This window comes from Kogia breviceps, chromosome 6 (genome assembly GCF_026419965.1).
Source record: "Kogia breviceps isolate mKogBre1 chromosome 6, mKogBre1 haplotype 1, whole genome shotgun sequence".
Lineage (NCBI taxonomy): Eukaryota > Metazoa > Chordata > Mammalia > Artiodactyla > Physeteridae > Kogia > Kogia breviceps.
The window spans coordinates 105647638-105935995 of NC_081315.1; the positions used below are offsets into that span (position 1 = coordinate 105647638).

The following is a 288358-nucleotide window of genomic DNA, read 5'->3' on the forward strand; positions in this document are numbered from 1 at the left end:
TTTTCTTTTTCTTCTCAAAGAACCAGCTTTTAGCTTTATTGTCTTTGCTATTGTTTCCTTCATTTCTTTTTCATTTTTTTTTCTGATCTGATCTTTATGATTTACTTCCTTCTGCTAACTGGGTTTTTTTTTGTTCTCATGTGCTTTTGACTAATGTGTTCTTTCTGCATTTTATCAATCTTTGTAAGTGGCTTTAAATCCTTCTGGATCTGAAAATAGGTTTTGTAATGAAAAACATTTAAGAGATAAGTAAGTAAACAACGTCCAAAAATGAATGCATGAAAGGTTCATGATCAGAAGAAAATTTAAATTACATAACACTCTTATGGGTTTTGACTGTCTGCAATGACTTCTCCATTTTCAGTTTCTCCAGCAAATCCCATAGTCTTCAAAGGGCCCATATTTTGTTGTTCCCCACATTAGCTTCTTCTGTTAGCTGTTTTTTAAAATACTTTATAGTTTGGAATTCCAGGTTCAGATGCTATTTAGAGGTAGGTGACTATCTCAAACTCCTCTTCTCTCTGTTCTTTGTCTAATCTTTATTGCCCTTGGTCTCTCAGATACATGTCCTGACTCAGAAGGAGAGAAACAAGTGGATAATGCATGGTAGGCAGAGGAAGATGATGAAAGCAAGATAGATCTGCAAGATGGGAGAAGGAAGTATTGCCCTTACGTACAGCTGCTTGATCATTGTAAATTTCACCCTTGATAATAGTAGCACCCAGCTCTGGAACACACAGGGGTTTCACACTTTCTCATGAATAAAGTCCCTAATCCTCAGGTAGACATTTGAGACTTTTGAAATATGGCCTATGGATACTTCTTTTTGGTCTCTGCTCTCACTTTCATGCTTTGTCCTCATTGTTCCCTCTGCTGGAAGTGCCCTTCCTCCATTTTGGCCACTCCACTTCTTATCTGTCACTTCAGGCCAAGGGGGCAGAGATTTCCCTAGTTGTTTTCTCTTACATCCCAGTTTTGGAGTTAACATATTCCCCTCAGCATTCCTTCTAAAATATTTTGTCTTTATCTCCAATTTAACACTTAGCATATTTCAGCATGTTTATTTCCAGAATTCTGTGTATTTTGTGTGTGTGTGCATGTCATTTCCTTCCTTATGTCCTTAGAAAGTTGATGGCAGGGGCTGCTCTATATTCATCTTGGTGTTGCTCTGCCTTCACAGAACCCAATGTGATGATTCACACATAGGAGGCATTAAATGATATTTATTAAATGAAAGAGCAAAGAGCGGAATACATGGAAGGAGGGTCAGATGATGCCAGAAAGGAGGGAGCAAGAGAACACCATTACTATCAGCCAAGGGAGTGTGGGTGAGAGTATTATGGTGAGATTAACTGAGGAATTGCAGTTCAGGGGCGAACAAGATGTTGACACTAAGAGAAAGTGGAACTAAGGTATGTGTGAAACTTTGAAGAGACAGCTATTTGGTCACACCCTCTTCTCCTCCTGTTCACTCCTCCTATCAACTTATTCATAAATCAATGGTCATATGCTTTGCTTTATTTGAATTTAATACTTGGGAAATCCATGAGAAATAATGTCTTACTATAATGTAAAGTAGTGCCCTTATCTGTGAGAAGGCTAAGAGGACAAATATATGTCCTGGGAAACCATCACAATAAAGAATTTAGGAGAATGATCTACTGACTGGTCTCTGTAACTTGTTTCTCTTCATTTCCATTACCCCTCCCAGGGTATCTCTAGATTTTTCACCCATTCCTGATTGCAAATACCAATGGTGTTTGTGGGTGAGATGGGGAGAATGCAGCTTCTGAATTCCTTGTTTTATTTGCATACCTACCACCTACTTAATAATATACACTTAGCACACATAATGTCCTTCCATGTGTAAAATCTTCTCTGCCCTCCACCCCCAGGAACAGATGCCTCAAGCATCCACTCAATTTATTTTCCATGGTGCTTATCACACTGAATGGTGAGAGTGTGCTCATCACACATTAGCCTGTATGAAGGTACAGATATTGTTTTAAATCATTAAATCTGACCCAGTATCAGAGTTGTTGAGTGAATATATACAGGCATGAAGGAATGAATAATACAGTAAAATAATCACTTCTCTTTAACTTGCTTGAAATTACTTGGCTTCTCTTACCTTTGGGTTTTTACTTTTTGAGAATTGTCAAGGACTTTGGGATGTTATGACTCTCTTAAGTAACAGGCAAAAATGGAATTTTATGAAGATTTAATGATATAATATCATTGCCGGCTGGTTTTAGCACTCAGGGAATTTAATAGAAAATTTGTAACATTGTCTTTAATTTGTTTAAATATTTATGAACATCGCTTTTGAGAAAACATCTGGGGTTATTCTTTTATAGAATTCATTTTGGTGTAGTTTCAATGGTTTGGTGGTTCAACCTGTTTTAATAAATTCTGCTAGAAGTATCTGTAAATTCTCTGGAATCTGAGTGGGTGTCTTTTTGGATCTCGTTTCTGCTTGTCCCACCTTCCAGGGCCCCAGATTAAATCAATGTGTCTGCCACAAGGATCTTGGGATATTTAGACCAGCAGTCCTCATCAGAGCTCATCATCTTCTGATATGGAATCTAGATAATCTGTGTCAACATATAGGAGAAATCCAGAGAACAAACTGTCTGCCCAACCTGGGTCTGAGAAGAGGCCATTCTGGTCAGTGAAGAAGATCTCCAGCCAGACTTCATCTTCTGGCTGCAGATAGATGACTGTGGACCCCGAAGCCACGTCATGGTTTCCTGTGTTGGCATCAAAGGTCTTTATCCGGTACTGCCCATTGTGTACCAGCCCAATTGCCAGATGCTTATTTGCCAATGTGATATCATAAGAAAAGTAATAGATCCCTGGGAAAGCACAGATGAACTTCCCTGTTGCAGGGTTGTAGTGTTCTCCCTCATTGAAGAGGACCTTGTTAAATATAATTGGTAACCTTTCTTCTGGGTAGCTGGTTGTGATGCCAACAGAAAAGGCAGATTTGAGCACGATGCTTCCACATCTACAAACACCAGGCAGCCCTGGGTCCCCTTTCTCTCCTCTGTCTCCCTTTGGTCCAGGAGGCCCAACAGGACCTACTTCTCCTTTCTCTCCCTCAGGTCCCATGGGTCCTTTCTTCCCAGTCTCTCCTTGGTCCCCTTTCTCTCCAGCAAGGCCCAGTGGTCCAGTCTTACCTCTCAAACCTTCAAAAAGAGTTTATAGTTTAATTAACAGTTTCTGTAAATATAGAGTCACAAACAACATGCCCACATACCTTAAATTTTTTTTCTCAGTCAACTTTCAACAGTATACTACTACATAATTAATATTTAAATAAATCACTGATGCACTAAAATGGAAATAGAAAAATTTCATCAAAATGTCAAGAAAATTTTCCTGAATATGTAAGAAATCATTTAAAACCTGATTAATTTAAAATAAGTGACCATCATTTTGATGACAGATTACCTGCTGCTAAATTAGACACGTATAGATACTTATCTCTATAGGAGGAATTCAAGGAGCATGATATTATTCCCCAGAGTGAGGTCATGGGGGCAGACAGAACATGATGAATCCTTAGAGGCTACTTAGTCTTATGCACCATTCTATTTCTATCAGGATTATTAATATTGGGTTGGCCAAAAAGTTTTGTTTAGGTTTGGAAAAAAACCGAAAGAATTTTTTGGCCAACCCAATAAAAAGTTAATCAAAGTGAGATTAGCTCATATTTATTGAACATTTACAATGTATCAGTGTCAGTGCTTTAGGTGCATGCATTATCTTCTTTAAATCCTGCACAACTTTATGAACTAAGAATTATTATTACTTCCACTGTAGATGAGAAAACTGAGCCATGGAGAAATTAGTTTGCTCAAGGAAACAGAGCTAGGGAGTGATGGAGCTGTGATCTGAACTCATACCTGCCTGACTCTGGCATCTGAACATCTGGGGCAGTGGCCAGAGTGTCATTTGTAAAGTGCACCACAGTAAGGGCTCTTCAATATGTCAGGATAACCAAACAACAGTGACTGCCACCACTGTGCAGGAGTTCTTTTTTGGAGGAGAAAACTGAATCCCAGAGCAGTGAAGAAACTTGCTTCAGTAGCAAGCCAAGGACTGGAATCCAAGTCTTAGCCTAGAGATGTTTCCCCTTCATCAAAATGCCTCTTACTTTTGGGGCTGAAATAAAAATCATTTAATTCTTTTTGGCTCTGCAGCTAAACGGTTGTATTATTTTAGGCAAGTCCTTTACTTTCTCTTGGTCTCCATATTTGTAGAAAATACATAAGGGCTGTGAAAGGATTTCAACAAATTCAAAATCATCATACTGGAATATTTTCTGTTTGTTCAGGTATTTATATCTACAGGTCAACCATAAGCTATATGTAGAGAAATTGTGATCATGGGTTGAAAGTGATAAGCAAAATCTATTTAATTTTTAAACCTTATATGTAATAACAGTGACTTAAAAGCATAAAAAATGTCATTCAATTTTATGGCCAAATCCATTCCATAAATATTTTCTTGAAAAGTATCCAAATGACTGGTAATTTGTAATGCACTTTTGTAGTCAGAGAAAGCCTATTGTTGTTATAGTGTGTACTTTTACTCTTAACTATGTATTTGTTCTCAGGAACTTTTATTAAGCTAAAACTTTTATCTTGATAGTGCTTTGATATCATTTATTTGAATGTTACACATACATCAATGTATGAGTTTGATCATTTTTCAGTTATTTGGCAAATTTAGCAATGAAGTGTTCTGGATAATACAAGTTTCAGGAGAATTAAAGCTTTACCCTTAAAACATCAAGTATTTTGTTTCAATAATTTTAGAAAGAGGTTGTGTAATAATTTATGGTGCATATAAAATGCTAATAATGAATGTAACCCTTTCTTGGTGACTAGGATTAGCGTTGTTACTGGTCATAGGACCATCCTCCAGCTCTAGATGACTTTTGTTATTAAGTCGAAATTCCACTAGCCCCAGCCAGAACAAACTGGTATTTATTTCTGGAAATAAGGCCATAATAGTCTAATCTTTCAATGTTTGTTTCTTTTTGGTAGAAATGAAATATGAATACTATTTTACTGTTAAATTAACATTCAAATCAAGGACCACATAGGACTACTATACATTGTTATTTTATTTTCAATAGGAGCTAACTTTTGCTGTCTTCATCAGTGACTGATGCATCAATAAAAAAAACATTTTGGCATCAGTAACAATTTCTGCCATTAAATTTCATTATGTAATGAAACTTCTTTGCCTCTATAACTTTGGGCAAGTCACTTATTGTCTTAGTTTCAAATGCCCCATTTGTACTTTGAAGAAATTGGATCTAAGTTCACTCTAAAGCCATTGGGAAAATAGTAAACAGTGACTCAGCAGACTTGACAAGCCCTAATTCAGCCATGGATTAGTTAGGTGACTGTGAAGAAGGGGCTTTACTTCTCTGACTTTAGTTTCCCAGTCCTTGAAATGAAGGTGTTGGACTAGATTGCTTGAGGTTTCATCCTCTTGAAAATTCTTTGAGACCAAACCGTAAATACTAAGATACAATTTTACAATGCTAGCCGTGAAAAGATCTTCATAATCTCAACACTTGGATCTCTATAGCTATTTAATATTTTGAACTGCTGAGAGTTAGATAATCAGGGACTAGTGGTAATAATTTACAGTAATTCTTTCTGTTTGCATGAAGGATTTACCCTTGTGATAAAAGCCAATTAATGAAGAATGGAATGAAGGGATAAATCATTCCCCCTCCCTATTCAGTCAAACATATGCTGGGTAGAGAGGAGAATTATGGAGTGTTAGTCTATGCTTAGATATTGAAGCTTAGAGAGAAAGAATTTCTTCTTAGTTCTCCACAAAACAAGATTACTAAGATTTTTTTCTTCAGTGCCATTTCTTTTTTCCATCCATCCATCCATCCATCCATCATATATGTATGTGTGCATGCATACATTTATTTAAACCATCTAATACTGATTGGTCATCCACTACATGCCAGGCACTGTTCCAAGGGCTGAATGCCATTGACATGAATGACACCTGTCCTACCCTCAAGTTAGCTGTTATGACATATCATGTTGTGATCTGCAAATATGGGCCAGAGTTAAGTTCATGAATATCCAAAGCCATATAATGAAGTAGAATAATCTGTTCATGAGGTGGTTCTAGTGTTATTTGAAGATATTTATATGGATGTGCATTCGTATTAAATTAAATTTTAAAAATATACTACCACAATAATTGCTATAGACCCGTAAGGGAGACAGATATTTTTACAGAAAATTGATAATTCAGTATAATATACTCTGTATTTGTAATTTAGAGTAGGGAAGTTGGAGAAGACATATATTTGACCTTGCCAGGGGGTTGAGATGGATGTGGTGGAGATGAATGAGAAGACATATATGGTATTAAAGGGGAAACAGGAAGCAGAAGCTTCCAGCCAAGTTGTGTCCAGTTCCAGCCACATTAAAAGCTAATTCTCAAGCCACAGGACTCTGTTCTTATTGTTTGTAAATGAGGTGTGCTTCTCTTCATTGACCACAAAGGCATTCTTACCTTTCTTAGCTGTCCTATATCCTTACTTATGTATATGTATCAATATATATTGGATTTAAATAACTAAGGTTGGGAAAGTCTTTTTTACTTTTGAATCTCAATTTCATCATTTGTAACATTATTATTATTGATTATAATTTTAGCTAATAAGCTTATGGCTGAAATTAAGTACTAAATGTAAAATTGTTGACACACAGTAAGTTCTTAATTAATGGTGATTATGTTGATGATGATGATGATAGTGACATATTGTAATCATGTGTTTCCATATTGGCCTCCCCCACCCCAATGTTTGCTTATCAAGGCAGGGACAATGTCTTGTTCATATTTGCATTCCCTAGAACAGTGTTCTCAACTGGAGGCACTTAAACACTGCCCACCAAGGGAAAGTTGGCAATGCCATGAGACATTTTGGTTGTCACAATTGGTGGGGGATGTCACTGACATCAAATGGGATGCTGCTAAATGTCATTCAATGCACCAGATAGCCATCCCACAGTTAATAATTATATGTACCCAAATATCATGAGTGTGGAGGTTGAGAAACACTGGTTTAGAACAATACTGGAGAGCAAGAGGTGCACACAAAAAAATTTGTTGAATGAAAAAATGCATGAATGGATGGATGAATGAATGGATTGATGAATATGGGGGATAGCTGATCTCATATATGGTTAAAATTGTAGCAATTACGAACATTCAATGTGCTCTGAATACATATCCATATACATATCTTTAAATAACACTAGAACTACCTCATGAAATAGATAGCTCATTTTTAGTTTATTATATGGCTTTCGATATTCACAAACTTAGCTAAGACTAATATTTGCAGATCACAGTGTAATAAATAATAACAGCAAACATTTACGGAATGCTTACTACATGGCACTTATTCTATTGAGTACTTTACATGTATTATCTTCCTTAATCTTCACAATGACACTTACTACCCCCAACTTATACATAAGGAAACTGAGGCTCAAAGAGGTTTTTTTCTCAAGGATGCTAAGTTAGTAATTGAAGATGTCATGTCTTTCTGACTCCAGTGAATATTTCTGTGACTCCTACATTATTTCTTCTAGACACAATAAACTAAAAGGGCCAGTAATATCTAACTATGATCCTGCTGTCATTATAGGATTTCAAATGTATTCATGATCATGATACTGCAGTAAGAGTGTTCATATGTGCTACCAAATAGAGCCTTTGAAAGATGAAATGTAAGCTCCAAATGAAAAGTTCTTTATCTGATGTTGAAAATTTACCTAGATACTTTATCTAGTGTTGATTAAGGGTCATAGATTCAGTAGCTTCTTATTTGCCAAATATTTTCTGCATGATAAATTCAGCAATGAATTGGTATCTAATCTTCTGAATATATATTATGATATTGTTTCATATAATACCAGTAAATCATGTGCAGTGACTAAATAGAGATGTATTTCTTAGATCTACTGATTTTTTCTTCCTGTCTTTTGTTCCATATTTTACACTCAGAAACTTGTTTTCAAAGATTGATTCCATCCAAATCTTCCTCTTTTAGGGTTAACACAGCCTTACTAGAATTTCAGTTCGGTTTACTTTGAAGGATTGCAGAAACTGGCAAGCTTTATGGGCCAACTTATTTGTGGGGAAAAAAGTGAAAATTACTGAAAGAGTAGGACACAATTGTGTGGCTGTAAAGAGCAATAAGACATCTATACTTCAGCTGCTACAGGACAGGTAGGAGAGTGTTGAACTAGGAAAGGTAGGCTATACAGTATTATTGTCATTTCCTTTGTGACAAGTAAGCCTTTTGTGTCTTTGTTAAGGATCTGAGTGCAGAGCAGGATGGCCCCTGTGCTTTTGGCTCCTAGTTCCTTCCTCGCATTCATCTCTCCATCTCCTCCCCATCCATCTGTATGTCTATCCATCCATGCTCTCTCGCATGCAGCCATTGCCCGCTGGCTGTACCAGCCCAGAGGTCACGGACATCAGATATTCCAGATGATTCAGGCTCTGCCAGTCACTAGACATGCACTTCCATCTTCAGTAATTCATTTAAATCATGCTACTGCTCTGTGTTCTCATGTATAAAACGTGATCACGTCCCCTTGAAAGAGTTGTCATACAATGCAATGAGAATGCAGGTAGAGGGTTTAAAGCAGTATCTGAAGCATAGTGAGGACTCAGTAAATTGTTACGATTAATGAAGGTGAAGTTGAGAAGGGATTTAAAGGGCAATTCTCATTAGAAAAAGCAACAAAACAAGGGAGTGATTTTCAGGTGGGGGTGAGAGAGGGGTATTTTTTATGGAAATTCATTCATTACCTGCAGCCCCCTTTTCACCTTTCTCTCCTTTCCTGCCGTCTCTACCATCTCGTCCTGGAAGGCCGATCCGACCATGGGGCCCAGGCGAACCATTTGCTCCAGGGGGGCCTGGAGGTCCAGGTAGGCCAGGAATGCTACAGATATATCTTGGGGAGTAGCTGTCTCCTTTGAACTGATTACCCCGAGGTTGTCCACTCGCACAAATGGCAAAACTTGTAACATAGAGCAAGACAAACATCTTTGGCTCTGGAAAAGAAACACATGGACATAAATGCACCCTCTTAGGTGGGGTTTTTGGCATAACTGAACATGCGAATGGTCATTTGCAAAAATTCACCCCAGGGCTCACCTCTCCATGTGTGTCTAAATACCCTGTTTGCCTTCAAAATTCCATTGAAAATTATTAGCACTTTATTGATAGAGAGTTCTCAGTGCCCCACACAAGGGTTGGTGGAGATGAAGTCGATGAAGATTTTTAAAATTCCAGAATAAATCACTTGGTTGCATTTTCTTTTCAGCAGGAATCAATGGTGGACTTTGAAAAACAATGTTTTGTTTTTGCAAAAGTACACATTTTTAAAAAGAAAATTAGAGATGCAAATGAATAAGATAAACATTAAAGTTATTCTCACCACTCACAGATAATTACTCTTTACATTTTGATGTATTTATCCTTCTGGTGTTTTCTTTCTAGACTATGAAGAAAAGTGATGTTATGACATTCCTGCGAGACTTTAACTTTTTTTCACTTAACAATATGTCGTGAGCATCTTCCCATGTCAAAAATTATTCATAACATTAAAAAAATTGTTGCATTTGCCTCTACTATCCTTCATGTACAGCATTCCCCATTATAGACATTTGCTTCCAGTTTTCTGCTAGTATAAACACCGTGCTAGATAGACATCTTTATATCTAATCTTTGCATGCTTCCACAGTCATTTTCTTAGAATTTATAGGCTTTTTTTTTTTTTTTTTTTTTTTTTTGTGGTACGCGGACCTCTCACTGCTGTGGCCTCTTCCGCTGCGGAGCACAGGCTCCGGACGCGCAGGCTCAGCGGCCATGGCTCACGGACCCAGCCGCTCCGCGGCACGCGGGATCCTCCCGGACCGGGGCACGAACCCGCGTCCCCTGCACCGGCAGGCGGACTCTCAACCACTGCGCCACCAGGGAAGCCCAATTTATAGGCTTTTTAAAGGAAGAGAAAGGAAGTGACATTTTCAGGAAAATCATGTTTTTCATTTGATAATCATGTGTAATGCCAATTAGTGTTAATTGGAGTACTGTGTATGTCCTGAGTGGAGGTGTCTCAAACTTTAACTTAAAATCTGCAGGATATAATGCCATACTGTCCCATTAAGCTGTTAGCACTGAGGCTCAATTAAAGAGCTGAGTGAAATTAAATCACACATGTTGCCACATGGTCCGAGTGAAGCAGGCAAAAGATCTCTTCAGCTCTGATCTATTGGGATTTGGTTTTTCCCTCCACAAAGCCTGGCCACTGAGGATGACGGATCATTTATTAGCATCACATTTGGCATATAGGCTGAGGGGTGTGTAGTATAGGCTTGGGACACTTGATTTTCTAGGCTAATGTCTTAGAGCTATTAGCATCTTGGGTGGGAGTATACGTGTGACTCTGGGGTGGTATAAATGAGCAGTTTTTGCACTGTTGGACCTATGCTTTAATAAGAAATCTGTGGAAACAACCTAAAAGTCTATTGACAGATGAATGGATAAAGAATATGTGGTATATATATATATATATATATATATATATATATGCATACACACACAAACATACACAGTGGAATATTAGCCATAAAAAAGAATGAAATAATGCCATTTTCAGCAACATGGGTGGACCTAGAGATTATCATACTATGCAAAGTAAGTCAGAAAGAGAAAAATATGATACCATATCAAATAGCATATGATATCACTTATATGTGGAATCTAAAATATGATACAAATCAACATATCTACAGAACGAAAACAGACTCACAGATATAGAGGACAGACTTGTGACTGCCAAGGGAGAGGGTATAGGGGAGGGAAGGATTGGGAGTTTGGGATTAACAGAGGTAAACTATTATGTATAGGATGGATAAATAACAAGGTCCTACTGTATAGCACAGGGAACTATACTCAGTATCCTTTGACAAACCATTATGGAAAAGAATGTGAAGAAGAATATATATATGTCACTTTGCTGTACAGAAGACATTAACACAACATTGTAAATCAACTATACGTCAATAAAATTAAAAAAAGAAATCTGTACAATGCTTGATGTATATGCCTGGTGTATACTTGCCAAAAGGAAATAATCATAACATGTGGGAAAAGCAATTGGATAGAGTTTCTTTTTTTTTTTGACAGCCACATCAGAAAATTAACCAGCACACTGTACCACTTTTAGAGCACCCATGAGGAAATTGCAACATCTTGGAATTAGATCAAGAAACTTGCCAGAGCATAGGAATGACAAACTGAGGAAAACGTAGTGTGCACATGTAGTTCAAAATTAGTCTGATTCCTAGAAATCTAATTAGAGAAATACTGAAGCAACTTATCCAAATATAGGCTCTGTACCCTTGACCAAACCTCCATGTTACCAGTGCCCTTAACCCCCACCAAAAAAAATCAAAGAGAACATTTTTCTATGCCCTGTCTGCTTATAGAACACAAACTCAAAATTATTTATCTTATTACTCATCTGGGATTAAGGCACATTCTGAAAAGCCCAGCAGATCTGATAAACATACCAGCCCTCCCAAAGGTGCCTCAGATGAAAGAAAATGGAAAGAATCTTTTATTCAAACCCTTGTCAGTTAAAACAAGACAGGATGATTAAATTGCTAGATGTTCCACCTTGCAAAAAACTGATTAGAGGAAGCTTTGAGAAGGGATTTAAAAGAGGAGAACAGATACTTATAAGGATGCTTTTAACCAGACATGGAATGTGATGGTGTAGCTGAAGCCAGGAGCTGGTCCTAAGAGGGACTTGAAACGATCTAGTGAGAAGGTGCTTTGGGCAGTGGCATCTCAGACACTGGTGGAGATGCTGAGAACACATATGCCAATAGTTGGGGATCAGTCTATGAAGGAGCGTGTGGTCAGAGTTGAGGTTATGATGGATAGAGGATGCAAAAATTTTAAAGATGTGCTTGGAAGAAGGATGTTAATATTTCCAAGAGCCAGGCAAAGGTACTCAAAGAAAGAATGAATTAAAACAACTGAAACAAAGATATTCATTGAACAAATGGTTTGCAATTCTTTGACAAATGCACTAGAATATTGTCTGCACAGTAGTTTAAATGCTGAAAGCATTCCCAGTTAGAATACTTTGAAAGGCACTCAGAATGGTTATCCATTAATAATCCTCATCAGAATTGAGGAACGAGGTGTTGTGGCACCTGACCCGTGATGATGACATGATGGTGAGTGGCTTGGGTCGAGGCTTGGGACTCAAATCGTCAGGATGACAAAGGGGTGTGGGTTATAATGGAAAACTACAGTGGCATTATCTTGTAATGGTTCTTCATTTCATTTAAAAGTCAAAAGCCTCATGGTACATGGTCTACAAGGCCCTACTTGATTGGTTGCCCACCTTTCTTACCTCCCTGACTTCATCTTCTTCTACTCTCTTCCCACTTCCTCATCATCTGTCACACTGGATTCCTTGATGTTTCTCGAAGATGCCAGATACGCTCTGCTAGGGCTTTCACACTGTCTCTTTCCTCTGTCTGGAACTCTCTTCTCTAAGATGGCTACATGTCTCCCTCCCTCATCTGCTTCTGCCTTTGTTCAAATGCTACCATTTCATTAAAGCCAACCTTCACCTCCTCATCTAACATTGCAAACGACCTTCTCCTACCCATGACATGCCCTCTTTCTGTTCTTTTTTCTATTCTTCATTGTACTTATCATCCTCTAATTTACTAGATTATTCTTAATTTTATTATGCTTTTAAATTTGTAAATGTCTCTATCTGATAGAATGCAAGTTTCATGAGGGCAGGGATCTTTGTCTTAGCCATTGATGTCTCCAACTACCTAGAATAGTGCTTAGGACAAAAAACTCAGGCTGAGGGCAAAGGAGATTTTGGGGGCGGGGAAGGTGTGATTTTTGTGGGAAAAAGACTAGAGAGAAATTATGGAATATGAGAATATTACAAAAGAAAGAGGAAAGAGAGAATTTAAAGAAATATTCCTGGGGTCTATGGCTCCCTTTTGCAGTATCTGTTTGAGAAATACAGCTAAAGGATTTAAGTTGTTTTACTTTTGTATAGTCTAAAGTATTTAAAATATTTATTTTTTGTATATATAAAACATGCACCTTCATAAACTTAAAAGAAGATGTGCAATGAAAAGGATATCTGTTCTCTTTCCTCTCAGTCTCCCAGACATGTAGGTTCCCTCTCTAGAGGCAATCACTGTTGCTAGTTTCTTGTGGGTCCTTCCACCTGTAGGCATACTGTATGCAAATTCCGGCACCTTGCTTTTCCACTTAGCTTGGAGATATCAGTATATAGATAGAGCTGCCTCATTCCTTTTTTAGTCTCTACGGAATATCCATTGTAAGAATCTATTATATTTAACGAGTCACCTATTGATGGATACTTGAGACATTTTTATTCTTGTGCTATTACAAACAATAGTGTGATACATATTTATATGTATATTCTTTACATGTGGTTTATGACATGAGCAGCAAACAGCTTTTCCCAGTTTGCTTTTTTCACTTCATTCATGTATTTAAAAAAATCTTTTTATCTTGAAGACATTTTGGGGGGTTCAATTTCTTGTGTTTAGAAAGCCTTCCCCACTTCAAGATAATAAAAAGAATTATCCCGCTTTTCTTTCAATTTTATTTTCATTTTTTCACCTTTAAAATTTGAGCCATTGGAGTTTTTCTGATTAAAAAGTGTGAGGTAGGGATCCAATTTTATATTGTCAACACCTTGTATTAAAAAAATCCATCCTTCAACCACCATCCCACTGGTTTGTGATGAATTTGGTTATTCTGGCTGGGAATGAACTATGTGAGTCATGGCTCTATACACATGACAATATTTTTAAACAGCTTTTTGAGATTTAATTTACGTACAATAAAACTGACCAACTTAAGGTATACAATTCAATGTACACCATAATCTAATTTTAGAACATTTTTAAAACTACAAAAAGAAACATACACATTAGCAGTCACTCCTCATACAAAATACTTTGAAAGGTTGCATTGAATTATATAAATTTATGCAGAATATGTGCTAAAATTTATTATTTTTTTCCACTAGTGTGCTCCTTTGGAGTTAGAAAATCAAAGCTCTGGAAATATTGTTAATTTGAACAGATCTGTCCTGGATGTTAGTTGTAAATGACTATCCTATTTTTCTGTAAGGATTACAAAGTAACAGATCTTTAATTTTTTTTAATACCTATTTTAAAAATTATAATACTTTGTGGTACTGTAGATTTCAAAGCCTTCATGTTAATGTATATTTTGAATCTGTAAGGCAGGAATGTAGTATATAGTGTTTTGTAAATATTTTAAGTCATAAAACCCTTTGTTTTTGCTAAACTAGCTATGTACAATACTTGGAGAAATACTGAATAAATCAGTGCAAAGATTCAACTTCTAGAAAATGTTTCCACAGTTTGAGAGCTTTCAGTAAATAACATGTTTTTTCTTTATTATAAAATAAAGTTAGCCCATGCATACATGGTCAACTAATACTTGACAAGGGAGCCAAGAATACTCACCAGGCAAAATATAGTCTCTTCAATAAATAAATGGTGTTGGGAAAAACTAGATATTCACATGCAAAAAAAAAAAAAAAAAAAAAAAAAGAAATTGGAACCGTATCTCACACCACTCAAAAATATAACTCAAAATTGGTTAAGGACTTAAATGTAAGGCTTAAAATCATAAAACCTCTGGAAGAACACATAGGGAAAAAGCACTTGACACTGGTCTTGGCAGCAGTTTTTTGAATATGACACCAAAAGCATAAGCAACAAAAGCAAAAATAAACAAGTGGGACTACATCAAACTAAAAAGCTGCACAGCAAAAGAAATGATCAATAAAATGAACAAGTAACCTATGGGGGAGAAAATTTGCCACTCATGTATCTGAGAAGAGGTTAATATCCAAAATACATAAAGAACTCATATAACTTAATACTAAAAACCAAATAATCCAATTAAAAATGGGTAAAGAATCGGAATAGACATTTTTCCAAAGAGGACATATGAATGGACAGCAGGTACATGAAAAGATGCTCAACATCACTTATTATCAGGAAATTCAGAATCAAAACCCCAATAAGCTATCACCTCAAACCTGTTAGAATGGCCATCATAAAAAGACCAGAGATAACAAGTGTTGGTGGGAACATGGAGAAAAGGAATACTGTACACTGTTGGTGAGAATATAAACTGGTACAGCCACTAGGGAAAACAATATGGAGATCCCTCAAGAAATTAAAAATAGAACTACCATATGATCCAGCAATATCACTTTTGGGTAGTATCTATCTGAAGGAAATGAAAATCATTGCCTTGAAGAGATGTCTGTATTCCCATGAAAACTCTAATTCGAAAAGGTACATGCACCCCAATGTTCATAGCAGCATTATTCACAATAGCCAAGATGTGGGAGAAACCTAAATTTCCATCAACAGATGAATGGATATAGAAAATGTGATATATATATATGTCTGTGTGTGTGTGTGTGTGTGTGTGTGTATAAAATACACAATGGAATATTGTTCAGCCACAAAAAAGAAGGAAATTCTGTCATTTGTGACAACATGAATGAACCTTGAAGGCATTATGCTAAGTGAAATAAATCAGACAGAGAAAGACAAATTATCTTGCTTATATGTGAAATCTAAAAAGGTTCACTCATAGAAACAAAGTAGAATTGTGATTACCGGGGGCTGAGGTATGGAGAAAACAAGGAGTTGTTGGCCAAAGGATCTTCCAGCTATGAGATGAATACGTTTTGAGGATCTAATGTATAATGTGGTGTCTATAATTAACAATACTATATCATACACTTGAAAGTTGCTGAGAGAGTTGATCTTAAATGTTCTCACTACACACAAAAAATAATAATTACCTGAGGTGATGGTTGTGTCAACTAATCTTATTGTGTTAATCATTTTGCAATACATATGTGTACCAAATCTTCATGTCATATACCCTAAACTTACACAATGTTATATGTTAATTATATCACAATAAAGCTGGAAAAAAATTTAAAATGTAGTTGATAGACATGTAAAATTGTCCAGCTGCTGTACAAAACAGTATGGTGATTACTCAAAAAAATTAATATAGAATTATCATATAATCCAGCAATTCCATTTCTGGGTGTACCCAAAAGAAGTGAAAGCAGGGGTTCAAACATGTTTGTATACCCATATTCACAGAAGCGTTATTCACAATAGCCAAAAGGTGGAAGCAACTCAAGTGTCCATCAACAGATGAATGGTTAAACAAAATGTGGCACATACACACAATGGAATATTATTCAGCTTTAAAGGAAGAAATTTTTGACACATATTACAACATGGGTGAATCTTGAAGACTTTAATGCCAAGTGAAATAAGCCAGTCACAAAAGGACAAATATTGTATGATTCTACTTATATGATGTGTCTAGAATAATCAAAATTGTAAAGACAGAAAATAGAATGGTGATTGCCAAGGGCTGGAGGGAGGTGGAAATGATGAGTGAGTGTTTAATGAAGACAGAGTTTCAGTTGGGGAAGATGAAAAGGTCTGGAGATGGATGGTGGTGATGGTTGTACAGCGTTGTGAGTGTACCTAATGCTGTAGAACTGTATACTCTGGCAAATTTTATGTTGTGTATATTTTACCACAAAAAAAACTAAGTAAAAAAAAAGATTAATTGGGATATATGGAACCTACTAGTATTCTTATTACTGTGCTTTAAAGACACCATTTACTCAATCCCCACACCATTTTTATGAAGTTGGTGCTATTATCTTCACTTTACAAATAATAAAATGGAGAGTCTGAGGGTTCAAGTCCACACAGCCCTAAAAATGGCCCAGGCAGGATTTGAACTGAGCTCTTTTGTCCCTAAACACTTGGGTTTTCCCCGACATCATGTGAGGGAAACTGTAACATTACTCCATGGCAAACGGCTCAATTACTAATTCAAGTTGAAAATGTGTTTTGCCTGGAAATCATTAGGAGGAAGATAGGTAACCATGGAGGCCAAAACGAGACATATCCTTGGCCTGCAGGGGAAGGGATTTCACAACAGCAGGGTTTGCCCTCCTCTGGTTGCTCTAGGAGTGCACTGTGAACAAGACGGGATCGGACCTGAGCTGCTCACACCCCAGTGCCTTCTGTTTGCTCTTCCTCTCCCTTTGGGGCCCTGGTTTTCCTCCTCAGAACGACTTCTTCTGTTGGCCACGAAATCCCTTCCTTCTCCTGTCTCTACTCCACCCAGCATAGTCACACAACCACATTGTGTTATGGCTAACTATAATTTTTTCTCCACCAAAATGCAAACTCTATCACGAACATTTAGGACAAAGACTGATCTACAGTAGAGGCTTAACAAAGGTTGAATGAAGGAAAATATCCATCAATATTTATTCTTATAAACAGTTCATAATTTATAAAGCTCCGTCTGCTGTATGTAAAAGGCTATGGTGGCACAACAGTAATCTGTTCTAACATCTGTCAAATATTTTGTCACCTACAGAGCAACATTAAGCCTGTATCATCTTCCCAAGGACCCTTTTGTGGTAAGTCGGACAGGGAACCAATGTCCAGAGAAGTCAGGTAACTTGTTTATGGTCACAAAGCTAGTGTCAGACCAGAGATTTGAACCCAGGTCTTCAGTTTCATGGATTCTTCTTCCAGAGCCATCTGTTTAATAAACTCAAAAGCTACCATAATGAAATAGGACATTGCAGCCGCATCTGCCAAAATTCTAAAGAAAGAGTAAATACTATACCTTGCTCTGGGATGGTGGGTTGCTCCAGAATTCTAAATCCACAAGAGACTGGGGATCTTTCATGAGAGCTCAGAGAAAATCTTGCTTTGGTATCAGACAGAAAAACAGATCCAAGTTCTCAGAGGTTTCCAAATAGTTGTGCTAAAAATAATTCTCTGTTAGTCTCAAAGAGCCAGAGGCACTGGAAGTCATTCATTGGGTGAGGCTCAATCAGGACCAGTTAAAAAGCTCGATTTTGTTTGAGTTAAACCTGAAAGTGCCTGCTTTTCTTGACCGTTAACTGTAGAGGTGCCTCCATCTCTGTGTGTTGTAGCCTCGTTTTCAGATTTGTCTACTTAATTTTTTCCCCTCTTCATTTGTTTTCCACTGAGTGGATGTTTCATGAAAAAAAAATTACTCACTGACTGGAAATTAGTTGTTAACTTAGAGAAAAAAGTTATGTCCTTTTTGAGCATTTTCAACATAGAATCTTCAGATTCTGGAAGTGGGATTGGGTCTCGTGAGATAACAAGGAAAGATGTCCCTATTCTGGGTAGATATGGCAGGAAAATGGTCCCGCATCCTATGTGCTACAAAATGAAAGAGGGTGATGAATACTGTATTGCTGATTTCTTTGTTCTCTGAATGGATAAATGATTGAATATTTTCAGAAGACTAATAGGTCTTTGTTCGTATAGAGAATGGATCACAACTCAAAAGGCAGAATGTTTCTCCAGACCCTATGACGAATCATCTTCAGTGCTATCAATTTTTTTGTCCTTTTGATACGAACTTCATGTATATCCTGACAACAGCAGTATGTAATTCATGATGGCGTTTATGGAAACTGAGTGAATGAAAAATTTTGTTTTTATCTTGCTTTCCCCACCATTCTTCTCAAGCTATTAAGAATGCAAATGGAAAGAAATACTTCCAGTTGGGGAAATGGGCACAAATCACAAATTTGACCAAGAAGGTTCGTGGGCTTTATTTTGCCTTAGCTATCCACCCTCCCATCTGGAGGCATAGTCTTTTGAATTTATTGGCTGTTCAAAATCTGAGTGTCAACATACAGTCATAAAAATAATGCCTTGAGCACAGAAGTGAGGCACAGCTTTTGCTAAAGTAGAGTAGGATCTTAATCAGAGAGAGTTTCGTCATCCTCAAAAGAAAATAGTTGTCCTTATATTACTCAGCTATAAAAAGGAATGAAATTGAGTTATTTGTAAAGAGGTGGATGGAGCTAGAGTCTGTCATAGAGAGTGAAGTAAGTCAGAAAGAGAAAAACAAATACTGTATGTTAACACACATATACGGAATCTAAAAAAACAGTACAAATGAACCTAGTGGAAGGGCAGGAATAAAGACACAGAGATAGAGAACAGACTTGAGGACACGGGGTGGGGGAAGGGGAAGTTAGGACAAAATGAGAGTAGCACTGACGTATATACACTACCGAATGTAAAATGGATGGCTAGCGGGAAGCTGCTGCGTAGCACAGGGAGATCAGCTCGATGCTTTGTGACCACCTAGAGGTGGGATAGGGAGGGTGGGAGGGAGGCTCAAGAGGGAGGGGATATGGGGATATATGTATACATATAGTTGATTCACTTCGTTGTACAGCAGAAACTAACACAACATTGTAAAGCAATTATACTCCAATAAAGATATAAAAAAAATAAAATGGTTGTCCTTGATTATTTCTAAGTTTTCTCACCGTTCTTAATATTCTCTCATCTTGTGCCTCATGAGGTGGAGCTTAAAAAATAATGTCAGCCACTCTATACCTTACATACAAGTAGAGATACAAGTCACCTGGAAGGGGATACTTATTATTGAGAGAGGTTACTCAGGTGACTCTCCGCATAAAGGGAAGCACTTGGTAGTGGTTTGATGAAGGTTTTCCTCTCAGGGACCCTTGGCTGGAGAGAGGTTGAGATTATTTGCTTAAAGCATCCAGGGCCTTCTGGAAAGGAAGGAACCAAGGACACAACCCCTTCTTTCCATGATGTCAATGTAAAGAAATTAGTCATGGATGACAGGGTTGGTTTGGTCCAAAGCCTGCTGTGAAGAAAGAATACTGTGGACCACAGAATGGAATTGAGCTGGAGGTACTTGGGAGTCTGGGCCAAAAGCATTAACGGATTTGGGGGTGGCTGGTTTTGGTGGAGTCTGTGGATGAAGCTGAAAGTTCATCTGTCTTCAGTGATTCTGTCATCGCAGCTCTCCTTTGGGGAACAGTGGTTGAATACACAGTGGTGAATTAAGAGGGTCATTATATTAAAGCTTAGTAAGGCAGTAGTACCGGGGTTAGTGAGAGCATCTCCTACAAATTGACAAGCATCTACTAGAAGAATCTAGTAGATTCAATTAGAGTGTGGCAATTTGGTGGCAGCTAAAGCAACAGGACTAGTGGACAAAACTTTTGTTTTTCACTTTCTGCCTGGGATAGAAGTAGACATGACCCCATTTGAACCAAGAATGCCCCTAGAATTCTTAGATCATTCATGGAGGGGAGGATTTAGATCTTGACTAGTCTACCTGATAATAAAAGAAAATGGGATCCTGAGAACTAATTGGAAGAAAGAAAAAAGGCATGACTATATTTGAACTTGAACTGGCTCATAGGTCATAGAGGCTGAATTCTTTCATTAGTTCACTCCTAGCCTAACACCACAGAACAACCCATTGTCTTGTGTAAGAAGGCCCTGTGTATCTGACTTGAAGGTAATCTCCCCACACTCCCCTCTGAGGTCTTCTAAAAGGCTGGACTAGAATAGCAGTCCTTATAATCTTAATTTCTGGGATGTCAGCCTGTGGATATGTTCATTTATTTGTATATAAGGGATGACTTTATTTTTACTGAAGTATACTTGATTTACAATGTTGTGTTCGTTTCTAGTGTACAGCAAATTGATTCAATTATATATATACATCTATTCTTTCTTCAGATTTTTTTCCATTATAGTTTATTACAAGATATTGAATATAGTTCCCTGTGTTATATAGTAGGACCTTATTGTTTATCTATTTTATGTATAGTAGTGTATATCTGCTAATCCCAAACTTCTAATTTATCCCTCCCCTCCCTTTCCCTTTTGGTAACCATAAGTTTATTTTTTATATCTGTGAGTCTGTTTGTTTTGTAAATAACTTCATTTGTATCTATTTTAGATTCCACATATAAGTGATATTGTATAATGTTTATCTTTCTCTGACTTCACTTAATATGATAATCTGTAGGGCCATCCATGTTGCTATAAATGGCATTATTTCATTCTTTTTATGGCTGAGTACTATTCCATTGTGTATATATACCACATCTTCTTTATCTATTCATAGGTCAATGGACACTTAGGTTGTTTCCATTTCTTGGCTATTGTAAATAATGCTGTTATGAATATTAGGGTGCATGTAAGTGATGACTTCTTAAAGGGCTTTTCTCATTCATTCTTCTTTGGATTGGTACAATCTCCATCAAAGAGCTTAGAAATGGGTAAATTTTTTGACCTCCAAAAGAGGTAGATGTGTTCTTATTTTTCTGTCTTAACTTGACCAAGTGTTGACACAATTTTTGGGTGTTCATATATGCTTTTTCTGTGTCATTCATAACTTCCTTAAATTCCCTTTAGTGTTTGATGGCAAGGTTTCTTATATTATTAAAATAACACCGTATTTTTTCTGTTCTGCAATATTTGCTTTTTTCTTCATTATTTTTCATCTTAGCTAACTTATTATAATCTATATCTTCCTAGATTTACTCTTCTTCACAGAGAGAATAAAACCTTTGAAATTGTGTCCTAGAGCATCAGACCTCAGATGTTACTAAAGTGTGTTATTGCCTATTTCACTCAGTCATTTTCACACTTATTTTAGAGACAGTAGCAAAAAAAAAAAAAAAGGGGGGGTAGAAAAATATGCTGAAGGAAGTATTGGCTTAAAGTAAAAAAGTCGGGTTCCATTTACACCTGCCACTCATGCCGAGGCCAAGGTCTTATTCTGTCTTTTCTAGGCAGACATTTTTTTCTCCTCTCAGCTTGTGCTTATTTTCCTGTAGCCTTAACTCACTTTTCAACTGAATTCAGTTCAATCTTGATCAATCCAATCAACATTCACGGAGCATCTCACAGTGTGCTGGGGAACCAGCTCTCAAGAAACAGGTACAGAATGATAGCTTTGTCAGTTTCCTTGGTGTAAATACTTCCATCACCGCTAATTTCAAGCTACCAACCTGATATTCACTAAATGCAAAGTTGTGTGGAGTTGCCCCTTCCTAGCTGTCTAAGATAAATCAGCACAGCACTGGGAATATATATAAGCCAATCCTCGGTACTAGAATTATTTTAAAAAGAAGGTTCTAGCTTATCTACTTAGACATTACATCATTTTCTCCTTTAATCCTCACCATAACCTCTTGAGGTGAGTAATTTTATCATCCTCACTTTGTAGATGAGGAATTTGGGCAGGCTGATCCACAGTTGGCCCACCTAACCACTGTAGCATGTATCCCCATAGGGTGTTTCTAACTTTACAAGACCAGGTTCCTGCATCCACACAGCTTGCAGGTGGGTGGATTGCACTCCTGACTCCTCCTCTTCCTCCCCATAGCACTGGGTTCAGGCAGGAATCTAACCTTGTCTTTCTAGCCTCAGTGCCTTGCTTATATCATCTCCTCTTGCTTACAAGTCCCTGTTGGCCATGTCCTTCATATGCGTTTTTTCATATGCTCATTTTTGTCCTCCTTATGCATTGCTTTCTCCAGAAAGTCTCCCGAATACTCTCAGCAGGTACAGGCTTCCCTTCCCTCGAACCCTCCTAGCACATTATTTGGATCTCTCTTATGCACCTTAACTCATGGATTCTTAACTAGATCTACTGTATCAGCACACCAGTGTATTAGTTCTGGGTACTGATATTTTTCAAAAGCTCTATGGGTAATTCTGATAGGCAGTCAGAAACTGGGAATCTTTACCTTATCTACTTTTGCTCAAATGATGCCTCCTCTGTTAGTCCTTCCAAGCCAGGGAGTGTCAGTGATATAAATCTGATCTGGTCTTCTCACTCTTATTCTATTCTTTTATTAATCACCTCATTACATACTTATTGAGCTCCTACTATATGCCAGATACTGAGTGCTTGATCTTGGTATTCAATGGGGAGCAAACATGGAGCCCTTACCCTTAGAGAGAAAAAGTCTAGTAGGGAAGACAGACATTCATCAAATACACATAAGACTATGTTTAACAGATGTTAATTGGGACTTTCCATCATCCTGGAGTTTCAGTTGAGCACTCAAGGCAGAGAATAATGGGCAATCAGTTCCCATACATCCATTTAAGACTTGCCAAAAACCAGCTGGTTATAGCTATAGTCCATTTTTACCCACATAAGAGAAAACTAGAAATTCAAAAAGGATGAATAGTTGAAGGGAGCCATCAAGGTAGAGTCATTAGCTGATAAGGGAGTGCCAAGGACCTCTCCTCTCCCTTCCTATGAGGGAGGAGATGGAGGAATAATATCCCCTCCCCAACTCCCAGACTAGTGGCAAGGACCCCAAGAGATTACTGATAGTATTAGAGGTGCCTGCAAGAAAGAAACCATCTTTTTCTCCAGTTGGATATTAACTGAACTGTGAAACTGAAAGCCTCGCAGTTCTCCTGGGATCACAGAAATGTGGGGGAGCTTGACCTACCCCTAAAGTTTGATGTCTTATGTGATCATAGAAATTAGAGAATTCTGAAGGCAGAAGGCTGCCTGGATAAGAGAGAGCAGTATAGAAGCAGCTATTGGAGAGGAAGGATGTATGAATTTCCCAAGAGGCAGATGACACTGAGGATGGCATCTGGAATTGGGCCATTTAGGTGGGACCTCTTGGGCCAGGAGGGAGTCCTTCTAGGATGAGGAAGCCAGTAAGAAGCCATCTAGCATACCACTGACTACAGAAGCTGAGGATGGTATTGGGGCAAAGCAGGGTATCACCCAAGGACTTTATCACCCATATTAGGAAACTGTAAAGCATGGAGGTCCCTCAGAAAGCCTCTAATGGCCACGGGAAATGTTTAACCAGAGAGAGCTAGCAGGTGCTCCTGCTTGGAGCACCAAGCAGGTATTGGCAGCCAGAAAAGAACCATACCAGTACCTATTAAGTAAACATACTTTGGTCACATTTTTCTAATTCTCCTCTCTTCTGATCTGACTCTGGACATGCCCAAAGTAGAAGGAGAGGTAGGAGATGGGGGAAGAGTGAAAAGCATAACATATTCTGAGCTGAAGACTTGGAAAGAACAAGCTTTCTATTGGATGTGATATTGAGGTGTTGATTTAGATTAGTCTTTTTTTCGGCCATGGCTCACGGGCTTAGTTGCTCCGCGGCATGTGGGATCTTCCCGGACCAGGGCACGAACCCGTGTCTCCTGCATCGGCAGGCGGATTCTCAACCACTGCGCCACCAGGGAAGCCCTAGATTTGTCTTTTTAATGTCTGAAAATGAGTCACAATTGACCAACGATATTGTTCATATCATTCAAAGTGACCAGAAAGCTAAGGAATTTGCCTGAGTTGTCATGAAAGGGCAGGGGAAAAGTTCCAATAGGATTTGACTAGAAAAAGTGATTGGAGAAAAATGAAGTTGTTTCTTATTTATATCATATTTAAGACATATATCATCATTTGATAAATTCAGGAAACTCTGGAAAGTGTTTTCTGAAGGGAAAGTAAAAGGTGTTATGGGAGTGTTTAAGCAGGGCAACCTAGTTGAGACCTAGGGCTTGTCTAAAGAAATGACATATGACCTGAAATGTAAAAGGGGAACAGACATTAACCAGGAAGGGAAATTAGAAAACACTTCCAGACTGAGGGAATGCCATGTGCAAAGGCCCTGAGGTGGAATAGGATGATTTTGAAAGAAGGTCACTGAAAAGAGCAAAGGAGAGCATATGCCCGGAGGATATGCCTGGAACTAGCAGGGCTCTGCTGGGTTTGGAAGGTTCTGGTCTTTATCCTGAAAGGCTGTGAGCAGGGTTTAATGGGGCAGGCTGCCAACTCTCCCTCAACCCCAGTCTGTTACAATAATGAAGTTGATACAACTAGAGGTGATGCTTGCTGCCATTTTCCTGCCTCTCGATGAGGTGACTTCAATAAGCTATACAGACTTCATTTGGCTTATGAACTGAATCTGCTTTCATTGTTGAGAAAGATGTAAGTTCTTGTGAGAAAAGTGGTTTGCATATTTTAAAAAAGGCAATTCATACACTCATTGAATGAACAAATGTCATGACCTCTACCTTGTGCCAGGTGCCACCGCAGGCCCTGGAGATGAGGAGTTGAAAGAGGAAGACAGGATTCTAATGCCTCCGAACTCACTCCAGTGAGAATTTCAAGTCATTAGGGAAGGAAGGGGCCTCCGAGGGCATCTGCCTGATTTTCCCATTTTATAGAGAAGAAAATACCTTCAGTGAAAAGTGATTCTTCCAAAGGCCCCATTTATGGATAAGACCAGAGTTAGAACTCAGGTTCCCTGTAAGAGTCTCTCCTCTGTACAGCATAACTGGTTACCAGGACCTGATTCCTTACTTCACACAGATAAGACACTGCAGTATTTTTCATACACATAAATACCTATTACTGTGGATAATTGAGAGTTAACATGGTAGCATTATCCCAGATCATAATACTTGATTATCATCTTTCTACCCCAAATATCACTTCTTATATTTTAAATCATAAGAACATTCTTAAAAATTACAGAAAATTTTGAGCATACACAAAAGTAGAGACAAAATGGAAAATGAGCTGCTATGTACCCACCCCTCAGCTCAATAGTTACTGAGAGGAATATAATTTCATTGATACCCCTACTCAACTAGTCCCTTACCCCTGCATTTAGTGTGTTTAGAAGCAAATTCCACACATCATATAATCTATTTCATAACTATTTCAGGAAAACCTAGTGATTTTTATCATCTTAGATAATAAATAACAGAGTGATTGACACCGTGCAGCTTCATCAGCCCTTGAGACTTTTAACCAAAAATGGGCTTACTTTAGAGTAGTTTAAAATGTCTTAAGAGCACTTTACTCACAAACTACTACACTGTGCACTAAAAGTTGCAAAATGTAATTTTATGTAGTCTCAAGCTTTCTCAGTGAAATTTTCAGAGTCCACAGAGGAGCTCTCTGATGACTTGTTACAGAAATTCCAAGAAATTTTGAGCTCAGTAAAGGCCTGTCTGTGGGTCCGTGGGTTCCAGGAAAGACTATGGTGCAGAGCTGGCCTTTAGGCCTGCCACATGTCATGGATGGGTGATACTGCTGCCACGTGCAATTTTTGGCCTTTACTAACATAACCTGTCATACCTTCCTAAGATTGTTTAGGAAACATGAGAGAACTATCATCATCTTTATTTTTTAATTTATGTATTTATTGGGGTATATTTGTTTTACAATGTTGTATTAGTTTCTACTGTACAGGGAAGTGTTCCCTGTACAGGAGTTCCCTGTGCTATACAGCAGGTTCCTACTGTACAGGAGTTCCCTGTGCTATACAGCAGGTTCTCATTAGGTATCTATCTTATACATATTAGTTAGTGTATATATGACAATCCCAATCTCCCAATTCATCCCACCCCTCCGTTTCCCCCTTGGTGTCCATACGTTTTTAAAATGTAGAGAGTCCTGGAATCTTGGGATGCAAAGGCTAACAGAGTGATCTGCATTGTCTTGGGCACTTAAGAATCAACAGGCACAGAATGAAGCCTGTCAGCCCTGGGGAAGGATCTCAGTGCAGTTTGGCATGGCCACTTCCATCCCCACCACGGTGCAGACGGAAAACCTAGGTCAGGGGAAAACCTAACCTGGAAGGCAAACCACAGGAACCAAAACTTTGCGTGTTTGCTTTACCACTTCTATGCTTCTTGTAGCAGTGACTTCAATTTGCACATTTCCCTGAGAAATATTTGGCATATGAGAGATTCCATATCTTTGTTTTTTAAAAATTTTTATTTTCTGGTGTTGTGTGTGTTCTTCTTAAAATTGACATATAACTGACACATAACATTTTTTTTAGCTCCAGATGTACAAAATAATGATAATAATATAGGCATATATTGCAAAATGATCGCCACAGTAAGTCTAGTTGACAACTAGCACCATCCGTAGTTATAAATTTTTTTCTTTTGTTGAGAACTTTCAAGATCTACTCTCTTAGCAACTTTCAAATATACAATACAGTATTATTAACTATAGTTGCCATGCTGTATATTACATCCCAGTTTTATTTATCTTATAGCTGAAAGTTTGTGCCTTTTGACCCCCTTCACACATTTCACCTACCTCCATCTCTGCCTCTGGCAACCATCAATCTGATCTCTGTACCTCTGAGTTCATTTTTTTTTTTAAAGATTCTATGTAGAAGTGCGATCATACGGTATTTGTTTTTCTCTGTCTGACCTATTTCATTTAGTATAATGCCTTCAAGGTCCATACATGTTGTTGCAAATGGTAGGATTTTCTTCATTTTTATATGGCTAAATAGTATTCCATTGTGTGTGTGTGTGTGTATGTGTGTGTGTATAATATATATATATATATATATATATATATATATATATATATATAACACATTTTCTTTATCCATTAATCCATTGATGGACACTTAAAGTTGTTTCTGAGATGTCATATCATTGAATAATAGAAAATAAAAAATAGTTACCATTTATCAAGAGTTTTATTATGGCAGGGTACTGTCCTAAGTGCTTTATATGCATTTCTTATTTATTCTTTACCAAGAGCACATGAGGTAGCTGGTATGATTTCCCCATGATAAGTGAGGGGGCTGAGGTTAGGGAAAGAAGGGCAAGGCTGGTAAGGGGCAGAGATGGACTCCAAAACCTTCACCTTCACCTTCACTAGTGATCACATTACCCATATGTGTAAAATCCAAGGTCTATTCAAATTTTGGCTTAGGGATCTGTGTCCATGACATTCAACACACTCAACAGCAATGAGAATGGGAAACTTCTATTAAAATGTGCTACTTCACTTTTCTGCTCTGTACCTACTCTATAGTTCCTCTCTATTTTTATTGTTAGTATAACATGGTATCTAAGAATTACACTGGGAACAGTTCAATTGACATCATGCAGAGGCAACCATCTACTCCTGGAGGGGAAAAAGGGAAATGGGCACTCTGATCTGAAGTGCTGAGTGTGAGGCCTCTGAATGAAGCACCCTGAGAACAAGTGAAACTAGATAAGGCACAAAGGAAAAGAGAAAGAAAAGCAAACTACAAACCCTCTGAAAAAAAAGTCTCTGCATCTCTAGCTATTGCAGATGTTGGCATCTTCAGTAGAATCTCCTATTGCATGGGGACCTTCAAGATGGCAGAGGAGTGAGACATAGAGATCAACTTCTTCCCCACAAATACATCAAAAATACATCTACATGTGGAACAACTCCGACTGAACACATACTGAATGCTGGCAAAGACCTCAGCTTCCCAAAAGGCAAGAAAATATCCATGTATCTGGCCATGTGGCTGACAGGGTCTTGGTGCTCCAGCCTGGTGTCAGGTCTGAGCCTCCAAGGTGGGAGAGCCAAGTTCAGGACATTGGACCACCAGAGACCTCCCAGCCCCATGTAATATTAATTGGCAAGGGCTCTCCCAGAGATCTTCATCTCAATGCTAAGACCCAGCTCCACTCAATGACCAGCAAGCTACAGTGCTGGATGCCCCATGCCAAACAGCTAGCAAGACAGGAACACAAACCAACCCATTAACAGAGAGGCGGCCTAAAATCATAATAAGTTCACAGACACCCCAAAACACACCACTGGACGTAGCCCTGCCCCCTAGAAAGACAAGATCCAGCCCCAGGCACCAGAATACAGGCACCAGTACCCTCCACCAGGAAGCCTACACAAGCCACTGAACCAACCTCACCCACTGATGGCAGACACCAAACATAATGGGAACTATGATCCTGAAGCTGCAAAAATGAGACCCCAAACAAAGTAAGTTACACAAAATGAGAAGACAAAGAAATAGGAAGCAGATGAAGAAGCAAGGTAAAAACCCACCAGACCAAACAAATGAAGAAATAATAGGCAGGCTACCTGAAAAAGAATTCAGAGTGATGATAGCAAAGATGATCCAAAATCTTGGAAATAGAATGGAGAAAATACAAGATATGTTAAACAAGGACCAAGAAGAACTAAAGACCAAACAAACAATGATGAACAACACAATAAATGAAATTTAAAATTCTCTAGAAGGAACCAATAGCAGAATAACTGAGGGAGAAGAACAGATAAGTGACCTGGAAGATAAAAGAGTGGAAATAACTACCACAGAGCAGAATAAAGAAAAAAGAATGAAAAGAATTGAGGACAGTCTCAGAGACTTCTGGGAATGCAGCAACATTCAAATTATAGGGGTCCCAGAAGAAGAAGAGAAAAAGAAAGAGACTGAGAAAATGTTTGAAGAGATTATAGTTGAAAAATTCCCTAATATGGGTAAGGAAAGAGTAACCTAAGTCCAGGAAATGCAGAAAGTCCCATACAGGATAAATCCAAGGAGAAACACACCAAGACACATATTAATGAAACTATCAAAAATTAAATACAAAGAAAACATATTAAAAGCAGCAAGGGAAAAGCAACAATTAATATACAAGGGAATCCCCATAAGGTTAACAGCTGATCTTTCAGCAGAAACGCTAGAAGCCAGAAGGGAGTGGCAGGACATATTTAAAGTGATGAAAGGGAAAAACCTACAGCTAAGATTACTCTACCCAGCAAGGATTTCATTCAGATTTGATGGAGAAAGTGAAACCTTTACAGACAAGCAAAACTTAAGAGACTTCAGCACCACCAAATCAGCTTTACAACAAATGCTAAAGGAACTTCACTAGGCAAGAAACACAAGAGAAGGAAAAGACCTACAATAACAAACCCAAAACAATTAAGAAAATGGTAATAGGAACATACATATCAATAATTACCATAAGTGTAAATGGATTAAATGCTCCAAACAAAAGACACAGGCTTGCTGAATGGATACAAAAACAAGACCCGTATATATGCTGTCTACAAGAGACCCACTTCAGACCTAGGGACACATACAGACTGAAAGTGAGGGGATTGAAATAGGTATTCCATGCAAATGGAAATCAGAAGAGAGCTGGAGCAGCAATTCTCATATCAGACAAAATAGACTTTAAATAAAGACTATTACAAGAGACAAAGAAGGACACTACATAATGAACAAGGTATCAACCAAGAAGAAGATATAACAATTGTAAATATTTATGCACCCAACAGAGGAGTACCTCAATACATAAGGCAAATGCTAACAGCCATAAAAGGGGAAATTGGCAGTAACACCATAATAGTAGGGGCGTTTAACACCCCACTTTCACCAAGGGAAAGATCATCCAAAATGAAAATAAATAAGGTAACACAAGTTTTAAGTGACACATTAGACCAGATAGACTCAATTGATAGTTATAGGATATTCCATCCCAAAACAGCAGATTACACTTTCTTCTCAAGTGCTCATGGAACATTCTCCAGGATAGATCATATCTTGGGTCACAAGTGAAGCCTTGGTAAATTTAAGAAAATTTAAATCATATCAAGTATCTTTTCCTATCAGAATGCTATGAGACTAGATGTGAATTCAAGGAAAAAAAGGTAAAAAATACAAATGCATGGAGGTTAAACAATACACTACTAAATAACCAAGAGATCACTGAAGAAATCAAAGAGGAAATAAAAAAATACCTAGAAACAAATGACAATTAAAACACGATGGCCCAAAAACTATGGGATGCAGCAAAAGCAGTTCTTAGAGGGAAGTTTATAGCAATACAATCCTATCTCAAGAAATAAGAAACATCTCAAATAAGCAACCTAACATTACACCTAAAGCAATCAGAGAATGAAGAACCAAAAAACCCCTAAAGTTAGCAGAAGGAAAGAAATCATAAAGATCAGATGAGAAATAAATGAAAAAGAAATGAAGGAAAAATAAATAAATATCAATAAAACTAAAAGCTGGTTCTTTGAGAAGATAAACAAAATTAATAAACCTGTAGCCAGACTTATCAAGAAAAAAAGGGAGAGGAATGAAATCAACAGAATTAGGAATGAAAAAGGAGAAGTAACAACTGACATTGCAGAAATACCAAGGATCATGAGAGATTACTACAAGCAACTATATGCCAATCAAATGGACAACCTGGAAGAAATGGAAAAATACTTAGAAAAGTACAACCTTGGAAGACTAAACCAGGAAGAAGTAGAAAATATAAACAGACCAATCACAAACACTGAAATTGAAACTGTGATTAAAAATCTTCCAACATGTGCTTCCCTGGTGGAGCAGTGGTTGAGAGTCCACCTGCTGATGCAGGGGACGTGCGTTCTTGCCCCTGTCTGAGAAGATCCCACATGCCGCAGAGCAGCTGGGCCTGTGAGTCATGGCTGCTGAGCCTGTGCGTCCGGAGCCGGTGCTCTGCAATGGGAGGCCACAACAGTGACAGGCCCGTGTACTGAAAAAAAAAAAAATCTTCCAACAAACAAAAGCCCAGGACCAGATGGCTTCGTAGGTGATTATAGCACACATATAGAGAAGAGCTAACAACCATCCTTCTCAAACTGTTCCAAAATATAGCAGAGGGAGGAACACTCTCAAACTCATTCTATGAGGCCACCATCACCCTGATACCAAAACCAGACAAAGATGTCACAAAGAAAGAAAACTACAGGCCAATATCACTGATGAACCTAGATGTAAAAATCCTCAACAAAATACTGTCAAACAGAATCCAACAGCACATTAAAGGGATCACACACCATGATCAAGTGAGGTTTATCCCAGGAATGCAAGGATTCTTCAAAATCCTTGAAGACACAGACATAGATGTAGAGAACAGATGTATGGACACCAAGGGGGGAATACCGCGGTGGGGTGGGGATGGTGGTGTGCTGAATGGGGTGATTGGGATTGACATGTATACACTGATGTGTATAAAATTGATGACTAATAAGAACCTGCAGTATAAACAAACAAACAAACAAAGAAAACAACTAATACTAAACTTTCTATGGGTTATGTGTATGGAAATATGTTAATATAAGTGTTTCAGACATTACAAAAAATAAATCAATCAATGTGATACACCATATTAACAAATTGAAGGAGAAAAACTATATGATCATCTCAATAGATGCAGAAAAAGCTTTCAACAAAATTCAACATTTATTTATAATAAAAACTCTCCAGAAAATAGGCATAGAGGGAACCTACCTCAACATAATAAAGGCCATATATGAAAAACCCACAGCCAACACTGTTCTCAATGGTGAAAAACTGAAAACATTTCCTCTAAGATCAGGAACAAGACAAGCTTGCCCACTCTCACAACTATTATTCAACAGAATTTTGGAAGTTTTAGCCACAGCAATCAGAGAAGAGAAAGAAATAAAAGGAATCCACATTGGAAAAGAAGAAGTAAAACTGTCACTGTTTGTAGATGACATGATACTATACATACAGAATCCTAAAGATGCTACCAGAAAACTACTAGAGCTAATCAATGAATTTGGTAAAGTAGCAGGATAAAAATTAATGCACTGAAATGTCTTGCATTCCTATACAATAATGATGAAAAATCTGAAAGAGAAATTAAGGAAATACTCCCATTTCCATTGCAACAAAAAGAATAAACTACCCAGGAATAAACCTACCTAAGGAGACAAAAGACCTGCATGCAGAAAACTGTAAGACACTGATGAAAGAAATTAAAGATGATACAAACAGATGGAGAGATATACCATGTTCTTGAATTGGAAGAATCAACAATGTGAAAATGACTCTACTACCCAAAGCAATCTACAGATTCAATGCAATCCCTATCAAACTACCAATGGCATTTTTTCACAGAACTAGAACAAAAAAAATTCACAATTAATATGGAAACACAAAAGACCCCAAATAGCCAAAGCAACCTTGAGAAAGAAAAATGGAGCTGCAGGAATCAGGCTCCTTCACTTCAGACCATGCTACAAAGCTACAGTAATCAAGACAATAATGTACTGGAATAAAAGCAGAAATAGAGATCAATGGAACAGGATAGAAAGCCGAGAGATAAACCCACGCACATATGGTCACCTTATCTTTGATAAAGGAGGCAAGAATATACAATGGAGAAATGACACCCTCTTCAGTAAGTGGTGCTGGGAAAACTGGACAGCTACATGTAAAAGAATCAATTAGACCACTGCATAACACCATGCACAAAAATAAATTCAAAATGGATTAAAGACCTAAATGTTAGACCAGACACTATAAAACTCCTAGAGGAAAACATAGGCAGAACACTCTTTGACATAAATCACAGCAAGATCCTTTTTGACCCACCTCCTAGAGAAATGGAAATAAAAACAAAAATAAACAAATGGGACCTAATGAAACTTAAAAGCTTTTGCACAGCAAAGGAAACCATAAGCAAGAGGAAAAGACAACCCTCAGAATTGGATAAAATGTTTGCAAGTGAAGCAACTGAGAAAGGATTAATCTCCAAAATATACAAAGAGCACATGCAGCTCAATATTAAAAAAACAAACAATCCAATTCTAAAGTGGGCAGAAGACCTAAATAGACATTTTTCCAGAGAAGATCTACAGATTGCCAACAAAGACATGAAAGGATGCTCATAACTAATTATTAGAGAAATGCAAATCAAAACTTCGATGAGGTATCACCTCGCACCAGTCAGAATGGCAATCATCAAATAATCTACAAACAATAAATCCTGAAGAGAGTGTGGAGAAAGAGGAACCCTCTTACACTGTTTGTGGGAATGTAAGTTGATACAGCCACTATGAAGAACAGTATGGAGGTTCCTTAAAAAACTAAAAATAGACTACCACTTGACCCAGCAATCCCACTACTGGGCATATAGCCTGAGAAAACCATAATTCAAAAAGACACATGCACCCAATGTTCATTGCAGCTCTATTTACAATAGCTAGGACATGGAAGCAACCTAAGTGTCCATCAACAGGACATGGAAGCAACCTAAGTGTCCATCAACAGATGAATGGATAAAGAAGATGTAGTACATGTATACAGTGGAATATTACTCAGCCATAAATAGATAGGAAATTGAACTAATTGTAATAAGGTGGATGGACCTAGAGTGTGTCATAGAGAGTGAAGTAAGTTAGAAAGGGTAAAACAAATATCATATGCTAACACATATATATATGGAATCTAAAAAAAAAAAAAAAAAAGGTTCTAATGAACCTAGGGTCAGAACAGGATTAAAGATGCAGACATAGGGCTTCCCTGGTGGCACAGTGGTTGAGAGTCTGCCTGACGATGCAGGGGATACGGGTTTGTGCCCCGGTCCGGGAAGATCCCGCATGCCACGGAGCGGCTAGGCCTGTGAGCCATGGCCGCTGAGCCTGTGCGTCTGAAACCTGTGCTCCACACTGGGAGAGGCCACAACAATGAGAGGCCTGCGTACCCCCCATCCCCCCAAAAAAACAACAAAAAAACCCCCCCAAAAGATGCAGACATAGAGAATGGACTTGAGGACATGGGGAAGGGGAAGGGGAAGCTGGGACAAAGTGAGAGGATAGTATTGATATATATACACTACCAAATGTAAAATAGCTAGTGGGAAGGAGCTGCATTGCACACGGAGATCAGGTCTGTGCTTTGTGACCACCTAGAGAGGTGGGATAGGGAGGGTGAGAGGGAGATGCAAGAGATAGGGGATATTGGGATATATGTATACATATACCTGATTCACTTTATTATACAGCAGAAACTAAGACAACATTGTAAAGCAATTATACTCCAATAAAGATATTTTAAAAAAAGAGGGACACATAATGCATTTGCAGGAAAAAAATTGTGCTACTTCAAAGTTTAACACTAAAGGAGCAGGGAATGGTGGTGGAGGAGACTTCATTTTCCCTGTTCCTTTCGTTTTCATGGAGGAGGAATTTACCGAAGCACTCTACCTCTTTATTTATTCCTCCCCAGAGAAGGTAGAATGGATGAATTTGAGATATATGGGAAGAACAAGGTGTGTTTAACTCTGTTGACTGGGGATGAAATTCTGCCCAGTTTCAGGGAATCTGGTTTAAGAAGCTTCTTTACCATCATACCAAAGCAATATTCTTTAAAAAGGTATAATTTATAAAGAGTAAAAGTCATTCTTTTTTCTGCGTACTGTTGAATGAGTTTTGACCAATGTAGTATAATCATCACACACTAGAGACAGAGCATTTCCATTCCCTCTTAAATGTTTCCTCATGCCCCTTTGTGGTAAAATCTCTCCCCCATTCTAGCTGCTGGCAGCCACTGATTTATTTCTGTCCCTATAATTTTGCCTTTTCCAGAATCTCATATAAGTGGAGTCACACAACATGTGGGCTCTTGAATATGTCTTCTTTCATGGAGCATAAGCTTTTGAGAGTAATCCATGTTCCTTTCTCTGCTAAGCACTATTCCACTGTATGGGCGTACCACAACTGGTTTGACCATGTACAAGCTAAGGGACATTAGACTTGTTTCCAGTGGTTGGCTCTTCTGAATTAAAGCTGCAATAAACATTCATGCACACGTCTTTGTGTAAACATGTTTCTATTTCTCTTGGCTGAATACCTAGGAGATAGATTGTTGGTGAATATGTTATATGTATATTTAACTTCATAGGAAATTGCCAAACTGTTTTCCAAAGAGGTTATGCCATTTTGTATTTTCAGCAGCAATGGATGAAAGTTTTAGGTGCTCCAAATCCTTGCCAGCACTTCGTATTACTGATTTTGCTTTCAAGTTTTTGCCATTCTAATTGGTGTGTGGTGGTATTGTGTTGTGGTTTTAACTGCATTTCCCTAATGATGTTGAATATCTCTTCATGTATTTATTTGCCATCCATATATCTTCCTTGTTGAAGAATCAGTTCAAATCTTTTGGTCACTTTGGGTTATCTGCTTATCATTTGTTGTAAGAATGTATATATTCTAGATACATATCAGATGTGTGTTTCACAAATAGTTTCTCCAATCTATGATTTGACTTTTTTTTTTATTAGCCATGTCTTTGAAGAGAAGCATTTCAGTTTAAGTGCAGTTTATTAAATTTTTTCTTTTATATTTAGTGTTTTTATATCTTATTTAAGAAATCTTTGCCCAACTCAAGGTTACAAATATTTCCTCCTAGAAATTGTATAGTTTTAGGTTTTATATTTAGGTTTATTAAATCTTTTAATTTTTTATATGGGGTGAAGTAAGAGTCAAGTTTTTTGGGGGGGGTTGGGAATTGAGAGACTGAATATACAGACAATGGCCAGACCATATTTACGATAAACTCTGACCTACAACCTTAGGCAACCTACCCAGGAAACCAACCTTCTTACTTATCATAACAGCCAAGGAGGCCAACTAGTTGTTATAAGCTAGATGTGCAGGAAGTCAGACTACTGTCTCTAGTAACAATCCTGGAAGCCAAACAATAACCCCTGCAATAATCAGCCCCACATAGCCAGGACTTGATTAATAACTGAAAGCTTCCCTAATTTTTGTCTCCACTTCCAATGTAAGTCTAACCAAAGTAAGTCTTATATACACCCCAATCAATCACATAGGATGACCCTAGTCTGGTTATCCCACCTACAGCTTTCCTATGAAAATTCCCTCCAGTCAGGGCATAGCTGAAACCTTCTCTGTCTTCCACTATAAATCTTTCCCACTCCTCTGCCTGGTTTTGAATCTCTGCCAAAATGCAAGTGTTGGTGGCTGACTCCTTTGCTATTGCCAGCTCTGAATAAATAGGCTTTTCTTGTTCTCATTTAGTTGGTCTTCACTTATTTCCACAATACGGATGCAAACTGCTTCGTTTTATTTCTCAATTTGCATAAAACCTGGCAGGGAAGCAGGGGTATTGTTTATTGAGGTCCCCAATAAGTGTGGGAAAGCCAACTCCTACTTTTAAGGGGTTTGCAGTCTATAGGGGAAAGCCAGTCTTTTGTACCTGAGTTACACTTGATATAAACTCAGGGATAAGAATGTGCACCTTACAGTGTGCTCTTTTGGGGCAAGAACTCTGTCTTATTCATATTTGTATCACCCACTTATAGCCAAGGCCTAAAATCTAGAATTGCTCAATATATGCCAGTTGATATAATGACTATTTCTAATTAGATGTCCAAATAAGAGCATGAAAAGCAGTTGACAATGAGGATTGGGTTCTGGAAGTAAACACAACGGGTGTGTATGAACAGCCAAGTAAATAACTCTCCTACTTTCCTACTTTCCTTGGTTTAGGCCTGGATGTCTCATACCTGACCTCTTGCAACAGCCTCTTAATGGCTCTCTCTGCCCTTGTGGTTTTTTGCCTTCAAGTCCAACCTCTAGTCTGCTGCTAAAGTGAACTCAAACAATGAGCATTTGATAAATAAATGCTGGTTAAATGAAAGGAGAATAGCATTCTCCTATTTAAAACCATTACAATAATTCAAACTACTCTGTGATTTTATGAATGACCTAAAGAAAAAAAAATCTACAAAGGCAGGAAATACACAGTAAACAAACACGTGTTGAACATCTACTATTTTCCAGGATGGATAAATAAACAAACCAATATTAATTGAACTCAGACCTCATTCATTGGTAGTTCCCATTTTAAAGTGTTGATGAGAGCTAGATGCCTGGTTTGAAAACGTTTTGAGTGTCTGAATCTTGAACTGGATTGTAAAAGAATGAAAGCATTCACAGCGATGCTGATAATCATAATAATGTGGATAACAAAGACGAGAACTAACTGGTATTTCATGCTTACTACATGCCCAGCACTGTCCCAGCACCTAACGTTTATTTTATCTTTCTAACAGTTGCATGAGGTTGGTATGCCACATTCTAAGCTCTCTGAGGACAATAATCAAGGACTTGTTCCTTCCCAGAAAAGTGCATGGATCAGAGAAGGCCCTCAACAAACGAACTCTGAATGGATATTATTATTCCCACTGCGTATCTACATAAGCTACAGCTTTCGGTGGGTAAGGGACTTGTCCGAAGTCACCCAGTTAGTAATTGTTGGAAGCAAGGTATGAAGTGTTTGGTTTCAAGCAGAGTGTTCTTAGGTCCCAAGTTTCCACAATAACTGCTTCTCCTAAGATATCCATCCAGCTAGATGACGGATGGAACTTGAAGGATCAAGAAATCCTTTGTGGAGTTTCACTCTGCTAGAGCCCAGCCGGCTGATTTGAGGCAAAGCAAAAAGGAAGGAGGGTGCCTCTGAGGTCAGCTGGTCAACTCTGGCTTTAGAGTGGCTCATTGGGGTTATATCCCTGGCCCTGCAAGCAATTCTCCTGGGACCCTCACAAGACAGGAAAGAGATGGGTTAAAAGGGAAGGGGGACCCGAGATCTCATCTCCTTGCCTGGAGAGGAAGTAGGCACCATTTGTGGCCAGCCAACAATATCCTCCAGTTTGTTAAGAGTAATAAAGAATGACTCAAAGGCATCCATTATGCAGAACTTGGCCATGTGACAAATACCAGGGAAAATCATAGAAGGTGCAAATGGAAAGTGGGATTATTTGCTAATACTTCAGTGCCATTTGTTGGAATGGTGAGATCCACCTTGCTCTTGGATTCGGGAGCAACTTGGAAGCCAAAAACACCTGCTGTCCTGTGCAGCTGGTTACACAGGGCTGCTCTTTTTCTATGGGCAGATGTGGTCACTGAGACATACATATCTGACCTCTCAGGACATTAGCCAGTGGCCAGGACAAGGGACCTATCTGAAGGGTTGCCCCTGGCATCCCAGAGGAAGTTCCTCAAGGGGCTAATAGTCAACACCATTTATTGGGATTCTTAACTTGAAGGCAGCAAATAATAGCATCCATTTATTAAGCACCTACTCTATGATAGCCACAGTAATCCTGACCACCTAGTGAAGTAGGTATTATTACCTACTTATTACAAATGTTTACTTTTTTATTCTTCTATATGTGTGTCTGTTCATAGATCTTTTGTTCAAAGATTTGTAATATTGCCCATACACAGTTGCTGTTTGCTTTTTTAAAATCCTCTCATTGTTCTATTTTACAGCAGATTTCTTGCATGTTTGTATTCTAACATTACTTTTTTGTTTTTAACATCTTTATTGGTGTATAATTGCTTTACACTGGTGTGTTAGTTTCTCATGTATAACAAAGTGAAACAGCTATACATATACATACGTCCCCATATCTCCTCCCTCTTGCATTTCCCTCCCACCCTCCTTATCCCACCCCTCTAGGTGGACAAAAGGCACTGAGCTAATCACCCTGTGCTATGCGGCTGTTTCCCACTAGCTATCTATTTCACATTTAGTAGTGTATATATGTCCATGTCACTCTCTCACTTCGTCCCAGCTTACCCTTCCCCTTCCCCGTGTCCTCAAGTCCATTCCCTATGTCTGCATCTTTATTCCTGTCCTGCCTTTAGGTTCTTCAGAACCATGTTTTTTTAAGATTCCATATATATGTGTTAGCATATGGTATTTGTTTTTCTCTTTCTGACTTACTTCACTCTGTATGACAGTCTCTAGCTCAATCCACCTCACTACAAATAGCTCAATTTCATTTCTTTTTATGGTTGAGTAATATTCCATTGTATATATGTGCCATATCTTCTTTATCCATTCATCTCTTGATGGACACTTAGGTTGCTTCCATGTCCTGGCTATTGTAAATAGAGCTGCAATGAACATTGTGGTACATGAATCATTTTGAATTATGGTTTTCTCAGAGTATATGCCCAGTAGTGGGATTGGTGGGTCATGTGGTAGTGATATTTTTAGTTTTTTGAGGAACTTCCATACTGTTCTCCATAGTGGCTGTATCAATTTACATTTCCACCAACAGTGCAAGAGGGTTCCCCTTTCTCCACACCCTCTCCAGCATTTATTGTTTGTACGTTTTTTGATGATGGCCATTCTGACTGGTGCGAGGTGATACCTCATTGTAGTTTTGATTTGCATTTCTCTAATGATTAGTGATGTTGAGCATCATTTCATGTGTTTGCTGGCAACCTGTAGATCTTCTTTGGAGAAATGTCTATTTAGGTCTTCTGTCCATTTTTAGATAGGGTCATTAGTTTTTTCAATATTGAGCTGCATGAGCTGATTGTACATTTTGGAGATTAATTCTTTGTCAGTTGCATTGTTTTCAAATATTTTCTCCCATTGTGAGGGCTGTCTTTTTGTCTTGTTTATGGTTTCCTTTGCCGTGCAAAAGCTTTTAAGTTTCATTAGGTCCCATTTGTTTATTTTTGTTTTTATTTATATTTTTCTAGGAGGTGGGTCAAAAAGGATCTTGCATGATTAATGTCATGGAGTGTTCTACCTGTGTTTTCCTCTAAGAGTTTTATAGAGTCTGGCCTTACCTTTAGGTCTTTAATCCATTTTGAATTTATTTTTTGTATATAGTGTTAATGAGCATTCTAATTTCATTCTTTTACATGTAGCTGTCCCATTTTCCCAGCACCATTTATTGAAGAGTCTGTCTTTTCCCCATTGTATATTCTTGCTTCCTTTATCAAAGATAAGGTGACCATATGTGAATGGATTTATCTCTGGGCTTTCTATCCTGTTCTGTGATCTCTATTGCTGTTTTTGTGCCAGTACCATACTGTCTTGATTACTGCAGCTTTGTAGTGTAGTGTGAAGTCAGGGAACCTGATTCCTCCAGCTCCGTTTTTCTTTCTCAAGATTACTTTGGCTATTTGGGGTCTTTTGTGTTTCCATACAAATTGTGAATATTTTTGTTCTAGTTCTGTGCAAAATGCCATTGGTAGTTTGATAGGTATTGCATTGATTCTGTAGATTGCTTTGGGTATTAGAGTCATTTTCACATGTTGATTCTTCCAATCCAAGAACATGGTATATCTCTCCATCTGTTTGTATCATCTTTGATTTCTTTCATCAGTGTCTTACAGTTTTCTGCATACATGACTTTTGTATCCTTAGGTGGTTCTATTCCTAGGTATATTATTCTTTTGGTTGCAGTGGTAAATTGGAGTGTTTACTTAATTTCTCTTTCAGATTTTTCATCATTATTGTATAGGAATGCAAGAGATTTCTGTGCATTAACTTTGTATCCTGCTACTTTACCAAATTCATTGATTGGCTCTAGTAGTTTTCTGGTAGCATCTTTAGGATTCTCTATGTATAGTATCATGTCATCTGCAAACAGTGACAGCTTTATAACTTCTTTTCAGATTTGGATTCTTTTATTTCTTTTTCTTCTCTGATTGCTGTGGCTAAAAATTCCAGAACTCTGTTGAATAATAGTGATGAGAGTGGGCAACCTTGTCTTGCTCCTGATCTTATGGGAAATGGTTTCAATTTTTCCCCATTGAGAATGATGTTGGCTGTGGGTTTGTCATATATGGCCTTTATTATGTTAAGGTAAGTACCCTCTCTGCCTAATTTCTGGAGGGTTTTTATTATAAATGGTGTTGAATTTTGTTAAAAGCTTTTTCTGCAACTAATGAGATCATCATATGGTCTTTCTCCTTCAGTTTTTTAATATGGTTTATCACATTGATTTATTTGCATATATTGAAGAATCCTTGCATTCCTGGGATAAGCCTCACTTGATTATGGTGTATGATCATTTTAATGTGCTATTGGGTTCTGTTTGCTAGTATTTTGTTGAGAATTTCTGCATCTATGTTCATTAGTGATATTGGCTTGTAGTCTTCTGTTTGTGGCATCTTTCTCTGGTTTTGGTATTGGGTGATGGTGGTCTGGTAGAATGAGTTTGGGAGTGTTCCTCCCTCTGTTATATTTTGGAAGAGTTTGAAAACGATAGGTGTTAGCTCTTCTCTAAATGTTTGATAGAATTCGCCTGTGAAGGCATCTGGTCCTTGGCTTCTGTTGGTTGGAAGATTTAAAATCACAGTTTCAATTTCAGTGCTTGTGATTGGTTTGTTGATATTTTCTATTTCTTCCTGGTTCAGTCTTGGAAGGTTGTGTTTTGCTGAGAATTTGTCCATTTCTTCCAGGTTGTCCATTTTATTGGCGTATAGTTGCTTGTAATAATCTCTCATGATCATCTGTATTTCTGCAATGTCGGTTGTTACTTCCCCTTTTTCATTCCTAATTCTGTTGATTTGAGTCTTCTCCTTTTTTCCTTGATGAGTCTGGCTAATGGTTTATCAATTTATTTACCTTCTTAAAGAATCAGATTTTAGTTTTTTTGATCTATGCTATAATTTCCTTCATTTATTTTTCATTTATTTCTGATCTGATTTTTATGATTTCTTTCCTTCTCCTAACTTTGGGGTTTATTTAATACTTCTTTCTCTAACTGCTTTAGGTGTAAGGTTAGGTTTTTTATTTGAGAATTTTCTTGTTTCTTGAGGTAGGATTGTATTGCTATAAACTTCCCTCTTAGAACTGCTTTTGCCACATCCCATGGGTTTTGGGTCATCGTGTTTTCTTTGTCATTTGTTTCTAGCTATTTTTTGGTTTCCTCTTTGATTTCTTCAGTGATCTCTTGGTTATTTAGTAGTGTACTGTTTAGCCTCCATGTGTTTGTATATTTTCCAGATTTTTTCCCTCTAATTGATACCTAGTCTCATAGCCTTGTGGTTGGAAAAGATACTTGATATGATTTAAATTTTCTTAAATTTACCAAGGCTTCACTTATGACCCAAGATATTATCCATCCTGGAGAGTATTCCATGAGCACTTGAGAAGAAATCATAATCTACTGTTTTTGGTTGGAATGTCCTAAAAATATCAATCAAGTCCGTCTTGTTTAACGTATCATTTAAAGCTTGTGTTTCCTCATTTATTTTCATTTTGGATGATCTGTCCATTGGTGAAAGTGTGGTATTAAAGTTCCCTACTATTGTGTTACTGCCAATTTCCCCTTTTATGGCTGTTAGCATTTGCCTTATGTATTGAGGTGCTACTATGTTGGGTGCATAAGTATTTACAACTGTTATATCTTCTTCTTGGATTGATCCCTTGATCATTATGTAGTGTCCTTCTTTGTCTTTTGTAGTAGTCTTTATTTTACAGTGTATTTTGTCTGATATGAGGATAGCTACTCCAGTCTTCCTTTGATTTCCATTTGCATGGAATACTTTTTCCATCCCCTCACTTTGTCTGTATGTGTCCCTAGGTCTGAAGTGGGTCTCTTGTAGACAGCATATATACAGGTCCTGTTTTTGTATCCAATCAGCCAGTCTATATCTTTTGGTTGGAGCATTTAATCCATTTACACTTAAGGTAATTATTGATATGTATGTTCCTATTACCATTTTCTTAATTGTTTGGAGGTTGTTATTGTAGGTCTTTTCCTTCTCTTGTGTTTCTTGCCTAGTGAAGTTCCTTTAGCATTTGTTGTAAAGCTGATTTGGTGGTGCTGAAGTCTCTTAAGTTTTGCTTGTCTGTAAAGGTTTCACTTTCTCCATCAAATCTGAATGAGATCCTTGCTGGGTAGAGTAATCTTAGTTGTAGGTTTTTCCCTTTCATCACTTTAAATATGTCCTGCCACTCCCTTCTGTCTTTCAGCATTTCTGCTGAAAGATCAGCTGTTAACCTTAAGTGGATTCCCTTATGTTGTTTTTCCCTTGCTGCTTTTAATATTTTTTCTTTGTATTTAATTTTTTTTTTTTTTTTTTTTTTTTTTTTTTTTGCGGTATGCGGGCCTCTCACTGTTGTGGCCTCTCCCGCTGCGGAGCACAGGCTCCGGACGCGCAGGCCCAGCGGCCATGGCTCACGGGCTTAGTTGCTCCGCGGCACGTGGGATCTTCCCGGACCAGGGCACGAACCCGTGCCTCCTGCATCGGCAGGCGGATTCTCAACCACTGCGCCACCAGGGAAGCCCTGTATTTAATTTTTGATAGTTTAATTAATGTGTCTTGGCTTGTTTCTCCTTGGATTTATCCTGTATGGGACTTTCTGCATTTCCTGGATTTAGGTTACTCTTTCCTTACCCATATTAGGGAATTTTTCAACTACAATTCTTCAAATATTTTCTCAGTCCCTTTCTTTTTCTCTTCTTCTTCTGGGGCCCCTATAATTCGAATATTGGTGTGTTTAATGTTGTCCCAGATGTCTCTGAGATTTTCCTCAATTCTTTTCATTCTTTATTCTGCTCTACAGTAGTTATTTCCACTATTTTATCTTCCAGGTCACTTATCTGTTCTTGTACCTCAGTTATTCTGCTATTGATTCCTTCTAGAGAATTTTAAATTTCATTTATTGTGTTGTTCATCATTGTTTGTTTGCTCTTCAGTTCTTCTAGGTCCTTGTTTAACATTTCTTGTATTTTCTCCATTCTATTTCCATGATTTTGGATCATATTTACCATCATTACTCTGAATTCTTTTTCAGGTAGTCTGCCTATTTCTTCTTCAATTTTTGGTCTGGTGGGTTTTTACCTTGTTCCTTCATCTGCTGTGTGTTTCTCTGTCATCTTATTTTGCTTTACTTACTGTGTTTGGGGTCTGTGTTTTGCAGGGTGCAGGTTTGTAGTTCCCATTGTTTTTGGTGTCTGCTCCCAGTGGGTACTTTTGGTTTGGTGCGTTTTGTAGGATTCCTGGTGGAGGGGACTGGTGCCCGTGTTCTGGTGTATGAGGCTGGATCTTGTCTTTCTGGTGGGCAGGACCATGTCCAGTTGTGTGTTTTCAGGTTTCTGTGAACTTATTATGATTTTAGACAGCCTCTCTGCTACTAGGTGGATTTGTGTTCCTCTCTTGCTAGTTGTTTTCACATGGGGTGTCCAGCACTGTAGCTTGCTGGTTGTTGAGTTCAGCTGGGTCTTAGCATTGAGATGGAGATCTCTGGGAGAGCTTTCTCCATTTGATGTTACTTGGGGCTGGGAGGACTCTGGTGGACCAATGTCTTAAACTTGGCTCTCCCACCTCAGGGGCTTAGGTCTGACACCTGACCAGAGCACCAAGACCCTTTCAGCCACACATCTCAAAGAAAAGGGAGAAAAAGAAAGAAAGAAGGAAGGAAAAATAAAATAACATCATTAAAATAGAAAAGAAATATTAAAATTTAAAAGTAATACAAAACAAGAAAGAGGGAAAGAAAGAAGAGAGCAACCAAACCAAAAAACAAATCCTCCAATGATAACAGGCACTAAATTCTATACTAAAACAACAACAACAACAAAATGGACAGTCAGAACCCTAGGACAAATGGCAAAAGCAATACTATACAGAAAAAAAATCACACAGAGAAGCATACATATACACACTCACAGAAAGAGGAAAAGGAATAAATAAATAAATAAGAAGAGAGCAACCCAATCAATGAACAAATCTACCAATGATAATAAGCTCTAAATACTAATCTTAGTTAAACATAAAACCAGAAACAAATTAGATGCAGAAAGAAAACCCCAAGTCTACAGTTGTTCCCAAAGTCCCCTGCCTCAATTTTGGGATGATTTGTTATCTATTCAGGTATTCCACTGATGCAGGGTACATCAAGTTGATTGTGGAGATTTAATCCACTGCTCCTGAGGCTTCTGGGAGAAATTTCCCTTTCTCTTCTTTGTTCACACATCTCCTGGGGTTCAGCTTTGATTTGGCCCCACCTCTGCTTGTAGGTCGCCTGAGGGCATCTTTTGGGAAGTCTGAGGTCTTCTGCTAGTTTTCATTAGGTGTTCCGTAGAGTTGTTCCACACGTAGATGTAGTTTTGATGTATTTGTGGGGAGGAAGTTGATCTCCATGTCCTACTCCTCTGCTATCTTGAAGGCACCTTCTGCTCTTTGCTTTCAATTTCAATCTTTAATTGAAATATGTTTGTCATATAACATTGGGTAAATTTAAGGTGTACAGCATGTTGATTTGATATATTTATATACTGTAATATGATTGCCATTGTAGTGATAATTAGTCCCTCTATTATGTAACATAATTTTCTTTTTTTTTATGGTGGGAATAATTAAGATCTAGTCTCTTAACAATTTTGATAATTATATTACAGTATTGTTGTCTGTATTCACTATACTGTGAACTAGATTTCAGGACTTACATTTGTCCACTGGTTGCAGGTTTATACACTTAAACAACATCTTTCCTCTTTTGCCAACCCTAGACCCTGAGAACCACCATTTTACTCTCTGTGTTTATGGTTTAGCTTTTTTGGATTCTACATATAAGTGATATCACACAGTATTTTTCTTTTTCTGACTTATTTAACTTAGCATAACACCCTCAAATTCCATCCTTGTTATCTCAAATTGCAGGATTTTCTTCTCTCTCATGGTTGAATAATATTTCATTACGTATACGATATCATCTTTATCCATTCAACTGTTGTTGGGCACTTAGGTTGTTTCCATATTTTGGCTGTTGTGAATAATGCTGCAATAAACATGGGAGTGCAGATTTCTCTTTGAGATTCTGTTTTCATTTCCTTTGGATGTATACCCAGAAGTGGGAATCCTGGATCATCTGTTTGCTGTTTCTTTAACCTAATATAATATCTTAAGCATTTCTCTTCTGTTATTCTTTGGAAGAAGTAATTGCCAAATAATATCTGTCAATAAATTATACCATAATTTATTCAATCTCTACCCCCCCCTTTATTGGACAATGAAGCTGTTTCCATTTTTTTCCTATTATAAATGATATTATATTGAAAACTTTTGTGCATAAGCCTTCATCCTTATTTAGGATTATTTCTTAGGATAGATTACCAGAAATGGAATTACTGGGTCAAAAGACTTGTATGTTTTATGTCTCTCTTGGTACTTGCTGCCAAACTACTTTCCAAAATGCTGTGTGAATTTATACTGCTCCATCCTTTTATGAAAATAAATGCAAGGGAATGTAAGCCCCTTAACAGTCAGGCACTCCTAGTCCCTGGAACACAGACAGAGCCAAGAAACTCCAATTTGGAGGTGATGTTAAAGGTCAGCAAAGCTAACCCCTACTGATGCTTGATCACAGAGATGTGTTTTGTGGAGAGTACATCAAATCTTGTTCCACAGTGGTGTTGATAATTTTACCCTCTCTGGGTTGGGTGGCCCCAGATTCTCTACACAACCTCATCCAGGGGTTAAGCCTTGTTCATTTGTAATTTCACAGAAATTTCGCAGCCCTATCCCATGCTGGACACATCGTGGGTGTTCAATCCAGCTTGGCAGATTGGATATAGGTGATGAGACACACTGCCTGGATTGAAGCCCTCTCATTGTTTCCCTGGGTAGACAGCTCTGGCAGGACACCAGAGGCAGCTTTGTGTTGGGACAGAACAGTTGGCCCCTGCCATGGCCAGAGCTCAAGGGCATCAGAGACCCTCAGTCCCCAAGACTCCTCTTCTATAGGGTCTTTGAAGTATGGGACACTCTTAAAAAGCTTCCTAGAGACCCTTGCTCAAAGAATCACATGACCAGGGAGGAATCATGTGACCAGGGAGGTATAATCTATTTCTATCTCTTCCGTACCCAAGGTGTCAAGCCCTCCTGGACCTCCCTTCAAGGTACTACCCTGACTCAGACCTACCTGTGACATTTGCCCTGGTCATGTCCGTCAACCTGGTCTTCCTTGCCCTACAGGCTATATGGAACTCACCACTTTTCAAGATCCAGCTGAAAGTTGGCTCTGCTAACTCCAGGCAGTTTATTCATTCCATGGAGATTTATCCAGCATCCCCTAGGTACCAGCCCCGGCCAGGTGCTCAGGGTGGCAGTTAGACAAGCCTGTTCTAGTCTTTGCACACCCTTGATTCTCTTAGAGCTTTACAACTTTCTATGTTGTTCCTCTCTTTCAACCTTCAAGATCTTTCTCTTTACTTCTTTACCTTGTTCACCCCCATACTCATTCAAAATATCTTCATTAATATTCAACTCTGTGCCCAGGCACTGGCCAACATTGAGTCACTTCCTCTTCTTACAGCCTTAGAAGGTAGTTACAGTGACCATTATTTTCATTTTATACATGGCAAAACTGAGGCACAAGAGGTAAATCTCCTGTCTGAGGCCGCACAGTCTTAGACTCTTAACCACTGTATATTTTACTGCCTCTTTTAGTATCTACATACACTAAAGACAGCAAGGGCTATGAAGAAAAAGAAGAGAGGCTGGTGATGGACATTAAAAAGGGGGACCCTACTTTAGTTCAAGGAGTCTAGGAAGACCACTGTAAGGAAGGGACATTTAACAGGATTCCTGAGGGAGACATAGCTGGGTAAAGATAGAAGAGCCTCCCAGGAATGGAGAACAGCATGTGTAAAGGTCCTGTGGCAGAAGAGGGCTTTGGAAACTCTAGGAAATGAAAGGACAGTGGGTTGGAGCTCACAGGACAAGGCAGCCTGTAAGAGAGGAGGTCAGAGAAATAGGTAAGGTCACATCATTTCAGAGCTTGAAAAATTTGGCTTTTATCCTAAGAGCAATGGGAGCCATCAGTCAGGGGAAACCATGATCTTTGCTATGCTGAAAGTGATGCTCTGGCTACTGTGTGGGGAATGGGTCAGAGAGGGCTGGGCAGGGGAGGTTGCTGACGAGTTGGGAGGCTGATGCAGCCAAGCGGGCAAGAGATGATCATGGTTGGTCACTATAGTGGCAGGAGATAAAAAGATGGAGAGATTTTGAACATATTTTTGTTCAAGTCCTGATGGTGTCCCATGGGAATCTCCTTCCACACTTGTCAACACCAGCTAGCTCCATCACCTTCTCTTTGCTCCCATGGGACCTCACCCTCTTCTCAGCCTCTTGTCACATGGGCGATGATCTCCACCTTATCTCCTCTGCTTCCTCTCTGGACTGTGAGCTATCTATTGTTCATTGTTTTGCTTGCTGCTGCACCCCTACTTCTAGAACAGTGCCTGTCAGTTGGTAGGTGCTTGATAAATGCTTTTAAAATTTGTTGAATGGATCATTTACTGTGTACCAGTCTCTGGGCAAAGTTTTATGTACATCATCTTGTGTGCTATGCTCAGCAATCCCATATGAGGTGATTACTATTTCATCCTCATTTTACAGATAAAACAAAGTCATAAAGGGTTAATTTCCTTTTTCACACTCATGTAACTATGAAGTATAGAGCCGAGGCTGGAATCCAGGTCTGCTGGTGACAAAGACCATGTGTGGGTCACCTAGCTATGCTTCCTGCCTGCACCTCCCTCCAGATGTGCCTCTTAGGAGAGCAGGATTCTTGCTTGGATCGTCACTGCATTAGACACCCTGGCCCAGTGCAGGAGGCAGCAAGTAGGTGTGAATGAAACTCAACCAAATTTAGTATAGACATACAATGTAATATTGTTCAGCCATAAAAAGGAATGGAGTACTGATACGTATTAAAACACGGATGAACCTTGAGAACAGTATTCTGACTGAAAGAAGCTAGACACAAAAGGCCACATATTGTATGAGCCTATTTGTATGATATATCCAGAATAAGTAAACCCTTAGAGACAGAAAGCAGATTGGGAATTGCCAAGGGTTGGAGTTGGGATTCAGGAATGGAGAGTGACTGCTTAATGGGTCCAGAGATTTCTCTGGGGGTGATGAAAATGTTTCGGTACCTAGATAGAGGTCAAGGCTGTACAACATTGTTATGATACTAGTTGCCACTGAACTGTTTAAGATGGTAAATTTTATGTTATATAAGTTTCACCTTGATAACAAAATAATACATGGGAATGAAATGTATTGATACTACCTTCAGGGTAGTAGTTAACTGAGGAGCAAGAAAAGGATCAAAAATGGGGCTTTAGCTAACCTATAATTTTTTATTTCTTTATAAATAAATTTTTCATTTCTTTATAAAAGATCTGAAGCAAAAAAAAATCTGTCATTACTTGAGTTGTCGCTGGAAATTCTTTCATATAGAGAAATGGAGCTAAGACAAAACAGAGTGCAATAAACGAGCAAGAGGCAGAGTTGGCCAAATTTCCACATAATTCTCTTTCCACCAAAGCCTCTGACTTTAACGAACAGGAGGGACTTCATACAGTGTGTTGTGGCCACAGTCCCTGTCGCAGAATGAATGCAATGTCAAAGAGAGACCTAACCACAGAGATCAGCTTCCCATAATTAGTCTCTCTTCCCTCCAATGGCAGAGGAGTTTTCTGAGACAGCAGGGCACATCAGCGTGGAGGGCTGGATCTCCCCAGTCGAAGCCAAATCCAATGTCATGAAAAGAGCTGGTAGTGCTCAGGCTTGTAGGGGAGTGGGGTTCAGGCACCAACAGTTACTGAGGGGTCTGTGGACACTGCCTGGGCCCCACCACTGTGCATGTGCCAACATGGCTTACTTTCAGAGTCACCTCTTGGGTGGGTTGCATTTGTCTCTGTTTTGCAGCTGAGAAAATGGAGGCTCAAATGAGGAATATGCTCAAGATCACAGGGGAATAAGACAGGGCTGGGATTCCAACCCTGTCTGCCTGGTGCGAGTAACCTGTGTTCACTGCAGTGCTTCCAGCCTGAGAGCAGACCTTGGCACATAGAAGGTGTTGGATCAGCACTTGTTCAATGAATAATTGAATGGTAGCAAAACAAGACAAATTTTTAATGGCCTAGTGGTTTGGTAAAGATGCAAAGAATTCAAACCGGCTAAGGGGCAGGTGTGTTCATAGGTTATTTGTGAAAATATTAAGCGGTACAGTCATTCAGTGGTACCACATTTGTATTGACAAATATATATGAAGAGTCTGAAAATTTTGCAACCCTTTGTCTCAACACTTATATTCTTAGGATTTAATTTGAAGAAAATTTTAAAAAATATAGGCAAAGCTATATGTACAATGATGATGATCACAGCATAATATGCCTTTTTATTTTGATATTATCTGTTCTACAGTTATAGATTGATTAAGTCAATGACACTTCAACAAAAGGACTACTTTGTAGCCATTAAAATCTATGTTCTGTAAGGACATTTAATGACAAAGACAAGTGTTTATAATATGTTACTTAAAGGAAGAAAGTAGGCTACCAAATACTGTCTCTAGAGTTGGAACATTCATTTTGGCTTATAAAATAATATGTTATCAGAAGATGAGACACCTCAATTCTAAAATACTAATGTGGCTATATTGCCTTGTGAGGAGGTTATTGGTGATTTGTACTTTCTACTTTAATTTCTAGTGCATTTTCTAAGTTTTCCATGAGGGACAATAAGCATATTCCTTTTGGTTTTAAAAAGTCAATAAACACTAACCCACTCTACCTATGCAATGGACAGTATCCTGTGTGGATGAAAAGAATGTCCTTTTTCTAAAAGAAATAAAACATTGATAATATAAAAGATTATTTGTGTATATTTATCTCAGTGTATTTTCTCTTCCTCCTCTCTTTTTTTTTTTGGTTCTTTAGTCTATAATTTTAGCTCCTTCTCTTCCTGGTACCAGATTTCCCAAGTTCTCTTCTTCTACACTTTCTCATTGATGAATTTGACAGCAAAGAGCCTTGAATTTTAGACATCTGGGAATGGCCATGATTTTGGATTTGTTTTGTGAAAAGATTTATTTGTTCAGTTGAGCAAGTGTGAAGCAAATGCTTTCAGCATATCTATTAATCTTAGTGACCTGAGTGATGTAAGGGTATGCTCACTCATGTTTTATGGTGCTTGGTTTCATAAAAATATGTTTGGTTTCAAGGCATTGGCCCCTGTTCTCTGTTTACTAGGAACAAGTTTGGAGTATGGAAGGCATCTTGAATTTTTTCCCAAACTTAGTTTGTTTTTTAATCATCGACTGGAACTTTGTGATGGTTATGACTAACACATTTTGTGAGTTCATGAAAACGTTTGTTTTTATAGAAAAAAAATGAGTAGAAAAGCACTTGAAATGAACCAGAAATGCCCGACACCATGTTTTACCAAAAAACTCCTGCTGGAGGGTTTAGGGATAGATCGGAATGGCTGTTTCTGCTTACCACACTGATAAGACATGGAGGTGTCTTCATTTTGGTCATGGATTCTAAAAGGTAAAGGAGGAAAAACAAAGGTATTTTCCGGCAGAACTGAGGAACTGAAGCCTGATTTATAATAGTTGGGACATAAGTGAAATTCTCTTTGGCACACATCAGAGCTGAGGTTAATAATGTGCCCAATGGCATAAAATTAATTTGTGTCCTCTAGAATCATGTTAGAACATTCTTTATCTTCATCAAGCTTTAGAAGTATGAGATGACATGCAGCATTGGCTATGTTAATATTTAGTAAGACGGTCCCAACACAGAAATGTGTGCATAGGATTTTGTAAGGAGAAAATAAAAAGAAAGAAAAAACACTCTACATTAAAAACAAAAGGTCAGAGAGAACTATAAGAAAATGTTTCTTGTTTTTCCTTTTTTTTTAATGATCATGGAACTATGTCTGTTGCTCTCAACCTTCCACTATTTCTGAAATTCTTAATGGTCAGGCATTATATTTATAATAAGGGACTCATTCATTTATCCAACAGAGAGGTGCCAATCACTAACGTTAGAGATTCAAAGATAACTAAACCACATATCTGCCATGAAGAAGCTTATAGCATCCCAGGGGAAAGAGACAAATAGATTAGAAGTGAACAGTTGTCACGAGAGAGGTATGTTTGAGGTCAAAGTGTGAATCAAAACAACAGTGGCCAATAAAACTCTTAGAGGAAAACATAGGAAGAACACTCTTTGACATAAATCACAGCAAGATCTTTTTTGATCCACCTCCTAGAGTAATGGAAATAAAACCAAAAATAAACAAATGGGACCTAATGAAACTTCAAAGCTTTTGCACAGCAAAGGAAACCATAAACAAGATGAAAAGACAACCCTCAGAATGGAGACAATATTTGCAAACGAATCAATGGACAAAGGATTAATCTCCAAAATATATAAACAGCTCATGCAGCTCAATATTAAAAAAACAAACAACCTAATCCAAAAATGGGCAGAAGATCTAAATAGATATTTCTCCAAAGAAGACATACAGATGGACAAGAAGCACATGAAAATGTGCTCAACATCACTAATTATTAGAGAAATGCAAATCAAAACTACAATGAGGTATCACCTTACACCAGTTAGTATGGGCATCATTCAGAAAATCTACAAACAACAAATGCTGGAGAGGGTGTGGAGAAAGGGGAACCCTCTTGCACTGTTGGTGGGAATGTAAATTGATACAGCTACTATGGAGAACAGTATGGAGGTTCCTTAAAAAACTAAAAATAGAATTACCATATGATCCAGCAATCCCACTACTGGGCATATACCCAGAGAAAACCATCATTCAAAAAGACGCATGCACCCCAATGTTCATTCCAGCACTACTTACAATAGCCAGGTTATGGAAGCAACCTAAATGCCCATCGACAGACAAATGGATAAAGAAGATGTGGTACGTATATACAATGGATTATTACTCAGCAATAAAAAGGAACGAAATTGAGTCATTTGTTGAGACATGGATGGAACTAGAGACTGTCATACAGAGTGAAGGAAGTCAGAAAGAGAAAAACAAATATCACATATTAATGCATGTATGTGGAACCTAGAAAAATGCTACAGATGAACCGGTTTGCAGGGCAGAATTTGAGACCCAGATGTAGAGAACAAAAGTATGGACACCAAGGGGGGAAAACTGCAATGGGGTGGGGATGGTGGTGTGCTGAACTGGGCGATTGGGATTGACATGTATACACTGATGTGTATAAAATGGATGACTAATAAGAACCTGCAGTATAAGCAAACAAACAAAAAAACAACTAATACTAAACTTTCTTTAGGTTATGTGTATGGAAATATGTTGATATAAATGTTTCAGACATTACATGAAATTTCTAAAAATCTTATATGTTCTGGTATAATGTTATAAGTCATAATTCTAATTATTACTTTAAAATGTATATCTCATAAATAAATAAATTTCCTTGTCAATTACATTATTAGGAACTTTCATCAAATCTTTAACCATGGTCATTTTTAAGTCTTTTGTCATTTACAGACATTTCTGGGTGTACTCTGATGCTTTTGCAAAAATGTTCCTATAAAAGGGTTTCATCTTCAAGGAATTCATGGAAAAGACTCTGACAAGTACAGGTTTCTGGTAACTGACTATACTGCTGAACTGAATGAATAAGCATTTTCAGAACTCTAATGGAAAACTTGTGAATTCATAAAAGTGCTAACAAAAGATCAAGATGAAAAAAAATAATTACATGGGACTGAGTGAACTGATGAGGATGATTATAATTTTTGTGACTTTCTGTTTGAATAAAAAAAAAATCCCACAAGGACTCAGAGGCAAAAAATATACAAATCAGTTTTCACTTCCAAGTAAAGGAGCTGTTACAGTGGAGGATTACTGGACTGAATGTCAATATTGTGACATAGTATGAGTGTGTTTCGTGTTTAGTAATTGCAATCATTGTAGGTTTTGTTGTGGTCATCCGTTTACAATGCTGGGTCAGTTTATCTCTTGTAAAAATAAAATACAGTGTGCGTGTGTGAAAAAAAAAAGAACTGACTATATCAGAAATTAATGAAATGTCTACAAAGGATACTTTGGCATATTGAAAATTAATTAAATATTATGTGTATATATGTTTGTGTGTATTTGCTATATCTGTGTGTATATACATATGGTATATATATACATATATGTGTGTGTCATACATATATATGTTTATATATATAGTCTCTTGGTATGGAATGGAAGATAATTATCTGCTATTCAGGCAGAATATTGCTTTAACTAAAAAAAAAAAAAAAAAGCAGTGGCCATAATACTTATGTGCAGAGTCAAAATTTTAAAATAAATGAATACACATGACTTGACCATGAGACAAAGTTTTCTATGTATGAAAGAATATCATCTCTTTGAGTCTGGGTCTGGGTCATTCTGTCTAGTTATGTGTGTTTGAGAGCATGGGAGCTAAAGACTGAGGTGGTCCATTCTGCAGGGAGCTGAGTGAGGCACACACATGTGCTGGGGTTGAGGCTTGGCAGCTTGTCAGTTTGAGGAATGTCATAAGTTAGTCTCTCTGAATCTTGTCTCCATCTACAGAGGCCATAATTTTACTGATGCATCTCTTGAATATTATAACACTGATGTACAGTTACCTTGCTCCCTTGGATCCTGTGTTTCAGATGGATGACCTTCTTTTAAAATTTTAAGTATAACAGAAGTATATCCTTTTAGCAGGAAGTAGAGTGATAAAGAGCTCAACAAATTAGTTAGAAATCACTTTTCAGAAAGAGAAAACAAGTTCTGCATTAGGTCTCCAGGGGTTTTCCAAAGAGATAGAGCATTAATTTGGACCGAGAGTTGTTTTTTTGGCTGTTGAGAAGTCCTATTGTGGTGTTTGTTTATTTTTAGCATCCCTTCCATGTTGTAAGTGGGTGAGTTTGCTCACATTGGTTATCTCTGAGTCAAAGGATTGTTATTAATTTATTACAGAAATATTTCTTTAGTGTCTGCTATGTTCCTGGCCTTTCTCAGAGCTGAGGGGATAGTGATCAGAAAAAAAACAATATCCTTACCTTCATGGAGCAATAGATAATAAACACATAGACAAACAAATAAATAAGGAAATGGGTGATGGAAGGGTTGTGTGCAGAGGCTGCCTCTTGTTAGATCCCCATTGCTGGTGATGTTCATTTAGATCAATTTTGGTGTCAGTTGTCTGGACAGGGTGGACAACACCTGGACTTTGGGGTCAGAGTCACCTGGGTCCAAATCAGAGGAATGGTGCCTATCAGCATTCTTAGCTGTGTGACCTCAGGAGTGTTACATAACTACTCTGAATCTCAGTTTTTCTCATCCCTGCTTTGGGGACAAGGATACTCCTCCAGGGTTGTTGTGAAGATGAAATGCATTAAGGTAAGTGAAGTATGTGGATCGTATTTGGTGCTCAAAAACTGAGATACCTGCTCTTTATATTGGAGTATAGTTGATTTACAATATTGTGTTAGTTTCTGCTGTACACCAAAGTGAATTAGTTATACATATTCATATATCTACTCTTATAGGTCATTACAGAGTATTGAGTAGAGTTCCCTATGCTATACAGTAGGTTCTTATTAGTTATCTATTGTATATATAGTAGTGTGATACCTGCTTTTTTTTATGCTATCCGCATCTCCTACTGCTGGTTCTGTTGGAATTGCTGGAAACCTAAATCGAACAGCTTTTCCCTGTTGTATCATCTCTAGAAAAGTAGCTCTGCAGGACACTTGTGACTTTTCCAGTTGTCATTTAGCTTTCTTTACTGGTCATAATCTGACTAATGGCCACCCGAGGATGTTCATGTCCTAACCTGTGAATATAGCAAAGGGGCTTTGCAGATATGATTAAGTTGAGGGTCTTGAGAGAGGGAGCACTATCTTGGATTAACTATGTAGGCCACTGATGTCATCACAAGGGTCCTTATAAGGGGCAGGCAGGAGGGTCAGAGTAACAGAGAGAAGGTGATGTGAGGATGGAGGCAGAGGGAAACAAAATCAGAGGGAGAAGATGCTATAATGGCTTTGAAGGTGGAGGAGTGGACCAGGAGACGAGAAGTGTAGGTGACCTCAAGAAGACAGAAAAGGCAAGGAAACAGCTTCTCCTCTAGAGCCTCCAAAAGGAACACAGCCCTGTGAACCCATTTCAGACTTCTGGCCTCCAGAACTGTAGGATAATAACTGTGTTGTTTTAGGCCACTAAGTTTGTGATAATTTGTTATAGCAGCAACAGAAAATGAACACAGGTGACAATGGGAGACCCTGCCTGAGTTCCAGGCAGCAGGCAGAGTACAGGTCTCTGGGGCTGAGCTTCTTAAACATGATTTCTGAAGCTCGAAAGCATGGTTTGAAGCCCAACTCTACCACCTACTAACTGTGATCTTGAGAATGTGACAGTCTCTCTGTACCTCAGTGTGCCTTCTATAAAATAGGATGAAAGCATACGTTTAGAAAATATATTAGGACATTGGCATGGGTGAATGCTCAATGAACAAAAATTATTAACATAAATGAGTTCTTACTGAAATGAATTGCTGTCTCCCTGGAATAGTGGAGGATAAATGAACTGTTGCCAAGGTGCTGGTTGAAACACACCAGTTGTTTGAATGTTATGAAAGATGATTTTAGTTAGTATACATGTTCATTTCCTTAGAGAGTCTCTTTCAGCTGGGGCCAATGGTAGTGTCTTTCCCTTCCTGTTCACATATGGAAAGGGGATGCAAATTGGATGACAGATGCTTCTCAAAGCACTGTTTTGTCTTGATTATAATTCAAAATTCATGTTGAAGCTCTAACAGCCAAATAAAATGTTGCCCTTTGAACTTTTTGCAATTCCTTTTGTCTCTGGTAGATCACAGGCTGCTTTGTTTCTGCTTTGCACAGAGTTATTCCCCTGATAATTCTGAAAACTAGGGAGAAAGCACGTGCACATGAAATGGTTGTGATTTTTCTAAGTTTATCTAGTTAAGGTCATACTGTTCTCTAATGTGGTTTTATATTTGAAAAACAGAAGACACCATTTGTGTGAATTTAACCTAAGGAAATAGTTCTTAATTCAATAAAAATATCTACATATAAAGATGTTCATTGCAGCATTAAAAACAACCAAAAAATCAGAGTAAACTATAATGTTACAAAATAGGAGAATTATTAAATATATTGTGGGATAGTCACCCAGTGGAATATTATGGAGCTAGTTGAAAGTGTGGTTATAATAGGGCAAATATTTGCAATCCACTGTTAAAAGAAAAATCAGAAGATGAACTCTGTTCAGTGTAAATATAATGCTTTTTATGATTATAACTCATACATTAACAGCCTAGCAGGAAATATACCAAAATACTGTCATCCATTGTGTTAAGCTGGTGGAATTTTGAATTGCTTTTTTTCCCTTCTATTTTCCAAATATTTAGCAATGTATTTACATATCTAAAGGAAAAAATTAGTTAAATAAAGCAATAAGCCAAAGCTTCAAAACAGTATGGAGGATGTCCAAAAAAACTATGAATGCACACTTTTATCTAAACAAAAACGCCTAAAGAGTTCTAATTTCTTAGATCAGTGCTGATGGCAAGAAAACAGGGGTGAGAAGTCTTGGCCATTAGCACTTATCAAGGCATGTGGAGACCTTTCTGGCACATACACTTTCTAGCTTAAAGTCAACCAATTTGGTTTCATGAAACAAGGAAGAATTTTTCCTTCCAAAATAATTCAGTTCTGATCATATCAATAATCCCCATTCCAGCACAGGGGCTACAGAAAAAAGAAAAGAGGAAGAATAGCTACTATTTACTGAGGGCTGGCTATATGCCAGGCTCTGTGTTGAGTGTTTTACATGTACTGTCATCACTCATCCTCACAGGTCTGTTAAGTGGGTATCATTATATGGGTTTTACAGACGAGGTGCTCAGAAGAGTGAACACTCGTTGGGGCAGAGGCAGGTTCAGACCTGAACTGTTGGACTCCTAAGCTCATTATTTCAACCAGGAACTTGACCTAGGCTAACTAGGCTGCCCTGAGACCTCAAGCTAATTCTGTATAATACTCTATTTTTAAGAGATGCAACACTGTCTCGCTAGATCTGTAATTCCCTGCCGTGGCTGTGCAAGGGGAATTTTTAAGTTTAGTTTAGTTTCAAATAGGCAACACACAATGATGTTTGAAAAATTCATATAATAGAAGTATATATAGTGAGAATAAGTCTCCTTCCCACAACCATCTCGGCATTCTCCAGTTTGTCTTTTCTGAGAAAACCATCACAAATGGGGAGCACTAAATAAATACTGGTATCATTCTCAAGTTTTAATGACCTAAAAGCTAGGTTTGCCCAAGAACCTGAATTTTTTAACAGGCTCCCCTGATAGTTTGGATGCAGGGCCTGGGGCTGAGGATCATTGTTTCAGTGATACAGTGGTGTCTAGCCAAAGAAAAAAATAGTAAATAGCAAATTCACACTGCTTATGTCAACAATATTTCACCTGCATACAGCCTTTCAGGAATATAGGTGTTTGATAAAACTAGTTCACCTTTTCTTGGATTTGAAAAATCCAACAATTTTATTAGAGACTGGTATATTTTATTGTCTCAGCAGAGGTAGATTTGAAAATGATCTCAGGATTCCATGTATCCTGACTCAAGCTGGTGTCTGGGAAGGAGCACTGACCTAGGGGAGACTGGGTGTCTCAGTCAGCTCAAGCTGCTGTAACAAAATACCACATACTGGGTGGCTTAGACAACGGCATTTATTTCTCACACTTCTTAAGGCTAGGAAGTCAAGATCAAGTTCCCAGGCAATTTGATTCCTGGTGAGAGCTCTCTTCCTGGCATATAGATGCCGTCTTCCTGTTGTGTCCTCACATGATGGAGAGAGGACACTCTGGTTTCTCTTCCTTTCCTTATAGGGACACTGATCCCACCAAGGGGGGTCCCACCCTCATGACTTTATCTAAATTAATTACCTCCCCAAAACCCCACCTCCAAATAGCATCACACTGGGGGCTAAGGCTTCAACATAAGAATTTTGAAGGAACATAAACATTCGGTCTAGAACACCAGGCTCCAGTCCACTCTGCCAATGTCCAGCCTAGAGTTCTTGGGCTACTTCGATTGTCAGGCTTTAGTTTCCTCATCTATAAAGTAAGTTGATTGGACCAGCTCAAGGGTTTCCAAAGTGATCTCTAGGGGGATCTGGAGCTCTCTCTGGGGATGAGATGGAGGAAGGAGGTGGTAATTGGGCAGGTAGATGTCTACCTTAAGAGACCAGACGCTTCCTCACCCTCATCATTCTGCAAGAGCATCTATCTATCTATTTATCTATCATCTATCTCTCTATCAAATCATCTATCATCTATCCATCTATTATCTATCTATCAATCATCTATCTATCTACCTATCTATCATCTATCATCGTTTTAGTATTAGTTAAACTCCAGACTGCTTAGATTTCACCAGCTTTCCCACTAGTGCTCTTTGTCTTTTCCAGGACCCAATCCAGGACACCACATTGCAGTTAGTGTTTTATTTGATTTTGCCTTTGGTTAGATTTTATTCAAACTAATGGTTCCAGAATAACAACACAAAATGCTTGATATCCACTGGATTAACTGCTCACTAGGTGTCTTCCACTTGTTTAGGCTTAAGGCAGACATGTATGAAGATTACTGATGCAGGGAGATGAGTAAGGTCTTTGGAGTCAGGCAGAGCTGGTCTAGCTTTTACTCTTGGAGGATGCTGGACAATTCACTGAGCCTCCCTGAACTTCAGGATTCTCATTTGTAAAATGGGAGAGTAACACCTAATTCGCACATTCTGAAGATAAAGTGAGTTTGGTACAAGATGTAACTGTAAATGACAGTTTGGCTCTGGGGGCTGTTTTCCACAACCATACGGTGCTACTGACCCTCAGTTTTAGGGGTGCCTAGGCCACCACTTGGCTATACTATTGGTGCTGTCCTCCTGACACTCTTGTCCCCATGCCAGCTGAGCCTTTTAAACATGTACATGTGCCTGGAATAATATTTAACAGCAGGCTGCTCTCCTGCTCCAAGGAAAGTCTCTCTGATATCCAGTGTTTCTTCATACTGTTGAGATGGGATTTAAAACATGCATCCTGATTCATTTATTTGAAACTAGAAAAACATTACACAATTAATACATATTAATCATGGAAAAATTAGACTATATGGATAAACAACAACAAAAAAGAAAATAGAAATCAGCTGTTAATCAGACCACCCAGAAATAATCCTGTTATCATTTTGGCATCTACATCTGGAAAGATACATATTCTCTGTCTCTCTCTTTTAAATTATACTATTCTATGCATTACTTTTTTGGGGAATGCTATTGTCATTTACTCTATATTTACTCATATTTCCATATAATAAAATATAATTCTATAATGTAATTTAAAAATGATATTATAAGTTTGTATGGAAATTGCCTTAACTAATTCCCTATTGTGGGATGGTTTGGTTGTTTTTAACTTTTGCTTTTGCCAGTAACATTGCAATACGCATCCCTCTAGTGAAATCTTTGTGCACTATTCTCCAATTTGGAAATTTGAAGCTGGCAGCTGTCATACTTGGCCCACACCCTCCTTTCCTCTTGCTTCCCTTTGCAGAGTCCCCTGTGTGGTTTGTTATGCGTGTGGTGAAGGGTATGCTCCTTTGAGGGCAGTGAGCATGTGTTATTCATCTTCTCCTCTCTGATGCATGACACCATTATGAGCTCTCTGTGTGTTCCTACCGTGTCTGCCACCCTGAACTTGTGTCCCCATTTCTGGTTCTGCTTGGATATTGATGTCTGGGTTCTTAACTCTGGTCCATCCCCTTATTCATTCAGTAGAGATCAGTTGAGAACCTAAGACGTGCAAAGCAGGAATCCAGACACAGGGGAAACAGGGCAAATAAGACAGAAAATGGTCCTGCCCTCAGGGAGTGGTGCTGTAGAGTGATAGGCAGACAACAACCAAGGGAACAAACTCAGTGTTAACCTCAAATAGCGGGAAGTGCTAGAAAGACTAGAAAGCACTTAGGAGGATGGAAAGTCTTGGGAAGGAGATCAGAGGAGGTTTTCCTGAGGAGGCAATGTTAGAGTAGAGATCTAAATGAGGCAGAGGTGTGACCAATGAATCTGGGTGGACAAGTGGTCCCTGTAGAGGAGTAGCCACTATAAGGATCCTGCAGCGGGAATAATCCTGCCTGTTCCCAGGAAGGAGATGAGATAGCCGGGAGAGAACAAGGGCCAGGGTGTTGAAGAGGATCTAGGTTATGCTGGGCTACATCATGCTAGGTCATGGAGGCCATGGGGAGGAGTTTAAATTGTATTTGAAGTTCAATGGGAAGGCCTTGAAGGAAACAGGAGAGGAGCATGATCTGGTTTTCATTTTCAAAAGGCCACTCTGCTCAAAATTTATCCAAAACCAAAATTATCCAGATGACAAAACACTCAGCAGGGAGAATGATAATGCCTCAGCAGATACTGACTTAGAGGAAGCAACAGGGTTTTCTGAGTTTTAGTTTCCTGAACTTTCCAACTTTCTTTTTGTGGCAGATACTGTTATAAAATCAATATGTGTTCCCCATCTACTTTTGCTACTACAATTCCAATTTTGTCAGCAGGCAATATATGCCCACTGCCTAGCCTCATTTGCCGGTGGCCTTGGGAGGCATGTGACATGATTATAGCCAATAAGGTATATATATATATTAAAAACAAAAAACATTGAATGGAGAATTCTGGAAAGATTGGCTTTTCTGAAAGCACCGTACACAATTGGTACCCACCCCCTCTTTCTCCTCTGCCTCTGATGAGCACAGAGGTGATGTCTCAAGCACAGAGTCATCTTGATGACAAGCATGAGCATGAAAGATAACAAGTTAAGGATGAAATGGTGGGAAAAGAGAAGCAGGCTGGATCTCAGGGGCTTTAATGAGCAGCTGAACCCATGCCAGCGACCCCCTGACTTTTTGTTGTGTGAAGAAATAAAAACCCTTACTAGTTTAAGCTTCTGTTACTCAGATATTCTGTTGATTGCAGCCAAAGAATTCCTAAGTGATGCATTTATCACTGAGGAAAAGTGAGCGCTGACTTCATTAGTAATTCCCCGGAATAATATGCACATCATTAAAATTCTGAACAACTCAATGTGTTTAAATTGAAATGATTACTGAACCCAACTTGGGAAGCCTGAGTTTTGTGGATTAGGGTCCATGATCTCCATGATAAACCTAAGTCTACTTGATATTACCCAAAGAAAAACAAACTAGAATCAAACTGAAGGAATGGTTGAACTTCAGATAAATATTTGTTCATAACAACTGATATTAGTTCCTAAAAGATGTTTCCAAGGTTAAAAGACAATTTTGAAAAATACTGTTTGACATTATTTTGCTTTAAAAAAAACTCTGTATGTTTCCACTTATATATTTACTTTCTGCCATGAAAGAGGAAGATTTTATGCACTTCCTGCTTGCTACCACCCCCAACCTTCTGATTTTTGTTAGTTACATTATTTTGGGATTGCCTGGAATGATCATTTTTATATTCTGTTCTGTCAACTCATTCCCACTGTTCGTCCATCTTGGTTCTGTGATTAAATTAGTTCAGTTCTTACTGTTGTCCTTTTCTCCATGGCTGGGTGTTTAATTTTGATTCATGCCTTATACGCTGGATTTCATCATCAGATATTTCTCAGGAAGCTCTTTGTTACTATAGCCCTTGAATTCCTGCCTGTTTAAGAATGTTTCTTAACATTCTTGCATGTTAATGCCTGTTTCTTTTATAGACACAGCAGAATATGACTGAGTAGAAAACCCTTTGGGTCACCACCCTTTTCCCCTTAGAACGTGATAGATGTTGTTCTGTTTACTCGTGTTGAGTGTTGTTTCAGAATGAGAAAAATCTTGTGATTCTTGTTCTTTGCATGAGGCAGACAGAACATTTCCCCTTGAATTTCAGTATCTTCACGGTGCATTCGCCGATGTTGCCAGTTCTGCTTTTTTCCCCCTAGGATACGGTGTGTCCTTTAAATCTAGAGATACCTAGCTTTCTTTACTTCAAGAGCTTTTTCAGCTTTTTCCTGTTCCCTCTTTTTTTCTGTTCAGAATACCAGTTTGTGTTCCTCAGTGCGTATTGTCTTGTCTGTCATCATTTTTATCTCTTTTTTCCTTTCTATTTCATTTCATGTGATTTCTTACACTTGGCCTGTGCTCTCAACAGTATTTATCTATTTTCTTCTGCTTCTGTGTTGACTTTCATCTCTCTAATTGCTTTATTTTTATCTTCCACTTATTTCCTGAATTCTGCCAGTTCACTTTTCAACTGGTTTTCTTCTTATTTCTCTTTTGATCACTTCTACTGCTTCTTGGGACTTTCTTTTCTGAAAAACTATGCTGTCAGTTCATTTAAGACTGAAGAGAACTAATTTCTTTGTTCTCTGGAATAGATCATTCATGTTGTGTGTATTTTTTTTTTTTTTGCGGTATGCGGGCCTCTCACTGCTGTGGCCTCTCCCGTTGCGGAGCACAGGCTCCGGACGCACAGGCTCAGCGGCCATGGCTCACGGGCTTAGTTGCTCCGCGGCATGTGGGATCTTCCCGGACCAGGGCACGAACCCGTGTCTCCTGCATCGGCAGGCGGATTCTCAACCACTGCGCCACCAGGGAAGCCCCCGGGAAGCCCCCATGTTGTGTGTATTTTTAATCTGCCTTCTGTATTTGCTTTTTTCTTCCTCTTGCAATACCCATACTGGGGCCCTTGCCACCTGGTTTCTTTCTCAACATTACTCAAATATGAGTAGGTGCATCCAGCTGTTTGACTAACAGTAGTGCAGAGGGGAGTGGGAGCATTGTTAACTGGGTTCCAAATTTGGTTGTGATCTCTGCCCTCCTACCCAACAAGCCTTGATGAACTGTCTCCTTCAGGCTTTTGTCTCCAGAGGGTCAGTGTAGTTCATAATGAAACATTTAAAGCTATGACTCCAGGGTTCTCTCTCCAAGCCCTACTCACCCCTTTTCATGTCCAGGCTCTCCGAGTCAGAGACTCTTTGTAAACAACAAACATGGCAAGTCTTCCTGGTTCCTCTTCATATATTTGCCACTCCCTTCCCCCTGGCTATCTGCAATGTGGAAACAGATTTTTATAGGGATGTTCTGACTTCTCCTATGTGAGGTCCACAGCACTGGAGCCCACCAGTATCTGCCTTTCTACCCCCTTCTGTAATACTTCCTTCCTCCATCCTCAAAGCTAAGCATGGCCCGATGGATTGCTTGGCCAGCAAAATGTGAGTGGAAGTGACACAAATCATCTACATGCTTTCATTCCCTTCCACAGTGAGCTACGAAGCCTCAAGTTATGATGGTGGTACAGGAAGATGGTGGACTTGGCCACGTCCCTGAGTGCCTACTCTGTTGCCCCACGTTGAGCATGTAGCTATAGCAATATTGTAGCAACAACAAAGTGTAGCAATAATAAAAACAGCAATAAACAACATACAATCTTTGCTGTCTTAAGCCACTGAGACTTGGGATTTGTTTGTTACTCCTGCATGAACTAGCCTCTTTGACTAACACAGGGAAAGAAAAGCCAACAATTTCCATATCAAATGGTAGGAAGTGCAGACATGGAGGAGGTTGGAAGGGCTGGTTGGAAGATACGCATCAGAGCAGAGCATTCATCAGCCGTCCTGGACGCTGACCAGCTTCATGGTTTCCCTGAGTGTTGGAGGGGAAATTTCATAGAATCTCTAAAGGAAGGTCTCTTGTTGCAAAGGGTTTCTTATTTCTTGTGTTCACCAGGAAACAAAACAATATAACTTTTTTGTTTCTCTCTGCTTCCTTTCATTTATCTTCGTGTGCACCAAATTTAGTGCCATTGACAGCTTTATTTACTACCTCTGAACAAACTTGGCTGATTTCTGATGGGTTATACTGATCATCTAACCCTGTAAGGTGATCATGGGAGCTCATGGGAGCTGCTGTCTTCAGGTCTTCCTGCAATGTAAGGTCTGTAAATGCTTTCTTCTATTTAAAAAAAAAAAAAAAAAAAAGGTATTTCTCCTCTCCACAATTAAAAAATGCGTGTGCAATCCTAGACATTCTCTAAGCATAAAGCATCACATCTTTGATGTACTATTGAGCCTAGAGACAGTGATCTTAGCTCCAGTCTTGTTTCCCTAAAATCCAGCATGCATGTTAGACCGCAATAATATCTCTTCCCTGGAACCAGGCAATCTAGGCTTAAACCCCTGTCTTGCCATTCTTTAATGGCACAGCCCTGGAAAAATTGCATAAACTTTCTGGGCTTATTTTTCTCATCTGTGAAAATGTGATAATAAAAATGGACTTTTCATCCCTTAGGAATATTGAGAACAGCAGATGTGCTGATATCTGGGAAAGCCCCTGGAGCAGTGCCTGGTCCCAAGTGGGCACTCAGGACAGATTTCTTGAAAGCATCTTATAAATATCGCAAATGGCATATCCATAATTCATTCATGTACTCAACACCTATAGAGTTATTTATAGTAACATAAAGAAGTGATAGTCAAATTAAGGTACCAATTAAAGTCAAGTGTTGTACATATCCTGAGATTCCAACAGCTAAATTTGCATGCTTACTCTGTGCTCAAGCACCAGGCTAAGGCTTTACATGGGGCATCTCATTCAATCCATACAACTCTCCATGTATTACTATCATTATCCTCATTCTAGACAGAAGGAAACCGAGGCTTAGGAACGTGAAAGAATTGATGCAGCTCACAAAGCAGCAGAGTTGGGATGGGCGGTGCAGGTAGTGTGACTCAAAGTGTGTATGCTTATCTAGAGCACTTGCAGAGATACCATACATGCTGGAAGCCAACTGCTGCCTCAGGATGGATGGTCACGAAAGGTTGTCTGGAGAAATGGCTGTGTGAGCTCAGCCCTGAAGTTTGAGTAGGCGGTGCCCACTCAGAGGAGACCTGAGCATGGGCAAAGACGGTCACAGAACAGAAATGTTGAAAGCATGGAGTTTTTGAAGGTCAATGTCGGAGGAGAAGGCTTGAGTAGTAGGCAGGAATCTGATCAAGACATCAAACAAAGGTGCTCAGACACTGATGAGACCAGTGATAGTTAAACATGAGTCTAATGTGACTGGTTTGCCATTAGTGTTTGGTAAATGGATTCTAGCCAGGGTTAATTAGAACTCTTGGTAACTCCAAGTGTTTTAAAATTCCCAGCTGGGTGTGGAAGAATAAAATTGCTATTGTTTCTAGGGTCTACAGGCTCCTTTTTTCATAGGGTCATATCTCATCATGTTTGCATTGCTGGAACCAAATATAGCATCTGATCCATGACTAGCACTCAAGAAATTGTTGGCTGAGTGAGTGAATAAATGAATGACTAAGTAGATTAAGGATAGTAGCAAAGATGGAGGAAAACAGCCAGACCAGATTTGTTGGAATGCTCTAGTGCTGGTCTGGTAGAGGATCGGCTCTGCTTGGGGATGGGAGGTGAGTGGTAGGACTCTATCCCACTGTGTGCTCTGGCAACTTCAAAAGTGGTTTGGATGATTTGGGGATTTTTGGAAACAGGACTACGTAGTTACGCGCCTCAGGTGGGAGATTTTCATGTGGTTTGTTAAAGCAACTCCGTGGCTGTGGGTGGGGCTTTTTGAGGTGAGCTGTTAGGTGTCCTATGATAATTTAGGATCTAGAGGGTAGTTGATTCCAAAGAATGTTGCTTGTTTTTGTTTCTCAGAAAGCATGTTTCTGAGTGAAGCCTTAAGGACTCTTGGGAGTGTTCACAGCCTGGAGGGGGTTGAGATCGTCTTGCTCTTATGCCTGTGAGCCCCTTGAAGGTAAGGGCCATGACTTAGTGCCCTCAAGCCCAGTGTGGCTCAGAGCACGTGTGTTTAACCACTATCTATGGCATCTCTAGTGACACCCATAGGAACTAGGAGCAGACTACCACCTAAGGGTGGATGGTCACCAAAGGCCTTTTGGAGAAATGGATGCCCAAGATCAGCCGTGAAGTGTGATGAGAGGATTCCCAATCAGAGGCAGGAATCCTGAGTGCAGGCCTGGTTATAGAGCAGGTATGCCAGGTAACTGCAGACAGTTCAGTGTGGAAACACAGAGTCTGCGAGGGCTCCCTGAGGACCAGAAACTAAGGTTGCCCTGCTCCATGGCCCTCGACCGACCTCAGACCCACTTGCCGCTGTGGTGGGAAATGCCCCTCCACACTGACAACTGCTCCCAGAGTTACACATGGCCCTCTGCTTCCCCGCCCGAGGGGCCTGCTTTGGAGCCTGTTCAGCCAGACTGTGGGCTGCCAGGAGGGCTAGAAATGGGAAGCCCTAGGGGCAAACCTCAACCCATGTGGGACACGGATGGTGGATAATTACCCCAACCTCCCGTCTTTGATGAGACCACTCTGAGGTGTGTTCTAGACAGGTCCTCAGGGTCCCCAGAGGGATAGAGCCTCAGATGCTCACAGTGTTAATCTACTCAGTAATATACCATGTTTTTGGTTTTATTATCCCTATTCTGCCTCACTTTCCCCACTTCCTACTTTATGTCGCCAAATCTTTGTCTTAGGGTTTGCTTTAGGGAAGACCAAGCTGCCAGGCAAGTACTATGATACCCTGTGTTATGTATACAGTTGATGCTCAATAAATATTGCTGGAATGTATGAGATTTGCTTAATCCCCTCACCCCCACCCCCAAACCACAATTAACACTGGCAGAAGAGTTAGTGCACAATTGTGCTAATTTACTGACCTCTGGATGGGGCCTCTCTGGATCAGTCCCTGTCTGCCCCTGGACCTCCTGTTTGGAGACACTGCTCCCCTCCCATCCACAGATGGTCCAGTCTCACCTTTAAACTTGCCCGAGGCTGGCTCAGGCCCACCTCAGTGCAGATCTGGACTTATGGGGCCCAGGATGCAATTCTAGTGGCCAAGTGTTCACACCTGGCTGCCCTCAGGCTGCAGCCCTCCTGCATGCCTGCCACCCACTAGGTCTGGAGTGACATTTGCCTTGATGAGATCCTTGTGAAAATCTCAGGTGCACTAAATTACTTGCTTGGCATCTCTGCTTGGAATTGTCATGTGGCTGTGCCCTGATCAGGAACTACTGTTGTTGAAAGCCCTCATCCTTCCCCCTGACTCACCAGAATCAATCTCCTAAGGGTAGCATCTGCCCAGGTTCAAGCCCAGATTTATGAAATCAGGCTTTAAATTTGGAGTCATACCGACTGAGGTTTAAATCCTACCTCCACCATTTACTGGCAGGATGAATTTGGGTAAGATAGTTATCCTCCCTGAGCCTTGGTTTGCTCATCTGTAAAATGGTGATAGTAATACCTGTTTCAAGGGGCTAGAGATAATAAATTTAGGGTGCTCTATATTTGTTCAGCACATAGTAGGCCCAATGATTTTCTGCTGTCTCTTCAGTCTCATTTGGATTGTTGGCCCTGCTCGTGGTCCCTTGGTCTTGACCCTGCCTCCCTCTTCTTTCTCCATCTCAACTCCCAGCACATCATGCCTACTGCAGAGAAGGTCTGAATTATGACCCAGGAGACTGGCCTCTTCATTGGGTTATTGTTCTAATTGTGTTTTCTTCAATTCTGAATCTGTCTCTTTGACTTTCATTCATCACAGAGCCAATTGTATTCACCATATTTTCTTATTTTCTATATTTTTGATGCTCTAGCATATATGTCCTCACTGCCCTGGGAGAGACTGCCCCTCCCAGGGCTCACCAGTTTGTGGAGATGGCAAAGGGCTGGACCGGGAGCATGCCTCTCCTATGCAAAGTCCAATCTAGAGCCCAGACCCCCAAAGAGCTCTTTTACCCAGGTCTCACACACCAAGCCAACATTCTCCCTGCCCTAAATCATCCCAGTGACAGGTGCCAGGCACCTGGGGACAGTCCCTATGCCCCCAGATTGGCTGAAATTTTTGAAACTAGCCAATCCCCTTTATCGGTTCCTGCCTCAGCTTTCCAGTGGAAAATGTAATAAAGGTCCTGGTCTAGCGTTTTCTCTCTCTTCCTCTGCCTCCTGACCAACCAGGTGCTTCCCCAGGTGGCCCTGGGTGTCGTGGTCTCTCCTTGTCATCATAGGCACCTCTATAAATTAAAATCCCATCAGTCCATTTTGAGATATTCCTACTTTGGGGAAACAGATGGAGTATTTAAATTGTTATTAATGATTCTAATTATTAATTGGGTACAAATTTCTTAACCAAGGCCCTTTACGGTGCTCTAGGTAAGCAAGTGCTAGAGCCAGGTCTCACGGCTTATGACCAGTGAGACTCTTCACCATCTCACCTGTGATCCCTGAAATGTGAAGAGTGGATTGAAATTCAATTTGGATCAGACACCTATTTGGGGTATTTTTTTGAAAATTATAAAATAAGTATCTTTGTTGTGAAAAATTAAAGCAATATAGAAGTATGTAAAGAAAAATGTGAGTCCCTTTCCACAAAGATCCTCCTTTGGATCCTAGTCCTCAAAGAGTCCCATTAACAGACCTGTATGCACATCCTTCCACACTTTTTTTAAACTCTACACAAACATGTACGCATATTGAGATAATTTTCTTTAAAAAGTGGGATCCATACATATCTGTTTTCTACAACATGCTACTTCACTCCACAGTGTTCAGCGAGTGTCTCTCTCTGCCCCTGCGTCTGAGTTTCTGTGGTCTGAAGGCACTCTGAGTCATCTGGGCATTCCCCTACTGCTCTGCGTCAGGCTGTCTAGTTTTGTCAACTCAACGATTTCTTGCAAGCTCTCTGTGCTACCAGCTCAGAGAGGTACCTCCTTTGCCCCAGGTCACAGCATGGGAGTTACCTGGAGTGATGGTTCTCTAACTCACCCAGTCCTCAGAATATCCAAGGGACCCTTTTAAAACCACAGATGCCCAGGCCCCACCCTACATTTGCAGAATCAGGGTCTTTAGGGGTAGGGCCTGGGAGTCTGCCTTTTAACAAGCTCCCAGGTGATTCTGGGGAAGGCGCGGGTTGGGAACCCACTGGCCTAGAACGTGTGTCAGCTTTCCCAGAGGGTCTGATCCCTCCCGCCCTCTCGCAGGCACTGTGGGAGAGTCCTGCAGAGTGGCCCCATGGGAGGAGTGTCCAGTGAGGGAGACAGTGTCTCCAGGCAAACTCACAGTCTATTTCTGGGCTTTTATTGCAATTGTTATGATTACTTCCTTGTTGGAGGTTAGCAAACTCCCAGGCTTTGGCATTCACTTGTTTTCCTGGTTCCTCTCACCCTGACACTTTTACTGAAATTCCTCTTGAAAACACCCTTGATGCTTTTTTTTAGAAAATGAGAATTATTGTGGTTTCTTGCTAAGAGATGGAGAAAGGAAATATGTTCATAGGGAGACAAAGCAGACTCACAAGGAATTTCTGGCTTACACATCTCTCCCATTATACCCTCTAATCTGTTCTCCGTGGGAGCCTCATGGCCTCAGCCCATGCTCCTAGAAAGAAGGCTGCCTCTAAGCATCCCTGGAGAGGCTGAGCAGGGGCCAGATGAACAGGGATGTCCCTCAGGGCTTGTGGATTGTAGAAGGCTGGACTAGCACCCCTTGGGCTGGGCTGCTCTCCTGGACAGATGCCGGTGAAGAACCTGAAGAAGCACTGAGTTTGGGAGAGAAGGTTTGGTTCACACATGGGCTCTGCCCCTCTATCTTTATCTGTACGGTGGAGCTGACATGAAGTTTGTATCCATGCTGGGGCCATTGCGGTGAGGAGAAAACAAGGTGATGCAAGGTACATGCCTCTAGATACACATGGGCATGGACTACGATGGGATGAACGTGCAATCTCAGTCTCCTGGCAGAAAATGGAGTCAGGTTTCTCCATGTCTGGAGTGGAGAGTTTAGGGATTTTGATAAAAGAATGCTTAAGTGCAATGGGGTATCTATGGCACATTCCCAGAATTTTCAGTTTTCTTTTTTGGTGCTGGCTAAAACTTTCTCTAACAAAGCCATTCTGATTACTATTACTCAATCCAAGGCTAAAGGAATATTCTAGAATACCTGGTTTACTCCTGCTTAAAGTAAGTCCAGACAATAACCTGGATATCGTAAGTGCCTTTTTCCTCCCTCCTTCCCTCCCTGGTCCCATGTCTCTGTCCCTGCCTGTCTGTGTTTATGAGGCCATATTGAAGTTGAGAGTTGAAGTGTGTCAGATCTTGGTTCAAATCTTACCTTATCTACTTAATTCCTTTTTGCATCAATTTTAAAATTCAGAAAAAAATGGGAATAAGAATAGCTACTAACTCACATGATTTTGAGGACCAATAACAATAGTTAATATTTATAGAACACTTAGTATATGCCCAGCTCTTTACCTATGTTAACACACTTAATCCTCAGTTATCTCATGAGACAGGTACTGCTATTATCCCACTTTGCAGATGAGAAAACAGAGAGTGAGAGATGAAAAACCTTGCCCAAAGTCACATAGTTATTAAGGAACAAATTTATAGTTCTCACTACTATCATTCCAATTCATTCTCTCAGATGAAAATTCTGAATACAAAGGACCATCTGTATTAACTATATTAATAGAACAGAACAAATCTCTCTTCTCCTGGGGGTAACTTTGTCCAGATAGTGATACTTTTTCCTGCTACCTTTCTTTTTCCCTGCTTCCCCTTTGCAGCACAAACTCAAACCTCACCCCATGGCTAAAGCTCTCATCATATCTTATTTGCCTATGGTTTATTATTTATAAGGCATATATTGCATTTGACTTTTTTTTTTTTTTTTTTTTCTGTATGCGGGCCTCTCACTTCTGTGGCCTCTCCCGTTGCGGAGCACAGGCTCCAGACACTCAGGCCCAGCGGCCATGGCTCACAGGCCCAGCCGCTCTGCGGCATGTGGGATCTTCCCAGACTGGGGCACGAACCTGTGTCCCCTGCATCGGCAGGCGGACTCTCAACCACTGAGCCACCAGGGAAGCCCGCATTTGACTTTTAATAATACTTGTAGCTATGAGACATAGTAGGTTTTGTTATTAGCCCCACTTTGGAGATGAGGAAACCGAGCCTCGAGGTTAGGGCAGAATGTCCAATGGGATTCTCAGCTCTGTTCTGACTTGCACTGGTTTCTGGATCTTGAATTGTGATGTTCCTATAGAGGGCCCTGTCTTTTATTGTCTACCCAATATCTGTTCCTACTTCTGGAACAACCTCTTGATTTTCTGTTGGGGACCTTTTTCTCTCTCCACCAATGCTCAGCCTCTTCAGGTTGTTCCACTGCTCTAGTCACAATGATTCATTGATGGGAGGGCTAGTGACCTACAGGAGTCCAGTGAAACTCAACCCTGGGACTTTTCTGCTGGAATTAAACTGCTCTAGGATGTAGACCTGGAGCTCTTGGTGACCCTTTCTGCTACTGCCAGAAGAGACCTGACCAACTATGAAGGCACCTCAGAGAAAAGCAGAACAAAGAGATGCAGGAAGACAGAGTTCAGACTGTTCTTAGAGTACCTGGATCCAACTGAACCTGAAGCTGGAGATCTACCCCGGACTTTAGTTTTATGCATTAGTGAATCCCCCCCCCCTTTTTTTGCTTTGAAACATCTTGATTTGGATGTTCTCTCACTTTCAATTGAGAGAGTGCTAGCTGATAGCCTCCCCAGAGAAACTGCCTCTTGGGGAAGAGGCAGGAACAGTGGCTGATTATTTTTTGTTCCTATTTTCATTAGGATGCTGGGTACTGATCAGGTGCCCATAAATATTTGTCAGTTCATTAATCATATGTTTAGTGGAAGATGGGGTAATTGTTGGGAATTTTGAACTATTACTTAAAAATTCTTGCACACTGGACAAATACTTCCTTTCTTGAAATATCCAGGGAAATTTGGAATAACTTTTCTTTGGGGTTCTTTCCAACTTGCTTTATTTCCCAGTGAGATAAACTAAAATTCACATGGATTTGCACTGGAGGAAGTCATTTATTATTTATAGTACTGTTAGCTCATATTCCTTCCTAAGAATTTTTACCATTAAGCCCAAAGATTTGATTTTTCTGAAGTGCAAGGCAGACCATCTTACTCCTCTCCTTATAATGCTCTGTGGACTCCTCATTGCTCACAGAAAGAACTCCTACCATGGATCTATAGATTTTAGGGAGTACATTGATGTCATCCTCAGTTTGATGTATTAACTTGGTTAGACTTCAGTCCCTGTTTTTTCACCATTCATCTAGGTTTTGCAGAGAAGGTATGTTATAGATGTGATTAAAATCTGTAACTGGTTGACTTTAAATAAGGGAGGATTTCCTAGATAATCTGGGTGGGCATGATTCAATCAGTTAAAAGATTTTAAAAGCAGAGTGGAGGCTTCCCTGATAAAGGAGAGATTCCCCATAGGGACCTCAGTATCAGCTTGTCCCTGACAATTCTACTCTGCCCTTCCTGGAGGTCTCCCCGACAGATTTCAGACTCTCTAGACAATCTCCACAACTCCATAATCCAATGTCTCACAATATATCTCAATATATTTTCTCTCCTACTGGTTCTGTTTCTCTGGTTGAACATTGACATATACAACTGGTAAACGTCTAACTCCCTGAAGTTGTAGGTAGAATGGACGCATAGGGTTATGTAGAGTGGAAGTAAGACCATAATCTTCATAAGGGCCCTGTCACATCACAAAGACTAAGTCTGTGGGATAAAGCCTGAAGTTTTCAGCACGATGCACAGTTCTCCATAACCTGCCCCTGCTGACCCCATCAGCCTCCTTTCCTGCCTCCTCAACCTTCTCACACTTTATAATCCAGGATTACCAATGCTCCTGGGCCTCTTTAGATAGTTAATGAAAATCTATATTGGGAGCAAGGAAGGCACCCCAGAGCTTTCTGGGTGCTCCAGGTAAGGCTTCTCACTCTCCCAGCTCCAAGCCTCTGTGGACCTGTCACGGTTCTTGGAGACCCCAGCTTACTTATCCTTCCCACTTACAGCCTCACTTACCACCACTCTGCTTTGAGACCCTCAGGGGAGCCTCATCACACCCTTAATGCCAATGCATGTCCTTCAAGCTCCCAGGTCATCACTCATCCTCTGGACTCTCAATCTGATGGCCCCTTTCCCAGCCCAGCTCCCACCCTTTCCAGGGGTGGACAAGAAGTCCCTCCCCGGTGTCTCTTGGAACTGAAGTTCCACTCATATCAGCAAAGTCCTCTGTATCCTCATCTTCCTTTCTGGATATTCTTTCACTTTCTTGTTCTGACTGATGCCTGGGTCTCCCCTGGGGACATCTCTGTCCCTGCAGCCCACTCTAGTGGTAGCTCTTTCCTACTCTCGCTCCTCATTCCACTGGGCCTGGAGGTGAAGTTGGTCACCTCTTAGCTCCTCCCTGATGTTACCAGATCATTCATTCTCCTGCCTCCTATCCCTCCAGCACTGAATCTCATGTCATTAGTCCATGCCACCCACCAGTCATCTACTAATCTATACCATGCCCCTCATTTTTGGAGATGTCTGCTCCTGGCTCCTGTCATTCTCTCCAACATCACTGTCATAATTCTCAGTGATTTCAGTATCTGCTTAGAAAACCCTTCACATACCCTGGCTTCAGAGTTCCTGTGGTAGTGTAATAGACACAATATATACATTATATAGAAATAGAAATTATGTATGTAGTAAAATATATACATATATAATCATACAATAATGTATAGAAATATATAAAGTAAATTATATTTGTAGTAAAACATATTACTATATTTACTAGATACATTACTAATATGTTACCTTCTCCAGACACTTCCCCTCCAGTCACTGCCCCGTTTCACTGGTCCCCTTTTTAGGGAACTCCTTGAATAAATGATCTCTACTCACTATCTACAATTTCATTCCTCCCATTCTCTCTCAAACCTACCCCGTCAGGCTTCTGGCCCACCACTCCACTGAAATCACCTTTGTCAAAGTCATGAACAACCCCACATGTCTAAATCAATGGTCACTTCTCAGACCTCTTGATACTTGACCTATGGCTCTTCGTTTTTTTCTTCATTCATCCCTGAGAAGCCACTGTCTCTTGGTTTTCTGCTTGCCCCTTTGTTTCTCCACTGCCTCCTTTCCTGGGTCCTGCTTCTCTTCTTAACCTGTAAGTGTTGGAAGCCCAGGCTCAGTCCTCAGACCCCTTCTCTTCTCTAGCAACACCCTCTCCCTGGGTGATCCCATCCAGTCACATGGCTTGAGATGTCTATTTCCAGCTCAGAGCTTCCTCCTGAATTCTGGACTCACATCCAACCACCACTAGACATCTTCATGTGTGTGTCTACTAGACACCATGACCCTAACGTGTCCAATGTAGGTGCTCCTGTCTCCTCCAACTGCTGCCCCTGCTCTGCCCCAGCTCACTAAACTTGAAACTTCTTTCAGATGCTTAGACCAAATAACTTGGCAACCCCTTGATGCTCTTCTTTCCCATGAATCTTTCTGACTCTCCTTAAACGTTTTCTCAAGAATCTCACCATTGCTCAGCATCTCTACTGCTGCCACATTTGACCCTTTCAACAGTATCTCCTGCCTGAATTATTGTAATGACATCCATCTGGTCTTCTTGCTCCTGCCCTTGGAGAAGACACTCAACAGAGAAATGTTATGCTATGACTCTCTGATTGATCCTTCATAAGAGGCCCATGTGACCCTTTTAGAGTGAAAATTAAAGGCTTGGAAGGAGCCACAGACATGCCCTTCCCCACCATGTTACCTCATAGTCTCCTTCTCTCTTCTTCACTCATTTGGCTCCAATCATACTGTCTCTGTGCTGCTCCTGAAGCACATTCCTGCCACAGGATATTTGCATACACTTTTCTTCCAGCCTTGAAAGCTTTTCCCTCAGATGTGTGTCTCTATCTCAATCTCTGTCTCTGTCTATGTTATTGTGATATTGTGATATATATAATAAGAAGTATATACTTGGTCTTCCACTAGGTTCTGGCACAGGGCTTCTAAAACTCTTGGAATTTCCTAAGTGATGAGAGCATTAAAGGTATCTTTTGTTATGTTAAGAAGGTGATTTTTTTGAAAGCTCCTAAGATGGGGGCTGGTTGCCAGTGGAACAAACCACTTGCATTAGAGGGTTGGAATTTTTGGTCCCATGCTCCACCCTCTGCCTCCATCCCTCACCCCCACCTCAGGGGAGGGGACAGGGGCTAGAGATTGAGTTCAGTCCAATGGCTAATAATTTAATCGATCATACCTTTGTAATGAAGCCTCCATAGAAACCTAAAAGGACAAGTTTCAGAGATCTTTCGAGTTGGGGAACACGTGGCGATTTGGGGAGAGTGGTGCCCTCAGAGAGTATGGAAGCTTGGTGCCCTTCCTACGTATCTTGCCCTGTTCAATTCTTCCATCTGGCCTTTCCTGAGTTATATCCTTTCATAGCAAACCATAATCTAGTAAGCAAAATATTTCTCTGAGTTCCATAAGCCTCTCTAGCAAACTAATCAAACCCAAGGAGGTGGTCGTTGGACCCTCTAATCTACAGCTTGTCTGTGAGAAGCATAGGCCCCACCCTGGACTTGTGATTGTCATCTAAGGTGGGGCAGCCTTGTAAGACAGCCCTTAACATGTAGGATCTGATGCTGTCTCTGGGTAGAGAGAGTCAGAGTTGAGTTGAATTGTAGGAAGCCCAGCTGGCACAGGAGCAGAATCATAGTTGGTGTCACAGAGAATTTCTTATTGCGGGGAAAAATCTTCACACATTGCAATTGGAGTTAGAATTGTAATCATCTATACCTATATCTATGTCACCTGCCTATGCCTACACCTACACGTACATCTACATACATCTACATCTAAACCTCTCTCTCTCTCTACCTTTATCATCTCTGTTTGACCTAAATCAAATAGTCTTCCAGTTATTTCTCCAGAAAAATAAAAAAGTTTTATTTGGAATCATCAGAGAATTGCAATTTGTCGTCTATAAAACCACGACAAGCTGCGTGCAAGTCCCCACATGACAGGGGAAGGAGAACGCTTTTATAAAGGGGAAAAGGAAGTTGAGGGGGCTCTGGTAAACAAAGAGTTCATAGCTATTTATTGGCAAGTCCTTGCCAGGAATGAACAGGAGTCTTTGATCACAGGGCATGAGAACTCCTCCTTCTGGCCTCCTAATTTTATTTAATTGAGGTTTCTGTTTATTAATTTTTTACATTCGTTTGTCTCTATCATCCATACCTACCTCTATCTACACTCCCACCAATACCTACACCTACACACTGACATCTACATCTATATCTGTACCTGTATCATCATTTTGCTCTATCACTTGTTTTTAGGTTTGCATTCAAATTTCACTTGGCCAGTGAGGCCTCTCCTCACCACTCTTCTGAAAATTGCAAATCTAACCATTCTGCACCCTTTTAAACTTTATTTTCTCCATTACATGCATCATTATCTAACATACTATTGTGAACAAAAAGATGTTTCCTGTCACTTCAGTAGAGAAAGAAGGTTGCCTGCCGTTCCAGTAAACAAAGGACATTGCTGCCGTCAAGCCCGCAGCCACTGCAGCCCCCCAGACAGTGCACCCTGAGGGGATTCAGGATGAAGAAAAACAGAACACTGGCTCTAGATAGTTAAGATGCATGTCTAAGGAATGACTTCGAAGAGGCCAGACTCTCGCACCTTCCCATATATAGAAAAGCACCTGAATCATTAACTTGAGATATCTGTTTTTTCTGTGATTAGCAGTACTCTTTTAATATTTGATTACTTTTTTTTTTTTTTTTCAGCAAAAACTCCTTTCTATCCTGGCTCCTCCCTTACCTCTTTGGAACCGTTCCTCAGAGCAATCTGAGAGGCTGTATCCTGGGCTATAGTCCTCAGTAAGTTCCCCAACTAAAACATATCTTATAACTCTTAGGTTGTGTGTTTGTTTTTTTTGGTCAACATTGTGTGTTTTACTTATTTATTTTTCTACCATGCTTTTGTTTCCCCATGATGCATGAGGTGAGATGCATGAGGTCAGGTATTTTCATTTGTGCTTTTGGTTGCTGAGTGTTGAGCATCTAGAATTGTGTCTGGTGAGTATTAGGGACGTGTATGTGTTGATGAAATAATTAAATCAAAGCTAGCAATGTTGATAAACAATATTTAATTGGGACCCATGGCCACTCACATCTAAGTCTTCATTTAGTTAGCTTCTGTAGTAAGCCTCCCTCCACATGGCCACCTGAAGGGTCTCATGCACAGGACACAGACCAGGCAAAGGAACATCTTGTTACAGCTGGTGCTTTGGTCACAAATGCCTGAGAAGGATCCCAGAACACTGGTGGGCTGAGCTGGGACACAGATATCATTCGTGTTCTCTGTGGATATCACTCTGATTGCCAGGAAAGGCAGGTCCAGGGAAAACAAACAGACAGCTTTTTCCTTTGGCTTCTAGGTCTGGTTTTGAAATAACAGTTTGGTATTTGAGCTTTTTGGCTGGCAAAATCAAATGCCACAAATAGAATGTCCTTAGTCAACTTAATTACATTTTATTACTGTGCTATGATGGGCTTTCTCTGTCCTTAGGCAGAGCAGCATAATGTAAAATGTAATCCATAGGTGAAGATTGTCAAACTTTTAACGTATGTCCATTTTATTGTGAATTCTTTGTCAAGGGAGCCTGTTATTGGTGTTGAAACCACAATAGTCCCGGAAAGTCTACTGAGTGCTAGAGCGGGTATGATGTGATTTACACAGCCTTGCCACCCCTACAGTCCATTTTCCAAACAGCAGTCAGAGTGGTCTTACAGAATTTAAGTCTGAACGTGTCAGTCACTCTCCTGCTTGAAACCCAGGGAGAGATTCGAGCATCCCTCAGGATAAAGCTCAAAGGCCCTTGAAAAGGTCTTAGAGGCTCTGGATCCCCACTCCCTTCTGACTTCACATGTCCACCTCATGTGCTTCTTTCCAGCCACCTGGCATCCTCCTGTTCCTGCACAAGCCAAGAGTCATCAATCCTGCTTTCTCTCCTGCTTGTTAACGCCCCAGCCCCGAACACTCCTTCCCAGATGCTGGTGTGGCTCATTTCTCTCCGCCTTCAAGCCTCTGCTCAAATGCTGGCTTTCCTTGCCCCCAGCCTTCTCTGACCCACCTGTCTAAAGCAGCACACCTGCCCTCTCTTACCCCACTTCCTTCTTTGTGGTCCTCATCACCTCTGACACACACACACACACACACACACACACACACACACACACACACACACTCACACATCTTTGTGTTTTCTTTGTCTATCCCTCAACTGGACTCTGGCAGGAGGAAATTTGTTTTGATCACGGCTCTGTTCCAAGTGCTTAGAATAATGCCAGGCACTTTGTGGATACTTAATCCCGCCTCCCTGTGACTGTACTGGTTTTGTGAGTGACCAGAAGTCATAAAAGGCAAGCCAAAGAGACCAGTACTTACTTATTTGCAAGAGATGAGATGAGAGAGAGGGAAAGAGAGAAAGGGGTAAAGAGAGAGGGGAGAGAGAGAAAGAGAGAGAGAGGGGCACAGAGAGAGAGAGAGGAGAGAGAGACAGAGATTGAGAAAACCACTGTTCAGGAAACCCCCAAGTTTTACCCTTGTTCTCACAAGAGAATTCTTGTTTGGGGATTCCTGAAACACTGGCTGAATCTAGATCCAGGCCACCCATATCTGTTCTCCTCCCGCTGTGATGTGTGCAGGGAAGGTAGGGCCAGGGAAGGAGAAGTCGGAGCTCCCCCCAGAGGTCACTACATGCTCTGGTTCACCCGCCGGCTGCCCTCAAGTCTGAGCACGAAACTTCCCTGAACTGACCCTTAGGATTTTAAATAATCAAAGGAAGACAGTCTAAATCTGAAACATTTTGGAGCTAAGAACCTGATTTGGCCCTGGAAAGCTGATGCTTATTAAAATCTTCAAAGACCAAACATGCAAACAACCCATGTTTTAAATTATCTCCCTCATTTGTCATGTCTGCAACAATTGTTACAGCACTAAAATCAAAAGCTCCAAGAGTTCCCTTTTCCTCCTACACATACCTCTTTGCTGGAGAAGTTCCAGAACATTTTCCAGACTTGTGGGTCACAAAGAGAGCATATGTGTGGTCAGGGGGCCTCTCTGACAGTCTGCACTTGAGCCAAGTTAATTTCAAAACTGAGATGAGTTTAGAGAGGTCATTATAGTTCAGGATTTAAAATAAATGTTTCAGGAAGGCTCATGTGTTTCACTTAAAATGCAAAATAAATGGGTGATGTCATGCTGGCTATTTTTATGAGGGCTTTTGGAGATAAACATTTGCTATAAATTTCAATCTGTCAGGGGAAAAGAAGAGAATATAATTTTTTTTTTTCTCATGCTTACTTACTCTATGACAAGAACTAGTCTGGGTGCTTGCAGCACACACTTGACCAGCTCACTGTCTTATCTTAAGCAATGACCCCAGTTCCAACCTCCTAGAGAAAAACAAAAAAGGATCATCATGATTCCCTCAATTTCCTTCCTAGCCTTAATTTATTCACATTCCCAACCATCCTTACTTGTTTCCTGCCTGTCTCAGTAGACACATGTTTGAGTCAAGACTCATGATTTTTTAAGACCAAGCCTTCCCCCCAGGTGGTTGTTTCGACCCACCTCTTGCCTCACCTAGATGACCTCTCATTCTCAGGTATCTTCAACTGCCACCACTGACTGCTTTCTCTCAGCCTGTACAAATGTTCAAGTCTCTTTCCATCCTTGAAATAACCTTGACTTGGCTCCCTTGACCCACCTGTAACCACCATGTGTCTCTGTTCTTCCAAGGAAAATAAAACCTGTAGGTTAATGGCATCTTATAGGACCAAGAAGGGGTGAAGAAAGCATATCAATTCTTCAGAAGCCACTTTCTGAAGCATCCATATGTGCCCAGCCATTCTGTGCTTAGGAGTAGGTGGTGATGACTATTTCCAAACTATACCAATTTGAAGGCTCAAAACTTGCCATAAATTTCCCAGAATTTCTTGGTTTCTAGAGTGGTCTAGCCAACACCAACGAGACATTAGAGATTGACCATTAAGGGGGAGAGTCTTGGGGGATGTGTCTGCACAAGTGTCTGAATAGGGAGGGGGATATATAAAAACAGTGGGGAGTAGAGATTGTTTCTGTTCTGGTTTTGAGGCTTTATAGAGAGAGTTGTTAATGTCAGGGACTGAAATCAGTGTTTCTAGGAAAACTTTTCAGGAAGACATTTCCAGGAAAGACTTGAGTCTTTGAGTACAAGCACAACTACTTTGGGGCCAGGTGACTCAACATGGAGAGATGGCTTTCTCTCCATCTCTGCCCAGAACTTAGTAACACTCTGGCTGCTTGGAGATGATGAGTTTGGGGAAGACAAGAGATTGCATTCTTCATATGAAAGTTACCATTCTCAAGATGACACCATTAAGGTACATGACTTGCATAGTGGACTGTGATTTGGACCATGATTTGCATAAGGACTGTCATAGAGGAATTCAGGAGCATATGTGGGCACAGCATAGAGATACTTGGGGGAAGTTGCTCAGAGAGAGAAGAGGGCATGACACTGGATTGTTGATATTATCAGTGTCTTTATCAGTATGCCTGGCCTGGGGAGGCCAGAGGACTGACACGTGATCTCCAAAAGGGCAGAGATTTTTGTCTGTTTGGATCACTCCTGATTCAATAAATAAATATATATTCAGACAGATGTAGAAAAGAAACTTAAGGTTAGCAGGGGATAAGGGGGGGGGGAGAAGGGGTGAATTAAGAGATTGATATTGACATATACATACTACTATATATACAATAGATAACTAATAAGAACCTACTGTATAGCACAGGGAACTCTACTCAATACTCTGTAACGGCCTATATGGGAAAATAATCAAAAAAAGAGTGGTTATATGGTTATAACAGATTCACTTTGCTGTACACCTGAAACTAACACATTATAAATCAACTATACTCCAATAAAAATGAAAAAATATACATATATTCAATGAACATGAGATGAATTGGGTTGCACTGGGGACAGAAAAAAGTGGTCAGCCTGCAGAGAGCTGGATATTTAGTCTGACAAGCTATACCCCAGGAAGAAGTGGCTAAGTTCAGACTAAGGGTATGAAAAAGAGAGTAGAGAAAGATAATGGCCTCTTGTTAAGAAAGTTTGGCTGTAAAAATAAGGTGAGAATTCAGATGGAAGTCTGAGAAGGTTATGGGATTCATTACATGCTATAATGTGGTACAAACTGTACCATAATAGATAGGAAATACAAAATAGGCTTGAGCAGATAATACATTATTATGTATTATCTCAATAACCTTGCATTATCTCAATAACCCTCCTATCAACCAGGTGAGGGGGAGGGGCACGTGTGTTCATTCCTTTGTCCAGGTAAGGATCCAGAGAATAAGTTTAAATATCTCACTAAAGGTCACAGAATTCATACGTGAACAAGAATCCATGGCTTTGAATTACATTCTATCATTTTTTTCCCACCTTACCACAGTGCAGAAATGAGGTTTTGGCTGATGACCAGATTTCGATTCTGTGAACTCTTTTTGGTTTGTTTCGTTTCCCCCTTTTAATTTTGCAATGGTTGATTATGAGGTAATAAGCTTTAGTCATCCATCTTTGACTGGAAAGGTCAGAGTGACATGAGGAGATAATTAAAATAGAAAGAAACCCAATTTAAAACTTGGCTTCCTGGGTTAAGATGAAGATAATGTATTGAAACAGTTGAATGTCTCCGTGAAGGTTTCAGTTCACATCTCAACAGCACAGAACAAGTTGCACAAATTCTAAGAATTATATCCCTTGGTAACAAACACTGAAGTCACTTTTTAAAATGTCACCAAATGGCTTTATTGACTCTGTTTTGTAACATGTCATAAGCAGATGGCACTTTGAAGTATATGATGCAGCTTGAAAAACATAATTACTTAGACATTTTTGTCTGGTTTGCTAAGATAATGTGGTGAAGCCCAAAATGAAAGAATCTTGGTGTGTACTGATCAAGAAAGGCTACACACCATTCAGGGGCTTTGTTCTAATTTCTTGCAGTCAAAGCGTTGATTCTTCAACTGTCAGCTCTTGGCTGAATTTGGTTTTATGAAGGTTTTTGCACTGCCAAATAAAAGGTGCAAAGAAAAAGAGAAGAGAACTACTATTTCTTGAATGTCTATTATCTGTCAGACTATTTATATGGTATCTAATTTAATTCTAAAGCAATTCTATGGGTAGTTATTATTAGTCTTATTTTGGATATAAAGAAATTGAGGTCCAGAGACATTCCACGCCTAGTTGTGTATAGAGCTGGAATCCACAACTTGACCTGATGTCCAATCCACTTCTTTCCATTACTCTGTAGTACTTTAGGTAGAATCCTGTCCCCACCTACTTCTTATTACTTGTTTTAAAATATTTTCATGCTCACAATTAAATATTAAAATAAATGCAGCCAAGAAATGTCTATGTAATGTATTTCTATTTATGTATCAAATTCCAAATTTATTGCTTTCAAAAATAGGAATTTATAGCATATTTTGACAAATACTGTAGACCAGCTCATGAACCATCCCAATACACTTCTTCCATGCCCTTCTCTATATGGAAGATTGGAAACAGAAGATACAAGCTTCCAGAGTCCCTTGCAGCTAGGGGTGGCCATTTGACACAGTTTGATCAATAAGATGCACATAGAGAGTTTCAGAAGAGGGCTTTCCTTCTCAAATAAAAAGCCAAGGTTTGACAAGAAGTTTTTTGCCTTCCTGCCTGGAATATGAACTCACTCCCTAGAGATGCAGCAACTGTCTTGCCATCATGAGGATGTAAACCACATGATAATGCTGGTGAAGCAGGAATATAGAAGGAGCTTGGTTTCTTGGTGACATCTGAACAGCTACGCCATCTTTTGATCACCTATCTCTCAGCTTCTTTTTATGTGAGAAAAATAAACCCCTTCCATGTGAAAGGAACTGGGCTTTCAGATACTCACAGACAAGTGCAATCCTAACTGATACACATAATAGCCAGAATTTTAAAAGACATTCCTGCTTTCCAACAGTGTTCCATTTTTTATGTGACTTTGGTCCTGATTTATAGTTCTGAAGCATTGGAAATACAGACTCAAATTAGATACTAGATTCATTGGAATGGTGTTCATCTAGTTGGGCACAAACTGGAACAGAGTCCCCACCCTAATTGTGGGAAAATAGCCAGCAGAGCCTGTGATCATAGAGACTATGTTTCTTCCAAAAAGTCTGGACATCACTTCACCCAAAGCAATAGGCATGGAGCAGGAGAGGGAGAGTAAGATGGCTGGACTTAACCTATCACCACCATTTTGCTTTGCTTGGATGCAGACTTAGTCTTTGGTTGGAAAAACTAGAAAGGAACTTGGGGAATCATTTTGTCCATCTTTTCACCTTGGGGAAGGACCCCTCTGGAGTTATACCAGACATATATGATAACCAATCTTGTTTTAATAGAATCGGATAAAGCCCAAGAAACCACCAGCAACCCCATAACTACCAGGAACATCATTTAAATCTGTACTGCTTATTGGTCAATATATCTGGTTCTAGTATTAATAAAGAAAAATGTCATTAAAATAGCATACATGGTAGTTCCTCTTCTCCAAAGAAGACAAATCCTCTGACTTTTCCCTCAGGAGGCCATTTCAACACTTAAAAACTTGCAGTAAATTCTTTTTTTATTTAAATAGAATGTGCATTGCATGTGGGAATAAAAAGCCTTTTATCTTTCTAAAGCAGAGTAGTGGAGTGGCAAGTTGGTTGGTTGTGGAGTAAGGCAACCCTAGATTCAAGTTGTAGTTCTTCCACTTCCTAGCCGGTGAACTTGATTGTTATTTAACTGCACTGAGCCTCAGCTTATCATCTGTAAAATAAGCAGAGACATAGCCACACTGTACTTGGATTGTGGCAAGGAGCTAATGTACATAAAATGCTGGAATATCATTTGCATTGAAAGTGAGTACACAGGACTTCCTTGGTGGTGCAGTGGTTAAGAATCTGCCTGCCAATGCAGGGGACATGGGTTTGAGCCCTGGTCCGGGAAGATGCCACATGCCACGGAGCAACAAGCCCGTGAGCCACCACTACTGAAGCCTGCGCACCTACAGCCCGTGCTCTGCAACAAGAGAAGCCGCCAGAATGAGAAGCCTGTGCACTGCAACAAAGAGTAGCCCCCGCTCTCCGCAATTAGAAAAAGCCCTCACGCAGCAACGAAGACCCAACGCAGCCAAAAAAAAAAAAAAAAAAAAAAGTGAGTATACAATAGTAGTTCTCTCCCACCTTGCTTTCCCTACTGGACAGCAGCTCACTGCTTACAATAGCTTTAGAGCTTCAAGGAGCATCCCTGAATTGCCCATAACTCTCTACTATCAATTAATTAAATTCAAAGTCCTAATCTCATCCTCTTTGCTCTTATTTTTCAGTCCTTGGATTCTAACATTGGACCTTGTTTTCAAAACAATTTTTAAAAATGTGTTTGCAATTTGGAGAGATCACATTTTTATAAATTAAGCACCAAATATCAGTATTTGAGAATCAAAAACATTGACCTGTACATTTTAGGTTGCCATGCATACAAAATTCTCTATCTAAGTTGTCGATCCATAACTGGGGTTTACACCATGGTGCTAACAGCAAAATGGAGTAATTAGACAATCATCTGGATTGTTCCAGCCAACAATACTCTGCCCACAAATGTTTGGTGGATTGGGAGACAAAGACTCCTCTGGTACAAGTTATCTGCACTGTGACCTTCACTTTGGATGGATGCTGTCTCAGCCCCAAGTGAGGTCTGCTGCACAATTTTAAGAAAGGAAACATTTCAGACCATGAATTGTTTCTTAAAGCCATGCACATTACTCTTGGCTAATAGAGTGTTGGATCAGCCAACTTTTGGCAGCTTTGTGTCTTGGCTCCACTGACATATGTGCAATTTCAGACTTGAAGCCACACATGAAGTCATTGGGAAGCTCACACAATTCATCTCTAAAAATCTGCCATACAGTGGTTCTTGTCTTTTCCAGCAATGTAATCCCTAGGAATTGTGATGATTTGAGTGTTTTAAAAGGAATCACTAATTAATCGTCATTCACTTAGGATTTATTCATTTATCTTTGTTAAGAAAAACCTTTTGAAAAAACCCAGAGAATGGAATGAAAGAATAAAATAACTGTAGTATAGTTTGGTTCAGAGATTTTGTTTTTCTTGTTCTTATACAATCACTCATGGCATAAGATCCTAACAGAGGGAAAGGAACCGACAAAACCCACTTTCAGTACTAACAGAAGCCCCATAGATTTCCTCCACCTCTGCAGTTTGGAGGTGATGAAACCAAGACCTAACGAGTTTCAATGATTTGGTTAGTGTCATGTGGTGAGTTAGTGGCTTAACCATGGCTTTGGTGTTTTTTTTTATGATCCGTGACTATGCTAACTACCACTTCCTCAGTGAGGCAATCCCAGACCACCTTAGCAAAAGAAGTATCCCCTTCCCCACCCTTGTAGTCACTCTATCTCATGACCACATTTTATTTTCTTCATAGCACTTATCAATCTTCCAAATTACATTCTGATTTATAATTGTGTTGACTCCTCCTCTAAAGGTATAAAGGCAGAGACCTGGGCTCTTGTTCACTGCTATATCTAGAATAATACTTAGTACATAGTAGGTGCCCAATAAATATTTGTGGCTTGAATGGACCAGAACTGGGAGGAAAGGAACTTCTGTTCATTGGGCATCTACTATGCTGGGTGTTATGCTGATTGTTTATATCTGTTACACACTCTTGAGAGGTAAATGACATACTTGGAGTCTTGGAGTTAGAAAGTGGTGAAGCCAGGATACAAAGCCAGGGATATTTCCCTTCAAATACTGAAGCTGGCCAACACTGGAAATTATTTCCAGCGTTCAATGGTTCCTGCTCTACCACACCTTCCATGACTTCTCTTTGAGGTATCTGGACTTCCCGGTATGTGTTTTGATATCTCCTTGTTGGTTTGTATGTCTCTGTGCTGCCCTAATCTCCAGAGAAATCAATCTGATTATGTTTTATTCAGCACTGTGAATACTCTATGTTGCTGGTTTCTCTGTGTAAAGTTCATTGAGTAATTTTCTTAGATTATAGATACAGCTCATGTTCTTCTAATATGGTGGTGAATTTCACTGAGTTGTACTGACTTATAATAAAAGGCCTACAAAGGGAAAGAAATCTACCCATCTGTTGACACTGAAGCCTGATGCAATCAAAGGGGTTGATGACAAGAAGTTCAGATGGTCACAGGGCTTAGAAGGTCACATGTGCCGAAAGATGAGGAAAACACTGGGATAGAAACAAGACAGTAAACCACTCTGAAATAATGTTGATTCTGACCACAGGGAAATCCAAAAATTTGAAGGGGGGAAAGTGCTCCAATTCTTGTCCTTAACAGAACTTTTCACCTCCTTCAGGTGAATGTTGTATGGGATGCGGCAATCCATTTTTTCCCAGATTACAAAACATGCTGAGCAGAGTGACTGTCAAACTTTGATGCAGATCTGAATCCTCTGGTGAATGATTAACACAGGGACCCAGGAACCTGCTTTATTTAGTTAATGAGGCACAGAGTAAGGGCCTCTTGAATGACAAACATAATCATCCTTCACTAGCTCACTCTTCCTTGCAGGGGGCAGTATGGGCCTGACCTGGTCCAGAGGATGGGGTTGTGAAAAGAGCACAGGACTTTAAAAAGCTGTGCTTCACCCCCAGCCCTGCTAATTTCTAAGTGTATGACTTTGGGTTACATTTTCACGTCTTTGAGCTTCTGTTTCCTTGTCTGAAATGCTCATGGTCCATGGTCAACAACATTTACCTAGAAGGCCATGAACGGATAAGTGACCTGGAAGATAAAATAGTGGAAATAACTACTGCACAGCAGAATAAAGAAAAAAGGATGAAAAGAATTGAGGACAGTCTCAGAGACCTCTGGGACAACATTAAATGCACCAACATTTGAATTATAGGGGTCCCAGAAGAAGAAGAGAAAAAGAAAGGGACTGAGAAAATATTTGAAGAGATTATAGTTGAAAACTTCCCTAAAATGGGAAAGGAAATAGTTAATCAAGTCCAGGAAGCACAGAAAGTCCCCTACAGGATAAATCCAAGGAGAAACACACCAAGACACATATTAATCAAACTATCAAAAATTAAGTGCAAAGAAAAAATATTAAAAGCAGCAAGGGAAAAACAACAAATACCATACAAGGGAATGTCTATAAGGTTAACAGCTGATCTTTCAGCAGAAACTCTGCAAGCCAGAAGGGAGTGGCAGGACATATTTAAAGTGATGAAGGGGAAAAAACGTACAACCAAGATTACTCTACCCAGCAAGGATCTCATTCAGAGTCAATGGAGAAATTAAAACCCTTACAGACAAGCGAAAGCTAAGAGAATTCAGCACCACCAAACCAGCTTTACAACAAATGCTAAAGGAACTTCTCTAGGCAGGAAACACAAGAGAAGGAAAAGACCTACAATAACAAACCCAAACAATTAAGAAAATGGTAATAGGATCATACATATCTATAATTACCTTAAATATAGATGGATTAAATGCTCCAACCAAAAGACATAGACTGACTGAATGGATACAAAAACAAGACCCGTATATATGCTGTCTACAAGAGACCCACTTCAGACCTAGGGACACATACAGACTGAAAGTGAGGGGATGGAAAAGGATATTCTATGCAAATGGAAATCAAAAGAAAGCTGGAGTAGCAATTCTCATTTCAGACAAAATAGATTTAAAACAAAGACTACTTCAATAGGCAAAGAAGGATGGATAAAGGATGCATATGAAAGAACCCAACAATGCAAGGGAAGGAGGCAGTGGTTAGAAATGTGGACTTCCTCCATTATGATAAAGCTGGATCATTTACTCCAAAATCCAGCCCTGCCAGCTATCACCTGTGTGGCCATGGGCAAGTTACTTAGTTACTACTTGCCTCAGTTTCTCATATATGTGAGATGAAAACAATACTTTACTTACATTAACTCTCAAGCTTCATGCTAACCCCACTATTATTACCTTTATTTCATGGAAAGGAAACTGAGGCACAGAGGAGTTAAATAATCAACTCTGGGTCACACAGAGGCTACTCGGCATGTGTACCCAGGTGCTCTGGTTGCAGAGACACTACTCTGTACCAGCGAGCCAGCTGCTCCAAAGACCACATGACACATGGCCAGTAGACAGCCGAACATATGGCAAATGCTCAGTAAATGTTTCCCAATATTTGAAGAATTTCCATTCACATTCCAGACATACATCCCTCCACCTTATGAGTCACTGCATCACACATGTTCCCTGCAGCCATAGGGTTCTTGATGAGGGATCCTGGAAAAAGACATGAGGTCTTGGGGAAGGTGTAGGGTCTCATGGAACAGAGGTTGATCGAAACAGAACTATTTCTTTTAAGTGAGCTACATTCCTGCAATTACTTCTCAGCCCTTAACCACAATCTAATTTAAAATACACGTAAAGGGAGACTTTCAAGATTGTGGAGGAGTAAGATGTGGAGATCACCTTCCTCCCCACAAATACATCAGAAATACATCTACGTGTGGAACAACTCCTACAGAACACCTACTGAATGCTGGCAGAAGACCTCAGACCTCCCAAAAGGCAAGAAACTCCCCACGTACCTGGGTAGGGCAAAATAAAAAAGAAAAAACAGAGACAAAAGAATTGGAACAGGACCTGCACCTCTGGGAGGGAGCTGTGAAGGAGGAAAAGCTTCCACACGCTAGGAAGCCCCTTCACTGATGGAGACAGGGGATGGCAGGGTGGAAGCTTTGGAGCCATGGAGGAGAGCACAGCAACAAGGGTGCAGAAGGCAAAGCAGAGAGGTTCCTGCACAGAGCATTGGTGCTGACCAGAACTCACCAGCCCGAGAGGCTTGTCTGCTCCCCCACCAGGGCAGGTGGGGGCTGTGAGCTGAGGCTCAGGCTGCAGAGGTCAGATCCCAGGGAGAGCACTGGAGTTGGCTGCATGAAGACAGCCTGAAGGGGGCTAGTGTGCCACAGCTATCCAAGAGTGAGTCCGGGAAAAACTATGGACCTGCATAAGAGGCAAGAGACCATTGTTTCAGGGTGCACAAAGAGATGGGATTCAGAGCACCACCTAAATGAGCTCCAGAGATGGGTGTGAGCTGTGGCTATCAGCGCGGACCCCAGAGACGGATATGAAACACTAAGGCTGCTGCTACAGTCACCAAGAAGCCTGTGTGCAAGCACAGGTCACTATCCACACCTCCCCTCCCGGGAGCTTGTGCAGCCCATCACTGCCAGGGTCCTGTGATCCAGGGACGACTTCTCCGGAGAACACACGGTGTGCCTCAGGCTGTTGCAACATCACGCCAGCCTCTGCTGCCACAGGCTCACCTCGCTGTTGCAACATCACGCCAGCCTCTGCTGCCACAGGCTCACCTCGCATTCCATACCCCTCCCTCCCCTGGCCTGAGTGAGCCAGAGCACCCGAATCAGCTGCTCCTTTAATCCCATCCTGTCTGGGCAGGGGAAAAGAGGCCCTCAGGCAACCTACATGCAGAGGCAGGGCCAAATCCAAAGCTGAACTCCGGGAGCTGTGCGAACAAAGAAGAGAAAGGGAAATTTCTCCATGCAGCCTCAGGAGCAATGGATTAAATCTCCACAATCACCTTGATGTACCCTGCATCTGTGGAATACCTGAATAGACAAAGAATCAACCCAAAATTGAGGTGGTGGACTTTGGGAGCAACAGTAGACTTGGGGTTTGTTGTATGTAACTGACTAGTTTCTGATCTATATTTATCTTAGTTTAGTTTTTAGTGCTTGTTTTCATTGGTGGATTTGTTTTTTTGTTTGGTTGCTCTCTTCTTTCTTTTTTTAAAATTACTTAAAAAATTTTAATAACATTTTAATTTTTTTATTTTTTAAAACTTTATTTTATGTTATTTTTTTTTTCTTTCATTCTTTCTTTTTTTCTCTCTTTTCTTCTGAGCCGTGTGGCTGACAGGGTCTTGGTGCTCTGGCCGGATGTCAGCCCTGTGCCTCTGAGGTGGGAGAGCCAAGTTCAGGATATCAGTCAACCAGAGACCTCCCAGCTCCATGTAATATCACACAGCGAAAGCTCTCTCAGGGATCTCCACCTCAAGGCTAAGACCCAGCTCCACTCAATGACCAACAAGTTACAGTGCTGGACACCCTATGCCAAATAAGTAGCAAGACAGGAACACAACCCCGCACATTAGCAGAGAGACTGCCTAAAATCAAAATAAGGTCACAGACAGAGCAAAACATGCCACCGGATGCAGTCCTGCCCACCAGAAAGAAAAGTTCCAGCCTCATCCACCAGAACACAGGCACCAGTCCCCTCTACCAGGAAGCCTACACAACCCACTGAATCAAACATACACACTGGGAGCAGACACCAAAAAAAATGGGACCTGCGAAAAGGTGACCCCAAAACACAGTAAGTTAAGCAAAATGAGAAGACAGAGAAACACAGCAGATGAAGGAGCAAGGTAAAAACCCACGAGACCAAGAAGAAATAGACAATCTACCTGAGAAAGAATGCAGAGTAATGATAGTAAAGATGATCCAAAATCCTGGAAATAGAAAGGATAAAATACAAGAAACGTTTAACAAGGACCTAGAAGAACTAAAGAGCAAACAAACAATGAATAACAATAAAATAAATGAAATTAAAAATTCTCTAGAAGGAATCAATGGCAGAATAACTGAGGAAGAAGAATGGATAAGTTAGCTGGAAGCTAAAATATTGGAAATAACTACCACAGAGCAGAATAAAGAAAAAAGAATGAAAAGAATTGAGGACAGTCTCAGAGACTTCTGGGACATTAAGCACATGAAGGTTTGAATTATAGGGGTCCCAGAAGAAGAGGAGAAAAAGAAAGGGACTGAGAGAATATTTGAAGAGATTATAGTTGAAAATATCCTAATATAGGAAAGGAAATAGTCAATCAAGTCCAGGAAGCACAGAGAGTCCCATACAGGATAAGCACAAGGAGAAACATTCCAAGACACATATTAATCAAACTATCAAAAACTAAATACAGAAAAAAAAAAAAATTGAAAGCAGCAAGGGAAAAACAACAAATACCATACAAGGGAATCCCCATAAGGTTAACAGCTGATCTTTCAGCAGAAACTCTGCAAGCCAGAGGGAATGGCAAGACATATTTAAAGTGATGAAAGGGAAAAACCTACAACCAAGATTACTCTACCCAGCAAGGATCTCATTAAGATTCGATGGAGAAATTAAAACCTTTACAGACAAATGAAACCCAAGAGAATTCAGCACCACAAAAACAGCTTTACAACAAATTCTAAAGGAACTTCTCTAGGCCGGAAACACAAGAGAAGGAAAAGACCTGCAATAAGAAAACCAAAATAATTAAGAAAATGGTAATAGGAACATACATTTCGATAATTACCTTAAATGTAAATGGATTAAATGCTCCAACCAAAACACACAGACTGGCTGAATGGATACAGAAACAAGACCTGTACATATGCTATCTACAAGCAACCCACTTCAGATCTAGGGACACATCCAGACTGAAAGTGGGGGGATGGAAAAAGATATTCATGCAAATGGAAAACAAAAGAAAGCTGAAGTAGCAAGTCTCATATCAGAAAAAATAGACATTAAAATAAATACTATTACAAGAGACAAAGAAGGACACTACACAATGATCAAGGGATCAACCCAAGAAGAAGATATAACAATTGTAAATATGTATGCACCCAACATGGGAGCACCTCAATACATAAGGTAAATGCTAACAGCCATAAATGTGGAAATCGACAGTAACACAATCATAGTAGGGGACTTTAACACCCCACTTTCACCAATGGACAGATCATCCAAAATGAAAATAAATAAGGAAACACAAGCTTTAAATGATACATTAATATGAACTTAATTGATATTTATAGGACATTCCATCCAGAAACAACAGAATATACTTTCTTCTCAAGTGCTCATGGAACATTCTCCAGGATAGATCATATCTTGGGTCACAAATCAAGCCTTGGGAAATTTAAGAAAATTGAAATCATATTAAGTATTTGTTCTGACCACAATGTTATGAGACTAGATATGAATTACAGGAAAAAAATCTGTAAAAAATACAAACACATGGAGACTAAACAATACAGCACTTAATAACCAAGAGATCACTGAAGAAATCAAAGAGGAAATCAAAAAATACCTAGAAACAAATGACAATGAAAACACGACGACCCAAAACCTATGGGATGCAGCAAAAGCAGTTCTAAGCGGGAACTTTATAGCAATACAATCCTACCTCAAGAAACAAGTACCATCTCAAATAAACAACCTAAACTTACACCTAAAGCAATTAGAGAAAGAAGAACAAAACAAACCCAAAGTTAGCAGAGGAAAGAAATCATAAATACAAGATCAGAAATAAATGAAAAAGAAATGAAGGAAACAGTAGCAAAGATCAATAAAACTAAAAGCTGGTTCTTTGAGAAGATAAGCAAAACTGATAAACCTTTAGCCAGACTCATCAAGAAAAAAAGGGAAAAGACTCAAATCAACAGAATTAGAAATGAAAAAGGAGAAGTAACAACTGAACTTGCAGAATTACAAAGGATCATGAGAGATTACTACCAGCAACTGTATTGAAATAAAATGGACAACCTGGAAGAAATGGATAATTTCTTAGAAAAGCACAACCTTCTGAGACTGAACCAAGAAGAAATAGAAAATATAAACAGACCAATCACAAGCAATGAAATTGAAACTGTGATTCAAAATCTTCCAACAAACAAAAGCCCAGGACCAGATGCCTTCACAGGTGAATTTTATCAAACAGTTAGAGAAGAGCTAACACCTATCTTTCTCAAACTCTTCCAGAATATAGCAGAGGGGGGAGCACTCCCAAACTCATTCTATCAGGTCACCATCACCCTGATACCAAAACCAGACAAAGGTGTCACAAAAAACGAAAACTACAGGCCAATATCACTGATGAACATAGATGCAAAAATCCTCAACAAAATAATAGCAAACAGAGTCCAGCAGCACATTAAAAGGATCATACAGCATGATCAAGTGGGGTTTATCCCAGGAATTGCAAGGATTCTTCAATACATGCAAATCAATGTGATAAACCATATTAACAAATTGAAGGAGAAAAACCATATGATAATCTCAATAGATGAAGAAAAAGCTTCTGACAAAATTCAACACCTATTTACAATAAAAAACCCTCCAGAAAGTAGGCATAGAAGGAACTTACATTAACATAAAGGCCATATATGTCAAACCCACAGCAAACATCATTCTCAGTGGTGAAAAACTGAAAACATTTCCTGTAAGATCAGGAATAAGACAAGGTTGTCCACTCTCACCACCATTATTTTACGTAGTTTTGGAAGTTTTAGCCACAGCGATCAGAGAAGAAAAAGAAATAAAAGAATCCAAATTGGAAAAGAAGTAGTAAAACTGTCACTGTTTGCAGATGACATGATAGTATACATAGAGAATCCTAAAGATGCCACCAGAAAACTAGTAGAGCCAATCAATGAATTTGGTATAGTAGCAGGATACAAAATCAATGCTCAGAAATCTTTTGCATTCCTATACACTAATGATGAAAAATCTAAAAGAGAAATTAAGGAAACACCCCCATTTACCATTGCAACAAAAAGAAAAAAATACCTAGGAATAAGCCTACCTAAGGAGAGAAAAGAACTGTATGCAGAAAACTATAAGACACTGATGAAAGAAACTAAAGAGGATACAAACAGATGGAGGAACATACCATGTCCTTGGATGGGAAGAATCAACACTGTGAAAATGACTATACTACCCAAAGCAATCTACAGAATCAGTGCAATCCCTATCAAACAATCAATGTCATTTTTCACAGAACTAGGACAAAAAATTTCACAATTTGTATAGAAACACAAAAGACCCCGAATATCCAAAGCAATCTTGAGAAAGAAGAACAGAGCTGGAGGAATCAGGTTTCCTGACTTAAGACTATATTACAAAGCTACAGTAATCAAGACAGTATGGTACTGGCACAAAAGCAGAAATATAGATCAATGGAACACGATAGAAATCCCAGAGATAAACCCACACACATATGGTCACCTTATTTTTGATAAAGGAGGCAAGAATATACAACAGAGAAAAGACAGCCTCTTCAATAATTGGTGTTGGGAAAACTGGACAGCTACAAGTAAAAGAATGAAATTAGAACACTCCCTAACACCATACACAATAATAAACTCAAAATGGATTAAAGACATAAATGTAAGGCCAGACACTATAAAACTCTTAGAGGAAAACATAGAACACACTATGACATAAATCATAGCAAGATCCTTTTTGACCCACCTCCTAGAGAAATGGAAACAAGAACAAAAATTAAGAAATGGGACCTAATGAAACTTAAAATCTTTTGCACAGCAAAGGAAAACATTAAAAAGACGTAAAGACAACCCTCACAATGGGAGAAAATATTTGCAAATGAAGCAAATGACAAACGATTAATCTCAAAAATTTACAAGCAGCTCATGCAACTCAGTTTCAAAAAAACAAACAACCCAATCCAAAAATGAGCAGAAGACCTAAATAAACATTTATCCAAAGAAGATATACATATTGCCAACAAACACATGAAAGAGTGCTCAACATCACGAATCATTAGAGAAATGCAAGTCAAAACCACAATGAGGTATCACCACAAACCAGTCAGAATGGCCATCATAAAAGAATCTACAAACAATAATTGCTGGAGAGGGTGTGGAGAAAAGGGAACCCTCTTGCACTGTTGGTGGGAATGTAAATTGATATAGCCACTTTGCAGAACAGTATGGAGGTTCCTTAAAAAACTAAAAATAGAACTACCATATGACCCAGCAATCCTACTACTGGGCATATACCCTGAGAAAACATAAATGAAGAAAAGTCATGTACCAAAATGTTCATTGCAGCTCTATTTACAATAGCCAGGACTTGGAAGCAAACTAAGTGTCCATTGACAGATGAATGGATAAAGAAGATGTGGCACATATACACAATGGACTATTACTCAGCCATAAAAAGAAATGAAATTGAGTTATTTGTAGTGAGGTGGATGGACCTAGAGTCTGTCATACAAAGTGAAGTAAGTCATAAAGAGAAAAACAAATACTGTATGCTAACATATATATGGAATCTAAAAAAAAAAGAAAAGAAAAAAAGACAAATGGTTCTGAAGAACCTAGGGACAACACTGGAATAAAGACGCAGACGTAGAGAATGGCCTTGAGGACACAGAGAGGGGGAAGGGTAAGCTGGGATGAAATGAGAGAGTGGCATTGACATATACACACCACCAAATGTAAAATAGATAGCTAGTGGGAAGCAGCCATATAGCACAGGGAGATCAGCTCGGTTTGTGATCACCTAGAGGGGTGGGATAGGGAGGGTGGGAGGGAGACCCAAGAGGGAGGAGATATGGGAATATATGTAATTATATAGTTGATTCACTTTGTTATAAAGCAAAAACTAACACACCATTGTAAAGCAATTATACTCCGATAATGATGTTAAAAAAATACTCGTAAAAGACACATTTTCTAGAACAATGCATTATTTATGAAAGTATGCAATCCATTCATAGAATTACTTTTAATACAAACTTGTAGTTTTACCAATGCAGTCTAGATATTTACATACATATATTGCAATGAATGCATTGTCTTTTCCAAAACTATATGCAGTTATGGGCACATTTATTCAATTAAATAAACAGTATATAAATCAGCACCCTTAACCGAAAGTAAATTGAGTGCATGGTTTATACTGCTACAAGCAAATCTCCACAAGATAGTAAGAGTTTTACTGTTTTCTTTTTCCTCTATTCAAAGCCTACGAAACAAAGGAAAAACCTTCAACTTGAATTATATAGCCACTGACTCGATGATCATTCTGTTTTTCAGGGGAGGCAACGGAGCCCCTTCTGTTCACTACCACAAGTGTGCACATCAGCCTATCACTCCTTTTGTTTATGGATCTATAGCCATGAGATAACGTATCTGCCAAGTCAAGGGCTGTTTTCAAAACTAAACCAAGCAAAGCCGATTCTGACTTTTGCTTTCTTTCTTCTGTTCCACATGAGCTGCCCTCAGAGGAGATGTTTCATTGAGAAAGTCCAGGTCAGTAAACACCCCCAAACCTCAGAGAAGAACAGAGAAAGAGTAAGACCAGTGTGAGCCAAACGACTCCTCTCTAGGAGGAAGAAGAGACTGAAGAGGTTCATTTCAATCGGGAGAGAGGGATCTTTATTTACATCACTTGCAAAACCTTCCAACAGCTTGAGTCTTTGAACTTTACTGCACACAGATGTGGAGCTTTCACTTGAAATCCCCCTCCCTTTGGCAGTGAGGAGGACTCATAGCTCTTTGGGGCTTCAGATTGATAAGTAATTTCCTGATTCATTTCCAAAGCATCCTCCCAGGCTTTGAGCAGAGGCAGGGGGAGAGGAACCAGCCAGGCCCACGCTGTGTGGAGATGTCACTGCCTACACAGACCTCCCAATGGTTCGATCGAGCCTGAAAGAAGGGTTTGTGAACCTCACAAACAAAAATAAATCTCCTCCTCTATCAGTTGACTCACTCCCCAAATCACACTTGAGAAATTGCACAAAGAGTCTAGACAATATTTGCTCTAAAAGTGTAAAATTCAAGTTGAACGGCATCTTATATTTCTTGCTGGGGGAAATTGGGGGCACCTTTGATGGGTCTTCAGGGCAGGTCGTGATTGTTTTCTCATGAGCCACTTTAGAGAATGTTCTTAGAGACCAGGCCATCCAGCCCCTTCAGTTTACAGAGGAAGAAGATCAAGATGAGGGGTGACAGGCCTTGACCAGGATCACACAGGACGTGAGGGGAAGGATTGGAACCAAAAGGCCTCCTGGCAGTCAAACCAGAACTCTGTCCCCTACAGGTAGGTGGAGACAGACACAAAATTTTGAGGTCTGGCTCTTGATCTTTAGGACACATGTCACTGGATACTTCTGTCCTTAATTCTTCTGTGTCTCAGTTTACCCAGCTGCAAAATGGGAATCCTAATAATAGGTCTCCTTGCTTGGTCATGCAATATGGTGATCTCTATGAATAACCATCATCAAGGATGAAAGCAAGTACACTATATGATGGACTTTTATCAACCTGGCCCAAATTACACGCTTCTCTTCTCCTTTCCATTCTTATGTTCCACCAACATTATTTTCTGTGCTAGAAGAAGCCATCAAGTGACTTTGGGGAAAAAGGAAACTATTGGTTGGAAAATGGTATGGGACATGGAGAATACTTTTTACCTTGGAAAACCAGGTCAAGATCAGATGACTAGGTAGAGCAAGGCCTGACATTTGCTATGGAAAGGACACTGGGTCTGGAATCAGAAAATCAAGGCTTGGCCACTCTGCCTCTAACACTTATCAGCCAAGGGAGCCCCATTTAAATATTCCAAACCATAGTGTCATCCCTGGAGACATGATCCCTGTCCTGCTGTGCTCACCTCCTTTTGCTGTGGTGAAATTCAAATGAGGTCTTCATTGAGATGGTGTTTATCAGCCTGTGCAGGCTTTGAAATTGGAAAGCAGTGTTTGCCAGCATTCAGCACAGCACTTCACACAGAACACATTGTTGATGGGGTGGTGCAACTATCACTTCCCATTTCATCTGTGGCATTGGCTCACAACTCTTAGTGCCTGAGATCCTGGGTCCTTGGTCTTTTGTTTTTCTCCTTTTAAGGAGTATATTTCACCTTTCTTCCCTGTCATCCCATCTCTTGGCACCTGTCTCCCCATGTTGGCCACTCCTGGTTTTCTTAGAGTTTAAGTGTCCTTCCATTTCTCATGTAACAGTAAGAATAAAAACAAGGAGAAAACATTTTGCTCAATCACATGGAAAAGCATCTGAAGTCTTGACACACACTGGACCTTTGTTTTGGAAGTCGTCACAACCAAACACCAAATAAATTGAGGTCAGCCTCATTTTTGAAAATGCTCAAGCCCCAAACCAGCTCATGTTTAGTTATTCCACCACTTCCTTTGCCCTTTCATAAATCTATTCTTTAAATGTCATTGCAGTTAAGATTTGCACTTGATCATCTATAAGAGCAATTTTCTAAGTGAGCCAAGTTTTAGTCGGCTTGGGCTGCCATAACAAAATATCATAGACTGGTGGCTTCAAAAACAGAAATTTATCTTCTCACAGTTCTGGAGGCTGGAAACCTGAGATCAAGGAAGCAGCATGGTCGGGTTCTGAGGAGAGCCCTTTCCCTTGTTTGTAGACTGCCTCTTGCTGTGCATGCTCACAATGGAGAGAAGGAGAGATCTCTTTCTCTCTTCCTCTTTTTATAAGGCCACAGTCCTTATGGATCAGGGCCCCACCTTTATGACCTCATTTAACCTTAATTACCTCCTAAAGATCCTATCTCTAGATACACTCACATTGGGGGTCAGGGTCTCAACATATGAATTTTTTGGGGGGGACACAAATTCAGTCCATAGTGAACCTGGAGAAAGTGAGAGAAGAGAACTAACATTTATTGAGCCCTTAACAGGCATAAGGTCCTGCTAGTTTCTTTTCTCAGTCAATCCTCACAACTATGATAGTTGGCATTTCCTTTTCCAAGGTCACAAAGCCAATAAGGGGCCATGTCCAAATGTAAACTGTGGTAACCAAAACTCTGCCCTTTCCATGACACATTCTGCCTCCACCTCTTTTTCTCTCCTTGATTCTGAGCCAAGAACCTCTACTTCTCTTTCATGCTAATTCTTAGTTCAGTTGCATTGAGGCAGGACATTGTTACCCACAGCACCTTGAGAAGGCAAAGGAGGTAGAGGCAACTCTGTGGTTTCCCTTGGGGTTCCCACTGAGTTTAGGCTGACAGCTGTGGAGAGCCTGCCCAGAATGTTCTCTCCCTGCTTTCTTCTCAGCCTCTTTTTCATTGATACATTTTTCTCATCATTTCAAACTCAACTTGTGTTCCTTCCTCAGGGAAGCTTTCTTTGACCTGCTCCTCACCTACCTTAGCTCTCCCTTGCTTCCTCTTATATATTATCCTATGCTTCCCCTTCATAATTTTTTTTCCTTTTGTAAAATTTCATGAATGTTTCTTCACAGGTGTAGTAGTTGTTACAATAGCTATAATACTTCTAAGATAATTTGCATAATGTTTGTCTTTCTACTGGTTTGTAAACTCCCTGAGGGCAGGGATGTTTTTCCCACTGAAGTATCTGTAGCAATTAGACCGCTAACAGGAGGACCTATAGGGAAGGAAGGGAGGGGTAGGAAAACGTGAACAAAGGAAAATAAATAGTAGAAAGAGGTTAACAGATTCCTTTACAGTCATGTGACTGGCACATATATGCCTGAGAGAGAGCTCCATCTAATTGGAAACTTTATTAAGTCTTCTGCATACCACCAATTTTATTCTCCTTGTTATTTTGCATGGGGGTTCTAGATTTGGCTGATCAAGGATGGAGTTGTTAGAGTAAGGAAGGGTAGCTGAGGAACAGATCTTGTGTCACACCTGTTGGCCTGCTTGTCCACCTCTGGACTCCTATAAGGGCAGCACAGCCTGGCTCTCTGCACGATGGGGATGCCTGTTCATACCCCATCAGACTCAGTCTCTTTCAGGAAAGAGAGGAAGTAAGACCTTGGTGGGACAGGGTATGAAGAGGTATAGGGCCTGCCAGGAGGAATTTGTTACCAGGGATAGACATTCTCAGCTAAAGAAACCACATGCACGAAGACATGAAAAGATGGTGTTTTTTCTTCAGAGAACTACAAGGAGTACACTTTTGTTGGTGGCTGGCAAGGAAATGTGATACTATAAATAAAAGAGTTAGATAAATATTTTGTGTTTTCATTATTATCTATTTCTCAGCATTGTTTGGTGGGTCAGTGAGAGAGTTCATGTGGAATTGTTTTAAAAACTGGAAAAATCTGATGAAAACTTGCTTATTATAAATTATTTTGGATGAAGATAGCTTGAAAGAGATACCAAGGAATTATGCTGGGAAACCAAATTATTTAAGAATTTCTTTTATTTATAAACTGAAAATTTATAATTTTCTTTTATTTTTAAACTGAAATTTTAAATTTCTAATTTCTAATTTCCTTCTTCGAATTCCCTTTTCAAAGACTAGATTATAAATTTATAGTATCTGTTAAATATCAGTGAGCTGGGGTATATGTTTTCAGCTTGGCACCACCCATCCCTAGACCTTTCTACTCTCTCTTACAGACCAGGGAGTGGGAGCCTGGAACGACATTTCCCAGAATCCCTTGCAGTCAGGGTCCCTGATCAGAGCCAGCCAAGGAGGGCACTCACAAGGATGTGAAAGGCAGAAAGGACTAAGAGGACATTCTTTGGTGGCAGTTACAGGCAGCGTGAAGACAGTCAACTGATGCAAGGTTTACAGGAGCTTCTATGTGAGATTCTGTAATCACACATTAGTGTGGCTTCCTAGCAATCCTGCCCTTCTGGGTTTCCAGCAAAACAGTATGTTCTTTCTTCAATTGTTGGTTCTACAACCGCCTTTTAAAAAAAGCTTTTTATTTAGAAATAATTATACATGAATCAACTAGTGTATGTAATATACTAATATAATATATAATAATATTATTATACTTAATTAATATATAATAATTTATAATTTTAAATCAGAGGAAGTTGAAAAGTTGCATAAAAACCAAATAAAACAAAAACTAGCCTCCCTCGAGGGTGACATCTTACATCACTGTAATAGGAGATCAAAACTGGAAATTGGCATCAGTGCAATAGTATTAACTAGACTACAGGACTTATTCAGATTTTAGCAGTTTTTGCATGGATTCCTTTGTGTGTTGTATAGGTCAATGAAATTTGATCCTACATATAGATTCTCTATAGTTTTTTTAATGATTGTTTAAGGCTTTGATTCTCATCTTGAATCCCTACCTAGAGTGATTTTTACCTAACTGAATCCTGACTGGTATGATGGATAATTTCCTGGTGTTATCTCATATTTAAAGCCTTGTAGTTAAGTTTTGTTTCTTACATTTATTTACTCAATTAACATATTGCTCATTGGGGTACCACATCATACAGGTCAGAATGGTCATCATTAAAATGTCTACAAATAACAAATGCTGGAGAGGGTGTGGAGAAAAGGGAACTCTCTTACACTGTTGGTGGGAATGTAAGTTGGTGCAGCCACTGTGGAAAACAGTAAGGAGATTCCTCAGAAAGCTAAAAATAGAATTACCATATGGTCCAGCAATACCACTCCTGGGCATATATCCAGACAAAACTATAATTCAAAAAGATACATGCACCTCTATGTTCATAGAAGCACTATCCACAATAGCCAAGACATGGAAACAACCTAAATGTCCATCGATAGATGAATGGATAAAGAAGATGTGGTACATATATACGATGGAATACTGATCAGCTATACAAAAGAATGAAATAATGCCATTTGCAGCCACATAGATGCCAACTAGAGATTACTATACTAAGTGAAGTAAGTCAGAAAGAGAAAGACAAATACCATATGATATCACTTATATGTGGAATCTAAAATATGATACAAATGAAACTACCTATGAAACAGAAACAGGGTCATGGACATAGAGAACAGACTGGTGTTGTCAAGGGCGAGGGGGTTGGGGGAGGGATAGAATGGAAGGTTGGGGTTAGCAGATGTATACTTTTATATATGGAATGGATACAACAAGGTCCTACTGTATAGCACAGAGAACTATATTCAATATCCTATGATAAACCATAATGGAAAAGAATATAAAAAAAGAATATATATATATATATATGCATAACTGAATCACTTTGCTGTACAGCAGAAATTAACACAACATTGTAAATCAACTATACTTCAGTTAAAAAAATGAAAAGAATTATTGCTCATTGGCACTTTTTTCCATCTGTTTTTTTACCCACTGTCTTGCCCAGGGCATTGTCACATTACATCATTTACTGCAACAGATTTTTAGCTATTTCTTGGGCTTTTAATTGCTATATTCTCAAAGTCATCCTTATCATAGTGGATCAAAAATACAATACTATTTTAATCATTCCTAAATAATGGTAAAATAATTTACATGTGATGACACAGGAAACAAAAAATTAGAGGTATAGGAATTGGATTGGAGGAAGTGAAGATTATTATTATTGACAGATAATACAATTGTGCACCTAAACAATGCAAACACGTTTTAAAAGGCTATTAGAAATTATGTATCTTCAATATGGCTGCCAGATTAAAAAAGAATACACTAAAAACAGCTTTCCTATATTCCCCAAATAATCATATATAGAATAGAATGTTTAAAAAAAATATCAAAAATCCTTGTGATAGCAAAATGAGGCTGGCTTTTCTGCAGAGGAAGGGGAGATCAGCCTCTCCCTAACTCTGGGCTGTGTTTTCTCACTTGGGCACTTAATCAGCTTAACTTGTGCAAAGAGACTCACAAAATCTTGGTAAAAGATATATTTTTCCCTTCAGATTCTTACCTCTGACTCAATAACTACAAGTGATACAAATCTGGTCTTGGGAAAGCCAGTTTTAGCAACAAACACTATAACATTGTTTGTCCCTAAGGAGCTAGATACATTTCCTCCCAAAGTGCCCTCGTCTGCAGAGATGCCCTCTGACTTCAACTTAAATTAAAAAAAAAAAATTATTTCCCATAATGCATTGAAATGACTTGAAACCACTTCTTTCAGAACTTAATCTTTGCATTACATTCCACATTTAATTGGCTTTCCCAGAATAAATGAACTGTCTGCCCTACAGGACTATGCAAGCCTTCATTCTCTCTACTAATGAACTAAGAAGAAATCCTTACTAACATTTGTTAAGTGCTGACACTGTTCATTGATTATTTCTAGGCATTGTCTTAATTAATCCTCACACTCATATGGATAGAAAATTAAAGTCACTTATCCAAAATCTCAGGGCTACCAAAATATAAAACCAAGATAAGAATCAGGTAGTGAGGCTCCAAGCATTTTCAATGTCACCAGAGTATACTGCTTTTCTTGTGGGTGACAATACTTTTCTTCCCACAAAAGTTTAAAAATCATTAGAGTCTGAGTGTCAGCCTGGGCTCTCAGGACACTGCTATGCATGAGCCCTAATGAACTGCATTGGCTACATCACCTTAGTCCTAAAAAGTAAATTTGTGGGAAAATGTTATGTAAACAAATGGTACAAGTGGTATTACGTATTGACAAAAATTGTAAAATTGATGTGAATGCTGTTATTTGGAAAACCCAAAGGTAGTGGACGTCCCAAGTATGTGACCCTGACTGGTGGATGGAACCCCTGTCATGAGAGAGCATTTGAATTTGCCTCCAAAGTGGAGTTAATTATTTAGAAATTCAGCACTTTAATAAGGGCAACAAAATTCTCATCCCTCACCAAAGTTTAATTCAGAAGGCTCTGTTTTCCTCAGGATAACCCTCCTTCAAAGACTAGACATTGCTTTCTTTCTAATTTTATTTTAAGATTTTGATTGAAAACAATCAAATGCAGGCCCGGCTTCAAAGCATAGTTTGTAACCAAGAAGGATTTCCTGGTTTACATTGTTTAATTAATGATAATATTGATTTAAAAGAAGAAAGAGTTCCCAAATCTCAGCAATTTCCATTAGTAGTAGATGCAACCCGTATGTAAACAATTAAACCAAAATGTTCCTTGAAAGAATTCAATCTAAAGTTCTTCCAGTCTCCAGTCTACTCATTTCACAATCATCACCATCTTCTTTGCTTTGCTTTTTTTCTCCCCAATTTTTTCATTCTTCATGCTCAGCATCAGGACCATGCTGTCTCAGCAAGCCCACAGTAATTGCACATACACTTCTTGTCCTAATCAACAGTGAAGTTTCCATTTACTTGGTGGATTAACCACTATACATGTATTTAGTGAGGCTGGTGTGTTTTAGTCAGACAACACATAACAGCTCCTTTGAAGATCACAAGCAAATCTAAATCGCATGTTATTTGAAAGGTGACTATGTTGCCAAACAAGAAAGGCAAAGAAAAAGAAGAAAACAAGAGAGAGAAGGAAGTTGGGAAGGAAGAAAAGTATGAAAGGAAACAGGAAAAGGGAGAAAGAAAAACACTGAAATAAAAACAAAGAAAACAGAGGGGGAAGGCAAAGCAAAGGAGCAGATCATGTAACTCTAAATAAAACACATGGTCTATGCATTTTTCCATGGGACTATCTATAGAAATAGTATTTCCTTATTTTGTTGGTTTTGAGGGTACCATAGCACGTCATTCTTCTATTGATGCAACAAACTAATAAATTGACCTAACAAGACCTCAACTGCAGTTAAGATTTACACTTACAAGTGCTATCTTTGAGCAGGGTGATCAGCTGTCCTGGTTTGCCTGGGAATGAGGGGATTCCCCAACGTGGGACTTTCAGTTTTAAAACGGATACGTTAGATAAACCAGGAAGGTTTGCATGGGACTGAGGAATTTTCCAGGGTGTGAGACTTATACCTTGCTAACACCAAGAAAATCCTGGGCCAACTGAGAAAAGTTGGTCACTTTGTCTTATGTCCTTTGACTATAGTGTAGGAAACTGTTCAGCTAATTTTAGCACATCTTCTGTGTGCCAGGATGTGTAATAAGTGCTGTACCTCCTGTAGTGGACATTTTTTTCCCTTCCTGTCTAATATCCCCGTATTCTTTGGGTACTGCTTCACTATCTTTTGTGGCTCTAATCAGGCTCTCATGTATAGTGCCCTTCGCTGCTGCCATCTCCCTGGAGGTGAGAAAATCAACCAGGCTGGACCAAGCCTAGTAGTTGGCACCTGACACAATGGAAATAGTGATTAGTTGAGGGCTGAACATGTAACACAAGAAAAACAGCCTTTGGGAGAGAGCAGTCCCTTTTGCTTCTGGTGAAGACTATCATTGGTCATCCTGTCCACCATACATGATGAAGTCAACAGACACAGGAGGTAGGGCAGCAGAGAGAGACAGAGAGTGAGGATACAGGGCATTATCTGAGCCCCTGGATCCTGCCATGCATGAAGGTGGCACCATTCCTAGATTGTCCAATTACATGAGTTAGTGCATTCTCTCCCCTTTTAAAAACATTCTAGCTTTATTGATGTATAACTGACAAATAAAATGGAAAGATATTTGAAGTGTACATTGTGGTGATTTGATAATATATTCCCTTTTTCTAAAGCGACTTTGAGTCGGGTGCCTGTCACATGCAACAGTAGAGTTGTGACTCGTAGACATTCATGGACTTAGTCTTCTAATCTGGACTCAGTCCTATGAAACAGGTACAGGCTGAACCATATGAAATCACCAATATTTGACTTCTCTTGCCTTCAAATATGGCAATTTCACTTGGTTCAACTTAAGTATTATTTCCATTTTACAGGTGAGGAAAAAACTCAGTGGTGATAAATAGTATGCCTAGTGTTGCACATTTATTAGATAGCAGACCTGGAATCAAATCCAGGTCTGCTTGATTCTTAAGTACACAAATACATTTCCAGTTGTTTATGCTGCCTGACAAAAAGAAATCTCTTTAGAGCTACCTTTTACTATCTAACAAATGCCTTGAAAAGACACTAGGTTATGACTCATTCCCTATGTATGAAGTTGTATATGGTGCCAAACATCTGCTTATTGCTTCCAAAATTCCAGTTGCACTGGATGTTTTATGAAGAGAGGTCTGATACATAAGTGTGTCAAGCAAGATGGAAACCCCATTCAACACTGATGTGCATTTACATTTTGGTAGGGATAAACCTCCAGGCGACCACATATCAGATTTCCAAATTTACTCCAGCTTTGGTTTTCACTGACAATCAAGAGATTCAATTTTTTACAAAGGAGAGGTTCTTTACCCATTCTACTCTCTGTACAGGGATTGTTTAATTGTTTCCCATAACTCAAACTTAATGCATTTATAATGCAGTTGTGTCAGTGAGATAAGCATTCTGGGTATTTTCTTTTATCATCGGCATCCCATGCACTTGCCCACTGAAGCAACAGAATGATGCTTGCTCAGAAAACATTTCCTTCCATGGCGGTGCTCTACATGCTCTAAAAACCTCAGAGAAGGATTTGGAGAAGTTCCTGTGTCATTTTTTTTTTAGCATTTTTTATATGTGAGGCTATTATAATTCAGGATTGTCTATTAATTTTAACAAATGGTAGAGAAAAGAGTCTTGTTACAGCAAGGATGTTATTCTATAGTAAATATCTTTGGCATTATCTGCTGAGCATCTCTTTTGCATGAATTTCCCTCCCTCGCTAACTGGTGGCAGGCTATAGTCACCAGCTATTGCAGCTATAATGCTGCAGCATGATAAAATATCTCTAAAACAAGCATTTCTTTTCTCTCATCATGGTAGGTCCGAAACTTGTCCAAGATCACACACCTGGTAAATGATGAAGCTGAGATTCATTTGTTCAATGGATATCATTGAGCTCCTACTAAGTGCCAAGCAAAAGAAGATGCTGATGAAAACCAAAAGGAAGGCTATTTATGTCTTAGCTGATGACATTGCAAGTGAAAACAATATCATTACAGCTCTGGAGAGAAAATCAAAAATAGAGAATATATCAAGCAGGAAAAATTTGACATGATCTAACAAAGTCAGCAGTGTTGTGTTTGCCAGAGGTTGGGGATATGGACACACTGGCCAGACCAGTAGCTATAGTTAGATCATAACAAGATCAATTAGACAATGCAGATTAAAGGCACTCCAAGGGGAAGCTGGTACTGCATTTTTAATTTCCTTTGTGAGAGAGGACAAAGAAAAGGGAAATATTTAAAACCATTTTTGAGTGTCTATTCTGTGCCAGGCATTGTCACATGAGAAAAATCCACATGGAGATCTTCTGAGAAAAATGCATTTCACATTTCACATCTCTCTGTATATCATTTTCTTTAGGTCTAATGCAAGGATAGTGTTCTTTCCTTTTTTAGCATTGTTTTAGTTTGTGTCTAGCACATTGCAGGACCCCAGTGAATGATAGTCTTCTTGGCAGACTCTGTTAGTTGCTTCTCAATGCTGATTTTGATATTCTTTCTTACTAACAGTGGTCTCATCTGTTTGGGGGCAGCAATGGCACCTGGTAAATACCCATCTTCCCAGACTCCCTGTGGTCAGTGAAGGTCATGTGACCCACCCAGTAGGGACAATAATATTTAAGCAGAGGCTGATGGAAGATGTTGCTGGGAAACTTCCAAAAGGGGAAAGGCAGCTGGTGTCACCTGTTCAGATTTTGTTCTTTGTATTTTGTCTTCACGAAGAAGACAGTTATGACACTGATGTAGACTCAACATCTTGTGATCCTGATAAAGAGAGTCATATACTAAGATGGAAAAGCAGAAAGGTAGAAGGAACCTGGGTCTCTGATGACCTTGTGGAGCCATTGTACCAACCCTTATCTGCAAACCTCCAAACTCACTTCTTTTTAGGTGAGAACCACAAGCCCCTATTTAGCCAGGGCACTGAAGTTGAGTTTCTGTTATAATACATGAAGTCAGACGTTCTTGATTGGCACAGCTCTACTTCACCTTCCCACCATGTTCTCAATATGGACTATTTTCAGATTTGTGTATAATACTTCATGGTTGCAAAAGATTTGGCCTCTTTTTGAACAAACTTTCTGGAATAGTTCACTTTTCTTTCTAAATGAGGCATTATTTGGCTGCAATATAACAAAATGCTGCTTGAAAGAAAACACCAATGTCTTTTTTTTTTTAAACCAGTCATCCAATACACAATCATGATAGCCTACAGAAACAGCTCCAAGCTGGCTGAATGACTGTGCTGAGCTTGATTTTGCCAACCATGGCAACATAAGAGAAAACAAAAATCTGAGCTTAAAATAAAAAAAGACATCCAATGGAAAGTGATGCAAGCAAGGAATTCATAAGGCTTCTTTTAAGGCTTGCACTCTTTAATCCTATAATTTCAGCAGTGAAATTTGCTGGAAGAAAAGCAAAGAATTTCAGGGCAGAGAATCCAGCTTCAAATCCCCACTGAATCACTTACTAGCTGCAGAATTTGGGACAAGCCTTTTCATTGGTTTAGGCTTTAGTTTTCCATACTGCAAAATTATGATGATAACAACAACAGACAACAACAACAACAGTACCTACTTAAAGAGGTGATATAAAAGTCAGGTGATGTATGTGAAAGGGATCTGTATGTACTAATATATTACACAAGCTTTCATTGTTATTGAGAGGTGAAAATACACGTCAAGTATGAAACAGCACTGTTTGTCTAGTTGCTTTCTAGCACGGATGCATGGTCTAGAGGTGTGAAACTGAGATGCTAAAGGATATATGGACTATAAATTCTCTGTTGAAGATGATCAATGAAGGTCTTGCATGGTTATAATTAAATGTTTCTGCAAACGTAGGCATCAGTCAGTAATGGCGGTGGGGAAAAAAGGAAGAAAATGATAATTTTTTTGAGGACTTATGGCTCTTTGGTGTTTTACATATATGATCTCCTATAATTAATTGGAGGTGTGAAGCTGCATCCACAAATCCTCCAAGGACAGAGCTTTTACATTTACATAAGTGGAGTTATCCTGGGTGCAAAGTTGGTGGGATGGCATTGCTAAGGCAGAAGGTTGAGGAATGATGACTCAGGTAGGTAAGTCTGGGTCTGGACCAGGCTGAGGGGAAAGGTCTGGGATCTGAAGTTAGATTATTAATCACTCACGGAAAGATGAGAACCTCCTTAACCTTGGATTAAGCCCCTTTATCTGGAGGAGAAGAGGGGAAAATAATTTCTAACCATTAAGATGGGCTCCGTCAGCTCTCCATGCTTATACCTCCTAGGTAATAAAGAATGCAAACATTTTGCTGTGTGGCTAGCACTGTGCTGAATACTTAAATTATTAAGTCACTTATCTCCACAACAACCCTGTGAGGTAGGCACTATGATTATCCCTCTCTATTCCTCTATTTTCCAGATGAGAAAACTGAGGAATAGAGAGTTTTAGTGACTTGCCCCATATCACCCAGTTGGATTAGAATTAAGGTAGCCTGGCTCCAGGGCCCTGCATTTCATGATGTTGTTATTTTACCTCTTAAGGGGAGAAATAAAGCAGAACATATGTCAGACAGCTGGGCTGTGAATCTTGAGGACTCATTTCCTTAAGAAAGTCCAAAGAGTTCATGTGGTTTTTTTTGGTGAAATAAAGGCTGAAGAATTGTCCAGAGATCCTTTTGGCTTCTCAGTGAATTAAAATGTAACCATCTACTCATATACAGCAAAGTTTCTCATTATTCTGATGTGAGATTTAGGAATTTGGGAAGACATCTGGCATTTATTTATGCCATTTGGGTTTTGAAATTCAATATTAACTTCTTATAATAAAAGAGAAGAAGTCAGAGTGGGCCAGATTAGCAAAATCTGACACACGGGACATAGACAGGCGAACTTGGCTTTACTCTCTAGCTAAAATATTGCTCCAAATACCCTGGACCATTCCTCTCCAAATGAAAAAACACATTTTTGAAATAATTTTGACCTTCTGTATATATGTCAATGGAATAGGCTGTATTTCAGGGTTTTCTTTCTCTTCCATATAACTTTGTAAATGCTCAAGTGATTCACATGCCCATGCTAAGATTAAATATGGCACCAAGAAAATTAGAAAAGTATCAGGTTGACTGTGTCAGTTTTTCATTCTGATTCTGGGGAGGCAGCATGGGTTTCAGAGACAGGCAGCCAAGATTGGTTTTGCCAGTTGTGTAATTTCTGGATAATCTCCCCAAACCAGTTTCTAAACCTAGAGGATATCTCAAGCAGAAGGTGTGAGGTGGAAAGCAAGGATAAAAACGGGATATTTCAGATGGCTCATTATGACCAAAGTGGAAATTACTTGTGAGGCCAGTTAGGTGATGGAACCTAAGAGGTAAACTCATGAGAAATCTTGAGTCCCAAGCCAGGTGTTTGGACTCTTTCCTGAAAGCAATAGGGAACTACCAAAGGGCTGTTTTAATTGTAATCTTTTAAAACACTGAACAGAATTGTGTTTTTAAAATTACGAATGGAATAGCTTATTGTAGAAAAAAATAGATAAAGAAGAAGGGAAACACTTTGAACTAAACTTCGAGAGTTTTGTTAACCTCTTGGGAATGCTTTCCTTTCTTATAGATGGATGTTTTAATAAAATGTAATCAGATTGTAACCACTCTTTTATAATCTTCTTTTCTATTACAATTTTATAAATACCTATGTAAGTAAATGTAGATTTGTTCACATTGTCATTTTAATAGCTGTTTTGATGTGCCATAATTTCTTTAATATTGTTCTGTTCTTGGGTGTTTCCACATGTTGGGATAATAAAGATCCCTGTAATGAACACCTAAACTAAATTTTATTTTATTTTTTTGTGGGTTTTAAATTTTGGCCATGCCACACTGCTTGCGGGATCTTACTTCCCCGACCTGGGATTGAACCTGAGCCGTTGGCAATGAAAGCATGGAGTCCTAACCACTGGACTGCCAGGGAATTCCCTGTAACTAAATTATAGCACATGTCCATAATAATTTCCTTAGTATAAACTTTAAGACATGGAAGGATGTGCTTATTTTAAAGAGTTTCACATATTTTGCCAAGGTACTCCTCAGTAAAATTGTTTATTGATACCTTGACCAGCAGAATTTGAGGCTACTCATTTCATTCTAGAGCCTAAGCAGGACAAGTCAGTTAATTTCTGATGGATTAGAAACAATGTTCCAAGAAAGCATCAAAGATGGTGAAATTAGAGTAATTACGAGGAATGGGGATTTCGAATGTGGAAAATTGTGAACCTGAAAGAGGGAACTGGTAGTATCTTCAGATATTTGAGAGACCACTGTGTGGAAGGAGGATTGACCCTGTTCTGGGTAATTCTCAAGGACAGAGCTAGGATCAATTAGTAGAAGTCCCAGGAAGAGAGTCTGCCTTAATAGGAGGAAGTTTTTTTGTTTTTTTAAAAAAAATCAATTTCATGCTAAAATATGCAAATGGCCGATGTAGTATCTTGGTAAGATGTCTCAGGGATAATTCCAGTTGTTGTCTGTGTCCTTTCAAGGAAAAAAACCAATTCTACAATGCAACATTTTATTTTTTTCAACATCCATGATGTCCTCTGGGCTAGTTAATACTTACACATCTTAAAAATAAATTGAGTTGATAGAAATTGACCGGAGTCCTGCCAGGCTGAGTTTAAATGCAAATGTTAAGTGTGTGAATAACTTTTAGATAAAGTCAATACTCATTATTTGTGAATTCTGTATTTGCAAATTTGCCTACTTGCTTAAATTTATTTGCCACCCCCAAATCAATACTCATAGTGCTTTCCTGGTCGTTTGCGGATATGCACAGAACTGCAAAAATTTGAGTCACCTGACATGCATGTTCCCAGCTGAGGTCAACCAAGACTATGGTTTACTTTCTTCTTTCAGCTTTCGTACTATAAACAAGTATCCATTTCACAGTCTATAGACTGTCATGTTTTTTGCACTTTTTGTTTATTGTTGGTGATTTTGCTGTTTAAATTGGCCCCCAAGCAGAGAAGTGCTGTCTAGTGTTCCTAAGTGCACAAGAAGGCTGTGATGTACCTTATGGAGAAAATATGTGTGCTAGATAAGCATCATTCAGGCATGAGTTACATTTCCGTTGCCTGCATTCAATGCTAATGAATCAACAATATGTATTAAAGTGTCTTAGGTCAATTGCTGAAAATGCTGTGACCAGAAACTTCCAGGAACCTAACTTTGTATTTCCCCTAGGAGAAATGAATTTGCTAATTCAGCCTTTGGAATGACCTTAAAGGGGACATAGCTACTGTGAACAGCAAGAACTGACTATATGTGCTCTTAAAAGACTGATGGAGTCCTTTTGCTCACAGACCCCAACTCTCAAACGCCTAGTCACCCACCCCAATCCCAAAGCCCTGATTATTCAGAGGATAGCTGGCTGTCCAAGTGGAGTACTTGAGGCTTTTCAGGGAGCCAGACCATGCTATTACACCTGCTAGACCTTGATGGAGGAGGCCAAACCCAACCAAGTCAGGGGTCAGGGACAGCCCAAGTCTAGTGATGTTGCCTTTTTCTGTGATGAGTTATTTAAATATAGTCTGTCCTCTAATAGTTAGAGCCTGTGTTTTCCTCCTATTTAATCTCCCTTAACATAGAGCACAGTTTCAAGTGACATGAAAATCTTTCTGGATGGGGAGTAGCAGTGAACCTTAAGGAGCCTTAAATAAAACTGTTGTGAAAAGACCAAAACTCTAATTTGAAAAGATACATGTACCCCAATGTTCACTGCAGCAATATTTACAACAGCCAAGACTTGAAAGCAACTCAAGTGTCCATCAACGGATGCATGGATAAGGAAGATGTGGTATATATATATGTATATGTATATATATATATATATATATATATATACATACAATGGAATATTCCTCAGCCATAAAAAAGAATGAAATAATGCCATTTGCAGCAACATGGGTGGAACTAGAGATTATCATACTAAGTGGGGTAAGTCTGACAGAGAAAGACAAATATCATATGATATCACTTATATGTAGAATCTAAAAAACTGATACAAATGAACTTATTTACAAAACAGAAACAGACTCAGGGACACAGAAAACAAATTTATGGTTACCAAGGAGGAAAGGGGGCATGTCTCCTTCCCGACTGTCCTCTGTGGTTTGCCTGTGAGAACTGCTGATAGCAATATGTCTTCAGGAAATGCCAAAATTAGGCACCATGCTCCCCGTTTAAAGCAACTGCTGTAATGCCAGATGGTCAGTTCAAAGATATCAGCCTATCTGACTACAAAGGAAAATATGTTGTGTTCTTCTTTTACCCTCTTGACTCCACCTTTGTGTGCCCCATGGAGATCATTGCTTTCAGTGATAGGTCAGAAGAATTTAAGAAACTCAACTGCCAAGTGATTGGTGCTTCTGTGGATTCTCACTTCTGTCACCCAAGAAACAAGGAGGACTGGGATCTATGAACATTCCCTTGATATCAGACCCCAAGCGCATCATTGCTCAGGACTATGGGGTCTTAAAGGCCAATGAAGGCATCTCATTCAGGGGCCTTTTTATTATTGATGATAAAAGGTATCCTTAGACAGATTACCATAAATGACCTTCCCGTTGGCCGTTCTGTGGATGAGACACTGAGGCTAGTTCAGGCCTTCTAGTTTACTAACAAACATGGGGAAGTATGCTCAGCTGGCTGCAAGCCTGGCCGTGATACCATCAAGCCTGATGTCCAGAACAGCAAAGAATGTTTCTCTAAGCAGAAGTGAGCACTGGGCCATTTTAGGGCCAGACTGCAGTAGGTGGCCATGAGAACAAAACTATTGTCTTTTGTACTATTGTCATGCTTAAAACACAGACCTGGGCTTCCCTGGTGGCACAGTGGTTGCGAGTCCGCCTGCCGATGCAGGGGACATGGGTTCGTGCCCCGGTCTGGGAAGATCCCACATGCTGTGGAGCGGCTGGGCCCGTGAGCCATGGCCGCTGAGCCTGTGCGTCCGGAGCCTGTGCTCCGCAACGGGAGAGGCCACAACAGTGAGAGCCCCGCGTACCGCAAAAAAAAAAAAAAAAAAAAAAAAAAAAAAATTAAAAAATTAAAAAAAAACACAAAAAAACCCACAGACCTTACACTCAGCCCAGATGTGGTGTGGGTCAGGACAGGCCTTTCCTGCAGGGGTTGGGGAGGTCAGCCTTTCTTCCTCTGGAGGGAATGGCCTGAGCTGTATTATGGGGCAGGCTAACTGATGTGTATAGTTGTAGGGTATCACTTTTGGTCTTTTGTAGTTTTATTAAACTTGAGCTGAGACCTTATTGATTCTTCATTTTAGGGGGGCATTAGCCTTTGAGTGTCAGAGGAATTTACTTTTTGCTTTCCCTCTTTAGGGGAAAATGAGGTGTGAGAGCTGCCTCAGAATCAGGAAATTATATTAAGGGGAAATGCAAGTAGATACAGGGAATGGACCTGAAGCAAGGTGTTTCATTTCACCATATCTGGAGAAGAGCAAGACCTACTACAGTATTGGCCAAGGCACTGCAATTTATGCTATAGGCTGGGTTGCAGGTTAAGAGCCCAATGAGATTACTGACATTTACTTTTTTTTTTTTTTTTTTTTTTGGTACGCGGGCCTCTCACTGTTGTGGCCTCTCCCGTTGCGGAGCACAGGCTTCGGACGCACAGGCTCCGCGGCCATGGCTCACGGGCTCAGCCGCTCCAAGGCATGTGGGATCTTCCCGGACCAGGGCACGAACCCGTGTCCCCTGCATCGGCAGGCGGATTCTCAACCACTGCGCCACCAGGGAAGCCCTGACATTTACTTTTTTTTTTTTTTTTTTTTTTTTTTTTTTTTTTTTTTTTTTTTTTTTGCGGTATGCGGGCCTCTCACTGTTGTGGCCTCTCCCATTGCGGAGCACAGGCTCCGGATGCACAGGCCTAGCGGCCATGGCTCACGGGCTTAGTTGCTCCGCGGCATGTGGGATCTTCCCGGACCAGGGCACGAACCCGTGTCTCCTGCATTGGCAGGCGGATTCTCAACCACTGCGCCACCAGGGAAGCCCGACATTTACTTTTATACTACTGGGAGGACTGTGTGAAAACCTGGATCTTGGTCTCTTTTGATATATGCCTGGTACTGGTTCTGTAAAAGATCAGAGATATAGGCTTCAGTAGCTTTGGAACTAAAAGAGGGAGGGGGAGACAAACACAAGCGCTGGTGTTCATAGGGTAGGACTTTCTGTGTCAAAAGCACAGTGCTGAGCACCTTGTGGTTTCCCTGGGTTTCTATCCTTGATTTAAGGGTAGTTCTTTCTTGTCCTCATATCATTGTCCTGAGGGAGGGTTGTCAGTGGGGCAAAGGTGGATTTCTCCTGGGCTCTTGAAGCTAAGGCAGATTCAGGACTGAGAATCCTTCTGTATATCATGTGGTGCCCTTCTAGACACCTTCCAGACACGGCTGCCCCAGCCTCCCTACCCCTCCAATATTCAGACAAGGATTCCCGGGGCCTTCAATAATAGCTTATTATATGCCAGTCACTATTTCATATTTATTCAGTCTCCATAATAACCCTCTGAGGCAGGTATGGTTATTTAGGGGATAGTTGCTTCTTAAGCCCTGTAACAAGTAGCATCTTGAAGCACTGCAGAGAAATGGTAACAGATAATAATCCCATATTCCAAGGCAGGTGGCAAGTCTGGATCTGCTTTGGTCTTTTGACCAAACTTCTTTGAGCCTTGTTATCTTCATTTAAGATCTCTATTATAATTCTTTATCAAAAATGATCATCTTGTACCCAATAAAAGTCTTGTCTAGCCGAAAAGAAAAAGAGGAAAATGGGGGATGGATAATTAGGAGTTTGGGATTAACATATACACACTACTATATATAAAATAGATAAACAAGAAGAACCTACTGTATTGCACAGGGAACTATATTCAATATCTTGTGATAACCTATGATGGAAAAAAATCTGAAAAAAAAATATATGTATAACTGCTATACACAAGAAACTAACACAACATTGTAAATCAGCTATACTTCAGTTAATAAGAATAACTGTTGACACTTACTGAGCATTAAGAAGACTGAAAAATGTGTGAAGGACTTTGGTGAAAGCTGTTGTGCCAATCTCCCACCCAGCAGATTTCTCTGCAGACCAGTAACTAAAGGGTTAATGTCTGGCGGAGCAGGGGGCTTCCATCTCCTAGCTCCAACCTCCAGATTGCTGAGCCCGGACCACCTGATCTCAGTTAATCTCCAGCACTGTTCTCTACATTGCCCTTCTTATCCACATTTCTTTGATGAGAAAAGTAAGCTTTTGAGAAGGTGTGAGACGTGTCTAACATACACAACTAGAAAGTCGCAGAACTGGGGTTTGAGCATAACAGTTTTCAAGCAGCCAGTCCATGTCTGCAAACTGACAGCCGAATTTGATCCACTGCTTTGTTTGGGGTTTAACAGGTGATCTGAATTAGTTGCTATTATTTAAACGTTGAGAAGTAAATTGAGGGTGGCTGAGAAACTGGTACCAGAACATGGAAGCTCTGGTTTTCAGGTCTTCACTCAGCCCATTGCATTCATTTGCATTTCCTGCCTGGCTCTGGAGGCATTGATTTATGATCATGCCGACCTCTGTAGTCAGCCCCTTACTTTGAGTATAATGCTGTAATCTATATTATTTCATCTCATCCTCATGCTTTTATGACTATTCTGCAGCCGAAGGAATTTGCCCAAGATCAGATGTCTAAGTGAGCTGAGATGCAATCTTAATTCTCCAGCCTCTTCTCCTACACGGTCTTCTTGAATTATGCACAGGCCCTCTACCCACGAAAAGCAAGGTCTGGTTAGGATGTTCCTAATGCAATGGACTCTGGAGATTGCTCTGATAAAAGCAAGGATCCAGCGGTGCAGAGCAGGGGTGGGGTGAGGCAACAATGTCTCTATGGAAAATTGTTCTTTAAGTGTGAAGTTCAAGTGAGCCCTTCACGTTCTGCCATTTCTACTTTGGAGCCGTAGTTTAAATTTGTGTTCTAGGGTATTGGGAATAATTCTCTAAGAGGCAAGCACATTTTTTCCCCCAAGCAGCTTGCTTCTCATCACCATCTCCTTGCTTCCTAAGGTCAACATCCTGGTAGTGGGGGCCCCCTTTTTTAGTAGGTGTTCTCTGCTGGAAGAGTTCCTGGAATTCGCTTATTGTCAGGATGACATTTCCACATCAAAGGCCACAGGAATTAGGCCATTCCATGGGAGCCCATTGGACAGAACACAAACAGCCTAAAGATGCCCGCCTCATCCAAACAGCACACAGCACAGCCAAAATGGCATGCAGAACCTCCCGACAGCCATGGCCTTGAGTGTCATGGAATTCTTCTGAGAAAAGTCTCCCAGCTGGTCTCCCCACTTCCAGTCCCTCTTCCAAACCATGGCCAGCTTAATCCTAAAATTCTGTTTCCTTTTTGTCTCCCTCACTCAAAAGCCTTTGATGTATTCCCAGTTCCTTGAAAATAAAGTCAAAATTACCTCTCCTGTATTCTGTGTCCTTCACGGTTTGAACATTCTCCAACCCTTATCTAGCTTTCATCTCACTACTTTCCTTCTGGAACATTCTTCTCTGATCAAACAGGGATACTTGGACTTCACCAAGGACTCCATCTGCAAATCTTTTTTTTTTTTTTTTTTTCTATCCTCCACTGGGTGTGTGGGTCTGTATCCTTTCAAGACCCAGTCCAACCTTCTCTCTTTTGATGTTTAAGAATTCTGATTCTCATTTTCCCTAGTTGGAAAGTGCATTGTGATGAGAATTAAGTTCACTTAACTAGCCGACCACTAAAACTGCTGTGGAGGAGGAGGAGATGGTGGTGCTTCTTCATGGAGATCCATGAATATTGGGATGTCCCTTGACTGAAGCTTTAGATTCACACAAAACATCGGCTTCCAGTTTCCAAGTGTTGAAATGAATACAAGGCTTATCAACTCAGTATATAATATAATCTTTTTTGTTACTTTCTAAGAATCATTCATTCACTGATTCAAACACAATTTGGATAAATGGTAGTCTCAATCTGTGCTTCAACTCATATCCATACACTCGCCACATTTTCTCCTTCTTTTTCTTTCTTGGTAAATGGGGTTACCATTCTGAAGGGGTAAGTGGGGGGACTGAATGAGATAATGTTTATCCATTATTGTGTCTGGCATGTGCCTTACACATGCCAGACACAAAACTGGCACTGAGCAAATGCCCCAGCTTTCTTTCTGATGAATTTTGTAATTAATCCGGGACATCACAGACAGGAATCTTGTCCAAATTAACACATGTTCCCTGGACTGATTTTGGTCTGAGATACAAGCTCTACCTGAAGTGTTTGTATTTCATAGGTTTATTGCATGGCTTCTCTTGAATTTTTATTAGACTAATTTTTGAAGAAAATCTGAAAATAAGAACCAAAAGAAAATGTTCAGCCGATCCTTCCTTTTATGGGCATGTTGGAAATTTTTCTGTTCAAACTAAACAGTCTCTGTTATGTTCTTACCCAACTTGATTCTCAAAGAGTCTAAAACTTGTCCTGGAATGAACTTGCTGACCAGCTTCTTTTAAAATATAATATTAAAATATGTTTTAAAAAGGAAACACAAAATATCTCTGGCTCTTTCATGTGGACATTGCATCAGCAATTTCCAGGTCTTTTGATTGGAAGGAAAAATAATATTTTGCTCACTCCCCCATCTGAGTATAAGGGATAACTGATAATAATATCTACAGGTGGCAGTCCAAATAGAAATCATCTCTTTGACACAGATGATGCAGCTATTTGGAACTCATACTTTTTTATTAAATTTCATTCTCCTCTAAGCTAATATCCCAGAAATCAAACAGGCCTCTGGACCCTATATACCTGGACGTACTAGGAGGAAAATATTGCTTGCAAATGGATACTGATCAGTTTTCAAGGGTAACCAAGGGACGTGGAGATTCAGTTTGAGCAAGAGAAGATGGTCAAATGAGCTGGCACAATTTGGATGATGTGGCAGGCAGAAGTCAGCAAGGATGATAAGTCCAGGGAAGGAGGAAGGCATGGGCAGATTGCAGAGAGGAACGATGTTGAGAATGACCATTGCTGTCCAAACCCTGCTGCACTTGCACATGGAGTGTTTTCAGGTTAGTGTCTGCTGTGTCCTCAATTCTGGCTGTCCCTCTGCTATCTTCCTGGGCATCTGTGTCAATGATGAGAGACCTCATGCCCACCTCTCTCTGAAATGCTTTGTACCTTGCTCAAGCCCTTCTGCAGCCTCTGATACATTTTCACTTTTTCATTCATTTCATCCAGAGGTCCTGGAGCCAGGACACCACCTTCCACGGCATAGTTTTTGTCATTTTGCAGATTTTGAAGGAAGCACGCAACTCTCCAAGGATTGAATTTGTGCTTTATCTGGAGGCACAGGGGCAGGGTAAAAAGACTGTGGGCTATGGGGTCATAGAGACTCAAGCTCAAATCTTGGTTTTGTCACTTATTAACTATGAACAAACCATGGGGCCTCCCTGAATCTCATTTCCTCATCTGAAAAGTTTTCTCATCTGTAAAATGGGAGGCAGCCACTTTACAGGATTTTGTGAGGATTAAGAGTGGCCATCAAGAGACATATTTGACACACAGCAGAAAATGGAACAAATGACAGTTAAAATGAAAGGAGTGGTGAGATATAAAGCAGAGGGCATAATTGGTCAAGAGCCTGTGATGTATCTGAAATCATCAAGATGAAATCTATTTGATCAGTGCAAATATTTTTTCACTATTTCCCCAAATTGAATTTGGAAGTGTACAAGATGTGGTAGACTCAGCTTTGGTTCAAATATGTTTAGGTCTCCCATATTCTAGAAATAACTTGTTTTGCTTTTGCTAACTCCTCACGCTGTCTTCCTCACCCTTCCCTTCTGGGTTACACCATATTTGTTGAAGGATTAAGCTACGCCTGCTGTAGACTCTTCCTAGCCACTCACTCCTTCCTTTCAAGCCTGATTTCTATTCCCACAACTCTCCTGAAAAGTCTCTCTAGAGTTTAGAAAATTATCGATGTGCTCACACCAGTGTGTACACATCCAGCCTCGTCAAGTCTACAGCTTTCCACACCATTGGCTAGTAACTTTCTCTAAAACAGCAGTTCTCAACCTTGGCTGTATATTAGAATCACCTGGGGGGCTTTAAAATTTATTTATGCCTGGATCCCAGCATCAGGGATTCTGATGTAATGGTCTGGGGTGCAAACTGAGCTTTAGGTTTTTTCAAAGCTCCCTTGTTGATGATTAAGGTGCAGCTAGGGTTGAGAACCACAGCTAAGACTCTCTCTTTCATTTATATAATATTGCAAAGCTCTGTTTCACATCTTCCGAATTTATTTTGGGGTCTTCCTCAAATCCTGTTCTTACAGTGTGTTTTTCTGTAATAAAGGATGCAAGTGTTGCAGTTAAGGCAATTTATAGTTAGAGTTTTTGCTATGGTGTTGCTAAAGGAAATCTGCCACTTGTGGCTAATCAGAAAGCTTACCAAATGCAGGTTCAAGGTATGGCTGGATATGATGGGGAAAGAATGAGGAAAGGAAGGAAGGAAGGAAAGAAAATCTTATGCTTTATGATCCAAACAATAACCCTGTGTAGCTAATACATTCTCTGCTATTGCATTTCAACAGAAGTACCAGGAATATTAATCTTAGCTATGACTGATTGAGCACCATGGTATATCCTCATAGAAACCTCAATGAGATGCATACTATTATCCTCATTTTTTACATCAAAGAAATGGAGATGAGCAGAGTTAGTTCCCTAAGGACACAACGCTAGAAAAATGACAAAACTGTGATTTTTAACTCTGGTCAAATCCTCTCTGGATTAGAATCCTAAGTAATTTATGTCAAATCTTGGAGAATTGCTTCCAAAGTCCTACTTGAGGGAGATATTCAAATACCTGAAATCATACTCACATCTCCCATTAGTTTTCCCATCTCCAGGGTAGGACCTTGCAATCCTTGTTTGTGTGCTTTGCTTTTAATACTTCTCATCCTCTGGTCACACAAGCTACCTCTACTTGACAATGGCCCTATTGGCATGTGGTGTCCAGAGTCTAGTATAACAGTGATAGCCTTAGGCATATTTTGGGATAATGGCTGAGTCAGTAACAATACAGAAAATCTGTGATGATGGTTACGTTTCTATGTTCAAGAGAAAGTGTTGAAAATAAAGGACTAGGTTTTCACGGAGAGGGAGTAGTCTGAGATGGAGATACAGGTTTCTCTGCAGGCTTCAGAGGGAAGGTGACAGTGATAGAAAAGAAGAAAGAGTACAATGTAAGGGAAGATGAGGAAACTGAGTATCTGTAGGGGAAGGTAGAAAAAGATTCAGAGAAACATTTCCTTCCTCCTTCCTTCTCCCCTCCCTTCCTCCCTTCCTTCTTTCCTTTATCTGATATTTTTCTCCCATGAACTTCACAGCTGTTGCTTGAACCCACATTCAGTAAACTTTTTTTTTAATACATAACTACTCTCCATATTTGATAAAAATCTCAAACCATTATTTTTGCTTCCCACAAATATAATACATACAAATTTTTTTCTGAAATACTAAGGTCAGCAAATTAAGTATCTTGAGACTAATATAACCACATATAACTGCTGTTCTACTGACTTCCAGGAATAAAACAAAAACAAAAAATTTCTTATCAAGATGCTCTGGATTCCCTTTTATTAGTGTTAGGGATTTGGAATTATAATCATCTGCCAGTAATAATTTATACATTCTAGTTGATTGTCTACAAATAAAATATCGTTGGCTCTGCTTTGTGAGTTCTGGATTTGACATGACACTGACGATACTGCGGATTTCCTTTAGCAACTTCCTAGCAATGCCTTCAACTACAAATTGCCTTCATTATAAGATTTGCATTCTTTACTACACAAAACAATATTCTAAATAGGATTTGAGTAAGCTTTTAACACAATACAGCACTGGATAGCCAGTGAGACATTAATTAACTGTTGAAAAGAAAGCTGAGATATGGAGAAAACAGTTGCTCCAAGATATGGAGGAAACAGTCGCCCAGGTCAGGGCAAGAGGAAAGAAATTCATTTCTTCTCCTCCAGTACTTTACCCCAGCACACCAGAGAATACATGGGTCACTTTAAGTCTGAAAGGACTCTGAGTTTGGCTGCCAGGAAGTGAAATTTCACACTCAATCACAGTAACCAAATTGGGTCTTGTGGTTCACATATTTTGTTTCCATTTTGCCTCAGGGCTTTGACTTTTTAATTTCCACTTAAACTGCTTCATTTTGCACATTTCTTTTAACTTGCCTCAAAGCCTGTGTAAAAGGGGCATTTTGACACTTATGAGGTTTGTACTATGTACCAGGCACTGCTTGAGGCACTCCAGTTATGGGGGTGTACATCCTACAGGGTATGAAGTGTAAAGATGAACAAACAAAAAACAGAATTTAGACTTCAGGGGTTGTTGTGGAGAAGAGGACAAGAGGAAAATGATGAGAGGGGAGAGGACTCTGGAGAAGGTGATGGTTGGGATGAAAGAGAAAGGTTGAGAAAGTAGAGGAAGAGAGAAATAGGAGGAGAATGCATGAAGAGGAGCTTACAGAAAGTGAGAAAAGAGAAGCTGTGTAGAATAATGAACTGAAGGACACAAAGAATAGGGTAGAAAGAGAGAAATGGCTGAATGGCGTGGGCTGGGTGGGAAGAAGTCTAAGGGTAAGGGTGGAAAAGAGAAAAAGGCAGGAGAGGCTGATTATCTGTAGAAGAGGTTGGGTGAGAAGGAGTTAATTGTGTCCCCACCTCCCAAATGCAGAGGTCAAAGCCCCAATCCTCATTGTGACTATATTTGGAGGTAGGACCTTTAAGGAGGTAATTAAGGTTAAATGAGGTCATGAGGGTGGGGCCCTGATCCTAAAGAACATGTGTCCTTATAAGAAGATGAAGAGATTGTGTTCCTGTCCTGCTAGAAAGAGACACAAACACACCCATTAGAAGAGAGGCTGTCTAAAATCATAATAAGGTCACAGACACCACAAAACACAACACCGGACGCTGTCCTGCCCACCAGAAAGACAACATCCAGCCTCATCCACCAGAGCACAGGCACCGGTCCCCTCTACCAGGAAGCCTAAACAACCAACTGAACCAACCATACCCACTGGGGGCAGACACAAACAACAATGGGAACTAAAACCTGCAGCCTGGGAAAAGGAGACCCCAAACACAGTAAGTTAAGCAAAATGAAAAGACAGAGAAACACACAGCAGATGAAGGAGCAAAGTGAAAACCCACCAAACCAAACAAATGAAGAGGAAATAGGCAGTCTACCTGAAAAAGAATTCAGAGTAAAGATAGTAAAGATGATCCAAAATCTTGGAAATAAAAAGGAGAAAATACAGGAAACGTTTAATAAGGACCTAGAAGAACTAAAGAGCAAACAAACAACGATGAAAACACAATAAATGAAATAAAAAATTCTCTAGAAGGAACCAATAGCAGAACAACTGAGGGAGAAAAACGGATAAGTGACCTGGAAAATAAAATAGTGGAACCAATAGCAGAACAATTGAGGGAGAAAAACGGATAAGTGACCTGGAAAATAAAACAGTGGAAATAATTACTGCAGAGTAGAATAAAGAAAAAGGAATGAAAAGAATGGAGGACAGTCTCAGAGACTTCTGGGACAACATTAAATGCACCAACATTTGAATTATAGGGATCCCAGAAGAAGAAGAGAAAAAGAAAGGGACTGAGAAAATATTTGAAGAGATTATAGTTGTAAACTTCCCTAATATGGGAAAAGAAATAGTTAATCAAGTCCAGGAAACGCAGAGAGTCCCATACAGGCTAAATCCAAGGAGAAACATGCCAAGACACATATTAATCAAACCACCAAAATTACATACAAAGAAAAAATATTAAAAGCAGCAAGGGAAATAGGAACATACATATCGATAATTACCTTAAATGTAAATGGATTAAATGCTCCCACCAAAAGACACAGACTGGCTGAATTGATACAAAAACAAGACCCATATATATGCTGTCTACAAGAGACCCACTTCAGACCTAGGGACACATACAGACTGAAAATAGGGGGATGGAAAAAGATATTCCATGCAAATGGAAATCAGAAGAAAGCTGGAGTCGCAATTCTCATATCAGACAAAATAGACTTTAAAATAAAAACTATTATAAGAGACAAAGAAGGACACTACATAATGATCAAGGGATCGATCCATGAAGAAGATATAACAATTGTAACTATTTATGCACCCAACATAGGAGCACCTCAATACATAAGGCAAATACTAACAGCCATAAAAGGGGAAATCGATAGTAACACAATCATAGTAGGGGACTTTAATGCCCCACTTTCACCAATGGACAGATCATCCAAAATGAAAATAAATAAGGAAACACAAGCTTTAAATGATACATTACACAAGATGGACTTAATTGATATTTATAGGACATTCCATCCAAAAACAACAGAATACACATTTTTCTCAAGTGCTCATGGAACATTCTCTAGGATTGATCATATCTTGGGTCACAAATCTAGCCTTGGCAAATTTAATAAAATTGAAATAGTATCAAGTATCTTTTCCGACCACAACGCTATGAGACTAGATATCAATTACAGGAAAAGATCTGTAAAAAATACAAACACATGGAGGCTAAACAATACACTACTTAATAATGAAGTGATCACTGAAGAAATCAAAGAGGAAATAAAAAAATACTTAGAAACAAATGACAATGGAGACACTACGACCCAAAACCTATGGGATACAGCAAAAGCAGTTCTAAGAGGGAAGTTTATAGCAACACAATCATACCTTAAGAAATAGGAAACAACTCGAATAAACAACCTAACTTTGCATTTAAAGCAATTAGAGAAAGAAGAACAAAAAACCCCCAAATTTGGCAGAAGGAAAGAAATCATAAAGATCAGATCAGAGATAAATGAAAAAGAAATGAAGGAAACAATAGCAAAGATCAATAAAAGTAAAAGTTGGTTCTTTGAGAAGATAAAAAAAATTGATAAACCATTAGCCAGACTCATCAAGAATAAAAGGGAGAAGACTCAAATCAATAGAATTAGAAATGAAAAAGGAGATGTAACAACTGACACTGCAGAAATACAAAAGATTATTAGAGATTACTACAAGCAACTGTATGCCAATAAAATGGACAACCTGGAAGAAATGGACAAATTCTTAGAAATGCACAACCTGCCGAGACTGAACCAGGAAGAAACAGAAAATATGAACAGACCAATTACAAGCACTGAAATTGAAACTGTGATTAAAAATCTTCCAACAAACAAAAGCCCAGGACCAGATGGCTTCACAGGTGAATTCTATCAAACATTTAGAGAAGAGCTAACACCTATCCTTCTCAAACTCTTCCAAAACATAGCAGAGGGAGGAACACTCCCAAACTCATTCTATGAGGCCACCATCACCCTGATACCAAAACCAGACAAAGACGTCACAAAGAAAGAAAACTACAGGCCAATATCACTGATGAACATAGATGCAAAAATCCTCAACAAAATACTAGCAAACGGAATCCAACAGCACATTAAAAGGATCATACACCATGATCAAGTGGGGTTTATTCCAGGAATGCAAGGATTCTTCAATATATGCAAATCAATCAACGTGATACACCATATCAACAAACTGAAGGAGAAAAACCATATGACCATCTCAATAGATGCAGAGAAAGCTTTTGACAAAATTCAACACCCATTTATGATAAAAACCCTGCAGAAAGTAGGCATACAGGGAACTTTCCTCAACATAATAAAGGCCATATATGACAAACCCACAGCCAGCATTGTTCTCAATGGTGAAAAACTGAAACCATTTCCACTAAGATCAGGAACAAGACAAGGTTGCCCACTCTCACCACTCTTATTCAACCTAGTTTTGGAAGTTCTAGCCACAGCAATCAGAGAAAAAAAAAGAAATAAAAGGAATCCAAATAGGAAAAGAAGAAGTAAAGCTGTCACTGTTTGCAGATGACATGATACTATAAATAGAGAATCCTAAGGATGCTACCAGAAAACTACTAGAGCTAATCAATGAATTTGGTAAAGTAGCAGGATACAAAATTAATGCACAGAAATCTCTGGCATTCTATACACTAATGATGAAAAATCTGAGAGTGAAATTAAGAAAACACTCCCATTTACCATTGCAACAAAAAGAATAAAATATCTAGGAATAAACCTATCTAAGGAGACAAAAGACTTGTATGCAGAAAACTATAAGACACTGATGAAAGAAATTAAAGATGATACAAATAGGTGGAGAAATATACCATGTGTACACCATATGTATAGATATTGCTGGTTCAGTTTGTTATATAGCAGCAACTAACATACCATTGTAAAGCAATTATACTCCAATCAAGATTAGAAAAAATAAAATAAAATAAAAAAATAAGAAGAGGAAGAGACACCACACCAGATCTCTCTCTCTCTCTTTCTCTCTCTCTTTCTCTCTCCCTCTCTCTCTCTTTCTCTGACATGTGAAGACATAGAGAGAAGCTAGCCATCTGCAAGCCAGAAAGAAAGTTTTGGCTGGAAACCAACTCTGCTGGCACCTTAATCTTGGAATTCCATCCTCCAGAACCACAAGGAAATAAATTTCTGTTGTTTAAGCCCCCAGCCTGGGGTATTATCCTTTTATGGCAGCCTTAGTGGACTAACACAAGGCATATGGACATTTAAAGTTAGCAGAAGAGGCCAGGAGACTCACTGTTCACCCCACCTTGCCCATCTCTGGGCACATGGGCAGTAAAGTACATTTTACTCTTCTTCCTGAAATTCAAGAGACAGAAGGACTCCGGCTCTGTTAGTAAGGGGATCATGTATTCACGTACACATGTGTCACTAAAAACTGATGGTGGGGCTTTGGGTCTCATTTGTAAAATAGGATTAAACATAGTTCCAGCCTTACAGCTGTGTTGGGAGGATTAAATGAGGGTTTATCTAGATGTATACCTCTGTGTAGGAAGTGCTCTCTGTTAGCCATTGTTATTAATAGTGTGTGTGTGTGTACAAAAAAAAGAAATTTTTTTGAAGGGTGAGGGCTCCTGAGGTTTCCCACATAGGAGGAAAATGGGAACAGTTTTTATGTCTCTAGATTATATTAGGTTGAACCATATGACATTGTCATTTCTATAGGTCAGAAACACAGCAAGTGTTTTTAAAATTGGAACGTGTCACATAAAAATCCAGATATGTGGATTTTCTTGAAAAATCTGAAGATCTGGCACCATAGGGTCATATTGTGCCTGGACAACCCCCACTGGAGCAGGTGGTGACTGCCCATTTTAGGTGGAGAGTGTGGTTTCAGGCCTCCTGGGTCTCTGCCACATGCTTATTCATTCATGCACAACAGCTTGGTCCTGTAGATTTAGGATTGTCGCCCCTGATGCAGCATATGGTGCAGAGCTACGCTAATGTATTGCTGACAACACCCAGAGAAATGGGTATATTTTCTTTCACAGGCAAAAGCATTAGGTCAGCAATGTAGATTTGTGTAAGCAAATGGAAAGCACAAATCATCCCAAACCAAACATCTTTGGCCTTGAATAATCAAAACAACCAGGGAGAGGCACTCTGGATTTCACTCATCATTTTGCTTTGACAACATGGTGGAAACACTTTCATTTTGGCTGAAATTCTTTCCCTTGATGAGTTTACATTCAAGTGCAAGTCCGTTCACTGAGTATCTAGTGTGTGTCCATTCCTCTTGCTTGTACTTTTGTTTCTAATACCCTACTAGATGTCAGTTTGTCCAGTGAGAAGAAATCCCCTAAGACAAGGAGGCTGAGGTGAAAAATTAGCTGGCCAGCCAAAACTATCAGGCTCCTAACATTAACTAGTATTTGTGTTTCACCTTCTGACTTGCAAATTTTTCTCACATAGTATCTTATTTAAGATACCAATGGGTCCAGTGGAGTAGGTACTTATTGTTCTCATTTTCAGTGATGAACAGAGGCTCAGAGCATTCAAATAACTTGCCCACAATCACACAACCAGGAACGGTTAGGACTGAAACTGCCACACAAGGAGATCACAATTCCAGATTCTTCATTTTTTTAGTTAACAAAGGAAGAAAAGCAGCACCACAACACGGATGAAAATAGGCTTTGCTGTAACTAAGTTAAAGAATAATCTGAGTGTCTTAGTTGTTGTTGTTGTTGTTTTTATGAGATTGGCTGACTAGCAAAGCTGATGCAAATTTAGCATTAAGGAAAATAGAGTATTTAAATCACAGACAGTAATAGCTCCCCTGTGCCCTAGGCTGTCTGACAGTATCCAGAGTAGTAGTTAGTGCAGCTCTGGAGAGTATCTGCTCCTCCCTAAGGCATCACTAATCAAACTCTACGTTCTTTCCTGCTAACCTTAGATTGGGTTCAGATTTTTTCTCAATATAGGGCTCTGCATAGCTGTTACCCATCCCAGGAAATTGATATGGAGCTAGCACTAGATGTGAAACTCATCTGGTATCTGGTGTTCAGGTATAGATGTCATTTCGAGAGAGGCATGAATATTTTTGGTGAACCACATAGTGTCGGGGGAAATTCCTCCTTGCAAGTCCAGGGATACCCTAGAGAGAGTTAGGAGGGGAGGTGGTGATGGTCTTTAAATATTTAAGAAGCCAGAGGAAAGAGGTGGACTTCTTGCTACTGCTAAAAACAGAACAAGGACCAGGGGAGAACCATTAAAAAAGAGCCGGATTCTGGCATAAGAAAGAACTTTCTGGTGACCAGTGGTATTTTAATGGAAGAGGCTGCTTTATTAAGTATGAGCTTTTTGCTATGGCTGGTGTTGAAGCTGAAGGTAGGGTCTGTAGTGTGGATATATTCTCAGTCTTTTTGGAGACCATTTTATCTCAGACTCAAGTACAAACAGGAGGACGACCAACAATTTCTGTAATATTATAAGGACACCACACGTAAATCATTTTCAAGAAATGAGAGTTTTTAAGTCTCTAAATTATATTGGAATTATATTAAATTGCCATTTTTTGTAGGTAATAGAATGGTTGAAGGTCAGCAGTTGTATATGACTCAACATAATTTATACAAAGGCAAGGGAATAGACAAAATTCTTTAGACCTATGTCATATGGAGAAAAGGGGTACATGAGAAACAGTGAAGACTTCACTGTGCATAGCTTTTGGGTTGTTCTGGACTGAATTGGGCTTCCCCAAAAGTCACATGTTGAAGTACCTCACCATGTGACTATTTGGAGATACCAAGTTTTAAAGGGGTGATGAAGTTTAAATGAGGCCCTGAGGATGGGCCTTAATCCAATCTGACTGGTATTCTTATAAGAAGAGGAAACTGGGACACACAGAGAGATACCAGGGATGCTCTGCACAGAGGAAAAACCACGTGAGGACACAGCAAGAAGGCAGCCATTTGTGAGTCAAGGAAAGAGGCCTCAGAAGGGATCAAACCTATGGCACCTTGGTCTTAAACTTCTAGCTTCAAGAACTGTGAGAAAATAAATTTCTGTTATTTAAACCACCTAGTCTGTGGTATTTGGTGTACATGGGTATATGGATATATGGAGGGGAGCAGTAGGGGTGCAGGGAATGAGGAAGGTGGGTAAGAGACAGATTTTCAAAGCCCCCTATGACCACGCCAAGGAATATGGTCTTTATTGTGAAAGAAAAGAGGGGATGCTAAGGATCTGAGGAACTGATATGAACACCTGTGATAAAATGCATTGGTAATTCAAAGAATCCCTAAACTGAGATTCTACTGATGTTAAATTAGATTTTAGAGTGGCTGGGGGTCAAAATTACTCCTAAGAAGTCTTTTCTGAAAAGATTAATGATGCAAGAAAGAAACTGAAACAGTCACTTACCAGTTTAAGAGAATAAGCTGCTTTGAGGTGGCAAGGCCACCAGCTAAAGTTTTAATGACAGCTCTCAAATATCATTAGTGTACATCTGGCAGGATGCATTTTAAAGCAATGACATCAGGTATGGTTTTCTGTTATTGGTAGTATGAGAATGCACTAAAAGTGTAAATATTTAATACTGGTTTGTAATTAGCTTTTGATTGATTAGGACTAACTTCTTCCCCTTGACTTGGAGGCAGAGACAGACAAATGCATGTTCGACTTTGAGCTTCCTCCTAGCTCTGTGGCCTTGGACAAATCACATTACCTTGCTCTAATCTTTCAAATAGGATTAAGTCTCCCTCTCTGCTGCCTTGCAGATGAGTGATGAGATGGGGTAAAAAGCCATTCCATGAGCTTATCAGTATGTCAAACAGAATCACACTATGTTCATGGTGGGAAAAATCTCTATTTAAAACAAATGTTATAGAAAACAGCCTAGTGGTTGCCAAGCGGGAGGAGGGTGGGAGGCATGGGTTGGAAGTTTGGGATTAGCAGATGCAACGTATTATATATCGGATGGATAAACAACACGGTCCTATTATATAACACAGGGAACTATACTCAATATCCTGTGGTAAACCATAATGGAAAAGAATATGAAAAAAAATGTATATATATATATATAGTATAACTGAATCGCTTTGTTCTGCAGCAGAAATTAACACAACATTGTATATCAACTTTACTTCAATTAAATACATTTTTAAAATGTTAATTAGAAATGTCTACTGAAGGATTAGTCAAGAACAGAGCTCTGTTAGAGAATAAGGAATCCTTTCCAGGAGTCCATGTGGCAGGGTGGAAAATGTATGGGTTTTAGAGGTGGGAACAACTTTAAATACCTACTCCATCCCTTAGTGCTCACAGGACATTGGATAAGTGACTCACCTCTCTCATCTGAAAAATGGGGACACGTAGTAAGTACATGTAAAGTACTGGCATATAGTAGGTTCTTAATAAAAAGCCTCTACTAAACTCTTGTGGCAAACTGAGCAACTTTGGAGAAGCCATTTCATCAGTTATTGGGACATGCATTCCACTGACCATTATTGAATACCTATTGGGTATGCAAGAAAATAACTTAAGGAAATATTTATTTGTGTGTGTTCTCCACTCCCAACTTATCCCAAGAATGTTGCCTGGCTTTTTGTGCTTCTTGTTTCAAGGTTGTATAGGCAGAGCAGAAAGCAGAAGTTTCTTGAAAATATTACTTTTTCCTTTCTTTTATGAAATTCCAAGCCTAAGAGTATATGGTGGGAAAGGGGTGAATGCAGGGCCTTTGATGAGAGATTTCCCCACACCTGGAGGGACGGGGGGTCAGGGATTGTGGATCTGTGAGAAGTGGAAACGCTCACTCTGTGTGACCAGACCTCGGAGGGGAGGGCTGCCTAGGATTGCTCATAGCCCAGGTTGCTGGCTGGACAGTGACTGACAGTTCCCAAGCAGGGCTGGTAAGCAGAATCCACAGACAGCAAAGGGACAGGCAATTTATAAGAGTGGGCATAGATGACATGAAGGAAGACCTCGCCGGTATCGGTATCTGTGGGAGTAGGAGCCTGATCATTTCTGAAAGTAAAGTTCCTGCTGCCACTAGCTCTTAGAATCAAATTTAAGTTGTATTAAATAAAATGGAAAAATATGAAATTTCTTGCAGACCTGTGTTTGTAGATTGATTCAGACCCACTATAATTGTAAGGCACTGGAAAATCTAAAGATGAATTCATTCCTACTCTCTGAAACTCACCCTATGTGGGAACTGGCGGAAGTCATATGAGCCCTGCATGAATAACTATCATTCAAAGCACCACCAGATCCTGATGTGGTATTGCACTGCAGGAAGAGTTTTCAGTCACAAGAGGTAGACAGCTGAATTTTGCAAAAGGCAGACAGCCAAGAGGATGGATAAAAATTTCCCCTGAAGGGATATATTAAAATACACTCTCCCCCAATCACTGCGTGCTGCTACCACTGTTATGTAATTGCCATAGCTGTAAACTCATAACAATTTTGCAGACCCTGAAGTTCTTTGGGAAATATGCCTGTATGATATGAAGTCTGGAAACTGGTGATGGAATAGGGAACTGTATGGTTAGTGATTTCCATAAAAGTGCTTGGAGTTTACCTCCATGGAGATTGAAAGCTGAGAAGGCTCTCAGAGGTCAACCAGCTCCTCTTGGACCTTCCATTCCCACCCCCTGTCATCTTGGTTAAATCTGGATTTAGTGAGGCCTCAAGGTTGTTGTTTTGAAAGACCACTATGACAGTCAAAGCTTTAGTGTAGCAGGTTTAGGAGACTGGGTCCAATGAGCATCTTCATCCCTTAGCTGCTGTGGCACCAACTACTGCCGTCTCCCACCTGGACAAACATTGCTTCCTAACTGGAGGTTTATTTAGTCTCTGCCCCTGCAGTACAGACTGATTAATCATCTTAAATTATTATTCTAATGAACCACCAGGGAGTTATGTTCTTGTTACTTTCTTGTTTAAAAAGTTTTAATGATTCCTCCATTAAAAATATCCAAACTTTGTGGTTTGGCATTCAAGGCTTTCTAGGATCTGATTCCAACCAGGTCTTTTTTTTTTTTTTTTAAACCAAGTCTTTTTCTTTCTTTTTCCAGAAAATAACATAACTTTTTATTCATTATACATTTCTATAACAATATAACACTATTTTCCAACATTTTCTAGCTTAATGCATTTTCCTACATTTTCTTTTTTAGAATTTTCTTATTTTATTTCTATTTTTAAATTAAGATACAATTGACATATAACGTTATATTAGCTTCAGGTGTACAACATGATTCAGTAATTGTATATATTGTGAAATAATCATCACAATAAGTCTAGTTAACATCTATCACCAAACGTACTTATAAATTTTTGTTCTTGTAGTGAAAACTTTTAAGATCCAACCAAGTCTTTTGAGCTCATTTCCCTCTTCTTTCTATGCGCACCCTCTGTTCTATCAGGGCAGCTTTCCCGCTACTCCCCACATTGGTCTTTTTCATACTTTTGTTAATATTCTTTTCACTGCCTGAAATTCCCCTCCCATTAACCTTTATCCATTCTTCAAGGCCAAGTGACACATTATCTCCTCTGAAGGGTCTTTCCTTGGTAAGGGATAAAGAGCATCACATGGACTTGAGTTTGAGACCACACTCTGCCCCTTACTTCCTGGAAGACTTCTGGCAGGTTACTGCTTTTCTCTAGGGCTCAGTTTGTTCACCTGTGAAATGGGCAAGTCAACACCCACCTTGTAACCCTATAAAGTACACATGGGTTATCATATTGTAAAGTACTTAGCACAGTTCCTTACACTTGGTATATGTCAAAGAATGTTACTCTGATTATTCCAGGGACCCAAGGTCTCCTTTTCTCTGAATTCCCACTCACTTTGAACCCCTCTTATAGCCTTCCTTGTAAACCTAATTTTGCATTTTAGACATAAGAGCACACATTTTTTTTTTCTCCACTCAATTGATGACTCCCTGAAGATGGCATCATGTTTTATCCTAGCTTTTGCCCTTGCTTTGCCCTCTATACACAGGTCCTCAAACCATAGACAGAGGTTGGCCTTTTGGGTGTGAAAGCCAAGATGGACAAGAATTTGCTTTGCTGTTACTTTTCTCTTCCTTCTAAAAATTGACAATAGTTTTAAGAAAAAAGTCAATTTCCTTTGACAGGAGAATTCCAGTTTGGGGGCTTTTGTTTCATAGAAATATGGAAGACAATTTGTGAAGTGACTGGTGGAGACTGATAAATTTCAGTTAAATCTCGGGAAATGTCATTGGCTTGAAGGCCATATAGCCTCAACTCATTGGGCCAACCCAATCATTTTCCAGCATGCATGCTGAGTTGCCTGGCTTGTGTGATACTCTTTGGGGAAAAGAAGTGGTTTCATATTCTAACAAGCTGGAAAACATTAGAGTCTAACGACCCACTCATGGAGAGACAGAGGACATGTTAAGGAACTAAAACATGTGAGAATTCCTGCAGTAAAGAAACCAGCATCTAATAGCTAGTAAGAATAACTAAAATTCTTGGAGCTCTTATATGCCAGACATGTTGATAGTAGGCCCTTTTCATGAATTCTCTAATTAAATCCTCAAAATGCCCCCATAAGAATGTATATAATGATCCTCACTTAACAGATGAAGAAACTGATGATTGAATGGGTCCAAGTTCACATGGCAGTTAAGGGGTGGAGCAGGGATCTGAAGTCAGATGTTTGTGACCCGAGAGCCTGAGTTCTGGTCCTTTGTGGTGTATAGTTTTTCACTTTCCCGAATTTGCCTGTCCAGGAAATACTTTTGGTTATCCTCTTATTAATAACCCATGAAACTGGTATTCCTTGAAATGCACCAGGGGAAATAGTGCCTCAACACCCACAGGGAAGCAGCCATGACCTTTACATCTCTGTGCCTTTGTCCCCTGGCTTCTGCCTGGATGCTCTTGACCCTTTTGTCTCTCCTATGATATTTTACTCCTCCTCCAAGGTCTAGTTCAAATGCAACTAGAAGCTCTCTTTGATTTCAGCAGGCTGATTTGCAAAGCCCTTCTTTGTGTTTGCCATGAACTTTCCAGGCTGTTACCATTTGGTCTCTCTGTCAAGGGTCAAGTTCAAAGAGCCTTGATAAAGGTTCTGGCACTGAGTAGACACACAATTAAGGTTTATTGAATTGCAATGGTGTCTTTTTCCCAGGTGCCCTAGGGGTTGATTCCGGAGTCTGGGGCTTCTCAGGTCCTGATCTACAGACTTGGGGTGTGAGGCTGTAGCTGGCAACCTGGGCTAAATCTGGTTCAAACTCTTTACAGGTTCAGACAGCGTGGCTCCTGCGCTCCCTGGCGGCTCATTAGTTAATACTCTCCTCCCTTGTCCCTCGCAGATGTTGCCTCTCTCTCAGGCTCTCTGAGGTGAGGAGGCACGATTAGGTCACAATGGGCTGATCATCAGTGTCCTTTTTGGGATAACCCTGACCTGTCCTTTCCAGGGCTCTGTCCAGGTTTCATCACAAAGCCCCCCAGTGGCTGCGCCTCAGATGAGTCAGCTGGCTTGGGGCTTCATTAGAAACTCTAATTGTCTTTTTTTTTTTTTTTTAACATCTTTATTGCAGTATAATTGCTTTACAATGGTGTGTTAGTTTCTGCTTTATAACAAAGTGAATCCATTATACATACACATATGTCCCCAAATCTCTTCCCTCTTGCATCTCCCTCCCTCCTTTTTTGTTTTTATCCTCTTTGGGGCCTCCTCGGGCCCAGAGGCGGGGCCTGGAGTGTCTGGCTTCCAGAAATGCTGCCAGCTGCCATGGGAACCCAAGATGGGAAGTGCGCACTCCATCCCTGGCAGTCACCTCACGCCACACTGCGCATTTCGTGGCCGCACCCATCCCCAGGGCGCACTCAGGCGCCACGCAACCCCTGGCCATCCCAGCTCTCCAGCTGCCTGCGATGAGGTCACGGGGTGGGGTCCTGGAGACCCCCCTCCAAATAGGGTGGGGGCTTCCCCAACTGGCCTGGGAATGGCCAAGAGGATGAGGAGGAGATGTTAATCATCTTGTCTGTCCAACCCACTGTTCCCTTTCTTGAGGTTGCATGGCTGGCTTGGAACAGGAGGGAGAGAGGGAGAGAGGGAGAGCAGAGAGGGTCTGGGAAGGAGCACGACAGTGAAGCAGCAGGAGGGGCCCCTCACTTCCTCCATTCACAAATGCGGATGGAGAAAGGAAGTAACGCTTTCTCCCTGCGACCTTGCCATGAGTTGATGTAGCTGCCTTCTCGGGTTTTCTACAATCACATCCTTCTCTCTGATCTGAATTTCTCTCCTTTCCCTGAGATCACAGAAGGCAGGGGAAGTCACTGTAATCCACTTTATGTCATCAGAATTTGACACACAAGGAAAAACAGTCCAGAAACAGATCAACAGCTGGTACAGCAAAGCAGGTAGAGCCCTCTGCATCCCAAGAGCCACGTCTTCGGGGCAGCATCTCACTTTCTCACCCAGGCCTAACTGGCTTGTTGCTAGAGTTTCTGCAGCAGCGGGTTTCACAGAATGAGGTCGCTTAGATGTCCCAAACCACTCAAGCTCCAGCAAACCTACAGGGCTTTCTGAGTACATGTGTGTGAGTGAAGAATGAATGTGAGCTCTGCTAAAATCGCACCCTGCTGGGGGGATTCACTTCACAGATCTCTATGGATATCTATTTTTTTGCACCTGGAATTCTGCTTTGGAAAGATGGCAACACTGATAACAGAGACTTTCTCAAGGAAATAATGACACAGCAGACATTTACTTGCCCCTCCACCTAAAACCACAGGATGCTTCTCCTATGAGCCATAGAAAAACCAGGACTGTCTTAGGCTCTGCTCCCTACCTGTTTCTGAGGCACAATCAAGGAGACACAGCCACCCTATTCAGTTGAGAGCATTGCCAGTAAATGAAAACTTCACAGATTTTGAGCTGAACTTTTTCACTCTGCCCAGGACACAATATCTATAATGGTCCTCTCATGTCACTCCAAAGGAAAAGTCAAATGGTTTATTTAACTTTTAAAAAACATAGGCTGCAAAACAGAAGTCAGAGTAAGCACACTTCAGAGGCCTTCTGGAAGGATGTTAAAATCTTCCATGGGGAAGATTTCTGAGTTAATAGAAAGATCATAGCTCTAGAAGTTGAGCTGCATATAATGGGATAAGAAAACATAGGTAATCTGACCTTTGCAATAAATGAGCCCATCACCACACTGGCTAAAGCTAAGCGCATCAGATTGGAGATTTTGAAGATCTTCACATACTTCCTGAGAGAAATGGCATTTTTCATACAGTCAAAAATAGTTCACAGCTGTTCCTGCGACAAGCGGAATAGAAAGTAGGAGAAAACACTACAGCTGTGGTTTTCCGACCTCTGACTTATCATTTGTTGACATACTTTCTACAAGTTCCCCATTTCTCTACAAGTAGCTGTCTTAAGTCTTTCCAGTAAATATTGTTGACAAAGGCCAAATAGAAGGGAAAAAAAAGAGAAAAACTGCAGTAAAAATAGAAGCTTACCTTTTCTAGGCATTGCTGACATCAAATCTTCCCCCAAATCATGAGGCTTTGTTGCTTCGGTTGTCCCATGAGTTTAGAAACCATTAAAAAAGTTTACAGCAGAAATATGTGTTTATCATTCAAAGCAGCTTCAAAACAACACACAAAAAAACTTGATGAAAAATAAAGTGCCCGTCTGCTCGTGAGAATGCTTTTGAAGCTTGGAGTTCATGCTGCTGTGCAAAGTTTTGCAACTGTCTTTCTCAGTTTAAAAAACCTCCCTCTCCTCCCAGGCACTTGCCAACTTCTATAATTTAAAGCAGCTGTGATCCTTCCCATAATACTCACATTTCAAAGAGCTTAATATATACTCTTGTTAGGAATCAGTGGGAGTGGGTGACGTCCTTCTGCAAACCTCAGGCTGAGGCAAATGAAAAGCAAGGGTTTCAGATATCTAAACAGTTCTGTTTCTCTCTTTTATGCATTGCTCTTCTCACCGTGTTCCTTCAAGCGGCTTTTGTCTTTTAAAGTGATGCCTTAGGGCTTCCCTGCTGGCGCAGTGGTTGAGTCCGGCCTGCCGATGAAGGGGGCGCGGGTTCGTGCCCCGGTCTGGGAAGATCCCACGTGCCGCGGAGCGGCTGGGCCCGTGAGCCATGGCCGCTGAGCCTGCGCGTCCAGAGCCTGTGCTCCGAAACGGGAGAGACCACAACAGTGAGAGGCCCGCATAACACAGAAAAAACAAAAACAAAAACAAAATAAAGTGATGCCTTAAGACCGAGTGGAATCACTTCACTGGAAGCAAAAAGCACATAGGAAAGTTTCGGTCCCTACTTATGGAACAAAAATGATAGTGAAATTGTGTTTAAACATCACTTTTGCTGACACAATTATGTCCATACAATTCCTCCCTAATGTATCTGTTTGAAAATTTAAATTAGTGTACATTATGCTTTACTAAGATGGGAAAATATCTAAAATGATGTTATTTGCATTGGTCTTATTTTAACCTTCATTCTGTATGCAAATCATAACCTCGGGGAAGGAAATTTGCTTTGCAGTCTTTCCGTGTAGCTAAAGAAATCTTCTGACCTTAAGTCTGTAACCAATATTAGCAATTTTTACGATTTCCACCACCCTTACCAAACTGCCATTAATCTCTCTCTCGCTCTCTCACACCCACACTTTTGGGAATTGACATTTCAGCAAACGTAAAGTGGGGTCAACTGAAAACGGTGATTTAAAAAATATTTATAGTCTATCTTAAAGCATGTCTTGCTCAGCACCTGATAGATGGTAAGTGCTTAATAAATATTTACTGAGTGAATAAAGTATTGTGTAGGCTCAGATCAACCAACAGTTTTGAAAATTTTGGTTTGAATATCTGTTCCCATAGGGAAGGTTAATATGTCAAAGCTTGTACAGAGAGTAAGCATACGACAATGTGTACCTCTGCCAGATTTAATGAATGGTTATGGTATAATAAAATCCCCTAACTGAATACAGAAAACATTCATTAAACAAATAAACCATTCAGTGGAGAATAGAAATGTTGACACAGGCACAATCCATTAAGTAAGCTCACTGTGTAAACTTACATAAATAAATTTTGAGAAGAAGACCTCGTTCATTGTTTCAAAAACTACAGATTATTTTCCACTGTGTTTTTGAGTCCTCTTAAGTGACTAATATTATGCTATGGACAGAGAGTAATATCTCTGAAATAGTGCAAAGAGAGAAAGGATGGTAAACTACAGGGAAATGGTCAGGTTTCAGATTTCCTTTGCTATAAAAGCAGAGAACAATGTGGAGCATATTTTTTGCTCTGGCTTCTACCGAGGAGACATCCAGAGGCACAAGCACCGGTGGTGTCATAGACCTGGATCAACCATTCCAGGTATATCTGGATCAATCTGTTCCAGATTCCAGTAACACATCTCTGATACGTTACTTAATTTCTTTAAGTGTTGGTTTCCTTAATTGTGAAAGATTAAATACAAATATTTTCAAACAACTGATTTGCATATATACACCTAATACTGCATTTTCCAATAATATTAATAAGCACCTCACTACACATAAGGTACTTAGCAACACCTATTTATGAGTCACCTTGATGTAACACAGCACCTAGCGTTATTTCCCCTGACCAGTACCAAAATTGGTAATGGACATGGGATGCTGCTCTAACAAAATCCTAAACTTGGTTTCATTAGCCTAATAGTCAGGAGGTGGGTGGCAAGGAAACTGATACCAAATGCTGGAAAGGTGAGATGCTACATTTTGCAGTGACAAAACATTTGGTTAAACTGACACCTACCACAACTTGGAAGGCTCTGTGTGCCAAGTAACCTTATAGATCTAGAAGGAGAAAATGTGGGGAAAATCATTAGTTGTGTGTGGTGGCCACTGTTGACTGCATTGGCAAGTGTTTCAAGAATGAGATGAGACTGGGAAAGAAATAGCTAAATTACAAAGAGAAATAAAAGGGAACAGAGACAGTACATAAATTTGATGGCTTGCAAGAGACTGCCAATTTTTTTGAGGGACTTATATTGTTAAAATAACCATAAGCCTATCTGAAAAATGTCATGAAAGACTGAAAACCACTTCTTCCAGTAGCAGGAGGTGGACTGTTGGCTGCGTGGGGGGCCAGCTCTTCAACACACACCTCAGAGGTGGACAAGGGGACCCTCTCGGAAGGAATAACTTCTGGCCATAGAGAAAAACAGACAAGGAGTTCCCCAAGAGAGCTGATCTGGTGCCTTATGAAGAATCTTCTCTACCCACAAGGCAGAGGGTGGGTGTGTCAGCCTGGCCATATGCAGTATCAATGACTGCTGTGTTTCTCCCATTTTTTCCTTTTCTGGACAGGAATTTTTATTATAGTTATCCTATTGCTAGTATGCCATTTGTACTTTGTGTGTATTTGTGTTTGTGTGTGTGTGAGAGAGAGAGCACACTTGTTACTTTGGTTTATCAATTACTTTCTTTTTGGTTCATAGGACACTGGATCAAGAGATGCCACATCCAGACTTAGACAAGAACAGGAACTTCACAGAACCAGAAGTCCTGGACTTTGAGCTGGTTGCAGTGACCAGATGGGGGTTCCTTTGGAGAGGGGTAAGTGTGCTCTGTGTTTGAAAAGAGGGAAGGAAATCTCAATATATTTGGTAACCAGAGGGTAAACTATAGAGGATACTTTGTTTACTGGTGTCTACATTTTCCTCACCATTTCCCAGCCTCTCTTGTAGTTTGGTTGACCATGTGACTGATTTCTGGACAATGGGATTTGAGCAGAAGTAATGTAGGTTAATTGTGGGCTGAGGTAGGTAGAACCTGGTATACCTATGCCACATTCTTTCTTTCTCCCCGTCTACAGGGCAAGAAGCAAAAGACTCAGAGGTGCTGAAGCCCTATAATAGAAGGAACCCCACGCCTCAAGGCCTCCTTTAGAGGCCTGCTACCCAGGAAAGCTGTGTGACCTGCATCAGACATTATTCAGTAATATGCAAACCTATATAGAGTTCCCCCACTGAGTTTGGGGGTTTATTTGTCAGAGTTAGCTAGCATCAGTTATTCTAACACAGATAGCTATCTTGAAAGATTCTTGGAAGATTGATTGAGATAATAGAGGAAAAGAATGCAAAACAGGGCCTGACACAACAATAAGTGCTCGACAAATGATAGTTATTTTCATATTAACCATAATTTCTCAATTTCTTGCTCTTGCAAAATGAGTCTAGCTAAATGCCAGTTGTGAGTACTTCTATAAATTTAGGTTTTCTACATTGTGTGCTAATTGGCAAGATAAATTGGAAACAATGGAAAGATTAGGGAGAGAAATAGATGTTGAAAACAAAATGTATTCCCTGTCTTTCAAAATATATGCATTTATTAAGAAAATTGTCCAGCGGTTTACTGTCAGATTTCACAAGCAACCTTCAAAGCAGGGGATAAAGAAAGTTATAAATTCCAAGTTACAAGTTAAGTAATCTCCTTAACCTTTAACTAGTAAACTCCAAAACAAAAAACATTTGTTTTACTATGTATACAGAACAAAGCCATAATCCTGACATTGACTGTTCCAGGCTACTTACTCCTCTGTAGAAATGGGTAAATACCTCATTAATACTAGTTGAGAGCTAATTTTTCTGAAAATTGCCCCCCACTCAGGCCATGAGTTTTTTTTATAATGTCTTTGAACAGAGGTATAGAAAGCCCTGGTTGATATATTTTATTTCTACCTCAGGTATTTTGAGCAATTCCCAATAGACATGTGGCTTCCTTCATTCCACAAACTCAAAAAGAGGCAGCCCTTTTTCTCTTCTACTATTTTAAAGCAACAGCAACAATAATTACAATTTGTTGAGCATTAACTACATACTAGGCACTGTTTTATGTGCTCTGTAAATGTATTAACTCATTTTATCCTTTCAATAATCCTATAAGGTAGATACTAACATTATCATCATTTTATGGCTGGGGAACCTAAAGCACAGAGAGAGTAGGTAACTAATTCCAGTCATACAGCCAGTAAGTAGCAAAGCTGGAATTTGAACCAAGTTGTCTGGTTCCAGTACCTGAACTTTTAAATGCTGGTTAAAGCACATTCTTCATGCCAAATAAAGAAAATATGCTTACATCATGTATTTTCCTTAGCATCCATTGCATTGGAGTACTGATTACTTCTGAAAGACACTCTAAACTCTTAGAGGCAGCAGGTTGTTTTTCTTGGAAAACATGTACTTCCCTATCTGAATGTAATTACAAAGTTTGAACATTTTTCATATATGAAGCTTTGTGTTCTTATAGTTGACTTTATTTCTTCTCCTTTGCATGCATCAAAGCAGCCAAGTTTCCAATTATATCCTGAAACCCAGGTGGTTTCATCTGGATTCCTTTTCTGAGTTTTATCAAACATGTGAAGACATCGAAGAAGAGGCCAAAGAAGAAATGAACCTTGTTAGGAAACTTCATCTTCCTCTTGGAAGACATTATTAAAGGTTGGAGATTGGAGACCAAGTGAAATGTTATTTATTGAGAGTGGTAGGAAATACATTCATCCCTCAGTACCCATGGGGGTTGGTTCCGCGACTCTGGCAGATACCAAAATCTGAGGATGCCCAGGTCCCTTATATCAAATGATGTAGTATTTTCATATAACTTACCCAAATCCTCCCTGTATACTTTAAATCATCTCCAGAATACTTATAATACCTAATAGAAAGTAAATACTATGTAAATAGTTATAAATCAGTGTAAATGCTATGTAAACAGTTGCTGGTGTGCAGCAAATTCAAGTTTTGCTGTTTAGAACTTTCTGGAATTAAAAAAAAAATTTCTATCCATGGTTGGTTGAATCTGCAGGTGTTGAACTGGTGGATATGGAGGGCTGACTGTAATTCAATCCTAACTTCAAGGTGCAGCCACACAGGAGGTGCTGATCTTCTCCAAATTGTCAGGTAGTACACAGATGTGTATTTTGTGCTCATCACTGCTGGGTACTGGAGACACAGATGGAGCAGAAGACACTTCTTTGAGTTTGCAGTCTCTGGCTAACTCATCATGGATTTTGGTCATGGGGAACAAATCTGAACTCCCTTTTTACTCTTAGTGATATAGGGTAGCAGATCAGCCTATAGAAAAATAGTCAAAATTAGGAAAGGAGATGACTTATTTGTAGATCCAGGATCACAGATTTGGAAGAAGATTTGAGGGTGTTTTAATTCACTCTCATACTATTCATGATCCATCTACATAGACTTGGCAGCTGGTTACTCCACTCGGCTTGATGATTCCCAGGGGAAGGAACCATAACAAAACACAGAAGAATCATCTAAGTAACAGTGACTATTTCTGCTCCATTTTCCACCCATAAAAGCCTTTACAATATGTGAAGGCAACACTCAGCCTCCCTCCTCCACCACAACTTACTCTTCCTTTTTCCATGTTCAATGATTCTTGCGCTTTCAACTGTTCTTCATGCAACATGATGGCAATTAGGTCACCATCTTGGTTGGCTGCCCTCCAGTGAATCAATATCCAATTAATGGCTAAATGACTCATGAGCACTGTTGTAAGGTTACCAAGAAATCAACAGTTTAAGGTACAGTCTCTCAAATCTGCCTTAAAATGTACCTCAAAATGAGGTACAATCTCATTTTCCCACCCTTCATCTCTGTATGTATGGCTAACCTATATTATGGCATTCTGAGGTGCCTCACTCAGCTCCTGACTTTCTTCCCTCTGCAGGGTCTTCTTTCATGAGTTGGTCATTCACCATTTAGAATCTGCAGAACAAACCCAGCTCTCTCCCCTGGCATCATTCCTGTTTTTCTGATGCCTGCTAAGTCTCACTTCCTGGAGATACTACATTCCCTTCAGGTTTAATATCTCTATTTTCACTCAAACCCACTGCTCCTGAGGTGCCTAATTCTGTCACTAATACCACAATCCTCGACATTCACAAAAAGATAGACAAGATGAAAAGGAAGAGGGCTATATACCAGATGAAGGAACAAAATAAAGCCCCAGAAAAAAACTAAAGGAAATGGACATAGGCAACCTTCCAGAAAAAGAATTCAGAAAAATGATAGTGAAGATGATCCAGGATCTTGGAAAAAAAATGAAGGCAAAGATCAAGAAGATGCAAGAAATGTTTAAGAAAGACCTAGAAGAATTAAAGAACAAACAAACAGAGATGAACAATACAATAAATGAAATGAAAACTACACTAGAAGGAATCAATAGCAGAAAAACTGAGGCAGAAGAACGGATAAGTGACCAGGATGACAGAATGGTGGAATTCACTGCTGCAGAACAGAATAAAGAAAAAAGAATGAAAAGAAATGAAGACAGCCTAAGAGACCTCTGGGACAACATTAGACACAACAACATTTGCATTATAGGGGTCTCAGAAGGAGAAGAGAGAAAGGACCAGAGATAATATTTGAGGAGGTTATAGTAAAAAACTTCTCTATCATGGGAAAGGAAATAGCCACCCAAGTGCAGCAAGTCCCATACAGGAAAAACCCAAGGAGAAACATGCCAAGACACATAGTAATCAACTTGGCAAAAATTAAAGACAAAGAAAAATTATTGAAAGCATCAAGGGAAAAATGACAAATAACATACAAGGGAACTCCCATAAGGTTAACAGCTGATTTCTCAGCAGAAACTCTACAAGCCGAAGGGAGTGGCATGATATACTTAAAGTGATGAAAGGGAAGAACCTACAACAAAGATTACTCTACCTGGCAAGGATCTCATTGCGATTCAATGGAGAAAGCAAAAGCTTTACAGACAAGCAAAAGCTAAGAGAATTCAGCAACACCAAACCAGCTCTACAACAAATGCTAAAGGAACTTCTCTAAGTGGGAAACACAAGGGAAAAAAAGGATCTCCAAAAACAAACCCAAAACAATTAAGAAATGGTAATAGGAACATACATATCAATAATCACCTTAAACGTGAATGGATTAAATGCTCCAAACAAAAGACACAGGCTTGCTGAATGCATACAAAAACAAGATCCATGTATATGCTGTCTACAAGAGACCCACTTCAGACCTAGGGACACATACACACTGAAAGTGAGGGGATGGAAAAAGATATTTCATGCAAATGGAAATCAAAAGAAAGCTGGAGTAGCTATACTCATATCAGATAAAATAGACTTTAAAATAAAGAATGTTACAAGAGACAAGGAAGGACACTACATAATGATCAAGGGATCAACCCAAGAAGAAGACATAACAATTATAAATATATATGCACCCAACATAGAAGCACCTCAATACATAAGGCAATTGGTAACAGCTATAAAAGAGGAAATTGACAGTAACACAATAATAGTGGGGGACTTTAACATCCCGCTTACACCAATGGACAGATCATCCAAAATGAAAATAAATAAGGAAACAGAAGCTTTAAATGATACAAGAGACCAGATAGATTTAATTGATATTTATAGGACATTACATCCAAAAACAGCAGATTACACTTTCTTCTCAAGTGTGCACGGAACATTCTCCAGGATAGATCACATCTTGGGTCACAAATCAAGTCTCAGTAAATTTAAGAAAATTGAAATCATATCAAGCCTCTTTTCTGACCACAACACTATGAGATTAAAAATAAATTACAGGGAAAAAACGTAAAAAACCCAAACACATGGAGGCTAAACAATACGTTACTAAATAACCAAGAGATCACTGAAGAAATCAAAGAGGAAATCAAAAAATACCTAGAGACAAATGACAATGAAAACACAATGATCCAAAACCATGGGATGAAGCAAAAGCAGTTCTAAGAGGGAAGTTTATAGCTATACAAGCCTACCTCAAGAAACAAAAAAATCTCAAGTAAACGATCTAACCTTACACCTAAAGGAACTAGAGAAAGAAGAACAAACAAAACCCAAAGTTAGCAGAAGGAAAGAAATCATAAAAATCAGAGCAGAAATAAATGAAAAAGAAACAGAGAAAACAATAGCAAAGATCAATGAAACTTAAAAGCTGGTTCTTTGAGAAGATACAAAAAATTGATAAACCTTTAGCCAGACTCATCAAGAAAAAGAGGGAGAGGACTCAAATCAATAAAATGAGAAATGAAAAAGGAGAAGTTACAACAGACACTGCAGAAATACAAAGCATCCTAAGAGGCTACTACAAACAACTCTATGCCAATAAAATGGACAAACTGGGAGAAATGGACAAATTCTTAGAAAGGTATAACCTTCCAAGACTGAACCAGGAAGAAATAGAAAATATGAACAGACAATTCACAAGGAATGAAATTGAAACTGTGATTAAAAATCTTCCAACACGTGCTTCCCTGGTGGCACAATGGTTGAGAGTCTGCCTGCTGATGCAGGGGACACGGGTTCATGCCCCGGTCCAGGAAGATCCCAAATGCCACAGAGCGGCTGGGCCCGTGAGCCATGGCTGCTGAGCTTGCACGTCCGGAGCCTGTGCTCCACAACAGGAGAGGCCACAACAGTGAGAGGCTCACATACTGCTAAAAAAAAAAAAAAAAAAAAAAAAAAAAAAAAAAATTCTTCCAACAAACAAAAGTCCAGGACCAGATGGTTTCACAGGTACATTCGATCAAATATTTAGAGAAGAGCTAACACCCACCCTTCTCAAACTCTTCCAAAAAATTTCAGAGGAAGGAACACTCACAAACTCATTCTATGAGGCCACCATCACCCTGATACCAAAACCAGACAAAAATACTACAAAAAAGGAAAATTACAGACCAATATCACTGATGAATATAATGCAAAAATCCTCAACAAAATACTAGCAAACGGAATCCAACAACACATTAAAAGGATCATACACCATGATCAAGTGGGATTTATTCCAGGGATGCAAGGATTCTTCAATATACACAAATCACTCAATGTGATACACCATATTAAAAAATTGAAGAATAAAAACCATATGATCATCTCAATAGATGCAGAAAAAGCTTTTGACAAAATTCATCACCCATTAATGATAAGAACTCTCCAGAAAGTGGGCATAGAGGGAACCTACCACAACATAATAAAGACCATATATGACAAACCCACAGCAAACATCATTCTCAATGGTGAAAAACTGAAAGCATTTCCTCTAAGATCAGGAATGAGACAAGGATGTCCACTCTCACCACTATTATTCAACATAGTTTTGGAAGTCCTAGACACAACAATTATAGAAGAAAAAGAAATAAAAGGAATACAAATTGGAAAAGAAGAAGTAAAACTGTTACTGTTTGCAGATGACATGATACTATACATAGAGAATCCAAAAAATGCCACCAGAAAACTACTACAGATAATCAATGAATTTGATAAAGTTTCAGGATACAAAATTAATGCACAGAAATCTCTTGCATACCTATACACTAATGATGAAAAACCTGAAAGAGAAATTATGGAAACACTCCCATTTACCACTGCAACACAAAGAATAAAATACCTAGGAATAAACCTACCTAGGGAGACAAAAGACCTGTATGATGAAATCTATAAGACACTGATGAAAGAAATTAAAGATGATACCAACAGATGGAGGAATATGCCATGTTCTTGGACTGGAAGAATCAACATTGTGAAAATGACTATACTACCCAAAGCAATGTACAGATTCAATGCAATCCCTATCAAACTACCAATGGCATTTTTTATGAAACTAGAACAAATCATCTTAAAATTTGTATGGAGATACAAAAGACCTGTAATAGCCAAAGCAGTCTTGAGGGAAAAAACAGAGCTGGAGGAAGCAGACTCCCTGACTTCAGACTATACTACAAAGCTACAGTAATCAAGACAATATAGTACTGGCAGAAAAATGGAAACATAGATCAATGGAACAAGATAGAAAGCCCAGAGGTAAACCCACACACCTATGGTCAACTAATCTATGACAAAGGAGGCGAGGATATACAATGGAGAAAAGACAGTCTCTTCAATAAGTATTGCTGGGAAAACTGGACAGCTACATGTAAAAGAATGAAATTAGAACACTCCCTAACACCATACACAAAAATAAACTCAAAATGGATTAAAGACCTAAATGTAAGACCAGACACTATAGAACGCTTAGAGGAAAACATAGGAAGAGCTCTCTTTGACATAAATCACAGCAAGATCCTTTTTGATCCACCTCCTAGAGTAATGGAAATAAAAACAAAAATAAACAAATGGGACTTAATGAAACTTCAAAGCTTTTGCACAGCAAAGGAAACCATAAAAAAGCCAAAAAGACAACCCTCAGAATGGGAGAAAATATTTGAAAATGAATCAACAGACAAAGGATTATACTCCAAAATATATAAACAGCTCATGCAGCTCAATATTAAAGAAACAAACAACCCAATCCAAAAATAAGCAGAAGACCTAAAGAGACATTTCTCCAAAGAAGACATACAGATGGCCAAGAAGCACATGAAAAGGTGCTCAACATAACTAATTATTAGAGAAATGCAAATCAAAACTACAATGAGGTATCACCTCACACCAGTTAGAATGGGCATCATCAGAAAATCTACAAACAACAAATACTGGAGAGGGTGTGGAGGAAAGGGAACCCTCTTGCACTGTTGGTGGGAATGTAAATTGATACAGCCACTATGGAAAACAGTATGGAAGTTCCTTAAAAAACCAAAAATAGAATTACCATATGATCCAGCAATCCCACTACTGGGCATATACCCAGAGAAAACCATCATTCAAAAAGACACATGCACCCCAATGTTCATTGCAGCACTATTTACAATAGCCAGGTCATGGAAGAAACCTAAATGCCCATTAATAGACAAATGGATAAAGAAGTTGTGGTACATATATACAATGAAATGTTACTCAGCCATAAAAAGGGATGAAATTACTTCATTTGTTGAGATGTGGATGGATCTAGAGACTGTCATACAGAGTGAAGTAAGTCAGAAAGAGAAAAACAAATATCCTATATTAATGTATGTATGTGGAACCTAGAGAAATGGTACAGATGAACCTGTTGGCAGGGCAGAATTTGAGACACAGATGTAGAGAACAAACGTATGGACACCAAGGGGGGAAAACTACGGTGGGATGGCAATGGTGGTGTGCTGAATTGGGCAATTGGGATTGACATGTATACACTGATGTGTGTACAATTGATGACTAATAAGAACTTTCAGTATAAAAAAAACCCGAACAAACCAAAAAAACAACTAATACTAAATTTTCTTTGGGTTATTTGTATGGAAATATGTTAATATAAATGTTTCAGACATTACATGAAATTTCTAAAAATCATATTTTCTTGTATAATGTTATAAATCATAATTCTAGTTATTACTTTAAAATGTATATCTCAGGGCTTCCCTGGTGGCGCAGTGGTTGAGAATCCACCTGCTGATGCAGGGGACACGGGTTCGTGCCCTGGTCTGGGAAGATCCCACATGCCGCGGAGCGGCTGGGCCCGTGAGCCATGGCCGCTGAGCCTGCGCGTCCGGAGCCTGTGCTCCGCAACGGGAGAGGCCACAACAGTGAGGCCCGCGTACCCCCCCACCCCCCCAAAAAAGTATATCTCAGAAATAACTAAATTTCCTTGTCAATTGCATTATTATGAACTTTCATCAAATCATTAACTGTGGTCATTTTTAAGTCTTTTGTCACTTACAGAGTTCTGGGTATACTCTGATGCTTTTGCAAAACTGTTCCTATAAAAGGGTTTCATCTTCAAGGAATTCATGGAAAAGACTCTGACAAGTACAGGTTTCTGGTAACTGACTATACTGCTGAACTGAATGAATAAGCATTTTCAGAACTCTAATGGAAAACTGAAGAATTCATAAAAGTGCTAACAAAAGATCAAGATAAAAAAAATTAATTACATGGGAATGAGTGAACTGATGAGGGTGATTATAATTTTTGTGACTTTATGTTTGAATAAAAAAAAAATCCCACAAGGACTCAGAGGCAAAAGATATACAAATCAATTTTCACTGCAAAGTAAAGGAGCTGTTACAGTAGAGGATTACTGGACTGAATGTCAATATTATGACATAGTATGAGTGTGTTTTGTGTTTAGTAATTGCAATCATTGTTGCTTTTGTTGTGGTCATCAATTTACAATGCTTGGTGTCAGTTTATTTATCTCTTGTAAAAATAAAATACAGTGTGTATGTGTGAAAAAATATACCACAATCCTCTAGGGTTCTCAGACTTTTAAATATATGTTATTGCTTTTACTCCCTCTTCTACTTCCCTAAGACATCCCATCATTATATCCTGATTGTTGTTTCTTTATTACATCTCTAAAATATGACAGCCTGGAGCACTTATTTACTGCAATTTATTTACCCCAGTGTCACTCTGGACTGTTGTCTTTGGAATCATATTCTGAAATGTCCCATGGAGAGGGACATAATGGTAAAATAAGTTTGCATGATACTAGTTATATCTGGGAATCTCTTAGTCAGCTTGGCCTGCTATAACAAAGTGGTGGCTTAAATAATAGACATTTATTTTCTTACAGTTCTGGAGGCTAGAAGGCTGAGATCAGAGTGCCAACATGAGAAGTCTCTTCCCATCTTGTAGAGGTGCTTTCATGTTGTGCCCTCACATGGTAGATGGCCTTGGCATCTCTTCCTTTTCTTATAGGGCACTTATCTCATCATGATGGCCCTCCTCTCATGACATCAAAATTTAATTATCTCCCAAAGGCTCCATTTCCAAATACCATCACATTGAGTGTTAGGATTGCAACATGTGAATTTGGGAGGAACAGAGTTCAGTCCATAACATTCTGCCCCAACCCCACAAAATTCATATTGTGCTTACATGCAGAATACATTCATTCCTTCCCAATAGCCCCCAAAGTCTTAACTCATTCCAGGATCAACTGAAGTCTAAAGTACAAATTCTCATCTAAATACCATCAAATCAAATGTGGGTGAGACTTGAAGTATGACTCATCCTAAGGCAAAATTCCTCTCCAGCTGTGAACCTGTGAAACCAAATACATTATGTGCTTCCAAAATACAATAGTGGAACAGCATAAGATAGTCTCATTCCAAAAGGGAGAAATAAGAAGGAAGAGGTGATGAACCCAAGCAAGTCCAAAACATAGCATGTCAGTTTGCATTAGATCTTAAGACTCTAGGATAATTCTCTTTGGTTCAATGCTCTGCCCTTTAGACTCACTGGGGTGGTTGTCATCGCCATGTCTGAGTGGGGTAACACAACCCATGTGGCTTTGCTGCTGGTCGTCCCACCCTGTGAAACAGAGGTGCAGGCAGCTTTGCCTCATGCACCTGTGTATTCTGGGCCTGCCAGGAGAGTGGCAACACTGATGGTCTCTGAATTGCGTTTGAGATTCTTCTTCCCTTTTCTTTTTGTGAAACAGAGGTGCAGGCAGCTTTGCCTCATGCACCTGTGTATTCTGGGCCTGCCAGGAGAGTGGCAACACTGATGGTCTCTGAATTGCGTTGGAGATTCTTCTTCCCTTTTCTTTTTTTGTGGTACGCGGGCCTCTCGCTGCTGTGGCCTCTCTCGTTGCGGAGCACAGGCTCCGGACGCGCAGGCTCAGCGGCCATGGCTCACGGGCCCAGCCACTCCGCGGCATGTGGGATCTTCCCGGACTGGGGCACGAACCCGTGTCCCCTGCATCGGCAGGCGGACTCTCAACCACTGCGCCACCAGGGAAGCCCCTTCTTCCCTTTTCTTGAAAGATAACACATGTTTACTAATACTAATCCTATCGTGAGCCCACCCTCATGACCTCATCTAAACCTAATTGTCTCCTAAAATCTCCATCTCCAAATACCATCACATTGGGGGGTGAAATTTCAACATATGAATTCTGGGTTGACACAATTCAGTCCATAGCACTCTCTAAGAAGGGTGTATCACTTAGCTATTTCTGTGTTAAAAAAAAAAAACACCAAAAAACCCCCCCAAAACCCCACAGCTTTTAAAACAGCTTTTTAGTGGCTTTTAAAACAGCAGTCATTTATCATTCCTCATGAATCTGTTGGTCAACTGGACAGTTCCACTGATATTGGCTGTGCTTGGCTAGGCAGTTCTGGTCTTGGCAGGCACTCCCTCATATGTCTTGTGGTCTGCTGGTTGTTGGCTTATCTTGGATGGCCTTGGCTATGGCACATGACTCCTTTCCATGGCTCTCATTCTCCAGAAAGATAGTCTGGACATGTCCTCGGGTAATTAGAAGAGTCTAAGAGAAGAAGTTGAAATACACAACTCATTTTTCAAGTTTTTGCTTGCATCAAGTTTGCTATTGACTCATTGGCCAAAGCAAGTCACATGTTCAAGCCTAGGGTCAGCATTAGAGTCTACCAATTCAGATATGGATGCAAGAATGTGCAAGAGTTTGTGTCATGGGTGCTATCCATCTTCCACTAAGGGGAAAAATATTTCATCTTTTTTCCTAAAGAAACACTTGATTCAAAGAATGCCTATTTTGAGGCACACATTATGGTACAAATATTGTGCAAAGCAGATTTAGGAAGAGGCTGTTCTAAGGTAATTATACTTATTGGAAGAAAGGGAATTTTCCATCCCTCTGTTCACATCTCGTCTTCAGCCCTTAGGAGAGAAAGAGATACTACTACTATTTTTTCTTTCCATAATCTTCCTTTCCTTGTCTAGTGTCCCTCTAGCGGAGAAAAAAATTGGTCCAAGACTTAGTCTGCTTGGTCCAAGACTGAAATTTACTGGCCAGAGTTCACTGGGTGGAGACACATCCTTGACAGCCTGGGGCTTTGTTGTCTGAGCTCTCTTCTGATTCTGTGATAGATCAGGGGATGACTTCTGCTTTCAGGGCTGGGCAAAGACAACTATCCTGTTTGCCCCTTGACTTACTCTTCCCCTGGTGAGGTGTGTGGTTTTCAATTTTCTATTTCCATGTAATAACAAGAAAGTCATCTGCTCAGAGATAGGTCCACCATTCTTTCACTCTGTTAGACTTTTGGACCAAACAGTTGCTTAAGTAAGTGGGTTTGGCATTGGTTTGTGGATTTGGGGGTGGAAGATGGAAAGTAGCAGTGCTCATCTGGAATTTGAAGCATAAACCTTGTGCTTCAACCCTAAGCATGAGAAAAGAGCTTTCCATCTCCTTGACTAGGGTGTGGTATGAATGGGCATTTGCAAAGCTATTAAATAGCATTATTTTATTCCTCACTTGGCCACTAATTTTTATGTACATAGTTCTCTTGTCCTGGCAAAACCCTGCCTACAAGGACACTCAATGCTTTCAAGCTGTAGTCATTTATCTCACTCACAGGGTATTTATCACTTTCTGCTTTATGTCATTTCTTTATACGACTGCTTTTCTTTTTCATATTAAAGTATAAGTTTCTCAAAGGCTGGGATTATGTCTTAGCCTTCATTGTAACTTTCCATTATCCCCATGGTGCTTCACATAATACCTTGTATTTATGAGCATACTAAAAAAAAAAAAAAAAAAAAGCTACCAAATGAAACCACATAAGGGAAAAACTATTTGGAAAGTTATGTTGTAAAAACATGTTCAGAGTTACCAAGCAAATTTAAGGTGTGCATGTATGCTTTCATCCATTTTCAAACAGACATGAAGTACTACCAGATATAATGCTTGGGACTGGACGTTACCATATTGTGAACCCTGTGAGGGAAGAGAGAGACTGTGTGAAATTGAAATTATTGCATTCTGATGGTAGTTCATTGCCAGAATGAAAGAGGAAAATGGGAAGAGAGTCAAGAAAACATTTTTGCTTGGATTTGGTTTCAGGGATGGACAGAATTCCTGGCTCAACTTTTATTTTGCTTTCATGGGTGAACTTGTACCTGATTGTGGAGTGTGAGTCTTTCAATTCACAAAAAGTCAAAATAAAATGTTAGGATAGATCTTCAGATTTATTTCAGAATTGGCCAGAACTTGAAATAATATATTTTCATTGATGATAGTGGTTCTTTAAACTTGCTGTGTGCTTTCTGTCTTTCTTCTTCAAACCAAAATATTAGACTGGAAGAAAGTTAAGAGTTCAGTAATATAATGCATATAGTGTTATATACTTTTTAATGTTATCAAAGTTTATAATAATTGTAGCATGAATGTGATGGGATCTCACTGGGTAACTTCTACTCTTGGTACCTGACTTATAAACACAACCTTAACCTCAAACATACTGGTGAGAAATGTATATTTACTAAAGGTTTTGAGAGGAGATAGAGGACATTGCATCACACACACAACAGCAACACTTAATCCAAATTACAAGGCTGCTATGTTTACATAATTGTCAATAACGGAATTCCTCCAGGCTACCTCTTCTGGGCCCACTCTGATGTTACCAGCCTTCCTGGTTTTTGCTCTATGACTTAGATTCAGCTCTGCACCCAGCCATCTTAAGAGCAGAGCCAGGGGCCACCAGGGTTGGGATGTTTTCCAAGAAATTGTTTACCGGTATTTGGTCCCCTCCTTTCATGAGCTCCTCCTTCACCATACAGCTGTTTCTAGGGCAGCATCCTTGAACAGAAGGATCATAAAGTTAACTTACCAACCAAGATTTTTCAAAAACCAACCAAGGTTTTTCAAAATCAGAGGCTCAGAGGTAGTACATGATACTCCCCATGACAACTGCTGATGCCTGATTGAGAGCCTGAGCTCTAGATCCCAAACTTTCCTCCAGGGCAAATTGTTCTTTATGTTATGCACAAATTCAATGGCATGCCTGTATAACTCCCAGGGTATGATTTGAAGGATTTAAGAGGCAAGGCCCTCCATCTAAAAATATCTTCTCAAAAATGCTATTTGGGTGCCTTGTCTTTGAAATGACTCCCATAATTTGCAAGTCATTCGGGAAGGATTTCCTGAGCTTCCTAGACCAGGTTAGAACCCCTCACTATTGCCCTGAGCCATTAGCTCCTGGAGTGCCCTGTCTGCTAACTGTTGACATCCCATTCCAGTGAGGACAGGGATGATAGTTGGTTTTGTTCACTAGAGCAGGTCACCCACTAAACACTGAACCATCTAATTAGTTAGTCTATCAGTCTTTTGCATGTCAGAAAAAAATGAACTTAATACCAGGGTTGCTTTTCTAATAATTTAGGAAAACCAGCCTCCCTAAGTGTATAGGAGTATTATTTGGAGGAAGGAGAGAGAAAGGAAGCATGCTTGACTTTTAAGCAGGAGTTTAGGTTGAAATACCAGCTGTCTGTGCGCTTGTCCTGTAACCTTGGTAGAACACTGAGGTTCTCTGAGTCTCAGCTTCTTCATCTTCAGAAGGAAAGTAGCCATTACCGTACGTAAGCTGATTGAAGAACTAAATGAGATAATGCAAGTGCAATCTAAAATGAGCTATATTTGCTCATAGTTTGCCCTATGCACTTCTTCCATTGCCTGTTCCAGAGTTATACCCTTTTGTAATAAACTGGTAAGCTAGTAAGTAAAATATTTTTCTGGGTCTTGTGAGCTGCTCTAGAAAATTAATTGAATCTGGGGAGAAAGAGGTCGTGGGAACCTCCCATCCATAGCGGGTTGCTCAGAAGCACAGGTGATAACCTGGACTTGTGATTGGTGTCTGGACGGTGGAGGGGCAGTCTTTTTTTTTTTTTTTTTAAGGCAAATCTATTTATTATTTTTGGCTGAGTTGGGCCTTCATGGCTGCGTGTGGGCTTTCTCTAGGTGTGGCGAGTGGGGGTTACTCTTCATTGCGGTGCATGGGGTTCTCATTGCAGTGGATTCTCTTGTTGTGGAGCATGGGCTCTAGGTGCGTGGGCTTCATTAGTCATGGTGCTCAGGCTCAGTAGTTGTGGCTGACGGCCTCTAGAGCGCAGGCTCAGTAATTGTGGTGCAGGGGCTTAGTTGCTCTGTGGCATGTGGGATCTTCCCGGACCAGGGATGGAACCTGTACCTCCAGCATTGTCAGGCGGATTCTTAACCATTGCAGGAGGGGTAGTCTTGTGAGGCCAAGCCCTTAATCTGTGGTATCTGACACCATCTCCAGATAGGTAGTGTCAGAATTGAGTTAAATTTGTGGGAGGCCCGGTCAGTTTTTGTTGAGAATTGGAGAATTGCTTGAGGTGTTAGAAAAAAAGTTATCATACAGGCTAATCCCTGGAACCTGGAAATGTGATGAGATATATCTCTGGTGATTGTGTTTTACAATGTGGCACAGTTGACCTGAAGAGAGGGGATTATCTAGGTGGGTCTCATCTGATCACAGGAACCCCCCAAAGTGGAGAGCTTCTTCTGGCTGGTTGGTGGCAACACCAGATGTCAGAGAGATTCTAAGGGTGAGAAGGATTCAATGTGCTGTTGCTGCTTTGAATTTGGAGGTGGCCCCATGAGGAGAAATGCAAATGCAGAGAGTGGACCCCAGGTTACAGCCAATAAGGAAGCTAAGCTCTCAGTTCTATGACCACAAGAAAATGAATTCTGCTAACAACCTGAATGGGTTTGAAGCAGATTCTCCTTCAGGACCCTCAGATAAGAGTGGCTGGGCCAATACTTTGATTTTGGGCTTCGAAGCCTCTGAGTATGATATTCAGCTGACCCTGTACTGCACTCCACCCCAACTTCTGACCTACAGAACTGGGAGCTAATAAATGGGTCTTGTTTTCAGTCACTAAGATATATGTATATGTATAACTGATTCACTTTGCTGTCCACCTGAAACTAACACAACCTTGTAAATCAACTATACTCCAATAAAAGTTAAAAAAATAAGTTTATGGTAATTTGTTATGTAGAAATAGAAAACAAATACCCGAGGCCCTTGCTAAAATCATCATTCTGAATCTGTAGGTCTGGCACGGAGCCTGAGGTTCTGCATTTCTAATGAGCTCCCAGGTGATTCAAATGCTGCCGATCTGGAGATTAAATTGGGTAGCAAGACGCGAAAGAACACAAACATTACAGTAATGCTGGTCAAACTCTCTTTTCCACCAGTATTATACCATTTAGGAAATAAATAAATTGTTATTATTAGCTCTACTTTTTTTCCTGGCAGTCTTTTTTCCTAGGATTGTTCTTGTAGTTTGCTTATTTTACATATCATAATGTGCTGGAGTGGAGAGAATGGCCTTCATCTAGGGTCAAATTCTATCTACCCTTCTCACTAGTGATGTGACCTTGGGTAAATTATCTAATGTCCAGGAGCTTCAGTTTCCCCACACTAATGGGCCTACTACAGCCTTCCTCACAGTGATGGTCAATCTTGTCTCAAGTTGGTTATGGTGCCAACTGTTTGGTCAAACACCAGTCTAGATGTTGCTGGAAAGGTGTTTTGTAGATAGGATTAGCGTCTATAATCAATGACTTTTAAGTAAGGGAGACTAGCCTCAATAATATGTGTGGCCCTCAACAAATCCAGGGAAAGCCTTGAGAGTAAAAGCAGGTATCCTAGAGAAGAAGGAATTCTGTCTCAAGAGCGTAACACAGAAATCCTGATGGAATTTTCAGCTTGCCAGTTTGCCCTACAAATTTTGGATTTAGCAGCCCCCAATCACATGAGCCAATTCCTTTAAAATATATATATATATATATATATATATATATATATATTAGATCTCTCTATATCTACCTGTCCATCTCTCTCTCTCTCTCTCTCTCTCTCTCTCTCTCTCTCTCTCTCTCTCTCTCTCTCTCTCTCATCTATCTATCTAACTCTTTGAGTTCTGTTTCTCTAGAGAATCCACAGGAGTTAAGAGAAATAGTGGCATATTGGAGACATTAATAAATGTTTATTATTATTATTAATTTGTATCTCTCCATGTTGATGTAGATGGAGGAACGTACAAAGGAAGAGTTCCTTGTGGATTCCCATATTTCATTCCCCTTATTTGGTCACATCTGTTGACCATGTTCTTAGTTCTTTTTCCTATTCCAAGGGTGGGTGGTGGTAGAGATTCAGCAGGTTTCAATATATTACAGACAATGGAGATGATTATCATTGACATGAGCAGCCAAATTGGGGATCAAGTTATAATCATTCTGTGAAAGGAACCTGAAAGTAATTGCTGGTGGTAAATGGGCAGGAAGGAAGCACTTCTACTGAAATCATACCAGGACCATAATGATGATGGTGTTGGTGTTTCCCCTTTGAAGTTGTGTCTCTGATTATCCACATCTGCCTTCTAACAGACTTGTCAGCAGCATTTGCACACTGAAGAAGTCAAGGGTTGGTTGGTGGTTCTGAATGTGGATAGAAGGATCATTTCATGTAGAAGAAACTGGAAGTGCATGGATTGAAAAATGGTAGCAATTTTCTGTATCTGTATGGTTTTTGCACCATAAGAAGTGATTTTCATTTCTTTATGTTGTCTCACTTTTATAAGTAGTGTGTTGCTATCTCCATTTAGATATGAAACCATGGAGGTGCTAAGACTTGGGGGTTTCTCTGTGCAAGTCTTCTCAGCAAGTCAAATGCAGAACCTGGGTCTATCTGGTTTTAGGACAGTCCCTTTATCTCTGAAATAGCCATCTCACTATCCTATCTGTGCAATTCAGCAGGTTGCAAAAATCACTGGCATCAGAAACTCTTCTTTGATCTTCCCTCCTAGGGTGAGTGGAGAAGCCTAATGATTAGAGAGAAACTCTTGGGGCATGGGGCACTTCAATGTTGGAACCATTGTAATGTGACTCAGGACAGGAAGGAGTGGGTGGAGTTGGCAGGAAGGATAGGGGCCAACAAATGCATAATATAGCTAAGGTTATTAGTGCTCCAGAAATGAGGTCAGTTACATGAGGAGCAGGATTATAATTTTTTTAATGTGAACCAGACAAGACTTTTTGGAAAGAAATTAATTCTCTTGGTGGTGAGGCACATTTAATTGTATACATCCCAGAGAGGCTCAAACTCTAATGCTTTTGGGGACCAGTAGATAAATGAATGAGCTGGCTATGTACAAGATACTGGAGAGTCAAGGCTACTCTGGAGAACTGGGGAGTCCAACCAAACATGACATCTACAGGTCAAGTTATTGAGGACATGGTGTTCCTATCTCCATCTCTAGGACCAAACAGTTCTATCCTTCCTGGTCATAAAGCAAGAGCTCATATTCACACTCCCTGGGGAAACTGGAAAACCACCAGCTGAAGCCCAGCTCTCCCCTCCAAGTGGGAAAAGGAGACAAGCCTATGACATCGAGGGGAGCATGGTGTCTGGGGCCCCTCTCAAATGGGAAGAAGTTCAGGATCTAAGCAGTGGATGAGGTTCCCAGAATCCCAGTGGAGGATATGATATTTTGAAAGATTTGCAAAGGAAGCAGCAGGAAAAAGTCAGAGGTCAGAGCCATCTTCAAACAGGGAGGGAGCCCACGTGAATTGCTAGCGATTCACAGTACAGGTTTGCAGTGGAGCCCATGTCTAAAGAAGTCTGAACTCTGAATTCCTAACTTAAGCAGACCGTGGACCATACCATCATAAGGTGGGCGTCCTGTGCTACCTGACCTGGCTGACTCTCCAAGGTGACTTATCCTTTTGCCAATTTTGGTTTTCAATGAATAATCTTTGATTTCAAAAGTATTGTTCACTGGATTTGAATACTTGGGTTTTCACCTTTTTGTTTTCCATGAATAACTTCCCTCGATTTGTCTGAAGTCACATAGATGTTAATTAAGGGACATCTTAATGTGCCTGTAAGTGCTGATGGGGGGAATACGGTGCTGATCTAAAAGGAGAAAGGCTCAAGTTCATTCTTTGAGAAGAACTTCCGGAAGAAACTCATTTTCATTAGTCAAGGGACTACTTCATGGAGCTGGGGATTTGGCAGTGATCACAACAGGTCCGTCTTCCCGGCGGCACTGATGGAGAGGGAGGTTGGGAGACACCAGTCTGTGTGTGGAAGCCCATGAATTCATGTGATACTCTATTTACACTGCTGGAGAGCGTGGTCTCTTAAACTCAAATTTGGCTAGAAGCTTGGAATTCTTTGGTAGGCTCATCTCCATATAACTGTGATGAATCAGGGACCCCTTTGAACTTTTAAATGAGAATTAGTCACTTATTTGTCTTTTCAGTCATTTGGCAAACAGTTATCAACCACCCATTGCATGGCAGACTGTGTTCTAGGCTTTAATTAAAGCAATTCACAAAATAAAGTTCTGCTCTTCCAGAATGTATGTCCCAAAGGATTGGGGCAGACCACAGAGGCCAAGTGAACAAAGACCATATTTCACCAATTCTTAGATGTGCATTTTTAAAGTTGCAATAATAAGAACTGGAAATATGTCTGCACACTTACATATACACACACTCAGTGTATCCTGGTACCTGTAACAACCACAAACAAACAAGCAGATAAGACTTTGCTTTGTAGTAATTACTGATTTCAATGGTATAATTACTCCCACTGCAGCCAATTTTAAGTTACTAATGTGATGTCACCACTGAATGTGGAGTTGGGAACAGGTACAATAAATGCAAGTAACATCAAGAGCATAGAAAATAATAAAATGTAGTAAAATATTGAAGGTGTTACGAGTTTTTTATATTTTTTACCTTTATTTTTAATATTAACTTTATATAATTTAATTTTAATAACAGCTGTGTTAACAATGGGCTCATAGAGTGTCTGGAAATTTAAAAATGAGATCACATGAGCCAGTACGGCTGTCTCTGGCATGCCACTGACACACATACATACACACACATGCACAGTCACATGCATACACACATACATGTACATTTTGGGAATCACATGTGTGCACTGACTGAAACCTCCAACTCCAATCTGGGTGGCTGTTCCTGCTTTTTCCCTTTATTTTTATTTATTTAATTTTTAAAAATTGAAATATAGTTGATTTATAATATTGTACTAGTTTCAGATGTACAGTGTAGTGATTCAGGGGTTGTTTTTCAGATTATATTCCATTATAGGTTATTACTAGATATTGGGTATAATTCCCTGTGCTATACAGTAATTCCTTGTTGCTTATCTATTTTATGTAGGGTAGTTTATATCTGTTAATCCCATATTCCTAATTTGTCATTCCCCTTTTCCTCTCCCCTTTGGTCATCATAAGTTTGTTTTCTATGCCTGTGAGTCTGTTTCTGTTTTGTATATAAATTCATTTGTATTTTTTTAATATTCCTCATGAGTGATATCATATACTGTTTGTCTTTCTCTGTCCGACATTTCACTTAGTATATGATATTCTCTAGGTCCATCCTTGTTTCTGTAAATGGTAAGATTTCATTCTTTTTTATGGCTGAGTTATATTCCATTGTATATGTATACCATATGTTCTTCAACCAATCCCTGTTCCATATTTAAATTTCCCTTCTTCCTTAGTGAGAAGCCTAGATACCAACAACCTCAATGACATATTAGTCATTTGCCCAATCTTATTATACATCTAAAGTAGTTTTAAAATTGTTTTATTCATACCACTAAGCAAAACAAATGTACTAAGAGGAATTCAGTTGTTCCCCAGTCCTAAACCCCATTTAAGACTAAGAGTACACAGTGACACACTGTGTCATAGTTACTCAATATTCATTGAGTATTTATTCATTCAACTCAGTATTCATTTTAAATACATTTGGGTTTATTTATTTTAGTTTATTTTCTGCTTTAGGTTTTCTTTCCTCCTTTGCATCCTCATTGATTTAAGATTATTTTTAAAATATGTAGAAAATAAACTTGCTTCTGAAAGTCAAATCTATGCAGAAGGTGTACTCAGAGAAAAGTCACCCACTCCTGTATTTCCTTCACCCTCTACTTCCTACACCAACATCAGTACTTTCTGCTTTATCCTTCCTGGGTTTCCTTTTGTAAAGTTAAGCAGGTATATGTTTCTTAATTCCTCTTCTTTTTTACACAAGGGATATATTTTTTGCATGTTGCTTTCGTCATTTAACATTATTTCCTGGAAATCACTCCGTATCAGTTGTTAGAGCTCCTCCTCATTCTATTTTTCCAGATGCATAGTACTCCATTGCCGCCATCCGCGGCGGGTCCTCAAAGTGCAGCAACAATCGACGAGAGAGGGTAGGGAAATGAAGGCACCAAGGTATGGGATCAGAAGGACACAAGCAACTGATGGTTGCAAGGCAAGTTTAATAACAAAGCATAGCCATATATATATACCCCTAAAGCAGGGAATTTGCTTAGTCATGCCTTATTGGCATCAGCTGGTTGATTGGCTTCTCTGCTTAGTCACGCCTTATCGGCATCAGCTGGTTGATAGGCTTCTCGGCTTCTCCCTCAAAGGCACCAATTTCCCCTCCAGGGTTGCTTTTCCTAGCTTTTAGGGAACAACCAGGGACTCCCAGTAACTGAGCAGGTCCCTGGAGCAATCTGGCCAAAGGCCATCTCCTTTTTTATGTTCATACCATAAAGTCCAGGATGCATACCAAGGAGAGTACAATCGGGCCCTGAGGCTTATGAGGGTCTTAATGGCGCCTTCCTCAGAGGGCAATGCTCGCCACATTTCCCCCTCTTTTTAAAGCTGGATAATGCAATTTCAACCCATACACCTCCTGACGAAGAGCAGCGAGACGGCCAACAACAAAGCGTAATAAACAAGGTAAGGCAATTAACATTAATAATACCCATGACCCCACGGTAATCAATCCTGTGAGTCCATTTTGAAACCAATGCATTGGGTTTAACCATTGAAGCTGATCCAAGAGTCCTTGAATTAACTGTTGGGGCCCGTCTTCTTGTAGATGAGCTTCTTGAATTGCTTGTATTTCCGCATTAAGTTTTTGTATATCCAAACTAATGTGTCCATCAGTCCATACACTTAAAAGTGCATTTTTACTTTGTTCCAATCCCAGTCAGTTTCATTATAAGCGTGTTAAGTCACACAAATCCAAGTATATTTAGCATGGCAAATCAAACGCATTTTCAATTTTAAAGCCATAATTTGGTCTCCTAAACCTATGAGAGCATTTTTTAACTCATCAACCTCAGTTTTTAGTTGAGTATCAATATGACTTTGTAATGCTAATGCAATACTGGTATTTTTAGACAATTGATTAACAATGTGCTTGTTGTACAGTTTTACTTAATGCTAAACCGACGGTAGCGGCTATGGCTGTTAAAGCGGCTGAGGCTAATATGCTACATATTAATATTCCAATGAATCGTTTAGGTCTTTTTAAAGCTTCAGATAATTCTAGCCAAGCTTGCATGCTAGTACTATGATACCATGGTTCAGAAATATTTACAGGCAGCATTACATAGGAAGGTTGTTTTAACATCATAACAGAAAAAGTTCCTTTCATAGGCAGAATGCAAGTACTAAAAATACAATTCTGACAAGTTATATTATATCCTGAGGAACCAGAAGTAAACTCAATCTGTAAATCTCCTATTAGCAAGGCATATGAGGGTGTAACACAAGTAATAACCGGTTGATAAGAATAAGACAATGCAAACTTCCCAAAATCCCAATGCTTATAAAAAACCAAACTATTATTAGTAACAGAAACTGAAGAAATTAAAATGGTACCATTATTATAATTTAAGGTGCACCAGATTTGAGAATTCAAAATCAGATTGGGGAAAATCAGAAGGAAAAAAGGAGGGAAACTTCAAACTTGTAACAGCTTTAACTACCTTTAAACTATGGCCGGCCAGTGAAGTCCCTTGTCCTCCTACATATACTTCAACACAAAAATAGTATCTTTGACTTTGCAGCTTCTATTAGAGCTCCACTTTCAGCTTTATGATTAGACCCATCTTTGTTGCTGTAATTACCAGTCTCATTCTTTCCATTTTTGTTATTGTTGCCCTGTGAAATCATTTTTTCTAGAACAGCAAGAAGATGTAAAGCTTTCTCAGCTTGGTAGGTTAATATATACAGGTCTACGAACAAAAAACACACTGCTTGGGCAAATTTTTCTTCAAAAGGTTCTATGAACTGATAAAGTTTTTCACCAATGGATATGGCTTCTGTATACTGTCGGATATGATACAGGATGACTGCTTGATTGTAATACAACATACTGTTTTCAAGATCATCTAGTCCATCCATTTTTTCAACAGCCGAGTGCACCTGATTCTTCAATTGGTTAAGTGTCTGTCTTAAACTATCTGTTGTTGTCTGGTTACTTTTGAAAAACTCAGCTACTGCCGTATTCAAAATTATTTTATAATCGTCTTTGTTTATATCTTGTAGGCAGGCAAGTTGTTGCAGACAGATATCATAATTTCCAGCTGTGAAAGCCTGGAAAGCACTGGTGGACAACTCCTTCTCTTGATCAGTGATCTCTGGTCGCTTCTTGGATACTTCTTGTCCCATATTTTTTTACTTCTGACTATTGCCCCAAGTTACTATCAACTTTACTATGTGGCCACACTTTCACTTTTCACTCCGGGGATTCACCTACCGAGATTCAGATGTCCCTCTAGTCATGTCCCTGTTCGGGTGCCACTTGCCGCCATCCGCGGCGGGTCCTCAAAGTGCAGCAACAATCGACGAGAGAGGGTAGGGAACTGAAGGCACCAAGGTATGGGATCAGAAGGGCACAAGCAACTGATGGTTGCAAGGCAAGTTTAATAACAAAGCATAGCCATATATATACCCCTAAAGCAGGGAATTTGCTTAGTCACGCCTTATCGGCATCAGCTGGTTGATTGGCTTCTCGGCTTCTCCCTCAAAGGCACCAATTTCCCCTCCAGGGTTGCTTTTCCTAGCTTTAGGGAACAACCAGGGACTCCCAGTAACTGAGCAGGTCCCTGGAGCGATCTGGCCAAAGGCCATCTCCTTTTTTACGTTCATACCATAAAGTCCAGGATGCATACCAAGGAGAGTACAATCGGGCCCTGAGGCTTATGAGGGTCTTAATGGCGCCTTCCTCAGAGGGCAATGCTCGCCACACTCCATTGTATCTATGTATTATGGTTTATTCAACCAATATCCTATATTTGGATATTTAAGTAGTTTCTAATATTTTTAATTATAAATAAAGCAATGAATAATCACATGCACGTGTATCTTCATATTGTTGAAAGTGTATGTTTGGGATAAATTCCTAAATATGGGATGACTGGGTTGATGGGCTTATGTTTTATGTTTAGGTTATTTTGTTAGGTATTACCAAATATCCACCTCTTGGAGTAGTAGAACTTTACATCTCCTCCAGCATTGAGTGAGTGTACTTGTTCTTCCAAAGCCTATGGTATTTCTATGCTTAAAGTGAAAAATAAAATTTCAAATGGACTGGATTTGAAATCTGGGAGTCTTGGATTTGAGCCCAACCTCTGATTTTTACCACCTGTTTGAGTTTAGGAACTCCCCAGTTCCTTATGTAGAAAATGAAGATGGTGGTTGCAGGATTAAGGAGGGGGTGCAACGTATCAGACAAAGCTTTGGAACCTGACAAGATGTGTACAAAAGTTGCTGGCTTATACTGTGCTTTTGCTTGCTTTACATTAATCTTGATTAAGATAAGTTTCAAAAACAAGAACTCTGGCAACTCAAGGTTCCAAGTAGACAGGAATCTCCTTCTTTATGGTTTTACTATCGGTAGACCATAGGACTGCCAGATAAAACACAAGACACACAGTTAAATTTGAATTTCAGATAAACAATGAATAATCTTCAGTATAACTATGTCTCGAATATTGTATAGGGAATACTTATACTCAAAATGTACATATTTATATATATTTTTTACCTGAAATTCAACTGGGCACTCTATATTTTTATTTGTTAAATTTGGTAACCCTATGAAGGGGATGAGAGAATAAAGATATCTAAGTGAAATGTCTTGTCCTTGGTCCAAGAGGGTTAAGAATCCAAATTCAATATCCATCAATGGATGACTAGATAAACAAAATGTGTTATATACATGCATGCAGTGGAATACTGTTCAGCTTTAAAAGTGAATAAAATTTGCATCCATGCTACAACATGGATGAATCTTGAAGATATTATGCTAAATGAAAGAAGCCAGACAGAAGAGGTTACATATCGTATGATTCCGTTTATATGTGGTACTTAAAGTAGTCAAATTCACAGAGACAGAAAGAAGAAAGTGTGGTTGTTAGGGGCTGAGGGAGTGGGGAACAGGGAGTTATCATTGAATGGTGATGGAGTTTCAGCTGGGGATGATGAAAATATTTCTGGAGATGGATGGTGGTGATGGTTGCACAACAGAGTGAATGTACTTAATGCCATTAAACTGCACACTTACACGTGGTTAAATGGTAAATTTTATGTATATTTTACCATAATAAAATATTCAGTGTGAGTTACTTGCCTTTTCTGGTTTTCAGGTTTCCTATCTACAAAATGGATGACTAGACCAGTGAGGAAAGATGGAAATAGAGTGTCCTTGCCTGCTTCAGAGTCAGGTATGGTCTTGTTGAAAATACGAGCTCCTCACCCACCCCCACCCCTGCATCTGGGCTTTTAATTCAGTACGATTCAGATATGGTCAGGGAACTGATAGTTTTAATAAGCTCCTCAGGTACAATGTTAGCAGCAATAGAGTCTCATTCACCAGAAGAATCTCAGCACTTTAACAAGGACTTCAGGAGCTGAGATAATTAATGGATCTCACTGAGTTCCTGTATTCACACCAAACATCCCCATTTTGGAAGAAATCTCTTTAGATGTTTTTGAAAAAGTTCAAAGCCATTGGAAATCAACCCAAACAGAAACTCAAAGGCTTAAATAAAATATGTCTAGGTTGATCTCCTGCCCTGGCATAGATTTTATTAATCCATTTTTTCCCCTTCATCTTGCAACTTTCCTCTCATATACTTTGCATACTTCCCCCAATGAAGTTTTCGGCTTTAACTTTGCACTTTGCTCTTTGAGAAACATCACCACACACAATATTGATCTTTGTCTTATTTGTCCCTTTTATTGGAGAAAGAATGTAATCTCCAACAAAGTGTTAATCTGTAGATTAAAGGGGATTTCAAATTGTCTTTAGAGAAAAGGTCTATACTATTCATTACTGGAAGGAAGAAAGAACGACAAATTTTCAGACTTTTAGAAGTCACTTTTCACACACAAAAAAATCCCTGTCTGCGTTTTGGAACTCCAAATCTGTCTCACTGGTTCATATTAAAACACTTAATAAAATCACTACTGTATAGGCTTCCGTGGTCCAAAATGGGTAATCAAAGCAAGCTGCCCCATCCAATAAGACCTTCCTTCCTTGTTTTACAGGATCTAACATTGTCTTCCCTGCCTGGTCTATAAACAAGGCTAATGAGGTCAACCTGGAAATAAAAATTCCAAAGGCGCTGCTAATTCTATCATTCATCACTGAAAATAATCAGAAAAACCCGTTTGTTAAGAACTTCAATGACTCTGGGAAAGGAAGTATATGATATAATTGTTTATACTAGTCAGTGGGTGTAAAATAAGTTTTTCTCAAGGGCAGATGGAGAGGGAGTTGGGAATGTTTGTAGTGTGTAAGAATATCAATTTTGGAGACAGATTTTGCTCAACTTATGGCTCTGCGTTTACTAATTATGTCATTTTAATAAAACTACTCAACCTCTTTGTAAAAAATAGATAAAAATCCCTGTAGCTGATGCCAGAGGTACAAAGGTAGATGATGATGATGATAATAATAATAACAAAACCAGCAGCTATTATTTAGATGGTAAGTCCTTATGTAGTCCCTACTCTGTGCCAGATGCAGTTTGGAGCACTTCATATTTAATAAGCAAATTTCCCTTACTACCCCATGAGGAAAGTTCAGCTCTTATTACTATTTCACAGATGAGGAAATGGAGGCATATTATGAGGATTAAGCAGTGTCACTAGAATAGGAGCTCCCTGAAGGTAAGAACTTTTTCTCCCACTCTGTTTTCTTCACTGCTGTGACTTCAGTTCCTAGAACAGTGCCTGGTACCTAGTAGAGGCTTATTAAAGCTCACTGAATAAATGCATGCATGAGAACCCAGTAGAGGACTTGTCATATGTTTGGTGCTCAATAACTGGCTGGCCCCTTCCACCCAATGTCTACGGTTCCCTGGTTGGCAGGTATTTGTTGAGTGGTTACTGTGTACCATGCCCAGACCTAAGGCTTTTACATTTATTACTTCATTGAATTCTCACTGTAATTCCGTGCAAGTGGTACCATTATTTCTCCCATTTTGCAGATGTGGACACTGAGGCCCAGAGAGATTCTTACTTGCCCAAGATCATACTCTTAATCAAAGGCACAGCCAAGACTCAGAATCAGGTCCTTTTGTCTTCAGATTTCATGTTCTCCATTACCACGCAGTGATACAGCAAAGTTCTTGTTTTTGAGATTTAGAAAATCAAAAAGAACTTGATAGAGATGACAGAGACACACATGGCTCAGTGTTTATGGGAGAAAATGTTTAGCTACTTTTCAATTTGATAACAGTAGTTTCTCTCCCTTTTCTTTCTGCACCTCAGCTCTGATTTCAACACCGAGCCCACTAATGACTACATGTGGTCCCTGCATAAAGTACCAGGCTCTTCACAAAGTCGCCAGCACTCACTGGCATGTTGCTGGTGGTCAATAGACGTTTGCTGTGTGAATGGACCTATTCAATCAGTGACCTGATTTCTCAGTTTCTCCACATGCAGCTAATGTGAAATTATGTTAGCCTCTAAAGTATCATGTGCATCCATCCATCAGTGTGAGCAGGACAGGGCCTTGGGGACAGCAGGATTTTAAAAATTAGCATTTGTGGGAAGAATGACAAGTTTATAAACTCTCAATATTCAAATGTGTAGTGAGAATAATCAAGTTCTTTCATTTATTCATTTATTTGGTATTTATTGACAAACAATACATTTCAGATTCTATGCTTCATAGTGGAAATAGAGAGATGAATAAAATATTATCCTTGTCATCTACTTGCTTAGAGCTACTGTGAGAAACAGTTATCAAAACAATCAACTTTTTAAAAAAGCCACAAAATTGAACTTAAAAGAAAAAGAACTTTTAAAAGCCCTAAAAAGGAGGCATGTATATACTATGATAGAGTCCAGCAATTCACTTGCTATTTCTTCATGAAACTTCCTCTTAATTGTATTTTTAAAGCACTTTCTGGGCAATAACTCATTAATATCCAGAATGGTTGGATCAAGACCATCTAGAGAACATTTCCAGCTCTGTACTCTGTTGATTGTGCTCATAATTAATTACACAAAAGAGGAGGAATTGCAATCAGATTCAATACTTTGGTAAAAATTTTTCTAGATATTAAAATATATTTTCCCCTATCTGAGCATCCGACCAGCCATCCAAATATCTCTCCATCAGTCCGTCCATCCATCCATCCATCCATCATCCATCCATCCATCCATCCATCCATCCATCCATCCATCCATCCATCCATCCATCCCATCCACCTAACTGTTCATCCATCCATCCATTTTATAAAGCAAGAGACTGAGGCCAGAAGAGATGAAGTGAATAGTACCTGGCACATAGTGAATTTGCAATAACCACTGGCTATTATTATTCTTCACTTCAGTCAGCTGTTACTGAGTATTGCCGATTACTGTGCTAACCCCTGAAGATGCAGAAATACACCCAGAGCTGGGAGGCAGATATGCAAAAACTTAGAGATAGTAGAATAAGTTCAATAGGAGAGGCATCTGTGCTTAATGAAGGGTCTTCAGAAGACCTAAGTCCTTCTACTTCTCTAAGACAATAGACTTACTTATTTTCTGACAAGCCTACCATAGAAGTAAGGTTTAATAGAAGGAACTCAGGCTTTGGTACTAGAAAGAGCTGCCCTTATCCTTTATTGCCTATGTGATCTTTGGCCTCAGTTCCTTCATATGTGCATTCCATTCTGGAGGGTCTAGAGGAGAACCCATTACCTTGCCTTTTCTACCTTCTAGAAGCTGTCCTGATTCCTTGGCTTATGGTCCCTGTTCTCCATCTACAGTGTCAGCAGCAATAGCTTGAGTCCTTACATTACCTCACTCTCTTCCTTTCCTGCCTGTCTTCCATTTGTAAGGACCCTTGTGATTACATTGAGGCTACTCAGAAAACCCAGGATAATCTTCCCATCTCAAAGTCCTTAATTTAATCACATCTGCAGAGTCTCTTTTTACCAGGTAAAGTAACATATTCCCAGGTATTGGGGGATTAGGTCATGGGCATCTTTTAGGGGCAATTAATCAGTCAACCTCATTGAGTAACACCACATGAAGTATCAGTAAGTCACAAGGGACAATTGGGAGGAAATGGTAAAGATCCAGGTGTGAGAGAAAACAGTGACAGCTGGGCTTGGAAAAAGTGAAGAGTTTGGATATTCATGGCTAGAAAATGAGACACTGGGGCAGTAGAGCAAAGTAAGAGAGACGTTCAGGTTGAGGTGAGGTGGTAGGGGAGAGCCACCCTACAGGGCAAGTGCCTGGACTGGCTGAAGATGGATGGAGAGAGGACAGAGCACACCCGAAGGACAAACAACAGGATGAGACAGGGTGAGAAAGTGGTTGCAGGTGTGAGAAAGAGAAGGCATCATGGGAGGGACATAACTGCATTTGGCTCAGTAACTGGGTTTTAATGGACACCTTCAAGAAAACAGGTCACCCCTCCTCTCACCCTCAGCAGGGAGGCCCCAACCAGTAAATCATAATAACCCAAGGACAAAGGGAGAGAGGAGACATTAGCAAAGGAGACCTCTGCGGTCACTTTCAAATTGAAAACTAATGACAGAGAAAGAGGTTGGAACTCAAAAGAAGAGAATGTGGAAACAAAATTCATTTTGACGTGAAATTGCAGATGGGAAGCCAACCAAGCACATATTTCTATTTGAACAGATAGAAAAGGAAGAGCCTGTCTAAATTCGGGCTGTGTGGAGACCCTCAGGCCACGGCTTCCTGTTAGCGGGCCTGGAATTAGTATTCCAAGTGTTGTAAAATGATTATGGAACCTACATTCCATCTCTCATCATCTGTGCTTCTTCAAATAATTAAATCTCCCAGGGCCTCAGTTCTCAACTGGAAAATGGGGGTAACGGTATCTAACTCACATGGCTACTGTGAGGATTAATGAAGTTAAATGAGAGAACATATGTAAAGAGCTTATCACGTTGTTGGACATATAACACATGACAGTTGACAGTAGTCAGAGCCTGACTACACTTTCTTACTCTGTATGATTACTCTCCCATTCTTTCTGGGTCCCTTCATTGCTTGCTTGTTCTGGTAACAGTTTCCTTAATTCTGTGTCATGCAATTTATACCAGTGCAGTGTACAACTCCTTTCCCCTCCACTCAGTAAAACTCTGGATCATCTGGTGAAAAGTCTTCAGAAGCTCTTTGTTGCCTTCAGGTTAGAAATACGAACTTCTCAGCCTATTATTCAAGATCCACCACTGTTTGACCACAGCCTTCTTTTCCTATTCACTGCTCTCTAAACATGAATCTTTGACTTCAGCCCAACACATAAATCCTTGTTGGGATCCCCTCTCACTCCAACCCCCATCCTGCCATTAAGTCAGCCTTGTTCTAATCTTTGGTCACACGTTGATCTCTGTCTGGAATGTCTTCTTCATCTACAAGTCATTCCACTTGTGATGTAGGCTGACAGAAGAGGAGAGGAGGAAGGGGGTTATTAGTGATGAAACCAATAATGACAGAAGAAACAGTGGGCGGGGTACGGGGGCATATGCTGGTGGAGGTAAGGATAGAGGGAGGTGTTGGGGTGGAGGAGAAAGAGTAAGAACAGATTCAGAAAGTGGGAAATTGTTATCCTAAAGGCAGATGGAAAACGTTCATGTTGAGGTGGTGGAGATTGAGTGGAGATGGGTGAGATACAGATCAGTCACCATTTCCAGGCCCAATAATCCATGAAATAAAGGGAGACGGAAGAGGACATCAGAAGCATCTAAATTCCTTGAGATGGCAGGAGATGTCTGCAGTCATCTGGCCCCTTCCTGCTTGGTCAGCCCACCTCACTTTGCCTTCTTTGACACATGGCTGCTTATAGTCTCCCCCGACCCTGGTTACCCACAGCCTGTGTTGTTCACTGCTTTAAGTTACTCATGGTCTTTTTCTCAGCTTGGAACCCTCTTTCCCTGCTTTGTCTGTCTCTCATACATTACAATGCAGCTCTAAGAATAATCTCCAAGAAGCCCTATTCAATGGATGCAGCTTTCTGTCCTCCTTCCCTCCCTTCCACCTCTGTACTAGTTCTGCCCCTCCTTGCATATCTGTTGTTACAAGCATCCTGCTTTCTGCACTCCATTTATTCACTTGTCATTAGCTCCATTACCGTAAACTGTCAAATGTAGGAGATGTGGTTTACTTATAAATGTTCAGTGCTTATTCTATCATGTAGTAGATACCCAGAAACATTTATTAAGCTAAATCGAGTGTTTTAGGAAGAGTTGTTGACATGGTAGGTAGGGAAACAAAATGAGAAACTTTAAGGTACAAATCTAAGAATGACAGTGGTTTTAGTACATAAAAGGAATGGAGGTGAACAGTGCAGTGGGTATAAAAAATATTGTTGCCTAGATCTATAGAAAATGTTTAACAAAAACCATGTAATGGCCCCAGCTGATCAGAAGCTATAAATCAAGAATGATTGATGATTTTGTGTAAGACAAGCTATCATTATGATTAGAATCTAAAGGTGTTGCCATTTCACCCAAGTCCTGAAAGATAAGAAGGGAAGCAGTGTGGTGAAGACGTAAGAGAAAGAACCTTCTCAACAAGACAGTTCTTTTGTGTCTGGTAGCTTTTGCCATATAACAAACCAGCCATAAATAACAAACATGTGTTATTCCTCACAAGTCTTTGGGCCAGCTGGGTGGTTTTCTGCTTAGGGCTGGCTGGGCTGATCTCTCTGTTCAGCTGGCATCATGGAGGGTCTATAGTGGCTCCATTCAGATATATAGTGGCTGGTAGGATGCTTGGTTCAAGGGTCCTCAATTGGTTGCCTCATTTCTCTTTCCATGGTGTCTTCTTCTAGGAGGCTGGTTTGGGCTTCTCCTCATGGTAGTCTCAAGGTTCCAAAGAGCAAAAGAAAGAGAAAACCCCAGTGATCAACTATCTGCTTATATCACAAGTTCTATTGTCTTGCAGCCAAAGCAAATTACATGGCAAATTTCAAAGTCAATGAAACAGGGGTTTGAGGGTAAGAGAATAGGGAGATGTGAATCATTCGGGAGCAATTACAACAGTCAATCACACTTTGGGAAGTCCTCATGGGGGAGGCAACCCTTTTTGGAGAGCTTCAATCTGGTGTGATGGAAGTGAGAGAGGGGTTAGGGCCACGAGGAGAGGGTGGAAAAGCAGGCGTGAAGTAGGATCATGTGCTTTGATTTGGCAGGCCAAATGTAAGTGGAAGTGATATGATTTCCAGGCCAATCAACTAATTGCCCATGTGAGATTCAACCACCCAATTTTCTCCTACTTTAGCAATAACAGACAGAAGATGTTGAACCATCACATGGAGGAAAGCCAATAGAATGTGTCACCCAGACCCTCAGGGCACTTTGTGTGAAAGATAAATATGTTTTTGTTGTTTAAAGCCTTTGAGGCTTGGAGATTGTTTGTTATTACAGCAAATCCTAACCCTTGCTGACTAGTATAGAAGTGAAAATCATAGATCAGTTAAAACCATGGAGATAGATGACCTAAAGAAAGCAGGAAAGTGTGTCCAGGACTGAGTCTGGGGTAATTGCGACATTTACAAATTAGGGAGAAAGAGAGAAGCTAGCAAAATAGCCATTAAAGAGATAAATCTTTTGGGGGGCAGAGTCAAGATGGCGGACTAGGAGGATGCAGAATTCGCATCTCCACACAACTAGGGCACCTACCAGGCACCAGTGGGGGACAATGGACACCTAAGGGGATGGGAGGAACCCTCAGTGACAGGGTAGGACATGGGGCATGGGGAGGAGTGAGGGGGGAGAAGTGGAGGTGGGACGGGACTGGTGCCCCTGAGGGGCGGCTGGGGGAGGGGAAGGGATCCCACCCCCAAAGGGGGAAATTCAGGGACCACTGGGAGGGCAGGGAATCAGAAAGAAGTATGGCCAGTTTTCCCCTGTGCACTTGGGCGCCCAGGAGCCTGTTGAGATCTGGGCTTGATCCTCTGTCCACTGAGGCCCCCTCCAGCTGTGCCAGTCCTGAAGGAGTGGGAGGGAGGGAAGGGGGAGCAAAAGTAAAATACAGACCTATAGGACCAGCACCTCTGAGGGTGGCTGGGGGAGGGAAGGTGTTCCTATACCCAGCAGGACCCACCCATGGTTAGGGGTCCAGCGGGGACAGGGGAGACCCTGGGGGAGACCCATGACCGGGAGGCATGGAGGAAGAGAAGGGAATGCAGCCAGCACTTTCCCTGTCCACTTAGGCACCAGGGAGCCTGTTGGTCTCCCAGACGTAATCCTCTGTCCTCGGAGCCTCCATCCTACTGAGCAGAGCCCAAGCCCTGCCCCTACACCCCACCCAGGGCCCCACCTCTACACTCGGAGACCCCCTCTGAGACCTCCTTCAACTGCACTGGACCTGAACCACACCCACACACCCTCACCCAGGGCCTTACCTCCAAACTCCTGAACTCCACGCTCCAGAGGTCCTCCTTTGGAGGTGCTGCCTCTCCCCTTCTGCACACAGGTCCTAAGCAGAGGCCCTGTCCCACACTTGAACGTCACCCCCCACTCGCCTAGGTTCTGCCTCTCCCTAAACTCCACCTCTGCCTAGTTCCACTCCCGCCTTAACTCCATCCCCCATAATCAAGGTTTTTAATTTTTTTTCTGTTGTGGTTTTATTTTACCTTGTTGCAGTTGTTTCAATTATATTTTTATTTTTCCTAATATATTTTTTGATTTTTCTAATTTTATTTTGTTTTTATTCTTTGTTATTGTAATTGTATAGCTCCTTTTTTTTTTTTTTTTTTTTGGCCATGCTACATGGCTTGTGAGATCTTGGTTCCCAGGCTGGAGTTCAGGCCCAAGCTCCTGTGGTGGGAACTCCCAGTCCAGACCACTGGACTAAAAGAGAACCTCAGATCCCAGGGAATATTAATCAAAGTGAGCCCTCCTGGAGGTCCTCATCTCAGCAACAAGACATGGCTCTATCCAGCTGCCTGAAAACTCCAGTGCTGGACGCCTCAGGTCAAACAACCAGTAAGACAGGAATACAGCCTCAGCCATAAAAAAAGAAATGACAAAAAAATATGTTACAGGTGAAGGAGCAAGGTAAAAACCTACATGACCAAATAAATGAAGACAAAATAGGAAACCTACCTGTTCAGAGTAATGATAGTAAAGATGATCCAAAATCTCGGAAACAGAATGAAGAAAATATAAGAAACATTCAACAAGGATCTAGAAGAACTAGAAAACAAACAAACAGTGATGAACAACACAATAATGGAAATTAAAAATACTCTAGAAAGAATCAATAGCAGAATAACTGAGGGAGAAGAACGGATAAGTAAGCTGGAAGATAAAATGGTAGAAATAACTCTCAGGGAGCAGAATAAAAAAAAAGAATGAAAAGAATTGAGGACAGTCTCAGAGACCTCAGGGACGACATTAAACACACCAACATTCAAATTATAGGGTTCCAGAAGAAGAAGAGAAAAAGAAAGGGTCTGAGAGAATATTTGAAGAGATTATAGTTGAAAACTTCCCTAATATGGAAAAGGAAATAGTCAATCAAGTCCAGGAAGTACAGAGAGTCCCATACAGGGTAAACCTCAAAGAGAAACATGCCAAGAAACATATTAATAAAACTATCAAAACCTAAATACAAAGAAAAAATATTAAAAGCAGCAAGGGAAAAACAACAAATAACATACAGGGGAATCCCCATAAGGTTAACAGCTGATCTTTCAGCAGAAACTCTGCAAGCCAGAAGGGAGTGGCAGGACATATTTAAAGTGATGAAAGGGAAAAACCTACAACCAAGATTACCCAGCAAGGATCTCATTCAGATTCGATGGAGAAATCAAAAGCTTTACAGACAAGCAAAAGCTAGGAGAATTCAGCACCACCAAATCAGCTTTACAACAAATGCTAAAGGAACTTCCCTAAGCGGGAAACAAAGAGAAGAAAAAGACCCACAAAACCAAACCCAAATCAACTAAGAAAATGGTAATAGGAACATACATATCAATAATCACCTTCAATGTAAATGGATTAAATGCACCAACCAAAAGACACAGACCCACTTCAGACCTAGGAACACATACAAACAAAGTGAGGGGATGGAGAAAGGTATTCCATGCAAATGCAAATCATAAGGAAGCTGGAGTAGCAATCCTCATATCAGATAAAGTAGACTTTGAAATAAAGACTGTTACAAGAGATAAGGAAGGACACTACATAATGATCAAGGGATTGATCCAAGAAGAAAATATAACAATTATAAATATTAATTCACCCAACATAGGAGCACCTAAATACATAAGGCAAATGCTAACAGCTATAAAAGGGGAAATTGACAGTAACACAATAATAGTGGGGGACTCTGGCACAGAACAGTAAAATCAAAAAGAACAGCAAACACAACAGTGAGCAATTTCTTCATATGCCAGGCACTACGGGAAACACTTTATATCTGCAACATTTTTAATCTTGACAACAACACTATGAGGCAAGTTCTCTTATGATGCCTCTTTTATAGATGAAGACCCTGAGGTACAGAGAGGTCAGGTAACTTGCTCAAAGTTGCACAGCTGGAAGGTTGGAGTTCTGACCTATGGTCCCAGTCAGTCTATAGAGGGTAAATGCTTATCATGAAATATAAATGAAATAATGGGTGGGTGGCTTTCTGCACTTGGTTTGATAGCAGTGTATGTTCTTCCTTATCCTTGGGTGTCCTTGGACTAAAGAGTTACTGAAGTGGAAGCTGAGATCCAGGTCCCCTTTCTCACAGTTTCAGCCAAAGTTCCTGCCTGGGCATATGGAAAAGAAGAGAAGCCAGCGTGTTCCCTTCTTGTGTCCTTTAGGCAAAAAGGCAGCATCATGACCACAGACATTAGAATACTACTGCCATACCTCACATGTGGAGGGACAAGAATAGAACTGGAGGGAACAGAAACTGCTGAGGACCTCACAATGGGAGACATCTTCTCTGGGGAAGATCAAAACAGCACAGTCTACAGAAATCTCATATATTGCTCAACTTCATCCTCTTTTTATGAAGAAGGAAAATTGGGCTCAGAGAGGGTCTGACTTGGTTTTATCACACAGCAGCTAAGGAGTGTTGTCACGAGCACATCTCCAGGTGGGAGGAAAAAGAGTTCAGTTGTACTTGAAAGAGAAATGCAATCAGTGTCTTGAAACTTTGTATGTGTCAAGCACTGTGTTAGGCCCGAGAAAAACCAGATTTCATTTAATCCTCAAACAAACCTAGGAAATCTGGAAGATCACCTTTCAGATGAAGAACCCCAGACTTTGAATCCATTTGCCCAGGGTCATGCAGCTTGTGCGTATTTGAACCAGGGGATTTTGAAAATGTCTATTTTGTCTAGAGGTTCTTAAATTTTTAAAGGTGGAACAATTATTTGGCATGAGACCAACTGCTCAACATTTGTACTAGCCATAATAAAGAATATTACTCAAAAGGCAATTAATTTAGTGTTTCTATAATGATAAAGAAGACTCCTTCACCTCCTGACTCCTTTTCTTTTCTGAGTATTTCTTTCAAGAGCTAAACACATTGATGGCTTAGTATAGATTAGAATCCTTCACTTAATCTGGATGTCCAGTCCATCTCAAACACAGATGAGGGAGAATACCTTGTTTAACCTCACAAAGCACGCAGTCCAAGAAAACCAGTTGCATAATGGAATGACCAGCCCCTCCCTAGAATTTCTCTCTGTGACTCTGGAGATGCCTAGGGCCCTGGGTCCACTGGGCATGCTCAGAGCATGATTTCAGTCATAGTACAGGCTGCTTCACTTCCCCTGTCTGCAGACCCCTTTTGCTCATCTGCAGGTGGGGAAGGGGAGGTGAGGGCTGAGGTCACACCTATGGTCCATCTTCTCAGGGCGTCTCTGTCCCCATTCTCCAGGTTGGGACAAGTCCAGATCCAGTGCAGGAGGAGGTGGATGTTCCTGGGCTGGGTTGGTGGGCTCTGGCATTTTACCAGAGTAGCCAGCTCAGGCAAGAATCCACTCTAAGTGGCCAATTTAGTATGAACTCATAGCAGGAGTGCAACAATCTCCAAAAGTCAAGGAGGGGGGGCAATTTAACTTTATGAGAAAGGAGGAAGGACATTTCTCTTGACATTATCCCTAAATGGACCTAGAGACAGGTCTGCTCCAGGTCACTGCTTGAAAATCAAGGTTCTTACGCACATTGTTGTACCATAGAGTGTCTCCAAGCAGCAAGTTGATGGAAATAGTGAAAGAACTGGAATATTCTCTGGAGGGGAAGCAGGAATTTTGAGATATGTTTTCTGTCCACCTCATCCAGGATTTATTGAATGTTATGTTCAAATCACTTAACTTCTTCATGTCTCAGATTCCTCAGCTATTGAGAGGAAAGGAATTCATAGGCCCTTTTTGGCACCCCATAAAGACGTTGCTAGAGACCAATTAGTTTAAACCTGAAAATATTTGTGATTCTGGTACAGTGTATGATAGAAAAGAAAGGGTTTGGAATTCCCTCATTTATGTAATGAACATTCACAAACTACCTACCAGGTACAAGGACCTTTTTCTAGGTACTGAATCATTACTTGTATGTTACTTTATGTATTTAAATTATCTTGAGATCTTTAAACATGTCTAGGTCAAGCTGCTGTCTGGCGCTCAATTGCTGGAGGGAATTCAGTGCCCCAAATGACATCATCTCTACCTCTCACTTTTATCCAATTACAGCAGTAACCTGGATGATATAAAATCCCTTCTAAGTCATCAGTCATAGCTGACAGCCTGGGCTGATTTCTTGAAGCACATTTTTCCATTTCAGTGAAGTTAGGCTCATGCCAAAAAGCTGCCGGTGCACAAAAGCTTCATGAAGAAATTAATCTGTGACTTATCATCAATGACAAAGCTATGGACAACATGAGACACACACCTTCTCCTCCCTGTCCCATCCTCTTATTTTGGGAACTGGTCTCAGGGCTCCATCCTCACATGCATCCCAGGTGATGGGATGTGTGATCGCTCCCATTGTCACAGCACCCCTCTCCCACACAGCACGTGTGTGTGCATGCTCCTGGTGACACACTCCAGTGGCTGAAAGTGGGTGTGGTTTAATCTTCATTTTCATCCGAGTCCTGCTGTAAAAAGTTGAGTGTTAACCAAGATCTCTGGAACACCACTCGTCATTCTCACGGAAGCTTTTTTCCATTAGCGTCATCAACCATTATCCACCATGGAAGGTCCAGCCACCTCCCATGGGGCTTAAAGAGTCACAGTGTCTTTCTGATGGGCTACACAACTTCTTGAAAGTTAGTTGTAATAAATTGGATATTCTTTTTGTCCACTCAGCTACAATTATGCTTCTACTGGTGATCTGAATTGTAGATTATGGGGCCTTACATTTTTTGATAAAGGTTTGCATCAGAGACTGAATGTAAGTCTTTACAATTGAGCTGAGCAGACAACATTCTAAAATTGCAGTACTGGTTCCAAGACACTTTTCACTCAGATCCTCAAGAAGACAGCAGGTATGCAATCACTCATCCACTTAAGCCTGTCAGGAAGGAAATTGCTTATGAGAGGAAGGGAACTGTTATGTGAATTTCCATAAGATTGCAGGCCAAGACAATAATGTGTCACTACTTTTCAAATATTGGGGAAAAAAAACCACCACCACCCTATCATTTCTCTGGCTAAATGCAACCTGCTCTTCTATTTATCCAATTCACTGAAGAAATTGTATTTAGCTGCTTAGAAAATTGCAAGACAATCTATAAGATATCGTGTATTGGGTATTACGTTTGTTCTGTGGATACTGGCACGTGCTCCATACATTTGTTTTAGCTCACTCTACCAGATGGGGTTTGAGCTGTATAGGGAGGAGAGAGGGTGGAGGGAAACATTCTCAATTAGTGGTTTCATTCACCTATTTAGGGAAGGGACTGTGTCCTAAAGTTTTTCCTTGCAGTGCGTTGATTCTCCTTTTTAGGTATCAGTGTCTCTTACTTTGGGAAATCACTCTTCCCCACTCCATGGTCTGGGTATTCTGCCCTCTACTCAGAGATGCCAATCGGTTTCATGCTGGCCCATCATAGTACCATATTACCTTGGCCACAATGATTGATTCAGAGTTGGACATACGAGCCAAGCAGGGTCAGTCAGGGTCTTCATTGGGATTCCTGTATGGGCATCAGGTAAAGAAGTCCTCCTTCCACTAGCATTAGCAAATCAGGAGGCTGTGAGTCCAAAGTGCTGTGTGGCTATCTTAACCACGTGAAGAGAAACAGTGTGAGAATAAAGTCAAGAAGAGGCAATTAGATCTGAAGGGTGACGAGAAGGCACAGCCTTGATCATCTCCCTTCTGTACTGACTTTATCAGCCTAGACTGGCTTTAAGCCATACAGAGAACCCACCCTTGGACTGACGGTTGGTTATGAACAGCATACAAAATTGACTCCACCTTCTATTAACATGGTTTGAGTTAGATATCTGTCATTTGCATATACCTCAAAACATTACTTATGTGCCAGGCAAATGGCTAGACACCATTCTCTCTGGATGGATCTCTCTTAATCCACACAGCATCCACAGGCATGAGAGAACATTGTCCCCATTTTACAGATAGGGAATATCATTCCCATTTTACAAAGGTTCAGAGAGCAGTGAGAATTCACCCATGTTCCCATGACTAGTGATGGTACATCCAGTTTTATACCCAAGCTATCTAAGCTCTCTCCACCCTGCAGAGTGGCTCTCTGAGTCATTTATCCTCACTGTTTTTCAATGTTATCTCAGGAAATTTAACTAAATTGGCACATGTAAACATGGAAAAACTGCAAGGAAATGGGAATGAGGCTGCCATAGTAGAGGCACACCTTGGAACATGAGCTGTTCTGAAGAGAAACCAGCTTCACTTATGGAGGTTGACATTAAGTTTCTCCTGGGATTTCTTTCTGTGTTTTACATGAAATTAATGAGAAATGCAACATACACTTTTTGAATTAGATTGAGGTAGTCTCACCAAATCTGTCCTGAGGAGTTATGATCAGATGAGAAGGAGAAACCACTTGGAACTAAAAACCACTCCTGATTTTCTTCAGTAAGAGGATTAGGATAGATTAGGATTAGATTAGATTAGATTAGGAAAGAGTTTTCACAGCAACTCACTGATAGCTCTTGGAGGACCTGTCTGTAACTTTTTGCTCTTACCTGATGCCATTTTTCTAGCATCTGGCCAGTAAACATTAATCTGGACATAAATGCTAAAATGGATGTGTAGGCATACATAGCAACCAATCAACTCCCAAGTCTTATGTTCAATAATGATCTCAAAAAAAGGATTATAGAAGCTTCTAGATTCTTAAATTGCTCATTGTGCTAATTAACAGGCTATATTAGGCACCTAGGAATAGGGATCATAATAGCTACTTTACTGGGCATTAGGTACTAGATACCTGACATTTTCTAACATACTTATAAAAACTTTTTAAGGTAAATATTCTTGTACCCATTTCATGGATTAGGGTATTAAGGTTCAGAGGGCATAAGGAAAGTTCCTGAACTCCCCCAAATGAGGAAGGTAGGGTTCAATTCAAGATCTCTCTGATTTCAATGCCTGAGGTCTTCCTGCTTTGTCATGTGACCTTTCTGCCCAAGATCTGGACTCTACTCCACCAAGTTCATTATTGAAAGCATGATTTCCACCCCCAGTGTATGTACTGACAAGGACATAAGTTGATGGTGTGAGGGTGCCTAGATATGAGTTTCATCACCTGCCAGGTGTCAGGCTGGATTAGGCTGCCCTGGCTGTCTGGTCAAAGTCAAAGTCAAGATAATTGTTCTTAGACAGACATAGGTCCAAGTCCCAGCTCTAGCTGTTTGGCTTTGGGGAACATCTGGCCCTCTCTGGGCATTGACTTTCTCATCTGTGAAATGGGCCTAATCAGCTGCTTCATGAAGTTGAGGAAAGAATCCAATGAGCTGACACATGAAGTCCTTAGCACAGGACCTGCCTCAGTGTAATAAACAGTCTGAATCCATTTTTGGTATTTGACTGTTCACAGCTCTCAAGCTTTACCCCTCCCTTCTCCCACTTCTGCCTCACATCTGGGCAAGTTGATTAGAAAGACAGGGTGGTCCCTCCTTTGGAACTGAAGGGAGATTCAAACTATTTAAGCCCCTGAAATCCCCAACCAGCCCCACCCCTTAACCACAATCGAAACCTCAAGCCAGTCTCCTCTCCTTGCTGTTTCAAGCCAGTTTCACGCCAGCCCGGGAGGCTTGTTCTGCTTTCCCTGAAAAGCCTTATTATGTAAATAATAAATCTTTTCATACTTGCTTGGCTTGTGCGCATTATCAGTCTTGACATCTGAACCAGATTTGGGATGAGTGAGGTCCCTCCTGTTTCTGAAGGGTGTACACAACACAGAGTATATTAGCTATCATTATTACTGTTATTAAAAAGTTGAATTTGGGGTTTTAAATTTCATGTAAGAGCCTCATCATTGATAGTTTTAACTTGAACCTCTACATTTAATTGACAGTAGACACTCTAGAAGGAGTGGGAGTTAGTAGGGTTTTTAGAAAGACTGGTAGGAAGGTTGCTTATTCCAGGTTTGTATGGCTCTGAATCCAGGGTGAGGAGCGGGAGGTGGGTGTTCCTGGGATGGGATGGGGGCATTGGCATTTTGCTAGAGTGGCCAGAAAGTGACTGAACCAAGAATTCACTCTAAGTTGCTGATTTAGTAGGAAAAATGAAGGTTGAGACTGAAGAAGAGGTTTCCATTGTCATGCCCCGAGGAGGAGATGGGAGGGGTAAAGGACCGAGGCCAACAACAGTTTGGGAGCTGAGTGCATGGCCATCAGATGCAGAATGTTTTATTCATAGGCTCTTATAAACGTAAGCTGGTTGGTTCCTCCTTAACCCCCTCACTAAACTGAGTGTCTCCTTACTGCATACCAGACTAGCTTAAAGCAAAAGCAACTGAATTAATAATTTACATGCTATTTTCTCAGGTAATTGATAAATTACGAGCTATATGTTGGCAACTGAACACATCAGTCTCCTGAAGAGAATATGGCCTGAACCCATCAGTTCTTACAAAGCCGCTGGGACCGTTAAGTCTGGCTAATTTTCCTTCTCTAGAAGTTAGACTCTGAAACATCCTGAAATCATATGAATCTGCTCCAAATTACCTGGCCAAACAGTGAATACAATCTGTTCACTGGACAATGTTTTCCTAATGTGAACATTGTTGAAACACAAGGAATGTAATTTATATTTTTAGCTCAGTCAACACAGTAGCATAAGCAGATTTTATAAGCTCTGTATAAACAAAGGTATGATGTTTAGATTCAGAGTGACAGAGCCAAACATATGAAACTTGGATGCTGTATGCTATTGTCTGTGTGCAAAGACTCATATTTCTTGAAACAATGAAATAAAGGGTACCCGTGTACAGAACCTGGCAAGCACACCCAAGTGAGATATTTCAGGGTGAGTCAGCTCTCCCCATACACGAATGATGATCTGTTACTCAAGTGGGATCAAGAGACAAGTGCTCAGGAGAAAGCCTGAGGGAGCAGAGACGTGTCATTACTTGCAGATACCATACCCTCCAGGACACTGACAGCAGTGGCGTACCTCAGTAATAGATGTAAATTGCCTTAGCACCCTTTCAAGAACTTGGCTTCTATGCAAAATTCTTTCTATCTGAAGTAATTTTTTAAAAGGCTGGTTCACCCCAAATTGGTTTTGCAAAATTTACTTTATATAGTATAATCATAAAAGTAGTTATTCATAAAAACATTAGTTTAGGGGTATTTTTCCCCCCCAATTTTTTTTCTCACTAGGGAGAGGAAACCATTGTGAAGATAGTGTGAGTTAAACATTTTATGCTGTTAGTTGCCTAGATGTTTCTTTTTGACAATTGACTGTCTCACCATTTCCTCACCCTCCAGAATAAAGATTTTATTTATTTATTTAGTTACTAAAGTATAGTTTATTTACAATGTTAATGACTGCTGTACAGCAAAAGTGATTCAGTTATACATATATACACATTCTTTTTTTAAACATTCTTTTCCATTATGGTTTATCATGGGATATTGACTATGGTTCTCTGTGCTATATAGTAGGACCTTGTTTCAGAATAAAGAGATTCATGTTTTTAGCTCCTAAATCTTCCCCCCTTCCTTCCTCCCTCCCTCTTTCCTTCCTTCCCTCCGTCCTTTCCTTCCTTCCATCCTTTTTTCCTTCCTTATATCGCTCCTTTAATAAACAATAACTGAGGTTCTCCTATGTGTCAGACTATAGTTTAAACTCAATTAGTTGGTTAATCAAAATGACACAGGACTCAGTTTACCACTGATTAGCTAGAAGATGAGGAAAAATAGAACCTATATAAAATAGAATCCCTTCATTGCCTTAAGAGGGAGAGGTGAAATAGTGAAGTGATCAAGATCACGGCCCTTGTTATTGGACACCCTGCGTCTACAGCCCTTGTGCTATCCATCTTTCTCACACCAGTCATCCATAATCTTCATTTCAGTTTCCTGATCAGCCACTTTAATCTGGCTTGGATAATCATCAGCCCAGAAGGGCTCTTGCTAGTAGTCACCAGTGGCTTCTAAGCTGCTAAATCCAAAGGATATTTTTCAACTATAATCTCGCTTGATGTCAGAAGAATTTCATGTTTTTGAAACAAGCTCTTTGTTTTGTTTTCAATGATAGAGTACATTCTTTGTTTTCTATAATCTTTGCAGGCTTATCCTCCTCTTTTTGTTCCTTCCATTAAACTTCAACAGAGATCATTTTCTTAAATCACTTCCTTAGTCTCTCCTCAAACAACTTCATCATCTTCATGGCTTCAATTTCATCATCTGTATGTTGGTGACTTATGCATTTATATCAGTCAAGGCCTTCCTTCCATCTCTCCATTCAACGTCTGCACCAGGGTAATTCAAAGGCATCTTACATTCACCAACTCCAAAGCCAAACTCACAATTTCCTTTCTGCCTTACCATCCAAGATCTTTCCGCTCTCTTGTTCTCAAGAACAGAACAGCAGAATCTTTCCAATTCAGTTGGAAATCTAGGGTCACGCTTGACAGTCCTATATCCACTCAGCAAGTCCTATAATTTTATCTCCTAAATATGTCTCACAGCTGTACGCTTCTATTATCCCTACCAACACTCCCGTTCTTTTCCCAGTTAGACCCAAGTCATTGTTCAGGTTGCAGCAGACTCTGAGGAAAGAGCCTTTTCTGACTTCCCAGACAAGGAGAGTTTCAAACGTTGTCCATTTCACAGCATGGCTGCCCCTTTCTTCACTTATCACGGTTTGCAACTATACATTGAATTTTGTGATTATTTGATTAATATTTGTCTCATCCATGATAGTAGAGAGCTTGCCTGACTTTACCCTCAAGGTATTCTCAGTATCATTGTTCCTCAGTATCTGCAGGAGATTGGTGCCAGGAACCCAAGTGGATACCAAAATTCACAGATGCTCAAGTTCCTTATATAAAATGTCACAGTATTTGCATTTGACCTATGCACATCCTCCCATATACTATATACTTTAAATCATCTCCAGATTACTTATAATACCTAATACAAGGTAAATGCTATGTACATAGTTGTACATACAATGTAAACACTATGTAAATAGTTACTGGCAAGTGGCAGATTCATGTTTTGCTTTATGGAACTTTCTGGAAATTTTAAAAAAATATTTTCTACCTGCGGTTGGTTGAATCCACTGATGCAAAACCTGTGGATACAGAGGGCTGACTGTATTCGAGAACTGTACCTGGAACCTAATGGTCAGTTAAATGTTTCTGTTTAATGGGAAAAAATACCTGGCTCTGTGTTTCATTGCCTGTGTGGACTTGAGTGTATTTTTTGCCTTCCTCAAACCTCTGCTTCCTTGTTTGCCAAAGGAAGATATAATTCTTACACTTTTAGGGTTGACATGGTGTTCACATGACATGGTATATTTGAAATATTTCTTAGTGAAGTGGCTTGTTAAGTACTCAGGAAATGGTTGCCCTCCCCACATACAAGTTCATGACTTGGAGTCTTTGGGGAAAGAAAGTCCTATTGGAAGACAAAATGCATTTTAAATTATTATTTTTTTATTTAAGATTTTTTTTGTTTGATGTGGACCATTTCTAAAGTCTTTATTGAATTTGTTACAATATTTCTTCTGTTTTATGTTTTGGTTTGATTTTATGACCATGAGAGGCATGTGGGATCTTAGCTCCCTGACCAGGGATCGAACCCACACCCCCTGCATTGGAAGGTGAAGTCTTAACCACTGGACTGCCAGGGAAGTCCCTAAAATTATTTTTAAAATATGTTGTGAGCAACTGGATATGGGGTCATGGGCCACCAAACAAATTCAGAGCAAGCACCACCCAGATGCAAGGCCAGTGAGGATGGTGGCTCCAAAAGCAGGGTTAAGGGATGCTTGGGTCCTACTAGTGTTCAAATACCTAAGAATTAGCAAGGCAACCTCCCTAACTAACCAGTTTTGCAGAAAACACTCAGGGATGCATAGAGATTATATTGTATTTCTTAACAGGCAGGCATACTTCCTGGGGTCCAGCAACAGCCAGAAGGGTAGAAGAATATTGACTCTTGCCCCTCAAACAACACCCAATGAGAACAGCAGAACCTTGCATCATGTACGGCATTAGCATCCTCCTGGGGGAGTGGGATGCTGTCCCTCCAACTAGGAATATGTTGCCATTCCTCTTGCTTCGAAAATTTATGCCATGCAGAAACTTTCTTTGACCTTTACCACTAAATAAACATGGTGGCCTCTGTTGTGTTGGGTTCTTCTGCTGATTATGTTATGATGAGTGGTGCACAAAGATGGGCAGGATTAGGTCCACATTGCAGGAGTAAGTATCCTAGGTGGAAGGGACTTTTATATGCATAAAAGCACAAAGGCAGGAAGGTAAAATGAAAGATGATCATCCTTGGCATTGGAAGTGTAACATTCATGAAAGAAATAAATGATTCTAAATCAGGAAAGAAAATTTGGCACGAGATAAGGAAGGGTCCTGAATTTCTGTCAAGGAGCTTTTATTTTATCTATCTATCTATCTATCTATCTATCTATCTATCTATCTATCTATCTATCTATCTATTTACTTTCTGCAGGCCATACAGATTCATTGAAGACTTAAGCAGATGACTGTCAAAATGGCTTACATTTAATAAGATTACATCAGTGTAACAGAGTGGTTAAGAAAAGAACTCATTCTTTGGAGTCAGACTACCTGGGTTCAAAACCCAGCTCTAATACTTACTTGCTGGAAGGCTTGGGACCATGTGCTTATACTCTCTGTGCCTCAGTTTCTTCATCTGTAAAATGGAAATAATAGTTGTACCTATCTCATAGGGTTCTTGTCAGGATCAAAAGAAATAATAGAAGTAAAGTGCTCAGAGGGGTAACTGTCTCTGAGTAAGCACTCAAGAAATATGTCTGTGATGGTGGACACTGAGGCTTTCTAGAAAGAAGAGATCCATATTGCAAAATAGAAGAAGAAAAGACAAACTTAGGGAAAAAGTGGGTGACTTCAGCTTTGGCTTTGTTGAGCTTGTGTTCCCTTCATGATAAGCAGATGGGACCTTGATTCTAACACTGAGGAGTAAGTCTGGGGCTAGAACTGCAGATGTGTAGAAAGTAACTGCAAAATAATCATATTTGAAGTTTTAGGTGTTTTACCTAGTTTGGGTCATTTACTTTATAAAACCTTTATAGTAGAGATAGACTCTCCCCACGAGCTGTGGATTCCATATTTGCGAATGTGCCTACTTGCTAAAATTTATTTGTAACTCCCAAATCATAGCATTTTCCAGGTCATTTGCAGATATGCACAAAGCAGTGAAAAGTTTGTCTCCCAACACACATTGCCAGCTGAAGCTGGATGAGTTGTTGCTTTACCTTCTTGTTTTAGCTCTTCTACTGCAAACAAGTTGTTCTTTCCATGGTCTGTTTAGTGCCATGTTTTTCTGCATTTTTGTACCTTTTGTGGTGATTTTGCTGTTTAAAATGGCCCTTGGGCATAGTGCTAAAGTGCAGTCTTGTGTTCCTGAGTACAAGAACACTTAGGATGTGATGTGCCTTTTGGAGAAAATACATGTATTAGATAAGCTTTCTTCAAGTATGAGTTACAATGATCTTGGTCATGAGTTTGGTGTTAATGAATCAACAAAATATCAATAATATACTACATAAGGTACTCTAGACTGAAATATACATGAAACAAGGTATTGATCAGTTGACAAGAAACTTGTGACCAGAGGTTCACAGGAACCTAACCCTGTATTTCCCTTAGGAGCAATTGTTCAGTACTTAACCAAATTAGTTATGATGACATTACAGGAAATAACTCCTGCAGATAATGAGAATCAACTCTAGATATAAGCATACAAGTTGCAATAGAAACACAGAGAAGGAGAAAGTGATCAATTCTCTTTGAGAAGGTTAAGTGTCATAAAGGAGGTGCACTTCCTAAAAATTATCCAGAGGGCTTCCCTCGTGGCGCAGTGGTTGAGAGTCTGCCTGCCGATGCAAGGGACGCGGGTTCGTGACCCGGTCCGGGAAGATCCCACATGCCATGGAGTGGCTGGGCCCGTGAGCCATGGCTGCTGAGCCTGCACGTCCGGAGCCTGTGCTCCGCAATGGGAGAGGCGACAACAGTGAGAGGCCCGCATACCACACACACACACACACACACACACACACACACACACACACACACACACAAAATTATTCAGAAGTTCATTAGGAAAATGATGTCCAATTGGCTAAAGGCAGTAGAAGTAAGAGAAGTGACAAATATCCCAACTTTCCATCTTTAAATTGAGCTCTTTGCCACACACTAGATTTTCCAGTCACAGTACAAAGGTGCATGACATTGAAAACAGGTGTTACCCAATTGCATGGAGAGTGCTAGCATTTTAGGGAGTAGTTGAGAAGTTTCATCAGCGTCTTCAATCCCATTTGCCTTTAATCCTGTTTAGCCTGAGTTGTTGATTTTTCACAAAGCTTCTCTGAGTCTCTGAGATGTTACTTCTAAGATGGCATTCCCTAATCATTTTCATAGGAAGCTATGGTCTTATGAATGATAAAAAATTACTACCTTATTGACACTCACAATGATACAACTGATACTTATTGATATGACTCACATTTGTACAGTTCGACATTTTCCAAAACAGTTTGCATCCTAGCAACTTTTTTTTCTTTCTTTTTTTTAAATTTTATTTTAACATCTTTATTGGAGTATAATTGCTTTACAATGGTGTGTTAGTTTCTGCTTTATAACAAAGTGAATCAGTTATATATATACCTATGTCCCCATATCTCTTCCCTCTTGCATCTCCCTCCCTCCCACCCTCCCTATCCCACCCCTCTAGGTGGTCACAAAGCACCGAGCTGATCTCCCTGTGCTATGCAGCTGCTTCCCACTAGCTATCTATTTTACTTTTAGTAGTGAATACATGTCCCTGCCACTCTCTCACTTTGTCCCAGCTTACCCTTCCCCCTCCCTGTATCCTCAAGTCCATGCTCTAGTAGGTCTGCATCTTTATTCCCGTCTTGCCCCTAGGTTCTTCATGACCACTTTTTTTTTTTTTTTAGATTCGATAAATATGTGTTAGCATACACTATTTGTTTTTCTCTTTCTGACTTACTTCACTCTGTATGACAGTCTCTAGGTCCATCCACCTCACTACAAATAACTCAGTTTCGTTCCTTTTTATGGTTGAGTAATATTCCATTGTATATATGTACCACATCTTCTTTATCCATTCATCTGTTGATGGAAACTTCGGTTGCTTCCATGTCCTGGCTATTGTTAATAGAGCTGCAGTGAACATTTTGGTACATGACTCTTTTGAATTATGGTTTTCTCAGGGTATATGCCCAGGAATGGGATTGCTGGGTTGTATGGTAGTTCTATTTGTAGTTTTTTAAGGAACCTCCATACTGTTCTCCATAGTGGCTGTATCAATTTACATTCCCACCAACAGTGCAAGAGGGTTCCCTTTTCTCCACACCCTCTCCAGCATTTATTGTTTGTAGATTTTTTGATGGCCATTCTGACTGGTGTGAGATGATATCTCATTGTAGTTTTGATTTGCATTTCTCTAATATTTAATGATGTTGAGCATTCCTAGCAACTCTGAGGATAGTTACACTCTTAATTTACAGATGACTATCCAAGTCTCAGAAATGTTAATGACTTGTCTGGGGCAAGCAGCTCATAAATGCAGTAGCTGAGACTTGAACCCAGGCCTTCTGGCCCCAAAGTTCATGTTATTCCTGTTACTTAAGTGAATTTCTAGTTGGGTTTCAGGGTGATCCAGGTTTGTGCTGAGATGCCTCAAACTGTGATGGGAGGTTGGTGATGACCAGAAACATATGACTACACATTCTCAACTGCCACTTTAACCCGACCAGCTCTGCTTTTATTTTTATTTCTAAAAATTATTAATCTATAAATTCAGGTTTATTATAATGAAAGGTATAAAGCTTAATTTCCTCTGCTTTCAGAGGTTTAAAACCTGTGGAGCCATAGCACTGAAGATACACTGGAGAGGAAGAAATGATGTGAATTGAAGGAAAGTCTTCGATCTGGGAGGGACTTCCTTGGTGTTTATCCAAGGTCTTGATTTTGCTGATATGGAAAAACAAGAGCAAAAAGGGGAGGTTAGTTCCCCAGATTGTGTCGTAAAAAGAAGATCGCTTGTTCAAGTTAACTCAGGGTGGAACATTGCTTTCTGGGATGGCAGCTTAGCATGAGCATGGGCCATAGGCTTTGAAGCCAGAAGGACTGGGTTCAATTCCACCTGTATGACCCACTGTCTCTCAACAGCCCTGGGCAAGTTACTTAATTTCTGAGCTTCAGATTCTTCATATATTAAAATGGGAATGGAAGTACCTGTTTGGGGGGCTTAAGGGAACCATTAAATAATACCCCTGTCACCTCCACTGTGTCTGGAACCCCTTGAAAGACAGCTGCAAGAATCACACAGGTGGAGATCAAAACCTCAGTTTTATTAACATCAAGGCTGAATTGAAGAATTGTGGTGTGACTCTATACCCATGGGAGCTTCCTAAAATGTCCTCCCTGCATTCTATCTCCTTTGCTATTCGCAGGTGGAGTCCAAGAACCACTTACGTCTTAGGAAGGGGCAGAGTGCTCCCCTGGAAGCTTGTCAAATCCAGGATCAGAGAGTATGTGTGTCCATGAATGGGAGTGGGGCAGGGGGCTGCTGCTAAATTCTTTCTCTTGGGAGCATATATTAGGGAAGCCTTTCTTTCTTCCTTGGGGAGGGGATATGTGGGGTGGAGAAAAGCCCTGTGTGTTCAGATCATTGTCCTTTAAAGGCCTTTAAATGAGGTGCTACATGTAAAGTTCTCATTTGATGCCCTCTGCACTGTATGTTCTTGATATAAAGATAGTACATGGTGTTGGCAGAAGCAAGCCCACAAACCCAGACCCTTAGTCCATTATTCTTTCCTCTACGATTAAACATGTGAGTATATTACCCAGGGTTGGGCCATCTTCAGGATGCTTTAGAACTACGTCTCCTACCACACTACATTTTCTGTAGCACAATACCTGGTGGCAACACAGAATCAACATAATACACACATAGTGTTTCCTTAGTTTGCCCACCTAATGGGACCTGGAGATTCAGGGGTGTGTGTGTGTGTTTGTGTGTGTGTGTGTGTGTGTGTGTGTGTGTGTGTGTGTGTGTGTGTTGAATCTGGTGAGGTAACAGGAAAGCATCTAGCCCAGTAAAATAGGCATCAGAATACATAGGAGTCATTTATTTAGCACTTGATCCATACAGAGCACATGATGAGAACATTACATGCATTATCTGTAGTCCTCATAATAACTCTGCAGGATGGATGGGTATTATCCTTGAGAATGAGGAAACTATCAGAAATTAGGTTTTCAAATCAGGTCCAGCTTGTTTCAAAGTTTCTCCCCTTTCACCACTGCCTTCTGCTATAATAGGTCATCTTTTCTGTGCTTTGAAGGAGGTGTGCATGGAAAGAGAATGACTGTTCTTCAGATTTAATAGGAAAACAGCAGCAAACTCTACCTGAATATAAAGCACAGTGGAGCCGACAGCCCCTGCATACAAAACCACCTTTGAGAGAGAGTGGATTCTGGATGCAATGGCAGAAACCCAGAGTTCCCTCTGCAGGATGACTTTCACTTAGATAAAGAAAATCCAGTGTCCAAGGCCACAAGGCATCTCCCCGTTTAATGACTTGGTGAGAAAAACAGGGCTGATTGGGAAATTACCTAGACCCTGTTTTTCAAAAGATCAGCTCGGTGCTTTGTGACCACCTAGAGGGGTGGGATAGGGAGGGTGGGAGGGAAGGAGACCCAAGAGGGAGGAGATATGGGGATATATGTATATGTATAGCTGATTCACTTTGTTATAAAGCAGAAGCTAACACACCATTGTAAAGCAATTATACTCCAATAAAGATGTTAAAAAATGAAAAACAAAAACAAAAATAGGAACAGCTGCAGAAACTGCTGTTGCCAGGTTTGCCGAGGCTCTGGCTGGCTGGCTGATGCCCAGCAGGCAGCCTGGGCGGATTCCGGCCCCTACCTTCCCACTGTCTGCCTTTGATGTGAGTTTCTTTCTCTTGTCAGTGCATTTCTCTTGTCAGTGCAAGTCTTGATGTGACTTGCCTTCAAATAGATCCGGCCTAACTTGGATGTAAGCCTTCTTTTCTCTCTCCCAAGCCCCCTTTATGTCCTCCCCTGGTGTGACCAGAATCAGGTCATCAGAGCCATGGACAGCACTAAGTCAGGGAGAAACTTTGGGGAAGAGACAGAGAAGGGGTTTGAGCCGGGCCTGGGTCCCAATCAAGGGCTTACAGACATCAATCCAACATCCTTTTCCTCTTGGCAGGAGACATTTCAACCTCTTTTCTTTTTGCAAAAATTAATTAATTAATTAATTAATTAAAAAATTGAAGTGTAGTTGATTTACAACGTTATGCCAATGTCTGCTGTACAGCAAAGTGACTCAGTTATACACATTTAGACATTCTTTTTTAAAATTCTTTTCCAGTATGGTTTATCACAGGATGTTGAATGTTGATGTTCCCTGTGCTATACAGTAGGGCCTTGTAGTTTATCCATCCTGTATATAATAGTTTACATCTGATAATCCCAAACTCCCCATCCTCTCCATCCCCACACCCCTGGCGACAACAAGTCTGTTCTCTATGTCTGTGAGTCTGTTTCTGTTTTGTAGGTAGGTTCATTTGTGCCATATTTTAGAAAATCAGGCTTTTAATAAGTGTTGTTAAGAGAATGACAATTACATGACATGTTGATAAATTGTGACATTTACTGTCCTGTCCTTGGCTCCCCATGTGTACCAGTGGCCAGTAGGGTGTATATATTTCTAAATGAATTTCCAAAGCGTCATTAAAAGGAAAACCCAATCGACAGCTGCAGCCTCTTTACTCACGAACAAGGCCTGACCACATTCCACAGTTTCTCGGCAATGCAGAGAAGGGTGTCAAACTCCAGCCATCTGACCGAATGGTATCCTGTCTTCCATCTCAAAGGCTGGTTCCTTCTTATTTTGCTGTCTGAAGACAGCTGCACTGCTGACACCACAGAAATAATTTTATCCAGAAGTGAGAGGAAGGATTCCTCTGCCTATTGGTAATTAAGAGCCGTGGTTCTATTGGGAATGAATTCCAATTTGGAGGGGAGAGAGATTTGAGAAGCAACCACTTTTCCAGCTGTTGTATGAGTCAGGCCATGGTAGAATAGGGGGCATTCTGCTCTTCTGTCTTGTTCCCCTCTCTACCCCTTCCTTCTGGTCATGATATCTTTCTTCAGACTGTGACCTTTGAGAGACTACAAATATAAAAAAAGTTCTTGCTTTATTTTCTTGTTATGATATGATGTTTCTATTATTTTTAAAATTCTTTCTTACGTTCCTCTCCTTTCTACTGGGTTCAAATCCTTTCTTTTTGAATGTGGCTGACACAGATTGACTTACCCAAGCTCTAAAGTCAACCCAATTTTCTATGACTGTCTCCATTATAGAGCCTGTAAAGGTGAAATAGTTGATTTTCCAACCTTCGTTGTAGCTCCAATAATAATTTGACTCAGTTCTGGCCAATGAGAAATAAGTTAAAAATTGCAGAATCTATCCTGAACTATTCCTCTTTCTTCCTGTCTTGAATGAAGATCTGATGTCTAAGCCCGAAGTTACCACCTTGTCACCACGAGGTGACAAGCATAAGGGAAAGACCAAGAGAATCTCAGAGAGACTACTTCTGATATCATATTGGATAATAACTGGTAATTTTTAATTTTCTGTTTATCCAAGTGCTCATTTATACTACTTGCTTAATAGACACACACACACACACACACACACACATACACACACACACACGTGCATGCATGCTCACCCCACCTCCCACACACACTGGGCACTTACTATGGCCGGCCTCTGCTTTAGTAATTTGAGATTCATTAGTAAACAAAGTAGACAAAGATTCCTGTCCTCAATCTCATTCTTTCTCTTCTCAACTTCTGGAACTCTCATTAGATACCTGTTCAATCCTATACTTCTCTCCTTCCCATCTCTCACCTTTACTTTCATATTTTCCATCTCCTTATCTCTTTGAGCTACTTTCTGATTGATTTCCTCATCTCTATTCTATTGTTTTCTTATTCTTTCTCAATTGTGTTTAGTTGAATTTAATTGTTTAATGAGTTTTTGGTTCATCTTCTGATGAAATTCTGGAAATTCTTCATTTCTAGGATTTTTTAGAGTTCATTTTGAAATCTACAGTTGCCCTCAGTATCCATGGAGATCCTGGAATTAATATTCAAGCCAAGGTTGGTTGACTCTGTAGATGTGAAACTCACAGATATGGAAGGCTGACAGTACCTGCTATTTTATTCAAAAAGTTCTGCTTTATATTATCCTTTTATTTTTTAATTTTTCTGTGATACGCGGGTCTCTCACTGTTGTGGCCTCTCCCATTGCAGAGCACAGGCTCCGGACGCACGGGCTCAGCGGCCATGGCTCATGGGCCCAGGCGCTCCGTGGCATGTGGGATCTTCCCAGACCGGGGCACGAATCCATGTCCCCTGCATGGGCAGGTGGACTCTCAACCACTGCGCCACCAGGGAAGCCCTACCTTATTTCTTTTTTTTTTTTTTTTGCGGTATGCGGGCCTCTCACTGTTGTGGCCTCTCCCGTTGTGGAGCACAGGCTCCGCGGCCATGGCTCACGGGCTTAGTTGCTCCGCGGCATGTGGGATCTTCCCGGACCAGGGCACGAACCCGTGTCCCCTGCATCGGCAGGCGGATTCTCAACCACTGCGCCACCAGGGAAGCCCTACCTTATTTCTTGACTTGACTATTTAAACATGTTTTACCTATTTACAAGTCCCTTTCATGTTATTGTATTATCACTAATTGTTTACTTGTGAATTATCCTACTTACTGAATCAACTGGCCCACCCTTTCCTTTAACAGTTGCAATCTTTGGGTGCTTTGTAAATTTTAAAAATATGTATTCATCTTTAATGGGAGTTGTCTTCCATAGGAGTCTCTCTTGTACCTAGTATTGAACGAATCCTTTGCTTTTTTCTCTGCATAGGCCCAAAAGAAGATGAAGTATATATATAAGTAAATTTTTAAAAAAGTCCTAATGGAGGACCACACTAAAGGAATTTTGTATTACTTCATATATATACTAAGATATATAAATATATATAATATATATAAAATATATATGTATATAATCTATACTACCAGGCATAATATAGTGAGTTTTTTAAAGAGTAATTCTTGAGGGGACTTCCCTGGTGGCACAGTGGTTAGGAATCCACTGCCAATGCAGGGGACATGGGTTCAATCCTTGGTCTGAGAGAATCCCACATGCCGCAGAACAGCTAGGCCATAACTGTGCGCCATAACTACTAAGCCCTAGTAGTGCCCTAGAGCCTGTGAGCTACAACTACTGAGGCCCGTGCACCTACAGCCCATGCTCTGCAACAGGAGAAGCCACCACAGTGAGAAGCCTGCGCACCGCAATGAAGAGTTGTCCCCATTCGCTGCAACTAGAGAAAGACCGCGTGTAGAAACAAAGACGCAATGCAGCCAATAAATAAATAAATAAATAAATAAATAAATATTCCTTAAAAAAAAAAGAGTAACTCTTGGAAGCATTAGTAATAGCTGGCTTGAGGATTTTGGAAGAGAGCATTAGTGAAGGATTGAACTCCACAAGTGCTATATTCTGCTATCAGTGTATCTTAATAGTGAAGTTTTTGTTATTATAGTCCATGAACAGACATTTTTCAAGAACATTTGCAAAGATGTCAAGTAATTGTGTAGATTTAGTAGAAGAACTGAAACAAATGTGAGAATTGAGGATCATGAAATTGTAATCATTTATCATGTCAGGAAGTGGGATGGTTTTAATATGGAAAAGTCTTTTAGAAACTGGGAAGCCAGGGACTCTAATGAGGTTTCCAAGGCTGGCTTTGTAAAACTATCCTATAAATCTAAAAATAATAATAATAATAATAATGGTTCTGAGGAACCTAGGGGCAGGACAGGAATAAAGACACAGATGTAGAGAATGGACTTGAAGACTCGGGGAGGGGGAAGGGTAAGCTGGGACGAAGTGAGAGAGTGGCATGGACATATACACACTGCCAAATGTAAAATAGATAGCTAGTGGGAAGCAGCTGCATTGCACAAGGAGAACAGCTCAGTGCTTTGTGACCACCTAGAGGAGTGGGATAGGGAGGGTGAGAGGGAGACGCAAGAGGGAGGGGACATGGGGATATATGTATATGTACAGCTGATTCACTTTGTTATAAAGCAGAAACTAACACACGATTGTAAAGCAAGTATACTTCAATAAAGATGTTAAAAAATAAATAAATAAAACTGTCCTGTAATCCAGTGATGTAACATATTGACTAATAATACCCTTATTGCCATTAAGTGCTGGAATCCAGTTAATCTAAGAAAAATTTAAAAATACACTAACAGCAACATCCCTGTTCTTATAGTATATAAAATATAACAGCATTAATTCACAATTCTGTCCTTAATACTTGCATTTGCTTTTAATTGTGCTCTGCTAAGATTTACAGGTCAACTTCGTTACTTACCTGCTACATTTCTTTTGCCAAGTTATCATCTGAGACTCAGTTTCCTTATTTATAAAGCCAGGATATTAATTGTAGCTACTGTTAGGGCTATTGGAGGATTAAATGAGATGAGTTTCATGGAGTGCTAGCATCGTATCTGGTCCCCCGAAAAAGTAGTTATTTTTTAAAATTTTCAATGTTCCTAGCTAGCCCAATTGTCCAAGGTTTTCCTTCCATGTAAATTTCACATCAAAGACATAATCCAAACTTTTAAGTACCAAGAAGATTTATTTCCTGCAAGAGCCACAGCAAAAATCCATCCTGTTCACTCAGCATCTCTTGCATCATCATTGGCAGCAGCCCACAATTGAATAATTCTACTCTGGGCATGGTGCACATTCTCAAGTACAGAGAAAACATCATGACAAGAGAACCAATGAGTCTGCAAGTTGCCTCACCCCAGGCCTGTAATTCATCTGTACCATGAGAGGATATGGCCTCTGAGCATTTGAAAGCTTTCTGAGGAATGTAGAAATAAGCGGAGTAGAGATTCGTTTTTTAAGCTTGTTGACAACCTGGAATGGGGAGTAGCTGTTGACAACAGCCTGTAGAGAGAAAAACTGAAAATGTTAAAGCCTTACACTGTGTACGGTTAGACGCTGCAGACACAGAGTGGGGGATTTTAAAAAAGGCCCTAGAACACAGTGTCTGCAGAGGAGTGCAGTACAAAGGTCTCAAGGTTTGGACTCAGATGACCTGGATTTGACTTCCAATGCTCCTGCTGAACAATCTCTGTGTCATGACCAGTTAACATCAGCTCTGTGAATATTAAGTTGTGATCAGTAAGATGGGGACAATGATAATCTAACTAAAAGAGCCATTCTGAGAAGGAATTTACACGGACTAATTCCATTCGTTCACTCATTTGTTCATACACTAGTAGAGGCCTTTACTAAGTGCCTCTGCACCTGAGGCTCTGTGCCAGGGAACTGGAGAAATAGAGATGTAGGAGAATTGGACCCATTTGATCCCACTGCAAATGAGACTTTAAAATTCTCAAAGTGTTCTGCTCTTTTACGTAAATGTTCCTACTCGTGATCCCAGGGTATGAAATAAGTCAGAAGTCAGCTTGTCTAGTAGACATAATGTTGACAGGTCTGGAGTCCCATCAGATCAGCGTCCTCTTGACTCCCAAAGCTGCTCCTGAGTCGATTCCCTGGGGACTCCTGAGCAGTCTGGAAGAGGTGGAAATCCACTGCCCCACAATGAGAGCTGCCTTTCTGTGTTACTCAGAGAAGTTTCTCATGTTCTGTGCTCCTCAAGCAGGATTGGCTTTCAGAGTCTAAAGAATCAGAGGCAAATCCTAGCAAGAGTGGCCTGTCATGGGGGCCACGAGAATGTGTCTCCAGACCCTCGACCACTGAGAGCTGAGTCCTACGAAGGCCCAGTTGCTAGGCTTTGAAATACACTGTCGCGTTTGTGCCCAGGCTGTGCCTTCCACGGCTGTTGCTGCTAAGGACTGAACATGGTACTGGAGATACTAGGAAGACCAAGGGACTTCTCTGATGGGCAGCTTTATCTCAAGGACTCGCTGGTCCCTTGGCCAAATCCTCTTTTAACTTGAGGACAGACAGTCTATGATGCCTCTACTTAATCTCATCTTCTTCTCCCCTTCACCTAGTCATATTCTCATCATATTCTGATGGCCTCCCAGCCTTTCCAGGTTCCCTTTTCATTCTATTTTACTGGCACTTCCTCCAGTAAAATTCTGGCACTTTTAATCCTGCCTTGTCATCTGCTTCTCGGAGGACCTAGACTAACACATCTGCCAGTTGCCTCATCCTGCTTTCCTCTGGGAATTCAGATTAAATGGCCCGGTTGCTGCTTGTGGATTCCATGAGAACCAGTCCAGAACAATGAGTATCTGTGAAGCTGGGCTGGAGTATGAGGGCTGTAGGGCCAGTAAGTGAGGGAGGGTGGTTCCCCCAGGGCAGCAAGTGGAAGAAGCCCACGTCTAAAAGAAGAGAAACACAGGAACTGGTGAAAGACCTAGTCAGGTCAATAGCAAGGAGGGAAGCAGAACAGAATCAGGAGGGATAACTGGACCTGGGAGGGCAGTTGAAAATGAAGAACATTAAGTTCTTAGGGAAGCTCACTTTTTAGGTGGTGCCTGATGTCCATGATCAGGATGGTTCTGGAAACTTAAGTGGACCCCACAGGGGTTAATATAAAATATTTGCCACGTAGATTTTGATATGAGGTGGTGGTCAAGATCAGGGAGGCCGAAGGAGTTGGTGAGAGTTCTGAACAATGAGCCAGACTGGGGGTCAGCAGTGCATGACCTTCACCAAGCCTGACCTTTCTCCTTGACCAGACACTCTGACTGGAAGGAGGCAAGGGTCCAATAAGCCTCTGGAGAGGGAGATGACCTGGGGATCCTGGCAGACAAGTGGCAACTTGCCATGATGGAAAAACATTTGTAGTAGGACCAGCCGCTGCTGCATCTGAGGGCCAGTGTGGCCAGTTACCAGCTGGGAGACTTCAGGCAAATTTCTTCATCTTGCTTCACTTCACTTACCCCATTTATAAAACAAGGATAATAATACCAGCCTTCCTTGAAGGTCATGGTAAAATGAGAGATAATGTAAATATAGTGCTTAATATAATATTTGGTGCATAATGAGTGCTCAAAATATGGGGCTTATTATTAATATCATAAACCAGTAAGTTTGCATTAGCAGGGATATGTAAGACCAGGTAGCAAATGAATAGCCCCAGAATTCTGATAATTAGAAGAATGAGTTATTCTGGGTCCCAAGTAGTTTTTCTATACTTTACATTAGAGCAGAACTTACTCTTAGAATAAGATCTATCCTACTACTCAGGAGTTTCTCATTTGCAAGGCTTTCCTTCCACCTTTCAAAGTCAACTAAAATGACCGTCATCAAAAAGGAAACTTGTTGTGTCCAGCAACTGAGAAGTTCAAAGGGTGCACTTGGCCTCCGGGTGCTGGACCAAGTGTGCAAATGATGCTCTGAGGCCTGTCTCTCTTTTCCTTAGCATTGCTTCACTTCCCTGAGGAGTCTAAGGTGACTGAGGGCAACTGTGGGACTGTAGCATCTTTCCAGATCATGATCCCAGGAGAAAGAGGGCATATCTTTTCAGAAAGTTCCAGCCAAAGACCTGGGGAGTAACCGATTGGCCTGGTCTAGTTCAAGTGTCCATACCTAAGCCAGTCACTGTGGCCAGAAAGTGGAAGTGTCTTTGATTGTCCAGTCCTGGTCAGCTGCTCATCTCTGGAACCAGGGATAAGAACAGGTGAGGAAGGTTTCCAGAAATGGTTGTATAGACAAAATCATATGCCCAAGACATCTGCTCATAAGAGGACTTTTTTTCCTTCTACCATTTTTCTTCATTACCAGAAATTCCCTAGAGGGCCATATCCCTCTTCAGAACTAGAGACATTCTCACAATTAGCAGTTGGTTCTATTCCATCTTACAGATTGGGGAACCACTAGAGACACCTTTAGAAATTTAGACAGAAGAATAACTCAGACCCTATCCTTAGAGATGAACATTGGTGTGGTAGTTTAAGTCATACATTATTTCAGATAAAGGACTTAGAATGGGAATCTCCCTTCTAGTTGAAGGAATGAAAAATGCCTTCTCAAATATTCTGGGGCTTAAGTGTATAAAGTGACTGTCGACTCACATCAGTTCCTAACTTTTTAGGCTCTAAAACAGTCTAAACATATTGGAAGGTGGTTATGTATTTTTCTTTGCCTCCCTTCCTCTCTCCTTTTCCTTCCCATGTTCAATGATGTATGTCATGAATCACATGTATCCTCAGGAGCCAACTTCTCCTGGAGGGGATGAGATTCCTCCCAACAAGGGTGCTGGGACACATCTGTGCTGTGTCAGGCTATGACACATTGGCATGAAAAATCTTCCAGACCGTACAGATGCTGCTGGCTTCAACCATCTACTGCCTTTGGCATTAGTTCTTTCTTAAAAGCCGATTATGTAACACTTCATTTATTTATTTACAGCCAATAAATACTAACTTTTAAAAACTAGAAAAAATGTAAGTATAAAGAAGAAAATACAAGCCACTCATAATTTTATCCCATCCCCAAGAACCTGCCACATTTAATATTTTAATGTATATCATCCCAGCTTTAATCTACATAATTCCCTTTGATTTGAGGGATTGGTTTCTAAAGAGCTCACTTAATTTAAAAATAGCAAATCTTGAAACTGATTCTTTCATAGGAATTAAATATAAAGCAGCTGGGATTGTGTTCTTGGTGCATGTGAATCTACAACCCTTACGCTGAAGGACACCTTTACCATGTACATCTTGTAACCAAGTAACCAGACTTTTTTTCTTCCAGTTTTTCATTATCCTCTGCTGGTTACATGATGACTTTGGTAAACCATTGTCTCATTTCATGCTCTTCTCACTCCAAAATTCAAACTACAACATCTCATTTCAGGCCATATTATGACCTTCTTTGTAACACCTAATTACATCTAGTATTTAATTCCAAAGCTGATTATTCAGAAGAGTTTTCCTATTCAAGTATCACTTTCTAATGAAAGTTTGGTCAACATTATTTGAGGATATAAAATCAAAACAGTTATAAACAACAAGGTCCTATTGTAGAGCACAGGGAATTATATTCAATATTCTGGGATAAACCATAATAGAAAAGAATATAACAAAGAATGCATATATGTGTATAATTGAATCACTTTGCTGTACAGCAGAAATTAACACAACATTGTAAATCAACTCTACATCAATAAAAAAATAAAATAAAAAATTTTAAAAAAGAGTGAATCTTTAACAGTGTGGTGGTCCAAGAAATCCCTCACCTGAGGGCCAGAGCAGACAGCCATGTGGACCCCAAGATGGTGAAGATTCCTGATTAGCAGCAAAGGGGGCCCTCCTCATAGCACAAACATCAATGAACATTCCCTCAGACCTTTAGATTTCAAATTCTTTGAATCCTGACAGTTTTTTAAAAGCTCCCATGGATTTATAGTATTTTGATTTTATACTGAGATTCTAAACATTTCTATATCCTGCCACTGTAGATCCACAAAAGCTGTGACCTTCTCTTTGTATGTGTGTGTGTGTGTGTGTGTGTGTGTGTGTGTATAAACCTTTGCTCACAGAAATAGGGTTCACAGCTGACACTGTTTGGAAACTTGCTCTTTCAATAACAACAAATCATTGTTTACAATGTGTGTGTGACACACAGAAAATAATTCAGAATCAGCCAGAACAGAGACTATGATTTTCATCACATCTTTTAAAGTGTTCTCACCAAGTAGAGACAGATATCTAAAGGCACCCAATGCCTGTGATAGGTCATTTATCTAAAGCTCTGTCGTAGTGTTCCTAGTTCTTACTCTAGTCTGTGGACTCCAAAATTCTTAGCAAAACCCAGGTCTTCTTAAAATCCCTCATGCCAGTAGAAATTAACCAAACATCCCTCATTGCTGCTCTAGGTGCCGGGCTAGAGCAGCAAACATGATCTGAGCTCCCTCTGATCATGAGTCTTGAGGGAAGACAAGTGATAAAACAAAGGCAGGTGACAGACAGCTGCTCATCCCGAATGATAGGAAGGCGTCCTTCTTAACTCAGTGCGGGAAGGCTGCCCCATGGAGGAGACTTTTCAGCTGAGACCTGAAGTATCGCTTTTGGGAGGGAGAAGCAAGGAATTTTTTGGAGAGGAAGAGAGCAGTGCTCCAGGATGACAGAATGGAGAGTTTGAGGATCTGGAAGGAAGAGGGAACATGGTAATTAGAGTTTCTGAAGGGCATCCAATTCCATAGGACCCAAAGCAGAATGATGGGGCATCTGAGGGAACATCTTGGAGACAGATTTCAGGTTGATGTAAAGGGACATTCAGAGAAGCCAGAATTGACTGGTGACATCACAGCCTTTCTCAGTGTTTGTCCCAGGTGTGTGTAAGCAGGGTGCGGCTGCTGGAAGGGGAATCAAGCTTTGGGATGGGGTCAGAGAGATGACCCAGATACTCTCTGGTCCTATAAAACCTACTCTATCTAAAAACCACAGACACAACTAGAGCCTCTTCCCTTAGTTTTATGACTTGGTGTTTTTACTTTGGCCAAATACCAAAGAATATTATTTAATCCCTGTAAAACTGTGCACAGAACTCAGCTTGCGCTCAGCACAGCTCTCATTCAACTGCCATTCATCTGAAGATCTAAAGAAAATTTAAATTGCTCTTGGGCATTCATGTGGCAGAAAATAGAATTTTGAAAAGAGTTGAAAAACATCTTTAAAAAGATAAAGTCCATGACCATCATTGAATTTAGAACTGGAAGGGACTTGGGCCAACAAACTGACATCTTCACTCTACAGATAATAAATGGAAGCAAAGACAGACCCAGTGACCTGGGCCACGTCTCCTGGACAGTGAGGTCCAGACACAGGGCTGGTGAAGCAGGCCTCCTGACTCCCAGCCACTGTCTTTCCATTTGATCTGGGCACTTCTGGGGGCAATTCCTAAGGAATAACACCCATGTATTTCACAGAAATTCAAATTAAGTTCAGGGAGTCAAATATCTAAAGAGCTGTCTGTGTCAGAGGCCTTTGTTCATGCTCTACCTCGGTCTGGGATACTCTTTTTTAATCATCCACTTGGCTGGCTCAGCTGAAGTGGTACATCCATAGGAAGATCTCCAGTCTAAAAGTGATCCCTTATTATTACCTCCTATGGTGCCTATTTTTTTCCTTCAAATGCTTAGCCAAGTTCATTGGTGCATGTACCAATGAACCAATGGTACATGCACCAATGCAGAATTTACAGTAAATTCTGTGAAGTCATGGACCAAGACTATTTCCCCATCTCCTCCACATTCAGGGATAGCATAGTGCCTGGCAATAATGGGAGGGCTCGGTGCTCTCCATCTGCCTCTCTGCACCGACCCCATCTTCTCCATCCTGTTCTGGAGCTGAGAAGCTGACTTTCATTAACTGCACCAATAGGTTTCCCTTGACCTCTGACTTCTGGTCAGGTTCTGCCAGTGGGAGGAGCAGGCAGGAGAAGAGGGAGGTCTATTTTCCTTCCTCTGAACCTTCTCAAGTAGGTCCAAGGGTGCTGGTGGATCTTTCCACCCAAAACACAGATTCAGTCTTTGGCTCTCTCTTGAAGTTAACCACTTCCTACCCCAGCCCCTCCTGGTTGCTGAAGGTGGTAATGGCTCCCCTCTGTGGCCAGTTCTGGTTAGTGCATCATACCGTTGTTTCATTTTAATCCCATCTAAGTCTTTGGACATATAAGTACTTTATTAAATTTTTCTCAAGAGTTACATCTGAATGTGCTCTCCCTGACTTGCTGAAGCTCTTAACGGTTGCAGTAGTTTTTTGATAAAATTTAATTACATATATTAAAATGGGGGAAAAATCATACACATTCCATAGAGTTCCAGGGAGGAGAACCAAGACCATTGTGGGGAAACTTCAGTGAAATGTAGTGGCATGTTTAAAGAAAAAAACATGAGAGACATGTGAAGGCCGATCATTAAGGAGAGTGAGTGGGTCTTATAAGTTGGAATTCAATAGGTGGTTGTGAAGTGAAATCGTTTTAATCATTTCCATGCCACGTAGACCACACATCAAGGGAATGGGGTTGACTGCATGATCTTGGTGTAAAAAGTCAGTCTTTGGGTCTGGGCTACCCACAGTGATATGGGAACTGCCATACCACAGATTTCCTTTTCTCTGCTGAAAACAAAAAGCCCAGACTAAGTGATTTATAAGAGCTCTTTCAACTCTAAAATTCCCTAATTCAGCATTTCCATGATGTGGGTTGGCTATGGCATGGCCTAGAATTCTTAGGAAGGATGGAAACAATCTCAGAAGGAGGGTCTTTTGTTTGAAGACATCTTAGCCGTTGTTAAAGCTGCTGTTTTGTCAGATCTCTTCATGAAGAGGTCTGCCTCTCCCCTTGAGCTTGGACCTTAGGTCAGACAAGTTCACCCCGGTACCACATAGCCAGTGTCCACCCAAAGAGAATGTTGGATTCCTTGTAGGCAGAGACTGAGTTCTCCAACATGGAAACTGTCACATTGAAAGTGCTCAATGGGGTGATGCAAGAGGGAAGAGATATGGAAACATATGTATATGTATAACTGATTCACTTTGTTGTAAAGCAGAAACTAACACACTATTGTAAAACAGTTATACTCCAATAAAGATGTTAAAAAAAAAAAAGAAAGTACTCAATGAACATTCAGAAAATGGAGGAAATAAATGTTTGTGGCAGAATTTCCTGGCTCCTTTTGGCCACTGTCTTCAATCCCATTTTGATTCTGTATTTTCCTGTCTCTTAACCCCTTTTGACCTAATTTTCTGTTCCTGGCTCCATATTTTATCCTTGGAACCAATGATGGCTTTGGCTGCTCCAGAACTGGCCTTTGATAATTGCCACCTGTGGAGTCTGTGTTCACACACTGCCTCATGTGCTTCAGGAAGCTACAGCCCAAACATACCCTTTTAGATGCCACACAAAAAGCAAGTTATGTGCCAAATGGATCTCCATCATTCAGCCTCATCTCATTTTTGACCTTTACTTCATCCCTAACTCACATTTCCTAAACTCTTATCAGAAAGGTTTATCATTCACTGAACAATTAGATTGCTTAGACCATTTAAATGTCTTCAGCAACAAAAAGCCATAATTAACCTGTCCTGAGAAACTGTCACACACTTGGATTGTCACAGTAGTTTCTCAATACATTTGGTAATAAAGAGACTACTGTGCATTCATCAACTCCTGTTTCCTTTTCCCTCTTGGGCACATAGCTAAACTGCATCTCCCAGACTCCTTTGCAGTTAGGTGGGGTCATGTGACTGAGTTCCAGCCAATGGAATGTGGGCACCAGAGATGTATGCCACTAACAAGCCTGATCCCTAAAATCTCCCACGCTAACCTCAGTGCTCTCTCTTTCTTTTTTTTAAAAAAAATATTTATTTATTTAGTTGTGTTGGGTCTTAGTTGTGGCTTGTGGGCTCTTTAGTTGCAGCTTGCCAGCCCCTTAGTTGTGGCATGAGGACTCTTAGTTTCAGCATGCATGTGGGATCTAGTTCCCAGACCAGAGATCGAACACGGGCCTCCTGCATTGGGAGCATGGAGTCTTAACCACTGTGCCTCGAGGGAAGTTCCATCTCTCTTCTTTTGTTTGCTCTTTGGAGTCAGGGTATCCAGTGACAGAATCTGAGGCCTCAGGGATGTTGGAGCCAGTAGATAAAGGAGTCTGAGTCCCTAGAAATGATAGCAGAGCCACTGATGAAAGAGCCTGGGTTCTTGAATGCAACAGAGAGGCCTCTACCAGCTGACTTTCACTGGAATTAACAAGAAACAGCCTTGACTGTATCAAGCCACTGAGATGTGGGGCTGTTTGTTACTGCGTTTGCTCTATGACTAATTCAATACATTCACTTTCCCCAAACTTTGAGGCTTCAGATCAGCCTCCTTGAACCTCTAAACTGGCACGTCTCATGGGAGAAATTTGACCAGTTCGAAAACAGAATTCTACCAAGAAGTACATGTTTAGACAGAAATATTTCCCTTAAATATCTTTCCAATGATATGTGTATGTGTGTGTGTGTGTTTGTGTTCAAGGTTGAGAGAACTTCTTTCAGTAAAGTAAACAGATTGGCTTTGAGGTTTAATAATCTGGTATAAGTTGTTACAACTAAAATGACCAAATAGAAAAATATCATCTTAAGGGGAAAAAAGAAGCTATCTCCATTGTCTCTGGTGGTCAATGATTACTGTGGCAAAATTATTGTCTGTTCTCCCAGCCTGTGCTGTTTTTGGCAGAAGCTCCAACTTATGACCTTTCTAAATTAAAGTTTTCCCTTGGAGAAGGATTTTAAGAGAGGAATTTAACAATGAGGAAAGAACAGATAGGTTTCTGCCCTGTAGAGTGTGCCAGCTACATCGTGTCTGAATCCTCAGATAGGGCATGCTCCCCCTAATTCGCCAATCACCTCATGCATTTCAGTAATTTGGTTTTCCAACAGCTGCTGCCCAGGGCATGTGAAATGAGGAAAGCTTCAAGTTGTTTCCTAGTTGTTTTGATCATTTCTCTAAGAGATATCATCAAAAATATAATAGGCGAAAAAGCAAGGCAAGAAGAACTTCATTTTTTCCTGTGTTTTTTTTTGCTCCAATTGATATCTGCCTTTTCTTCTGCCATGTGCAATGTGCAATGAACTGGCCAATGTTACGACAGCTGAGATAATCAGCCAAAATATGGGAAACTCCAAAACCTTGTATCTGGGGAGAATTCCAAAGGCTACTTGGGATTGTTTACCATGAGGTTTCTTGTTAAATATAAATGATTTAGTACTCTATAAGACCAATATGGCTAAATTAAATTGTAAATTAGTCCATTGCAAAAAGCTGGGAAATACCCTTTTTATTTGCTTCCCATTTGAGCATTCATAATGGCATTGGAAAAGTGAGTATTATCAGCAGCAGTACTTGATGTCAGTTCTTCATAGACCCAAGGTTCCTAAAGGATAATTTTCATTTCTCCAATGTCTTGAGATTGTCCGGGGGCAGGGGTGGTTGGGATAGAGGCAGACTCGGATGGAGGTATAGATTTTGCCACTCTCATTTAGTGTGACTTTGGGAAGGTTACCTCTGCTCTCTCAGCCTGTTTCCTCTTTCGTAATCTAATGATAGCAGAATGCACATTGAGGTTTAATGACAGGTTTATGTGGGTTAGCAAAGGAGCAGTATCTGGATCAGTGACTGTCACTTAGCAGATGTTCAATAAATACTGTCTTCCTCCCAGAGACTGGCAGTGGGGACCCTGATGATCTCTGTGTTATCCCCCTGAAAACTCTAGAAAAACAGCTTAGATATGCAGGGGAGGGAGTGGTCATCTGGTAGGAGAACTCAGTGGTCAGAGACCCTAGAGAGGAGGATATTTCAATCTCCTCTCTTCACAGAGGAGGAATTCAAGTCTTCGAGAGGGGAAGTGGTGTGTCTGATGCCGCCTACCTAGCAGGCACTGGAGCAGGGACTCGGGTCTGCTCCTTTGTGCTTTTTACACCTTTTATTGAGCATATACGAAATGCCAGCAGCCCCGTGAGAAGGGCTTTATCATGACTCCCATTTTACAGCTGAGGACACTGAGGCTCAGACAGGTAAAGTTACTTGCCCATATTCATTCACCTAGTGCTTGGTAAAGCATCCCTGGTCCATTGGACTCTGAAAACGTTTTTCAACACATTGTTTTCCGCCACCAGAAAGAGGCTCTGTGAGTCACGAGTACATTCCATTTCCAGAGGTCAGAACTCCAGCCAGACATCCAGAGATGAACTAGAGGTATAGAATCAGTAAGCCAAGCCTTTTCTGCTCATTTATTTCACACCAGATGTAAAAGTTCAATCAGCAAGAACATCTCCAGCCAGCATAGTCTTTTTAGACTACGTTTTCCTGATGAGTTGCAAAGGGGTTTCAAGCCCAGATTAGTTTGACAGAATAACAGAGCTAACCAGCCTCGTTCCCACAAACACCATTTCCAAGTCTCTATGAGGTAACTTCAGTTCACTGTCCAGTTGAGACTGAAATGGACAAGCTCTGGGGAGTCCTCCACACCCACGGCACAGCCGCCATCTGGATGCCCAGACAGAAGGGTGGCCAGTTAATGCCATATTTTAAAGAGTTTTCTGTGAGCAGTTGTGGCTCCAGGGAAAGATCCTGGCAGATGACAGCAAATTAGAGGAGAATAGACAGGGGAGGAATATTGTTTGCAGCCTGGGCAGCTTCTGCATTAACATTGTGTCTTCTTTTCTGCCCAGTTTCAGACCTGTGACTTTCTAACAAAAGGATTCTGGCCCAAATCTGCAACCTAATATTTGCGGAAAACCTATGCACAAAAGGAGGGTCAGATGGTACCAGCCCACTGCACCATTCCCAGCACTTGTTTTCTGTCAGGAAGCAGAGCACAGTAATCAAACACATGGAGGCTTTGCCTCTTTATAGCAGAGGGGACTTGGACAAGGTTCTTACCCTTCTTGACCTCAGTGTCCACATCTATGATAGTGACAACAACTGTACTTACCTCAAAAGCTCTTAAGGGGGGCTTCCCTGGTGGCGCAGTGGTTGAGAATCTGCCTGCCGATGCAGGGGACACGGGTTTGTGCCCCGGTCCGGGAAGATCCCACATGCCGCGGAGCAGCTGGGCCCGTGAGCCATGGCTGCTGAGCCTGTGCATCCGGAGCCTGTGCTCTGCAACGGGAGAGGCCACAACAGTGAGAGGCCCGCGTACCACAAAAAAAAAAAAAAAAAAAAAGCTCTTAAGGGAATTAGACGAGCTATAAGCATGGACCCCTTAGGACAACCCCAAATCCATGATAAGTGCCATGTGGATATGATGTACCCCTTCTCATTGGTAAGATGGGGATTAAAGTACGTAGGGTTTTTATGAGGAACAAATGGCTGGATGTTTCTGAAAGACCTAGCACAAGGCAAGTGCTGGCAGTTAAGTACTGGATCTCATGCAGAGTCTGATCAGAGATGCCTCTGAGAGTGCTGGTTTGGGGAACCTGGAAGCAGATGCCCAAGTCTTTTCTCAGCCAATTACCAAATAAATATTATACAGATCCAGTGATTAATGAATGCAGCTTATTTTTCCAGGAGGTGGTATTTAAGGAAAATGAAAAAGTCAGGGAGGCAGCAAGGTAGGCAGAGGTCAGGAGTCCTGCCTTGGAACGATTCAACCATTCAAGATAGAAGTAACCTTGGGCAAATCTCTCCTCCACTTGGACTTCAATTCTCTCTTCTGCAAAAGGAGAGTCTAGGTGATGTCCCAAGTTCCTTCAAAGGCTAATATCAAATAACATTCCTTTGGGGCATCGCTCCCATCCATGGCTGGTGGGAATGAAAAATGGAAACAGTTTAGCATTATCTAGTTCAGAGGAAGAGGTTCAGACCCACCTCCATGGCAGCATGTGTTGGTAACTTTATATTTGTTCATTCCACAAATATTTTTTGAGTCCTTGTTATGTGTCAGTCACTGTTCTAGGAGCTGGGGAGACACTGATGAACAGAGCTAATAAAACTTCAGCTCTTAAGGAGCAGGGTAGATAAACAAAAAATTAAGATAGAATAAGCAAGTGAGTCCTTAAGAGAAGCTGAAGAAGAGGGAGAGTTGTGATTTTAGATGGGGTTGCTGAGGAAGTCCCTCAGAAGGTGGTGTGGATGTGAGCAATGCCTGGCACATAGGCAGTAGGTTCCGAGTACAGGCTATATGAACACATGCCTGAATGAGCAGAGCCTGAATCTTGAAAAGACTGATTTGGATGCATGTGTGGATAGTCAGTATATTTTTGTCTGAAATGAATTAGCTCTGACAGTTTCCAGAGCAAGACTGAAATGATTACATTACCATTATTTTAAATCTGAGAAGCACATGGGGAATAAGAACCACATTTTCCTCCCAAACTAGGCCAAAAGGTGAGACCCAGAGCAGTTATTTGCACATTGCTGCCCCCTCGTGGTTGTATAAAATATAGCCAGAACTTCACCTTTGTTTACTGCTAGGGTAAAACAGGTCGATGGGCATGCACCACCATCACTAGAGTAGAGAATTTTGAATAGAAGACCATCAGTGGTGGAGTTTTGTCAGGGTAAGTTGGTTTTAAGAGTTTCTATAACAGGTAAGAAGTGACAGCTGATTCATGACTGCATAGGTTTAGATGGGAACACAAAACCTTCATGGTGATATAAGTACCTGAAGGGGTACAAATAACCAATTATCAGGCAGCTGAGAGCATACAAATGAACACTTAATAAATAAGAAATTCATGTTTTATAGATGCTTTTGGCAAGACAGTTAACAATGGAAATGAGGATTGAAAATCTAAGCCCTTCAGCATCTCCTTCAAACTAATAAGAAAATAGGTGAATTTAAAAATATGAGAAAATCAAATGTCATTTCATAATCTTCTAGGCATATTTATCAGGAGAGAAATGGATTCTTAATTTAAGGCACAAAATGAAATTAATTAAAAAAAACTATCAGTGTGGTGGCTATATCTTTCAAATACCAAAGTCTGAACAGAATGACCTAAAGGGGCAAATGGCTAGAATATATGAAATAAGGACTCTTTTAGATAAGTCAGGAAAATGATAAGGCATCTTATTTTCATCGTGATAGAGCAGATCATGTCTGCTCAAATACCACCCTTCACGAGTTTATAGGGATCGTAATGGATCAGAGTTCTTAGGAGACTAAGATATTTCCCAGTTCCCAAATTCCAGGAATGTTTCCTGGGGAGCCCATGTGTGGACTTCAGGGACTCTTTAAACTTTTGTTTGGGAGCCCTATTCCCAAAACATTTAGGTAATTGTCAGGTCCAAATAGTTGGGAAACTCTAGGCCAGTTGTCTGAGGCAAGTTCTCCATGAAATGAGAGACTGGTGTCTGCTTATCACTGTGATTCTTCTAGCTGGAACATTGTTTCCTTTATACACACTTTCCTTATTTTACCTCTTATCAAGGTGACCAGTAATCAGGTTATTTCTGTTACTAACTGGACTTGTGACAAGTTTTCTAGCAACTCTGAACCTCTGTTTTCTCATTTAACAAAAGTAGAAAGGATAATCTACTAGATAAGTTTCATCAGAACATGAATAAGGATAGGCATGAGAAAGAAAGTTCTAGAGATAGATTAATAAATATTTTTAAAAGCAAGCTTGTTAAACATTGATATCTATATAAACTTAGAAAGCATTCAAGATTCAAAAGTGATGTGAAGTCTTATCTGATGAATTATTCCTGACATTAGGTTCCTGGTAAGCTACGAACAATCTATCAGATAATAAAAATTTCTTACTGATGGGCTTGTCCATTTTTTTTTCCAAGTGTTTTTCTGTCAGAGAGTACTTTGAAAGCCATTAGAAGGAAAATTCTGTGGTTTTTTTGGTGTGTTTGAATATAACACTGTTGAACCCATTTCCGTTCACATTTAGTTCTAATTAAAAATAATATTCTATTATAAAGGCCAATGTTTCCTGTATTGTATACTCAGGAAAACTGCCCTGGGTCTGCATCTCGGGGTCCTTGTTTGCAGAATGGACTGCTTTTCTTCTTTTCATTTAAATCTTTAAAGTTCTTATTTTTATTACTACAACAGTAAAATGTGATTACTGTAAATAAAATTGAAACAGTGCAGAAACATGTGGCCTATAAAGGAAACATTGTCCATAATCCCAACCTTCTCTCATAGGTTCAGCATATTATCGTGTTCATTTTATTTAATGAATAAACCGATGTGTGTGTGTGTGTGTGTGTGTGTGTGTGTGTGTGATTTAACAAAAATGGTATCATACTAACATGTTGTTCTGCAATTGGATTTTTTTTTAACTTTACACATCTTGGATAAGTTCTACATCAATCTACCTCTTCTCTGTCTCCTTATCTCTCTGTAATTTTTGTGTATTCCACAGTGAGGTGTACCTGTTGTAAATGAGGTTTCCCTTCCAGGTTGCCTGCTGCCTTCGATCAAGGGGTGATAGTGGGCAGTGATGGGAAGCTGAACCTGTGGAGGATGGAGGATTTGGAGGCATTCTGGACAATGTTCCTTAGCAGCTGAAAGATGAATGGCACTGTATTAATCTCATCTTACCCATATGAATCATAGACTTTATTTATTTTAAAAATTTACATATTAACCGTTTATTTCTGATTTGTACATAGTTTCCTTCCAAGGAGGAGTTAAGGGAGAGGTATGTCAATTATTGGTATGAAATGTAGTTATATAAACTTTGAAGGTAGTTGGCAATTTATTCTCTTAATATTTAAAATATGCCTACCACTCAATACAGTAAGATTATAGTAACATTTACAAAATGATTTACAAGATTATATTTGCTTCAAGTGTACAGCATAATGATTCAGTATTTTTATAGATTATACCCCATTAAAAGTTATTACAAAACCATGACTATAATTTCCCGTGCTGTACAATATATTATTGCTTATCTATTTTGTATATAATAGTTTATACCTCTGAGACCCCTGTCTTGCCCCTCTCCTTGTTCCTTCATCTCACTGGTAACCACTAGTTTTTTTTCCACATCTGTGAGTCTGTTTCGGTTTTGCTGTATATATTCACTTGCTTCATTTTTTTAGATTCCACATATGAGTGATATCATAGAGTATTTGTCTTTCTCTGTCTGGCTCATTTCACTAAACATAATATTCCCTAGGTCCATGTACATTCCTACAAATGGCAGAATTTCATTCTTTTTTTATGGCTGAGTAATATTTCATTATATAGATATCTATATCTATATATTTATAGGTATAGATATTATATATATAGTAGTACTATTATATAATATTTATATATCTATAGATCTCTCTCTCTATTTTATATATATATATATATATATATATATATATATATATATATATATATATCACATCTTCTTTATCCAATCATTTGTTGATGGACACTTGGGTTGCCTCCATATATTGATATTAGCTATTGTAAATAGTGCTGCTATGCACTTTGGGGTGCATGTATCTTTTCAAATTAGTGTTTTTGTTTTTTTCTGGATATATACCTAGGAGTGGAATTGTTGGGTCATATGGTAGTTCTATCTTCAGTTTTTTTGGAACCTCATAACTGTTTTCTGTAGTGGCTGCACCAATTTTTATTCCCACCAACAGTGTATGAGTGTTCCCTTTTCTCCAAATCCTTGCCTACATTTGTTATTTGTAGACTTTTTGATGATGGCCATTCTAACAGGTGTGAGGCAATACCTCAGTGCTTGTTTGACTTGCATTTCTCTAATAATTAGTGATGTTGAGCAATTTTTCATGTGCCTATTAGCCATCTGTATGTCTTCTTTGGAAAAGTGTCTATTCAAGTCTTCTGCCCATTTTTTGATTTTTGGTATTGAGTGGTCAATAGCTGTTTATATATTTTGGATATTAACCCTTTGTTGATCATACCTGTATCTCTCCTTTGATTCTAAATGATAATCTTGCTGGATAGAGTATCCTAGGTTGTAGATTTTTCCCTTTCAACACTTTGAATATATCATGCCACTCCCTTCTGGCCTGCAAAGTTTCTGTAGAGAAATCAGCTGCTAGACTTGTAGGAATTCCCTTGTATATGACTCTGTTTTTCTCTTGCTGTCTTTAGAATTCTCTCTTTAACTTTTGCAGTTTTAATTATGATATGTCTTGGTGTGGGTCTGTTTGGGTTCATCTTGTTTGGGACCCTCTGTGCTTCCTGTACTTGGATATCTGTTTCCTTCTTCAGGTCTGGGAACTTTTCAGCCATAATTTTCTCAAATACATTTTCAATCCCCTTCTCTCTCTCTCTCTTCTGCCTCTGGGACCCTTATTATGCACATATTGGTACACTTAAAATTATCCAAAGCTCTCTTAAGCTGTTTTCATTATTTTAATTTGTTTTTATTTTTGCTGTTCTGATTGGATGATCTCCATTATTGTATCTTCCAGATCACCTATGCGTTCTTCTCTATCACTTAGTCTGCTATTCATTCCTCCTAGTTTGTTTTTTGTTTCAGTTATTGAATTCATTAACTTCATTTCTGATTGGGTCTTTTAAAATATTTTCTAGTTCCTTGTAAAAATTTTCACTGTGTTTATCATTCTTTACCCTAATTCAGTTAACTTTTTTATTACCAAGGCCTTGAATTCTTTATCTAGTAAATTGTTTATCTGTTTCGTTATCTATTTTTTCAGGGGTTTTCTCTTGCTCTTTCTATTGAGAGCAGTTCCTCTGCCTTTTCATTTTGCTTAACTTTCTCTGCCTTTATGAATTTAGGTAAAACAACAACCCATTGTGGTGTTGAAAGGGTGTTGTTATGTGGGAGAGTCCCTATACTGACTACGTGTGCTCAGTGCCTTTGGTGAGAGGACTGGATTTGACATGGACATAGCAGTCACATCTTTCCTCAGGATGTGCTGACAGCTATCACCTTGGTAGGGGGTGGGGCTGGAGATGTAGGGGCTGGAGCTCAAGCGAGTGAAGTGGGACTTGCCCTCTGCTCAATGCCCATCACCACCCTATTGGGGGTGGGGTCTGATCCCAAGTTGCTGGAGCAGAAGCCCTGCCGGTTGGGCCTGAGCTGGCTCTGTTCCCTTTAAGTGTGTGTTTTAACCCCTCTCCCAGGATCGGGACCCTTGCCCCAGAGTAGAGGAGTACTGAAGAAAATGGGACCCATGCAGGGCCCTCATGTTCAAAGATTCCATGTATTTCCTTCTGGTCCAGATCTTGTTTTGAATCCAAATGTCAGCTGAGCCACGCTGTCTTTGGAGATCCAAATGAAATGACTCCAATCCCACACTGTACAGAGAATTCTTTTCCAATCTCTGAAAGGATTTTAGGGTGGGGTGGGATGGGCTACTTAAAAGCTTTTCCAATCGTTTCTAAATCTTCTACTGCTCCTACGCTAGCTTGGTTTATAAATTGCCACAATGTTGGCCACAGGCAGGGTTCTGAACTGTCCTTGAGGCGCTGTCTGTGCAGCACCTGCAATTATTTCCCTCGCTCCGCTCAGGCACAGCATTACATGGAAGTCCCCTTTCCTTCACAGCTGATCACTGGCCCCAGCCTTCACCCCCTCTCCCTGATGGGGAGCCAACCACGAGGCAGGTAGTGCTGGCGTGGATTCCCGGGGCCTGAGTGGTGGTGGACTGGCCGCTGTCAGAATTCTGGGCTTCTTCTGATGAACTGGTTGAAAAAGCGCCAACAGTGGCCACAGCAACCCCGCCCAGGCCCTGCCCCAGGACTGGGTCTCCTCTGTGTCCCAGAGCTGAGTCTTCTCCCCAGACCTGGCTGTCCCACATCCAGTGCAGCACTGTGACATAGAGTGAGTGGAGCTGGAGTGTGCACCCAGGCAGCCATGGGAAACCCGGCAGCCTCTAGAGAAGACCTCTAACCACCCTTTCCACCCTGCCTGGGGGTAAGCCAGTGAGTGGGCCCCTCATGAGCGGAGTCCAGGCTTCCCACAGCCCTCCTGGTGGTCTCAGCCAGCTGTCCTCCAACCAGCTTAGGACGTTTGTCATCCTCGTCGTAGGAGACCAGGACTGGGGCATCCAGTCTGTGGCTCTCACCCCTCACTTCCTAAGGTGGGGCTCTGCGCATATGTTCTCCCTTTTCCTCTGAATCCCCTCCCAGGGGCACAGGTACTGACCTGATCATTTTTCTTTCCTTCTTACCCAATTACCTGTGAATCTTTCTTACAGTTTTGGTTGCAGGAAAGTCTTCCTGCCATTTTCCAGTTAATTTTCAGTGAGAATTGTTCCACATGTAGATGTATTTTTGATGTGTTCGTGAGGGGGAGGTGAACTCCATGCCTCTTACTCTACCATCTTGATAGATTCCCCCAGTAGAAGACCGAGAATCATAGACTTTAGTTGGCAACCCTATGAAGTAAGTGCTATTATTCTTAGTCTACATATTAAAACATCTAAGCCTTGGGAATGTTATGTGATTCCACCAAGTTTACACAGCTAGAAAATGAAGGAGACAGATTTCAAACTCAGGGCCGTCTGATTCCAAAGTTCATGTTCCTGTTTTAAAGTCATTTCCAATTTGTCAAAATATGCATACTCATATTTCTACCTTTATGTCTCTAAATAAACTACTTACATTGTCACTTGTTGATCTGTTTTAATCTTCACCCTCTCACTTCTAGTCACTGGATATAGGTATTTACCTCTCTTCCCAACTCCTGCCTCTGCTGTTATCACATTTCTCCTATCTCACCATTACAATTCTATCATAATTTGCTTAGAAACTAATATCAATATTCAATAGATACTTTACAATGACTGTGTAAGCTCTGTTGACAGTTAAGCCATAGAGTATATGCTAATGCTGTTGTAAATAATACCTTCTCTTGGATTTCATTTTCTGTTTGTTATTGGTAATTAGATATACAATTGATTCTTGTGATATTGACCATGCACCAAGCAATCTTGCTATATTAACTTATTAATTTCCACAGGTTATGTGTACTTCCTTTGGCTTCTCTACATATCTTTGAATACTGGTAGTTTTCCCCTTGCTTTCTAATAGTTACTACTTTTTTCCTTAAAGTAAACTTTCTTGAGTAATAATTCATATAAAATAAAATGAATGACTTTTAAGTGTACAGTTCAATGAATGTTGACAAATGTGTGTAACCAGGAGGTTATTACACCAGATAAGATATAGAACCTTTCTTGTCCCCCTGGCTGGTCAGTAACATCCCACATCTTTAATCTCAGGAAACCATTGATCTTATTACATTTTTCTTTTCTAGAATTTTCTACTTTTATCATCCTTTTCAGTTATGATGGTTTTTAAACTCTCGTTTTGTCCTATCATTCCTGCTAGGGGTTTATCAGTTGTACTAGTTTTTTCGGACATTGTTGAGTCTCGCTGTTGCATGTTTCTTTTCTATATCATTGATTTCTGATCTTTGTTTTTCTCTTCTTCAGATTTAATATACTTTTTTTTTAAACTTCTTCAGATTGATGCTAGATCACTGATTTTTAACTTGTTATCTTTTTCTAATAAACTATAAATTACCCTCTAAACACAACTTATCTACATTCTAGAAATTTTGATATACTGTATTTTTATTATTAATTTCAAGATATTTAAAATTTTTCATTGTGATTGCTCCTCTGACTTCAGAGTTAATTCAAAAGAATACTTCCTTATTTTCAAATATAAGATTATTTTCTAGTTATCTTTTTAAAATTAATTTCCAGCTTAATCCTGCTGTAGTTAGACTATATTCTGTGTGATTTCAATCTTTGAAATGTTTTGAGACTTGCTTTATTTTAACATATTGGTAAATATCCCACATGTATACTTGATAGCTTGTGTATTATGCAGTTATTGCTTGCAGCATTCTGTGTGAGTAAATTACGTTGATTGCATTTACCATGTTGTCAAATCTTTTATATTTGTATTGTTTTCATCTACTTGTTCTATTGATTACTGAGAAAGCTGTATTAATATCCACCATTTGACTGTGGATTTGCATATTTTTCTGTTTGAATCTGTTTATTATTACTGCTGTAGATGTCTTGAGGCCATTTATTTCATGTTTGTTTATAGATACTGCATCTTCCTGGTAAATAAAACTTTTATCTCATAAAATGGTCCTCTTCCAATTTAGTAATATTTCTTGCCTTAAGGTCTACTGGGTAATACCAGGTATTTACTTTTTAAATCCAATTTATTGAGGTATAATTTCATACAATAAACTCATATTCTATAAGTATAAAGTTTAATTAATTAAAAAAGTTATATAGCTCGGTCAGCACTACTTTGATCAAGATATAGAATATTTCTGTCACTCCATAATATTCCGTCTTGCCTAATTGGAGTCAATCCCATCTAAAAACTTGTCCCACCCTATTCCTTTTTCTCTTCTTTATTATTTTCTTTCAAAAAATTATTCTAATCTTCCCTTCTATGAGCATGTTATGAAAATTTACTTACTGTAACTTACTGCACTATACATATTATAATTGTTATACAAAACATACATAATGAGTTTTACTAAAGAATGTAATAAATTACTGACATATACTTTTATTGGTAACTGAGATTTACAATTTTTATTTTTTGGACTTTTTATTTTATTTTTAAATATTTATTGTTTTGTAATAACTTTATTTACTTTATTTAACATCTCTAATGGGGTAAACTTGCTTAACAATGTTGTGTTATTTTCTGCTTTATAACAAAGTGAATCAGCTATACATATACATATGTTCCCACATCTCCTCCCTCTTGTGTCTCCCTCCCACACTCCCCATCCCAACCCCTAGGTGGTCACAAAGCACGAGCTGATATCCCTGTGCTATGTAGCTGCTTCCCATTACCTATCTATTTTACATTTGGTAGTGTATATATGTCCATGCCACTCTCTCACTTCGTCCCAGCTTACCCTTCCCCCTCCCTGTGTCTTCAAGTCCATTCTCTACATCTGTGTCGTTATTCCTGTCCTGCCCCTAGGTTCGACAGAAGCTTTTTTTTTTTTATTCCATATATATGTGTTAGCATACGGTATTCGTTTTTCTCTTTCTGACTTACTTCACTCTGTATGACAGACTCTAGGTCCATAATTCACTCTGTATGACAGACTGTAGGTCAATCCACCTCACTACAAATAACTCAATTTCATTTCTTTTTATGGCTGAGAAATATTCCATTGTATATATATGCCACATCTTCTTTATTCATTCATCTGTCGATGGACACTTAGGTTGCTTCCATGTCCTGGCTATTGTAAATATAGCTACAATGAACATTGTGGTACATGACTTTTTTTTTTTTTTTTTAACATCTTTATTGGAGTATAATTGCTTTACAATGGTGTGTTAGTTTCTGCTTTATAACAAAGTGAATCAGTTATACATATACATATGTTCCCATATGTCTTCCCTCTTAAGTCAGCCTCCCTCCCACCCTCCCTATCCCACCACTCTAGGTGGTCACAAACCACCGAGCTGATCTCCCTGTGCTATGCGGCTACTTCTCACTAGCTATCTATTTTACGTTTGGTAGTGTATATATGTCCATGCCACTGTCTCACTTTGTCACAGGTAACCCCTCCCCCTCCCCATATCCTCAAGTCCATTCTCTAGTAGGTCTGCATGACTCTTTTTGAATTATGGTTTTCTGAGGGTATATGCCCAGTAATGGGATTGCTGGGTCGTATGGTAGTTCTATTTTTAGTTCTTTTAAGGAACTTCCATGATGTTCTCCATAGTGGCTGTATCAACTGTATCAATTTACATTCCCACCAACAGTGCAAGGGTTCCCTTTCCTCCACACACTCTCCAGCCTTTATTGTTTGTACATTTTTTGATGATGGTCATTCTAACTGGCGTGAACTGATACCTCATTGTAGTTTTGATTTGCGTTTCTCTAATGATTAGTGACGTTAGACATCCTTTCATGTGTTTGTTGGCAATCTGTATATCTTCTTTGGAGAAATGTCTATTTAGGTCTTCTGCCCATTTTTGGATTGGGTTGTTTGTTTTTTTGATATCGAGCTGCATGAGCTGCTTGTAAATTTTGGAGATTAATCCTTTGTCAGTTGCTTCTTTGTAAATATTTTCTCCCATTCTGAGGGTTGTCTTTTTGTCTTGTTTATGGTTTCCTTTGCTGTGCAAAAGCTTTTAAGTTTCATTAGGTCCCATTTGTTTATTTTTGTTTTTATTTCCATTTCTTTAGGAGGTGGGTCAAAAGTACCTGGCTGTGATTTATGTCATAGAGTGTTCTGCCTGTGTTTTCTTCTAGGAGTTTTAGAGTGTCTGGCCTTACATTTAGGTTCTTTAATCCATTTTGAGTTTATTTTTGTATATGGTGTTAGGAAGTATTCTAATTTCATTTTTTTACATGTAGCTGTCCAGTTTTCCCAGCACAACTTATTGAAGAGGCTGTCTTTTCTCCATTGTATATTCTTTCCTTCTATATCAAAAATAAGGTGATCATATGTGTGTGGGTTTATCTCTGGGCTTTCTATCCTGTTCTATTGATCTATATTTCTGTTTTTGTACCAACAAACTGTCTTGATTACTGTAGTGTTGTAGTATAGTCTGAAGTCTGGGAGCCAGATTCCTCCAGCTCCATTTTTCTTTCTCAAGATTGCTTTGGCTAATTGGGGTCTTTTGTATTCCATACAAACTGTGCATTTTTTTGTTCTAGTTCTGAGAAAAATGCCATTGATACTTTGATAGGGATTGCATTGAATCTGTAGATTGCTGTGGGTAGTATAGTCATTTTCATATGGTTCATTCTTCCAATCCAAGAACACAGTATATCTGTCAATCTGTTTGTATCATCTTTAATTTCTTTCATCAGTGTCTTATAGTTTTCTGCATACGGTCTTTTGTCTTCCTAGGTAGGTTTATTCCTAGGTATTTTATTCTTTTTGTTGCAATGATAAATGGAGTGTTTCCTTAATTTCTCTTTCAGAGTGTTCATCATTAGTGTAGAGGAATGCAAGAGATTTCTCTGCATTAATTTTGTATCTTGCTACTTAACCAAGTTCATTGATTAGCTCTAGTAGTTTTCTGGTAGCATCTTTAGGATTCTCTATGTGTAGTATCATGTCATCTGCAAATAGTGACAGCTTTACTTCTTCTTTTCCAATTTGGATTCTTTTTATTTCTTTTTCTTCTCTGATTGCTGTGGCTAAAACTTCCAAAACTATGTTGAATAATAGTGGTGACAGTGGACAACCTTGTCTTGCTCCTGATCTTAGAGGAAATGCTTTCAGTTTTTCACCATTGAGAATGATGTTGGCTGTGGTTTTGGCATATATGGCCTTTATTATGTTGAGGTAAGTTCCCTCTATGGCTACTTTCTCGAGGGTTTTTATCACAAATAGGTGTTGAATTTTGCCAAAAGCTTTTTCTGCATCTATTGAGATGATCATATGGTTTTAATCCTTCAATTTGTTAATATGGTGTATCACATTGATTGATTTGTGTATATTGAAGAACCCTTGCATTCCTGGGATAAACCCCACTTGATCATGGTGTATGATCCTTTTAATGTGCTGTTGGATTCTGTTTGCTAGTAGTTTGTTGAGGATTTTTGCATCTAAGTTCATCAGTGATATTGGCCTGTAGTTTTCTTTCTTTGTAACATCTTTGTCTGGTTTTGGTATCAGAGTGATGGTAGCCTCGTAGAATGTGTTTGGAAGTGTTCCTCTCTCTGCTATATTTTGGGAGAGTTTGAGAAGGATAGGTGTTAGCCCTTCTCTAAATGTTTGGTAGTATTCACCTGTGAAGCCATGTGGTTCTGGGCTGTTGTTTGTTGGAAGATTTTAAATCAGAGTTTCAATTTCAGTGCTTGTGATTAGTCTGTTTATATTTTCTATTACTTCCTGGTTCAGTCTCAGAAGGTTGTGCTTTTCTAAGAATTTGTCCATTTCTTCCAGGTTGTCCATTTTATTGTCATATAGCTGTTTGTAGTAATCTCTCATGATCCTTTGTATTACTGTAATGTCAGTTGTTGCTTCTCCTTTTTCATTTCAAATTCTATTGATTTGAGTCTTCCTTTTTTTCTTGATGTGTCTGGCTAATGGTTTATCCATTTTGTTTATCTTCTCAAAGAACAAGCTTTTAGTTTTACTGATCCTTGATAATGTTTCCTTGATTTCTTTTTCATTTATTTCTCATTGGATCTTTATGATTTCTTTCCTTCTGCTATCTTTGGGGTTGTAAGTTTAGGTGTAAGTTTAGGTTGTTTTTTTGAGATATTTCTTGTTTCTTGACGTAGGATTGTCTTGCTATAAACTTCCCTCTTAGTATTGCTTTTGCTGCATCCCATAAGTTTTGGGTCATCGTGTTTTCATTGTGATTTGTTTCTAGGTATTTTTTTAAGCTCCTCTTTGATTTCTTCAGTAATCTCTTGGATATTTAGTATTGTATTGTTTAGCCTCCATGTGTTTGTGTTTTTTACAATTTTTTTCCTGTAATTGATAGCTAGTCTCATAGAGTTGTCGTGTGAAAAGATACTTGGTATGATTTCAATTATCCTAAATTTACCAAGGCTTGATTTATGACCCAAGATATGATCTATCCTGGAGAATGTTCCATTAACACTTGAGAAGAAAATGTATTCTGTTGTTTTTGGGTGGAATGTCCTGTAAATGTCAATTAAGTCCGTCTTATTTAATGTATCATTTAAAACTTGTGTTTCCTTATTTCTTTTCATTTTGGATGATCTGTCCTTTGGTGAAAGCAGGGTGTTAAAGTCCCCTACTAAGATTGTGTCACTGTCGATTTCCCCTTCTCTGGCTGTTAGCTTTTGATTTATGTATTGAGGTGCTCCTATGTTGGGTCCATAAATATTTACAATTGTTATATCTTCTTCTAGGATTGATCCCTTGAACGTTATGTAGTGTCCTTCTTTGTCTCTTGTAATAGTCTTTATTTTAAAGTCTATTTTATCTCATATGAGAATTGCTACTCCAGCTTTCTTTTGATCTCCGTTTGCATGGTATATCTTTCTCCATCCTTTCACTTTCAGTCTGTATGTGTCCCTAGGTCTGAAGTGGGTCTCTTGTAGCCAGAATATATCCAGGTCTTGTTTTTTTTATCCATTCAGCTAGTCTATGCCTTTTGATTGGAGCATTTAATCCATTTACTTTTGTGTGTGTGTGTGTGTGTGTGTGTGTGTGTGTGTGTGTGTGTGTGTGTGTGGTACACGGGCCTCTCACTGTTGTGGCCTCTCCTGTTGTGAAGCACAGGCTCAGGATGCACAGGCTCAATGGCCATGGCTCATGGGCCCAGCTGCTCCATGGCATGTGGGATCTTCCCGGACCAGGGCATGAACCCGTGTCCCCTGCATTAGCAGGCAGATTCTCAACCACTGTGCCACCAGGGAAACCCAATCCATTTACATTTAATTATCTATATGTATGTTCTTATTACCATTTCTTAATTTTGGAGGGTTTGTTTTTGTATGTCTTTTCCTTCCCTCGTGTTTCTTGTCTTGAGAAGTTCCTTTAGCATTTGTTGTAAAGCTGGTTTTGTGGTGCTGAATTCTCATAGCTTTTGCCTGTCTCTAAAGCTTTTGATTTCTCCATCGAATATGAATGAGATCCTTGCTGGGTAGAGTAATCTTGGTTGTAGGTTTTTCACTTTCATCACTTTAAATATGTCCTGCCACTCCCTTCTGGTTTGCAGAATTTCTGTTGAAAGATCAGCTGTTAACTTTATGGGGAGTCCCTTGTATGCTATTTGTTGTTTTTTCCTTGCTGCTTTTAACATTTTTCTTTGTATTTAATGTTTGATAGTTTGATTAATATGTGTCTTCGATTGTGTCTCTTTGGATTTATCCTGTTTGGGACTCTCTGTGCTTCCTGGACTTGATTGACTATTTCGCTTCCTGTATTAGGGAAGTTTTCAACTATAATCTCTTCACGTATTTTCTCAATCCCTTTCTTTTTCTCTTCTACTTCTGGGACCCCTAAAATTTGAAGGTTTTTGCATTTAATGTTGTCCCAGAGGTCACTGAGACTGTCCTCAATTCTTTTCATTCTTTTTTCTTTAGTCTGCTCTGTGATAGTTATTTCCACTCTTTTATCTTCCAAGTCACTTGGATCTTCTGCCTCAGTTATTCTGCTATTGTTTCCTTCTAGAGAATTTTTAATATCATTTATTGTGTTGTTCATCATTGTTTGTTTGGTCTTTAGTTCTTCTAGGTCCTTGTTAAACATCTCTTGTATTTTCTCCATTCTATTTCCAAGATTTTGGATTATCTTTACTATCATTACTCTGAATTCTTTTTTACCTAGACTGCTTATTTCTTCTTCATTGGTTTGGTCTGGTGAGTTTTTACCTTGCTCCTTCATATGCTGTGTGTTTCTGTGTCTTCTCATTTTGCTTAACTTTAGTGTTTGGGGACTCCTTATTGCAGGCTGCAGATTGTTAGTTCCTGTTGTTTTTGGTGTCTGCCCCCAGTAGCTAAGGTTGATTCAGTGGGTTGTGTAGGCTTCCTGGGGGAGGGGACTGGTTACAGTGTTCAGGTGGATGAGGCTAGATCTTGTCTTTCTGGTGGACAGGACAGCGTCTGGTGGTGTGTTTTGTGTTGTCTGTGACCTTATTATGATTTTAGGCAGCCTCTCTGCTAATGGGTGGTTTTGTTTTCCTGTTTTGCTAATTGTTTGGCATAGGTTTTCCAGCATTGTATCTTGCTGGTTGTTCAGTGGAGCAAGGTCTTAGCATTGAGGTGGAGACCTCTGGGAGCGCTTTTGCCATTTGATACTACATGAAGCTGGGAGGTCTCTGGTGGACCAATGTCCTGAATTCGGCTCTCTCACCTTAGAGGCACAGGGTGACACCCAGCCATAGCACCAAGACACTTTCAGCCACACAGCTCAGCAGAAAAGGGAGAAAAAAGAAGAAGGAAAGATGAAAATAATAAAATAAAATAATTAAAAGTTAAAAATATTATTAAAAATAAAAAAATTAAAAGTCATAAAAGAAGGAAAGAAAGAAAGATAGATAGATAAAGAGAAGAGAGCAATCAAAGCAATAAACATATCCACCAATGATAACAAGCACTAAAAGCTATACTAAAAAAAATCAAAAAAACGTACAGACAGAACCCTAGGACAAAAGGTGAAAGTAAAGCTATACAGACAAAATCACACAAAGAAGCGTACACATATACACTCACAAAAAGAGAAAAAGGAAAAATAATTATATATCTATATATATATATAAAAGGAAGAGAACATCCAAATCAAGAAACAAATCTACAAATTATAATAAACTCTAAATACTAAACTAAGATAAACATAAAACCAGAAACAAATTAGATGCAGAAAGCAAACCTCAAGTCTACAGTTGTTCCCAAAGTCCATTGCCTCAATTTTGGGATGATTCATTGTCTATTCAGGTATTCCAGAGATTCAGGGTACATCAAGTTGATTGTGGAGATTTAATCCGCTGCTCCTGAGGCTGCTGGGAGAGATTTCCCTTCTTCTTCTTTGTTCGCACAGCTCCTGGGGTTCAGCACCCCTGTTGCTGCCCTCTCCTCCATGGCTGCAATGCTTCCCCTCCACCACTCCCTATCTCCACCACTGAAGGGGCTTCCTAGTGTATGGAAACCCTTCCTCCTTCACAGCTCCCTCCCAGAGGTGCAGGTCCCATCCCTATTCTTTTGTCTCTGTTTTTTCTTTTGCCCTACTCAGGTACGTGGGGTGTTTCTTGTCTTTTGGGAAGTCTGAGGTCTTGTGCCAGTGTTTAGTAGGTGTTCTGTAGGAGTTGTTCCACATGTAGATGTATTTCTGATGTATTTGTGGGGAGGAAGGTGATCTCCACGTCTTACTCTTCTGTCATCTTGAAAGTCTCCCTCTACAATATGTTTTTATGACTTATAAAATGCAATATAATTATTGCCTTTTTCATGTCCTAGTCCTTAGAAGGATGATAGAACCCTTTAACTGCATTTATCTACTTTTGACATATCTGTTATTGCATATGTTATCTGCATATTGGCTATTTAACTTCTCTCTATAGATCAAACTCCATAAGAAATTTTACTTTTATTTATTCTTATTTATCCATTTATTCATTTAGATTTACACATGCTAATTATTTTTCCTTCCATATAACTTCTATTTGTGACCATTTTCCTTCTCTTTAGTATTCTTTTTTGTCTGTTGGTAACAAAATTCTCTCTTTTTTTGTCTGTAAGTGTTTTTGTTTTACCTTTGTTTTTGAAGAATATTTTCCCTGGGTACAAGAGTTTGAGATGTGAGTAATTTTCTCTAGCACTTCAAAGACATCATATATTTTTTTGCTTCCATTTTTTCTGGTGAGATTCAGCCAAAGATAATTTTATTTTAGATCCATTTTCTTTTTCTGATATTTTCTCTTTTTATTTGTTTTAAAAAAATCAATTTTATAAAGATATTTTCATTGGGATATATAATGTCTTTTGAATCTGTGGCTAAGCATCTTTCCATAATTTTAAAATGCATTTTTAGCCATCAAGTCTTCAACTATTGCTTCTGCCCCATTTGCCTTTCCACCAATGTTTTATTTTTTAAATAAATTTATTTATTTAATTTATTTATTTCTGCTGCATTGGGTCTTCATTGCTGCACATGAGCTTTCTCTAGTTGTGGAGACTGCAGACTATTCTTTGTTGAGGTGCACAGCCTTCTCCTTGCAGTAGCTTCTCCTGTTGAGGAGCACAGTTTCTGGGCACACGGGCTTCAGTAGTTGTGGCATGCAGGCTCAGTCTTTGTGGCTTGAGGGCTCTAGAGCACAGGCTCAGTAGTTGTGGTGCACAGGCTTAGTTGCTCCGCAGCATGTGGGATCTTTCTGGACCAGGGCTCGAACCCATGTCACCTGCATTGGCAGGAGGATTCTTAACCACTGTCCCACCAGGGGAGTCCTCCACCAATGTTTTAAAATGGGTCTGACCTGCACTTAATATGACAACAAATGTTTATTTTGACTTAACTTGTTATCAAGTCTTTCCAAAGCATGAACCCGGCTCTTATGGGAAAAAAAAATTGTGGGACCTCTATTTTCTTTTTTCTCTATGTTTTCTATTGTTGCTGTAATAAATTACCACAAAGTTAGTGGTTTGAAACAACACAAATTTATTACCTTCCAGTTCTGGTTAGAAGTCCAACACATTGAGGTAAAATGTATCTCATTGGGGTAAAATCAAAGTAGGGCTGTGATACTTTTTGGAAGGTCTGGGGAGAATAAGTTTCCTGGCTGTCAAATGTCTTTGGCTTATGATCCCACCTCCTCCATCTTTAGGACCAAAGATGTCAGGTCAATTCCTTCTTTTCTTTTCTTTTTCTTTCTTTCTTTCTTTTTTTTTTTTTTTTTTTGCTTCCAACAATGACTTTAATTACTTGTTTATATAACAGATAATAGCCTTGAATCCTTTAAGGTTAGAAGACAGCATTCATTCATTCTCTCACTCATTCTACAAATATTTCTTATGTGCCAACTGTTTGCCAGGCACTGTGGACACAGCAGTTCACAAAATGTACAAGGTCGTCTGTAGCCTTCAGTGAACTAAGGGACCAACAATTGAAGAAAATTCTGTTTAACAAGTATTCACAAGAATTTTTATGCAAATGTGACTTTCTTATGGTTATAAGGAAAACAAAGCCAGCAGTCAAAGTTTCAGCTGATATCCGGATTAAGATATAGAAAAGCTGGATTTAAACTACCTATGGGGGCTTCCCTGGTGGCGCAGTGGTTGAGGGTCCGCCTGCCGATGCAGGGGACACGGGTTCGTGCCCCGGTCTGGGAAGATCCCACATGCCGTGGAGCAGCTGGGTCCGTGAGCCATGGCTGCTGAGCCTGCGCGTCTGGAGCCTGCGCTCCACAAGGGGGTTGGCTACAACAATGAGAGGCCTGCATATCACAAAAGACCAAAACAAAACAAACACCTATGGTCCTCAGACCAGAAGTAAAGCAGAATTCATGCACAGTAGACAAGAGTTTATCCCAAACAGAGAGGGCTAGACTTGTTCCAAAATATGGGGATTTTAGACATCTGAATTCCAAAAAAGCATAGTGATCTAAACAGGCATTTTAGAAATAAGATGTATGTCTGCACAACTGTAATTCACAGCTTTAAAACACTTGCTGCCCCTTAAATATATGGCTGTGATTTGACACAGCTCCAGCATTACCAGAGAGAGGCTCTGACTTGACATGCTAACACAGAACAGAATCTCACTGCTCTATCGCTGTCATCCAAAGGGGTTTCCTTAAAATGCTGAGTAGCCATCTTTAGTCCTGAAAATAGGAGACTGCAGCATACTGCCCTGCCCTGGCTGCAGCAAATCGTCCTTCAATTACCAACGGTGTGCGTTTTAAAAGGAGCCATCTCTGAGCAACTTCTAGAAACAAACGTCTACTCTATACGTGAAACGTTCTTACTTCTTATGGCATTTGGTTTTTCTAACAGATGTACAAATGGGTTTGTGAGCATATATTCCCAGCTGAGGTCTTCAAACAAACCACACCTTTCTCAATCTAAAAGTCATGGAACACTTCTCTTTCCATAAGATGTTTTTCTTTAGAGAGGTAAAGTTTAATCAGTTACGCGTTTATCAAGTCTAAAGTGTACTATTCACAAATGAGACTGAATCTTTACAGCTCCCAGAAAAGAAAGGAGAAGAAAGAGTTTGTGTCTCACTCTCCACGAATCCCGACCCATCCCTCCAACCAAACAGGGAGAAAGAGATCAGGAAGACAGCACTTAGCACCTTCTAGGGGAAATGTGAGCAATCAGGTAGTCTGACCACTTCATTCTACAAATGACTAAACTAAGGTTAGAAAGGTTGGGTTGTCTTAGTCCATGATACAGACTAGTGGCAGAGGCTGAATCAGGACTCTATCCCAAGCTCTTTGGTAACAGTTCTTTCAGTACCTTGAAAATGATCTGTGTCTTCATTTAATTCTTTTTTAAAAAACATTTTTATTGAAGTATAATTGCTTTACAATGGTGTGTTAGTTGCTGCTGTATAACAAAGTGAATCAGCTATATGTATACATATATCCCCATATCCCCCCCCCTTGCCTCTCCCTCCCACCATCCCTATCCCACCTCTAGGTGGTCATAAAGCACTGAGCTGATCTCCCTGTACTATGCAGCTGCTTTCCACTAGCTATCTATTTTACATTTGGTAGTGTATATGTCAGTGCCACTAATCAAAAAGAGTCATGTACCACAATGTTCATTGCAGCACTATTTACAATAGCCAAGATATGGAAGCAGCCTAAGTGTCCCTTCAACAGAGGATTGGATGAAGAAGATGTGGTACATATATACAATGGAATATTACTCAGCCATAAAAAGAAATGAAATTGAGTTATTTGTAGTGAGGTGGATGGACCCAGAGTATGTCATACAGAGTGAAGTAAGCCAAAAAAAAGAAAAACAATACCATATGCTAACACATATATATGGAATCTAAAAAAAAATGGTTCTGAAGAACCTATGGGCAGGACAGGAATAAAGATGCAGACATAGAGAATGAACTTGAGGATGTGGGAGGGGGAAGGGTAAGCTGGGATGAAGTGAGAGAGTGGCATTGACATATATACACTACCAATTCCTTATGTTGCTATCTCTCTGGGGCTAATTTCTGACAGCTTCTTCCACTTTTGAGGACCCCTGTGATTACATTGGGTCCACTGGATAATCCAGGATAGTCTCCCTAGATTAAAGGCCGTTGATTAGCACCTTAATTCCATGTGCAAGCTTAATTCTCCTTTGTCATTTAATCTAGCATTTTCATAGGTTGTGGGGATTAGTGTGTGCACATCTTTGGGAAGCTATTATTCTGCCTACTACCGAGCTCACCCTTGTTTTACCTGAATTTACATTCTATTAGGAAAATCATATAATTTCCAGTGTAAATCAGGTTTGGGAGCTGTTATGGAAAGAATGTGTGCAAACCACCCCCTTTCCCAACCATCAAATTTATGTGTTGAAGCCCTAACCCCCAAGTGTGTCTTTATTTGGGGAGAGAGCCTCTAAGAAAGTAATTAAGGTTAAATGAGATCATGAGGGGGGGACCTTGATCCTATAGTATTTGTGTCCTGATAAGAAGAGACATCAGAGATCTCTCTCTCTCTCTCTCTCCTTCCTACCCCCCCCTCTCCACATGCACACAAAGAAGAGGTCATGTGATCACACAGCAAGATGGTGCCACCTACAGGCTATGAGGAGAGACCTCATCAGAAGCTGAATTGCCTTGATCTTGGAACTTCTAACCTCCAAAACTGAGAGAAAATAAATTTCTGGTGTTTAAGCCACTCGGTCTATGGTATTTTGTATGAAGCTCGAGCTAAGACAGGAACAAACACCTTGGACCCTTGGTCAGTGTAACACTGAATGACGGGTGGTTTTGACCCAGAAAGGATTAATCCTTACCATGGCCTGCCCTCTGTTTTTGTTATCTGGGTACAGCCCATTTCCGCTATTAAACTATATATCCTTGAGACACAGCAGGAACTTATGTCTGATAGATTTTTCAGCCAACCTGTAGCACTTATCACGATGCCTGGTACATAGTTTGCATTCAGTAAATATTAACTTATTTTTAAGTTGAACCATTGCTTTTGGGAGTTGAACTGTTGCAGAGTTAATGGTTTAACCAGAATGTTTTACTTTTAGTCACTTTACTCCCCCAAATGAAATATGTTTATAATAACATACTGCTCACAGAGCTTCTTGCCAAGTGGTGGCACTTCATCCTTTAAGAGGAAAAAACCCTAACTCACTTTTTAAAAACTTGTCTTGGAATTTTTAAGAGGTGTTCCAGTGCTCTGTGGTCAGATTGTACTCATGTCTCCGACTGTAGTGTTGCACTATAGCCCCGGAGTTGGCACTGATGTATTGTTGAAAATATTATCAGTGGTAAGGGATCTACTACTGAGAATTTTATTAACAAAAATGAGGCCCCCTAGGAGGATCTCTTGGTAAGAAGTTTACTGATTACAAGCCTCCTCTGTCTAGACATTTAAATAATCTGGCCATTTAGATTCATTAGATTTGTGACTTAAATCACTGAAATACTTTCCTGTTACAACAATGGAAGAGTTTCTGGATTTTGCTTCTCCTGTGACTTCTTGCTGGAGCTGATGGGTACTGTCATGCAATGTGTTTGAAATTACTACATGGTTGGGGCTTGCTTCATATGTGTGTGTTTGAGCACTGAGTGGTGACACACCATTTCCTCAGTCTTGGAAGAGCCTCACATTTTTTCTTCTTCAGTGCTGAGAATTCCAGAATAATCGACCAAGAATTAGATGGAAGCTTAGGGGTTATCTCATCCATCCTCCCACCCACCCACAATGTGTTTCAAAGATTCTTAAAATGCAAATCATATAACAAATTAACCAAGGATGTTCATATATACATGCACACACACACACATTTCTGAAAAAAGTTTTCAGGAAACAATACTTACCCTTACCATACACAATATATACCGATCAATCTTATTCTAATTTCTTCTATAGTATTCTGATCATATATATATGTGTATATATATATATATTTTATATATATATATATATATATACATGATATAAAATGTATAAGATATAATATACGTTGATGCTGGTTGGGTACCCACTAAATTACTTTCATATCTCACTAACATGTTGCAATCTGCAGTTTAAAAACACAGGACTACACAATTACTGACAGATGTTTGGTCAACCCATCTTCATTTGAACAGTTCTATCATTGAGGGGTTTAATACTTTATGAGCAAAATTCACAGATGTAATACTCATTGAACAATTGGTCTTTAATAGTGTCTACTTAGGTCACCCCCTGGTCTAGTCATTCTGTGCTTTCAAGAAATGTCCCCTCCAATCAGGTTTGAACCTGGGCATGGCCTGAATCTCATGATGTGTGACCAATAAGACTGGCAGGATTCTACAATACATTTAGGGCTCTTCCTTGTTCTATGTAACTTCAGGATCCTAAGGTGCTACTACTCTCAGTTGAAACTCCGTTTTTCTAATATAAAGATCCCTTCAACTACATGGCCAATCTGATTAATAAATGTTAGGGATGTCGATGACATGCTCAAGTGTCTACTTATAACTTTATTAATTTAGTTACTATATATATTTATTTATAAATCACATTAACATATGTACAGTATTGTATCATATGAACAATAGTACATAAAAAGATACATTAATTAAACATTTTTTCTCCTATCACATTTTGTGAAACAGCTTTATTCATTTCTCCACTTGCCTCCTTAATGTAGCTTTTTGGTCATCTCTAGACCCACTTTTTGTGTTCTCTACAGAGGACATCCAGAGCACACCAACTCCATTGCCACCTAAGTTATTTGGGATTCAAAGTTTTTGGATCCATGGTGCTGTTACTGTAAACTTTATTCCAAGCAATTAATATCCATTTGCATTGTTTTTCTTTCATTCTTCATGTGTAATATTTACAGGGTAACAACTTACTAAGTTGTTTTTATAACAACTGTATGGAGACATAATCACAAACCATACAATTAATCCATTTAAAGTGCACAATTCAATGGTCTGAGTATATTAGAAGGGCTGTGAAACCATGAGCTCAATACATTTTATCATTTTCCTCACCCCCAAAAGATACTCCGTACCCATTAGCAGTCATTTCACAATTCTTCCCACCCTGCCCTGGCCCAGGCAAGCAGCAATCTACATTCTATCTTCATGGACTTGTCTATTCTGGATATTTCATATAAATGTCATTATACAATATGTTTCTTGTGACTGGCTTCTTTCACTTAGATTATGTTTTCAAAGTTCATCCATGTTACAGCATGTATCAGTATTCCATTTCTTTTCATTTAAATTTGTTTTAAAGTCACCTTTAAATGGTTTATTTAAATGAATAACCTGTGCTTCAATCTGGAAAATCATACCCCCTCCCCAGAAATAATGCCTAAGTCTTTGTTAAATTCCTTTTCTGTCTTTTAAAAATTTAATGCTCTCAGGTGACCTCCATCACTTTGAAAATCAGTGCTAACTGAGTCCATTTCAGGCTAATGTATCTTGAAAAATAGTTCTGCTTTGTTTCAAATAAAGTCATGAGAAGAACTCCTGTAATACGAGAGCCCTTGTAAGCCCTTGAAAATAGGGCTTCTTTTGTTCTGAGGAAAATCCCCATATCTTTAGATATGTGTCATATATAGTGGAAATCAAAGGGGTTGTATGATCTTGAAGTCAAGTCGGTGACGGAAAGTGATATTTCTTGAATGCTAAACAAAAGCCAGGTACTGTGCTTGGCACTCTTTCTATGTTATCTGACTTAATCTTCACGACATCCTATGAAGCAGAAAATACTTTCTTCATTTGATAAATAAGGAAACTGAGTGTTAGGCTTGAGAAGTGGGTCGGGTGCCTTTGGTTCCTCTTGCCTGACCTTTTCCTGCACATTAACTCTGACCTTCCTCCCACCTGTCTTGCTTCACACAGTGTGCACTCCATCCACCATGAAGTCCAGTCCAGAGTTCCATGTCTCCCTGGGTCCTTATTGAATGAGCAATTAGTCTGGGTTTACACTTTCACTATGAAAATATGTTTTACCTCCCAGGTATGTTAATTTTTCTTCTAATGGGAGAGTTACCCTGTAGCTGGGTCAGTCTGGTGCCTAATGCCAGCACTAGGACATTTTTAGTTCATCATTATTTTTAGTTAACTGTTTTTTTTCATTGAAATAGAATAAACCTTATTTTATTTTTTGGTAATTATCTTGATTATTATTTTTATTTTATAGTTTCTAACTTTATTGTGATATGATTGACAAATAAAAGTTATATACATTTAAGTTATACATGTGATTTTTCTAGGTGTGCAATGTGATGATTTGACGTACATATATATTGTCAAATGATTACCACAATCAAGCTAATAAACATAACCTCACCTCAAAAAAACGAGTTCCATGACTCCAAACATTGTGCCTTATGATGTTCAAGAGCCCTGTGGCAGAGACAGTAGGGCTTGCTGAGTATCCCTTGTGCTCTGCTACATTTCCCAACCTTTTTTAGAGTTAGAACAGATGGATATTACTTGTTTTGTCCAAATTGTTGTGAATGAAAGTGTCATCTCCAGTTGGAAGCAGTAAAAGATGTTACAAGATCCCAAATACTCCTTTATTGTTGACAGGACCCTGAAGTCACATGCTAAGATGGTATAATCATAACATGATGGTGATTCCAAAAGACTGGGCTCTTGAGAGTTTCTGGAGAACAGGGTCTCCCCCACCAAGCTGTACTGGACATGTGGCATGGAAGAAATAAACTAGTGTGTGTAGTGTGTGTGTGTGTGTGTGTGTGTGTGTGTGTGTGTGTAAAGCCATGAATTTCATGGTTAATTTGTTACTAAAGCATGGCCTACCCTACCTTGACTCATACATGTATTAGACTTTATTTCCTTTGAGTTTAACCAACTTTTATTGAGAACCTACTTTGTGGGCTAATCATATTAAAGACATATTAAAGACATATTAAAGACTTCATAAGTGTTGTAGTCTTTGAATGAGTACCCAATGTCCTCCATTTCCCCCACTTGAACTCTGAATCAATTTAGAAATAATTATAAAAGAGTCATTAGACAGGGGCCAATATAACACTTTGAAAAACTAAACTGATAAAGTAGATATTGAAAATCAGAAATTGGGATCCATAGAACACGCCTCTTCACCTCCAGAACTGGAAAGACTGATTTGTCTAGTCACAGGACCATTTTTAGCATAGAGAAACAAATGCTAACTGCAGACAGCTCACTCTTATGAGAAAGAAAAGAAGACAGAGCTGAAGTACACATGGCCAATTTTGCCTTCTAACCTCTCCAGTCAGAATAATCAATTCATTTTTCCTGGAGAGGAGAGGATAGAAGTACTATACTAATAGTTTCCTCCACATGGAAAGAAGCACCAAGAATGAGGAAGAAACAGTCTCCCTAACAGTAGCATTCCTCTCAACACTGGGTACAATGTGTGGTACAGAGTAAGCTGTCTGTAAATGTTAAATGATGCTGACACAGCTGCTGTTGTTTGCAAGACATTATTCCAGGTGCTGGGACTCTGTGACCAAAGGATGCAGACCCTAATCTTGGGATGCTTACAACCAGGTGAGGGAAAGAGCTATGATATGGACTAAAGGCTTGTGTCCCCTTCCCCCAACGCCAAATTCATGTGTTGAAGACTTAATTCCCAATGTGATGATATTTAGAGATGGGGCCTTTGAGATATAATTAAGTTGTGAGGGTGGAGCTCTCATGATGGGGTTAATGCCCTTATAAGAAGAGATATGAAAGAACTTGCTTCTTTTATCTTTCAGTCATGTAAAGACACAGCAAGATCATGACTGCAAACCAGCAAGGGGGTTCTCACCAGACACTGGACCTGCCAGCACCTTGATCTCAGACTTCCCAGCCTCCAGAATGGTGAGAAATAAATGTTTAAGGCACCCAGTCTGTGGTACTTTATTATAGCAGCCTGAACTGACTTAGACACATAAAGAGAAACCACAATACAAGTAAATGATAAGGACATGACAAGTGACCAAGGTACCATGAGAGCAGTTAGGAGGGACCTTTGAGTCTGACTAGATGACTAAATAATGCCTGAGTTGTCTTTATGAATTAGTAGGAGATTGGTAAAGAAGGAAATAAACTGTATCCCATAAAAAGGGAAACATAAGAAAAACATGCAGGAGGTTTAAAATAGTTCAATTTATGGGGAACCTGCATTGGTCACAGGACATAGGGTGAGTATTAGGGTTAGAAATGTCAGAATATGTTGAAAGATGAAGCTTGGGGAGTAAGGAGAGGCCAGATCTTGAAGACCTTTGATATATTCTAAATAAGGGTGTGACATGGTTAAATTTCTCCTTTGTCATACTAAAAGCAAAATATATCCAAGAAGGGATGGAATTTGATAGAAGTTAATGTAGATATATCAGGAAGAGAAGTTAAATCTTGAGATAGAATTTGGAATTCAAAGTTGTGTAGATTGGATTTAAAGCCATTGGAATTGGTGAGATCATTGAGGGAGAGTATAGATTGAGAAGGGAAGGGGGTTTGGGAAATGCCCTGGAGCATTTCAAGCCATTGGGAAGAAATCATCAAAGAAAACTGAAAAGACACAACTAGTTAGATGGTAGGAAGAGAGAACGTGAGGACATGGACCCAAAAAGAAGCTGGTGTTATATGACAAGCGAGGGTCAACTTCACTGGATGCTGCTTTGAAGTAAAGTACAACAATGAGAGAAGTGACCAGTGAACTTAGCAATATAGACATCAATGTTGGCTTTGACAAATGCAGTCTCAGTGATGGTGGGAAGGAAATCTCATTGGGATGCATTGAAAAGAAATGATGGTAAGAAGACTCAGCAACTGAAGATATCTCTTTCAGGGAGTTTTTCTGTGAAGAGGATCAGATAAATGGGCAGTGGTTGGAAGAAGATATGCAGTCCAGAAAGATTATTTTATCTTTATAAATGGTAATAATTTGGGAGACTTGTGTGCTGACAGGGATGCTCCCTAGTAGCCCTCCATAGATTTTTGTTGAGCAATTGAATTAAAATGGAGTTTTAAAAATTAAATGAGGAGGTCACACATATGTACACATGAACACAGCAGGGCTGTTCAGGGTAAAATAACAGAGGAAAAAAATTCCATTTTGTTTCCCCATCTCAAACTCCACCCCCACTGCAAAACATGACTGTGGATCCCTAAGGCTCTGATATTGAGTAGGGACATACACTGGGGGAAAAATATGATGTACCTAAAGATGGTGGAGAATAACAGTAATAATGAAGAAGAAGATGATGATGATGGTGGTGATGATGATGACAATACTAACAGATGTTTATTGAGCATGTACTGAATGCCAAGTCATACTGTCAGAACTTAAGGTGCCTAATCTCACCTGTTCCTCAAAACAAGGCTTATGAGGTAGGTTCCACTATCACTCCTGTTTACAGGTGAGATTATCTAGGTTTAGCTATGGGAAACAACCTGCTCCAGACTACATAGCTAACAATAACGGAGCTAGGATTCAATCCCTAGTTTATCTAATTTCAGATCTTCTCACTCCTACTTCATGGGGGCGATATGGTATTAGAAGGAACTAACCAAAGAGGATCTCCCTAAAAGTAGTCATTTTTCACAGGAAGCTAAACAGGAGATCCCACTAAGTGAGCAAGCAGATCCTTGAGAAGTAGCTTTGGTAAATTAACTTCTATCTTCCCAATCTTCCCAGGCCAGCAACCTCTTTTTTTTTTTTTTTTTTTTTAGTAAAATAACATATACCACTCGGCATTACTCTTCTTGACAGTAGGAGATTACATACTGGACTTGAGTTTTTGTCGAGGAGAATTTATTGCAATTTTGAAGAAGTTTCTTAAGAGAAATGGCTGTTTTACATTTATTACACAGGATCTAAAAATATGTCAGGTTTGATCTTCTACGAAATCACCTTGTATAAACTTCATGCTTTTCTTCCACCCTTCCTGACTCCCAACTTGTTCCCGCCTTTGCACTCAATGGCTGTGACCAAAGCTCCCCCCAGACAGCCCAGCTTCCAGCGGCCTTGACCCACGTTTTGTAGAGCTTCTTTTTGTCTGCAAAGTTGAATCTCTACTGTCCTGAAAGCACAACTTGGAACTCTCCTTTTCTACAAATCCTTGTTAAGAGCCTGTCCAGGGATCCCTATATAGTCTTGACGCTACAGCAACAGATCAGACAGTCACCCTGGGGAAATGAAAGCCAAGATGCACAGATCACAATAATGCAACAGTAAAAATGATAAGAAGTCCTGTTTGTTGAGTAGTTATTGCTTATTATGAGCTGGCAAATGGGCTAAGTGTTTGCATATGTTGCCTGTGATTTCAAAACAATACTTCATTTACCTTAATAGCCAGATGATGACAGTTTAAGTCCCATGACTTGATTTCTGGGAAGTAGCCCTTCTCAAAGTGTTCCTGGCTGTTTCCAAGAGGTCCAGGTTGACTTACATATGCTCAGGGACATGACCTTGATTTTTTCCACCACATATTTCCTGTGGTGTCTCCACGCTGATTTCTTTGCTTCTAGTGTCTGGTGGGATGGCCTCTCTCTGAGAAGAGTGGTTGCTGGTAGTTATTACTCTTTCTCCCATTTTGGCCTCAGAGGAGGTTGGCATCGTTCTTCCTTTTGTTACACCCTCTGAATCACAGGGCAGGGCCATGTACAATACCTGAAAAACAACTGGGATCAGGCAGTGGAACGGGATTGGACTGAAGTTTCAGGGATAGTGAAAGGGCTGTGCAAGGCTGGTTATAACCTGTAATTCCTCCCAGATGGCTTCTTCTCATTCGAGGGTCTCTTAGAATATTTCCTTGACTGGTGGCCCGTCCTCCACATACCTCACCCTCTAGTAAACTTCCTACCATACAAACACTCCAGGAATCCTCACACTTCAGTTTCTGAGCCAAATTCATCCTCACCTAATCTGAGACTTGTTCCTGGTCCTTGTTGCTCTTCTTAACATCAGTATCTTCTCAGGATTACTGACAGCGAGGACCTCAGTTCCCTAAAAGGAAAACTACTCTCCATAGATGTAGAGTCTGGCCTGATGGCTCAAAAGAGATGATCCCACAAGAGTCTAACATCAGCACGTCACTGAAAGATGTAGTTCTTCAGCGGAAAATGACAACACAGTGTTGGGGATGGCACAGCTCCTGTCCTCTGCCTTCATGCTTCTATGTGGAGAAAGCTCCATTATGGTGACACTACTGCCTCTTGTCCCATTCCCTGTCCAGGGACAGAGGTGTCACCTATCCGATTAGTGTGCCTGGAGAAGTTGAGTCTGTCTCCCTCTGTGACTGCTTGTTTGCAGAAGTGAACATTCAGGAACAAGACTTCACAGGGAGAAACCTGGGGAGGGTCAGCTCAGCCATTGTTTCTGAGGTGGTAAGTTTGCCTAATTCAGGGATGAAATACTAACAATAAAGATCCTATTTTTATTTCTATTCACTGTATTCCTAGGATTTTCTACCAATTGGCTTCCAAACTCAAAAGTGGAAAGGGGTATGTTACATACAGCTCCCTAAACCTAAACCTAAACCCACGTTTTGGAGGACTGTAGCCCAGGTTGGTGGATTCCACCTCAGTTCAATTCCTGGTCAGTCTCATGGGGTCCAGTTGCATCCCTGGCCATGTACCATTACGTCAGTCAGTATTCGCAGGTGTGGAGAAGAGCTCAGTGTAGTCTTGGGCTCAGAAAATACGGTGCTCAACTTGAGGAGGCCCTCGATGATGCTTCTGTGGTATATAAGCAAAATACGTTGTCTCCATTCCACAGCATGGACCAAGGCTGTGTCTGGGTGACTTTCCTCTCACACACATTTTGAGTCCTCTGCTTAGAACCCCTCAATGGATCATCACCTTCTACACTGAGCGTCATCAAGGTCTGGGATGTGTGGTCTCTGTAGCAACTGTTTAACTACCACTGTTGTGCACCAACAGCCATAGATGATGCATAAGTGAGTAGATGTGGCTATGTTCCAGTAAAGTTTTATTGACAAACCAAGCAGTGTGTCAGATTTGGCTCCAGGCTATCATTTGCCAACCCTTGTTCTATGTTACTGGCTCCAAGCCCCTCAGCTTAGCATTCAAGACCTCTCATTTGGCCCCTACTTGTCTCTTTAGCTTCATATACTGCCCACTTTCCACCTTTCCAGTACCTTTGCTTAGAATCCAGAGATACCCAACTGGTTAGAATAACTCTACTTCCCCCACTGCTTACCTGCACATACACACATGCATACACACACACACACACACACACACACACACACACACACAGGCACAGAGGAATGCTCTGCTGTTCTGTGATTCTGTGATTTTACACTTGCTGTTCCCTCTGCTTGAAAAGAATTCTACTCACCCTTCAGACTGGATTCTAGGATGACTCTGTCCCTTGAAAGCCTCCTTTGAGCCACCCATGGCTGGGTTGGGTATCTCACCTCTTCATTTCTATATAGTTAAGGAATAGATGAGATGTTTTCCATTTCTGAGTCTGTCTTCCCTGGCTATTCAGGGAGCTCCTGGGGCCAGGGACTCATTTTCATAATTTCTACATCCCTGGGGGCATCAGAGAGTATCCAGCATGGATCAGCTGCTGAATTTGTGCAGAACTGAACAGATGAAACCAGAGTGATCCAGAGAAAAAGGGGCAGGTTTTCCAGCAGATATTATAAATGGGACATTCAGGGGTAAGGTGAACTGACAGGCTTATAAACAAATGGGATAAGATAGAAAAAGCCAGGGTTGAGGACTGTAGTGTGGCATGGGAATATTGACACAATAAATAATGGGATCTGAAGAATGGATTGGCAGCTTTGACATTCTTTACTTTCTGCCTGAGTCCAAAGGCAAAAAGCATAGCTTCCACGTACTAGAAATTCACAATGCAGTTGGTAATGCAATATTAAAGAAAATGAAATAATCCAAAAACCATGAAGGAAAAAAAACACATTATCAAATGCTGGGTTATATGGGACAGAGTAAATTTGGAAGAGAGGATGATCAACAGAAGCTAGAATAGTTAAAAAAAAAAGCCTCTGGTAGTGGTATTAGGGAAAGAATATCAAAAATATCATGAAATTTATAACTTTTCATTTTTTTACTTAAAAAACTTTTAAACTGGTGTATCATACCCCCCAAATTACAAATAAATGCACAGCTCAATAAATTTTCACAAACAGAACACATTTCTGTAATTAATACTCAGATTAAGAAACAGAATATCATCAACATCTCAGAAGCCCCCTTGTGTCCCCTTTCAGTCACCACCTACTTCCAAGGGAAACTACTACCCAGACGCCTAATAGCAGAGGTTAGCTTTGCCTATCAGTGAACTTTACCTACATAAAATGATACAATGTGTACTCTTTTGTGTCTCTTTTCTTTTGCTCTTCATTATATTTTGAAGTTCATCCAAGTTGTTATGTTTGTTAAGAAGTTGTTATGTTTAGAAGTTATGTTGTTATGCTTAGAAGTATTTTGTTCATCCTCATTACTGTTTAGGATTCCATTGTATAAATACACCACATTTATTTTTTCATTCTTCAATTGATGGAAAGCTAGGTGGTTTCCTTCCAGTTTTTAGCTGCTTTCTTTTTTCTTTTTTTCTTTTTTTTGCGGTACGCGGGCCTCTCACTGTTGTGGCTTCTCCCGTTGCGGAGCACAGGCTCCGGATGCGCAGGCTCAGCGGCCATGGCTCACGGGCCCAGCCGCTCCGCGGCATGTGGGATCTTCCCGGACTGGGGCACGAACCCGTGTCCCCTGCATCGGCAGGCAGATTCTCAACCACTGCGCCACCAGGGAAGCCCTTAGCTGCTTTCTAACACAAGTCTTTTGAGAGACATATGTATGAATATCTGTTAAGTACATACCTAAAGAATGAAATTATTAGGTCATAAATTATATATATGTTCAGCTTTCATAGATAATGCCAAACTATTTTCCAAAATGGTTGGACCATTTTATACTCCCACCTGCAGTGTATAGAACCCCCAACACTCCACATCTTCTTTAATTCTTTGCCTCATCAGTTTCTTTCATGTTAGTCATTCTGGTGGGTATGTAGGGTACCTCTCTGTGGTTTTAATTTGTATTTCCTTGGTGACTAATGAAATTGAGTACCCTTCCACAAATTTATTGACTATTTCTATATCCTTTTTGGTTAAAATATTTAACCCTTTTTGGGGTTGGGGGTTGTCTGCACATTCTTTTGCACATTGATATATAGGATATATACTGTATATATACTATATATATATATATATACTATATATACATATATATACTATATATATACTATAAATATACATATATATATACTATATATACTATATATATACTATATATATACATATATACTATATATAGTATATATAGTATATATATACTATATATATATACTATATATATACTATATACTATATATATAGTATATATATATCCTATATATATATATAGGAAATATATATATTTTAAGTTTTATTATTATTATTTATTTATTTTATTTATTTTTGGCTGCATTGGGTCTTCATTGCTGCTCATGGGCTTTCTCTAGTTGTGGCGAGCAGGGGCTACTCTTTATTGCGGTGTGCAGGCTTCTCATTGCTGTGGCTTCTCTTGTTGTGGAGCATGGGCTCTAGGCACGTGGGCTTCAGTAGTTGCAACATGCAGGCTCAGCAGTTGTGGCTCATGGGCTTAGCTGCTCTGTGGCATGTGGGATCTTCCTGGACCAGGGATTGAACCCATGTTCCCTGCATTAGCAGGTGGATTCTCAACCACTGTGCCACCAGGGAAGCCCTATATTCTTTATATATGTTGGGTATATGTCCTTTGTCAGATAGATGAATTACAACCTGTCTTGCCTTTTTATTCTCTCAAAATTGTTTTTAGGGGCTTCCCTGGTGGTGCAGTGGTTGAGAGTCCACCTGCCAATGAAGGGGACGTGGGTTCGTGCCCTTGTCTGGGAAGATCCCACATGCTGCAGAGCGGCTAGGCCAGTGAGCCACGGCCACTGAGCCTGTGCGTCCGGAGCCTGTGCTCCACAACGGGAGAGGCCACAACAGTGAGAGGCCCGCGTACCACAAAAAAAAAAAAAAAAAAAAAAAAAAAAAAAAATAGTGTTTTTAATGAACAAAATAAACCCCCATAATTTCTAATTCTCCCTTAGATCTTTGAATTCTTCCTGCTTTCTAGTTCATAGACTCAGTGAATGAGAAGAAAGGATTTCTATTAGGTATAGAAAGCTTGAAAACAATAATAGAAGGAAACTTAGAGATTGCCTGTTTCAAATCCCTTGGTTTTTCTCTTGGGAATCTACAGGCCAGAGAAGATGGGTAACTTGCTCTGAGTCACTGACTCAGTTAACAGAATTAGGGCCTGGGGCTCTTGTCTCCTAGTCCAGTGTTCTTACATGGCACGTTCACTCTTTCATTCGACTGATGGGAACAAAGTGAGTGTCTATGGCAAGTGACAGCACAGTTGTTAAGCTGTATCTACATCGGTGAGCTTTTCATCAGCCCCAGGGCCAGAAGACAAAAAGAGCAGACCCTTCTGGACCCAGCTTCCTCTACACCCTTAACAGGAGCTGCACTACATTTAGAAAACTCTTGATGTGTATTGCTAAGCCCTGCTAGGCTGTGTGCAGCCTGACAGCTATGTCTCCATTCTAAAAATTAGTTAAGAGTTATTTACGTTGGAAAAATGCTTGGGACAATAAAGACAGATGGCAGGCTTAACTCTACCACAGTTTTACTCTAGTAAGTAATTGTGCTCTAGCCCAAACCCTGATTACCCAGAGTGGTTAGGAAATTATAAGGTCAAAGCAACAATTCATCTCATCTTAAGGAGCCGATGAAATAGCTTGTTAAGGCCACATCCCTCACTGGCCAAAGCCAAGTGTACCTGTTGAGTCAGCACTCTGCCCTTGGGAAGGGACAGGCAGACAGCCTGGCAACTGATGCTGGTGGAGTCCTTCAGAAGCAGTGCACCTCTCTCAAGTGGAGTGGATGTTAGCAGGGACCTCAATGACTATGTGCTCTACTCATAATCCTGGTACCCTCTGGGGAAATTTGGCCCCTCCTTCACCATTCAGATTAAGCTTAAAGCAACAACAACAGCCTGGTTTGATTAAGATTTCACTCCGCGTTCTCATCAGCATTATTTATTTACATATATACAAGAAGTCAGAAGGATACATCCACGTGTATCTCTGGATGGTGTTGCTATGGATATGTTCTATTTTTTCAGTCTGAAATTTTTAATTCTTCTACTAGGTTGAACCATAGGAAAATATACTGGCTTTATAGGTCAAAACTGGCTGAACACTAGCAATTTTTTTTTTTTTTTTCGGTATGCGGGCCTTTCACTGTTGTGGCCTCTCCCTTTGTGGAGCACAGGCTCCGGACGCGCAGGCTCAGTGGCTGTGGCTCATGGGCCCAGCCGCTCCGCGGCATGTGGGATCTTCCCGGACTGGGGCACGAACCCGTGTCCCCTGCATCGGCAGGCAGACTCTCAACCACTGTGCCACCAGGGAAGCCCGATACTAGCAATTTCAAGTGGTTTGACCTAATGTAACAAGCAAGTATTACTGTGGAATTTTAAAAATAAAAAAGGCTTTTATTATTTATTTATTTCTATGTTAGAATAAAAATAATGTTAATATCTACCACTTTTCTTTTTATTGCTAAACCCTCCACTGCACCCCCAGCTTACTGTTTAATCTTCCTAACAATGCTATAAAGGGGGACTATTATGAACCCTATTTTATAGATGAAAAAACTGGGGCTCAGAGAGGCCCAGTGAACCAATTACTACACTAGCAAGGGCAGGGCTGTGAATCAGAGCTCAAAGCCCTTGCTGTTAATCATTACCCCATCCAGAGTGATTCTGTACTCTCTGATTTCAACAGAAACTCTTAGTCAGAAAATAAAGGCCAACCTCCTAAGGGAGAGACCCAGCGTTTGTGGTCAGGGCTATATCTTATTCATGTGGGATCGTGCTATGTCCCCGGAGTAAACACCCAGAAAGGATTTGCTCAGCAAATACCTTAGTTAGGGCTTCAAAAAGCAAAGGGAGAGAAACAAAGGGAGAGGCACATGTCCCTGTCTTTAGCTTTGCCAGTATGTTCCCTGGCTCATAAGGAACACACGGGCCTCCTAACTCCCCATCTCCCACCTCTGTCCCTACTGCCTTCCCAAGGACTCCAACACTCACCGGAATCAAAACAAAGGGTGCGTGTTAACCGCGGGCCAGCAGAGGGAGAACCAACACTAGACTCTTCCAAGGTTGAGCATAAACCTCTTCCCCCTAGAAAACGGAAATCTCTGTTTAAGCTGCCCAGCCTTTTTCTTGAACATTTCCTGGCACTGCGTAAGTTTCTGGAGACAGTGTGTTACTTTCATGATAAAGGCAGTTGTTATTTATTGAGTACTTACTGTGCGCTGGGATCATTGTTAAGATACATTACAACCTACCAGTATTTAAAATTCGATCTAGCTGACATCAGAGATCAAATGTTTTACCTCAGACCTGCACCCACCGTCCTTGGGTTTCAGAGGGGCTGTGAATCCCCTAAAAATTGTACCTAATTGGTGTGTGTGTGTGTGTGTGTGTGTGTGTGTGTGTGTGTGTATGTGTGCATTTGTCTGTGTGCCTGTGTGTATATGTGTGTGTATAGGCTTATGTGATTTTATTTTATATTTTTTTTCTGAGCAGAGAGGCCTTAACCTTCATGAGAGTCTGAAAGAGGTGAAAGACCCAATAAGATTTAGGGGTCCATCTTAGGAAGAGAGGGTTAAGAAAAAGCTGCCTACTTCAGTAGGCTGCCAGTTATGTTGACTCTAGGAATCCCATGAATAATTAGCCAAAAGTCAAGGCAATGAAGACCATTTTGACTGGCGTAATGGTGCTAAGGGTTGGCATGGTTAGCTAGCTTAAGCTCACACACTGTAAGAAGAGAAGGAGGGTGTCTGTCTGCCATCTTTGCCTGTACTTTCCCACCACACATCTCTTCCAGCATCCAATCCAGTGCTGAAGAAAGTCGCTTGATCATGGATGCCGGAGCTGAATGTCTTCTTCTGAGTAACAAAAATCTGCTTCCTACACACATTTTCAAAAAGATGGAGCAAAGAAATATCACATTCCAAGAAATATAGTCCAGAAAACAAAGGCATAAAACTAACCTCAGTTTATACTGCATCTCTCAAAGAATATTAAAGAAAATGTCATTTATATGTGACCACATATATATTTTAAATTATTTCCTTCCATTCCTCTTGCTCCTAAAACTGTCTAGAGAGCTCTTTTTCATCTCCTCCACCACAATCCACACGTGTCCTCCAAATGGTCTTCTCCTTCCTTCTTCTCCCTATTTCTTTTTGCTCCTTCTCTCCACCACCTACAGTAAATCTTGGCTCTTCCTGGAGTAGATAACTCACTTCTACCTTTCTGCTTCTCCCCACAACTGAACTATAATATAACTCAACTACAAAATAAGGCTGGAGGGAGGGGAAAATTCCCCCTGGGCACTGCCATATTTTCCTGAGTGGAGAATGGGATGGCAAGAAGAGAATGATAATTTGGACACCTTTTACACATGGCATAAAAGACATTGGTGTTAAACCAAGAGTGAACTTTGTCATGACACTTAACTTCACTGAGCCTTGTCTCATCATTAAAATGGGGATCCCTAAACTTTCCTTTCATTTAGTTTTAATAGTAAGTGAGATAATATGTCTGTCAAGTATTTGGCATAGTACTTGGTATGTGGTCAACAGATGGGATCTGTGATGGAAAGCTGAAAACCTCCTTCTAGCCATACTTCACACAAGTGTTGATCGCATGTGTATTCTTTTTCTTCCCAACATTTTATCTAAAGTTTTTTCAAACATTAAGAAAAGTTTTAAAATTACACTGAATACCTAATGTACCTACCAACATATATTCTACAATTAACATTTTGCTATACTTACTTTATCACCTATCTGTCTATCCTTCTGTTCATTCATCAGTTCAGGTTGGTTTTGATACATTTCAAAGTGAGTTGCAGACATCAGAACTCTTTGCACCAAATACCTTACCATGAGTGATTTTAAAGACCTTCTGAGAAAAAATATTGTAAAATAACATTTTGTCTTTGGTAGGAGTGCTGATAGGTCACCTTTTCTGCCAAAATGTAGGTCAGACTCTCTCACACTTTCCCTAGCTTCAAAGCAGCATTTCGCAAAGTGTGTTTCATGGAACCCTAGTGCAGAGCTATATGAAAAAACCCTAATTATCTGTGGTAAAAAGTTTCAAAAACTTTGGAGTAAATAAAATTTGCAAAGTTCTCTACTGCAGGACTTCTTAGAGCCTTTGTTAGGCTAATATTATATATTAGGTGTTATATCCAACTTATTTGACCATAAGAGCTCAATTTTCTTCTGAGAAACCTGTAGCAGAATGAGTTCCACAGAATACACTTGGGGAAAGGATACCTCTACCTAAGTCTTACCCTCTTCCCTCTCTTCCCCATAGTTTACACACATTGCATGATTTCTAGTTATTGGTCCTATCCATTGTTTTCTGGAAAGTTCCTCGAAGTCTCCTAGATCATTTCTGTCTCTAGTTACTATGTTTCTCTCAAATGAGTATGTCTCTGAAACACATTCTCTTGTTAATAGTGAAATTGCAAGTAACTATGGACTACTGCTTGCAATTATAAAAAGGTAAGTTTAGTACAATTGAAAAGAAAATTTAAAGTATATTGGGGAAAACAGCAAATTTTGAAACAGCTTTTCTATGGTAGAAACAATGAAAATTTAATAGTTTGAAATGTTTTTATAAGCAAATATAAATAATAGATTATACAGGAATAATAGGATATTCTTGAAATATACCTAAATATCAAGTTTAGAAATATGGAGGTCAGGTTTGCTCTTCGTGAAACCATCCTTTGCTATCAGACACAGAGGAATGGATCGTAAGTTGTTCAATATCTCACAGCTATCATTTAAAATGTCATTTAATCATGAGGTCTGGTTGGGAGCACTCTTGTCCTCCAAGTTCACCTTCCCCATCAGCTGCTCAGAGGAGATCATAGGTGAATAAGCTCTGAAAATTGTATAAGTCACAAAAATGTTGCTGTTTTTATTATCATTATCATCAGAGAAGCAGGATAATAGGATCTGAAATGACCTTGAAAATATGTCCCGCCTTAATTCTTCTCTTCTGACAGAACCATGCAAGGTGGCAATGACCTGGTTTTCTAATTTGCTTCAAGAAGGATATTGTTTTCAAGGCCCCTTAGCCATCTGCCACCATATCTCACATATAGCATCTTGCTACCCTCAGAAGACACAAAGTACTTTCTAAATGCTGGCATTCTTTTAGCATTTGATGAAATGTCTTTGATGTGTAAGATTTAGGAGAAAGGAAGTATAGCCAACCTTCAGAGTCATGTCTATTCTGCGAGAGGGACCAGAGACCCTCACTTGCAAAACCACCTGACAGACAACTGAGCAAGTAAAGATCTAATTATTTGGTGCTGACCCATATCAGAAGGAGCCCAAATGGTGGTGAGGGGAATAGAAAGAAAGTACCATGAAAGAGAAAGCAAAGCGTGGACTTAAATATGTAATTGCATGGATGCCTTTCTCTAAAATGTAAGGAGTGGAAGGGCAGTTTTAGCATGTTTACTGGACCCATGACATCCAGAGCTCATCCTCCTGGTCTACCTGCAGTCTACTTGCCCAGCTTCACCTTCTGTCACTCTCCAATAAACTAGTGAAGACGCCACACAATCTCTCACTTCTCTGAGCTTTCGAATATGCTTTCTCCTTGACCAGTGACACCCCTCCTACTCCACCAAGCTATATCCTCCTTACCCTTCAGAGGTTTTCCTGGCATTACCATTTCTATGAAGCCTATCCCTAGTGATATAGGAGACCCCCGTCTGGATCCTATACCTCATACAGAATTTCTATCATAGCACTTTCTGTGTTATTTTATGCCTGCATATTTATTTTTCTTCTGACTATGAGACTAACTTTCTTGAAAACAAAGCTTTAGTATCTTGACCCTAAAACCTGGGAGGTATTTAGTAAGTGTTTGGTGAATTCATATATAAGTGAATCCAAGAGGGATCACTTTGTGCATAAATCTGTCAATATTTAATTAGGATTATTCAGGCCTAAAGGCAATGAGCAATGAGCTCAATTTATTTTTGAAATAAATGCATTAAGAAAAGAGCATAGCACAGGGAACTATATTCAATATCCTGAAATAAACTATAATGGAAAAGAATATAAAAAGAATGTATACATATGTATAACTGAATCACTTTGCTGTACAGCAGAAATTAACACATTGTAAATCAACTATACTTCAATAAAAAAAATAAAAGAACATGACAGTAGCTTTCACAGCAAAATATTGTAATATTCTGTATTGCAATACTCATATTGTAGTGATGTTTACAAATTAATAGTATCTGTAAATGAGCAGGCTCAGAGCTCCTCAAATCCCACCACTTCCTAGATACATTCTTAAAATAATATCACTTGATTATTACTTCATGTTAGTTTTATTCAATATTTATGGGTGAATAAAAAGAAATGAACTGGAGTTATTTGTAGTGAGGTGGATGGACCTAGAGACTGTCATACAGAGAGAAGTAAATCAGGAAGAGAAAAACAAATACCGTATGCTAACACATATATATGGAATCTAAAAAACAAAGGTTCTGAAGAACCCAGGGGCAGTACAGGAATAAAGACACAGACATAGAGAATGGACTTGAGGACACAATGGAGAGGAAGGGTAAGCTGGGATGAAGTGAGAGAGTGGCATAGACATATATACACTACCAAATGAAAAATAGATAGCTAGTGGGAAGCCGCTGCATAGCACAGGGAGATCAGCTCTGTGCTTTGTGACCACCTAGAGGGGTGGGATGGGGGGGTGGGAGGGAGACGGAAGAGGGAGGAGATATGGGGATATATGTGTATGTATAGCTGATTCACTTTTTTGTATAGAAGAAATTAGCACACCATTGTAAAACAATTATACTCTAATAAAGATGTTAAAAAATATTTATAGATGAGATTGACACTGTGTTATTTAGCCCTTATGTGTATATAGCTTGTTTTATCTTCTTGGTTCATTTCTTGAAAACCCTACAATTGGATAGCATATTTGCTTACAGCAACTTAATGGCATGAATTCCCAAGCCAGGACAAACTTGCTTTTATCTCTGTGCTTTACAGCTATATGACCTTGGATATGTTCCTTTAAATTAATTAACTTTGATTTCCTATTCTGCAGAAGTTGGGAGAAGGGATTCCTATATTATTGGGCTGTTTTGATGATTAAATAATGAATAAAAAGAATGTGGTAGATAGAATATGCTAAATAAATGTTAGCTCTATTCCTTTCCGTTCTCTACATAAACAAGATGTGGTGTCAATGACTCTTCCCTAAACTAATGGGCTTGTTGGATAGAAATCTCTACAGGGGAATTAACATGACTTGCCCTTGATAAGGGGTAGTATTTTCTCAACCAAGAAGGATCTGATATCAAATTGGTTAATCTTTTTCGGGGAGGGGGAAGGGTAAGCTGGGATAAAGTGAGAGAGTGACATGGACTTATATATACACTACCAAATGTAAAATAGATAGCTAGTGGGAAGCAGCCACATAGCACAGGGAGATCAACTGGGTGCTTTGTGACCACCTAAAGGGGTGGGATAGGGAGGGTGGGAGGGAGACACAAGAGGGAGGAGATATGGGGATATATGTATATGTATAGCTGATTCACTTTGTTATAAAGCAGAAACTAACACACCATAGTAAAGCAATTAGACTCCAATAAAGATGTTTTAAAAAATGAAAAAAAAAAAATGCTTTGACAAAAAAACCCAAAACATTATAGTAGTAATAAATGTTCAGATGAATCAGAAAATTCAAATTAGCAGAGAACAAGTTAAAATTATGAATATTCTGAGAGAGAACTCCTGTTAAGATTTGCTGCATGATCTTCTGGAGTGTTTCTATACATATATGTAATTCTATGTATTTTTTCACAGCCAAAATAGAACTCATGGTATACATACTGTTTGATAACTTGCTTTTTGCAGACACTCACTCTGTGTTATAAACATCTTCCCATCTCCTGCAAACTGTTTATTGCTTGCATATGGATTAGGGGGCATTTTAATATTTGTATGGTCTTGCTTAATTTGATGTTCCAAATTTTCTGTGATATTAATGATGGTGATGATTCTTAATTTAAAAAAATAAGTGAAAATTCAAAGTTGTCACTGTCTCTTTCCTGCTTGACCCTTCTGTCCATTTGGGGACTCTTACTGGATGAGAATTGTAATGTTCAGAAGAGACCCAATTTGGTACAAACAGAACCAACAGCCGGATGGCTTTTTTTGCTTCTAGCTACAGTGATAAAAAGGACACTTAAAGCTTGAGATCTATGTGTGCACTATATTTAAAAATAATGAAAGACATACTCAAACAAGCTTTAAAGAGATATGGACCCAGAGAGTGCCTTTCCTAGATTTCAGTTTGAACAAGAAGTCAGGCTGTGAAAAGTATTTAAATTGCTAGCTTTGTTTCAGCTTTTACTTTGCAGGATTTTTTTTTTTTTTCTAAGTGACCTGATTTCAAGCCACACTGCTCCCAGTGTGGCCTTCTCTGCCATGACATCCAATACTAACATTGTTATTTCCATGTATATGTACTTCTAGGCAGCAAAAGCTGTTGACATACTTCCCTGTGCAAGGACTAAATGGAACAGGATTGAAAAGCTCATCAGATCATTTTTATCTTCAACCTTGTTCAGAGTCTGGAACCTTGTCAAGGTGTACAGATTCTGGATGATCTGTCTTCCCTCCTCCCTCTCCAACTCCCCCAACAATCTTTGATCTTCTCTGACTACCTAAGTCCTAGGAGACCAGTTCTCAGAAATGAAAACTCTCTGTGGTATGAGCTCCAGGGGGTGTTATAAATCAGCCTTGTAACCCTCATCAAACTCTGAGGGCACAGCCTGTTGCTTATTTTCAAAATTTTTCAGACAACAGGTATTGGTGGCAACATTTAGCCAAACTCAAATGATACTCAAAGTCATTAACTGGGCATTTAAGGTCTTTCATCATGAGGCCCCATCCTTCCATTTCTTTTGTTCATGTGTGCCATCTCTGTCCCACTGAACAACTCACTGTGCCAGGTTCTTTTTTTGTTTTCATTACTTAGTTTCCTGATGATTTCATCTCTGCATGCTGCCCATCCTCCCAGTCCAAAGACCCCACTCTCCTCCTCCTGAATTCATCCCTCATGACACAATGACACAACTTATTTGTCCACTTAATTCCTATGTCCTTTCATATTTATTTTTCTGTAGACATATTTTTGATTTCTACTTTGCATTACACTATTTCTGTCTATATCTCAGTATCCCATTAGCGTTAAAACTTCTCAAGGTCCCAAACTGTTTTAATTCATGTTCATGTCATTTAACACAAACATAGTGCCTCATCCACGGTAGGTACTTCTGGTTCTGCCATTATCAAGCTAGGTATGGATTAGGGAAATACTAGCTGCTTTAGCAAACAGACCCGAAGATATATAATGTATCAAACATAATAGGATGTTACTTCTTGTTATTCACATTCCAAAGCAAGTATTGTTTACCAGTGGGTGGTTGTCCTCCATACAGTGATTCAGGGACCCAGGCTCTTTTAGATTTGTAGTTTCATAACCTTTAGTTCATGGTTTTCAGGTCCATTCATCTCCATCCTCACCAGCTGAAAGGGGAAACAAGTATGGAGGAGACATGTGGTAGGTTTTCATGAACTGGGCCAAGAAGTGACGAAGATCCCAACCATTTTCATTCTATCATCTAGAACTCAGTCATGTGCCCAAACCATCTACAAGGGCATCTGGCAAATGTAGTCAATGTGCCCAGAAAGAAAAAAACCAAAAATATGGACTAAATGATCTCTAGGTTCCTTTTACTGCTAACTAAAGGGACATTTGATTCTTCTCGTCAAACTGTCCTAAGTTAGTAAAGAGGAACTCGTGCATTTTAGGGAGAAATATACATATACACATATATGTATATATGTGTGTATGTGTATAAAGAACATTTTCTCCATTAATTCACTTAATCTGAAAATTTGATTCCCCATGCAATTTGATTAATGGAGGTTCTATTGAACTTTGTGGGTGAGACTTAAACCATTAAGTTAGTAGACTACCTAAGGCATGGGGGAGACAGGGAAAAACATGCAGAGTAACATCTGTGACACACTAACACTTGGGTCTCGGTTTCTACCTCTGTAAATGTAAAATGATAGGTTGGATCTGACACCCTCCAAAATCCCTGTCAGCTCTAATATTTTATAAATCTAAATGACAGAATAAAACACTAGTTTTCATAACAATGTATATGCCACAAAGAAACAACTGCATTCTTGGCCAGACCCACTCTTAGGAGGATGCTTTTTTGGATGAAAGAAACTGTTGATCCAAGGTAAGAAGATGGAATTAGGTGAGGCCAAAGTGTATGCAATCTCTTATAGGGTAAACTTTCAATTCAGATTTTGATTATTCTTAGAGAAAACAAAAACATACTGAGGTAGATTCATCCATGCCACTGTCCAATAGCAGAGGAAAAAATACTTATGGTTAAGGTAACTACTTAATTTAGTTGTATCTAAACCAGTGAGAAACTAAAGTTCTCTTTATATTTGTAACATTGATAATAGTGACAATAACATTTACCAAGGGCCTGTTATATCTACTTAACACACATTTTCCATTTAATCTTCATAATAACCTACAAAGAAAGGTATTATTTGCCCTACTTTAAAGATGGGAAAACTGAGGGCCAGAATCCACAAGGTCATTCAGTTAGTAAAGAGTAAATCTAGAATTGAACCTCTTATCCTTGTCTCCAGAGGTAGAGGCTTGCCCCCTACAGAAAACTTTGCCTTGTGTGTGGTCAAGGGCATCGTTCAAGTTCTACTTCACCTTTGAAACTCACCTGTTCTAGGAATCTGGCAGGCAGCTAGCTCTTCAAGCTCTAATCACCTAGACACTGTCTGTGCCACTCACTTGAAATTTATTATATAATACTCTGAATTGCACTGATAGCATCTTTTCACAGAAGGCATTCCCCAAATATTAGTTGATTGACACAAATTTTGCACCAGCTATGTATTAGTCAGTGTCAGCTAACTGCTATAACAAATAATCCCCAAATCTCAGTGACATAAAGCAATAAAGTTTTATTGCTTGCTCATGTCATAGTCCAATGCAGGTCAGTGGTGGGTCAGGGAGGGAAGGTAAGGATGGGGGTCCTCTGCTCCACACAGTCATTTGGGGATCAATGTCCTCCCTTCACAGATGTCTTTGCCTTCTCCAAGAGCCCTGGAGTCCTCCACTCAATGCTGCCAAGTGATGAAGGAAAAACAAGAGTATAGAGACGGCCCATGCCCGTTTAAGACCTTTTGGTTGGAGACGAAACATTGCTTCGGAAAGGTCAAGTCATCTAGTAAGGAAGAGGAACAGGTGATCCTAGGCTGGATCCTCTCCAGTCCATCGGTTGGGCTGGCTGGTTGCCTGCTCAGGAGTTGGTCAAATCTCTGCCATTGACATAATTTTCAACTTTGAATCATTTACATGGATAGCCAAATTTGAATAAAACTGAACATCATCCAAACAAACCAAAAAAAAGCAAACTCTTCATATTTCGGGAAGTCAGTTTCCTCATCTGAAGTGGAAATGACAGAGCAGTTGTAAAAATTAGTACACAGGAAGTTCTTAATCAAAGTTTGTTGAGTTTGATTCTCAGCTTTTCATAAGCAGTAGGAAACCTTCATTCATTTCAATCACATTGAAAGGACTAATCAAGAGATTTTCAGGAGGTCTTAAGTATGGTTGGAAGAAAAGATAAAAAATAGGGGAAGAAGAAAGAGAGACAATGAGACAAAAAGGACAGAAGATGTAGCTAACAAAGGTGTTGGTGGCACCGACTTTTTTCAATGTGTCTCTCCCAAAGCCTGACCTTAGGTAAGGTTTTGGAGTGACAAGGACCTGTTTCTCAGAATACCCATCATGGGTCACAAACAAGGTGGAGGCAGCAATCTTGTTGGTACTCGTGTCTTCTGCAGGTAATTAGATGAGAGAAAAAATTGGGAACATGCATTAGACCTACAGGAAGACAGTCATACTATTCATTTAAAAAAAATAAGAACAGTAACACATAGATCGTCATTAATCCTCACCTTCATCAGAAACTGCTCTCACCTAGTTTCCCAAGTGAATCATTCTCTTTGAAGGCAGACCCAACCCACTGCAGACATTCAGGACTTTCTCCCTATCACTCCCAACCTTTCATCTTTCACCACATTTTATCTTCTCAGCATAACGATGCCCTGCTTTGATTCCTTGCAAAGACAAGGTCCTCAAGCCTCCATCAATTTGCAGACACTGTTCCCTCTGCCTACGAAGGTATGACATAACAATTATAAGCCACCACACAGTTATCCCTATTCTGCCTACTTTTGGACTTGTTATGTAGTAAAAACAAAACTCTTGATATGTTTAAGCCACTGTTTTTGGTTTTGGATTTCTATTACATGCCACCAAATATAATTTCCATTGATACAAAACACTAAAAAAATATAAATTATACATTTATTTTAATTGAATGAGAATGAAATTACTCAATGAGAATGCATAATAGTATATGAATGGTGGTTAGGCAAAATCTTCCTGGGTTAGAGGGGGTGTCTCTTTAAAAAAATTTTTTTTATACAGCAGGTTCTTATTAGTTACCTATTTTATACATATTAGTGTAAATATGTCAACCCCAATCTTCCAATTCAGCCCACACCAACACACCCTGCTCCACTTTTCGCCCTTGTTATCCATGCATTTGTTCTCTACATCTGTGTCCCAATTTCTGCCTTGCAAACCGGTTCATCTGTACCATTTTTCTAGATTCCATATATATGTGTTAATATACGATATAGGTTTTTCTCTTTCTGACTTACTTCACTCTGTATGACAGTCTCTAGGTCCATCCACGTCTCTACAAATGACCCAATTTTGTTCTGTTTTATGGCTGAGAAATATTTCATTGCGTATATGTACCACATCTTCTTTATCCATTCATCTGTCAATGGGAATTTAGGTTGCTTCCATGACCAGGTAAATGCAAATAGTGCTGCAATGAACATTGAGGTGCATGTGTCTTTTTGAATGATTTTCTCTGGGTATATGCCCAGTAGTGGGATTGCTGGGTCATATGGTAAAACTTCTATTTTTAGTTTTTTAAGGAACCTCCATACTGTTCTCCACAGTGGCTGTATCAATTTACATTCCCATGAACCGTGCAAGAGGGTTCCCTTTTCTCCACACCCTCTCCAGCATTTGTTGTTTGTAGATTTTCTGATGATGGCCATTCAAACCAGTGTGAGGTGATACCTCACTGTAGTTTTGATTTGCATTTCTCTAGTAATTAGTGATGTTGAGAAGCTTTTCATGTGCCTCTTGGCCATCTGTATGTCTTCTTTGGAGCAGAGTCTCTTTAGGTCTTCTGCCCATTTTTTGATTGGGTTGTTTGTTTTTTTAATATTGAGCTGCATGAGCTGTTTATATATTTTGGAGATGAATCCTTTGTCCACTGATTTGTTTGCAAATATTTTCTCGCATTCTGAGGGTTTTCTTTTCGTCTTGTTTATAGTTTCCTTTGCTGTGCAAAAGCTTTTAAGTTTCATCAGGTCCCATTTGTTTATTTTTGTTTTTATTTCCATTAATCTAGGAGGTGGGTCAAAAAATATCTTGCTGTGATTTATGTCCAAGTGTGTTCGTCCTATGCTTTCCTCTAAGAGTTTTATAGTGTCCAGTCTTACCTTTAGGTCTTTAATCCATTTTGAGTTTATTTTTGTGTATGGTGTTAGGGAGTGTTCTAATTTCATTCTTTTACATGTAGCTGCCCAGTTTTCCCAGCACCACTTATTGAAGAGACTGTCTTTTCTCCATTGTATGTCCTTGCCTCCTTTGTCATAGGTTAGTTGACCATAGGTGTGTGGGCTTATCTCTGGGCTTTCTATCCTGTTCCATTGATCTATATTTCTGTTTTTGTGCCAGTAACATATTGTCTTGATTACTGTAGCTTTGTAGTATACTCTGAGGTCAGGGAGTCTGATTGCTCCAGCTCTGTTTTCTTCCCTCGAGGCTGCTTTGGCTATTCAGAGTCTTTTGTGTCTCCAAACAAATTTCAACATTTTTTGTTCTAGTTCTGTAAAAAATGCCATTGGTAATTTGATAGGGATTACATTGAATCTGTAGATTGCTTTGGGTGGTACAGCAATTTTCACAATATTGATTCTTCCAATCCAAGAGCATGGTATATCTCTCCATTTGTTTGTACCATATTTGATTTCTTTCATCAGTGTCTTATAGTTTTCTGAGTTCAGGTATTTTACCTCCTTAGATAGGTTTATCCCTAGGTATTTTATTCTTTTTGTTGCAATGGAAAATGGGATTGTTTCCTTAATTTTTCTTTCTGATCTTTCATTGTTAGTGTATAGGAAAGCAAGAAATTTCTGTACATTAATTTTGCATCCTGCAACTTTACCAAATTCATTGATTAGCTCCAGTAGTTTTCGGGTGGCATCTTTAGGATTCTCTATGTAGAGTATCATGTCATCTGTAAACAGTGACAGTTTTATTTCTTCTTTCCCAATTTGGATCCATTTTATTTATTTTTCTTCTCTGATTGCTGTGTCTAGGACTTCCAAAACTATGTTGAATAATGGTGGTGAGAGTGGACATCCTTGTCTTGTTCCTGATCTTAGAGGAAATGTTTTCAGTTTTTCACCATTGAGAATGATGTTTGCTGTCGTCATTTTGTTGTATATGGCCTTTATTATGTTGAGGTAGGTTCCCTCTATGCCCAGTTTCTGGAGAGTTTTTATCATAAACTGGTGTTGAATTTTGTCAAAAGCTTTTTCTACATCTACTAAGATGATCATATGGTTTTTCTCCTTCAATCTGTTAATATGGTGTATCACATTGATTGATTTGCACAAATTGAAGAAAGCTTGTACCCCTGGATAAATCTCACTTGATCATTGTGTATGATCCTGTGAATGTGTTGTTGGATTCTGTTTGCTAGTATTTTGTTGAGGATTTTTGCATCTATATTCATCAGTGATATTGGTCTGTAATTTTCTTGTTTTGGAGTATCTGTCTACTTTTGGTATCAGGGGGATGGTGGTCTCACAGAATGAGTTTGGGTGTGTTACTTCCTCTGATATGTTTTAGAAGAGTTTGAGAAGAATGGGTGTTAGCTCTTCCCTAAATGATTGATAGAGTTCACCTGTGAAGCCATCTGGTCCTGGGTTTTTGTTTGTTGGAAGATTTAAAATCACAGTTTCAATTTCATTACTTGTGATTGGTCTGTTCACATTTTCTATTTCTTCCTGGTTCAGTCTTGGAAGGTTATATCTTTCTAAGAATTTGTCCATTTCTTCCAGGTTGTCCATTTTATTGGCATAGAATCACTTGTAGTAGTCTCTTATGATGCATTGTATTTCTGTGGTGTCCACTGTAACTTCTCTTTTTCCATTTTTAATTTTATTGATTTGAGTCCACTCCCTCTTTTTCTTGATGAGTCTGGCTTAAGGTTTATCAATTTTGTTTATCTTCTCAAAGAACAAGCTTTTAGTTTTACTGCTCTTTGCTATTACTTTCTTTGTTTCAATTTTATTTATTTCTGCTCTGATCTTTATATCTTTCCTTTTACTAACTTTGGGTTTTGTTTGTTCTTCTTCCTCTAGTTCCTTTAAGTGTAAGTTTAGTTTGCTTATTTGATATTTTTATTTTGATATTTTTCTTGTTTCTTGAGGTAGGATTGTATTGCTATAAACTTCCCTTTTCAAACTACTTTTGCTGCATCCCATAGGTTTTGTGTTATCGTGTTTTCATTGTCATTTGTCTTTAAGTATTTTTTGATTTCCTCTTTGATTTCTTCAGTGAGCTCTTGGTTATTTAGTAATGTAATTTTGTATGTTGCGAATATTGGTGGAAACTAGGTGAAGAGTACATGGGAATTCCCTGTAATATGTTTGCAGCTTCCTGTTAATTTGTACTTATTTCAAAATAGAAAGTTGAAAATAAATAAAAATTTTTAAATGGAAAGAAAAGAGAGGTAGTGGAAAGCATAATAACTCTTTTAGATATAAAAGGATACCCTCTAAAACTGAGTAAAAGGATACCTCTTAAGTAAAGTGTCAATCCCAACCTCCCAATTCCTCCACCCCCTTATTCATACATTGGTTCTCTACGTCTGTGTCTCTATTTCTGCTTTACAAATAGGATCATCTATACCATTTTTCTAATGTCCAAAAGGGAGGGGATATGTGTATATGTGTGGCTGATTTGTTTTGCTGTACTGTAGAAACTAACACAACACTGTAAAGCAACTAAACTCCAATAAAAATTAATTTTAAATAAGATACCTCTTAAAACAGACATAGAAGATAGTGAAGGTTAAGTAAGAAAACAGAAAATTAGTGGGACTATAAAAAGTACTAATACCAAGAGAACCATTAGACTAAAATGAAAATTTTTCTAAACACTAAAAGAGGAAAAAAGGCAGCACACCAAGTAGAAAAGGAAACAGTAAGTATAATGTAATATATACATATATCACAATATAAGATAATAAGACAAAATTGAACAAATATTTTAGTCATATCAATAAATGTGAATGGGTTTAACTCACCTATTGAAAGGAAATTATAAATCAATTTGGTTCATAAGGCATAGCCCAATTCCATACAATATACAAGAGATACTCTTTAAATGAGTGATTCAAAAGAAATGCAAATGAAGGGATGGACAAAAATTTACTGGACAAAAGGAAATGAAATGAAGTCAGGCACCTATACTGTGGAGCAGATTACCTAGTGTGCATACTCCTCATTCCCTCTCAGACCCCATCTCCTAGTAAGAACCTCTCCTTTATTCTGCTCTAGTCCCGCCATCCCTTGCTGTTCCTCAGAAGTTCTAAATACCCTCCCATATACGAGCTTTCTGCCTGGATCACTCCTTCTCCAGATACCCACTTAGTTTGCTTCTCCACTTTTTTCGTATTTCTTCCCTAAAGTCTCCTTATCAGAAAGGATACCTAACCTCTACATAAAATAGAAATCCCTATCACTGAAATGTAATATGGAAATTTCCATAACACAACACTTGACTAGGGCATGTATGAGTCTGCTCGGGCTGATGTAACAAAATAACACAGGCTGGAATGTGGCCTAAGCACAGAATGTATATCTCATATTTCTGAGGGCTAGAAGTTCCAGATCAAGGTCTGGCAGGATTTGATTTCTAGAGAGAGTTCTCTTCCTGGCTTGTCGATGGCTGCCTGATCCCATCATTCCTCACATGGCCTTTCCTCTAAGTACATGTGGGGGGAGGGAAGGAGAGAGAGAGAGAGGTGCTCCCTTCCTCTTCTTAAGATTCCACCAGTTCTATGGGATTAAGATCCTACTCTCTGTTCTTATTTAACTTTAATTACTCCACAAAAGCCCTATCTCCAAGTATAGTCACATTAGGGCTAAGGGCTTCAACATATGAATTTGGTGGGGGGGGACACACACAATTCATTCCATAGCATGACCTTGTTATATTTTTATCATATGTCTGATGTGGGTTTCATGAGAGCAAGAACCTGTCTATATTCTGTTCACTGCTCTATTCCTAGTGCCTCGAATATGACCTGACATAATCAGAGCTCAACAGAAAACTGAATTAATGAATACATGAAAAAAAAAATAAGTGGATGATCTTTGGTGTGCTAATCCTAGCTTGCACTTGCTGATCTTCCCTTTTTCATCTATAAAATGGGGTTCATGAGTATACCTGACTCACAGCTTTGTTTTAAACATTAAGTGTGACATGAAAAGATGCTCAACATCACTAATTATTAGAGAAATGCAAATCAAAACTACAATGAGGTACCACCTCATGCTAGTCAGAATGGCCATCATTAAAAAGTTTACAAATAACAAATGCTGGAGAGGGTGTGGAAAAAAGGGAACCCTCCTACAATGTTGGTGGGAATGTAAGTTGGTGCAGTCACTGTGGAAAACAGTATGGAGGTTCCTCATAAAACTAAAAATAGAACTACCATATGATCCTACAATCCCATTCCTGGGCATATATCCAGACAAAACTATAATTCAAAAACATACATGCACCCCTATGTTCATAGCAGCACTATTTGCAATAGCCGAGACATGGAAGCAACCTAAATGTCCACTGACTGATAAATGGATAAAGAAGATGTGGTACATTATATACAATGGAATACTACTCAGCCATAAAAAAGAATGAAATAATGCCATTTGCAGCAACATTGATGTAACTAGAGATTATCACACTAAGTGAAGTAAGTCAGAAAGAGAAAGACAAATACCATATGTTATCACTTTTATGTGGAATCTAAATATGACATAATGAACCTATCTATGAAACAGAAACAGAATCATGAACATAGAGAACAGACTGGGGGTTGCCAAGCAAGAGGGGGTTGGGGGAGGAATAGAGTGGCAGGTTAGGGTTAGCAGATGTAAGCTTTTATATATAGGATGGATAAACAACAAGGTCCTACTGTATAGCTCAGAGAACTATATTCATTATCCTATGATAAACCATAATGGAAAAGAATATTAAAAAAATGTATATATGTATAACTGAATCACTTTGCTGTACAGCAGTCATTAACACAACATTGTAAATCAACTATACTTCCATAAAAAATAAACATTAAATGTGACAGTTCATGCACAGTACTTCATATTGTACCTGGCATATGATAAGAGCACAGTATAGATTAGTTATTGCAGTTGTTATTACTGTTGTCACCAATATTATGATTGTGTTGAGGTTAATCCTCAAGTGCACCCCCCAATCCCCCTTGGAATGGGACTGAATGGTGGAGGCAGGGAAAACCAGTGCCAGCACACTTTAGAGGGATGGTGATCACTGATCCCACAAGATGTCACATATGGGTGCTCTTGGTTTTAGTTTGTACTTTGATATGAAATTTGAGACATTTCCCTGGCTTCAGAGCAAAGAGAATCATGTCCTTGGTGTTATAGCCTACGTAGGTACTTAATTTCCTGCACCTCCATCCTGTTTCAGGTTTTACAGTGTTGTTATGATCTGACCTCTTCACAAGTTGCCGTTCCCATGGGATGTTGGGGACCCTCATTTGAGATTAAAGGGGAGAAGGAATGTGCCTTTGGAGTCAGCCCTTCCTCCAGACCCACCCTAGCTGGAAGACTCTGGTAGTTCATCCCATGACAAGGTCTATAGCCAGGCACCCCTGGGGGGCACAGAGGAAGGAAAACCAAGCGATGTGCTTGTCCAACCCTCAGACTCAGCCAGCTGCTTCTTACACTTGTCTTTGTTTTATCTCAGGAAAAAGAAAGCATTACCACGTCTTCTTGTCACCACTGCTCTGTCTGCCAATCCTCACCACCTCACATCATAAACACTTCACAGAATTCTTGCTCAGAAATCTGCTCTGGGTGGATCTGGATTCTGTGAGCTTTTGTCCTGGGGAAAAACTAGTCATTGTTGAGAAGCAGGTGAGGGCTGTGTTTGTACTCCATGACCCATCGTACTTGCAGAACTTGGATGCCATCCTGTTATGCCGGAGCTGCGTGGGGTGGGGGTGGGGGGGTTGTCACCAGCACCAGCTGACAAAATATCTTTCTAGAACATTCAGGTCCACGGTGTTTCTCTATTTCACTCAGCTATTCCCAAGGGCATTACCTCTTTTTCTGCATGGAAGACAGCTATGACTTCTGGACCGATGCCTGGTATACACACAGACAGATGCAAGATGTGCTTCGGCATCAGATCCCAAAGCTTCCTTGACAGCCACTCACCTGTCCCAGTTTAGCTTTTGGGAATAGAAATATTGATAAGGTGGTAGTTATCTCCTGACGACAATTGCCTCCAGGACAGACAAACCTCGAGGATTACCTTAAAATAGAAACAAAACAAAACAAAAGACATCAGAGAAATCAGTGTTTGCTCCAGCTATTACCCCTCACTGCCAGAAGATGGGGCCGCATCTATTTTTTCTATATGCTTTTGCAAACTACGGCCATTGTAGGGAAAACCTACATTGGTAGGTTCATTCCACAGTGAATGATTGTAGTCTTGGCTTTATTTTGCTCTCTGCCATCCTCCCTCCCTTCCTTCCTTCTTTTGTTTCATTCTCTTTTTAAAAAATAAAAACTGCTTTATTCTTAGGAAACTATCAAAGAACTCCCTCCCCCCATTTCTTTAAATACACATAAAGGTCACCACTCAAATTTGAAAATGAATAAAATAGGAGTCATGGCCTTTCCACTAGGGTGTCACTTCCTTCAGTTTTCTACTCAGAAAATAGAAGTTCAGTAACATCTGCTATACTTATATGGTAGGGCCTTATTCTAGGCCATTGAAAGCTTCAGAAGAAAGTTGGAACTCTAGTCAAGAGCCCCGCCTGGGAGACCTCAATCATGCAACTCCAGAGTCAGGAGGTGATAGAACAAAAGGTCCTGAAGCTAAGGCGACTGTGAGTGTTTTGGGGGAAGGGGGAGATGTCTCCAAGGATGAGCAGGAGGAGGTGGCAAATGGGCTAGAATTGCAGAGAAATGTCCCGTTTTTTTTTTTTTCCAGCTTTATAATTTACTGTATTCATCCTCTGAAATACTCTATCGTGTTTTTTTCTCTGTTAAAGGCCTAATTTCCCTGTTCGTTCAATTCCTCTGCCCTAGTTTTTTCAAAAAAATTAAAACCCGATTGATTGGAATCAAGTGCAGCCGTAATTTCCATAACAATATCAACAGTTTCAAAATCAGGCTCACGACTTCCGAGCAGAATTGTATCATGGCTCCTGGAAAATCGGCTTCAGGGAACAGCTTTTGCTAAATACTAATGTGGTTTCCAATCAGGCCACAGCACACAGAGAACCGTTGTCAGCAGAGGGGAAAATGATTTGTTGGGTTTGACTGAGTGGCAGGGCCAGGCCCTCTCATACATCTTGGCAGCACTGGGTACAAGGAAGTTACAGATTTTATTGTGTGATTTAGTTCCTGATGAAGGTTTCTAGGCAAATGGTCTGACTGTGGTTAAATCTTGCTTGTCTTGGAATCAGTTTCAGTTGGGAACCAGTTCTCTCTAAACAGAATTGCCAGTTTCCTTTGTTCATATTTTCTATTTAAGATTCTCTGGTGTCTCTTAGGGTCAGTAAAGTCTTGGATTTGCATAGCTATGTATAAGATACTCACTGGCTAGAAACACCTGCCATGTGTATCTTGGTTTGTGGGCAAGCTTAGGGAAGGCTCTTTGGGCTCAATTCAATGCCAAGAGTTCTGAGCCATGTTGTGGTTTGCTGGAGAGGTCAACGGTGTCGCCAGAAATACTTAACCCTCAGAAGGTCAGATCGGGTTAAATCGCTGCAAGCCCAGTTTTCTTCTAGACTTCAAACAACACAGAGAGATAAGAACATACACCATACATGGATATTACAGACATTCCTATCCAAGCTTTTCATTCTTAGACGAGATGAAGGTTGACCAGCTGACTGACCCACCTTCACCAAACAGCTCTGCAAAGGCCATAAGCCCTGCTTTGTCATTTGGGCTATCTTCTCATCACAAAGCAGGCAAAGTGTGGGCATGCTCCAGTTCCTCACCTTTCTCCCTGGACAAATCACAAAGCCCGTGTAATGGTTAAGTCACAATGCGTTCAGCTCACATCTTGACTTTATTCACCACATGCAGCCTTAATGTAAGTGCTTAACCTCCCCTATAAAATGGGAATGATCAAAGTATCTGCAGTGAGTACAGTGCCTGGAACATAGTAAGGACTCAATACATGCATTACTCTCCTTTATCTTCAGCAACAGACAAAAAAAGGAAAAGCTGGAAGAAACTTTAGAAATAATCTATTCCAGTAATTTTCAAATATTTTAAAGCCATGGAGAATGCTTTGTAGAAATGAAATTGTGGGCAGAAATTTAAACCTATGAGATAGATTTAAGACGAGGAACTCTGAAGAAGGTGTGAGGACCTGGAAGATGGGAGGCCTATCTGCTTGGCCCTCCTTCCTCTCCGTCTCCCCCAGAACACTCTTAAAATGGTCTCTAGAACTCTAAGAATTGCAATGTTTATACTCTGGCAATCACTCATTTAACCCAATTCCACATCTTAGATAACAGACCAAGAGAAGGAAGGAGACTAATGTATGTTCATATGGCTAAAAAAAGACCTAGTCAGACTTGACCAGTTTTTATTACATACTTTTGAGTTAGGCACTGGAGATAAAAATGGGATATATGGGTCTTCATCTACTCTATTTTCTGAGGGAAAATCAGGGTTTATGATCTCACAACAAGCATAATATTTTGATTCAATATTGTCCTGGAAAATTAGAGATGTTTGGTTACAGTCAAACAAAGATCCATTCTGAGTGTATAAGCTAGTAGCTGAGACCAGATAGCCTCATAAAAGATGACTAAGGCATCTTTGGCTTCGAACCAAATGTGTGGTCCCAACACAATTATAAGATTCAGAAGTGGTAATAATCTGGGAAGGCTGGAGTGCATGGGGAATGCTCCATCGAGTGTATTATTCCTATGGTAGCCCTTGAAGATAGGTTAGAGCATTGGCAAGTGGAGAGAGAGATAAAGGCCATTCACTCCAGAGGATCTCTATGGAAAGTGGTGTGGAAAACACAATATATGTCAAAGAAAGTTGAAGAAACAACCAGCTTGGTAGGAGATGAAGATTCTACTAGAGAATTTGAGGTAATCACATCGTAGATCCCGGGGAAGGGGATGGACTTTATTAAATGGGGCACTCCTGCAGAGTGTAAGTATGGAGAAGCCAATGTGTGCAAAGTAACATTCTGGAATAATTAATCACATCATAATAAGTACAGGATGCAGGGAGGAATCAGGAAAACAAATTGGGGAGCAATTACAGTAGTTCAGACATGACATCATGAAGGACTGGGCTTGGGGGTGGCAGTGAGACGCAAAAGGAAGGGGAGGGTATGAAGAGCTACACAAAGAAGGAAACAACAAACTTTAGTGACTCAGCAGATGCTGTGGATGAGGAGAGAGAGGAGCTCAGACTGAGGGCAAGATATGAAGCTGGGGTGGGCAGCCTGTGTGCTGAAAATGAGAGTCTATAAAGAGAGGCACTTAGGAGGCCCTGGTGAGTTTTTGGCTGGTTGAGTGTGCAGGGATGGTGAGATGTTAGGTAGACCTAGAGAGTATCCATAGTGCGGTGGTTAAGAGGTCATCCACCACTCCCAGTGGTGTCCCTTTGGGCAAGTTATTTAAATTCAACTCTCTTAAGCAACAGTTACCTCATTTGATGGTTGTGAGGGTGAACTAAGATAAGGCATAAAATGTGCACAGGACAATGACTGACCCTTGGTGGGTGCATGCTCTCTACCTCTGTGTCTGTCTGTAGCTGTAGCTCTAGCTGTTAAATTATCCTGGAAGAAAGATGTGAAATACTCAAATTTAGCGAGGAATAAAGATAAAGATATTTAATTCATTTTAGAAGTGATAGTTGAAGATGTTAGCTATCTCTTGAAAAGAAGAGAGAGGGATACCAGGAGGAGAAGTCTCTGGGCATCCAGGGGGGTTGTAGAGAGGGTACTCGGGACCAGTCCACACAATTTATTATTAAGGTGCTTGGACTCTCAGTCCCACTGGGGAGCCCCCGCTCTGATGGACCAGGACAGGAAACAAACATGACAACTTGGGAGTCTGGCCCATCTGACACAAAGTGCAAGGCGGATGAACAGTCACATTGGCCCTTTTCTCTTGATCCTATCCTCTAATCCTTGCCTCTCCCTGAGGCCTTACCATCCAAATGGTCATAAAAGTCGAGGGAGGACAAACTCAAGAGCAGAGCTTGCCCCAAACACCTAACCCTACAGTGGAAGCCAATGCCATCGTTATTATGACTGATTTTGGAATTAGAGAGGGAAGGGAATTAGGGGAAGAAGAGAGAGAGAGGGAAGGAGAGAGACAGAAGGTCAGGGAGGGCAAACAGTGTAATTTTATAAAATTAAGACCCTAAAATCGGTCTCTTATTTTCTTTCAAATGTCCTCCTGTGCCCCAGTGACATTGCAAAATTTTGTCCTTGGTGTGAGCGATTCAGAACAGCTTTCCTGGCAGGGTGAAGTGGTAAAGGTGGAAGAAGTGAGCTTCTCCCAGTGAATCATGTCACAAATGGAGGCCATAAGCCACAGAGGAGAGGAAGCCAGCAGTCTGAAGATAAAGAGGCACAAGTCTAGTAAACGATGCTATCATTTGGGCAAGAAGAGGAAGTGGAGCCCAGTGGTAAGGCTGGAGAGGAGCTGGCAAGTGAGGACCACAGGGTGCCTGAAGCTGAAGGCGAAAGAGGACAAAGAAGAATTTGATGGAGAAGGAAGGTTCTTTCAAAGACCCTTCCATCTCTGACCCTCACCTGAATTAGGTCTCATCTGAGGTCAGTGCTGGACACCTTCCCAAAGCCAGTTGGATCCCAGGGGGAGCTCTCAGGACCACGGCCTTATATAAGAACTAGGGCAACACAGATAAAAGCTGATGATTTGGGCATGAGCAATCAAGACCAGTGCTGGGCAGAGGGCAGACACCAGACTCGAATTCTCAGACATGTTCTGAAGTTACCAGCACCGGTGCTCTGGTTCAGGTGCTCCAGTAGCATGGGCCGGGGCTACTCACCACCCATCACTGTGATTAAACTGTGGTTATTTATCTCATGGTGTTCACCATTTTGACATCTGTCAGCTATTTGCTATAAAAAAATGACAATAATTATAACAAATATAACAACAAAAAATAACTGTTACTTCTCCACAGTAAGTGCAGTGGATGACGTGTACTCTGGGTCTTTCTCAGGTTGTGTAAGGAGCAAAAGAAAGAAAGAGGTTGAGATTACACTGGTGCAGAAATGTGCTGATTAGAAACACATGGAAGGTGCAGGACCATTTGTTTCTAAATCACTCATTCAGCTGCTAGTTCTTGCTGGGATGACTATTATTAGTGTTAGGTGTTGCAGCCAACCTTTCACCCGCAAGGGCTCTCTTGCAAATGTCCAAAAAATTAAAATTAAAAATAGGTGAAAAATAGATTCAGGGTACGTCCCTCAGGATAAGAAAGGTTAGCTGAAGATAATTCAGGCGCCTCCAACAACAAAGATGTGATCTCACATGACATGTTCATCACAGGACTCTGTCTCTCACTGTCACAGGAGCTCAGGCCGATGAAACTGCTGCCATCTCCAATGCGCTGGTCACCACGCTCTGAGGGTCTTGCCCCTGTAACTGAATGTTCAGCCCCAGAGTGACATACCTCTCTTCCGTTCACAACATGTTGGCCAGAACTGGCCACATGTCAGTTTCTGTCCACCAGTGTCACGGAGCCAGGAAGTGAGTGCATCCTTCCAGGGACCCGGAAGTAGAGGACTGGAAGTCCTTAGCCAGCCACAGGGACTCTCCATTGATCCCTGCAGGGGTGGTACTTTGACTCTTGCTAGTGATGGAGTCACCCATCATTCATTTTGTGTAACGAGCATTCGTTGAGTACCTGCTGTGTGTCAGGAATGGTGCCCAAGGTGGGAGATGCAAAGTCATAGACAAGTTCTCTGCCCTCAAACACAGCATTAGACAAACACACTGGAGGGTACATGAGTGGAGTATTGACTGGAACAGTCAGTCATAGAGAGGCTGGGGAAGAATGTTGCTCCCAGTAAGGACAGCAAGAGCCAAGACAGCGTAGGGCCAGCACCGCGGGTGCGGGCCCTCTAAACAGAAGTTTCGCTGGAGCATCAACTGCGAGGTAGGATGGTTGAGGGTGGGGAGCTTGGATGAATGGAAGACCAGTTAGGAGGTAGTGACAGCATCCAGGGAAGAGAGATGAGGCCTTTACAGGGCAGGTTAAGCAGGGATGGAGGAAAGGGCTCAGGTTTAGGAAACTGTGGAATGCTGCCTTCAACTCTAAGCTCCCCCAGGAGCCCCAGAGCACAGGGGGAGGGAATAGCCTGCAGCCAGGTCAGAGCTGGCTGCTGTGTCCCTTCGCTTAGAAGCCAGACTTTTTTGGTTTAATCCCAGCTCCCCCGTTTAATGGCTGTGTTATTCTGGGTTAGTTATTTGCCCTCTCTGTGCTTTAGTTTCCCTGTTTTCAAGATGGGAATAATGAAAAAGACAACTCACAGCTATGAGATTAAACCAGTTAACATGCATAAAGAGCTCAAGACAGAGACTGCAGGGTGTGGACCATCTCTCCTAGCACCGCAGGGGGGGTTCCTGCCTCTCCCAGCCAGGCCTGGCCTGTTCTGCCAGCTGAAATGTCAACACGGGCGGTTCCCATCTGAAGTCTGCATGGACAAAGGACACTTTGGGCCCTGGCACCTGGGCAGTGTCCTTTTCTGTTTGCTTCACAGAGGCCTTCCTTTTCTGGCCTGTAGGGTGGACGGGCTCTGAGCAGCAGGTCATTTTCTGCTGAGTCACCCTGCTGGCCCCTCCTGGCTGGCGTCTGCCCCCAGATCCCTAGCAGGAGGGGCCCACCCGCCCGAGCAGTTTCTGTTCTGGGACCACAGCAAATAGCATTTTACTTGGGGGGATCAAAAAGCCTTCCTCAGAAACAATAGAGGTTTTTTTTATGAGGCAAGGTGGGCTGTTTGCCAGGGTAGCCTGCCAAATCATGCCAGTAGAGCCCTGTTGTCACTGGGCTTTGTGCCATGAATTCGCATCCGTCGAACAGAGCAGGAAGCAAGAGCCCAGAAGGGCCTGGGTTCCGATCTTATTTTTACCGCTTAAGACAGATGTGCCCTTGGTGGAGGTTTAGAGACTGTTTCACTTCCACAGCTGCCATGCTGGGTAATAATAGTTGCTGACCTTTTATGAGCACTTGCTAAGTGCCAGGTTCCCTACTATGCTTTCAAAGCATCTTCTCAATCAGTCTTTACCAGCTTGTGAACTAGGTTCTCTTCTTATTCCTGTTTAACCCCTAAGGACACTGACTCTCAGAGAGATCAAGTTGCTTGTATGAGGTCACACAGCAGGCCATTTGATGCCAGGGCCCATTCTCTCAAGTACACCTGCCAGCAGGCTGCAGGGACTGATGGATGGGGATGTGTGAGTCTCACACAGTGGGTATGCAAGCTGGTGTGGCCTCAGTTGGTGTTTTTACTCTTATTTATTCCTTTAACACGATGTGATTATCCCTTTAAAGCAAATGAACAACAGCAAAACCACAATGCAGCAACATGGTTTTCTAGGCTGGCTTTTGTCCTGAATGAGGCGAGGACCAGTCTTGCCTCTTGGCCCCTGCATCATTATGACACGGAGGGTCGATGGGCAGAGACCCCAGGGATGAGGAGACCACACCCAAGCCGCATACTTTACGCTGGTTATATTTACTTCTGAACTGTATTGGGCTGACCTTGTTTTGAAGCAGAGTGACCTTCGGTCTGCATGTCCTCATTTTGTGGTTTAGGACTGAAGTGTGTAGGTTGTAGAAATTGCACAGATTCCAGACAGGCTGACCACACTTAAAATGCCACCGACAGGTGTGTGACGCCTACTCTTTTAACTCCATGTGGGTCAGATGCACATTACTCCTCAGAGCAAGAACTTTCTTAAACCAACTTGGAACTGGGCTATTTTGCTTGCTAGCTCAGGGCTCAATAACACCAGGTTGCTTTTTTTTTTCTTTTTAAGAGTTTTCAAGGGCTTCCCTGGTGGCGCAGTGGTTGAGAGTCCGCCTGCGGATGCAGGGGACAGGGGTTCGTGCCCCAGTCCGGGAAGATCCCACATGCCGCGGAGCGGCTGGGCCCGTGAGCCATGGCTGCTGCGCCTGTGCGTCCGGAGCCTGTGCTCCAAAACGGGAGAGGCCACAGCAGTGAGAGGCCCGCGTACCACCAAAAAAAAAAAAAGAGAGTTTTCAAGAGACATTTACTCCTCTCCCAGTGTCCTTTCTGGTGCCCAGAAAGAGTCCTGGTTGCTGAAGCCGTAAGCACATTCTTCCCTTGGTCACCATCAAAATCAAATTACCGAGCAAGCAGGTGCTGACGAGGCCTGTCCCCATGCAAACTTAATTAACAAAATAGGTAAGTGACCCAGTTTCCTGTGGAGTGACATTTCCTGAGGAGTGACACCTTGTGACAGGGACACGGCTTGGCAAGATGTGCAGCTTGGAGCCTGGGATCTGCCTGCCATTTGGGCTCCTGTCGGAGTCACTGTCGAGACCATTAATCTTCAATTTACGGCTGCACCTTCTCCTCGGGGGGTTGGGTTTTCTTGTTCTGTTTTGTTCGGCATGGCATTCAAGATTCCTTCACAGAAATCTGTGTTGGGACAGCAAAATGCTATGTGAATTATGTCCCCGTGAAGTCACCATCTGGCCAATATTCATCTTGCTTTGCAAAATACCAAGGATATCCTTCGGCACAGATGCTGGGCCAGATCATCACACACCAGCAACCGCAGTCGTAAACCAACATGCAATCAAGTGTAATTAAGGCACCTGGTACCCGCTTCAGAGTTCCCACCCTGCACAATGCTTGGCTCTTTTTTTTTTTTTTTCTGTATGTGGGGCTTGGTTTTGTTTCCTTCCCTTTTAGGGTGGGGCGAGAGGTTTGCAGTTTGAATCAGCTCTCGCATCTTCAGCAGTAATTAAGTCACCGTCACGGGGCTGGTAAAAATGGAAGTGTTTGTGTGTGTTCAAGAGGCTGCATCACATGCAAACAATACAGCACTGAGCAACTTTCTGTGGCTTGAAGAGGCCATTGTCCTGTGCGCCTGGCATCCATTCTACTGTTGGCGCTCACTGGCTTTGGGAGGCCGGCCCCAGCCACGGGTCTCCTAGTGGTTTTGTGCCTGATGGAAGAAGGGAGGGATCTCATGCTTGGAAAAACAAACAATAAAACACCAAGCAGCCCATCGTCTTCCGGTGAGCAGAATTTCACAGCCTCCTTCCTCTCTTGCCATGCTGGGTGCTTTAAAGTGGTGATGGGATAGGTGGGGAAGCATCCTGCCTCTGTGCAATTGACATTCTGGGAAGCCGTGAACACTGTCTTTGGACAGAGACCAGCGAGGGTTCGCAAGTGGGACACAGAGGGTGGAGGGGAGAGGAAGCTGCAGAATAGCCAACAATGATGGTGACTGCGGGTGGTGATGGGGTGCGGGGGTCCGAGGGCCCCTGCAGGCTCCTTCCATCGCAACAGCCATGTAGGCTGTGGAGTGTGGGAGGCTGGAGGGCCTTGATCTGGGTTCAGGAACATTCAGGACAGTGACCTGGGCTCCTTTGCAGCTTCCCTGCTCTGCACTTAGGTGCTCTCATGGTGACCTTGCTGGGGGCACCTTATTCTGGATCACCTTGTCCCATTGCCTGAGCGCCGTCTCTGAAGCCTTCTAATTGCCAGCTCTCTTCAAATCATTTCCATTCAACAGATGTGCACTGGATTTCTGCTCCAGAGCCAGTCTCTGAAAGAAGGAGAGGCAGTTAGGTAACTGAATCAGATGTCATAGGCTTCTGCATATAGAAAGCATTTCCCAGTGTCTGAGAAAGGAGGCAATAGTTTGAGCTTCAATCCAAACTCAGGAGCTGAATCATCTTGGGCAAGTTCCTTAAACTCTCCAACCGTCCATTCTGGAGGCTCAGCAGTAAAATGGTGATAATAGTGCAGAGTTGCTCTAAGAATTGAGTGAGATTTTTATCGGTCTATCTATTGATCTCTATATAGTTCACGCACATATATACATGCATGCACACTAAGCCCTCAAGAACCTGTTGTTATTTTCCCTGCAATTCAGATGGAGCCTGAAGTGGTAGTAGTCATCTCTGCCTACAGAAGTCCACGAAGGCTTCATTGAAGAGGAGAGATTGAGCCAGGTGTTTCTTCTTCCAGTAGACCCGAGAGGAAAAGAGCGTTCCAGGGCGGGGAAATATGTGTACAGAGTCAGGGAGGCAGGAAAGAGCCCAGCCTGTTCCAGGAAGAGCAAGTACACCTGGAGCCCTGGTTTCTGGGGCGGCCTGGGGTCAGATGGTGGAGGATAACCCTAGAGAGGCAGTTGGTGGCCAGGTGGACACCCACCGAGGCCTCACCTCTTTCAGATGGTAGCTGCTCCAAGAACACGTCTCCTCCACTTTCTCTGTGTTGTGTGATTTCCCCTCTCTTTCTCAATACTACTCAGACTCACCCTTTCCATTCAGCCTTACCTGCTTCCAGGTTCAGTGCAGCCCCTAGCACCACTTGGGACTGGTCAGACGTCATCTGTCACCTGTCTGGGCTCAGCTTGTAAAGTCCTCCAGGATGGAGAACTCATAGAAGCCTCCTCTTGAAACCACATTTCAATAGAACTTTGCAAACAGAGGGAGTTGTGTAAATGCACTTGCTTCACCAGGTAGATTCTTAATTAGCAGATGATTCACTACTTAATTAGGAGTGCTGGGAGGAGCAGGCTCAGTGATGGGAGAGCAGAACCCAGGTAGAGATCTAACACCTTTTTTTCCAGTGACCTCAAATGAGTCATTAGTCTCTTTGAACCTAGTTTTCTGTATCACCAAGACAAGGGCTACCTGTTCCTGAGGAAGTTCTGAGAAGCAGGGAGGAGGCTCAGTGACTGTGGGAGAAGGGTGCAACCTAAAGGGAGCCTTTGTTTCCCTGACTGTGGCCGAGAAGAACTTGTCTGGTTCTTATGGGCTTGTTTGCCCGCAGGGCTTGGAGTCTCTGAAGCTGCACCTCTTTCCTCTCCTCTCCGGAACAGAGCCCAAGACAGGGCTCCTTCACCAGCCCTGGTGTGTGGGTGTCACATTTCGGCCCCATTTATCAGGAGGTGGTGTGTGCAGTGCTAATCCCACAGCTTTGGTGGTGACCCTCACAAACCCTGGCAGGAGGGAGCCTGGGGTCAGAGGGGTTGACACACACCTCTATCTCCCTGCCGGTAAGTGAGAGAGCTGAGTCTGAGATGGAAGATTTTCTGACACCGACTCCAGGATCTTTTTACCATCCCACTCGGTAAAAATGCCCACTGGAACATCTTTGGATGCAAATGACACCAGAAGGGAATAATATGTAGAATCAAGAGCCCCATGGGAATGCATCATAAACCTTGCGGGTTTCAAACTTGACCAACTGTTAAAGAGGAGACAGAACAGAGAACAGGGAGAGGAGTGGGGACCCCTTGGTGTGGGTGGGAGAGAACAGCTGGGCGTCAAGTGCAGAACTGGAGGTCTAGCAACAAAGTCTAGATCAGCAGAGAGAGGAAACAGAGGCACATGGGAGGAGCGTGGGCGGGGTTCTTGGTTGTGAATGAGCAGTCATGGCTGAGTCAATGCTGAGGGAGCAGCCACTGAGTAGAGGTTCAAAATTCAAATGGAGCACTGACTTTGCACAAAGCAAAACAGGGTTCTTGACTTCACAAAGAAGATACTCTTGCTCTCTCTTTAATTATCCTTCCTGTGTCCAGAAGGGCGCCTGGGCATGATCAGTATGATTCCAGAATAAACGTCCCTGCTGGTCACACCCACCCACACGGGAAGTCTAGATGGAGATACAAGACGTGTCTTCACTTCCCCATCGTTTAACCTGTCCTTCTCTGCAGAATCCACCTGGAAGGGCACCTAGGAGTCTCACCCTCTCTTGGAATCTTTGTTTCATCCTCCTTCACAGCCCTTTTGTATTTGCATCCCAGAGGGGCTGTTTCAGGACCTCCCTGCCTGATGACTTTCTGCTGTCTGAAAGCAGTGATGTTGGATCTTCCAAGCTTTAGATCTTTCACAGGAGCATCCACAACACAAAGAGATAACTCCCTTGTTTTCCTCTCTCTCATTGTATGACTTCACCACGCTATTATACCTGCAGAATTCTATATAATACTTGGCTATATTAGAGACCTCTGTTATGGACGAAATGCTTCTGTTCCCCCCAAATTCATATGTTGAAGCCATAACCCACAAAATGGTGGTCTTTGGAGATGGGGCCTTTGGGAGGGAATTAGCACTAACTGAGGTCATGAGGGTGAGCACCGTGATGAACTTAGTACCATTATAAGAAGAGGAGCTTCTTCTTAGACCAGAGCTCCCTCTCTTTGACATGTGAGGACACAGTGAGAAGGTGACTGACTGTAAGCCAAGAAAAACACTCTCACCAGCAACTGACCCTGCTGACAACTTGACTTCAGACTTCCAGCCTCCAGAACTGTGAGAAACAAATATCTATTATTTAAGCCACCCAGTCTATGGTATTTTGTTATAATACCCTAAAATTGCAAGGCAAACTCCTCCCTCTAAAGGTAAGGGAAGAAGGGAAAGAAAGGAGTTTAAAGGTAAGGGATGATCCAGAATTGCTAATTCTTGAGAAAGGTGCCAGACAGGAAGACATCTGACCACCTCTTCCACGAAGCCCTCTTTGACCTCCCCAGACTGACCGTGACTACGCTTGCCCACAAACTCAGGTGCCATGCCTTCAATGTTGAGTGGCATTGATTTATGTGCCTATGTCCCTCTCAATTGACTCTGAGCTCCTTACGACTGGACCTTGCTTGTTTGTTCTCTCTGCACACAGCTGGCACATACTAGGCTTCCCTAAGTGCCTGCTGAGTGGAACACATAGTACGAGGAGCTCTAGGTTATGTCTCCCAGGATATCACTTTCAGATGTAGACATCTCAGATCCAGCACAGCATCACAGTTAAAAGTGCTGGCCCTTGGGCTTCCCTGGTGGCGCAGTGGTTGAGAGTCACCTGCCGATGCAGGGGACGCGGGTTCGTGCCCCGGTGCAGGAAGATCCCACATGCCGCGGAGCGGCTGGGCCCGTGAGCCATGGCCGCTGAGCCTGCACGTCTGGAGCCTGTGCTCCGCAACGGGAGAGGCCACAACAGTTGGAGGCCCACGTACCGCAAAAAATAATAATAATAATAATAAAAGTGCTGGCCCTGCATGAGAATGCCTGGGCTGGAATCCACCTGCTCCCACTTAGCTGCTTGACCCTAAGCAAATTGCTGACTCTTGCTAAGTCTTAGTTTCTAAGACTCTAACACACTGGTAGGAAGGATGCTTACTTCCTAAGGTTTGGTGCCATCAACTGAGATTATCCATGAAAATAGTACTGGGTCCAGAGTCACTACTCAGTAAACCTCAGCTATTATTATCTTTCGAGGAGTCAGAGGTGGGTGAGATTGCTTTGTGTGATGACCAGGGATACAGAGGAGGTTGGTCTTGAACTGACCTTAGAAGATGGGGGTGGATAGTACCCAGTACTTGGTACGTGATAGCACCTGGCTTATTTAATTTATAAATTTAATAATAATAATTTAATAATAATAATATTTATAAATTTAATAATAATAATATAAATTTAATGTAATAAGCACCTGCTTATTTAATTCTCGGCACAAGTCTTCAAGAAAGGGATTAACATCTCCTTGGTAAAGATGAACAGACCAAGGCTCAGGGAAGTTGTGAAAACCTGCCCAAGATCACACAGCTAATAAATTACAGAGTTGGGGCTTGAAGTCAAGTTTACCTGTCCCCAGCGTAAGAGATTATAGGCACAGGCAAAGTTTCAGGAGCAGGAAAGCCCAAGGTCATTCAGACTGGCTACAAGAGAAGGTTTCTGTAAAGGGAGGAGGACAGATGAGGGACGGAAAAGGCAGGTGGTGCCAGGGGAGCTCTACAATGCCAGGCAGGTCTTGTTCCATAAATATTAGAATGCCATTTCAAGGGTTGGAACAGGGAAGAAAGCAGACAAAGGGGTGGAAAGAGGTCTAGATTGTCGTATAGTCCTTGTCATTTATCGTCACAGATCTCAGCAGTGTCATATCCACAGGAGCCGGGGTGATCAAGACAGGGCTTGGTGCTGGCCACTCCTCAACTGTGTGCTCCAGAAATGCCCGTCCTTTGTCTTGTGTCCACTGCTGCTGTTTGTAGAATTTCCAACTCACATTTCAGCATCTGAATGCTCTGCAAACAGCAGCTGGGCCCAATTAGGAGGGAGAGGATGCCCACAAGATACAGTTAAAGAAGCTACCACCTCTTCTGAGGATGCCCTGAGCTCTGAGAGGGCCTCTGTCCTAACAGGCTATGTCCAGGGATTCAAAGCAACTCTCCTAGTGTTGCCACTACTCAGGAACAAACCTTGCACAAGTGCCTCACCTGCCCCTCCCCCCACCAGAACTTCAGTTCCCTTTTGTAAAATCCAGAGAATAGAGCGCCATCTGCTTGAACCCATCTGCTGTATCAAGCAAGCATGTGTTTGTGAAAAGTGCAAAATCATCATCCAAGCAATAAATTTGCCACCCTGATACTTTCTTCCTCCTGTCTCCACCTTAAAGTCGACTCGATTGAATTTAATAATTACATTCAATCTGAAAAACACATATCGGGCACCAAAATAGGCACCAGACACGCGAAAGTGAATGAGAAAAGTTTGTCCTTAAATATCGCTCTCGTTAATAGAGGAATTCCAGATCTGAGCAAATATGGTGGTGGGCAACCTGGATGTCATGGCTCGTCTGAGATTCTTCCCACGTTGCACACATTACTTGTGATGCCAGCAAGTGAGCATTTTCTATATGCAAGGCACTGGCTAATTTCCTTAACTTTGTTATTTTATTTAATCTTTAAAACAATCTTGTCTCAGAGATTCTAAAACCAAAGCTCATCAAAAGATCACCCAGCTATGAAGTGGCACAGTCAGAATTCTAACCATGAACACACACCCAGAAACCTCTCTTCTGCCAATCAATTTTACAATGAGCCAATTCCCCTCCTCGCACACCTACTTCCCACTCCCCATCCACATGGCTGCATTATTTCAGGCCCCCATCATTTTTCACAGAGGTGATTTAAATAACCAGTACCCTGGTTTCCCTTGCTACTTTCCAATCCATCTCCCCAAGGCTACTAGAGTGAGCCTTCCCAGTAGATATAGTCATGTCACTAGTGTTCAAAACTCTAAATTGCTTTCTTTGTCCCCAAGGTCTAAATTCCTTGACATGTCATGCAAAGCCCTTTCTGATCTTAGTTTTACAAACCACTTTCAGTGCCCCCTGAATACTCAAGCCAAGCAAGCAGGACCACGGGTGTGACCCCCACCCATCAATGCTTCACCGAGTCTCTATGCTGGAATTCCATTCTCCCTTCATCTATCTAGGAAAACCCTACTCTTGACTAAAAATTGAGGGTTTCCTCTTTTTTTTTTTTTTTTTTTTTTTTTTGGTATGCGGGCCTCTCACTGTTGTGGCCTCTCCCGTTGCGGAGCACAGGCTCCGGACGCGCAGGCCCAGCGGCCATGGCTCACGGGCTCAGCCTCTCCGCGGCATGTGGGATCCTCCCGGACCAGGGCACGAACCCGTGTCTCCTGCATCGGCAGGCGGATTCTCAACCACTGTGCCACCAGGAAAGCCCGAGGGTTTCCTCTTATAGGAAACCTCTCTGAACCATCACAGGCCCCGTTAACAAACCCACCCCTGTACTGTCTACTGTAATAGTTACTTCTATTATGAGGAAGTTGATCTAATGAACAGTGACAGCAGGATGCCCCTGACATGAGATGGGACAAGGGAAGGAGCATTTATCTATGGTTGTTCCTGGTCTTGAGGAATACATCACGGAAGAGGTGGGATTTCAATGGATTTCAGAGAAAGAATTGGATGCACTAAGGTCACTGTGCTCTGAATTCCCAGCTGTCACCACGGAGAATGTCAATATTGAAGGCTGTCCAGTAGGAAGAAGACAAAGTCCCTTAAACAAACTCTGGGTGGAAGGATGGTGGTGTCTTTTGTTCTCCAGGCTGGGCTGCTGGCTGGTGGCTCATCTGGCAACGAGCCAGGTGTCCCTCAGCACGTTGACATTTTAAGAAATCTGGCAGCAGCGGCAAGTGTGGGTGAATTTTACACTTACTAAGACTCTTTCCCTCCAGAAAGATCAAGTTCCAGCCATCAGGGAGGGGGCTGTGGACATTATCACTTTGCTGACTAAGGGCATCGTTTGTTGCCTAAGAAAACAAACACCGACCTTCTCACTTTGCCTCCAGCAGCTCTGGGACTCTCACTGAACAGCGTTACCTGGGGTGTTTTTCTTTGGCCAACCAGAAACAGGTTCCTTGACCCCTAACTTGGCCAGTCAGAGGTAAAGAGAAGAAAGAAGCAACCATCATCATCCCCTCACTCTGTATCTTCTAGGAGTCTCTGCAAGATTACAGAACCATCTGCTGTTTGGTCCTCTCTAACTTTAAGCCTACCAAATAATTCCTCATTCCCAGGAAGACAATCCTCTGCTTCCACAATTCTTCTTTTAATCTTACTGCAACCTGTCTCCCCCACCCCACTTTTAAAATTTCCACTGTATACCTCTTACTACAATCCCTCAATCTTAGTCCAAGTAAGCACTTACTTTGTTGGGTTTCAGGAATTTTGAATACATATAGACTGTAATTGTATCTTCTGCCCCTAAACACATCTTTTGAAGGCTTAGGTTTTTGTTAAGATCAACTCTTCTAGTCTCTCTTTTACAGTCAGTGCTCCTGCCCCTTTTAGAATACGGGTCTTGCTAGAAGTGTTCTTAATTCCCTGCCACTGAGGGTGGATTAGGCCATCTGTCATGGATCCTCACCTGATAATGATAATGTTAACAACAGCTACCACTGACCATGGGCTTGGTACTGGCCAAACGCTGGATACGGCTCCGGTCCTGAATTCATGATTTCATTCATTGCTACAATGAGTCTGAACTCAATATCACTATTGTCCCCACTGTACAGGTGTGAGAACAAGGCTCAGAGGGGCTACATGACATGTGGAAGGTCAGACAGTTAGTGAATGTCAGAATCTACCAGCCTCTGAAGCCAAAGGTCAGTGTCTCACACGATCCCGTATCGAGCTTTTGTTGACGGCTGTTTTCATTTCTCCTTCTTAAGAAAATTACAATAAATAAAGACAGAAGATAAGATCTGAGAGACGAAAATATTGGACACCCTGAAATTGTCCTTCCTCTCTCCTTCTTTAGGGCCTCCCAGCAGGAGTGAAATTCAATTTCCTTAGCTAAATCCATTTGAATTCATTTTCAGGAGTTAAAATTGGACAAGCGGCTGTAACTACTCACTCCAGTGAGGTCCCAGACTGCAGCCGCCTGCATGCCTGCCATGGTCTTATTTTGTTCCTCTCCCGTTTGCCTGGTGTGATTTGTCCTTTAGAAACCAGCCTCATCTGGGAATAGTGGGCATTTGTTAATTACCTTTACAGAGCCAGCAGATGGTGCAGAAAGCACTGTATTGTCTGTGGACCCAAGCCAGAAAAGAGAGAGGGAGAGAGAGAGGCATCTGTTTATTTGTTTAATTTCTTTGCAAGGAAATGGTGGGTATAAAAATAAAACTGGCCGTCACTAGGCATTTCAACATGAGGAACACTTTTGCTGTCGCAGACAATGGTTTAAAATAAAACGCTCTTTTAGTCCCCAAAGATTTGGCAATTCAAAGAAACATCTGAAACCAGGAACTGGCCATGTTGAACTCATTGAGGATCCATTAGCTAGACTTAGATGCTGGCCACACTTACCTATCGAGGGAAACAAAACTGTCCCATGTCAGCCCTGATCTTTAGGAAGAGGACCACCCAGCAAAGTGGATCCCACATGAAGTCTCTCACTATGTGCTCCCACCCACTTCTCAACTATCCAAAGGCCAGGTCCACCCACTTCTCCACTAGCCAAAGGCCAGGTGAGTTTCATATTAACAGAGGATAAGGGCCACTCTTTCTACACATTTGACAGTAGGAGTTCAGAGCATAAAGCTGCATCACTGTCCCTAGAATCAGAGAATAGTCCAGATGGAAGGACCCTTAAAACAACCCCAGTTGACCCCCTCCTTTCAGAGATTAGGATACTGAGACTCAGAGCAGGAAAGGGCTTTATTCAAGTCACCAAGCTTATTTAGTGGCAGAGCCAGAATCAGAAGTGAGGTACACACATGTCTCAGCTTGGTGCCCTCCTCCCCCAAACTCCACCAGGTGAGGAGAAGATGGGGAAGGATGGTCTGAGAAGACTATGTGGGCTACATGAGCAAAGTCTAAGAAACTGCCTGCTTTATGTATAGTAATGTGTATATAAAATAGATAACTAATAAGGATCTACTGTACAGCTCAATACTGAGAGTACTGTACTGGAACTCTACTCAATACTCTATAATGACCTATGTAGGAAAAGAATCTAAAAAAGAGTGGACATATGTATATGTATAAGTGATTCATTTTGTTGTGCAGCAGAAACTAACACAACATTGTAAATCAACTATACTCCAATTTTTAGAAAGAAAGAAAGAAAGAAAGAAGAGAAAGAAAGAAAGAAAGAAAGAAAGAAAGAAAGAAAGAAAGAAAGAAAGAAAGAAAGAAAGAAAGAAAGAAAGAAAGAGAAACTGCCGGCTGTAGTGGTCACACACATGGAGGTAGGTAAGCACGTGACTTTGAGCAACTTGAAATGGTGTAGAATGACAAGGGTACTGAGTGTGGGAAATAGGTCAAGGAAGGTTGTTTGGGGCCTGACTGTGAAGGTGTCTTGTCATAAAGATGTGGCACCAACAGATGTAAGCAGGGACAGTCATGGTTGGGCCTGTGGCCAATATGGTGATAATATGAGGACAGCCTGATGGGGGACAAGATTGGGGCAGGGGTATTACTGGGAGAAAAACAAAAAGGGCCTGACTCAGGGCAGTGGCGTTGGAGATCAAGAGGTTTTATCTCCTCTCACTCCACAGGAACTTCTCTGCTCAAGGTCACCAGTGACCTTGAGATTGCCAAATCCAGTGGTCATTTCTTTGGCTTGACTTTTTTCAGCACAGTTAACTATTACCTTCTTCTTCAGATGCTTTCTTTTCTTAGGTTCCAGGACACTACACTCTACTGCTTTTCCTCCTTCTTTAGGGGCCGGTCTTGGCCCAGCTTCCTCTGCTGTGTCTCTAAAGGTGATGACCACAGGGCTCCCTCCTGGGCTTCTTCCCCGTCATCCTGACTCTTCCAGAGGCTTTACACATCATCGTTGAACCAACGGCTTCCAATTTTATTTCTCTAGCACTGATCTTTGCTTTCACGTACATGCATACATACAACAGCTTACCACTTAAAAACCAAATGGATCTCTGGAACACAGAGTTAGATAAATGAAAATCCTCCATTCATGACACACTGTCACAGTCAGTTCATACCATGAACACCCATGAGTCCACAGGGCAACTCCAGAGCTAGATCTTTTTACACTTATTCATGTGTTTTTTTACCTGTTTATTCCCTGATCCTTCTCACCCTGGAGTAACCATTGTTCTATATTTTACATTTGTCATTTCCTTGTTTTTCTTTTTTAAAAAAAATTAATTAATTAATTAATTAATATTTTTGGCTGTGTTGGGTCTGTTTCTGCGCGAGGACTTTCTCTAGTTGTGGCAAGCGGGGACCACTCTTCATCGCGGTGCACGGGCCTCTCACTATCGCGGCCTCTCTTGTTGTGGAGCACAGGCTCCAGATGCGCAGGCTCAGTAGTTTTGGCACACGGGCTTAGTTGCTCCGCGGCATGTGGGATCTTCCTGGACCAGGGCTCGAACCCGTGTCTCCTGCATTGGGAGGCAGATTATCAACCACTGCGCCACCAGGGAAGCCCTGTTTTTCTTTTTTTAAACAGTTTTATCACATATATAAGTATGTCTAAAAGAGATATCTTTTGTTTTCAGTGGCTACTGAATTGTATTGCAAAGGTGTCAGTCTGTATGTGGTTACGTTTCTAAGATCCAACCATCTGATTCCATGTAGCCTCAACCAATCATTTCCACTGCTATATAATATTCTATTGTCTAAATATACCACCATGTATGTATCCATTTCCCTGTCAATAGGCATTTGGATTATCTCTAGATTGCTATTAAAATCAGCATCATTATGAGCATCTTGTCACATCTGCTGACACACATATGTAAGAGATTCATTTAAGGGTGTACCTAGGATTGAATGGCTCCTTCACTTGAGATATGAATGTTCAATGTAACATCGTGATGCCAAACTGTTTTACACAATGATTATACGAGTTCACATTCCTGCTAGCGCTGTGTATCCATCCTTACTGCTCCACTCCACATCCTGATTAACACTTGGTTTTGTTAGACTTTTAAATTTTTGTCAATTATATGAATATAAAATTACATCTCATTAAGATCTTGATTTGCATTTCCCTGATTACCCATGAGGTTGAGCAGCTCTTCACAAGTTTATTACATATTTTTTTTCTTGTTAGTACTATGTCTTTCCATGTCTTTTGCTTATTTTTTCTATTGGCTTGTTCATCATATTATTATTGCATTGTAAGAATTCTTTATATGTTTTGATATTTTGTGTCTTTTTATACTAATCCTTTGTCTGGTATATCTAGTATATATATTCCAGTTTATAATTTGACTTCATTTTCTTTAATGTGTCTTTCTTTGATCAACAAAATTTCTTAATTGTAACATTCTTAAATTTGTCAGTCTCTTATACTTAGTGCTTTTATAGCTTTAATTTTTTTTCCCTGTCCTAAAGTGAGAAAGATAATCTTTACTATATTACATAAAAGTTTGAACGTTTAATTCATCTGAAATTCATTTTTGGTATGGTGTCAGGTAGTGATCCAATTTCACCTTTTTCCTCCCACTATGAGTGACCATTTTACCAGCACCCTTTTTATTTTTTTGATGTTGGGGGTAGGAGTTTATTAATTAATTTATTTATTTTTGCTGTGTTGGGTCTTTGTTTCTGTGCGAGGGCTTTCTCCAGTTGCAGCAAGCGGGGGCCACTCCTCATCACGGTGCACGGGCCTCTCACCATCGCAGCCTCTCCTGTTGTGGAGCACAGGCTCCAGATGCGCAGGCTCAGTAGTTGTGGCTCACGGGCCTAGCTGCTCTGCGGCATGTGGTATCTTCCCAGACCAGGGCTCGAACCCGTGTCCCCTGCATTAGCAGGCAGATTCTCAACCACTGTGCCACCAGGGAAGCCCCTACCAGCAACCTTTGATAAGTACCATCTCATCTCCCCACTGATCTGCCATACCATCCCCATCCATATATTATATTCTATATATATGTGTGCCTTAGTTTCTTGGATCTCTATTCTATTCCAACAGGATGAATAAATTTTATTGTTTTGTCCATCCAACATTCTTTTTCTTTCATTCTGGTAATAGATTCTTTCATTCCTTTTTAAAGACTGCCCCTTCCTTACCTACTGGCCTTCCCACAGATGTGGACATATGACCCAGGCTGGACAGCTAGCAGTCTCCATCTTCTGAACAAGGTGATTAGTTTAAAATTGGTCACCTGATTAATTAAGAAGCCAAGGTAACAGAAAGCACAGAAGATGAATGAGAACAGAGGTAACTGCTTGATGATAGCTTTGAGCACCTGGATCCAGCCATGCCTGAAGCAAGTGACCCTTTGAACTTTCCAATTACATAAGCCAGTGGATGCTCCTTGTTGTTAAGTAGGATTAAGGAGGGTTTTATCTCTTGCAATTAACACACATAGATGGCCACAGCAGCATCTACTTGCAGATGAATCAAGAGAATACCTATGGGCAGAGTCAAGATTTTCCTCAATCTATCTCCCTCTGCTCCCACCCAAAGGCAAATAGGAGATAGATCAAGTTCTCAAAACTCTGAGGAACAGGTGTTTTTGAGTCCTTTTTAAAATATAGAACACATTATTTAGGTAAATTCAATGCTGAAATCTCATACAGAGAACACATAAAAGTGGCACTGCTGTGGTTGAAGAAGGGCTGAGGACCCACACAAGCCTCCCGTGCTGCTCAAGAGCAGTTTCCCCTTCCATAGTATATGAATGCTACGATCTTAGCCTGGAGAATTTCCTTAGCAGATCTTACTAGACCATTAAAAAGCCAAGAAAAGGATTTTGATTTTAGAGTGGGTGACTTTAGGCTGTTCAGTCTGGAAAGAACAGATAACAGGGCAGTTATCTTTGGAGGCCATTCTTAATCCATGACAGTAAAAGATGTCATCAGCATGGGGGAAATGCTGACTTTTCTGTTCTCTTGAGCAGAGGGAGAGGAAGCAGAGACGCTTTTTGCTACACTGAGAGTAATAGCAGAGCTGGGGAACCTGGGAATAGCTGCATCGGGTTTCATTGTCCCGTCACTCTGCCTCCACATTTATGACTTTCTCTTCTCCTGCCTCCATGGCCTCAGCAGTCTCCTAGCGAGAGGGTGCAAATCAGCCAGTCTTTGCAGTTCTGTTTGAAGTCAGATCTTCCCAGGGGAACCCACTTATCATCTGGGATCCCTCTACCGCTTGAAATCTTGGTAACTTGATTCAAATCCCATAATTCTAAGGTCAAGTGGGATTCCAAAATCCTCCCAACATTTATTTATCTTTGAAGCACTTAAACTGTGCCAGGCTCCTCTGCCTTGGGAAAAATATGGAAGGCTTATGGGAAAATCTGAAGGTGAAACAAACCTGTGAGGGAATGACAATAGGATAAATGATAGAATCAAAATTCAATATGACCTTGAGAGATAAAAGCCAAGGTGATATCAGCATTATGAGATTGGACAGGGAGAAAGGCAAGATTCTCCATTTCAAGTTTTTTGTTTTTATTTAAAGATAGAATGGATGAATGTATATATATATATATATATATATGTAGCTATGCTTAAAAATAAGAGACAGAAATCTCCTTGGATGGAGGAAGACAGTATTGATTATGATCCAGCCCCTTCCTAGTGGGAAGTTACCACGCAGTCAAACCCACAGGGGGCTCCCCCAATCCAGGGCACAGGCTTGGCAAAAGAAAAGTATTCTGGTTCAAAAAACTCAACTGGAAATAAAGCATTTAGGAGACACAAGACCTAGTTTAGGTTATGCTTTTCCACCATCCACAGGTAAGAGTCAAAATACCCTAGCACAGCATATGAGCCTCTATGTCTTCTTTCTATTTACTTTCCATTATTAACTCCATGATTGCTTCTCATGTGGATAAACCAAGCTTGCAATAAAACAACTATTTAGAAAGCTAACAAAATAGGCAATAATAGCACTAGGAGTGTAATTTCCAGATCAAAGGAAGTGACAGGCCTGCATTACTTTGCATTGATTAAACCTTATCTGGAGTTTGTTCTCTGTCCAACTCTAGGCCTTATGTTTTCTAAAAACACAATGACAGATGGGCAAACAATCCAGCATGAGGAGCTCACCAACAGATGCAAAAGTGCACCTTGTGGGCTTCCCTGGTGGCGCAGTGGTTGAGAGTCCGCCTGCCGATGCGGGGGACGCGGGTTCGTGCCCTGGTCCGGGAGGATCCCGCGTGCCGCGGAGCGGCTGGGCCCGTGGGCCATGGCCGCTGGGCCTGTGCGTCCGGAGCCTGTGCTCCGCAATGGGAGAGGCCGCAGCGGTGAGAGGCCCGCATACCGCAAAAAAAAAAAAAAAAAAAAAAAAAAAAAAAAAAAAAAAAGTGCACCTTGTGAGACCTGGTTACATTTTGCTCAGAGAAATTTTTAAGCTCCCTTGATCGCTATTTTCAAATGTTTGATGGGGCAGCAGACTTATTTCAGAAGAAAAACTTATGGCCAATGGGTGAACCTCACAGGAAGTTGGACTCAGCTCTGCATAAGCACTAACCTTCAAAGGAATTGACTGCTGGAAGCTACGGCAAGCTTTCTATACCTGGGAGTGTCCATCTACAGAGACGTACTCGGTGCGAGAGAGGTGACCCTATGCATGGAAGAGTTTAACTTATTTGAAATGTAGCCCTCTCTTAATGACTGTCAGCAGGTTCCAGGATTTCTTAGAGGTCCAGAAGTGTTGAAAAGAACTGGAGTTGTCAAGAATAGAGAAATAAGAGAGAGGAGAATATGAGGAAAATGGGATTAGCATTAGAGAAATTCTGAAATCTGTTAAATGGTCTTTCTAGAACCTCCATTTCCTCTTTCTTGACCAGTGATATACTCTCCCCATCCTCCATGCTATTGTCTTGTACCACTTTCAAAATACTCCTTAATTAAAGGGTTAGTAATAATTCATACTAACAAGTAAGTGACTTAGAGAAATCCACAGTCTTTTCTGCCTAGAGCCATTGCTTACTAGTAAGTGATAAAAGCTAACTAATAGACTATAAAGTCAACTTATTAGCCATTTGCAGGGGAGTGATGAAGTGTTACATTTGGGGGTGCGTATACTAAAGGTTGATGACGAATAACAGAAATGACCTCTATCTAAGTTCAGCACAAAATGAATCCATTTGAAGAACACAGGGGAAGCTCACCGAACTGAGGATCATCAACCATGCCTCAGGAAAGACATGAACCAGGGAAGCCCTGGGGGCCTGGGAAGTGAGAACAGATGAACCTTCTCTACCATGGCTGCTGCCAGGAAACTCAGCTCTAGGTGCTGTCCTTTGCCACCATATCTGTGTATGTCAACTTAATGTTCAAATTCCCAAAAGACAGAAGATGATGGTGGATCTTGGGTCCTGTGACTACCTTGGGGGCTAGGAGAGAAGAGTCTGATGCCAGGTGCAGGTAGAAGCGTGAAGGTAAGACAACCAGATGTAGGAAAAGCCATAAAAGAGGGACAGAAATTCTTCCCAGCAACCTGAGATCACATCACACAAGTGAAGTTTTGAGAGTTGCCTCATGTCACCAACAAGTCCAAACCCATCACCATTATGCTCAGAACCCTTGAGTGCCTCCCAGGTTCTGACAGGTGAAGCCCAAATTCCATAGCAGGTATCCATGACCCACGCACTCTTGTCCTTGACCACTTCACTGACCAAATGACCACCAAGAGGCCCTTCTGATTGACAGCCCAGCCACAGTGCACCAGTGAGCATTCCTGGCCCTAGCGCCCCTCTCCATGCAGCATCCTTCTGACTCTTGATGGCTTTGAGAGTTCCTATTTGCCATCACAGATGACGGGACAAGGAAACTG

At 40.2% G+C, this 288358-nt stretch overlaps 1 protein-coding gene and 1 pseudogene across 4 annotated transcripts; one reads left to right on the plus strand and one right to left on the minus strand.

The window, feature by feature from the left end:
* Window positions 1-1203: 1203 nt before the first annotated feature.
* C1QTNF7 (C1q and TNF related 7) lies at window positions 1204-138667 on the minus strand. Of its 4 annotated transcripts, XM_067036373.1 has the most exons (4): window positions 137976-138235; window positions 64336-64444; window positions 8878-9123; window positions 1204-3188 (listed from the first exon to the last, which is right to left on the minus strand). In XM_067036373.1, exons 2-4 carry the CDS (start codon window positions 64343-64345, stop codon window positions 2557-2559), a joined length of 888 nt encoding a protein of 295 aa, XP_066892474.1. In that variant the 5' UTR covers window positions 64346-64444; window positions 137976-138235; the 3' UTR covers window positions 1204-2556. The 4 variants fall into 4 exon arrangements, with proteins under 4 accessions (XP_066892474.1, XP_058923229.1, XP_066892475.1 ...); XM_059067246.2 differs by lacking the exon at window positions 64336-64444 and having other exon boundaries at window positions 137976-138667; XM_067036374.1 differs by lacking the exons at window positions 64336-64444; window positions 137976-138235 and adding an exon at window positions 138303-138386.
* Window positions 114153-114733, plus strand: LOC131758760 (peroxiredoxin-1 pseudogene; annotated as a pseudogene).
* Window positions 138668-288358: the final 149691 nt, after the last annotated feature.

Bases quoted from the DNA above. Each gene is read 5' to 3' on its own strand.
- C1QTNF7 (XM_059067246.2), bottom strand. From the start codon at position 137,997: ATGTCAGCAATGCCTAGAAAAG. The intron at 9,124-137,975 runs GTAAGCTTCTAT...TTTCTTTTCCAG, and splicing joins GTCAGCAATGCCTAGAAAAG to AGCCAAAGATGTTTGTCTTG. The intron at 3,189-8,877 runs GTAATGAATGAA...CTCTTTTTGAAG, and splicing joins AGGTGAAAAGGGGGCTGCAG to GTTTGAGAGGTAAGACTGGA.